The 288,358-nt window shown below is 41.9% G+C and overlaps 8 protein-coding genes and 1 long non-coding RNA gene across 19 annotated transcripts in view; 4 read left to right on the plus strand and 5 right to left on the minus strand.

The window, feature by feature from the left end:
* The window catches only part of SERPINA6 (serpin family A member 6), an 18,966-nt gene extending 15,753 nt beyond the window's left edge, over window positions 1-3,213 (plus strand). Inside the window, exons 4-5 of the mRNA XM_003902212.4 lie at window positions 1,245-1,392; window positions 2,861-3,213. Coding sequence (XP_003902261.2) covers window positions 1,245-1,392; window positions 2,861-3,046 — 334 coding nt within the window. The 3' untranslated portion in view covers window positions 3,047-3,213. The remainder of the gene's footprint in view (window positions 1-1,244; window positions 1,393-2,860) is intronic.
* Window positions 3,214-12,767: 9,554 nt separating this feature from the next.
* Window positions 12,768-25,734, plus strand: SERPINA10 (serpin family A member 10). Of its 2 annotated transcripts, none has more exons than XM_009212183.4 (5): window positions 12,768-12,905; window positions 15,450-16,214; window positions 17,663-17,774; window positions 19,825-19,975; window positions 21,824-23,675. In XM_009212183.4, the coding sequence occupies exons 2-5, from the start codon at window positions 15,500-15,502 to the stop codon at window positions 22,013-22,015; spliced, it is 1,170 nt and encodes a 389-aa protein (XP_009210447.2). In that variant the 5' UTR covers window positions 12,768-12,905; window positions 15,450-15,499; the 3' UTR covers window positions 22,016-23,675. The 2 variants fall into 2 exon arrangements, with proteins under 2 accessions (XP_009210447.2, XP_003902259.2); XM_003902210.5 differs by having other exon boundaries at window positions 12,784-12,905; window positions 17,501-17,774; window positions 21,824-25,734.
* A 564-nt stretch (window positions 25,735-26,298) lies between these two features.
* Window positions 26,299-132,779, minus strand: PPP4R4 (protein phosphatase 4 regulatory subunit 4). 5 transcript variants are annotated; one of them, XM_009212180.3, is made up of 26 exons: window positions 132,512-132,777; window positions 130,959-131,032; window positions 98,305-98,407; window positions 79,964-80,067; window positions 76,607-76,754; window positions 76,024-76,097; window positions 73,563-73,669; window positions 72,631-72,738; window positions 69,612-69,733; window positions 66,814-66,936; window positions 65,651-65,820; window positions 65,202-65,321; window positions 62,547-62,624; window positions 61,583-61,666; window positions 60,704-60,886; window positions 56,975-57,080; window positions 55,360-55,507; window positions 50,577-50,721; window positions 48,342-48,383; window positions 47,815-47,889; window positions 41,879-41,948; window positions 41,353-41,439; window positions 40,934-41,027; window positions 39,797-39,864; window positions 30,727-30,874; window positions 26,299-27,341 (listed from the first exon to the last, which is right to left on the minus strand). In XM_009212180.3, the coding sequence occupies exons 5-26, from the start codon at window positions 76,725-76,727 to the stop codon at window positions 27,317-27,319; spliced, it is 2,298 nt and encodes a 765-aa protein (XP_009210444.1). In that variant the 5' UTR covers window positions 76,728-76,754; window positions 79,964-80,067; window positions 98,305-98,407; window positions 130,959-131,032; window positions 132,512-132,777; the 3' UTR covers window positions 26,299-27,316. The 5 variants fall into 5 exon arrangements, with proteins under 5 accessions (XP_009210444.1, XP_003902258.1, XP_009210446.1 ...); XM_003902209.4 differs by lacking the exon at window positions 79,964-80,067; XM_009212182.4 differs by lacking the exons at window positions 26,299-27,341; window positions 30,727-30,874; window positions 39,797-39,864; ... (16 more) ...; window positions 73,563-73,669; window positions 76,024-76,097 and having other exon boundaries at window positions 76,649-76,754; window positions 79,964-80,056; window positions 132,512-132,779.
* A 288-nt stretch (window positions 132,780-133,067) lies between these two features.
* Window positions 133,068-171,192, plus strand: IFI27L2 (interferon alpha inducible protein 27 like 2). 3 transcript variants are annotated; one of them, XM_021941520.2, is made up of 4 exons: window positions 133,068-133,685; window positions 144,471-144,639; window positions 169,176-169,377; window positions 169,645-169,669. In XM_021941520.2, exons 1-3 carry the CDS (start codon window positions 133,604-133,606, stop codon window positions 169,372-169,374), a joined length of 450 nt encoding a protein of 149 aa, XP_021797212.1. In that variant the 5' UTR covers window positions 133,068-133,603; the 3' UTR covers window positions 169,375-169,377; window positions 169,645-169,669. The 3 variants fall into 3 exon arrangements, with proteins under 3 accessions (XP_021797212.1, XP_021797214.2, XP_021797213.2); XM_021941522.2 differs by lacking the exons at window positions 133,068-133,685; window positions 144,471-144,639 and adding exons at window positions 170,298-170,459; window positions 170,984-171,192 and having other exon boundaries at window positions 169,271-169,377; window positions 169,640-169,669; XM_021941521.2 differs by lacking the exons at window positions 133,068-133,685; window positions 144,471-144,639; window positions 169,176-169,377; window positions 169,645-169,669 and adding exons at window positions 169,689-169,939; window positions 170,298-170,459; window positions 170,984-171,192.
* Window positions 138,097-141,658, minus strand: LOC108586971. The gene is made up of 3 exons (XR_001905049.3): window positions 140,489-141,658; window positions 139,438-139,506; window positions 138,097-139,292 (listed from the first exon to the last, which is right to left on the minus strand). It is a non-coding gene; the product is annotated as an uncharacterized LOC108586971 (long non-coding RNA).
* A 10,989-nt stretch (window positions 171,193-182,181) lies between the features above and the next one.
* LOC101000155 (interferon alpha-inducible protein 27, mitochondrial) lies at window positions 182,182-189,489 on the minus strand. Of its 3 annotated transcripts, none has more exons than XM_003902207.5 (6): window positions 189,402-189,489; window positions 188,122-188,241; window positions 187,149-187,297; window positions 183,988-184,017; window positions 182,934-183,095; window positions 182,182-182,436 (listed from the first exon to the last, which is right to left on the minus strand). In XM_003902207.5, exons 3-6 carry the CDS (start codon window positions 187,237-187,239, stop codon window positions 182,351-182,353), a joined length of 369 nt encoding a protein of 122 aa, XP_003902256.1. In that variant the 5' UTR covers window positions 187,240-187,297; window positions 188,122-188,241; window positions 189,402-189,489; the 3' UTR covers window positions 182,182-182,350. The 3 variants fall into 3 exon arrangements, with proteins under 3 accessions (XP_003902256.1, XP_003902257.1, XP_017816986.1); XM_003902208.5 differs by having other exon boundaries at window positions 187,149-187,263; window positions 189,402-189,487; XM_017961497.2 differs by lacking the exons at window positions 188,122-188,241; window positions 189,402-189,489 and adding an exon at window positions 186,483-186,606 and having other exon boundaries at window positions 187,149-187,262.
* Window positions 189,490-204,491: 15,002 nt separating this feature from the next.
* Window positions 204,492-233,220, minus strand: LOC101007445. Its single transcript, XM_021940342.2, has 3 exons — window positions 232,451-233,220; window positions 205,025-205,105; window positions 204,492-204,731 (listed from the first exon to the last, which is right to left on the minus strand). Exons 1-3 carry the CDS (start codon window positions 233,218-233,220, stop codon window positions 204,590-204,592), a joined length of 993 nt encoding a protein of 330 aa, XP_021796034.2. The 3' UTR covers window positions 204,492-204,589.
* On the plus strand, window positions 232,655-262,083 carry DDX24 (DEAD-box helicase 24). Of its 2 annotated transcripts, XM_003902205.5 has the most exons (9): window positions 232,655-232,781; window positions 234,108-234,824; window positions 250,388-250,912; window positions 251,936-252,089; window positions 252,380-252,895; window positions 255,105-255,180; window positions 257,816-258,004; window positions 259,892-260,021; window positions 261,541-262,083. In XM_003902205.5, the coding sequence occupies exons 2-9, from the start codon at window positions 234,113-234,115 to the stop codon at window positions 261,807-261,809; spliced, it is 2,571 nt and encodes an 856-aa protein (XP_003902254.1). In that variant the 5' UTR covers window positions 232,655-232,781; window positions 234,108-234,112; the 3' UTR covers window positions 261,810-262,083. The 2 variants fall into 2 exon arrangements, with proteins under 2 accessions (XP_003902254.1, XP_021797208.1); XM_021941516.2 differs by lacking the exons at window positions 257,816-258,004; window positions 259,892-260,021; window positions 261,541-262,083 and adding an exon at window positions 256,054-257,624.
* A 4,391-nt stretch (window positions 262,084-266,474) lies between these two features.
* On the minus strand, window positions 266,475-286,931 carry OTUB2 (OTU deubiquitinase, ubiquitin aldehyde binding 2). The gene is made up of 6 exons (XM_003902206.4): window positions 286,725-286,931; window positions 275,435-275,530; window positions 273,832-273,950; window positions 268,946-269,030; window positions 268,201-268,395; window positions 266,475-267,267 (listed from the first exon to the last, which is right to left on the minus strand). The coding sequence occupies exons 1-6, from the start codon at window positions 286,725-286,727 to the stop codon at window positions 267,061-267,063; spliced, it is 705 nt and encodes a 234-aa protein (XP_003902255.1). The 5' UTR covers window positions 286,728-286,931; the 3' UTR covers window positions 266,475-267,060.
* Between the last annotated feature and the right edge of the window lie 1,427 nt (window positions 286,932-288,358).

A 288,358-nucleotide genomic window follows, 5' to 3' on the forward strand; every position in this document is an offset into this window, starting at 1 on the left:
TGCTCTCAGAAAGCTTTCAACAACGCAGCAGGTGGCAGGTGGCAAAACTAGTCCTGGTCTTTTCAGTTCTGTTACCTCCCAGTTGTGTGACTTTGGGGGACTTCTTCAGCCTCTCTAAGTGTTGATCTCTCAACCTGGAAATTAAAGATGTTGATTCCGACTTCATAGGTGTGTATATGTGTGTGTGCACGTGTGTGTGTGGTGTGTGTGGGTGTGTGTGTGTGAGAGAGAGCGAGAGAGAGAGAGAGAGAGAGAGAGAAAGAGGAGACAAAAAAATTAAAGAACATAGACCAGGTGTTTGAGATAAGTTGGTCTCCCTTCCTTTCTTTCTGTTAGTATTTCCACACCTAGAGAAGGTACACACCCATTCGCCTCTGATTCTTCTCCCTCGCCTTCAGAAAAGGATGACTTCCACTTCACACGGATGGTTGCCAGTCTCCAGGCCTTACCCAGGGCTGCTTTTGCTCAGTGAGGAGAGGGTCTTGTGCCTTCCCTCCCATATGCCCAGAGAGCCAGTGAGAGTTCACTGAAACCCCTCGGTTTCAGTATTTCAGACATCTGCTCTCCCTCTGGGCAGAAGGCACAAGAAGAATTTAAAAATAACACTAAGGCCTTGACATGTTAAAAAGCATAGATACCCGTGCTACCCCTAGCGTGACCCCACTTACCTTTCTAGAAACCCCACCTGCTTCATCCGGTAGAAACTGCCAGCTGAATCAGATTCTTGCAGAATCACAGAGCTTTAGCACCCACCAGCCCTGGGAGAGCCTGTGTTCAACACCTTTGTGTGTGGGTGAGGACATTAGCACAGAGAGGGGCTGGACTTGGCTAAGGCCACACAGCATTAGTGGCACAGCTGGAGCCAGGGACCACTGCTCCCAGCTGGGCACTCCCTCCAGTCCTCTGCTTCTAGCAGGGGTTCTCCTGGGACCAAAAATGCTTCTTTATGGACTATTGTCTTAAATGCTCCATGGTCTAGCTGCATCCCAGGTGGAATCAGCTCAAAGGAACTAAGAACGTGCAATTCAGAGACCCCATGGGAAAGCTGCCTGTGTCATGGAGGCAGAGACAGATCCTGCCTCCTGCTCTGTCCCTTCTACCCACAAAGAGCAAGCCAGGCTCAGGGACAGGAGCTGGAGGGAGAGCACGAGGAAATAAGAGCCTGTCCAGGAGAAGAGGTGCTGCTCTCCCCTCTGCCAGGCCCAGCCCTGGAATGTCTAACTCTGTCTGCTTACCCCGAGCAGCCAGGTGGACCTGTACATTCCGAAGGTCACCATATCTGGAGTCTATGACCTCGGAGATGTGCTGGAGGAAATGGGCATTGCAGACTTGTTCACCAACCAGGCAAATTTCTCAGGCATCACCCAGGATGCCCAACTGAAGTCATCAAAGGTAAATGTCTTGGAAGCCCACCTTTTCTTCCCCCCTCCAAAATTCACAATATAAATATAATACTAGGAAGTGGCCCTGAGTTCATTCATGAATGAGCCTCTGGGTGCCTGGCTGAGAACCCCAGGTCGAGTCCAAGCCCCTTGTCTCACCATGAGGTAAATGGAGGCTCAGCAAGAAAACGTGACATCCCCAAGATCACACAGGAAGCTATCGACACAGGAGGGCCATAGCCCAGGCACCTACCCATCCCACCAGACCCCACAGAGGGGGCACTATGAAAACCAAGTTGTCATGGCAGAACTGTGAGTTACCCCTGGCAAAAAGAAACAGGAAAAGTGGCAAATATCTAATTGGGATCACATTGTGCTTTCTGCCCAATCACATCCATTCAATTATGTAAAGGCTTCAGCTTTATGTTCTGTTATTCATGCATTCAGAAAATTTTTACTGAACACCTACTATGTGTCCCAAACTGTGTAGGCCCTGTGTGTGTCCCCATTACTCAAATGTGTGGCCCCTGACCTCAAGACACAAGGACTTTGTGGCCACCATGGTACCTGGCAGATAATATGTGCTCAGTAAAATGCATGCTGTGTGAGTGGATTGAGTCAACACAGCTGCCTCCTCAGAAGGAGGGTATTATCTCAATTTCTCAGAGGAGGAATCTCCTGCTCAGGGAGGGTATACAGCTTGCCCAAAGTCACAGAGCTAGTAAATAACAGTTTGATGTTTGATCTCAGGCCTGTTGACTCAAAACCTCATCTGCTCAAGACATACTGCAAGAGTTCCAATCCCAGCTCAGCTTCTTCCTAGGTCTGGGTGCCACTCACAGAGCCACCAGAGCCTGAGTGTGCTTGCTGGAAAGAGTCACTGGGAGTTCACCCCTTAGGGTGTTGTGAGCTTACCAATATCACCTGTTACTTAATTAGCCAGGTTATGAGCCGCCAGAGTCTTTTGATACAAGCTAGGCAGATGTTTTGCTGACTTTAGAACTCCTCCTAATTTGGATCACAACAAGGACATATCAACAGTCAAAGATTTACATTTTTAGATTCTGCTTCAGCTTTCCTAAACAGAACAGCCATAGGCACTTTCCATAACTCGAACCCTAGTATTTACCCAGCAGAGTGGAAAGGGAACAAGATCTCCCTCTGCTACCCCAGGGCAGTAAGAAGCACCCAACATGGACAGTGAAGCCCAGTTCAAGCCATGAGACCTCTGATCTCCATGTGATTGGCCCAACCTGCCCGTTTGATAGGAAGTGTAGGTGTAGCCCGGGTTCTGGAGGTGGACAGACTTGGGCTGTATCATCCTGGGGCTGCCACTTGGATAAGAATCCAGCAAGTGACCTTCTCTGAGCCTGGATTCACCTTCCTAAAACCAAGGACATGAAGGGTCCCAGCAATGAGGCAGGAAAACGAGAACACACAGCAAGTCTCACCACCCATCTTCGTTCTGTACCTAACAGGTGGTCCACAAAGCTGTGCTGCAACTCAGTGAGGAGGGTGTGGACACAGCTGGCTCCACTGGGGTCAGCCTAAACCTGACGTCCAAGCCTATCATCCTGCGTTTCAACCAGCCCTTCATCATCATGGTCTTCGACCACTTCACCTGGAGCAGCCTTTTCCTGGCCAGGGTTGTGAACCCAGCGTAAGAGACTGCTCACCCAGAGCCTCAGCACTATCTGACTTTGGGCACCAGGGACACCACGGAAATGTTTTGGAGAGTGGGAGGTTCCCCCCAATCTCCTCCAAGTTCTCCCTCCAACCAGAGTTGTGTCTACCTTTACGCATCTTGTAATAAATGTCATTGCAACTCTGATGACGAGCGTGGTTAAAGGGAAGGGCAGGGGGGTTCTGGAGGTTACCGTGATAAAGTGGTGTTTGCAAATCCCCGGGCCTGGAGTCTTCATCTGTGTGGGCTGCCATAACAAAGCACCACAGGTTTATGAACAACAGAAATGCATTTCTCATAGTTCTGGAGGCTGGAAGTCTGAGATCAGAAGCCAGCCTGGTTGGGTTTTGGGGAAGGTCGGTTCCAGGTTCAGGGGTGGCACCTTCTGGCTGTGTCCTCACAAGGCAGAAAGAGCAGAGAAAGCTCTCTGGGGCCTCTTTTATAAGGGTCCTAATCCCATTCATGAGAGTTTTACCCAGGACCTAATCACCTCCCAGAAGCTCCAACTCTAACACCATCACCTTTGGGATTTGATTCTAATGTATCAATTTGGGGAGACACAAACATTCAGGTCATAACACCTGGTACGGCCACAGGAGGAGCAACTCCTCTGGCCAACAAACCCTCCCCTCTTCCCTGATACAAGACAAACTTCAGCTGAACTAAATCTAAAGTATAAATGAGCAATGAATGATTCACAAATCAGACAGCCTCATCAGCTGTGAGACTCCAGGGCAGCCACGTGGTGGAAGAAGATTTATGGACAGAAAAAGGAAAGTGATGTACAGAAAACAGAAGTGAGGAACAGAAACAGCTGGATTGGGTATAGGTTTGTGTTTGTCTTATTTGGTTACATTTGATCAGCCAAAACTCGGTGACTGGCACAAGTGTAGGCTATGATCTGTTTATCTCTCCACTTGCTATAGTTCATGAGGTACTGAGAAACCTTTAGGCCAAATTTAAAATGTGTAAGGAGGTCACATTAGGCTAACCTTGATTTAACAGCCCTGACAAGTGCAGACGAACGTGGCATCTTTAATCTGTCACGAGTGTTAGGGGTCAGGGCAGTGCAGGAAGTTTTGTGGGAAAGAGACAGAAACCCAACCAGGTCCATGAGAGGTAAGATACTGAAAGTCTTTTAAGGTTTCTCGTCTTTAAGGTTTCCTGGAGGCTGAGGGGGGTGTTGGACATTTCTGGGCACCCACCAGAGCAGCTGACGCTGGAAGCCTGTTGTGGGTGAACAGCGGAGTCTTGCTCCAGAAAGACAGGAGGAGACTTAGCAGATGTGTGTGATATGGTCTGGCTCTGTGTCCCCACCCAAATTTCATCTCAAATTGTAATCCTCACATGTGGAGGGGGAAGCCTGTAATCCCCACGTGTCCAGGGAGGGAGGTGATTGGATCATGGGGGTGGTTTCCCCCATGCTGTTCTCATGATAGTGAGAGTTCTCATGAGATCTGATGGTTTTATAATTGTTTGACATTTCCTCCTGTACACACTCTCTCTCTCACCTGCTGCCAGTAAGACGTGTCTGCTTCTCCTTCCACCATGACTGTAAGTTTTCTGAGGCCTCGCCAGCCATTAGTCAATTAAACCTCCTTTGTTTATAAATTACTCAGTCTGAGGTAGTATCTTTACGGCAGTGTGAAAACAGAGTAACACAGAATCAGTTCCAACATTCATTGGTTTTCCTTTCTTATTGCAAAAGCAACACGCACTGAAGCAAAACCCCAGGTAGAGACTGGGGTTGGGCCATCTTATGGTAGTTGCCCTAACACTGAGCTAATATGATCCTAACCCCTACAGCACCAGGAACACTGTTTCTGTTTGGTGAGTAATTGAATTCATCTTATTCGTTTTTTTGTTTTTGTTTTTGTTTTTAGTATGCTTTTTACATCGTTCACTTTTAAACCATTTTCATTTTTAAACCAAAAGTGGCATTTCAGGCCAGGCACAGTGGCTCACACCTGTAATCCCAGCACTTTGGGAGGCTGAGGTGGGTGGATCAGTTGAGGTCAGGAGTTCGAGACCAGCCTGGCCAACATGGTGAAACCCTGTCTCTACTAAAAATGCAAAAAAATTAGCCAGGCAGGATGGCACGTGCCTGTAGCCCCAGCTACTCAGGAGGCTGAGGCATAAGAATTGCTTGAACCCAGGAGGCAGAGCTTGAAATGAGCTGAGATCATGCCACTGCACTCCAGCCTGGGTGCCAGAATGAGACTTTCCTAAAAAAAAAAAAAAAAAAAAGGTGGCATCTCAAATAAATGAGGCAAACAAATTGTGTTAAAACATTTATTTAAAATGCTTGGTTGGGGACAATCAGGTAGCCAGCTGAAAAACAGTGTAAATTAGAATCACTGTCATCCTTACACCAGGATCAATTCCTGATAGATCAAAGATTTAGACATAAATTGAAATTCTAAAATAAGAAGGATATAATGAATGTTTTAAAAATAATCTCATAATGAGAAAGACTTAATGCTATAAATCCAGAAATGACTAAAGATAGATACATTCAACTACATAAACATTTTTAAAAGTATAATCAAATTTAAAAGGCAAATGACAAAGTACCAAAAATCTTGCCATTCACATCCTTAAATAGCTAATTTCTTCTGTAAGTCATAAAATTCTGATTGACCCTAGGATAATGGTAGCTGCATGAATATTTCTTACACATCACCCCAACAAGCTATAAAATCAGCAGTAGTGCACATAAAACTACACATGACCTAAGCCTTCACCATTACATTATCACCTGAAATTGGAATCCCAGGAAGGGGACAGTTCAGGGGACAGGAAAATATTTTAAGAAATAATGGCTAAATTATTTTCTAAACATGAAGAAAACTATAAATTCACAGTTCTAAGAAATTCAACAAGCCCAAAGCAGGAGAAAGAACACCAGCCAAGGTGCTCTTCTAATCAATAATTAAAAATCAATTTTAATAATCAAATTCCTTAAAACTAAGGATAAAGAGAAAAATCTTAAAAGCAGCTAGAAAAAAAGGATATATTACATACAAGGCACAAAGATAAAAATAAGGATTGATTTCTCATCAGAAATTATGCCAGGCAGCTGAAATGATATACAAAGAAAGGCATATTACCTCTGCCATATTTGTGCTCAGCATGTGCAACCTAAAGTTGACATGATAAAATATCAGAAAATTCCAAATTGAAAGACATTCTACAAAATATCTAGCCAGTATTCTTCAAAAGGTCATAGGTCAAGAAAGACAAAACCTGAGAAGCTGTGCCAGACTCAAGGAGAATGAAGCAATGTGACAGCCCAATGCAACATGCGTTCCTGGACTGGACCCTGTACAAGAAAAAAGGATATTAGTAGGACAACTGAAAAAAGTTTGAATAATGACGATATACAGAATCACTGTAATTTCCTGGTTTTGACCATTATACTATGTGATATGGTTTGGCTCTGTGTTCCCACCCAAATCTTATCTTAAATTGCACTCCCATAATTCCCACACGTTGTGGGAGGAACCTGGTTAGAGATAATTTGAATCACGGGGGCAGTTTCCTCCATACTGTTCCGATAGTGAAAAAGTCGCATGAGAGCTGATGGATTTATCAGGGGTTTCCACTTTTGCGTCTTCCTCATTTTCTCTTGCCACCACTATGTAAGAAGTGTCTTTCACCTCCCACCATGATTCGGAGGCCTCCCCAGTCATGTGGAACTGTAAGTCCAATTAAACCACTTTTTCTTCCCAGTCTTGGGTTTGTCTTTGTCAGCAGCGTGAAAACAGACTAAAGAAGTAAATTGGTACCAGTAGAGTGGGGCATTGCTGAACAGATACCCAAAAATGTGGAAGCAACTTTGGAACTGGGTAACAGGCAAAGGTTGGAACAGTTTGGAGGGCTCAGAAGAAGACAGGAAAATGTGGGAAAGTTTGGAACTTCCTAGAGACTTGCTGAATGGCTTTGACCAAAAGCCTGAAAGCGATATGGACAATAAGGTCCAGGCTGAGGTGGTCTCAGATGGAGATGAGGAATTTGTTGGGAACTGGAGCAAAGGTGACTCTTGTTATGTTTTAGCAAAGAGATTGGTGGCACTTTTCCCCTGCCCTAGAGATTTCTGGAAATTCGAACTTGAAAGAGATGATTTAGGGTATCTGGCAGAAGAAATTTCTAAACAGCAAAGCACTCAAGATGCGACTTGGGTGCTGTTAAAGGCGTTCAGTTTTATAAGGGAAGCAGAGCATAAAAGTTTGGAAAATCTGCAGCCTGATAATGTGATAGAAAAGAAAAACCCATTTTCTGAGGAGAAATTTATGCTGGCTGCAGAAAATTGCATACGTAATGAGGAGCTGAATGTTAATCCCCAAGACAATGGGGAAAATGTCTCCAGGGCATGTCAGAAGTCTTCACAGCAGCCCCTCCCATCACAGGCCCAGAGGTCTAGGAGAAAATGGTTTCATAGGCTGGGTTCAGGGTCCCCGTACTGTGTGCAGCCTAGAGACTTGGTGCCCTGTGTTCTAGCCATTCCAGCCAGGGCTGAAAGAAACCAACGTAGAGTCAGGCCATGGCTTCAGAGGGTGCAAGCCCCAAGCCTTGGCAGCTTCCATGTGGTAGAACTTGTGCACAGAAATCAAGAATTAGGGTTTGGGAACGTCTGCCTCAATTTCAGAACATGCATGGAAACGCTTGGATGCCCAGACAGAAGTTTGCTACAGGGGAGGGATGCTCATGGAGAACCTCTGCTAGGGCAATGCAGAAGGAAAATGTGGGGTTGGAGCCCCCCAACACAGAATCTCTATGGGGGCACTGTGTAGTGGAGCTGTGAGAAGAGGGCCACTGTCCTCCAGACCGCAGAATGGGAGATCCACCAACAGCTTGCACCATTTATCTGGAGAAGTCACAGACACTCAACGCCAGCCCGTGAAAGCAGCGGGGAGGGAGGCTGTGCCCTGCAAAGCCACAGGGGCAGAGCCACCCAAGACCAAGGGAACCTATCTTTTGCATCAGTGTGACCTGGATGTGAGACCTGGAGCCAAAGGAGATCATTTTTGAGCTTTAAAATTTGACTGACCTGCTGGATTTCAGACTTGCAGGAGCCCTGTAACCACTTTGTTTAGGCCAACTTCTCCCATTTGGAACAGCTGTATTTACCCAATACCTGTACCCCCATTGTATCTAGGCAGTAACTAGCTTGCTTTTGATTTTACAGGCTCATAGGCAGAAGGGACTTGCCTTATCTCGGGTGAGACTTCGGATTGTGGACTTTTGGGTTAATGCTGAAATGAGTTAAGACTTTGGGGGACTGTTGAGAAGGCATGATTGGTTTTGAAATGTGAGGACATGAGATTTGGCAGGGCCAGAGGTGGAATGATATGGTTTGATTCTGTGTCCCCACCCAAATCTCATCTTGAATTGTACTTCCATAATTCCCATATGTTGTGGGAGGGACCCAGTGGGAGATAATTTAAATCATGGGGGTGGTTCCCCATACTGTTCTTGTGATAGTGAATAAGTCTCACAAGATATGATGCCTTTATTGGGGGTTTCTGCTTTTGCATCTTCCTCATTTTCTCTTGCCGCCACCATGTAAGCAGTGCCTTGTAAGCATGCCTCCCACCATGATTCTGAGGCCTCCCCAGTCATGTGGAGCTGTAAGTGCATTTAAACCTCTTTTTCTTCCCAGTCTCGGGTATGTCTTTATCAGTGGCATGAAAATGGACTAATACACTGTGGTTATGTACTATAGTCATATGATATGTTCATATTTGTGGAAGCTGAGTGAAGGGTAGATGGCAAAAACATGATTTTTGCAAATTTTTGTAAGTTTAAAGTTATTTCTAAATTAGAAGTTTAAAAAGAATAACTCACATAAGCCATAACACAATGGGAAGATGTCTTTAAAGTTCGAGGCAGAAGGGATGTCTGGAAATCAGCGAGAAATTTGCACCTGTGCGTGCATGTGCATGTGCGTGTGTATGTTGCAAGGACTTGGAAAGCCCTTTTTTTCCTACCTCTCTACTACTGTAGGGGAAGGCTAAACTTGACCTCTTCCCATCTTAGTTCTTTGTTGGGATGGACTCCTGTAACAAAAGACAGACAAGAGAAAAATCAGTTTATAACATGGGCCATGCACTTCACACAGGAGAAACCTGTATAAAAAGCAACTCAAAATGGTGCCTTAGAACTCCACTTATCTTTAATAAAGAGCAATAAATTAGTAGGAAAATCATGGGACGGGACAAGGGAAGTGGTTTTATGCTTCCAAGGGCAGGAAATCATGGAAGGTAAACATATGGGAGGAAACCTTGTTTGCATAGTCCTCTGATGCCATCTCTGGGTTGATAAGAGTCTAGAGTCATGTCCAGTAAAGGGGAATTTTTATCTGTCTAGGAAGAAAGGGGGGAAGATAGAGAAAACTTTTTCTCCATTTGCTGCTTAATTACCTTCAGTTCAAAAATAATTTTTATATCAGAAATGCATATTTAGGGTATATTAGTCCATTTTTACATTGCTAATAAAGACATACCCAAGACTGGGTAATTTATAAAGAAAAAGAGGTTTAATGGACTCACCATTCCACATGGTTGGAGAGGACTTAGAATCATGGCAGAAGGTGAAAGGCAGGTCTTACGGTCTTACATGGCAGCAGGCAAGAGGGAGAATGAGAGCCAAGCGAAAGGAGTTTCCCCTTATAAAACCATCAGATCTCATAAGACTTACCCACTACCACGGGAACAGTATGGGGGAATCACCTCCGTGATTCAGTGATCTCCCACTGGGTCCCTCCCACAACACGTGGCAATTATGGAAGCTACCATTCAAGATGAGATTTGGGTGGGGACACAGCCGGATCATATCAAGGGGTAACATAGACCGGTTTCCTTTCCTACCCACCTACCCAAGCACCCGCTTCATAGGATCCACACAAAGTAAACTCTTGCAGTTCTCTCGTTGTTTCCTGGAGTCTGCTTTTGGTCTCACAGGACTGCCTTAACACTTGTTTTTCAGATGTTTACCCCTGTAGGTCTCTGGACAGATTTGCCTTAGAAGCCCCTCGATGTCACCCTGAAGAGTGGCTTTCAGAAGCTGTGCCTCCTGCCCGAGGGGAGTTCCAGGAAAGGTTCTACATCACCTGTGAGTTTATCTGGGTCACCAGAGGCCTTCCCGTCAGAGCTTTCCCAATCGTTTTTGGCCAAGGAGTGTGAGAAGCTAAAGTTCATAACAACTAGAAGTCAGACAGCCTGCTTTAACTCTAACAGGAAAGGCATTCATGGTGGGGCCTGAATATCTTCCTTTGTAAAATCAAAGCCTGGAGACAGGGTTACTTACTTCTGAGGTTCAGTCTGGCTCTAAAATTATGCAACAAATGCCATTCCTGTAGCACTTCCTTCCTACCAGGTGAGGTACTAAACTCCACAAGCACCACTTCAGTTCATCCTTCCAGAAGTCCTAATGGCTCAGCCTGGGGAGCCCCATTTTATAGATTGGGAAACTGAGGCTAAGAGAGGTTAGGTAGCTTGCTCAGGGTCATGCTGCTGGTGAAAGAGCTCAGGCTACAGTTCTATGCACTGAGTTTTCTCACTTTCCCATCTAACTGGAGGGCTAAAGGTCAAAGAGTGGTTGGCTCCCTTGCTGGGAGGTGTACAGGAATAATGTCGTCGCTGAAGGAGGGGGTCTTCTGAGCCACACCCTGGGGTCCAGGGCTCACAGCCTTAGGAGCAAGATCGTCCACGCACTTCCTGGTTCCTTGGTGCTGCTGAGATATTCATAGGACAGAGTCTGAGTTCTGGCCATTTAACAGAGGAAGAAAGGCCGGTTCAGTGAGGTTAACTTACATCCCAGCAGCTAGGAATTGGGAGCGGAGGACCTCAGATTCACACCAGGGCAGGAGGCAATGGCCTGGTTGAAGTCTTCACAATTTTTCCAGTATACTCTGCTGCCTTCGTTTGTAAGGATCCATTTCTGAAACCCTGTGCCCTGGCCGGACGCAGTGGCTCATGCCTCTGTAATCCCAGCACTTTGGGAGGCAGAGGCAGGTGGATTAGAAGGTCAGGAGTTCGTGACCAGCCTGGCCAACATGGTGAAACCTCGTCTCTACTAAAAATACAAAAATTAGCTAGGCATAGTGGCGGGCACCTGTAATCCCAGTTACTCGGGAGGCTGGGGCAGGAGAATCATTTGAACCCAGGAGGCGGAGGTTACAGTGAGCCGAAATCATGCCATTGCATTCCAGACTGGGTGACAGGGCAAGACTCCATCTCAAAATAAATAAATAAATAAATAAATAAATAAATAAATAAATAAAGCCCTGTGCCCTAAGATCTGCACACTCGCTAGCTCCGCTCAGACATTTAGCAAAGCAGACACCTTCCCAAGCCTGGAGGAAGCAGCTCCTGCTTTTTGTGAATCCACAATCCCTCAGCTGCAGAGCTCGACCTGGATGGGCAGGCCAACGCTGGCTCATATGCATGGCACCTGAGTCCAGCCTGGCCCCTCTACACCCTCACTTTCACCTCTTAAAGAACTGCCTATCAACAGAGCAGGTACTGCCCAAAAGGAACACCCTGGAAACTTGTTGGGATACTACTGCTCTTCACAAACGTTTGTGGGGAGTACTACTAGCATTTAAGGATTGAGGGTGAGCAATGCCAGACATACCAGAACACGCAGGGCAGTCTCCCACGATGAAGAGGCCGCCAGGTCCCCCAGGACTCACATGTCCACCTCAAGTTCACGTGGCATTATCTGAGCCTAGAATCTCAGTCCTGGGGCTGCTTTGTTTCATATAAAAATACAATATTTATCCAAGGTTTTACTACACACTGCATTTTCTGTGAAGACAATGACCATGTAAATCAGGGAAAGATCTGTATTTTGTTTGTTTGAAACTTTACCAAGCATTATTTACCATTTTGAAAACTCTATCCCTGGTAGTAACATTGGTTGTCGTGTTGACTGGCCAGCAGTGAGCATCTTACATGCGGCCTCCTGCGGGCTCCATATTGGGTGGCTTCACTGCACCTGCCCAGGCCCTTAGACCACAGCACTGCCATATTCAGGGACACATTATTCTCTTTTATTATGCCTCCACATTATCGTTACAGCATTGTTTTTTTTAATTTTGTGGGTAGGTTATGTTAGCTATACATTTCACTTCAAGGGTAGTAGTAAGGGGCACATAACAAAATATTTATTTATATATTTTTAAAAAGAGAGTCTGCGAAGTCTGAGACATTTTCCCATAAAGGGTCTCCACCAGCCTCAACTCTGAGTACCCAAGGATTCAGTCTCAAGTACAGAAACATTGCAAAGCAGGAAATTTACCTTGAAAGGAGCTATGTACTCTAAGTAGTGATTTACCTGTCTGCTTCCCACACTGGACTGACTTGAGGGCTGAGGGAGCAGGTCCTGAACATCTCTGCTGTGCCCCCCAAACCGACATCCCCACAGTGTCCAGTACTGGGTTGGGGACTCAGGAAGCATACACGGGATCCCCCAGTGCCTTCTTTCTCGAGGTGTTCAGCACCCAGAACAGCTCAAGAGAAATCCCCAACGTGCCACCCAGAAGGAGCTGAATCTTACTGGGGCGAAGCCTTGAGTTGCAAGGCAGAAGCTCTCGCGATGGGATTTGGGTCGTATTCTGAGTTACAGGAGGAGCTGGGGAGTATGGGAAGCCTCCCACTTGGTCTTTGGTTTTCCAGAAACTCCACCATCACAAGCAGGATGTTAATCAGTAACCGTCCCACAGGGAATCATACTTTGGAATAGCAAATATTTGCTGAAGGTTCTGGGCTGCAAAGCTGAAGCTTTGGTTTCTGCTCTGAATGAAGGACATTTCCAGGACCCAAGGCCACACACTGGTAAGAGGTAGTGGGTTACAGGAGACCTTCAATGAGTCTAATCAGGGAGGGACCGGGAGAGATGGTATCATCTCTGGGTGGGCTCCAACGTGAGGGCTGCATGGCTGAGCAGTGCAAAGGCCTCAATCCTGCACTCCATGGGGACTACACATACAGACCAGGAGCTGGAGTGGGGTGAGAGGTGAATTATAGACACAAGGGGATCCTCTGCAGGAAGGAGGCCAAGGGAAAGAGGCTTGAAAGGCTCGGTATTTCACCCACCACAACTCACTGCCGGAGTAAGCGGGGCTCCCCTTCCCAGGGCTGAGGGGAGGAGGGGGTGTGTGCTCTCCCGGGGCTGAGAAGTGGCGGGTGAGCTGGTGGTTCCTTACTGCCCGGGCTCTGTCTAGGAAGGTGCGTCCTCACCATGCTGGATGGTGTCCTAGTCCAGGAGCGCCCCCTGAACTCCTGGCCTAGACTTCGAAGGGTTGGGTAGATGAGCAAAGACCTTACAAAGACCTTAGGGGATACCTGTTCAGGAGCGCCCAGGAATTACTGGGCTACCATTCTGCAGACTGTAGGACAAGCTTCAAGAACAGGAAGGTAAGACTCAGCATTTGGAAGCGGTGACATCTGGTTGGCGTGCTGGGCTAATTTCCCGACCACTGTGACAGGGAGAACTAACCTTGAATTCAGGAGTATTCTGTGTGGTCTTAATGTAGAAAGTAGCATTAAATGATGCCACATAATCGTCTTAGCTCAGGCTCCTCTAACAAAACACCACAGACTGGGTGGCTCCAACAGCCATTGATTTTTCACAGTTTTGGAGGCTGAAAGTCCAAGTCAGGGTGCCAGTGTGGCCGGATTCTGGAGGGCTGTCTTCTTGGCTTGCAGATGGCCACCCATGTCCTCCCATGGCAAGGAGGTGCAGAGGGGAAGTCTGGTCTCTCTTCTTCTTATAACAGCACTACTGCTATCACAGGAGCCTTGCCCTCATGACCTCATCCCAAACCTAATCACCTCCCAAGGGCCTCAACTCTACTGCAATCACAATGGGGGTTAGGGCTTCAACTTATGAATTCTGGGGGAACACATTCAATCCATAACAATAAAAGCATGAAACTGGGCTGCGTTTACACTGAAAGAGCTATTTCCCCAACATTTACAATAGTTGAGTGACCTATTGAACACAGTCTTGCCATTTAGAGTCAAAAAGAGTTTCCTCAACAGTGTCCTTTGGGAAACACAGTGGAAGTATTTCACTGCTTCTTTAAGGCAGAGGGGAGTGCCGTTCAGACTGCAGAGTGAGGCCCTGAATTCTGGGTTGCCATTCAGCCTAAACAAGGAGCAACATGCTGGGCCCTGGCGCTGGAGGCGGTTTTATCCCACGCATAGATAAGGACTCAGTCCCTGCATCAGGGAGAAGACGCCTGGGAGTTCCCCGCCTGTCACATTTTGCTGCAGGTGACCTTGGTCAAGAATAAGGGTCTCTGCAGATGGGAACTCTCATGAGGCCCGCAGCATCCACCCTGCGCTCACTGGGCTGGGTGGCCGACCCCATGCAGACCCTCCCAGGGCAGTGGGCCCAGAGAGAGGATGAGGGAGGGCAGGTGTCCTGGGGGTCCTGCTCAGTCAGCCTCTGGGATCAGGCCTGCAGTGTGGCTGAACACCAGAACTGAGTTGGGACACAGCCAGGTGGCCCAGCCCAGCCCCAAGCCATGTATTTGGATGGAAATCACGCAAGTGTTCGGGAGCCAGGCTCTGTGTCCAAGGATGTGGAGGGAGCCTAAAAGGCAACAGAGAAGGGGACAGCGAATGGTGAGGAAGTGTGGCTCCCACGCTGTGCAGCCGGGGGCAGTGAGAGCCGGCAGGCAGCCCAGGTGGCTGTGAGGGCTCTATGAGGCCACAGTGGAGGGAGCCCAGCAGTAGGTTGTATGAATTGCGGGGCCTCCTGCTACCTGGGAGCCGCAGCTATAGGAAGGAAGGAAGACCTCCAAGGAACTGTGTGGCAGAGGTGCAGTGCGAAGAGAATTTTGATCAAAAATCCAGGGAAGCTCCAATACTTTCCCCCTTCCTTGCCTAACAGGCATGCAGGCACTCCAATCCCCAGCCAAACAGGGCACAGGGCAAGGCTGGCCACCCATCTGGATGGGCAACCTGATGGCCGGAGGGTCAGGGCAATGAACGAAGCAGATCAGGGAAAGGTGTGTGAGGACCCCTGATTCCACCTGCTCAGACCCCCACCTTCTGTGCTGCCTCCTGCTCCCAGAGCGGGGTCTCTTGCCCTAGCCCTCAGGAAGGAGATGGGATGAATAAAAAAGGGGTCAGGACCGAGAGCTGCCTGACAGCTGGGCAGGGAATGGGAACTAGAGGAGGTTTTGCTCTGTGAAATAATGTCCCCTCATTGGGTGAGCAAATGTCACCCACACTTGCTTCAGGTCTCCCTGGGACAGGGCTAACCTACTTGAGCCACAGGAAGGAGGCAGGGTCCCTGAAGAAGCTTTTACTATCCACTAAGACACTTTAGGAGGCATTAAAACCACCTCTATCCTCTTCTCTCCACAGGAAGTCTTGCAGCTGAAGGGAGGCACTCCTTGGCCTCTGCAGCTGACCACATGAAGGTGGTGCCAAGCCTCCTGCTCTCTGTCCTCCTGGCACAGGTGTGGTTGGTACCCGGCTTGGCCCCCAGTCCTCAGTCGCCAGAGGCCCCGGCCCCTCAGAACCAGACCAGCGGGGTAGTGCAGGCTCCCAGGGAGGAAGAGGAGGATGAGGAGGCGGCCAGCGAGAAGGCCAGTGAGGAGGAGAAAGCCTGGCTGATAGCTAGTGGGCAGCAGCTTGCCAAGGAGACTTCAAACTTCGGATTCAGCCTGCTGCGAAAGATCTCCATGAGGCATGATGGCAACATGGTCTTCTCTCCATTTGGCGTGTCCTTGGCCATGGCAGGCTTGATGCTGGGGGCCACAGGGCTGACCAAAGCCCAGATCAAGACAGGGCTCCACTTGCAGGCCCTGAACACCACCAAGCCGGGGCTCCTGCCCTCCCTCTTTAAGGGACTCAGAGAGACCCTCTCCCACAACTTGGAACTGGGCCTCACACAGGGGAGTTTTGCCTTCATCCACAAGGATTTTGATGTCAAAGAGCTCTTCCTCAATTTATCCAAGAGGTATTTTGATACAGAGTGTGTGCTTATGAATTTTCACAATGCCTCACAGGCCAAAAGGCTCATGAATCATTACATTAACAAAGAGACTCGGGGGAAAATTCCCAAACTGTTTGACGAGATTTATCCTGAAACCAAATCAATTCTTGTGGATTACATCTTGTTCAAAGGTATTTTGATAATATTCTGCTCTCCCAAGGCCACAGGGTCCTACAACTGTCTCTCCCTTTCCTTCCGTTAGGCCAGCATATGGTTAACGCTAAATGATTTTCTATGAATGTGTTTTCAGGTTTCAAATACAGGTTGATACACATATTGAACAGTCACTTGAGGTCCTGCCCTGGCATCCTATGTGCTGGTAGTCCTTATAATTTTCAAAGCACTCTACACAGCTCCCCTCTGATGTGTAGAAGCACAGGGTCATTCCAAAAAGAGGGAGGTGGGGGGATTATCTGGGGGATTTAGAAGTGAATCATTGCTCCTTCATTTTTACTTTTTTGACCAGCTCTCTGCCCTTAGATTCTTATTATAGGAAATAGCGACACTCCACCTACTATAGAGTTAGAGGTTAAATGAGACAATGAATGTAAAGTGCCCAGATGGACTTGGCACATAGCAGACACTGAGTATCTATGGTTTACTTGTTCTTCCTAACTGTCAATCAGCAGGTAGAGCAGGAGTTGTTGTCTCCTTTCTAAAGATCAAAGCAGCTCAGAGAGGTTAGCCTGATCAAGGTCACACAATAAGTGGCAGAGGCAAAACCCAAACAAGAACCTCCTGACCTCCTGATCCTAGGTTCTGTCCAGCCCTGCCTCCCTAATGGGGTACTAGATATGGGCTGGATGCCACTTTCGCAGAGCTGGCACCAGACTTCCAAAGCCCCGGCAGGGGAAGCCACTTTACAACCAGCCAGGCCACACCCCCAGGGCAGACATTTGTGTGGAGAGTCATGTACCTGCCTGCTGGTGGCCTCTGCATTGTGGGGCCTTCTCTCAGAACCACATTAAACAGTGGGTAAGTGAGAAGTGTCACTCCTGCCACCTTGGACTCTGCATGTGCTTGTGCCTGGTGTGAATGAGACAAAAGTGGCAGTCAGAGGTGCCAGGCAAAGGCTTTTCTCTAAGCTGGAGCCAACTATGAGGGAAAGACTGGATTTTGTTCAGGTCCAGGACAATGAGGGAAGCCAGGGGTTGTTAGGAAACATTTCCCTGCTTTTGTGTGCGATTCCCAATAGGGCCTGCAAGTGGAGCTGTATTTTGTTAGCTGGGCTAGAGGCCGGGGAAAAGCTATTTTGGGGAAATTTATTTTGCCTGCCTGAGCTGTGGAAAAGCAAAGCCAATTAGGGAACGCCTTGGAATGAGAAGTGAGATAGAAGGTTCCCTCTTTATTATTTGAGCAAGAACAATGCTTTTCAAAGAGGGGATTTCTGCAATGAGTTCTTCTCTCACTTGTTCAGGGAAATGGCTGACCCCATTTGACCCTGTCTTCACTGAAGCCGACACTTTCCACCTAGACAAGTACAAGACCATTAAGGTGCCCATGATGTATGGTGCAGGCAAGTTTGCCTCCACCTTTGACAAGAATTTTCATTGTCATGTCCTCAAACTGCCCTACCAAGGAAATGCCACCATGCTGGTGGTCCTCATGGAGAAAATGGGTGACCACCTCACTCTTGAAGACTACCTGACCACAGACTTGGTGGAGACATGGCTCAGAAACATGAAAACCAGGTACAACTCTTGCCCACATCCTATACAAACTCTACCTTTCCATACTTGCAAACACTCAGCAGAATTTCGTTGAATGCACTGTGGTTTAATGCCCATCTCCTCCAGTGAGCTATAAGCTTCCTGAGGGCAGGGCAGCATTTGTCTTTTTTCCCACTCTATCCCCAACATACGTCACAGAGTGCCTGGCTGATTCATTCATTGAGTCCACCAATATTTCACGTTCTGCTACTGTGATAAAAGTGTGATGCCAGGAATTCATCAGCAAACAAAACAGGAAAAATTAGTCTGCCCTCATGGAGCTTACATTCTATTGAAGGAAGACAAAGAACAAATTAAAAATATGTAGTAATGCAGGGAAGGGAACAGGGAGCATCATCAGGATGCAGATGGAGGTTAAGGAAGGCCTCTCCAAGAAGGTAACAGTAAGCAAACATCTGAAGATGAAGGATAAACCATGTGGATATATTCGGGGAGAGAAATGTTATGTTACAGGCAGAATCGTACAAGTTCTGGGATGGGAGTGTACCTGGTGGGTATGAAGAAGAGCAAGGAGGCAAGTGTAGCTTCAGCAGTTGGAGATGAGGTCAGAGTGGAACCAGGGGCCCAGTCACCAGGATCCCACCTTACAGTCCCCAGAAAAGACTTGGGCTTTTCCTGGGAGAGGCAGCAAGCCACTGGATGGTTCTGAGAAGAGGAGCAACCTGATTTGACTTCTGTTTTTAAAGGATCACATAAGCTCCTGTGTTGATAAAAGATACTAGGGGGTAAGGATGGAAGCAAGGGAGACTGGTTAGAAGGTTACTAGCAATCCAGGTAGAGATGCTCCTACCTGGACTGCGGTGTTGGTAGTGGTAGTGGAAGTGATGAGAAGTTGCTGGATTCTGGATCTATCAGGAAGTGAGAGTTGGCAGGATCTGCTAACGGACTGCATGTGGGTGAGAGAGGTGTCAAAGGTGATTGCAAAGTTTTTGGCCTTAGCAACTGGAAGGACAGATTTGCCATTTACTGAAATGGGGAGGAACAGTTCTGGGGTAAGTGCAGAAGTTCAGTCTTAAACACTTAGATCAGAAATATCTATTAGACATCCAAGTTGAGATGTCAAGACGACAGGTGGATCTGGAGTCTAGGGTGAGGTCCAGGCCGGAGATATAAATTCAGTCATTAGCATAGAACTAGAATCTAGACGCATGACAGGGTTGGGGTCTGTACATAGAGAGGAGAGGAACAGAAAGCAGAGTGGGCACTCAAATGTCTGCCCAGTAAGTTAATACACCTATTGGAGTACAATGAAAATGGCTGTAATATAAATTCCATGGCTATGGCTTCTGAATCCCGTGACTCAGATTTTGGCAGAGACGAGTCCAGCTAAAGGTCTCTGGGGTTAGTTTTATCTTCATTATTCTTCTTTCATTTTTCTTCATATCTTAGCACCTAACAAAGAACCCCAAACATCATAAGCCCTCAAGAAATGTTTGCTGAATGAATAACTTTATAAATTAATCTTCAACATACGTCATGTCCTCAATTATTTTCTTTTTTTGAGCCACAGAACTCATCTTTCCAAGCAACATATTTTCAAAGGAGGACTCCAGTATACAAAATAGATGGTATCAGAGTTTCTCTGGCTAAAGATGGGGAGAGGTTTAAAGTTTTCTTTGTTCCCCTTCCCATCCATCCCCAGACTCCTTGGGTCTGCAGAATCCAGGAGCTGAAAACAGTCATCATCCAGGAGTCCGCAGGATTGCTGAAAGCAGCTGTTATCTCAGGTTGTTTTTAAAACATAGGGAAATGAACACATAAGTACTTTGCTAAAGAGAATGTGAGTCATTGGCTGAGGAATAAAACTCGTTCCCTGAAGCTGAAGTACTATTTGATAAGCTAGAAATATTTTCCCTGAAATAGGAAATTGTAAAAGAATGGCATGAACTTCATAGTCAACTGAAAGACTCATTAATGGAAACAATCTTAAAGAACAAAAATTGTGACCTTTTTGGTGTCCATAGACTATGGCTTTGTCTACATTTCACCATTATCTGTTCTCGTACCACAGAAACATGGAAGTTTTCTTTCCAAAGTTCAAGCTAGATCAGAAGTATGAGATGCATGAGCTGCTTAAGCAGATGGGAATCAGAAGAATCTTCTCACCCTGGGCTGACCTTAGTGAACTCTCAGCTACTGGAAGAAATCTCCAAGTATCCAGGGTAAGTCAGGATCTTTCATCAGAGCCCAACCTCAGCATGAAATGTCACCAAAACAAATGTTTTTACAAACCCTTTAACTTTGATAAAATACCTAAGTGTAGTGGAAAATTATATTTACATCCCAAATACTTGAAATAGCACCCAGGTTGGATGTTTTAAGAATTTCAAGCAACTTTATTAAAATATCTTTTCAACTAATTTATTTTAAGTAGACCTCTCTCCTTCTGCTTAAGTGCTCAGGGAGAAATTTGCCCCTGAAATAGAACTGGTTTACAGATACGTCATCATTTATGTTGAATACAACTTGAATAGTTCATGAAATTACACCACTTTTACAATGAAAGAAACCCCTAGACATCATCTAGCCCAACTTCTCCCTCCTTGTGGAAATCCCCTCCATAGCCCTATGAAATAGCCCTCCAACTTCTGTCTCTTCCTCTTCATGCTTCCAGTGACAGCAAACTCACCATTTCTTTGAAAAGCTGCCTAATCCACAATAGCTAAAATTGTTTATATATATGTGTGTATATATGTATATGTGTATATATACACATAGATATATACATATATACATACATACATATATATATATATAGAGAGAGAGAGAGAGACCTGTAACTTCTACCTCATACTTTTTGGTCCTAGTTCTATTTCTAAAGCTAAGAACAAATTTAGTCACCATCCACATAGAATCCCTTCAGTTACTCAGTGTTTCTCAGTGGAAAGGTTCTTGGTTTTGAGGGGAACTGCTTGTTGTTCAGAGCAGTTGTGCATGTTGCAGGGAACTGGTTAGCATTGCTGATCCATGTTCACTAATGCCAGTAGGAAACTCCAGTCATCACTATAAAAATGCTCCCACACATTTCCAAATGGCAGCTACATCTCTCTACATTCTTCCTTAGTTGTGTGGTTTGGCTAATATTTTCTCTTACAATTGCAATTTTCAATTCCAAGAGAGACTAAAAATGGCATCCACTTAAGTAGGACACAGTAGGGTAACTGGTTTTACCACCTCAAGAGAGATAAGACAATTAAATAAAACAACCCTGCAGACCAGCACCTGAAAGTGTTTCTGCTATGAACACATGAAAAACTGAAATGCACTGCTGATTTACAAAGGGTCATCATGAAATTTAAATTATAAACCATTGAATATTCTCCCTCTGTTTGCTCTGGGGAGTTAATTTTCCTCTAGGAAATTAGGGAATTTCCTGGAGTGAAAATCAGTGTATGTTTTTATTCTCTATTATAACACAGTAATTATATAGGTACATCACTCATATCACATCCTGTTTCTGTAAAAAAGGGTCTCCCAAACATAGCAAGCCGCCACAATATAGGCAGCCAGAATTCAGGAAGGCTCCAGGGACCCCTGGGCTTGGCCCAGAAAATGCCTCAGAGTAGTACCAGGTGCTGGAAAGCTGATACGGAAGACTAGCCATTCCCTGCCTCCACCTTGCCTGCCAAAAGGAAAGTCAGAGGACTCAAGGGATCCAGGCAGCTTGAAAACCTTTTAGGAGCACCAGCTCAGCTCAACAATTAGTATAAAGCACACGCTCAATAAAGATTTGATGCATGAGTGCATCCTGAGTCCACGCCTGGAATGTGTTTCACATATTCCACAATACTTCACATTGGGTTCCTGAGGTCTTCTGGTATTGTTGGAGACTCCTGTGCAGTCCCTGGTGAAACCCCAGACCACTGCTCTTAATGTAGATGGGCCTGCTCCACTAAATCCCAGTAGCATGATCCCATGGGTAGGACCACTGTGAAGAATTTCAAGGGGCTCATTTAATTCTTCCTTTGCACTGCCACACAAATGGTTATTCACACTATTTCCTTTTCCAGGTTTTACAAAGAACAGTGATTGAAGTTGATGAAAGGGGCACTGAGGCAGTGGCAGGAACCTTGTCAGAAATTATTGCTTATTCCATGCCTCCTGTCATCAAAGTGAACCGGCCATTTCATTTCATGATCTATGAAGAAACCTCTGGAATGCTTCTGTTTCTGGGAAGGGTGGTGAATCCAACTCTCCTATAATTCAGGACGTGCATAAGCACTTCGTGCTGCAGTAGATGCTGAATCTGAGGTATCAGATCCACACAGGATACCAGCAATGGGTGGCAGGGGAGAGTGTTCCTTTTGTTCTTAACTAGTTTAGGGTGTTCTCAAATATAGTAGTCCCCACTTATCTGAGGGGTATACATTCAAAGACCCCCAGTGGATGCCTGAAATGGTGGACAGTGCTGAACCTTATATATATTGTTTCCTACACATACATACCTATGATAAAGTTTAATTTATAAATTAGGCACAGTAAGAGATTAACAACAATAATAACAACATTAAGTAAAATAAGTTACTTGAATGCAGGCACTGCAATACCCTAACAGTCAAACTGACTATAGAGAAGGCTACTAAGTGACTCACAGGCGAGGAGCACAGACAGTGTGGAGACATTGGGCAAGGGGAGAATTCACATCCTGGGTGGGACAGAGCAGGACGATGCAAGATTCCATCCCACTACTCAGAATGGCATGCCACTTAAAACTTTTAGATTGTTTATTTCTGGAATTTTTCATTTAATGTTTTCAGACCATGGTTGACCACAGTTAACTGAGACTACAGAAAGCAAAACCATGGATAAGGGAGGACTACTACAAAAGCATTACATTGATTTTTTTTTTAAGATGTTTGTGTAATCCGTCTGGTATTTTAAGCCTGTTTCTAACAGCCTTAGTTATTTGGCTGAAGACTAGCTGGGTAGAATATCTTTTCTCTGTTGCTCACATATTTGGATTTTTTAAAAGTTGTAGATGAGAACACTATGTCGAGATAAAGCCTTTGGGCTTTATCTCCTTGAGTCATGTGCTTCTCTCTCTTTACTTCTCTCTGGTGCAACATAAGTGTTTTATTTTAATCTATTATGGAGTCATTTATTGCTGATGACATCAGAAGAAAAATAGCTCTAATCAGTCCTGATCACAGCATCTACTTCCATGGTGCATCAAATCGCTTGGCAGAGGCATTGGCTGAACCACAGATCATCTAGTTCAATACCTTCATTTTACAAAAGAAAGAAAGAGGGACCCAGAAACAGGTCCACATTCTTACTTTCATGGGCCCTAGGCACTTTTAACCTCGTAGACTCCTTTCCTTCATGAAGATATATATGTTTTATGGCTGCATTGGTAGAAAGATGAATATATTCGTCTTTTGAAATTGCGTATCTGGCTTCAAAGTTATTTGTCTAGCATATGGCGATAAGTAAAACACCTCCGTGGGCCCTTACAGTACTGTCGGCCTTAGGCACTGTGTCTTCTGCATCTAGTGGATAAGTCATACCTTATATACCAGTGGGAAGAAAACACTTGTCCAAGGTCTTCCAGTGTGAGAATGGCAGAGTCAGAGGCCTACCTTTCCTGAGTCTAGTCCCCAAGCCCTTTTTACTCTTCCTTCCTTCCATCTAAAACATCTGATGGGGACCAGGTAAACAGCATGAACTATAGCTACCCATGGGGGTTAAACAGAATATAAGCACAAACTTTGTCCCAGGGTGAAAAGGGAAATTGTAAATATCCCTGATCTTCCTTAGGCAGTCATTTTCTGTCACAGAAACAGAAAAGACCATATTCAGAGAATCCTGAATAGAGCTAACTTACAGTGTCAACTATGTTAATTAAATGCCTAATTGGATTTCTGTCTGTCTGCTATCTAATGTTTAAAAAAATCTAAAATTCATTTATTATTTAATATAATCCAGAGTAATGTGAATAGGTAATAATATTAATATGCAGCCTAAATACAGTCTTTTCATCATTCCAGGTTTTGGAATTCCAGGTTTTGGAATGATGAAAAGTCAGTACTTAGACTGCATATTAATAAAATAAAATTCATTCCTGTATTCAGTCCAACAGCACTAATTGACACTTATGAAGGGACAGGCAATTCTAGGCCCTGGAGGGCCAAAGACAGAGGACTAACTCTAACTGACATTCTTAAGACACCCTGTTTGTGTTCAATTAGTCAGATTTGTTTGTAGAAAAATAGTAGAGGAATAAAGTAGAATCCAGTCAAATTTCCCACTTTTAAGAGATGAAATCTGGAAAATTAAGTCTGTGAGAGCACAATACTCACTGAAATCAATATGGCCAAACCCAGTTATAAAAAGGTACATTATTATTGAAGGATTCATACAGCATGCAGATAACAAACTCCTGCCTTCTTCCCACCATATACACTGCAAAGCAACAACAGCATAATCATTGTATTTAACACACTACTCTTTAAGGTAGAAAATGGACCTATTCTGTTTTAAATATACTTTTTAATGTTCCCCCATATTTGCTTTAAGAAGTTCCTAAGACACTCAGTTTCAGATTTCCCAAGTACACAGGCATGACAGAAAAATGCAGACCAATAAAAAATGTAATTTACCTCACACAAATACACACACACACAAATTCGGGGTTTCCAACTGAGCGGGGAAAATCTTAACATTGTACAAGTCTTCACTATATGTAAGTGTTGAGTTTTTTTGTTTTGTTTTGTTTTTGAGACGGAGTCTTGCTCTGTCGCCCAGGCTGGAGTGCAATGGCACGATCTCGGCTCACTGCAACCTCTGCCTCCCAGGTTCATGCCATTCTCCTGCCTCAGCCTCCCAAGTAGCTGGGACTACAGGCGTCTACCACCACACCCGGCTAATTTTTTGTATTTTAAGTAGAGACAGGGTTTCACCATGTTAACCAGGATTGTCTTGATCTCCTGACCTTGTGGTCCACCCACTTCAGCCTCCCAAAGCTGGGATTACAGGTGTGAGACATCACACCTGGCCAAGTGTCGAGTGTTAAAAATTGTTCCTACACAGACACACTCAACCACACATTCTCACACATACATGCTGTAACAACTGAGAACAGGTTACTGACTTAATCTAATTCATTTTATCCTCATTGTAAAACTTCTACTCCAGTTGAAGAGCCTGTTTCATTTCAATTCAAAGATTTCTCATATATCCACTAATTGTATGGCAAAACTGACTCATCTCCAGACTAAGATATTCAAGCTTAGGAAGTCAAATAATAGAAATGATTTTTTTAAATGTGTATGAGGTTATAAAGAAAACTTTCATGTGCTCCTTATTTAACCTCTATAAGGTAAATCCTTTATAGACCTAGCTCCATTTCTGCAGTAACAGTGAGCTCTACAGTTAGCTGTAAGGCTAACTAGTGAAATTCTTGGACTTATTCTTAAAATGCAAGTTTTAGTAATTAACAAAATGATGATGAAGATGTCCCTTTTCCCTACAGCTACAGATGGAGGGAGATTTTTCTTTGCCATACAACTAGTTTAAAGGATTAATTTGATAAGTTGTTAAACTGAGAGTTTTCACAAAAGTATCCATCTTGTTTTTGATATAAATGGAGATACATGTAGATATTCATAACTGTCACTAATTTGCTTTTTATCCTGTTTCTACATATCTGTCCTTGGAAATATAACTTTAACAAATATTTCAAAGATTTTAGGAAATGTCATGTTCTGTTAAAAACTTCCAAAAGTAATTTTGATTAACGGTTTGATAATTTAATACCTAGGACTAAGATTGCAATTGACTGCTCTACATTCCTGAACTTTATAAGTAGTTTTTCTCTGTCAAATCAGTTTCCCTTCTCCCATTTGCATCATGGGAAAGTAAAAGCTTATAATTCTGCTAAATTTATTATAACAAATAAATTGAAATTCTCCATTTTATTAAATTAATAGAATGCTATGAATCAAAGCACCAAAAAAACTGATGCAATTTTGATGTCTCATTCTGTACCAAATTCTTCAGATCTTAATATATTCAGTTCCACATTATTGGTGCTAGTAGGAGACATGATGAAAACAGTTAAATGAAATCTATAGCGAGTGTGCTGATTACTTTAACCAGTACTGTCAAATTTCTCATACCTACTGAATTTTAACCACTGACAAAACGAGTAGTAACAATTCCATTTACCTGGTTGTCCTTTGGCAAAGGATATTACGAAGAATCACTAAAAATAGCCAAAAAAGAAGCCATATGGATGGAAAAAGGAAAACAAATGGTATGAAAAGGTCTCACACTGAGTAACTATGCTCTTATAGTTGACACTGGTATATTTCTTTTTTTCACTACCTAAAACTGAACTATCTTACTCTTTAATTATAGAATAAAAACTGCAGGAGAGTATTTAAAACTTTTTTCACAAACACAGGTATCTCATTAACCTATGTTTTATTTTGAGTAAATTCATTATTCATTATTTCACATTATAAAAAGGAACCACACACACATATGCATTCACAAATTAGATCATCTTTATCATACATCGATACATTTTAAAAAACAAATATTTTCTAATATCAATATAGTTATATGCTGATTGCATTTTGAAATAGAGAAGCTGACAATAGCTTCATACAGTATATCTCAAGAACTGACAGTTTAAAATTAAGAACTGTATATATTCCACAGGCAAATTTTGATGGAAATATTAGCATTAGTACAAATAAATGCTGTTGACATAGCTTAAGCATGATAGCTTGGAATAACAGCTGATTCAGACTAGATTCATCATTTTAAATTAAATAAGGACAAATACAATCTAAAATGTAAACAAAGTATTTATAAAATAAATTCTCTAGGAAATAAAGAAAATCATCAATCTATTATTTTTAAGGTATTTATAGCTCAAAGTTATCAGAAATCTTTGTGGAATTTTCATTGCCAAATTTAAATTTGGGAATGTCCGGGTACAACATATTGACACCACAATCCGGAGGGCTGCCAAAATCGCAGACGGCTATTTGCATCCTTTCAGTGTGACTTTTCAAGTGGGCTTGGAGAGTCATGAGAAAATGCAGTATCTTTCTTACCTTCCAAGTCCCCCTCCAAGTGATTATGAAGCTAGGACGATTTCAGCTGATGTAGACTTTCATACGATTTTTAAATGCTAAAACTTTAGAACAATTAAATAGCTGGTTTCCTGCACAAATAAATGCAGACTTGTCTCTTTTACAGCAGTGGTTAAAGCACATACCTAGAGATGTTTTTCATTACACTTCACTATAACACTGGAATTCTGTAACCACATTATTACTCAAGAAATATATATTATACCTCCTAGGGAATCTAATTTGAAATATGGAAAGTTTAACATCAGCTGTCATTATGTCTCTCTTTCCACTCATTAACAACAACAACAAAAAACCCCAAAACCTAAAAACAAAGCCCCAGCCATTGCTTTAGCTTTTGTGCACCAATCACATTATCTTCTGCTGCCTTTGTGTTGCCTCCTTCATCAAGCAGTTGATTTAAGGATTGGATTTTCTGGATTTTCTTTGGGAAGAAAGAAATGAAGGAAGAGAGGGAGGGTGGGGAAGGAGGGAATAAGAAAGGGAGAAAAAGAAAAAAATATGAAAAATGTTATTATGTGTACAAAGTAAATTAAAAATATATAGATACTCTACTTTGAATAAATCTAATACATGAGAAGTCTGATTAATGGAAAAAATGAATTACACATTAAAGATTACTTGGAATTATCTTTACTTGCCAAAAATTCTGTGTATATATAACATAGCATTCAATTTAATTCATCTTTTCCTACATTTTAAATTTTGTATAACCATAATGGAAGTGACAGAGGCATAAATATATGAACTGCCTTAAGAGACAAGATATAATACATACCTATGCTTCCTTTAAGACACTAATATTCCTAAATACCAAATGTGTCATCTCAATGACACTGAAAAGCTGAGGAATGTATTGCATAGAATTTGAGAAGCAAAAATTGAGATAATTTATACTTTCCAAAATCACCTCACAGGCTTATTTTAAATGAAAAGAACGTATTTTCATTTGGATATGGCCTGTTTTGAATAGTGGATACTATTTTACAGAAGAAAGACCAATGTGGATATCATCACCCATCCAGCCACGTGGCAGTGTGCACTCAAGAGAGATCCATATAAGTGCCACATCAGATGGAAATATAATTACAAACTTGTATATCCAGTCACAAGTTAAAAAAGCAACTGTGGATATCAACATGCCTCCTTTAGAATCAGAAAAGACTAAACCTGATATGATTTGTTATCAAAATGTTTGTTTCTAGATTCACTTTTTAATCATTTATACATATATAAATTATATAAATAACTACATACTATGTATGTTGAACAAGAAAAAATTCAGTCTATGAAAAGGAAAAGCATGCTCAACAATGAAAGAACAGATAAAGAGAGTAATCTGAAATAAAGGAGAACTGGCATAAATATACTGGGTTTCAACGGTCTTTACTGTAAAAAATGCCTATGGCATTTAGAAAAATAATAAGTGGACAAGAGAATACATTACTTTTGATGTTACTAAATATGCTCTTCAACAGAAGAATTTCAGGGCAATCTTTTCTGAGGAAGAGGGTTTAGGGTAATAAAGAGGATTTCAGGGTCGGGCGCGGTGCCTCAAGCCTATAATCCCAGCACTTTGGGAGGCCGAGACGAGCAGATCACGAGGTCAGGAAATCGAGACCATCCTGGCTAACACAGTGAAACCCTGTTTCTACTAAAAAATACAAAAAAAACTAGCCGGGCGAAGTGGCGGGCGCCTGTAGTCCCAGCTACTCGGGAGGCTGAGGCAGGAGAATGGCGTAAACCCAGGAGGCGGAGCTTGCAGTGAGCTGAGATTGCACCACTGCACTCCAGCCTGGGCGACAGAGCGAGACTCTGTCTCAAAAAAAAAAAAAATAAATAACAAGAGGATTTCAGGATGCCAGAGCTAGAAGGCACCTTAAAGAAGGAGGAACCATGAGGCGGCCCTGTCATGTGACAGATATGCACAGTGAGGGTCAGTGCACTGAGCTGAACTTTGCACAGCCACTTAGCTGCTGCTGGGAACAAGACACACAAGGCTCTCTATACACCATTACCGTGTCCTGCCTCTGTTTTCATCACTTTTTTTTTTTTTTTGAGACGGAGTTTCACTCTTGTTGCCCAGGCCGGAGTGCAGTGGCGCGATCTCAGCTCACCACAACCTCTGCCTCCTGAGTAGCTGGGATTACAGGAGCACGACACCACGCTTGGCTAATTTTTGTATTTTTTTAGTAGAGGCAGGGTTTCACCATGTTGGCCAGGCTGGTCTCAAACTCCTGACCTCAGATAATCCACCTGCCTTGGCCTCCCAAATTGTTGGGATTACAGGCATGAGCCACTGCACCTGGACCTTTCATGACTTTTAAGTGGAACTTCCATAGTATAATCATGGGAGCAATAACTGTATAGCTAAAGAGCATTCTCTGTAAATAAAAGTACACTCTGCATTGACACTAACCTGTAATATCAATGTTTTTTTCTATTACTATTATGTTTTTGTAATAGTACATTGGTTCTCTTTCCCTGAGCGCTAGTCAATAAATTTATTTCTAAACTTATTTCTAAATTTTGAATGAAGTTGGGCATACACCCAACGACCAATTAAACTTTGGAATACATATAGTTTGGATGTTTGTCCCTGCCCAAATCTCATGTTGAATTGTAATCCACAATGCTAGAGGTGGGGCCTGGTGGGAGGTATTTGGATCATGGGGGCTGATCCCTTATGGCTTTGTGTTTTCTTTGTGATAGTGAGTTCTCGCAAGATCTGATCATTTAAAAGTGTGTGGCACCTCCCCCAACCCCACTCTCTCTCTCCTGCTCCTACTTTTACCATGTGATGTGCCTGCTCCTGCTTCGCCATCTACCAGGATAATAAGCCTCCTGAAGCTTCCCCAGAAGCAGATGCCACTATGCTTCCTGTGAAGTCTGCAGAACTATGAGCCAATTAAACCTCTTTTCTTCATAAATTACCCAGCCCAGGTATTTCTTTATAGCAATGCAAAACAGCCTAAATCAGATCCTAAAAGGGACTCCAGCACAGAGTTTTTGCAAAAGAATGCATTTAAGAAACTTTATTCAAAAATGCCCATGCATTCACTAAAATATGTTTAAAAGAACATCTAAATATTGTTAAAAGTCTGTTCCAACCAGAAGGTTCAGGTGTCCTATATGAAATAGCTAACTTGTAACTACGGTTTGGGTATCCTGGCTGAATCATTTATACCTTGATATAGTCTCTTATCAAGGTGATTTTTATGGTACCCCTTTCTTAAATATTTAAGCTAAAAGAAAGACTTCAACAAATCAAACAAGATACAAATAGCACATTAAAAGGAATCATGGGGGAAAAGGAGAATGGAGGCCCTTTATAACTTCAACTTGAAGACATAAGTATAGTCTGTAAACCTCTCCAGTTTACTGAACTCACAATTCTGGGTTCCATGCTGCCACTTATTTCTTAACGTGACATCAGCTGTACCCATCTTTCTGCACACTGGGTGATTAAATACCATATCCTTAAGCTAGGTGTTTAAAGGGATGCCTTCTTACAGACAAATTCCCTAAATGTAAACATTTCATAGAAAAAAATTAGATTTCAGATATTAGTGGGAGCCATTTAAATGTTTCCTGTTGATTTCCTAAGGTTACAATGCCTTTGCCAAATGTAAGTTATTCTATATAAACTAACATAACAGAGTCACATGTGACAGTAATACCCTTTAATTTATAACATTTTCTCATTATAGACATTTTCTATTCTTTGGAAAGTACTTAAGTGGGAAGGAAAGTCTGTTGAGAAAAAGAGTAGGATAATACACTCAGTCTGACATCACTTGATTACTTACAAGGTAGCCTTCCGTGGTTGTGTATCTTTACTTCCACTGCTCTTGGGATCAACTGAGTTACCTGTCCCACGGGAAGTACTTGGTAAGGGAGTATTAGGAGAAAAGGAAGGTGGAACACTGCTGGCATTACGAGTCCGGAATGAATCATCTGAAAGTAATACATGTAAAGTCAGACATATCAAATATACTAAGAAAGAGGGTAACCAAAGAGAAGAAAAGGTTAATGATAGCTGACTTTTTCACTTTTTAAGTCAATTTTATGAGGGTAAAATTTACATACAACAAACCGCAAGAAGTTAAGGTTTTGACATATGTACACCCCCAGGAAGTCATCACCACAATCAAGATGTGAGCATGTCTATCACTATGAAACAGTCCCTCATACCCCATCACGATCCTCCTCCGCCCTCTCCAAACCACTCCTGTCAACTATAAAATAGTTTGTATTGTCTAGAATTTTATATAAATGAAAACATACAGTATATACTCTTTTCTGTCTGGCTTCTTTCATTCAGCATAATTTTGAAATTCATTCATGTTTTATGTATCAATACTTCATTCCTATTTCTGACTGGTATTGTGTGAATATGTCAAAATTTGTTTACCCATAATATCTGTTGATAGACATTTCTATTTTTTCCAGTTTTTATATATTACAAATAAAGCTGCTATGAACACTCATGTACAAGTCTGTGTGTGGACATATGTTTTAGTTTCTTCTCAGTAAATGCATAGGAGTGGAACTGCTGGGTCATATACTAAATACATATTTAACTTCACAAGAAACTGCCAAATTGATGTCCAGAATTTCTTTTCTTTCCTGACATTTCTGCCAGGAACATGAGTATTCTGGAGAGTTACTCCACCTCCTCACATACACTTGATATTGTGAGTCTTTCTAGTTTCAGACATTCTAGCAAGTGTGAAGTGGCACCTCCTTGGGTGCTTTTCTTACTGCTTTTAAATTTCCATTTCCCTAATGATTAGGATGTTAAGCATCTTTTCATGTACTTACTTGTGTATCTTTTGTGAAGTTCATGTTCAAACCTTTTTCCCATTTTAAAATTGGTTGCCTAATTTTTGTTAAGGCATCTTTGTATATTCTGGATACAAATTCTTTGGTATATATTCTATGAATATTTCCTCCATATCTATGCCTTGCTTTTTATTTTTTAATGCTCTACTTCAAAGCCCAGATGCTTTAATTTTGATTAAGTCCAGTATGTTAATATTTTTGTTTTATGGTCAAGATAAATCTTTGTGTATTCCAAAATCACAAAGACTTTCTGCTATATTTTCTTTAGAAAATATAGACGCTTTTATGTTTAGGTTTACAATACATTTTGAGTATAGTATAATTTTGTGTATGGTGATAAGACTTGAGATTCACAGGAACGGAAAGTCAGATACTGCATGTTTTCACTTATAAGTGGGAGCTAAGTAACGTGTACATGTGGTCACGGAATGTAGAATACTCGTCACTGGAGACTAGGAAGGGTGGGAGTGTCAGAAGGGGTGATGGATGAGAAATTGCTTAATGGGTAAAATGTACACTATTAGGTTACACTAAATGCCCAGACTTTACCACTATGTAATATATCCATGTATATCCATGTAATAAAACTGTACTTGTATGCCTTAAATTTATACAAATTTAACAAAGAATTAAGGTTTAGGGTTTGTTTTGGTTTTTGTTTCTTTAATATGGATATCCAATGGTTCCAGCACCACTTTTTAAGTAGACTTTATTTTTTAGAACAGTTTTAAGTTTACAGCACAGTTGAGCAGAAGGTACAGAGATCTCCCATATCTTCCCAGTCATACACAGCCTCCCAACTTCAATGTCTCCCACCAGTGGTACATTTGTTGCATTAATGAACCCACATTGACACATCATTACCACCCAAAGCCCATAGTTCACATTAGGGTTCACTCTTAATGGCATACATGCTATGAATTTGGACAATATATAAATGACATGTTTCTATCATTTTGGTATCATACAGAGTGTTTTCACTGCCCTAAAAATTATCTGTGCTCCATCTATTCAATTCTCCTTCCCCCGAACCCCTGACAACTACTTATCATTTTACTGTCTCCATAGTTTTATCTTTTCCAGAATGTCACATAGTTGGAATGCTACCTTTTCAATTTGCTTCTTTCACTTAGTAGTATGTATTAAAAGTTCCTTCATGTCTTTTCATGGCCTGATAGCTCATTTCATTTTAGCACTGCATAATATTCCACTGTCTGGATGTACCACAGTTTGTTTATTCATCTACCTACTGAAGAACAACTTGTTTGTTTCCAAATTTTGGCAATTATGAATAAAGCTGATATAAACACTCATGCTCAGATTTTTGTGTGGATGTAAGTTTTCAACTCCTGTGGATAAAAACCAAGGAGCACGACTGCTAGATCATATGGTAAGAATATGTTTGGTTTTGTAAGAAACTACCAAACTGATGTTCCATAGTGGCTCTACCATTTTGTATTGCCACCAGCAACGAATGAGAGTTCCCGTTGCTTCACATCCTCACCAGCATTTGTTGTCAGCATTTTGGATTTTGACCATTCTAATAGGTGTGTCATGGGACTTCATTGTTTTAATTTGCACAAACCTGATGACATATGATGAACACCTTTGCATATGCTTATTTTCCATTGACATATCTTCTTCAGTGAGGTATCTGTTCAAGTCTTTGCCCATTTTATAATCAGGTTGTTAGTTTTCCTACTGTCGAGTTTTACAAGTTTTTTGTATATTTTGGATAAAAGTCCTTTATCAGATTATGTGTTTTGCAAACATTTTCTCCCAGTCGGTGGCTTGCCTTCTCATTCTCTTGACAGTATTTTTCAAATAGTAGTTTTAATTTTAATGAATTTCAGCTTATTCTTTATTTCATAGATTGTGCCTTTGACATGGTATCTAAAATGTCATTACTATAAGCAAGGTCATCTAGATTTTCTCCTATGTTATCTTCTAGGAATTTTATAGTTTTGCATTTTACATTTAGAACAGCGATTCATGTTTGAATAAATTTTTGTGAAGGGTGTAAAAGATATATATATATATATATATATTTTTTTTTTTTTTTTTGCATGTGTGTGTCTTATTGTTCCAGCTGCATTTGTTTGAAAAGACTATCTTTTCTCCATTGTATTGGCCTTGTTCCTTTGTTAATGATCATGTGACTACACTTACATGGGTCTATTTCTGGGCTCCCTATTCTGTTTCTTCAATCTGTTTGACTATTCTTTTGCCAATACCACACTGTCTTGATTGCTGTAGCTTTATAGTAAGTCCTGAAGTCAGGTGGTGTCAATCTTCCAGCTTTGTTCTTCGTCATTATTATGTTGGCTATTCTGGGACTTTTCTTCTCTAGGTAAACTTTGGAATCAGTTTGTTGATATCTACCAAATAACTCGTTGGGATTTTGACTGAGACTGCATTTAGTTTATAGACCAAGTTGGGAAGAACTGACATCTTGACAATATTGAGTCTTTCTGGCAATAAACATGAGATATCTCCTTCTTTATTTAGTTCTTTGATTTCTCCTATCCGAGTTCTGTAGTTTTCCTTATATAGATCTTGTACGTATTTTGTTAGAATTATGCCTATTTCATTTTTCTGAGTGCTAACAGTAAATGGTATTTTGCTTTTAATTTTAAATTCCTACTTGTTCAGTGCTGGAATACAGGACATATTGAATTTTGCACATTAACCTTACAGAATATTAACCTTATATTCTGCATCCTTACCATAATCACTTCTTAGTTCCAGAAGTGTTTTTGTCAGTTCTTGTGTATTTTCTCATAGATGATCGTGTTATCTGTGACCAAAGACAATTTGAGTTCTTCGTTCCAAAATCAGTATATCTTTTCTTTCCTTTTCTAGAACTTCCGGTATGATGGTAAAAAGGAATGGTGACGGGAGGACATCATTGTCTTGTTCCTGATCTTGGGGGGAATGCTTCTAGTTCCTCACTACTGTGATGTTATCTGCAGGTTTTTTGTAGATTTTCCTTATCAAGTTGAGGAAGTTCTCTATTCCTAGCTTACTTACGGTTTTTATCATGAATAGGTGTTGGGTTTGGTCAAATGTCTTTTCTTCATGTATTACTATGATCACGTGATTTTTCTTCCGTGGCCTGTTAGTGTGATATATTACATTAAGTGTTCTTCAAACGGTGAATTAGTCTTCTACAACTGGTATAAATCCTACTCAGTTTTGGTGTATAATTCTTTTTATATATTGTTGGATTTGATTTGCTAATATTTTTTGACGATTTTTGCTTTTGTGGTCATGAGAGATGTTGGTATGTATTATTCTTTTCTTGGAATGACTTTGATTTTGGTAGTGGGGTAATGCTGACCTCACAGAATGAGTTAGGGTGTATTCCCATTGCTTTTATCTTGTGAAAGAGATTGTAGATAACTGGTATAATTTATTCCTTAAATATTTGATAGAATTTATCAGTGAACCCATCTGGGCTAGATGCTTTCTGTTTTGGAAGATTACTAATTACTGATTCAATTTCTTTAATAGATATAAGTCTATTCAGATTGTCTATTCTTTTTTTTTTATTATTATACTTTAAGTTCTAGGGTACATGTGCCCAACATGCAGGTTTGTTACATATGTACACATGTGCCATGTTGGTGTGCTGCACCCATTAACTCGTCATTTACATTACGTATATCTCCTAATGCTATCCCTCCCCCCTCCCCACAATAGGCCCCGATGTGTGATATTCCCCTTCCTGTGGTCTATTTCTTCTTCTGTGAGTTTTGAATCGTGTCTCTCTCTCTTTTTTTTTTTTTTTGAGATGGAGTCTTGCTCTGTCTCCCAGGCTGGAGTGCACTGGCACGATCTTGGCTCACTGCAACCTCCGCCTCCCAGGTTCAAGCAATTCTCCTGTATCAGCCTCCCAAGTAGCTGGGACTATAGGCACATGCCACCACACCCAGCTGATTTTTGTATTTTTAGTAGAGACGGGGTTTCGCCATATTGGTCAGGCTGGTCTTGAACTCCTGACTTCAGGTGATCCACCTGTCTCTGCCTCCCAAATTGATGGGATTACAGGCATGAGCCAATGTGCCTGGATGAATTGCATCTTTCAAGGAATTGGTCCATCCAGCACCATTTTAAAAAATATTATTCTATCACTATTGATTTATCTTGAAGCCTTTGTTAAAATCAACTGACTATATATGACAACATAGAACACAATGCCTCGATTACCAGAATTTTATAGTAATTGTTGAAATCAAATTTATATTTAAGTTCTCCAGCTTTTTTCTTTTTCAAAACTATTTTGGCTACATTGGGGTCCTTTTGCATTTCAATACAGATTTTTAGAATCAGCTTATAAATTTCTGCAGAAAGACTACTAGAATTTTAACTAGGATTTCACTGAATCTCTGGATCAATTCAGGAAAAAACTGACATTGGAACAATATTAAGTTTTTCAATCCATAAACATGTTATATTTCTCCATTTACTTAGGTCTTTAGCTTCTTTTAGCAGTATTTTGAAGTTTTTTATGTATCTCTAGCACATTTTGTTAAATTTGTCCCTGAGCACTGTTTTTGAAGATACTGTAAATGTTATTTTTTAAAATAAACTGTCTTTTTCAGAATAGTTTTGATTTACAGAAAAATTGACACAACAGAATAAATAATTCTCATATATCTCCTTCACCCAATTTCCTCTATTAACAGCTTACATAAGTATGCAATATTTATCATATTTAATGAACCAATGCTGATACATTATTAACTAAAAGCCATAGTAGTTGTTATTTTATCTAATAACAACTTTTTCTGTCTCAGGATCCCATCCAGGATACTATATCACATTTATTTGTTAGTTCTCTTTAGCTCTCCTTGGCTGTGACAGTTTCTCAGACTTTCCCGAACAGTTTTGAGTAGTATAACTGAAGACAGGCAGAAGTCCCCACACAATGAACAGTGGATTCGCGTTAAGTAAAAAGTATCCAACCTGGCATTCTAAGTTCTGATTCTGACCTTTCCTTACAGTTTTTGTTTGTTTGTTTTTGGGGGTTTTTTTGTTTCGGTTTTTGTTTTTTCTGAGATGGACTCTTGCTCTCTCGCCCAGGCTCGAGTGCAGTGGTGCAATCTCGGTTCTCTGCAAGCTCCGCCTCCCAGGTTCATGCCATTCTCCTGCCTCAGCCTCCTGAGTAGCTGGGACTACAGGCGTCTGCCACCACGCCCAGTTAAATTTTTTTTTTTTTTTTTTTTTTTGTATTTTTAGTAGAGACGAGGTTTCACCATGTTAGCCAGGATGATCTTGATCTCCTGACCTCATGATCTGCCCACCTTGGCCTCCCAAAGTGCTGGGATTACAGGTGTGAGCCACTGCGCCCAACCTCCTTACAGTTTCATCTAACACCACTCCATTATACCCACTCCACACTTCAGCCAAACTAGTCAGCTGTTGCTCCCTGAAAACATCAACAATCTTTTATTTATGACTGGTACTGTGAATGGAATGTTATTCTATACACATCTCTGCCTGTCAAAATCCTAGCATACCTTAAGGTTCGTCTCAAATGACATAATCATCTTGAAACCTGTTTTGAGCCCCACAAATAAGATCTCTTCTCTACGCAAATATCTGAAACATTTGTTAAAAGATGTTCTGCTTCCATTTTCTCTTTATAGATGTGTTATTATATAGTAAATTTTTTCAGTTTCTATTTTAAGTAATAAATAACAATAATAAGCACCTTTTTCTAACCAAGAACTCTAGGAGGTATTTCATTCAACCTACAGTTCTCCCTCAACTGAAAATAATATTGAGACATTAAGATAGAATATTTTTCAAATATTTTAATAAAATATTTACTCTCACAATATAGTTTAGCTGTGTCCCTACCCAAATCTCACCTTGAACTGTAATAATCCCCACATGTTGTGGGAGGGGCCCGGTGGGAGGTAACTGAATCATGGGGGTGGATTTTTCCCATGCAATTCCATGATATTGAATAAGTCTCACGAGATCCGGTGGTTTTATAAAAGGGCAGTTCCCCTATATAGACCCTGTTGCTTGCTGCCATGTAAGACACGTCTTGCTTTCCCTTTGCCTTCTGCCATGATTGTGAGGCCTCCCCAGCCATGTGGAACTGTGAGTCAATTAAATCTCTTTCCTTTATGAATTACCCAGTCTTGGGTATGTCTTTATTAACAGCATGAGAAGAGACAAACACACCTCATAAAACCCATAACTTAAGACTTTGGATGTAAGTTTTAGAATCTGTGGACCACATCTACTCTCTTGGTTCTTAAAGTCACTTAAAAACTAGCAAAGTTAAAACTAAATAAATTAATGCACTTAATTAAAACTTTTAAAAATCACTTCTGAATCAATATTCTTAATGATTTAGACAAAGAAATTTCTTGACAGAAAATGTTACAAGATCATGAATAAATATGCTCATTACAGCTAAGTGAAGAAGTACCAAGAGAACAGGTGAGATCCACGCAAGTCTGAAGAACCCCTTATGAACATCTATAATCATCTGCACCATTAGCTCAAAGTTAATTCCAACCGGTTTTGTACACTTAAGTTTTTAAAGGCACTCCATATTTTAAATAAAGTTCTTAAACTCTGAATGTTCCTTAGTGCCTCCTAAAGAATTCACAGTTTTACTGAGCTGAAAGTAATCAATGGTTTTATTATTTATAGTCCAAGATATGGGGAAAATTTTAGTTCATCAACTTTCTGTTGTTATCAAATTATTTGTGATAATCATAGTCTACCTTGCAGAACCATTCTATATACTGTACGTGAACTGCCAATGCTTTAATGCTAGAAAGATTTTCTCTTCCAGCAAATGAAAAAGTTTACAGAACAGCCAATGAGTATATACATTCCCCATAAGAATTAAAAAGAAGGCCGGGCGCAGTGGCTCATGCCTGTAATCCCAGCACTTTGGGAGGCTGAGGCGGGCAGATCACGAGGTCAGGAGATCGAGACCATCCTGGCTAACACGGTGAAACCCCATCTCTACTAAAAGTACAAAAAAAATTAGCCAGGCATGGTGGTGGGCACCTGTAGTCCCAGCTACTTGGGAGGCTGAGGCAGGACAATGGCATGAATGTGGGAGGCGGAGCTTGCAGTGAGCCGAGATCTCGCCACTGCACTCCAGTCTGGGCGACAGAGCGAGACTCTGTCTCAAAAAAATAAGAATTAAAAAGAAAAAGAAGACAGAATACTCAAAATGTAACCTAAAAAGAAAATGTAATTAAGCTGTTAAAAATTTCAGATCTTTGAGCAGATTCACTATTTACACTAAAAAAAACTACCATAGATCAGTAGTAAAATTTTCAACCAATATTTCCAAAGTATAAAGTTAAAAACACACATTTAGCCACTAGTAATTTTAACAATATAGTCTACATTATTTATAGTACAATTCTATGCTCTGTTATATAAACCAGAGGCCAGTAAATTACAGTCTGTGGGTCAAATCCTGCCCACTGCCTGTTTTTATAGATAAAGTTTTATTGGAATACAGCCACATCTATTCATTATGTACTGTCTATGGCTGCTTTTACTCAGTAACAGCAGAGTTCAATAACTGTGACAGACCAATTTAGCCAACAAAGCCTGTATGTTTACCCTCTGGCCCTTCAGGGAAATGTGCTGACCCCTGCCACAAACTTCCAAATACATCATATTGTAAACGTTTAGCTGTTCATCTAGATTTACAGTGAAGTCCTGTTGTTTCTAACTTCCTTAAAAATTACTGTGAAACCTTTTTGTCTGTGCCTCAGTAAGCCTTCCCAGTATGGTAAAACATACCCTATCACTTTTGTTCTTTTTCTATTTTAAAAGTATTAAACTGAGTCTTGAACAGTGAAGACAAAATAGTTTAGTCAAATATTTTCTCAATTGCTAGACAAAAATTTAATTTCTTAGGGATCTGATAAAGATATAAATTTAGGAAAACACTGTATCTAGTACTAAATAAATAGGTCATTTAAGGAGAATAATATTTTGTTAAATTTAGCAATTTTTTGAAGAACTTAGATTGCTACTTACCAGTTAGTGAAAGCACAGAAGTCTTTCCTAACCCTGAGACAGGTGTATATCCTGCTGTAGAACTTTTACTAGAAAACAACATGATTTAGTTTAAAATACAAAAACACGCTTCTTACAATCTCAGTCATCTAACATTCGTGCTGTTTTAATCTTCTTTTTAATGCTTTCCTCTACTTACGAAACATTTGTTGCTTTCATTTCTCATTTTTTTAATATTCATGCCTCACAACACTTACTTTGTCCATAACTTAAAAGCATGTCTTTAAACTTTTGCTTCATCAGAATTACAGTTTTTCTTTTGAGGTTCAAGCAAGGCAGCTAAGATGGGTAAAATTTTCTTGGAAATAAAACTTATCTTTAATTATAATCTCTTTTTTCTATCTTGAGATCTCTATTGGCCAAGTACTTTTGATGGATCTATTGATAATGCCCCGAAACACAGCTGAAATTCTATAAGAAGCTATCTTTAAAAGAAAAATATTTTGTCCTGAAACATGTAATTTATCTTGATAGACAAAGGAATAGTTTTAAAGATATTTGTTTCCTTAAAATTATTTTGCTTGTCAATTGACATACAGCTGTTTGTCAGCACATATAAAAAATCATGGTAATTTAATTTTTATTGATTCTCTCCTCATCTTAACTGCTTGTAATTTTGTCTCCTAGGCTAAAGGGGAAACCAGACATTCATCTATTGTCAGGATAACTCTGCTGTGATCACTTTATCATATGAACATGCCAATGGCTTCTTTATAGACAGAAACAATATTAGTAGCAAAGCAATGTCTATACACATTTAGCAAATGGAGCATACTCATACCTATTAAAAGTTAAGTGGAATATGTGACATACTACTACCTCCCTCATGAAATAATATATGGATTCTATGATATTATTAAATAGTATCATGTTAGTATTCTTCCTAGAATGCCAGAATACCTATTTTTGTGAAAACTGTTGGAGGTCTCTTATTTTTAAAAATAACAATCCCTACAGAAGAAAACTGACAAAATATTGGCCTATTAAAAAAAAAACCTCAAAATTTATTCTGATTTTTATAAAATGTGAACTCATATATATGAAGATGTGAATAAAGATAAAAATTATGTTAAAAATTGAAGAGCTGACAGATCATACCTAGCACATTTCTCTAAGTTGCCATATTTTGCATGAAAAGCTTGATTATTAAAAGACTGGCTTCGAATCAATTTGGATTTCTTGATTTCTTTACCTAGAGTAACAAGCAGAAAAAAGGAAAATGTATTCAGTTCATCCTCAGCTGCTTCAACCCCCATTTCCTCCCCAACTACCATCATTTTCAGTAAAACACAGACGGCTTTAGCCCTTTTTTTCTTTAATTTGAGCTCACTGAAGTATCTCTTACCCTTACTAGCAATTAAAAACTACCAAAACAACTAATGATAGAAGGTGAAAAGTGCTTTAGAATGAGATATATTATCCTATTGTATCTCATCTAATAGAGTGACTTTGCCAGCAATTAATTTTTATAAAAGGAAGAAAAATTATAAAAAGATATAAAAGAAGTTATTTCTTACTTGTCGATGGGGTGACAGAAGAGGGTCCAGGAACAGAAATGGGGATGTTCTTGGGCAGACTTTGCGTTGGTGTCTTAGTGTCTCTACCTAAAATAAATTCTGCTTTAAGTTCTATAATTTCCTCTAAGTCCTTATTAATCTCCATAAATATACAAGACAATTCAGACAATATGAATCACTATCCCTAGCTAAGCAGCTTTCTTTTCCAAATATTCTTATTTGGCAAGATTTACATATTTCAATCTTTGTTATTCAGTGATCAGTTTCACAATCTTACAGTTGTTATCAAACTTGAAGCTTTCCTTTTGAAGGATCTGAATGTCCACTCTGGTTCCTGCCTTTCACTTATGTATTCTGAACATCTGTACCACATTAAGCAGCCAATTTTCAAAAACGACTTTTCAAAAATGAAAAAAAGTAAAGCAATTTTCCATATCAAATAAAAAATTCAGCATGGTCTTTCAAAATACCAGGATGCAACATTAATTACGTAACTAAGTGGTGAAGACATAGAAAAATTACTTACGTTTCTTTTCAAACACTTTATCACTCATGGGCCTTCCATCATTCTGTTGCTTTTCTTTCTCTAATTGTTCCTGTTATTAAGACAGTATCTTGCATTAAAGGTACAACTGAAGTAGGTTTAGAAAATTCTTCTGAGAAATTAAGCATTAGAGATTCAAATAAAGTTCATAAAAATGCCTAAAAGAAGTAGTTTTTTCCAATGTTAGTGTCTAAAGAATTCAGGGTTCTTTCAGATTTGTGCTCTTTTCATATCTACAGAATTCGGCCCTTGGGGGTCTGTCAAGCTAAAACAATGAGTTTGATATCGTTGTAATAATGACCCTTCATTTTCTAGATGGTATTTCCTAAATCGCATTAGTAAAATATCCCTTGCTTTGGTCACTTCAATTTGAGATTGGTAAATGGCTGAATAATATCTGTCTTTAAAAAGACTGAAAGAAAAGAAAATGGTCTTGGATATTTTTAAATGCTTTGTTTAAGTATAATATACATAGAGAGGCTGGGCACCGTGGCTCAGGCCTGTAATCCCAGCACGTTGGGAGGCTGAGATGGGTGAGTTATCTGAGGTTAGGAGTTTGAGACCAGACCAGGCAACATGAAGAAATGCCATCTCTACTAAAAACACACAAAAAATTAGCCAGGCATGGTGGTGCACGCCTGTAATCCCAGCTATTCAGGAGGCTAAGGCAGGAAACCTGGGAGGTGGAGGTTGCAGTGAGCCGAGCTCATGCCACTGCACTCCAGCCTGGGTGACAGAGTGACACTCCATCTCAAAAAAAGTAACACTAAATATAAAAAAAAAAAAAAAAAAATATATATATATATATATATATGTATGTATAAAGAAAGTGCACAAATTATAGGTGTACAAATTCATAGCTCAATGAATTTTCCCAAAACAGACACACTTGTATAACCAGCTCCAATATCATGAAAAAAAACATTACCAAAACAAAGGAGGCCCTTATGCCAACAGAACAAATAGGCAAGAAAATCAACAAACACAGCAAGTTCTGAACAAACTTGGTATAACTGACATGCTAGAATACTACAGTCAACAAGTGGAGAATAAACATTCTTTTAAAATGCACATGTAAACTAAGGAAAAATATGGAGAAAATAAGATAAAGAATTTCCACATAGAAGTGGACTATATTTAAAAATCAAATGGAAATTCTGAAACAGAAATAAAGCATAAAACTGAAAAATTTCATTGGGTGGGATTAACAGAGTTATCCATTTTCTACACGTTTGCCTCTATTATCTTGATCATATTAATCACAGTTATCTTGAAGTCCTTGTCTACTAACTCCAGTATCAGGATTATCTGTGGTTCTCTTTCTATTGTCTGTTTTTGTCTTGGGCTAGGTCATTCGGTCCTAAAATTTTTTGAGAGTCTTCCCTACAGCTTCTCCCACTGGCAATCCTGAATTCTAATCTTGCTTTGAAAGACTGCTGAAATAATAAACTTTGCTTTTCAGAGGATTTCCACTTTAAGCACACAAATTATTGGCATTGAAATAGAAAATATATAAAGAAACAAATGGAAATTTTACAACTGAAAAATATAATATTGGAAATAAAAAATTCACTGGATAGGCTCAGCAGCTGAATGGAGATGACAGGGAAAGGGTTGGTAACACTGAAGTTACATCAAGAGAAATTATTCACACTGAGTAGCACAGAGTATTTTTAAAAATTGAGAAAGAACAAAGACTCGTAGGCCTATGGACAATAATAATATGTACAATTGGTAACCCAGAAATAAGAGAGAGAAAAATTAGAACAGAATATATATTTAAATAAAAAATGACCAAATCTTCCCAAATTTGGGGAATGATATACATTTACAGATTCATTAAGATGACCAAATCCAAACTGGATAAATTTCAAGTAAATAATGCCTTGACACATCAAAAGCAAGCTGCTAAAAACAAAAGATAAAAGAAAAAAAAAATTTAAGTGTCCAGAGAAAAACAATGCTTCATACAGAAGCACCAACAATTCAAATGAGAGTAGCTATTGTATCAGATGTTATGGGGGCCAGAAGACAGATAGAAACACATTATTAGAATGTAGTAAGGAAAAAACTGTCAACCCAGACTTCTATACCCGTGAAAATATCCTTCAGGAATGAAGGTAAAAATAAGACATTTTAGATAAAGAAAAAATAAGAGAAGTTGTCACCAGAAGGCCTGCACTTCAAGATTTGCTAAAGAAAATTCTTTTACCTTAAGGAAAAAAACACCAGAGGGAAATTTAGATCTTAAGCAATGAATGAAGAGCACTGGAAATGGTAAACATCTGAGTAAACCATAAAAGTTTACACTAAGAGTGTATTCTTCAAGATACATACGACAACTTAAAGCAAGATTACAACACTGGTGGGCTCTTCAATGCAGATATAATTCATATGACAACTGTAACATGAAGAATGGGTGTGGAGGGGGTAAAGAGATTTGTATTATTGTTAAGCGACATGATATAATAATAACAATATGTAGACTAAAAGGTTAGGTATGGATATTAAAATCTCTAAAGAAATAAGCCAAAAAAAAAAATTCCCAAAAAACGGAGATGTGAAGAACACAAATCACTAACACAAGAATAAAATGGTTATCCCCATAGATTAACACCATAATTAAAAGGATAATAGGAGAATATTACAAATAACTTCATGCCAACAGATTTGTCAGTTTAAATAATATGTAAACTGGGGTGGAAGGGAAGCAACTTACCAAAATTGACAACAGAAGAAAGAGAAGATCTACATTCTCTAATGTCTCTTACGGAAACAGAATCGATTATCAAAATACTTTCCAAAATGAAAACTCCAGGCTTAGATAACTTCACTAGTGAATTCTATAGAACACTCAAGGCAAAAATAAAACCAATTTATACAAAATTGGTCAGAAAACAGAGAAGGTGGGAATACTATTCATCTAGTTTTATGAGGCCAGAATAACATTAATACCAAATTTGATCCCAAAAATGACAAAAAGGGGAATTATAGGCCAATTTCACTATGAATCTATGAATACAGATGCAAAATCCCTTAACAAAAACATTAGCCAAGAATCCAGTAGAGAAAAAGGATAATAAACCATTGCCAAATAGGGTCTATCTCCAAAATACAACATTAGTTTACCATTTGAAAAATCAGGGTAGTTCAGTGTATTAGCAGAATGAAGGAGAAAAACCAAATATCATTTCTAGATATAACACGGGCGCGGTGGCTCAAGCCTGTAATCCCAGCACTTTGGGAGGCCGAGGCAGCTGGATCACGAGGTCAGGAGATCGAGACCATCCTGGCTAACATGGTGAAACCCTGTCTCTACTAAAAATACAAAAAACTAGCCGGGCGTGGTGGCGGGCGCCTGTAGTCCCGGCTACTCGGAGGCTGAGGCGGGAGAATGGCGTGAACCTGGGAGGCGGAGCTTGCAGTGAGCCGAGATCGCACCACTGCACTCCAGCCTGGGTGACAGAGTGAGACTCCGTCTCAAAAAAAAAAAAAAAAAAATGCAACAACCATTCATAAAAACTCTTAGCAAACTAGGAGTAAGAGGTAACTTCCTCAATCTGATAAAGGGAATCTACATAAAACCTATTTCTACCATCATACCTGATGATGAAAGACTGAACTGTTTCCCGCTAAGATCAGTAAAAATACAAGGATGCCTACTTCTAACACTTTAATTTTACTGGAGGTCTTGGACCTTGTGATAAGACAAAAGAAATAAACAAAAGGCATAAATATTGAATAGAAAGAAGTAACATTGCTGTATTTAAAGAAGATATGATGGCTTACATATAAAATTTTAGTTTTAGAAAATCTAAAAAACAATTTCTAGAACAAATAAACAAATTAAGTTTATAAGACACAAGGTTAATTTAAAAAAAAAAAAAAACAGTATTCTTATACTCCAGGAACAAAAACACTGGAAAGTGAAATAAAAAATGCATACTTCCATTTACAATAATGCCAAAAACATAAAATACCTAGAAATAAATTCTGGACTTCATATCAAAATGCAAAGGCCCTAGACTGGTCAAAGCAATTTTAAGAAGGAACAAAGATAGAAAACTTACCCTACCAAATTTAAAAAACACTATAAAGTTACAATGATCAAGACAGTTTGGTATTACTTAAAAGATAAACTTATAAATAAGTGGAATACAATAATAGGAAGTCAAGAAATAGACATATATGTGTACAACTAATATTTTTTAAGGACGCTAAGACAATTCCATGGGGAAAAGAAGGCGTTTCCCCATTGTTGTTATTCCAACAAATGGTGCTGGAATAAATGAATATTCCCTATGGAAAAAAAATAAACATATATAAAAATGTACTTGAAATGAATCATAAATCTAAATGTAAAACCTAAAACGAAAATTTTTAAAAGAAAATAGAGGAAAAAGTCTATGATCTTAGGATAGACAAAGGATTCCTGGAACAAAAAAGAATTGTCAAAGAAAGAATTGATAAACTGGGCTTCATCAAAATTAAATATTTCTGTTTTTCAAAAGACACCATGAATAAATGAATAGATAAGCTTCAAACTCCAAGAAAACACTCATAATATGTATATCTGTCAAAGAAATTGTATTCAGAATGGATTAAAAGCTCTCACATCTCAATAATAATAAACAACCCACTTAAAATTCTGAAAACAAACTTTATCAAATAAGAGATAAAGATGGCCAGTAAGCAAAGACAAGATGCTTGACATCTTTAGGCATCAGGAATAGAAAAAGAGATTTAAAAAAAACAACGAGATACCATTACATACCCAATAGTATGGCTGGTAACTACAGCATAGACAATGTGGATGTAAAATGGTACAACCACTTGAAAACAGGTTTGTTTTTTTTTGTTTTTTTTGAGACAGTCTTGCTCTGTCGCCAAGGCTGGAGTGCAGTGGCATGATCTCGGCTCACTGCAACCTCCGCCTCCTGGGTTCACGCCATTCTCCTGCCTCAGCCTCCCAAGTAGCTGGGACTACAGGCACCCGCCACCATGCCCAGCTAATTTTTTGTATTTTTTAGTAGAGACGGGGTTTCACCATGTTAGCCAGGATGGTCTTGATCTCCTGACCTCGTGATCCACCTGCCTTGGCCTCCCAAAGTCCTGGGATTACAGGTGTGAGCCACCACACCCAGCCTTTATTTTGTTTTTTTATTTTTTTTTATTTTTTTTAATTAAGCATGCCATACAATCCAGCCATTCTATTCCTAGGTATTTACCCAAGAGAAATGAAAATATGTCTAACCAAGGACTTTTTCACTAATGTTCAAAGCAACTATATTTGTAATATCCCCAAATTAGAAGCCAAATGTCTATAAAGAGGTGAATGGATAAGCAAATTGTGATATTCCATAATATAGACTACCATTCAGAAATAAAAAGGAATGACTTCTTGATGCATACAACAATATGGATGAATCTCAAAGTAATTATGTTGGTAGAAAGATGCAGAACCAAAAATAGTATTAATACCTAATATATTATTCCATTTATATAAATTATGGAAATGCAAGCTAATCTACATTTTCAGAAACTAGATCATTGGTTTTTGGGGACTAGAGTAGAATACATGGATTACAAAGGGGCAGAAATCTTTAAAGGGATAGAAATGTTTCATATTTTCATTGTGGTGATGGTTTCATCAATATGTCAAAACTCATTGAATAGTACACTTTAAATATGTGTAGTTGTCAGTTATACTTCAGCAAAGTAGTTTTTTTAAAAGGCTCTCAAATATAGTTTTCTTTCTAGTTCATAAAAGAACAGATTTCAAAAAACTGGGACTGTCATTTAAGAAGAAAAGAGTAATGTGAAATGGTGAGATGGAAAGAAATGATTAAGTTTAATAACAAAACACAGTTTTATTAATCAGAAAAGAGTATATGTGTGTGCATATGAAAGCAACATACCATTTCCAAAAGAAGTAGTTCTTCTCTTTCTTTCTCTTGATCCAACAAATCTTTCTCATAAAACTTTTTCTGAAACTATTTAAAGTTTAAAATGAAGTTGTGAAACATTAGTGATGAGTTTCTGCCAAGTTTAAAATATTCCTTTTAATAGAAGTGATATGGTTTGACTCTGTGTCCCCACCCAAATCTTATCTTGTAGCTCCCCTAATTCCCACATGTTGTGGCAGGGACTGGGTGGGAGATGACTGAATTATGGGGGTGCGTCTTTCCCACGCTGTTTCATGATAGTGAATGAGTCTCTCAAGATCTGACGGTATTGTAAGGGGGAGTTTCCCTCCCTCTTTGCCTGCTGCCCAGATGTGACTTGCCCCTCCTTGTTGTCTGTCATGATTGTGAGGCCTCCCCAGCCATGTGGAACTGTGAGTCCAATTAAACCTCTTTCTTTTGTAAATTGCCCAGTCTTGGGTATGTCTTTTTCAGCAGCATGAAAATGGACCAACACAATAAGGTAAAGAGAGTATACTTACAGCATCCATAGACATTTCCATTCTGTCCAACTCTAACACAGTCTATAAGGAAAGTTTTTAAAATTATTCTAAAGTAATTAAATTAAAACAACCAATCATTTCTCAGCAAGTTATTTTGCAGAGGCAGGTTCAAATAGGAGACTTCTGCACTATGGGGTAGACTAAGTCAGAAAACTAAAGTTCTGCCCAATTCTACATTGTACTTACAATCAACCTTTATACAATAATGCCAGGGTCAATTTTAACTTTTGAAAGTTTTTAACCTTAAGAAGACCAAGTCTACAGGCATACTTCAAATACCAAATGCATATAATCTAACTAACTTCTAGTAACTCCCAGTGCCAATTTTTTCTGAATTTTCAGAAACATAATGTAGCTTTTGAATTTTTAAAAAGTCTTTTAGCTATATATGAATGAAACAAGCCATCATTTGGCTGAATAATCCTTAGTTCCCTTCTGTAGAAATTTTCTATCTGCTCTAAAAATATTCTCTCAATTTACTATTTGTCTTTTGGAATACACTAGTTTGAGACAAATTATTCCAATCAAAACAATGGTCAATCTAACCCAGGGTTCTGTCTCTGATAGAGGGCAGTACTTCTAAAACTTACTCTACAAGAGTAACCCTAATGGCCAAAATAAAGTACATTTGGATATGCATATGCCCAAAACTATCCATGACAAATATAAAATTTAGTGAAAGTTTTTTTTGCTGAAATTTATGAAACATTCATAATGTATGCCACGAAATACTCTCTATTTATATAAAGTTACTTTTCATATTAAAAAACTGATAAAACTATTCAATTTTTATCCAAAAGTTTTGTGTAGTTTTCTGGGAGTTTTCCATACTAATGTCTCATTATACTACAGAATTTCCATGGGACAGACTGGCTTCATTATATGCAGCATACTGAAAATAAGAGCTGTACTCCAGAATAATCCACTGTAGACTAATAATCCATTAATTTAATTATAGCATCATTACACCTGTATAGGGTTAGCTTATATTGTCTCTTGAATTAATAAATTATTCTGGAAAAGTAATTAGCCCTCTCATGTTTATTATTTTGACAAGTTAACTCCATTGCCTAAACTTCTATACTTTAATATTAAACAGTAAGGAAGGAACTGTCTGGTAGAAACAAGTGTGTGTGTGTGTGTGTGTGTGTATGTGTGTGTGTGTGTGTGTGTGTACTTTTAGATTTAAATGCATGTCCAACTCTAGGTATTTCTGGTTATATCAGTTAATGAAAGAAGAATTCACATTTCATTAAAATTAAAACTATACTAATTAATACTAAGTCATCAAATCACTTAATTAAAAGATTCCTCATGTGACATCTGGCAATGATTTCTAGAAAAAAAGAGAAAAAAAAGTAAGAATTCTCTTTTTACTCGCCACGTATACTAATTTATTTATGACATTAATAAGGAAATTTCCCTCACTACAAATAAACGCTCAAAAACAATGTGTCCTGAAGTTTATATTCAGATTCATAAAAGTAAATAATTTCACTTGAACTTATAAAAGATTAGTTATATATTCAGCATAAACAATTTCTGAAGAATAAAAATTATTCTAAGATGTGGCTCACTAACCCAAATTTTTACTGTTTAGTTTTTCCAACATTTCCAAAGAATCCATATACTACGATCTCATGCTAAAACAAACAAAAAACTCACAGGATACAATCTTACATTATTTACAAAGATGCACTCAGAAGTAGGTAAGAGGTCTCTATTCTAGTCCTCCTGATTCTGCTACTTACTAATATGATCTCAAGTAGACACAATATTTCTAGGCACAGAACTTCTATAAAGTCAAATAGACCCCTGAATTAACTCGAAGCGCCCTTCCAGGGATAAGTTTCTATAAAATGTGACTTTCCCAATTTTACCAACAAAGTTTCACTGGATTATAATCACTTATGAAGAAAATCTGATGAATAAAACATTCATTATTAATTGAACAGTGTTTATTGAGCACCTAACATGTGTCAAACATGGGCTTATATTACTAGTAATAAAAGTTTAATGTCTAGGTGCCCTTCGAAACTTTCATATCCAGTTGTAGCACCTATCAACCAAATCATTCACTAATTCTTACAACTTTAGCAAGGATAAAAATATTTTAATATATTGCTATCCTGTCAAGCTGAAATAGTGAAGTTATGATTCTTACTACCTTAATAGAAAAAAAAAATGCAACATTCTGGCAAGAGTGATACTTACTCTTTTTACAATAGCCAGAACATCTTTATCTTTTTCTTGACACAGGAGTTTTCTCACACACATTTCTAACTGCTGAAGTAGATGCTTATCAGCAGGAATCTTCAGAGTAGATTTCACTTTGGGCAACAGGTAGCAAAGTTTCATTCTATAATAAAATAGTATTTACTCTTGAATGAATTTAATAACTAAGAATAACAGTAACATGAAACAAAGAAAAATCAAGTTTTAGATAGCCTGAGACTTCATTTATTCATGCAAGATATATTCATGGAGTGTCTATTATGTGTCAAGCATTCACCATGCTGGATGCTGAGATACAACAGTAAATAAAACCAACAAAATTCTCTGCTCTCCTGGAACTTACATTCTAGTATGGGAGCAGAGAAGAGAAAAGAAACAAGGAAAATCTGTCAGATAGTGTTAAATGCTATGGAGAAAAATAAAGCAAGGAATAAAGGCAAGGGAGTACCAGGGGTGGGGATTAATCGGTTTTAAAGCAGGTGGCCAGAGAGGGTTGTCATTGAAGGTTCCACTGAAAAGATGGTATTTAAGCAAAGACCTAAAGAAAATTAGGGAATAAGCTATGTGAATATCTGGAAAAGAGCATCACAGCAAATATGGAGAGCTTGTCTCTACTGTTGGTCCAAATGAGCAAATTGGCCACTGTGCCGAAACAGAGTGAAGGTGAGACTAGCAGGAGAGCTCAGAGTGGTAAATAAGAGGCTTTGAGAGCCACTGTAAGGAAATTGCCTTTTATTTTGAGTATGACAAGAAGCCATTGGTAGATTTTGAGCAGAGGGGTGAAATGATCTGACAATGTTTTACAAGCATCATCTGCCTATTGTGTTGAAATTAGACTGTAGCTGGTCAAAAACAGAAAAAGAGAAACAATAGGAAAAGGTCTTAAAATAATTCAGGCAAGAGATGATGGTGCATTGATCCAGAGTGGTAGCAGGAAAAGGTGGTAAGAAGCAGTTGCATTCTGAATCTCTTTTTTTTTTTTTTTTTTTTTTAGAGACGTAGTCTCACTCTGTCACCCAGGCTGGAGTGTAGTGGCGTGATCTCGGCTCACTGAAAGCTCCGGCTCCCAGGTTCACGCCATTCTCCTGCCTCAGCCTCCCGAGTAGCTGGGAATACAGGCGCCCGCCACCACGCCCAGCTAATTTCTTTTTGTATTTTTTAGTAGAGACAGGGTTTCACCGTGTTAGCCAAGATGGTCTCGATCTCCTGACTTTGTGATCCACCTGCCTTGGCCAAGGTACTGGGATTACAGGCGTGAGCCACCGTGCCTGGCCTGGATTCTGAATATCTTTTACAAGCAGCAGAATGTACTGAGGGATTGGAGGTAGAATGACAGAGAGAAGAATTTATTTAAGGTTTTGATCTAAGCAGGTGGGATGGTTATTTCCTGAGATGGAGAAGACTACAGAAGGAGCAAAAGCAGATAAGAAAGATGAAGATTGAATTCTAGACAGATTAAGTCTGAGATGTCTATCAGATATACAGTGGAAATGCTAAGTGGGCAACAGGCTCAATAAGTTGGCTATCCATCTAGCCTATCCAGAGTAGATGTCAATGCTTCAGATAAAGTGAGGAATCTTCAGCAAGTAGATGATATTTAAACCATGAAATGGGAGAGATCATCAAGGTAATATGTACAGTTAGAGAAGAAAAGGATAAAAGGACCTAGTCTAAGGTGGTCTAAGGCACTACCACAGTCTAGACTGGGTTAGAAAGGAAGAAACAAGGAGGTTGAAGAATGCCAGGAAGGTAAGAGTAAATCCCAGAACCTAAAAAAAAAAAAAAAAAAAAAAAAAAAAAAGCCTTTCCAGGAGGAGGCGTTTCAGAGGAAATACTCTGCTTTGCTAAGCTAAAAGTCTATTCTTTTTCCATGGCTGTTTTAGAGAGGGATGCTAGGTGGGTATCTATTTTATAGCTGCTATGTTCATTTATTCATCTGAATGCTCTCCAAATTATTATTTTTTATCTTTATTGCAACCCTTGAGACACCTGAATTCCATTTTTAGAGTTTCCAGAACACTTTCTCAGCTGAATCTTTACTTGAGGATTCTTCATATACAACAAAATTTGCTTTTTATTTAACCAAAAAGGGTAAAGAAGCTCCTCCTGTAGAATTTCCAGCACTATAAATAGCAACAATGGTCTCAATCTCATTCACAGTTCACCACGGATACAGCCTAACCTAGCAATGCTTTCTATAATTAAGGAATATCAACCCCCCAAAGAAATTATATCATTTCTGGCAGCTATGGAAAAGGCTTCTCTGAATACCAAGAGTCTTTTTCCAGCTTGATATTGTCTCAACTTGGTGAATTTAAATTTTAAACATTAACTTAAGGAAAAACAAAAACACTTAACAATCTATGCACACTCCATTCTTTATAACCCAAGGCATGTCTAGAAAATAGATATCCAGCAGAAGCTACCCAATCCATTGTAGTGATTCATCTCTATGAGACTCCTGGGCCCGAGATGATCTAATTCTTGAGATTAGGGACCACACCTTTCAGATAATTTATGTATATTATCTCAGTTATTTGTGCCTCAGAATACTTTATAAATTAGGTACTAAGGAAATCAGTGCACACAGAAGTTTTGTAACTTGGCTAAAGATACACATTTAATGTAGAGCTGGAATTTCAGCTCAGGCAGTGTGGCAACAGAAACTGTCCTCCTAACCAACATGATCCTACCACCCTTGCCTGTGATGGCTTTCATTCTATCTGCACATCTCTAAAGCACTGAGCAAGTGCTTTTATACCCAAAGCCAGTTAGCATACAGTGTTGTCGGATACATTTCTTGGCTGGCAGCTGGCCAGACAAGAGAGTAGGAACCAAGACACACAGTTATACAATAATCTGCTGTCCTGCAAATCTCTGAAATTAACAGAGTAATAATTAATTATTCTTCATTTGGTTTTTTGAATTGGCAGATTTCTTTCTCATAGAGTCAATGTCATGCTCTTTGTTACACTGATCAAAGTAGAGATGATGTCATTTCCTTTCAAATTATTTTTGTCAACTGCTTGATAAGTGACAATACATCACATTGAAAGTTGCTTTTATAGAATCACAATTGCAATTCACAAAATGTTCATAAAGCTGGACCCATTAGTTGTTTAGGAAAAGTTAAAATCTAAAGAATTACCAAAGGTTCCTTTTTTTTTTTTTGAGATGAAGTCTTGCTCTGTCACCTAGGCTGGAGTGCAGTGGTATGATCTCAGCTCACTGCAACCTCCACCTCCCAGGTTCATGCGATTCTCCTGCCTCAGCCTCCCAAGTAGCTGGGACTACAGGCGTGTACCACTACGCCTGGCTCATTTTTGTATTTTTAGTAGAGATGGGGTCTCACCATGTTGGCCAGGCTGGTCTCAAACTCCTGGCCTCAAGTGATCCCGTCTGCCTCGGCCTCCCAAAGTGCTAGGATTACAGGCATGAGCCACGACGCCCAGCCCAAAAGGTTCTTTTCAATTCACTTTAAAATGTCAGCAATACCCCACCTCTCATTTATAAAGCACAAGAAACATACACCAAAAATTAAAGTCAATGCAGTTGTGCTTTCTGTATTTTCTCACATTTAAAATACAAAACAAAAACTTCTAGATTTGTTCCCATTAAAAAATGCTCATAAAATTCTTAGGTTGAACTTTTCAATATCTTTTGACAATTCATCTTCATATATATCTCAACACCAAGACTATTAATCTCAGTTAGCTTATTATCTCACCAACTCTTCCTATTAAAAAGTTTTGACGTTTTACATATTGCCTAAAATTCACATCAGTTGTTTATAAAAGTGGTACATATGCATCTTTCAGATGCATAAAACTAAGTGCCCCTAATGTATGGAAATTCAGCAGGGAGTTCTAGAGTTTGTTCAGGAGAGCCTTTGGCCAACTGACTCTGATATCTCTCTTTCCTGCAGATCTGAGTTCAAGTTCAAAATAGAGACACAGGACTTAAAACACAGTAATCTAATGGCTGGGCTTAAATTTCTTTTAAACAGGAGGGTTTAAAATTATTTTCATTCCATTAACAAATGTACAAAAATAGCTCTTAAGTAATAACATGCATGTACTTTAATGTCACTGAACTACACACTTATAAATGGTTAAAATAGTAAATATTATATTATACATATTTTACCACAATAAAAAAGGAAGTGGTGTGCTCATTTGGAGAGAAAAAGGACAAAATATATTTCTTATTTTTTTCCATTTCCAGGCAAGCCATTTTCAGATCTGTTCCTTCCAACTTAACAGTTAATCAAATGAAATTAACATTTTACTGGATTTCAAAAATATAAGGCAGCTAAACATAGAAGACAAGATGAAGACTTTGAAGCAGTTCTATTTCTTTGAAAAAATGGGCCTCTAAAAACTAACAGATGCTCATCAAACAACTTTGAAGTGATAAGGCGACTGACCATCTTTTCTTTAGTTTTAATGGTAGATAAATTAATAATAGCTACTCGATCTTCTAATCATTTCAATGTGTGTATCCAAATGGCCGAAGAAGCTTACCAATCTGGCTTTGACTTACTGCTCTCAATCCAGTAAAGACAAAAGATCTGAGACAGTGTTGAAAGAGTATGCTTCCAAGTCTTACTGATACCCATCAATTATGAATACTAAGAATTTCAAAGCACATGTAAATTCTTGACTTAAGTTTTTAATTGGCTAAGGAAAAGATTTTGCATATGTTCACTATAGTAGATAAAAATAAATACAATTTCAAATATTTTCATTGATTGATAACATACCTCACGTTTGCTACTGGATCATGTGTCAGTTCAATAGCAGGTAGAAAGAAATATTTACAGAAAAATGATTTGGAAAATATCTCTATAATAAATTCACAGGTATCCAAAAATCGAAGTCTATTCCAGTAACTTTTTCCTTGGCCCAATTCTAGAAACAACAACAAAAATTATCTTGTTAATTTTTCCTACATGAAATTAATGTGACAAAGTTAGACACACAAAACACATAACAAGTTTCTTCATACCCACAATATGGCTAGCAAATACAAGAGATAAGAGGAAAAAAATCATTATTATATACCTCAGATTTGTAAATCCCCAAATTGACACCTCAAAAACCATAAAAAAGTTTTGTCAAACATTTCATTCAATTTCATAAGCATTTATTAACTATGGAATGACTGTATTTACTACTTTTTATCACCCACTATGTGCTAAGTACTCTATACATATTATCTCATTTAGCCCTGAAAAGCAGCCCAAAGAGGTGCACATACTTCTTCCTCCTAAAAAACAAGGATACTGAGATTCAGTGAGTTTAAAGTCACACAGTTGGCAGGTGCAGAGCTAGAATTCAAACACAAGTCTGTATAACTTCAAAGAGTTTTAAAACCAAATTAACTGTTTTGTTCCCTTTGTTTCCTTAAAAATGCCTAAAGTAGATATAGTCACATATAAACAGCATTACTGACAATAATTCAGGTCAATATTAAAAGGCTAATTTTCTACTTTTTACATAAATGTTCAAAAACAAAACCAAACTGAATCTTCTTTCAAAATAAAACATTCTAAACATGAGCTCCTAACACTGAATAATGAAAACCGAATTAAAATAAGATTATAAAAAGAAAGATTAAAGTATACTGAGCATACTTTTTCTTAAATGGAATTTTATAAAAGTACTCTAATTTTTTGAAAAGTAGTGATACACACTTAAACTGGTAAACCCCAATAACTAGAAAATCCCATTACCTGCCTATGCTGGATAATATAGTTTAGTAAAAACATTAAGACATTATGGGCAAAGCAAATATACAATAATCAGCAAATTCACTAAGTATATATAGGTGTGTGCAACTATTTCTAAAATCAATACTATAAACCAAATGTTTTTGCCTTGATTTTAGCTTTTACCAAATTAAAATAAATTTGCATTTGTAAACTGACTTAGTTTCTTAAGACATTATAAACCAACTAGGCTCATCAAATTTATATTCAAATATACTATCAACTCTATTCAAGGAAAAATCCCAGATTCTGTTAATTATGTGACTATTGAAATAGGACCATAAAATAAATGATTAGATTCATGGATATTCTATTTATATTTTAGTTCCAAATGCTATTTCATCAGGGCAGAAACTGAGCTTTCAATATAAGTAAACATATTTTAATTTCTAAAATGTAGACATTCACAAAAGAAAACAGAGTAATTATTACTTTCATTCCTCACAGATCTAATCTTGCCATAAGGAATTCTAAAAAATAAAAATCAACTTATAAAACCCAATAGTAACCTAATTATTCACAGCAAAATGATACATAAGTCAGATATAACTAAAGCCAACTAGTTCATTTACTTTCCTTTTTCAAAATAGTAGACAATATTACTTACGTTCAATTAATTTTTGAATGACCTCATGTCTCTGTTCTTGTTTACGATTATAACGCAGAAAAATGCATAGAGTTCGTGAGGCTGCCTTTTGGACAGGTAAGACATTCTTGAAGAAATAAGACAGACAGTTACACTAGGCTAATTCTAGTCTAGATAATTTGGGCCCACCAAATCAATTTTAAGTTATTGACTAAAATAAAGTGTTTGCTGCCTCTCAACTCATTGAATTTATATCCTTATGGAAGTATCTTCATAATTTAATGTTAATCACTCAGGCAAATCAACCAATACTTATATTACAAAGTTAATTTGGCATAGGCAAGTCCAAATCATCCAGATTTGACTCTTATTTCCTTGCCATCTCATCTTACATGACCAAATACACCCCTGCCACTTATTCTTTTAGCTGTTTTCTGGACTTTGTCATTCATTCATCTGACAAACATTTGCTACAACATGCCATGTGTTAGGTACATCACCAAAAATATGTCACTACTAAAATATACATTTAGAGATCCCGTGATCAGGTATACGCTTCAATCCTTCTGGCTTAATTCTAGCTCTTAATGATACAGATGACATTTAGAATCCAAAGAGCACCATGTCAATCATTCTTACCAGTATTTCAAGTCCCTTTGTCCTTTCAATTTCTGTCACACCACCAGGCAGAACCTTAATTCTAAATAAATATGGCCATTTACCTTTCCTGGGTTTGGGTCAAACCATACATTAGAGAAAAATCTCTCAACCAGACATATTGTGTCCAGTATAAATTCATGTTCATTATCTTGACTTACATACAAATATAATGTTGAATTACTAAAGATCCCAAATATTACAGTGGGGATCCTTGAAATTCAAATAGAATGAAACTTTACATTGCTGAGACAGTGTTGCCTGCTACCTCCTCTCATATTTTATATGAGCTATTCACATTATATCAGGTATAATTTGAGTGGGGTTTTTAATCTGTTGAATGTAAAAAGAGGGTATTTCCTATGATTTAGAAAAGAAAATTTTAAAAATATACATAAGCAGAAACATGACTGGACTTAAGGAAAATGAATTTTTGATAAATGAACTAAATAAAAGCATGTTATTCTTTTCTTTCATTTTATGCATACTGATAGAATTTCAAATACATATATAATAGTCATTAAAATATATATATTTTGTACCTCACATAAAACATATATTATAGTTTATGGTATGAGGTATTCTGCTGGGCCAGAAGTCAAAGATAAATATAATCAGGTCAAAAGCACATAAGAACCAGCTTGAAGAAGTTGTAACAATTTGTGCACAAAAAAATAATAACTGCAATAACATTATTTTATCTAAAAAGATGTTAAAAACAAAGTGCACTTGTCACCATTAAAAATAGCTACTATGCCACCTCCTAGCTCTGAAAATTGATAATTAGAGGAAAAAAATTAAGAATTCATCCTGTCTTTACATTAGTAAATGTAGCTCAAGGCAATCAAATAACCAATGTGGACAAAGGAATGCACTTCTTCACACAATGCCACCATCAAAAATGCATAAGAAATGATGGAATTTTAAAATTGTTTAGGAAGTTATAATGAAATCACCGATTCAAGTAAGGATCATCAATGGATTCTAAAACTAACAGGTAAAAAGCTGATAGGAAACTGGTATTCAGAGGGCTGAAATACCAGCTGAAGATTGTGCTGGCTATTCAAGCATAATTTTAGAATAATTTTTTTAATTCTATGAAAAATGACATTGGTAGTTTGATAGGAATGTGTTGAATCTGTAGATTGCTTTGGGCAATATGGCCATTTTAACAATATTAATTCTTCTAATCCATGAGCACAGAATGTTTTTCCATTTGTTTATGTCATCTATGATTTCTTTCAGCAGTGTTTTATAGTTCCCCTTGTAAAGATCTTTCGTCTCCGTGATTAGATGTGTTACTGGATTTTTTTTGTGGCTATTATAATTGGGATTGCATTCTTGATTTGGCTCTCAGCTTGAACGTTATTGATGTATAGAAATGCTACTGGTTTTTGTACACTGGTTTTGTAACCTGAAACTTTACTGTAGTGGTTTATCAGGTCTAGGAGCCTTCTGACAACATCCTTAGGGTTTTCTAGGTATAGTATCATATCAGCAAAGAGAGATCATTTGACTTCCTCTTTTCCTATTTGGATGCCTTTAATTTCTCTCTTTTGCCTGATTGCTCTGCCTATGACTTCCAGTACTATGTTTAATAGGAGTGGTATGAGTGGGCATCCTTGTCTTGTTCCAATTCTCAAGGGGATGGCTTCCAGCTTTTGCCCAATCAGTATGATGTTGGCGGTGGGTTTGTCATAGAGAGCTCTTATTACTTTGAGGTATGTTTCTTCAATGCTTAGTTTGTTGAGGGTTTTTAACACAGAGACACTTGACTTTATCAAAAGCCTTTTCTGAGTCTATTGAGATGATCATATAATTTTTGCTTTTAATCCTGTTTATGTGGTGAATAACATTTATTGATTTGCTTACGTTGAACTAACCTCACATTGCAGGAATGAAGCCTACTTGATTGTGGTGAATTAACTTTTTGATGTGCTACTGGATTTGGTTTGCTAGTATTCTCTTGAGGATTTTTATGTTGATGTTCATCAGGAACACTGACTTGTAGTTTTCTTTTTTTGTTGTGTCTTTGCCAGATTTTGGTATCAGGGTGATGGCGGCTTTGTAGAATGAGTTAAACAGGAACCCTTCCTCCTCAATTTTTTTGAATAGTTTCAGTAGGATTGATTCCAGCTCAGAGCAGGTTGCGAGGTATGTCTGCTGGTAGTCTGGCCATACAGTTTGTCAAGGGTGGAAGATCCCTGGGCAGGGCAGTGGTACAACTGGTATACAACCAGGTAGGCACACGCACTCCAGGATTTTCAGCCCAGCAGATGAGTGTGGGGCCCACCCAGCTTGCACTCCCCCAACTCAGCATCTGCCCCAGAGGTAGGCCTGACCAGTTGGGCTTGTCCCAAGCCTTCTGTGCCCAGATAACAGAGCCATGGAATGTTTCTATATTTCAAAAAATTGCAATAGGATGTCATATTAAATGTAAGGTGAATTATGAGTTAAATAATCCCCCTGGAAATTTCTGTGAAAAAAGTAGACAACTTTGTGGGGAGGCTTGAGTGCCACCTTGTTTTGAGGGAGGAGTCTTTTTTTTTTTCTTTTAACACTATTTATAAAGCTATCAATAGTAGGGCATCCATGTATTTGTATAAGCTTTCTCTGTTCCACTGCCACACTATAAAAGTAACCAAACTTATAGCAGGAAGCTTAAGGGGTGCCTTGGCAAAACAGCATAGCTGGGGTCAGACATTAAGGGTGTGGATGTATCAGACGTGCACATCAGAACAGAAGGTCCTTTGCAGTCAAGGTCACTGAGTCCTGTCAACCTTCCTCTTAAGAAGAACTATTTCAAGTTTGAAGTGAGTCTACCCTGTTCTTGGCAGTATATAATCAAAGGATAGGTGAAAGTGCCACCTAGTCACTCCTCTCTCCAGCTAGAGAGAAGATTCACAGAGAGAGACCTAGTGGGGAAGGAAAGGGAAACCTGAGTCCCCTCCTCTGGACCTAGGAAGCTGACATCCTCCTAGGGAGAATGGAATGAACTGAGTTTGTTCCACTATTTTGAAAATATGAAGAGTTTTGATAATTCCAGACTCAACCATGAGTTCAAAAGAATAAGATGAAAGGTACTGAGCTCACATTTGTCATCATGATTGTGAACATTCTTTGTAAGAAACGGTAATAAATCTGATCACTTGATATGACATGTGGCAGGCAGGCATATTTCTGAAGTAGCTTCTCGTGAGTTCTCCATTTTAAAGAGGCTGCAGCTCGCTGTTCAGCGGCTGTGAGTGCTGGAATCAAGTCAGGCAGAGAAGATAACTGAAAAATGAAACGCATCAAAAAACAAATCAATTATAAATAAATAAATAAATTGCAGCACTCAGTAAAATTACTCAGTTTTGTAACACATTGGGGAGGGGAATACTCCTTCTCATTTCAGAGTTTAGGAGATACCTTAGTTGTCACAAGGAGATAATTATCTGACTAAATCAAACACTTTTAAAAGAAATCATTAAGTAAAACGTATGATTCCTGTGAACCAAATTTTGAAATAAAAACTGCAACTCATTCTTCTTCCTGTCAGATTATCATAGCAACTTTTCTAACTACAGTAAAATGTATTATATATTACTGTCAGCAAGCTTTGACCTCCTAAATTCCTACCCTTTTCTTAGGTTACACAGTGGCTTAAAATTAATAATAAAGAATAAATCTCTACCCTTTTGTCCTATTTGCTATTCTTGGAATAATCATTAATGCTAATGAAAAATGAAAATATGAACATAAACTCCAAAGACAATAAACAACGATCATGGTAATTTAAAATTATTAATGTAAGAAAGATAGAGGAAATTCAAGCTGTTCATACTCTAATAGGTTTTTACTGACTACCTGCTATGTGGCATGCACTATTTTACATGCTTTTCAAACATTCTTTCATTGATGCCTCACAACACCCTGTAGAGTAGGATAATATTTACACAGCTCAGAATGTTTCTGAAAGATGAAGTTTACCTTATTTTCTTGAACACTGCTTTCTCCACCAGTAGACATAAGTTCCAAGATTTCTGGAAGATGATCTATAAGAGCATCTAGTACCTTTTAACAGAGATATTTATTACTGTTATAGTGATTACTATGGTTTTTTTCTAGATTAGTTACTCTACATGTCAATTTCTATATAGTAATAGTGGGGTTTTTTTTTTCCCCCAAACAACATTTTGGGTATTTGTATTTTCTTACTCTGCCATCTTCTTGCTGAAAAGTCTTAGAAACGTGATCAACTGCCTTGGCCAACCTTCGAAAAGAGATTAGTATACCTGCCTCTTGACATTGTTCAAATAGTCTAAATCTGAGACAGCTACTTCCACAAAACTAATATGTTCAGAAACTGCCTCCAAACTTTTGACAGGTATTTTAAATCGGATAATATTCTCAGTGATATCAAAATATTCGTGAGTTGCGCTTTGGCAAACTAACATTTAGGTGAAAGGAATATCTAAATATAGCATCAAAATAAAGTATTTCAAAGTCTTTGTAAGTACATATTAAGTGGTAAAACACTACACAAACAGTGGCAAGAGAAAAAAGTTATAAAATGTGATATATGATTACAATTGAGTAAAATAAAAACCTTTATATAGAAAAGAACATTCATATAAAAAAAGAAAAAGAAAACAAATAGTAACAGTAATTGAAATTAAAGGCATTCTTTTGTCTGTTTTTTGGCACTTCCTAAATTTTTCTTAATAAACAAATATGCATATACTAAGTTTTAAAACTGAATATATTTTAAAACCTAATTTTTTAAACTATTTTCCCAATATCCAGTTTATGATACAGTGGTACAACAATTTGAAGCTTCTGGAGCTAGTCAGCTGAAAGAGTTCACAAAATTTCAAGAAGTAGGGGAGAAAAGGCATTGGTATATTTGACCAAACATAAAAGAATTAAACATCAAAGAGTAAGAAAATATTACCTCCAGTGATTCATCTTGTAATAATGTTATTAGTTCTTTATGTATTAAATATACTCCAGAATTCAGAAGCTTAGACACCTAAAATATAGCAATAAAGTCTCTCAGATGTAAGACTACTAGACAGATACAGGTTACAACAATTTTTAAAAATACATCCTTGTTATATATTTCTTCTAAAAGCCATGTTATAATGCACATATAAAATTAGATTCTATAAAAATTAGTGGCACAAATAACCAGCTTTCTAGTCTGCCTCGTGACATGCTGGAGTGTGTGGACACACACAGGGGTGAGGAAATACAAAAGAATGGGATTTACCAGAGTCATAACTTTCACATCAACAGCAATAACAAGCCCACAGGGGCCTCTAGTTCACATTTTAAAGTCTTAGAGCAGCCAACAGGGTCTTAAAGGATATCCTGGGCATGCAAGTATTCATATGAGTTCAGAACTTCCCAGAGGGTAACTTCTACTGAAGGCCTACAGTGATACCGGGGTAGTTATAACTTCTAAGAAAGCAAACCAACTTTCCTTTTCCCCATCAAAGACTTTAATCAGCATGAGAGGAGTTGGGAGAGTCTCGAATAACACAGTTCCCCTTGTAAACAGCAGTTTTTTGTCTCCTCCAGATAAACTCGGAGCCCACAATAGTGGATTTACCAGTTTCTACTTCATCTTATTCTTTTTAAAACACACTGGGCTTGACTAAAGTTTTATTTGGGAAAAAAAAAAAAAAAAAGGTCCCTGGATAAAGAAAGTGTTTTAAAATTCTTTCCTCTAACACAGTTGTTTTTGACTTGTCGAAAATATTTCCAAAATATTATTATTATGAAAAATAAGAACAAAGAATACAGTAAAGCAATTATCAGAAGCTAGCATTAACACTGTTAGAAAAAGTTAAATCCACCAGTGGATTTTCATTACTTTAAAAAAAAAAAAAAAAAAACTTACACAAGCCCTTCATTTTATGGAGAGGCACATCATTTTTACACTACCTACATGGTATGATTGTGGTAGAATATGAAAACTAGCCACCCAGCAAATATAGATCAATGATTATCAAACTCACTTCCACCAGTGAAAGCATATTTGTATACATATGTACATTTCCATATGTTTAATTATATGGTGCTATGTTATGTCCACTATAAAACATAAATAAAATTATATATTAAAGTGATGAGAAAAAACAGAAAGTCTAAAATTGCATAAATACTGCATTCTCAGACCCCAATCTTGAACAACTGTCTCTGGAGACCACTGATCTAACAAGTACATGTGGACATGGTAACCAAGCCTAAATGACCATTTAATGCATGTTGGAGGTGAATATTCTGCTCAGCTGGTCAGTGCTCTCTGCCCTATCCCCACTCCTCCTAAAAAGCAGAGTTCTACAGGTGTGTTTTACAAAGATGATATAATTTTGCAGCACTGAAATTATTTTAACTAATTATACTTTAATTTAAAGGGAAGATATCCAGGATTTTGTATAATGCATATATATTTCATTCATACCAGAAAAAGTGTTCTTTTAAAAAAGTAAAACTATCACCCAATAGCCAAAAAAGAATCTAAGCAACATTTATAATGATGCTATGGATGGATATCCTGCACACTTGTAGAAAATCAAAGTGCCCTGACACAGGAACGCAGTGCAAGGAAGGGGGTGAAATATTCTCACTGAGAATAAGAACTTATACCACTTATCCAGAGGTTTTCTTTTTTTTTTTTTGAGACGGAGTCTCGCTGTGTCTCCCAGACTGGAGTGCAGTGGGGTGACCTCGGCTCACTGCAAGCTCCACCTCCCGGTTCACGCCATTCTCCTGTCTCAGCCTCCCGAGTAGCTGGGACTACAGGTGCCTGCCACCACGCTCAGCTAATTTTTTGTATTTTTTGTAGAGACAGGGTTTCACCGTGTTAGCCAGGATGGTCTTGATCTCCTGACCTCGTGATCCACCCACCTTGGCCTCCTAAAGTGCTGGGATTACAGGCGTGAGCCACCACGCCCGGCCTATCCAGAGGTTTTTATGCGTCAGTTTTGAGCTTGAAAGTTATAGCTTATCCATATTTATTGCAACCACGGCATACGTGCACTTCTTGCTGTCATTCAAGAAACATGCCCCAAATTTCAACTTCAAGGGTTCAAAAGTTAAATTCATGATAAAAGTTTCAACTTACTTTTGCTCGTACTTTATAGAGAGTCATAATAGCAGAATCTAAAAGCCATGCTCATGAAACACCATCCATTTGTAGTAAAAATAATTAATGAGTTTCAATTTTCTATTGGTTCTCAAGCGCTTAAGTTTAGGTGCAAAGTTAACTGTAAATATTATAAAGCATATAAAAACTGATTTTACCTTAAAATCTGCATCACCCATATCTACCACAATGTCTGGTTTAAAGTAAACACTTGGTATAGATATGCTGAATGAATGGGTTAATAAAAGAATTCACAAATATCATGTATTTATGGAAATGGATTCTGTAAACATACTAAAAAAGAAGAAAATTATGGAAGTTTTTAAACAAGATTTAAGACTAGAACATGAAAGAGATATCCAGTCTATATCTTATAATCTACAAGCACAAAATCATCTACTATACATAGGTAGAATTAACAACAAATGTAAAGTGATACTAAGTCTTCAGACTTACTTCATAAAAGCAAATAGCAATAGTGTATCTGACTGGTACTTCAGGGTCATGGCAAAGGCAGAAGAATGTAGAATAGAGTTCCATGTGGAAGTTTTTAGGATCAACAAAAACAATCATGGCCTGGTGGAGGTGGAAGGGAGATGAGTGGGAAGGAAAGAAAAACATGCATCAATACCTAATATTATAATCGTCTCACTTAAATTGAAATCATGTTCTCTGAATTGTAATTTAATTAGAAATCATATTTGGAAGATCCAAATATGTGTATATCAGTCTGATTTATACACAGATATATAAATTTCTCAAATATTTACTCTGTATGTACTATGCACGCTAGACATAATGCTAAGCAGTAAGTGTCAAAAATGGCAATATTTTGAATGCCATCTATGCACCTATTTTAAAGTTATAATAAAAATCCTCAGTAAATATAAATACATATTTATTACCGGAAAGTTATAAGCACAGTTCTTCCGTACTGAAATATATTTCTTCTCCTGCTCTAAGATTTGGGGTGGAATCTGGTTTTCATTGTGTCCATTTTCTTGTTGCAAACCCAATGTACAAAGTTTCTTATAAAATTCCAAAAATCTCAAGTGCTGATCTGGAGTGAAAATTCCTAAAACAAATATAAAAACCTATGCTCAACATTTCAATCGAAAATAAAATTTAAAAAGGGAAAATCAAAGTACAAGAAAAATATAATTGAAGCCAAATACTTAAATAAATGGTTGCAGATAGTTTACAAATAAAAGGAACATGAAAAGAGTAACTGTTAAGAATCTAACAGATCACATTATTTTACCTCATGTTAATTCCAGTAATATTTTAATTTCAAAAGTATAACTTACATAATGCAGGAACTATGCCTGCATTAATTGCTGCAGCATGTATCATATTGTAGGCCACTAAAATGTCGCTAATAATAACATTGTGGCTATTTGTACATCTGCTATTTTCTTATAGTAAATGTTCTAAAATTGCTGGCAGAAAAGACACATGCATGTGTGTATGTGTCTCTGCAGGGAAGGAGCTTAAAAACGGAATCTGAAAGACAGCAAAGTAAATTCAAAACATTTTTAATCAATGGAATGGTTCCACATTCATCAAGTATCTCGAGGAGCTAGAAACTCATAATATATTGTTATGAGTTCATTATTAAACAGTCAATCTCACACTGATATAGTAAGCTAAGAACTATGTGTTCAAAATGCCAAGAGTTATGGTATTATTATTCCACATCCCAAGCTGAACTTCTCTAATGATATAATAAATTATTCAATAAACGGTTAATAAGTGTATACTTACTACATACAAATAGTAAATAAGCCTGAGCTTCTATTATTACATACCAAATAATACATAAGTATAAAATATTCAGAGATTTAAAGAGCTATGTTTACTTTATTCTGTCATTGTTCTTTCAAACAGGTTCTACTGGTGAAAAAGTCATTCCTAAATGTGCTCTAAATGATGTTATCAAAATTCTAAGATCTCATAAGATTTTTATATACTTGAGAGCTAGGCTTTACAATTAACTGAAGAGCCAAAGTTTAATGACTAAGGTAGAAAAAAAGGGAAAACAGTCTCAAATTCTTAGGATATATCATACCATATAGTCCATGACATAGTTTTCCTAAATGGAAAGATAAAGAAATAAGAATTGATTCATCTGCTTTGAAAGATTTTTCACAAAATGATTTCACTAAGGGAAGTATAGTTTGACTTCTGTCATCTGGAAAACAAAACAAAATAATACATACTTTAAATTCAGTCATCCATACTGCACATGTGGAAACTAATACACACAAATTCCAGAAAGAAAAATTACTACATTAGCCTCATAGGTAATAGAAAATACCTGAAAGCAATGATGATGGAGGTGGGTGGTGAAAAAGGGCTAAGAAGAGGGTTGAAATGATCAAAAACTTTAATGTCAGGTTAAGGGGTTTGGACTTCAGATTGCAGGCCATTGGGAACAGAATATAAAGAGTGACTATGAATTAAAAAGCTAAGATGATTGAGGATTTGAGTCTGAATAACTAAAAGAATTCTAATACCATTAACATAAATAAATAGTAAGCAAAGGAAACTTTTCTTATTCTCTTTTACACACATCTCATACCATGCTGCAGCTTAAGCCCATTTTACCATTTCATTTTTTACTAAAATTATATTAGCTTATAATATGTTCTATGTATTGAATTTCATCACTTTTACTTCTTAGATGGCTCTTCTTTAAAATATTAATCGATTCTTTGAGTACATCTGCTTAGGTCACAAGTATCTGACATAGTGGGGATATTTAACTCTCAATTCTAAATGCTCTCCAAATTTCTCACAGTTTTCTTAAATTTCAGAAATGAATCACTTCTTTATTATCTGGAAATGTTAAGTAAAATGCTGTAACAGGCTTATGAGTATTATTATTACTATTATCATTACATTTCGGCGTTATATCTACTATTTTTGTTAAATGACATTCATTCAACACACTGTGTTTCTTACAGAACAAGCCTTGTAACTAAGTAGAAATAGAAATATGAATAATAAATAGTCTCTTATTTTGAGAAATGCAAACCAGCAAAAAAGCCAAACACAAACAATGTAAGACAATGTGATCACTGCCTTAACAGCTGGTATAAGGCAGGGATCTATAAACTTTTTTGTAAATATTCTAGGCTTTGCAGGCTGTATCCCAACTACTCGGCTCTGTTCTTGTATCACAAAAACAGCCACAGACAATACGTGAACAAATAAGTGTGGCTCTGTTCCAATAAACTTCATTCACAAAAATAGGGGGTGGGCCAGATTTGGTCTAAGGGCTATAGTTTGCCAACGCCTGGTGCCAGGGATTTAGAAAGATATCAGGGAGGAAACTGTATTTAAACTGGGAACTAAAGAAGCAGAAGGAGTTGGCTAGGAGAAAAATAGAGGGAAGGAACAATAGAGAAAGAAAAAGTATGAGAAAAGACTAGAGGTGTGAAAGAAGGTATGCTAAGCAAGTGGGACTGGAGCATCAGACACAAGAGGAGTGGGAAAGAATGGTAGGAAATAAAGCCACAAACACAGTTAGACCCAGCTCTGTGATAAATGGGTGTGGGCAGTAAAAGGGAAAAGATCAAAGATGATGGCAAGGTTCTAGTTTGGAGCCTGGGGATGCCCCATTATTAGAGGAAAAAAGATTTATTCATTCACTTATCATGTATTGAGGTTTTATTCCTCTGGTTTGTCATATTGTCTAAATAACTGTTCTGGAAAATCCAAACACAATTATTGTCCATATTGCAATAATCTTTAAGAGGCTTCCTGGAGTTCAGATAAAATGTTGGTAATCCAACTAAATGTAATACTATAATTACACAATTGAATTCTGTACTTAAGTACTTGACATTTACCCCTCCAAATTTCACTTTATCAAAATAGTTAATGTTTACTGATAACTAATGTCCAGCATTAGTCAAGAGTCTAGTCATACATTCAGTAGAGCAGTTAACTGTCTCTGACATGATTTACATAACACTAAGGAATATCTCTTTACCCTCTCCCACTCAAATATCCCATCCCAAATTTCTCCCCCAATGGCCATGAGATTTCTAGCATTAAAATATTACTAAAGAGAGGAAACTCATGTAGACAATGTCTCAGGATCTGCCTTAATGTCAATTAGGTGAAAAAGTTAAAGTCAAATTCTTAGCCCTATATACACACAAGTCAGTTAAGTTTTGATGGGAGAAAAGAGAGATGGAATATGTAGCAGCAACACTGTATGCCATGTGGTATTGGTTTTAATATGGTTTGTTCCCATCAAAATGCCTGTCAAGGCTTGGCCCCAGTGCAGCAATAGTGGATGGTGAAATCTTTAAGAGGTGGGGTCGCATGGGTCCACCCACTGGCTCCACTCTCATGGGTTGACTGGTGAAGTTCCTGTGGTATTAAGTGAGGTCTCCTTCACAAGGGACTGGGTTAGCTCTTGTGGGACTGGGTTAGTTCTCTGGAGAGCAGGTTGTTATAAAGTCAGTTTCTTTTGTTCCCTCTCCCTTTTGCAGGTCTGCTTCCCCTTCCACTCCTCTGCCACATTATGAGGCAGCATGAGGCTCTCATCAGAAACAGGTCAGATGGGACTGCCTAACTGGAACTTCCCAGCCTCTAGAAATATGAGCCAAAATAAATTCCTTCATAAATTACCTGGTCTCAGGTATTCTGTTATAGCAACACAAAATGGACTACGACACCATGAGGTAAAAGTGAAAGCCAAGAAGACACCAAAACAGAATGAATCATAAAAAGAGGGAGAGGAAGGGAGGCTTAACATAAGAAATTCTAAATCTACTTTTATTCCTGATTAGTGACATAAAACATATAGAAAAACACTATTTTCAGAAGCAAAGATGTATCCACATGATTTACCTGTATCAAATATGTCAAGCAGATTAACCAAAGTTTCAAAAGCTGCAAGTCGTACACTGCTGCCTTCATCCCTAGAAAGTTCTATTAATTCAGGGAGCACCACGCTTTTTGTAAGTTCTGTCCTGCACAGTAAGCAATAGAAGAAAACAAATCAAATCAATAAATGTGTAGCAAGAACTTACTAAAAACCAGTGACTGGGCTAGTTGCTGCAGAAAATATGAAAAATCATAAAGATACTGTTTCTGCTCTCCAGAAGCTTTCAGTCTTATGGGGAAAGGATATCATACATATAAGAAACATTAATAGTAATTTCATAATGATTTAAATCAATCCCACTTCCCCCAGCATAATATTGTTACCTACAGAAATCTTAATAACTAAGAGTTTATATTAAACTTTATAAATTATAATATAGTTTTCCATTTTAAGCAACTTCAGCAAATATCTGGACTAATTAGAAAAACTTATCAGTAGTAACTGCAGAAACCTAAATAATGTATTTTTATCTAGATTTCACGGTATAAATTATTTTTCCATTCACCTCATACATGACATTATGGTAACTAATTTCTATATAGAAGATGATATATTACTCTAGGTGTCCTATCTAGAAGAATGAAATATAATATAAATGCTTTTAGGGAGTATATAATATTTATAAGACAGTCACAAATAGTTCTTATTCAACACTTTGTGTCTGCTTATTCCTCATGATAAGGTGTCATTGTAATGACAAACACTTTGATAAAGGAGAGGTTTATTATGTGGGTAGCTTTCTTGGGTACAAGATGGAAAATGGCATCAATTATAATTGAAGTAAGATGTTGATAGAGTCCAAGAAAGTTATTAAGAGCTGTAGAAAACTTTTAAAAATTCAGGGCAAATTTCAACGACTCTAAGACAATGCTGTCAAGTAGAACTTTCTCCAATGACGGAAATGTTTATCATTTGTGTTCTTCAATAGGGTAGCCACATGTGGCTACTGAGCATTTTTTAAAATAAGTTCATTATGAATGAGGAACTAAAGCTTTAATTTTCTTTAATTTTCCTTATTTTAAACTAAAATTGCCACATGTGACCAGGGGCTACCATATTAGACAGCATAGCACAAAGACAAGGACTTGAGCAATTGAAGTGCCAAAAAAAAAAAAAAAAGTTTCCAAGAGATTGATCTCGGTCATACAGATACAGATATTAACATTACCAGTAGTTCACAAACATTAGGCAAATACAGGATGTAGACAGAGGAGGTAAAAGAGTAAAATGTGACAGAACATATCCAAAAGTCATAAAAATTTATTTCATATAAATTTTGCTCAGAATATATTTGTATACCTACTGAAATCCTTGAATTTATTAACAATGGAAGAAAATAGTTTAAGAAAAATAATTTCATCTCTATAGTAAAAGTTATTTTCATTCAATCTTTAAACAGAGTTTTTTTAAAAAACGTTAGAGTGATGCAAATTCAACTTAATTATTTCTGGGCATTAAAAATGAAAATAATCATAACAAATAACTCTTTCATTAATTGTGTTAAACTTCCAACACAACACTTAAATATTATTTAGTAAGAGTGGACACAGGACAGAGTACACTACCATACCCTGTGTGACATTCTACTATACCCTGTGTGACATTCAAAAGCCTTTTCAGAACCTTAAATATTGGCCCAGATATTTTAAAAAATTAACAAAGGGGCCGGGCGCGGTGGCTCAAGCCTGTAATCCCAGCACTTTGGGAGGCCGAGACGGGCGGATCACGAGGTCAGGAGATCGAGATCATCCTGGCAAACACATTGAAACCCCGTCTCTACTAAAAAAAATACAAAAAAACTAGCCGGGCGAGGTGGCGGGCGCCTGTAGTCCCAGCTGCTTGGGAGGCTGAGGCAGGAGAATGGCGTAAACCCGGGAGGCGGAACTTGCAGTGAGCTGAGATCCAGCCACAGCACTCCAGCCTGGGCGACAGAGCGAGACTCCGTCTCAACAAAAATAAATAAATAAATAAAAATAAATAAATAAATAAATAAATAATTAACAAAGGTACAAATGACCACAATCTGATTGCCCTAGCTTGTGAAACAAAGAACCAGATGAAATCAGAGCAACTTCTGCTAAAAATGAGAGGTTCCAATGATTTTTGCACCAATTTTGAATCTTGTTTTTAAAAGAAAAGCTTTCCCAAGACGGTTTTGAGGGAAGACTCCCTTTAATATCATACTTCTAAGACTGAAATGATATCAGTTCTTATGGTTGAGGAGACTGGCTGCTATGTCCCTCCTGGAGCTTCAGGCACCCATAAAACAAGGAGAGTAACAAAGCAAATATTGGAAGCCTGAAGTTGCACAGAAGTTATAGAAAGTCTTCCATTAGAGTGTAGTCAGTCCTCAACATCTGCAGGTTCTGCATCTGTGAATTTAACCAACCATGAATAGAAAACATTAATAAAAAAAATTTCTTCTTTACTGAACATGTACAGACTTTTTTCTTGTCATTATTTTCTGAACAATACAGCATAACTATTTACATAGCATTTATATTATATTAGGTATTATTAGCATCTAGAGATTATTTTAAACATGTGGAAGGATATAAACAAGCCGTATGGAAATACTACACTCTTTTATATCAGAGACTTGAGCATCCTCAGGTTTTGGTATCCAAAAGAGGTCCTGGAACCAAGTCCCCAAGGACATGGAGGGACAACTGCAATCCCACCTGAAATGACCCAATAATATAGTCAAAGAATAGCCAGTCAAACATATTCCAAGTATGGTTTATATTGGGATATCTTTCATTTCCTGAATCTAGGTGTCTGGAATAATAACTAAGCAACTAAGAAGAAAAAAAGAAATTAACATTAATCAAATACCTACCACCATGCTAAGCACATTCCTCTTTAACTCTTTTAATCCAGACATAGAGGAGGTACTTGTTATGATCATTTTTAAAGATCAAATATAGCCTTTCGATGGCATGCTTTCATGGAAATGGCATAAGGAATTCAAAGTATACCTACCCAATGCCCTGAGCTATATTTTCTAATTGCCGACACATACAAGATCGAACTTCATATTCTACATCCTGACAGAGTGATTTTACCAGAGGAAGTATTTCTCGCTTAATGCTGAAGTCGGGGAGAAAAGAAACATGCAAATGAATGAGTGTTTCAGAATAATATTCCCAAACAATTATCAATAAAATCTTAACTCACCTTAATAATAACAAATGTACTTTAATAGAAAAAATAATACTTTACAATGTATTTTACATATGTTATTAAATTTAGATGTTATTAGCTACTTATTAAATTTGGATGTTATTAGCTACTTGTAAATTATGTATACCACAGTCTTTTAAAAATAATGGTTAATTTTGGATTGGCAGTTGAAATGTCTATAGCTAGGATAAAAGGCTGTAGCAGTGGAATATCTGAGTCTAGCAACCATCAACCAAAATATTCCTCAGCTTTACTTTTGTATCACAGTTACACAACATTCCATTCTTTTCATCTGGTATTTAATAAGTAGGCAAGAAGTAGCACATGAATTATACACATGCTCCATAAAACTTCAAAGTAAGTTAGATTATTCAAAATAACAAATTCACAACAACAGTGTATAAAAGCAGAAATTCTATCTTGATGCTGTTTGCCCATTTTGAAAGTCAATAAGGTAATGCCATTTTATCCTCAAAACTACATTTGGTATGAGATAGGGAAGATTAAGATAGGAAGTAGGAAAATAGTTTAGCTTATCAATTCTGAAAGGTTATGAGATTGAAAAGAAAGGCATCTGAATAAGTAAATTCTGTCATGAGAATTCTATAAAGTTAAAATAGTTAACTAAATTTGTATGCAGTATGAAATAATACAAATATATTGTTATACAGTCATTATACATTTTAAATCAATGTAATAAAGTAGACCAAAAATTACACACAAATACTCACGTGTGGGCATCAAATTTGTTGGTCAATTTTCCTAAAATTTTACAACTAACTAAACGAGACTGGACTGTTTGGGAAAGTTGTGCCTTGGAAACAAGTGGATTCAAAATCTAAAGAGAAAATTCAGAGAAAAAAATTCACAAAATTTTATACATTCATGCCACTCATGTCAGCTATTTCCTTCAGAGTATTTTAATGTTCTAAATATTTTTAAAGAATCTGAATTACAGTTTGAGGTTCATGACTCAATAACTTGGATTATTTTGTCTTCTGAGTTATTAAGGTAAAGATAATTACAAATTATGCAATTAAAACAATTAGAAAAAAAACCGAAGTAAAGTTAACGGTGATTTTACAATGCTCTGTATGCACAGATAAAAGCAGAATTTTGAAATATATATTTTAAAAAGAAAAAAGCAAATTAATGACTAAATACCTTGAAATGTATTTTTATTTCATATAGATTAATTTTTATATTTATCCTAATGGGATGAAAAACATTATAGCTTCAAATAAATCCTATTAAATAATTATGTCATTTGAATACAATAAGCCAAGTCTGATATTGCATTATGTATATATTGGGCACTCAAATACTACAACAGCCTGACAGACTATAAAAAACTATGAAGATCAGACCCTGATTCCAGTCCCAGTTCTTTAGTTTGTCCAAATACTCTCGCTATTTCTCAATTTTTTTTTTTTTTTCTTTTTGAGACGGAGTCTCACTCCGTCGCCCAGGCTGGAGTGCAGTGGCCCGATCTGGGATCACTGCAAGCTCCGCCTCCCGGGTTCCATGCCATTCTCCTCCCTCAGCCTCCCGAGTAGCTGAGGCTACAGGTGCCTGCCACCACACCCAGCTTATTTTATTTTATTTTTTTTAATTTTTACTAGAGACGGGGTTTCACCGTGTTAGCCAGGATGGTCTCGATCTCCTGACCTTGTGATCCACCCGACTCGGCGTCCCACAGTGCTGGGATTACAGGCGTGAGCCACCGTGCCCGGCCATAACTCGCTATTTCTAATCTCCAGTTTCTCATCTATTTAAAATGGAAATTAGAATATGTCCCACTAAGATCTCTTTAATTTCTAAAATTCTATGACTCTTATAGTCAACTGGCTTGTTTCCTCTCAAAGTAGCTGGAATTACTGAATATGCATTGATAATTTAGAAGTGAAAAGTTTAGAATTACATATCTAAAATCTTTGAAACCACATGTTAAATAATATGGTATTCTAGAGTAAAAATTGCATTATACAGCATATGGCTTTTCAAAAAATATAAAAATCACATGTCTACATTACGTTCAACATTTAAATATGCATAATCATCTAGATGTTTGGCATCAGATAGTATGCAAACATCCTTATAACTAGAAAATCTTCCCATTTTCAAGCCAATATTTAAGCATTGTGATAGGACCATAAACTATGAAGACAAAGAAAGGACAAAGATACTTAATGAAGTCAGTAGAGGACATTTCATTGGCTGATGACTCTTTTTTTCAATCATGACATATTTGGAAAGAAATATATATAGAAATAATGTTCAAAGAATACAAAATCTTTTCATTAGTGGATACATTTCCTTTCCATTTTCTTCTTCTTCTCTCATTGTAATTTATTTAAAACCTTTAGGGAAGAGTATGCTGTTCAATGTTGAAAATTAATAGGCAAACAACATGTTGGGAATAATACTTGTAAGTATAACAAAGAATTGGCAACCATAATAGGTAAATAGCACATATAAATAGTGATTAAAGGATAGGATCAAACAATTGCAAAGGAATACAGAGAAACTGATATAAATATGAGAAAATATTCAACAGCACAATAATTTTAAAATTCCAATTAAAATGTAATTCCATTTTTAGCCCATTAAATAGAAACACTATTGCTGATAAAAGTCCAGGAAAAGAGCATCTTCACATATTGTTAGTAGAAAGTTTAAGAATATTAATGCCCTCTGATCCATTAATTTCTTTTTGAAAGCTACAATTAAATAAATTATCTGAAAAACAGGAAGAGCTCTACAGAAATGTTCATTAATGTCCTATTCAATAGTAAAATATAAGCCTGAAAACAGGCTTAAATGTTTAACAAGTAAAATATTCTGCAGCTACTACCAAATGAGTTTAAAATAATATAGGAAAGTAAGGCTAAATGAAAAACAACCATATATAAATTCAGTATGATCACTGATATGGCAAGCAGCAACCATATATACGAAAAAAATTTGAAAGGAAATACATCAGGACCTTAAAAGTGGACAAGTACAGAACTACAAATTCTTTTTTCTTCCTTCTATATTTTATATTTCTCAAATTTTCTACAATGTGCACGTGTTACATTCAAAATGAAAAACAACTTTCTTTTTTAAAAACCATTTTTGACAATAAACCTTTAAAAAAAAAAAAACCTTAGAGTCACTTACTCATTAGTATTTATCCCATGAAAGTATTACCTCATGCCGTAGGGTTTCTTTTGGCAATACTTCTATAACAGACAGAAGAGTTTCCAGCCATGCATTGCTGACACCTGGTTGACACAGATAAAACGTACTAAATTAAAAGTCTCACTTCAAATTCAGTTTCAACTCATCCATTAATAGTTACAATAGCACTTAATGATAAAATGGAAATAATTATTTTCATTACTATTCTAAAAAGTTTCTCTATTATTTTGTCTCAGTCAACATCTAGAAAATTTTTATATTTTTAAAAAAATAGTATTGGTAAGATATCTTTAAAGCAAGGTTTGCTGTTTTATTGTACAAACTATAAACATGACTGCTAGAAAAGGAAAAAAACTAAGAAGAAAGTATAAATCATAAGATGAATTAATGGGTCTTCAGTTTCCAAGGATATTAAATTTTGTGGGTTTTATAAGAAGACAGCCATAACTATTTTAAGTCATTTCACTGCTCAACTCCTAGGCAGCATGGCCTTACTCAGTTATCCTCATCAGGCTAACAGTATTTATATAATATCATGGTCATATACAAAAAACAATAAACAAGTCTATAATTAAGCATGCCAGCCCCTGACCTGTGTCCCTGTGCTCCAGATGCAGGAGAATGACTTGGAGGAATGAGTGGGTATATGAATGAATTGACACTGATTCGTCCTGCAGAATGGTCAGAAATGACACCGCAGCCGTTAACTGCATTTCCACTCCTGCAACATGTAGGGCTTCCTGTATAATCAGAAACAGTTTTCTATTTACATAGATGAGAGATCACAAATTGTAATTTTTAAAAATCCAAGGTTATAGAAACTAAATAGTCATATTCCACAAAATTAGATATAGACCTTTAAGGATATGTACTTATTACTTTATTGAAGAGAACTATATTAATCTGCTCCTGATCATTTAACTTATTAGACTACACAAAATTTAAGTGTCTTAGGATTTTATAAGATAAAGTAACTTTCTATCACTTTATTGAATAAAAAATATAAACAGTACATAAACCTTTAAGCAACAGAGTAGAAACTTTTGATAGATTTTAATTTCTGTTTTCCTGTTTGGATTGTGACAGTTTGTCATCCTGCCTAGAACAATGTCAAAGCTCAGACAATCACATGTGTTTCCATTATTTGTATTTGTGTTTCAAAAAATAAACATCATACATTCTACTATTAAAAATACACTTGAGTATGCAAATATATTTCGCCTTTAAACAACTGAAGAGAACATAAATTATCATGAAGTAAACTGTTTTCAAAAGAAATTTTCTTAAGAATATGCTTTAAAAATTAATTATATTCATAGCCATCTCCATTTACCATTTAAAGAATTTTAAAATGTATATCCAAAATTAAAACCTACATTATAGTATGTTTTCAACACACCAAAAGGTCAAAAAAACTATCTTTCTACATAAGCCTCAAAGATATTACCTATACCTCTCTATGAGAGAGAGAGAGCGTGTGTGTGTGTGTGTGTGTGTGTGTAATGTAAAGGCAACTAGAAGTATTACTTGTTTAATCAATTATGGCAATAATGAAAATTTCACTTTTATGCCTATTTTATAATATAATAAAGTCAGTAGAACCTGGAACTTAGTCATAAAACAAAGTTTCATATCAGTGATCTTAGGAATATTAATCCTTCTGCATTATTTCCTAATCGATAAAATGTGAATCACAGCAACATATTCATGGAGATTTAAATCATTTAAATAGAACTTTTATGATTTATCAACTTGTGCAAAATGAACATTTAAATAATTACCATTTTATATCCACTGTCTTCTGTCTACATTACCCTTGGATATCTAGTTGGAATCTCATTTGCTCACACCTTTACTGATCTCTCCCTAAAACCTGCTCCTCCTGTAATCTTCCTCATCCTGATAAATAGTAAATGACATCTCTGCCCTTCCAGCTGCTCAGCCCAAAAACTACAGGGTCATCCTTAACTCCTCTCAATCCCTCACTCCCCACAGTCAAAAGGCCAACAAATCCTGAAGGGTCTACCTTCAAAACAGATCCAGAATCTGAACACTAGTCACCTCTCCTGTTGCCACCCTAGTCCAAGTCACCATCTTCTCCAGCCTCAATTACTCAAAAAACCTTTAATCAGTCCCTGATTCCATCACTGTCCCTCTATTATCCATTCTCTACACTGTAGCCTAAGGAATTATTTTAAGAAATCAGTCAAATAATGTCACTTTTCTGCTCAAAACTCTCCAATGGGCTTCCATCTCACTCAAAGGAAAGGTCAAAGTCCTTTTAACAACTTACAGTATGTGTTCTCAGTTCCCCTTTTCCTGGATTTCCATATAGCTGGCTCCCCTACTTCTTTCAAGCCTCTACTCAAATACCACCTTTTCAATGAGGCCTTCCCTGATGACCCTACTTCGAGTTGAGTTCATCTCCTTACCCCAGCTCTCACTACCCGCCTTTACCAGTTTATTCATTACTATCATCCAATATACAACATGTTTATTTGTTTATGGCCTATCTTTCACAACTGGACCACAAGCTTCATGTATCCCCATCTCCTAGCACACAGCAGGCATTCAGTAAGCAGCTGCTGGGTGACTAAATATCTCTTACCCTCTCACCTACTCTTTCTGCTCTTGATGCTCTCTCCCTACACACACATTTTGCACATCTTCTAAAAAGTGGCTTCAAGAGATTTTGAGGTGAGTCCTAAAGATTAGGAACTGGCAGAATTAGACAGAAGGCAAAGCAAAAATGGATCACATAGAAATGTATTCTCAATCCTCTTTCTATCATGTCCACACTGCTGTCTTCCACCCTAACATCTCCATAACCATGATTTGGACCTATATATCCAGTCTTCTTGATTTAGCACAGTGGGACACTGCCAGTCATCACAATAGGAGATAACACAGGGATATCTACAGCAGAAGAAACAAAATAGTAAAGCACTTTGATAAAGGCCAGCGAGCTAATAACTGGCAACTCTAACAAACAATTGTCTACCAGATGCCAAAAACACTCCTAAGCACTGAATTCTTACTCACGGACTCTGCACTTCCATTCATCATTTATTAAGGCATGACTTAAAACAATGCTAAGCCTTCATGTCATGGTGTGGAAGATCTGGCAGTGGCATTTCCTGTGGCAAATATCTATGTGCTATGGTTAATTGCCAGAAAACCTACCACATATTAGAGTGGCTGTTTTTGTTTTATTCTAAACTTTTGTATCACACACAAAAACATTATTTTACATGTTTTTTCAACCAAAAGCCAATTACATATCATAAGAGTTCTTGGCTGAGAGAAAGAGGGTAAGAATGTTAGAGTATAAAGCAGAAGCAGCAATTGGTCTCTGAAATCAATCCTCCCATACCCCTTTGTTTTAGTGTTCCCAAAAGAAACATTTGTTCCACACTAACAATTTTGGGTTTGGAAAACACTTTTAAAAGATTTGATGTGGCCAGTATACATCACTTACAGGTTTCAGAAGGCACAGCTTTTATTTAGAAACAGAAAGGACTTTGCAAAGAAATATTAAAATCAATTGTGAGGGCCACAGTGTACATTCCAGTTCACATGAGTCTGTTAAATTCCAAGAGATGCAATTCTGCCCCCTCTTAAAGTCATTAAAGTCCTGGGTTTTGTACGTATGCAAACTTTATACAAAAGAAGAACATGAGAAGCTCTCCAACTTCATATCTTCTTACTGTATTACTTAGTCTTGACTCCCGCAGCAACATTTGCCCCAACTATTTTGCATTTAATTTTCGAAAAATCCTCAAGTCTTATCAGGATTTGGGTTTTTCTCTTGTTGTGCTGACTTCAACATCTGGGACTGTCCACTGTTAAGAAACCAGCACAGACTAAGAGATTTCATCACTGCTAAAAATCAACTGATTTTCTAAACATATTTTTCTGAAACATAATACAATAAGAGTTCAATACTTACCAGTAAGTGTTCTCCTCCACAGAGTCACACCCTCTGGACAAACATACGTGAGATCCATACTCTCTGGATAAATAAGTGTGCATCCTCATGGACCTTGGAAGACACTGAAAAGTAAATTCCTCTATTGCTTAAGTGCATGCCTTAATGCCAGTTACCATTCCTCTTACATTACTATAGTACGGCTGGCATCCCAACTTGAATTCCTCAAAAATGAAATGAGACATTAAGAGTTAATGGTACGCCGGGCGCGGTGGCTCAAGCCTGTAATCCCAGCACTTTGGGAGGCCAAGACGGGCGGATCACGAGGTCAGGAGATCGAGACCATCCTGGCTGACACGGTGAAACCCCGTCTCTACTAAAAAATACAAAAACTTAGCCGGGCGAGGTGGCGGGCGCCTGTAGTCCCAGCTACTCGGGAGGCTGAAGCAGGAGAATGGTATAAACCCAGGAGGTGGAGCTTGCAGTGAGCTGAGATCCAGCCACTGCACTCCAGCCTGGGCGACAGAGCGAGACTCCGTCTCAAAAAAAAAAAAAAAAAAAAGAGTTAATGGTACATTTCCAAGTTTTAAAAACTGTACCCATTCAAGGAAGGAAAGTGTAGTAAACATGTCTGTGTTTAAATTCGCTCTTTAGTTAGCATGAGTGGTGCAAGAAAGCATTTTGTAAAACAACATAATACATTCCTTGCAGGGAGGGAAATAGCTCTGTCTCCAACAAGCCCGTATTATATCCATCAGGAAGATATTTCTCCTTACAATACACAACATAGAAAAGCATTAAATAAATCATTGGCTTACTCCAAAAGAGCAAGTATTTAAGTTTCACAGATTCTGAACAGAATCTTACTGAATAAAACTGAAAAATATATTTATCATGAATAGTGCTAGTAAAAAGTAAAGGAACTCTAAAATTACACAATATCTGTGTATTTTTAGAGATAGTATTGATTATTTTGAAATTGAATAATAGGGACTTCTATATTAAAATACTGAATATCTGGGACATATAAAATATCTGGGGTATTAAAGATTATAAATGTGGGAGCTTTTAGTAATTAACATAATAGTGTAACAGCCCTCTTCATTATAAAATCATATTTATAAAAGACTTTCAAATAGGTTAAATATGAATAATTGAAATATGCCAGGTTCTAAGATACCTTTAATGATTATACCTCATTATTTTCCCTATCCCTGATTGCCACATTCCACCACTAAAATAAAGGGTGTAAAGGACTAGATGAGATCACTGAAAATCAAAATCTGAGAGGGAAAATGAAGTGAAGACAATAAACAGAAATAACAAAGGGAGATATGTTTTACCATTCCTAAGTTTGTATTTCAGTGACTAGCAAGGTTCATGAGGAGGTACACATAAAAATATCCTTAAGAACTCTTTCCATAAAGGAAATACCAATAGTAAGTATCATGTAACTATTGTAAATATACAATAAAATATGCTGCCATGCAAAATCATAAGAACACCAAAACAAACAAATCAATTTAAAGACCACGGTTTTGCAACTGAGCCTTCTGGCTGCAGTACTCTGCTAAGTCATTTTTAAACGTAATAAATTAGAATCACAGGAATTTCATAATTTAGGCTTAAAATATGTAAATAACCTGCAATTCAAAACTTTGCAAAGAAAGGATGTGCTTTTCAAAGAAATATCTTTTTAATGGATGTTACAGCTATAAAGAACCATTCCTTCCAAATGATTCACTGTAGTAATATTTAATTAATTCAATATTTTTTCCAAAAATTATACACAGTTCTCTTAGAAAAAAAGCAGCCATGGAAAGTCTAGCAAATATCTATAAGCAAGAGGAAATAGGACTTTTTTCCCCCCAAGTCAGTCATAATACTTTCACCTTCTATCCTAATCTCTCTCAAAAGTAGCCCAAAGAAAATCTAATTCTGAAGATAATATCATTTTAATTTCATTCAAGTCCCAGCATCATACTATGTATTCTGGGAAATAGGAAAGAAGCCAAAGATAAGGATCTCTTCATTTGAGTGATTCCTGTTGACTATATACGCTCACTCAAATGCTCAGTTATGTTCAAGGCACTGTGCTGCTAGGTGCTAGAGACCTAGAGACGCAGCAATGGGCAGGACTAACAATGTACAGACACTTAACTGCACTAGCAGTAGAGTCTTACTTAACCTGATTTCAGGTACTAGATGATTTGAAGCTGGGCTGTCCTCCCCTGCAAAGGACAGTCTATTCAGGATTGCCCTTATTCCTACTGCAGAGGGGCTTACCAGGGACTTTGCAAGGCTGTCAGAGAAGTCACTTAGGCTCTCAGTCCCTCAAGACCCTCTTCTAGAATCAGCAAATACCCCCAGGCCCAAAGCAGGCCCCAAATTACATGTTCACTTTTCTGGATATTTGTTGTCTCTTAGATCTTGGAAGGGTAATATTTTACTACCTTGTTACTTTCAATAGGCTTGTATGCAGATGATTTTTATGTTTTGTTCAGCTTTAAAAATTATCCTTGCCAAGAGAGTTGATTAGAGTTACCTAGTCTGCCTTTATTGAAAGAGGAAGTTCCCTTTCCCTTTCCTGTTATTATTCCTTCTTGATTTAATCTTAAAATGAGATTAACCCCAACATTTCTATTTATATACCTGCATAGGTTCTCTGAGCACACATACCCCTCTACCATACCCTGTCACCATCTCCACATCCACATAGATCAACTGATTGTTTTCTAACGATACATTAGAAGTAATCAGGAACTTAAAATTAAATATTTTACCAAAACCCTTGTGATATATGTCCTCAATTTATACTTCTAGTTCTTAAGCTTCCTTATTTTCTTGGTGTAAAATTATGTTTCCAATAGCAGTTCTCCACTTTTGGTCTTCATTTTCTCTGTAGACAATCTCTTCCACACAAATGACTTTAAATGTAATCTGTACAAATTTTACTTTTTTATTGGCAGACCTGTTCAGAGTATCAGATCTGTATATACAACTCTCTGCAATCTCTACTTCGGATGTCTCAAAGGTGTCTCAAAGGCAACAAGTTCAAAATTGAGCTCATGGTATTTCCTTGGACACCTGGGCCTCCTCCAGTCTCTTGTCCTAATGTGGGCTTTCTCTAGTCTCCTATCTTAGTGTGTGCCACTGTTACCCACCTGGTTTACAAACCAAGATTTCAGGAGTTATCCTTGATACTATTGGTTTTTTATTGCTCACATAGTCCTGGTTTTGTTATTTATTTCTTTAATCCGTCCACCTCTCCAACCAGACTACTTCCACCCTAATCCAAGCTATTTTGAAGGTTTGCTCAGGTAAGGGTAACAGATTCCAAGTGATCCTCACCCACTACATCCCTTCCATTCCATCCTACATCACTCTTTTCTGATTCATTTTTGACTTTACAGTCAGCATGAGATTTCAAAGCATTTAAAACCGTAATTTGAATATTCCCTTACATAATGCACCTAAGGATCTGCATAATTTGGGCTTTTTCACTGTCTCAGCAACTCCTCTTGCTTTATGCTCTAGGCACACTGATTTTCTCTCAGTTCTTTGAATCTGCATTCAATCTGCATGCTTCTCTTTCCTTCTCAATGCTGGGAATGTCTGCTTTCCTATCTGCCCTTATCTTGCCCTTCGTCTAATTATTTCTCTTCATACATGTCAACTGTCACTTCTCAGCAAAGCCTTCTCTAACACCCCAGAGGAGATTACCTGTTATTAGGTGCTCTTAGAGCATCTTGTACTTCTCGCTGTTAGCTGTTATTACAATTTTAGGTACAGAATTAACAGTGTAGTTAGAATGTAAGCTCCACCATCCTGCTACTGCTACTATAAACATAATGTCACACCAACAATTTGAAGCCCAGCTTCAAATCATCCAGTACCTGAAATCAGGTTAAGTAAGACTCTACTGCTAGTGCAGTTAGGTGTCTGCCAGAAGAAAACATATTCCTTTCATGAGAAAGATATCATCCTAGGCCTCAAACTATTTCTACAAAAGGTTTGTCAAATACAAGACCAAGCACATAATCAATAATTTCAACACACAGGAGGAGATAATATAATAAGCAGAAAAAATACAAAATATACACATACCAAAAGGAGCTCCAGGTACTGGTGCTATATGATACATACATGGTTCAAGAGGATAAAAGATACAATTGAGAATTTCAACAGAGAATTCTCTAAGATATAAAAAACATGGCAGATTTTAAAGAGCTAAGTGGAAATTCTAGACTAGACAAATACAATAATCAAAATAAAAATCAGGTTAGATACAGATGAATTAGTGAGACAGAAGGTGTATTCGAATAAAACATCGATGAATCACAAACAAAAAAGGATGGAAATGAAAAAAAGAAGATAAAGGACATGGAAATACTATAAAAATATCTAATATATATGAAATTGGAGTCTTAGAAGGAGGAGAGAGAGAAGATTAGGCAGAGGCACATGTAAAAAGATATCTGAGAATTTTCCAAAATTGGCCAAAGAAAATAAGCCACAGAGTCAAGAAGCCATAAATATGCTTCCATATTTCTAGAAATCTACAGATACACAGTGTAAAATCCTATGCTAATAAAAACATCTATTTAAAATGCATGTGGAAGACATTTTCAAACAGACAAAAACAAAGATAATTTGTTACCAGCAGACTTGTACTGAATACTAAAAGGTGTTCTTCAGGCAGAAAAAAAAAAGAAGATTCCAAATGGAAATACTATAGGTAATAAAAAAATGATAGATATGTGGGTAAATCTAAATAGATATTGGTTAGATAAAACAACAATATCTAGGAGACCTGACATAGATAAATAAAATAGCTAGCAACAATAACATATAAGTCAGAAGAGGATTAAATAGAGAACTGTAAGGTTCTTCTTGTATTATTATCGGGAAGACAGTAAAAACACCAGTGAAATTTGACTTTGATAATATGTCCTTTTTGTAATGTCTAAGGTCACTAACACAAGAAAAGTAAGAGTCTGTAACTTCCAAGCTAACAGAAGAGGGGGAAAGTGGAATAATAAAACTACTTAATCAATTCAAATAAAATAAATAAGAGAAATAGAAACATAGAGCGGTTGGCAAAACAAAAAAGCAAATTATAAGATGACCTAAGCAATTACATTAAATGTAAATGGGAAAATATTCTAATTAAAATACAGTGTGAGATTGGATTAAAAAATAAAATCCAATCATGTTGTTTACAAAATAAAATCTAAAACATCAGGAGGAGCCACAGAGTGGAAGAAGAAATTTCAACACATAACCAGAATATGTACAGAGCATTATATCACTGAATGGTTATACCACAATTGACTTACCCATCAACGGTTGACTGATACTTGGGTTGTTTCCAGTTTTAGCTATAGCAAGCAAAGCTGCAATGAACATCCATGTATAAGACTTTATATGAAAAGATGCTTCATTTTCTCTGAATCCTTAGGAGTTAAATAGCTGAGTAATATAGTAGATGTATGTTTAAATTTTTGAGAACCTGTTTTCTAAAGTTGTTGTGCCATTTTACATTCCCACCAACAGTGTAAGGGAGTTTGAGTTGCTCCACAATCTTCCACAATACTTTGTATGGTCAATTGTTGTTTTTGGGTTTTTTTTGTTATTGTTAGTACAGATATTTTAACAAGTGTGTTGGAGACTTACTTGCATTTTCCTAATGACTAATGATGTTGAACATCTTTTCTTATGTTTACTGGCCATCTGCAAATGTTCTTTGGTGAAGCATCTTAAAAATTTTTCCATATTTCTAAAAATTGGGTTGTTTTATTATCGTGTTTTGAGAAGTTCTTTATGTATGCCGAACACATGTCCTTTGTCATCTATGTGATTTATAAATACTTTCTCCCATTCTGACTTTTCATTCACTTAATAGTGTCTTCTGAAGAACAGATCTAATTTATCAAATTTTTCTTCTAAGGATCATGCTTCTAGAGTCATATGTAAGAAACTTTTACCTAACCCAAGGTCACAAAGATTTTCTCTTATTGTTTCCTCTAGAAGTTTTAATAATTTCAGTCTTTAACATTTAGGTCTATGATCTATTTTATCTTTTGCATATGGAGCAAGGCATGGATTTATTTTTCAAACTGTTTTAGCATCATTTTTTGAAAAGCCTATCCTCTCTATAATGAATTGCCTTTGCCCCTGTGTCAAAAACAAACTGACAATTTGTGAGGTAGGTGTGAGATTTTTTAAACTTTCTCTATGTCTCATTGATTACTTTATCTGTCTTTACACCAATCATACAGTATTAATTGCTGTGGCTATATATTATGTATTGAAATCAGGTAATATAAGTCCTCCAATTTTGTTCCTATTTTTCAAAGTTGTTTTGGCTATTCTAGGTCCTTTACAGTCTCATATTAATCTTAGAATTAGTCTGTCATGCCGGGCGCGGTGGCTCACGCCTGTAATCCCAGCACTTTGGGAGGCCGAGGCGGGCGGATCACAAGGTCAGGAGATCGAGACCACAGTGAAACCCCGTCTCTACTAAAAATACAAAAAATTAGCCGGGCGCGGTGGTGGGCGCCTGTAGTCCCAGCTACTCAGGAGGCTGAGGCAGGAGAATGGCGTGAACCCGGGAGGCGGAGCTTGCAGTGAGCCGAGATCGCGCCACTGCACTCCAGCCTGGGCGACAGCGCGAGACTCCGTCTCAAAAAAAAAAAAAAAAAGAATTAGTCTGTCATTTCCTACAAAAATCTAACCTACTTGAATTTTGATTATTTTGCATTAAACATATGCATTGATCTGGGGCAAACTGACATCTTAACAATATTGAGTCTTCTGATCCATGAATATGATCTACATTTCAGTTCACTTAGTTCTCTCATTATTTCCTCTCAGAAATGTTCTATAGTTTTCAGTTTATAGATCTTATGTAACATTTACCAGATTTCTCTCTAAGTACTACATATTTTAATGCTATTTTGATAGTTTAAGAGAAACTTCAATTTCCAATTGTTGGTTGCTGGTTTGTAGAAATGCAATTGATTTTTGTACATTGATATTGTATCCCACAACCTTTCTATACTCGCTTGGAAGTTCCAGTATTTTTCTTTTGTAGGTTCCTACGTATGATAACGTTATCTGAGAAAAAAAAGACAGCTTTACTTATTTCTCTGCAATGTGAATGTTTTATCTTTTTGTTGCCTTACTCTACTGGCTAGAATGTCCAGTATACTGTTACACAAAAGTGGTAAGAGCAGACACATTTGGCCTTTTCCTGATCTTAGGAAAAAGTCTTTCACCTTTAAGTGAAACTGTAGGTTTCTCACAGACGAAGCTCCCATCTATTCCTAGTTTACTGAGTTGTGGGGTTATTTATTTGTTTATTTATTTATGAGATGGCGTCTCGCTCTGTCACCCAGGCTGGAATGCAGTAGCACAATCTCGGCTCACTGCAACCTCCACCTCCCGGGTTCAAGCCATTCTCCTGCCTCAGCTTCCCAAGTAGCTGGGATTACAGATGCCCACCACCATACCCAGCTAATTTCTCTATTTTTAGTAGAGACAGGGTTTCACCATGTTGGCCAGGCTGGTCTCGACTCCTGACCTCATGATCTACCTGCCTCGGCCTCCCAAAGTGCTGGGATTACAAGCAAGAGCCACCACAACAGGCCTAATTTTAAGACACAGTCTCACTGTCTTGCCTAGACTAGACTCAAACTGCTGGGCTCAAGAGATCCTCCTGCCTCAGCCTCCTAATAACTGGGATTACAGGTGTGCATCATCACACCAGGCTAAGATTTTTTTTTCCAGAAATAGTTGTTGGATTTTGTCATATACTTTTTCTAAATCTACTGAGATTAGATGGTGGTGTTCCTTTTTTAGTTTTCTGATAAGATGATTTATACTGATTAGTTTTTAAATTTTGAAACAATCTTGAATTCCTGAGATAAACTCTGACTAGTCATAATGTATTATCATCCTTTTGATATATTGTTGGATTTGATTTCTCATTTTTTGGGTGTTTGCATCTACGCTCATGAGTATATATACATCAGGGTAATGTTTGGCCTGAAAGTTTATCAGAAAGTTCTTACCTCCTCCTTTATTTTCTGAATGAATTTGTGTAGAATTGTTATTTCTTTTACATTTACCCTAATTTTTACCATTTCCAGTGCTCTTCATTTATTCATGTAAATCAATTTCCATCTGGTATCACATTACTCTCACCTAAAGAATTTCCTTTACAACCGAGTGCGGTAGCTCACACCTGTAATCCCAGCACTTTTGGGGGTGGATCATCTGAGATCAGGAGTTCAAGACCAGCCTAGACAACATGGTGAAACTCTGTTGCTACTTGAAATATAAAAATTAGCTGGGCATGGCAGCAGGTGCCTGCACCTGTTCCCAGCTACTTGGGAAGCTGACGCAGGAGAACTGCTTGAACCCGGAAGGCAGAGGTTACAGTGAGCCAAGATCATGCCATTGCACTCTAGCCTGGGCAGCAAGAGTAAAACTCCATCTTTAAAAAAAAAAAAAAAAATTTCCTTTACCATTTCTTGCGGTATAGATTTGATATAATTAATTCTTTCAATTTCTGTTTATCTAAAAAAGCCAATTTATCTTCGTCCTGGAAAGATATTTTAACTGGGTATATATTCCAGTTGACTTTTTAATTTTTGCTTTTCACTTTCAGTACTTTTAATATGATATTCTTTTGTCCTCTAGACGACATAGTTTCTGATCAGAAGTCTGTTCAATGGTCACCTTTGTCTCTGGCTACTTCCAAGATTATCCCTTTTTTATTTTCAGCAGTTTATGATGTGTCTAGGGGAGAGGGTGTGTGTGTGTGTGCGCGCGCGTGTGCTCCCATGCATTTATTCTGCTTGGAGTCCTCTGGTCTTCTTAGATCTATGCTTTGTCCTGGCTAGTATTTCTTTAAATAATTCTTCCTTCTCGTTTCTCTTTTCTCATTCTGAGATGCCAATCGCACATATATTATATCTTTTTATGCTGTCTCAAAGCCATTGGATGTTCTCTTCTAATTTTTCACTCTTTTCTATCTCTATGTTTCAGTTTGGATAATTTCTATTTTCTATCTCTATGTTTCAGTTTGGATAATTTCTATTTTCAAGTTCATGGATTCTTTCACCAGACATGTTCAAACTGCTGATAAGTCCATTGAAGAAATGCTTCATCTTAGATATCATTTTTATTTCTAGCATTTTCTTCTTTTTCTTTTTTCTTTTTTTTTTTTTTTTTTGAGACAGAGTTTCGCTCTTGTTGCCTAGGCTAGACTGCAATGGCGCGATCTCTACTCACTGCAACCTCCGCCTCCCGGGTTCAAGTGATTCTCCTGCCTCAGCCTCCTGAGTAGCTGGGATTACAGGGATGCACCACCACGCCCGGCTAATTTTGTATTTTCAGTAGAGACAGGGTTTCTCCATGTTGGTCAGGCTGGTCTCGAACTCCTGACCTCAGGTGATCCGCCTGCCTCGGTCTCCCAAAGTCCTGGGATTACAGGCATGAGCTACCACACCTGCCTATTTCTAGCATTTTCATTTGATTATTTTATAGATCCTCTCTCTGTTGAAATGCCCTATACATCCAGGCATGTTGTTTTTTCAGTGGATATTTTACCATATAAATCACAGTTACTTTAAATTCCCTAATATTTCCAATATCTGGGCCTTCTCTGACACTAGACCTGTTGTTGTTTTATGTTTTGGTAAGTTTCCTTATTTTGTGTGCCCAGAAATTTTTGATTTTGAAATGTTGAATGCTGGATATTCAGTGACAATAGAGGTAATAGTATTTATGCTCAGAAATGAACATTCCTCCTCTGCTAAGCTGTTAAGTACAGGGGGTTGAATAGTAAGTCTAGTTAGCAATGGGGCTGCGTTTGAGGATTTTTGTTGCTATGGCAATCACAGCACCACAGGTTTCAAACCTCCAATAGTGGGCCACTATTACCTTTTGTTTAACGTGCAGCCTCAGATGCCAAAGGGTTTTCCTCAGTGTTCCTGCTCTACCCTCAGTTTTCAGCAGGGAGTCTCTCTCCACACTCTTGTCCCTTCTCTAGTAGGACAACTGTTGCTTGTTACTACACACTAGGTTAATGGTGGATGTAGAGGATTCTCAGATATCTTGGTCCAGCCTCATCTTGGGCAGGGTCTTTGAGCCTGGGCCTCAGGAATGTAACTTTTTCAGTGTTCCTGTCCTATAACTTTGTATCTTGGGGTGTGGGAGGGGAACCTTTGCCAGGGTCAAGTTTCTTGCCCTATCCCCACTGGTAGCAGACCTCTGCTTTTTATCAGTGCAGGGTCCTAGGTCTAACATCTCCTGCCTTCCACACCCAGCCCCTAGTGTCAAAAGGCTTATGCTCCCACCTTTCTCCCAGAAGTAAGTGATCTTTGCATGGTTCTGGACGAGTGAGGGTTTTCTACCTCCCTTCCAGAGGCAAGTGGGTTTTGCTCCTATCACACCCACCGAAGCAATGGCACTTCACCTGGGCTGTAGAAGCAGGAAAGTTCACTGCTTCTCCCTCCGCAGCTTAGACTTTTGCTTCATAAAGGAGAAGGTTTTCAGAAAATGGGCAGAGTTGGCTCCTGTCCCTCAGCAGCAGCTCATCAGTACCACACCTTTATCATCAAGAGAGATGCTCTCCAATCTCCTGCCTTGTCCCCCAGTCTATCTCACAGAGCAAACAGTGGAGACGTATGGAAAAGAGCTTGCAAATGGATGCAAAGCTCCTCTGTGTCTAACCTACAAGTTATCCTAAACACATAAACTGTGCTAGCCCACAGCCACCCTTTAAAAATTTGTTAAGATCTTAGCTGATACTGCTAACTACTTTATGTGGTGGGCACCTCTTCCTCCTATGCTCTACCAAGTCAGTGTTCCTCCGTCCCATCTATCCTCAGAGGGGTCTTGTGAATTCAGCTCACTTGGCTGCCTTGTGACCAGCTCTGATGTACTCAAGAAGTTATGACTGTGTGGATTTTGGGGATAACCTACTGTTATTAGAATGAAAGTGATGTTCTCTTGCAGCTTTCTATATCCTAAATGGAAGTGAAACGGAATGCTTTGTTTTTGAGCCCTAGTATCATTCCTTACTCCCTTACAAGCTTACACATTTAAAATAATTTCAGAAATTTCTGTTCGTTTTTATTGCAGATAGGGTAAAAATAACAAATGACTGAATGACTAAGAAGCATATGTGAAAACACTGGTGTCCACTAAGAATTTACTGAAAGGCATTATTTTTAGGTCTATAAGGAATACCAGTTAATATAACTCTATATACACAGAAAAACTATATACTCAGTAAACGTTTCATAGAACTTTAATTATCATTGTGAAGTAATCAGTAATGTCAATCTATTTTGTCCTTAAATACACATAGATATATATGTAAAAAGAAAAAGCATAAAATACATTATTCTCAAAATGCATAGCATTAAGTGTACTTTTATTTTTTAAGCTGTAAACCACAGAACAGTTTGTATCAATCTGTTCATCTCTAATTCCTTTCATTAATACTTTTTTCTGAGTGAAATAGAAAAATAAGTTATATAATTTTATGCTTCCTAAACCACAAGACCTCTTAATTCTGACCCTGATGATTACCTTCTGTCAACCTTACATTACAGGAATTATTTCACTTTCTTACTTACATTCCTTCCTATCAGTGTCCCCAAATGTTTAGCCTGTCTACAGAATATATATTGTGGGACTTTTATGACCTGTAAGGGTCTGGAACATCATGATCTGCTCATTATACTTATCTCAGAACACATCATCTTCAGTGAGGAAGACAGATGCCTGTTTTCTTAGCTGCAAACCAAATAAGAAAGCAGTCTGGATCATTTGTTTATGCTCTTTAATTCCTTTAGTCAAGACTATTTCTTTTCCTTGGTGAACTGTAAGAATAAATTATATACTTTCATGCTTCCTAGAAATCTCCCAACTAACTATTCACAAACACTGAATTTTTTAAGCCAAGATTTTCCCAACTGTAAAATGAGTATAAATACATCACATAGAGTTGTTAGGAAGATTTTTTTAAGGATATATCTAAAGCATTAAGCACAGCACCTGGCCCACAGTAAGTGTTCCACCCATTATTACAGCTTGAGTATCCCTTATCCCAAATGCTTGTAACCTGAAGTGTTTCAGATTTTGAATGTTTTGGGATTTTGGAATATTTGCATATTCATAATGAAATATCTTGGGGATAGGACCCAAGTCTAAATATGAAATTCATTTGTTTCATATACATCTTATACACATAGGCTGAATGTAATTTTATACAACATTTTAAATAATTTCATGCATGAAACTAAGTTTTGACTGCATTTTGACTTTAACTACACTTCATCACATGAGGTCAGATGGGGAGTTTTCTACTTGTAGCATCATGTTTATGCTCAAAAAGCTTCAAATTTTGGAGCATTTTGATTTTGGATTTGGAGAACAGGAATGCTCAATCTGGGTTGTTTGTCCACTTAACTATGCTACTTGAAATAGGACTTTTAAAAAAGTAAAGCTTCCTATTTACAAATTTACTTACAAAGTAAATGCTTTCTGTAAAAATTCTACAAGATGTTTAAAAAACTACCCATATACAGGAGATATAAAATTATATAATAAATAATCAAATTAGGAAAAATTTATTATTTTTTTCTATTATTTTTGTTTGTTTGTTTGTTTTTTTGTTTTTGTTTGTTTGTTTGTCAGAGGCAAGGTCTTGCTATGTTGCCCTGGCTGGAGTGCAGTCAGTAACTATTCACTGCAGCCTCAAACTCCTGGGTCCCAGCCTCCTGAGTAGCTGAGAGACTAGGGGCATGCACCGAAATAAAAGGAAATCACACTTCACATTGATTATGTCCCTTTTATCCTTTATTATATATTTCCCAAATCCTCTTAAAACCCCCAAAAAGTCTCTCTAGGAACATAAATCAGCGTTATATACCATTCTACAGGTATGTGTCAAATTTCCAAACAAATTCTCTTCCTACTTCTTATCCAAAAATGCCACCAGTGGATCAGGCCAATGTTCCCTTAGTCTTTCAGGTAGAAACTTATATTGTCTCTAAATGTTAAGTTCAATGAACACTCATTTACAAAATTTTTTTGAATGCCTATTATTTGCCAGACACTATTCTAAGTTCTCGGGGTACAGTGAGAAACTAGACTGATACATATTCTGCTCTTATGGAAGAAAGGGAAAAGACTGGCAGATGATGAGGTCACAAAGGTAGATGGGGGTGATTTAAGGACATAGTAGGGAGTTGTATTTTATTTGAAATAAGAAGTTACTTTTATTAGTTTCCTGTGGCTGCTGTAACAAATTACCACAAACTGAGTAGCTTAAAACAACAGCTATTTCTTCTCTCACAGGTCTGGAGGCCAGAATTTCAAAATCAGTATCACCTGGTCAAAATCAAAGTGTTGGCAAGGCCACACTCCACCTAGAGGCTCTGGGGTAGAATCTACTTTTTTCCTCTTTCAGCTTTTGGTAGTTGCTATCATTCCTTGGCTTGTGGCCACATCACTCCAATCTCTACCTCCATCTTCACATTGCATTCTTCTACATGTATGTGTCAACTCTCCTCTGCCTTCTTATAAGGATACATGTGATGACATTTAGACCACCACCCCAATAATCCAGGATAATCTCCCAATCTCAAGATCCTTAACTATATGTGAAAAGACCCTTTTTCCAAATAAGGTAACATTTACAATTTCTAGGGATTAGGGCCCAATATCTTTTGGGAAGGGGCATGATTCTGCCTACCACACCACTTAAGTAATTTTCATGCAAGAGGGAGACAAGATATGACTGATGCTTTTTAAAAGATCTCTCTGGTTGAGTTTCCTCTAGGAGGCAAAATGGAAGCAACAGAGGCAAAATGGAAGCAACAAATTCAGTGAGGAGGCCGCTGTAGTACAGATAGGAGATGACTAAGGCTTGAGACATTAAATTATACATTTTATATCTGTTACAGTTATGATCAGCTAATGAGTAGTAAAGACTGAGGACTCAGACTTCCTGTTTAAACCTAATTATACCACTTGCAAGCTTTGTGACTTTGAGCAAGTTACTTAACTAAGTTGTTTCTTCCACTGTCAAGTGATCATTATAGAACTGCTATGAGTATTCAGATTAAAATATGTAGAATATCTGACAGAATACAGTGCCTGACATGTAGTAAGACCTCAATAAATATTTGCTACATTATTTTTATCTGTACCTGGCATTGCTTAACTTCTATTACATAATTTTATGACACATATTATGGTTGCCAAAATGTAAGTGTAAAAACAACTAAATAAATTTAATAACTCAATAAGTAGAGAGTGTTTTTTGCATTGGATTGTAATGGAATCACCTTTGTTATGTGGTGTAATTATATCACTATTATTCTGAATTTTATAAAAGACCATGGTATAATATTTTGGATATTTATCTTGCCAATCAAATTCTTTCACTTCTAGATAACAAGAAGTTCAAATCAAATATTGAGGTCTAACAAACATCTAAGATTTCAATTTAATATACTGTGGAAAAAGAATTAAAACTTAATAAAACCACACAAAAACAATTCTTTAACAGATACCCTAGGATTAAATCATGTAACGTGAATATATGGTAATAACTATATTTTAAAATGTCTCCACATTTAGAAAATTTAAATTGGAGGTCAAACATTTACTTTCTAAATTCCTAGCTAAATTCGATCTTGAGATGAGTGGCCTAACTGCACTACCATTCATTGCCCACTTTGCACACAATTTAGAAAATAAACTGGGGAAATACTATGGATTGGCTTAATTCTATTTTTCTTACTTTCTATTTTTCTTCTTTTGTTAGTTATTCTAGACATCAACCTCAATCTGATGGATTGGCTCAATTGTAACACCAACTCTGTTTCTGACATTTTATTTTTAAACATTAAATTCCTTTATCTCTAAAACAGTGAAAATAGCAACCTTTTTTAAAATCACTTTTCAGTTAATCCATTATCATAAGAACAAAATGCAAATGCAATAAAACAAAAATATCACTGATGAAAGTTTATAATACATAAGGCCAGCAAAATCTCCATTACTTTATCTGATGTTCTTAAAAGTAAAGACAAGGTAAAAGTGAACTCTAAAAGCTGCACACACTACTGTTATAAATGTGGTAAACATCTTGGTATTAATTAACTTAATGCATAAAATATTTATTGTTCATTTCTTTAAATTATCTAAAAGTAAATTATTCATAAAAGACTAGTATTATCAAGTACACAAATTATTTTCCTTATGAATTCAACAATCAACTATAACTGAAAACCAGCAGAACCACATGCATGGTCAAGCCAGAAATCTGGAAGTCATCTCTCACTTCACAAACCCAATCCATTATAAAGTTCTGGTCATTCCACCTTAACCCATGTTATCTCAGATATGTCCACTGCTCTCTACTGTCTTAATTAGTTGTCCTTATACTAGCTATGAGGCCCAGTACTGAAGCTTCCTAACTATCCTACTGCAATCTATTCTCCATACAATAACCAAAATGATCACTGTGAAATAGAAACACAATTAAGTCACTGCCTGCTTTAAAGCCTTCAAGGACTTTTCACTGTCCTAAGAATGAAAACCAACACTTGAATGCTCCGTCATCAACCATTTCTCTAACCTCTTCTCAATCACACCCCACCCCATTCACTGGGTCCAAAACACACCTGTCTCTACCTCAGTCCCAACCAGCTCTTTCACCTTAGGGCTATTTACTGCTCTCTCTACCTGAACTACTTGATCCTGACTCTCAAATGGCGCTTCTTTCCATCCCTTCAGTTTTCTGCCCCTCAAAAAGGCATCCCTTGCCATCCCAATGCACAGCAGGTGCCCTCGTTACTTTATTACTTTATCTCATCAACTTGTGTTCTGTACACTCAGACTGCTTATCACAAATGACCATTATACCTTTCTTGGGTGGGGAGGGATTTGCTTGTCTAATGTCTGTTTCTCCATCTAGACTGTAGCCTCCTTGAGGGCAAGTTCCCTATCTTTTGTTCACTTCTGTTTTCCCAGTGCTTAGAACAGTGCCTGCCTTATAAAAGGACTCAGTAAATATTTATGAATGAATGACAATGCCATTATTACTAAATGCTCAAGATCACTTTTTTTTTTTAAATTGAGAAATCATGGCCAAGCAAAGGTAAACAAAGCAGTTACCCAATAGTTTGTCAGCGTTTCATCACTGGAAAGTAAACACTCACAGAAGTGAGGTGGAATTGACAGAGGTGCTAACCAGGAGTACCAATAAGTCACAACAAAATCTGAATACAATGAATTTAAAATAATATGCACAGAAACACAGATTTTATCATTTGAAATGGGGGTGATCAAATGTTTGGCTGTCTACATTATATATTAAACTATCAATAAAAGTCATTATTATTGGAGTTACCCCCATAAAGCCCTTCTCATTTGCCTTATTCTTCAGCATTTTTACATCAAGTCAGAAGCACACAATACTCTACTATACTTGTTCTCTCATTGTTTCCCATGGTCACTAGACCTTCCTAATATACAATCTAATCTGGACTCTTCTACCTTTTTGGTATCTCTTTTAAACGGAGTACAGGGCAAGACGATGGTCCTAAATAAATGGTTGCATGTTGATTAGTAAAATAAATGAGTGAAATCATTCAGTTATAAATAAAAGTTTCCTTAGTACATATTCATTAGTATATACTACCTTTGTATTCATTTATTAGTTAATATACTCTGTATTATGGATTAATTTCCATTACTTTTAAAGCTTATTAAAACTATATCTTCTATAACTCAGGCATACCTTATAGTTTCAGAAGATACATTTGATTCTTTGTATAAATATGCTATACATATGAGTGTACTATATTATTTATACACCCCCATGAAATTAAGGTTTTGGGGGAGCTGTTACTTAATTTCCTTTATTGTGAACTCAACAAAAGGATTTTTGCAAAGTAATTTAGAGATGTCTAAAGTTCACTGCTCTCTTTCATCTTTTATTCTTGCATCGTGAAACTTTGGACATCTAATATGCTCTCTGTGGACCAGATTTCACCTGCTCAACGCAGAGTGTGCAGCATGCAATATTCTTAGCTATAAATCTAATTTGCTTACTTACATTAACTCTGTAGCCAAGAGGACCTAAATACCTGTTCCTTTCTGCTATTGTTTAACTGGCACTTCCAGGTGTCCTGCTGACAAGTGTAGGTCAGTTAGTATCACAGAAATTCAATGTAAAAATAAACCTGGTCTGTGTGGACCTAATTCCTTTGAAATTATGGTATGATTCTGGGAAAAACAGATATGAAAAAGCTTGATTTATTTTTGAATCACATGCAATGCCAAAATAAATATCATCTTAATTCACCATTGTAATCGGTCAAAACGTTCATAGTGCCTGCATAGGTGGGCATCTCATGAAAATAACATGGTATGTCCCTGATCTAAATCACAGTAACTAGAACCATAATACACATGCCTAAAAATAAAACTCAAAGACTCAATAATAACTTCAGTATTTTAAACACATAAATTAAAAATTATGAGAAGAGCTATATCCAAATAAAAAAAAAGCAAAATCTACCAACCTCTATTAGCAAACATAATCCTCAGTAGTATGTAACCTCACTGACCCCATTAGTAGGCAAATTCTTGGAGGACACATACATTGGTGTCTGTTTTGTTCATTCGAGTTCTTATAAAGAAAAGCACTTTGCATATAAGTACAAATAATTAGTAAATATTTAATAGTTGAAATTATTTAATTTTATATTAATAATCAATAAATATTAAATAGAAGAAAGAATGTAATAGTAGATCAAACATTTTTGTTCATAGCAGAAAAACTAATTCTGAAGAAATTTATGAAGCAATAAATTACATACACATCTAAAATTGTGATGGCTATAATTCACTTTATCTGATGATTCTTCGGAGATCATCATAGGGTCAATTATTAGGAGTATCAGCTCAATTACATTATCAATGTTATACGAATACTATTAATATAGATTTAAGCCAACAGAATATTAAATGCTTTTTTTAAGAATAATTAGGAGGTGCTTTTGAGCTACTAAAAACTACCTTTAGTAAAATGTCTCTACTGAGAAAATGACTAAAGAAATTTTACAACTTATGATCTGAATTTCTCCATTTCCATCAGCTAATTTCCCTAAATATTTTCATTATAATTCAAAATGTATATAATAACACTTCCTCCACTCAAGGTGCAAAAGATCAGCCATCAAAGCTCCAAAATCCTCTTTCAACAATGACAACATGCTACTGGGAAAAATGGGAAACTCCAATCTTATTTCATACCAACTTACTCTGACTTTTGGCAACACTCTCCGAAGCGTCTCAGTGGGATTCTGTCGCATCAAAAACGGGAGATTTGCAATCACACTTGTTCCTTGGACATCCTGACCAGCACTTACAAAGAAAACACAAATTTAAAATGTATAATTATAAGCTGAATTCCTCTGCATAGTTATAAAAAGTATGGACTAATTGGAAAAATGACTGCTTTGAATGATAAGCACTCAGACTTCTAAGTTTTAAGCCAGAAATACATCATTTAGATATAAAACTAAAACCAAAACTGAAATTTCATTAAGCAAATCTTATCACAAACACATGAAGATATTAATTATGCCTGTGCTGAAACAAGATTATCTTATTGTTTTAATATGTCTTAAGCCTAAAAGTTTTGAGACTATTACTAAATATGTATTTTTTAAATTCTACCTCATTTTTTCCTGTGACCTGTCAGTTTGCCATACTTTATAAAAATGTATAAATGGTAACATTTTATTATGGTAAACATTAATAATCATAACAACAGGGAAAGCAATAAAATCAACTACAGCAAAATCATACAACTTTCTCTTGGTACAGTGAAATCACTTGTAAAACTAGATTTGACTCCATGCCAGAAACTTCTTAAAGATACACTCAATACTCTTAAAGATCAGCAGGGTGTATTTACATAATTCCTTTTTAAATTGACATTCATTAAGGAGTTATCAAAATAATCTCAGCAATACTCTAGTGGCCTAAATACCTTGAAAAAAATGTTCAGATTCTTCCAAAAAAATCATTTCCACAAACAGCAAAAAAACTGTTTTCAAATACAACCAAAGTGGCCTAAGTTCTGAAAATACTTGAAATATCCATATATATATGTGGATGGATAGATACATATCAAAAAGATGCCAATAAACATGGCATCACCTCAGAGGGAAATCCCACCTATTCTTAACTGACACCAATTTAAATATTGATTGCTGATTCCATAATATTTACTTATTGATTAGAATTATTTTACTTATCTCTTCAAATGGATTTGTAGTTATATGTACAAAAGACTTTAATACATTTTACATAGTTTTTTTAAGTAATATATTTTTGCTTCAGAGTAAGTTCTATTAAAAAGAAACATATTCTAATTCTAAATGAAGCTGTCCTGCCATGAAGAAAGGCTTTTTCTGTGGCAATATGGTAAGCTATGAAATACAGGACATCGTAATCATTCCACTGTTCTCATCACCCTCTAGGAGAATCCCTTACTAGACAAAATTCAGAAGGAATAGTGAAGGGTGTGAAATAGAGAATCCACGCCAAATGGAGAGAGAGTCAAAAAAAGAGAAATTAAGGTTGCACAGAAAAACACTACTAGTAGTGAACTGAATGGTGGCCCCCTAAAAGGTATGTCTACATCTTAATCCTAGAACCTGTGATTATTGTCTTTATTTTTAAAGGGCTCTTGAGATAAAGAGATTATCCTGGGTTATCCAAACTAGCTAGGCCCTAAATCCAATAGCAAGTGTCCTTAAAAGAGAAACTCACAGAATAAAACATAACAGATGGCCGTTTGACCACAGATGCAGAAATTTGAGCAATACAGCCACAAGTCAGGGAATGGTGACAACCACCAAAAGCTGGAATAGGCAATAATGGATTCTCCTCTAGATCCCTGCTGACATCTTGACTTCAGACTTCTGTTCTCTAGAACTGTGACAGAATAAAATTCTATTATTTTTAAGCTACCTGGTTTGTGATAACTTGTTACAACAACCAGAGGAAATAAATATACTACACTACTAAAGAACTGAAAGAGAATAATCTGAAAGAAAAAGAAAATGACAATGCCTGGCCCAGGGTAGAGGTTCAATAAATATCTCTTGAAAGCATGAATGAATAGATGGCTAACTAGATGAACAGATGTCAGGAATATTAAATATTGAATGTTCCATGAATTTTATTCACTAATTTGCAATTAAGGTAAAAAAGGGTATAATCTCTAATACCTCACAGAGGTGAAAACAAAACTTTTCATAGGAAGGCAAGAAAAAGAAAACAGAAGCAAAAAAAGAACAAATAAAAAATAAAATGATACACTTTAGCCTTAAAATATCAACAATTACATTAAATATAAGTGGTCTAAAAATATCAGTTTAAGACAAGAATTGGCAGAGTGGCTTTTAAAAATGATTCGACTATATACTATCTACAAGAAACTCACTTCAAAAAAACAGTATCAGTGGTTGAAAACAGTATCAGTGGTTGAAAATAAAGAATGGAAAATAATATATCATAGAAATGTGAATCAAAAGAAAGCAGGAGTGGCTATATGAATATCAAGTAAAGTAAATCTCAAAGCAGAGAAAATCACCAGAGACAGACAGGGACACTATAAAATGATAAAAGAGATGAATCCACCAAGAAATAGCAATCCTAAATGTGTATACAACAAACTGAGTTGCAAAATATGTGATGCAAAAACTGATAAGACTGAAAAGAAAAAGAGACAAACACACAGGTGCAGCTGGAGATTTCAGAACCCATCTCTCAAAAACTGACAGAACTACACAGAGAATCAGCAAAGATATAGAAGAACTCAAGAATACCATCAACCAAGATTTAGTAGACATTTATGGAACACTCTATCCAACAATAGCAGAATACACATTCCATTCAAGTGCCCAAAGAACATATATCAAGATGGACCATAAAACAAACTTCAACAAATTTTTGAAAATTTAAATAATACAGAATTTTCTCTAACCACAATGGAATCAAACTAGAAGTTGGTAAAAGAAAAGTAACAGAAAAATCTCCCAACTCTTGGAAACTAAACAAACTTCTATATATTCCCATGAATCAAAGAGAAAGGTCTCACGGGAAATCAAAAAATACACTGAACTGAATGAAAATAAAAAATTAACATTTGTGAGATACAGCTAACATATTCAAAGAGGGAAATGTAACCATCAGAAAAAAACAGAACATCTCATATCAATAATCTAACTTTCCACTTCAAGAACCTAGAACAAAATAATCACAATACACAAGCAGAAGAAACAAAGAGATAAAATCAATAATAAAAACAGAAAAAATAAAGAAAAAGAAGGAAACAAAGACCTAGTTGTTTTAAAGATCAATAAAAATCAACCTCAGCAAGAATGACAAAAGAACAAGAGAAGACAAAAATTACCAACATCAGAATTGAAACAGTAGGTATCTTACAGACTGCAGAAATCAAAAGGACAATAAATGAATGCTGTGAATACTTCTATACATATAAATTTGAAAACTTAGACAAAATGGACCAATTTGTTGAAAAACATAAATAGTAACAACTTATCCAATATGAAAGAGATAATCTGAATGTTCCTACAACTATTAGGGAAATTGAATTAATATTTTCAAAGTCCTAAAAAAATGTCCAAGCCCAGATGGTTTCAGTGGAGAATACTACCAAACATTTAATGAAAAATTAACACTATTCTACACAATCTCTTCCAGAAAAGAGAAGAGGAGGTGGCACTTCCTAAATCACTTCATAAAGAAAAACTACAAAGCAGTATACCTCATAAATACAGATGCAAAAATATTTAATAAAATTTTAGCAAGAATTATATACCATGATCAAATGAAGTTTATTGCAGGGATGCAAGGCTGGTTCAATATTAAAAATCAATATACTCCATCATATTAACAGGCTAAAGAAGAAAAATATCACATGATCGTATCAATTCAGAAAAAACATTTGACAAAAGTCAACACATGAACACTGAAATTACAAATTCAATATAATTTATAATCACTCCAAAAAACTAACAAAATACGTACAGAAGTTGTAGGTTGAAAATACACAATGCTGAAAGAAATCAAAGGATATCTAAGCAATTAGAGAGGCACACACTGGGAAATTCAGCATGGTAAATATGGCGATTCTCCCCAAAGTGGTATACAGCTTTAACACAATTCCTATCGAAATACAAACAAGATTTTGGGAGACACAGATTATATTTTTTCTAAATTTATATGAAAAACCAAAGGAATAAGCATAGCTGAAACAACTTTGAAAAAGAAGAACGAAGTAGGAGGAACTGTGTCCACCCACTGTTAAGACTTATTATAGTAAGCCATAGTAACCAAGACTACACAGTATTGGTGGAGGGAGAGAGACATAGATCAACAGAACTGAAGGCAGAACCCAGAAACAGACCCCACACATATGCCCAACTGATTTTTGGCAACAGTGCAAAGACAATCCAGTAGACGAAAGATAGCCTTTTCATCAAATGGCACTGAAGCAACTAGATATCCACAGGTGTTTAAAATTAAAAAAAAAAAAAAAAAAACTGACACAACCTATGCCTCACACTAACTCAAAATGAATCACAGACTTACACCTAAACCATAAAACTAATCACTTCTCAGCCTTTTCACTAAGATCAAGTGTGAAACGTATAACAATAGAGCTGCCAGGAAAAACACGGGCAAATAGCTTCTAGATCTAGGGCTAGACAAAGAATTCTTAAACTTGGCAGTAAAAGCATGATCCACAAGAAAGGGAAGTTAGACTTCATCAAAATTTAAAACTTTTGTATTGTGAAAGACCCTGTAAAAGGATGAAAAGACAAGCCACAGACTGGAAGAAAATATTTGCAAATGAATGTTTGAAAAAGGACTAGTGTTGAGACCACATAAAGAACTCTCAAAACTCAATAGTAATAAAATATACAATCCAATTCAAAAATGGGTAAAAGACATGAGGGAACATTTTACTGAGGATGATATACAGATTGCAAATAAGCCCACTAAAAGATGCTTAATTCATTAACCATCAGGCAAACACAAAGTAAAAGGACAATGAACTATCACTACACATTTATCAGAATGGCTAAAATTTTAAAAACACCACCAAAAGCAAAAAAACTGGATGATTCATTGCTGCTAGGAATGTAAGCCGGTATAGCCACTCTGGAAAACAGTTTGGAAGTTTCTTAAAATACTAAGTGTGTAACACCATACAAGACAGCAATTGTACTCTGGGGAATTTATCCCAAAGAAATAAAAATTTCTGTTCACATAAAAACTTGTGGATGAATGTTTATAACACCTTTATTTGAACAACAAAAACAACAAAAAAGATATGAAAACAATGATATGTCCTTCAGTGAAGAAATGGATAAACGAACTGTAGTACACCTACACCATACTGTGGAATATACTCAGCAATAACAAGGAAAAAAAAACTATTGATATGTGTAACCACCTGGAAGAATCTCCAGAAATTAAGCTAAGTGAAAAAAAAATTCAATCCCAAAAGGTTACATACTGTATGATTCCACTTATACAGCATTCTTGAAATGACGAAGTTATACAAATAGAGAACAGATTAGCGAATTCCAGGGGCTAAGGAGGGATACAGGAGCAGGAGGGAAATAGGTGTGACCACACAAGTGTAATATGAGAGATCCATTGATGATGGAAATCTTATGCATCCTGATTTTATCAATGTCAACATCCTGGTTGTAATACTGTACTATAGTTTTTCAAGATGTTATTATAGGGGGAAACTGGGTAAAGAGAACATGGATATTTCTGTATTATTTCTTACAACTGTATGTGAATCTAAAGTTTTCTCAAAATATAAAGGTGTTTTTTGTTTTGTTTTGTTTTTTGAGACAGAGTCTGGCTCTGTCATCAGGCTGGAGTGTAGTGGCGCGATCTTGGCTTACTGCAACCCCCGACTCCCTGGTTTAAGCTATTCTCCTACCTCAGCCTCCCGAGTAGCTGGGATTACAGGCACGCACCACCACGCCTGGCTAATTTTTGTATTTTTTTTTTTTTTTTTTTTTTAGTAGAGATGGGGTTTCATCATGCTGGCCAGGATGGTCTCGATCTCTTGACCTCATGATCCACCCGCCTCGGCCTCCCAAAGCGCTGGGATTACAGGCATGAGCCACCACGCCTGGCCGAAAAGGTTAATTTTTGAAAGCAGTCAACGTAACAGAATTTTCAAAAAGCACCTGAAATCTGAGAAATACAGTATCTACTCATGATTTAAAACTATCAGCAAACTACAAATAGAAGGGAACTTCTTCAACCAGATAAAGAATACCTATGACAAACTTAGAGCCAGCATCATACTTAATGGTGAAAGAATGAATGCTTTCCCCCAAGTCAGGAACAAGGCAGGGATGTTGACCATTACCACTTCCTTATTTTAATCCATAAACACAATATTTATCTTTGTTTATTTAGATCTTTGAATAGTTTATTCAGTTTTATGTAATTTTTAACATACAGATCTTACACACATTTTCTTAGATTCGTATCTAAGCACTTTTTTATTTCTATAGGTTTTGGGGGAACATGTGGTGTTTGGTTACAAAAGTAAGTTCTTCAGTGGTGATTTCTGAGATTTTGGCGCACCCATCACCCAGCAGTGTACACTGTACCCAGTTTGTAGTCTTTTACTCCTCACACCCCTCCCACCCTTTCCCCAGAGTCCCCAAAGTCCACTGTATCATTCTTATGCCTTTGCATCCTCACAGCTTAGCTCCCACTTATAAGTGAGAACATATGATGTTTGGTTTTCCATTCCTCAGTTACTTCACTTAGAATAATAGTCTCCAGCTCCATCAAGGTTGCTGCAAATGCCAATATTTTGCTACTTTTTATGGTGAGTGAGATACACACACACACACACACACACACACACATACACATAAAAAATACACACACACACACACCACATTTTCTTTACTCATTGACTGATGGGCATTTGGGCTGGTTCCATATTTTAGCAACTGCAAATTGTGCCGCTACAAACATCCATGTGCAAGCATCTTTTTCATATAATGACTTCTTTTTCCTCTGGGTAGATACCTAGTAGGTACAGAATCACAGAATGAATAAGAATTCACCAACCAGCTGCTGTCTTCAAGAGAATCACCTAACACATAAGGACTCACATAACCTTAAGGTAAAGGGGTAGAAAAAGATATTCCAAATGGTCACCAAAAGTGAGCAGGAGTAGCTATTCTTACATCAGAAAAAAAACAAACAAACTTTAAAGCAACAGCAGCTTAAAAAGACAAAGAGGGACATTATATAATTATAAAAGGACTTGTGCAACAGGAAAATATCACAATCCTGAATATACATACACCTAACACTGGAGCTCCAAAATTTATAAAACAATTACTGCTAGACCTAAGACAGCAACACAATAATAGTGGGGGACTTCAATACTCCACTGACAGCACTAGAAAGGTCATCAAGAACAGAAAGTCAACACGGAAACAATGGACTTAAACTACACCCTAGAACAAATGAACTTAACAGATATCTACAGAACATTCTAACCAACAACTGAAGAATACACATTCTATTCATCAGCACAAGCAACATTCTCCAAGAAAGACCATATGATAGGCCACAAAACAAGTCTCAATAAATTTAAGAAAATCAAAATTATATCAAGTACTCTCTCAGACCACAGTGGAATAAAATTGGAAATCAACTCCAAAAGGAACACTGAAAACCATGCAAATACATGGAAAGTTAATAATCTGTTCCTGAATGATCGTTGAATCAACAATGAAATCAAGATGGAAATTTAAAAATTATTTCAACTGAATAATAGTGACAAAACTTATCAAAACCACTGGGTAGAGCAAAAGTGGTGCTAACAGAAAAGTTCATAGCATTAAATGTCTACATCAAAAAGTCTGAAAGAGCACAAATAGACAAGCTAAGGTCACACCTCAAGGAACTAGAGAAACAACAAACCAAACCCAAACCCAGCAGAAGAAAAGAAGTAACAAAGATCAGAACAAGACTAAATGAAATGGAAACAAAAAAATACAAGAGATAAATGAAATAAAAAGCTGGTTCTTTGAAAAGATAAACAAAACTGATAGACCACTAGTGAGATTAACCAAGAAGAGAGAAGATGCAAATAAACTCAATTAGAAATGAAATGGGAGACATCATAACCAATACCACAGAAATACAAAAGATCATTCAAGGCTACTACGAACACCTTTATGCACACAAACTAGAAAACCTAGAGGAGATGGATACATTCCTGGAAGTATACAACCCTCCTAGATTAAACCAGGAAAAAACAGAAACTCTGAACAGACCAAGAACAAGCAGCAAGATTGAAATTGTAATTTAAAAACTGCCAACAAAGAGAAATCCAGGACCAGACAGATTCACAGCAGAATTCTATCAGACATTCAAAGAATTGATACCAATTCTATTGAAACTAGACCATTATCACCATCCAACACTCTGTTGGAGCTCTGAACCAGTGCAATAAGGCAAGAAAAAGAAACACAGGACTTACAGATTAGAAAGGAAGACATTTAATTGTTTTTACTCACAAACAACATAGTTGTCTATGGTGAAAATCCCAAATAATCTACAAAATGGCTAGTAGAATAAGTGAGTCTAGCGGTATGCAGAATACAAGGTCAATATATAAAAGTATCTCTACTTTTATATATTATATTTTCCATACAATGTAAAAGATATAAATTATAATTTAAAAGGTAATCTAATTTACATTAGCATAACAATATTGATATGGGAAGGGGTGCAGGGAAGTGCTGGCAAGGGATGGGCGCGTTCCCTGTCTAGAGTACCACCCCCGGGCCTGTGCCCGCAGACCTAGGTGAGGACAGGAGCTCCTGCCTTCACGTCCAAATGCTGCCATTTCCCAAGACCACCCTGGCCCACCACACCCCCAACCTGTGCCTATAAAAGCCCCAAGACCCTAGCAGGCAGAGACGCAAGTGGCTGGATGTGGAGAGGAACACACCAGTGGAGGAACACCCAAGTGGCTGGACGTTGAGAGGCCGTCAAGAGGAACGCATCTGCATAAGAGCACGCCAACAGGCCCCGCAGGTCGGCAAGCCATGAACCGGCGGCATGAGGCAGTTTGGCTGGGGCCGTCAGAGGAGCGCCCGGGCTGCTAAGCAGCCCGACTCCAGGGGAAAATCACCTTTCTACTCCTTCGCTCTTCTGGCTCCCCCATCTGCTGAGGGCTACTTCCACTCAATACAACCTTGCGCTCATTCTCCAAGTCCACGTGTGATCCGATTCTTCCAGTATACCAAGGCAAGAAACCCTGAGATACAGAAAGCCCTCTGTCCTTGCGATAAGGCAAGGGTCTAATTGAGCTGACTAACACAAGCCGCCTACGACTGCAAAACTAAAAGAGCACCCTGTAACACATGCCTATTGGGGCTTCGGGAGCTCTAAACATTCACCTCCAGATACTGCCATGGGGTCAGAGTCCCACAACCTGCCCCTGGGCATGCTCCCCCTAGAGGTTTGAGCAGTGGGGCACCAAAAAAGCAAGCCACTCCCCTACTGCACGCCCTGCGAGGGGGGCTGAGGAACTTTTCCTGTTTCAATATGAAATATAATTGGAACACTTGACAAAAGATGTTCAAGACGTGTAGATCAAAAATTACAGAACATGCTGAGAGAAATAAAGAAGAGAGAAATATATTCAAGGATCAAATACTCAATATTGTTAAGACGTAAATCTCACAAATTGAAGACAGATTCAATATGATCCCCTTCTAAATCCTAGTAGGCTTTCTGCAGAAATGAACAAGCTTATTCTAAAATCTGCATGGAAATGCAAAGGATATAGAATAGCTAAAACAAATCTGACAAAAACAAAGTTGTAGGGCTAGTACTAGCAGGTTAGACTTTAAAACCTATCATAGAGCTATAATAGACAAGATAGTGCAATATTGGCATATAATCAATGGAAAAGAACAGAAAGTCCAGAAATAGACCCAAACATAAATGCGCAATTGACTTTTTAAAAAGGTGAAACGACAAATCAATGAGGAGATGATAATCTTTTCGACAAGTTGTGGCAGAACAATTAAATAGCCATATACAAACACAATGAGTCTCTCCTCATCCTGAAACAATAAACAGAAGTTAACTCAAACTGAATCACAGGCCTGACTATAAGAGCCAATAATGTAAAACTTCTAGAAGAAAACAGCAGAAAATCTTAGTGGCCTTGGGTTTGACAAGATTTCTTGAAGAGAACACAAAAGGTAAAGTATAAAAAATTTAAAACTCAACCAAATAAACTTCATCACAATTACAAATGTTTGTTTTTCAAAGGCACTGTTACAAAAATGAAAATGTAAGCCATAGACTGGCATAAAATATCTGCGAAACAAATATTTAGCAAATGACTTGTATCTAGAATATATAGAGAATTCTTAACTACAAGAGTAAGAACATCCAATAAAAAGCGGACAAAAGATTTGAACACCTCACCAAAGAAAATATAAAAATGGCAAATAAATACATCTTAAAATGCTCAACAAAATTTTAATCATTAGGTAAAATTACGTTACAACCACAATGAGATATCACTACACATTCACTGATATAAAATTATAAGGACTGAACATGCCAAATGTGGGCAAGGATGAGGAGTAATGGCACTTTCACATACTACTGATGGAATATAAATATAATACAATCATTTTGGAAAAGTTTGACAATTTCTTTAAAGGTTACACATACACCTACCAAACAACCCAGACATTCCATATTTAGACATTTATCCAAGGGAAATAAAAGCATATGTTCACATAAACACTTTAATGTAAATATTTATAACAGCTTTGTTTGTAATAGATAAAAACAATTCAGATGTTCACTAACAAGTGGATAATCAAATTATGATATATCCATACAGTGATATATCCATATAGCAATAAAAAGAAATGAAGAAAATCATGGATAAACTTCAAAACAATTACACTGAATGAAAGAAGCCATACAAAAAAAATTAATACTACTGTATGTTTTCACTTATAGAAAATCACAGAAAATACAAACTGAACTATAGTGGCAGAAAGCAGCTTTTGCCTGGGAATAAAGAAAGGAGAATGAAAGCTGGATTATGAAGGGGCATGGGGAAATTTTTGGAGGTGGATATGTTTATTATCTTGATCACGGCGAGGGTTTCATGGGAATATACATATGTGAAAAGTCATCAAATTTCCAATTTTAAATATATGTAGTTTACTATACATCAATACTTCAATAAACTAGTGCAAAATAAAGTATATAAATACAAAAAAAAAGATGAAATCACCCCTATAAAGACGGCAACAGTGAACACATTGTTTTTTTAAATTTCCTGAATCCCTCATAAAAAACAGAGCATAAAAAACTAGGACAAAAATAATAAAATTAAACAAAATAAATAAAATAAACCATGCATGACATCTACACCATAACTACATGATAAGATTTCCCACACAAACCAAAAATGCATGTCATGTGCGAACAGCAGCTAAAACCATAAATGGTTTTGTATCCTCCAACAGCTGATGAATTCAGCAAGTCCATAGTAACATCTGAGAGGGCCAAGCAGTCTTATCCCCATGAACTTTCAAAACTTCTAGAACAAAGACCCAAGTTGAAGAAAAATTCTGGGAAACAGAACCCAAATTGAGCAGCAGAGGAACAACAGAAAAGGTCTACGTAACAGTACAGGAGAGAAACAGAATCGAGAAACCTCAGAAAGTAAGGTATCCTAATTCGAACACTATACAAAACAACAAAAAAGGGAGCTCTAGAGTCCTGATATTAGAAAAGCTATCCTGAACCACACCTCTCAAGGTTTATGAAAACTAATTTCACATAAAAATGAAAAATAAGGATCATTAAATTACACGAATAGTTATTTTTTAAAGAGAGAATAAGGAGCAGACTAATATTCCTAAAGACAATGGAAGACATACTCAAACAGGTAACTACAACCTACTATTTCTCCACAAGCAAAGAAATTTTTAATGTATAAGATATGAAAAAACACATGAATCGTAATTATGAAAACTCAGAAATGAAGTGATAGAACTCAGGAAAGAATTAGAAGAAAATATTTCAAAAAAGACTAAACTAGAAAGAAGAAAAAGATGAATAAACACAATAATACTTCAAGAGAAATAAAAGGTGAAAAGAAGAAAAATTTTTAAATAAAAAAGATTTGAAGCCAGGCGCAGTGGCTCATGCCTGTAATCCCAGCAGTTTGGGAGGCCAACGCAGGCAGATCACCTGAGGTCAGGAGTTCAAGACCAGCCTGCCCAACATGGTAAAACCCTGTCTCTACTAAAAATACAAAAACTAGCTGGGTGTGGTGGTGGACACCTGTAATCCCAGCGATGTGGGAGGCTGAGGCGGGGAATCACTTGAACCCAGGAGGCAGAGGTTGCAGTGAGCCAAGATCGTGCCACTGCACTCCAGCCTAGACAACAGAATGAAACTCTGTCTCCAAAAAAAAAAAAAAAAAAACTTTGAAACAAAGTAATATAAGCTTATAAGCTTGAGAGAAAGTAATATATGTAATATATAAGGTAGACAAAGAAGATCTAACAACTTTTAATAGGAGTTCCTGAAGAAGAAAACCAAAACCAAAGCAAGGGAAGGAATTTTTTTAAGTCAAAATTTTTTTTAAAAAGCCCTTTCCTGTAATTAAAAACAAAAAAAAGATTCAAAAGCACGTACCGCAAACCTGAGAAAGTCAATCCAATATAACCAATACTGAGATTTACTGTTGAATCTTAAAGAAAAATCCTTTGGGCATCCAAGCAAAATAAGCAAGTTACTTAGGAACAAAAAGAAAAGCAAATTATCATTAGACTTTCACAGCAATAAGATACAAGGAAAGCAAATAATACTAGTCTATAGGGTGATATTGCTCACTATAAGCAGGACGTGAAAAAATATAAAAAGTAATATAAATTTTGTAAAATTATAAAAAATTATAATCACCATAATCTTTAATTTCTATAATTAATTTATATCTAGCCGTTTTCCTACCCAGGGAGAAAAACTGATATATTATGGGTAGTACATTGGCTATTACGAGTTTGAAGAAAAAGAAACTAGACTAGCTAGTGGTTCTCAACCAGGAGTGATCTCCTCCTTCCCTGCCCCTCCACTCGTGGTCTAGGGACATTTTTTTAATCATCACTTAGGAAATGTTACTGTAATCTAGTAGGTAGAAGCCGGAGTGCCACTAAACATCCTACAATGCACAAGACAGCTGCCTACAACAAAGAATGTCAATATCTCAACAAAATATGTCTAAGAAATTCTGGTTTAGACAAAGCAAATATTAGTTGAGTCACATGAAACCACCAACATTAACTACTGGCCATAGTTCAACATATATGTTGAGCTTAGCAGAAATATATTAAGTCAGTGACATCAAGAAAATGTATACAGGTTGGCAACTACAACATGCTACAGCAGTGGCTCTCAAACTTCAGCATGTGTCGGAATCACCTCGTACAGGGCTTGTTAAACCTGGGTCCCACCACCAGAGATTCTGGTTCAGTTGGTCTTGTTTAGGCCTGGGAACTTGACTTCTAACAAGTTCCCAGGTGATATACTGGGGATCACACATTGAGAGTCACCATGGTAGAAGAACAGTCAAAAACAAAAAGAGGAAAAGAAGACTGCAGAATCTTAACATTTTTTAGATGTGAGTGAAATGAGCCAAGTGCACAGCAGCAGTTTGCCCAAATGAAGCGGAAGGTCCATCTGACAGTAGACTGCATACGTTCACAACTTCTGTTAGTCCTGGCCACAGGGCTCTTCGTAATGACTTTAAAAGTAATACGGCAAAAAAATAGCAGAGATGGAATAACATGTAAGTCTACTTAAATGTACATTAGAGAAAAGCATAAGGAGTTTGTGAAAAAGCGTATCAGACAAAAGGGTCATTGAGTAGAGGCTTGCATTAAAATGGGAGTTCTTAACTTGCATGCCTGGGAATTTCTTGGGGCTGTGAACATGTTGCTTTGTTCTGCTGACTTTAGTCATAATCATTATAAGTAAACCAAGTATTCCCCGGTGCGGGGTACTGCACCTGTAGTCCCAGTTAGTCAAGCGACTAAGAGAGGAGGATCACTCCAGCCCAGGCCCAGGCATTCAAGTCCAGCCTGGGCAGCACAGCCAGACTCTATCTCTTAAGAAAAAAAAAAAAAAAACAAGTATGTGTGGATCTATGCTACCATCACTGACTAGAAGAAACCCAAAAATAAAATTGGCATAGAGGATTCCACTTTATTGCTACTTTATATCACACATGTAATTTTTAAATATTTGATCAACATTATTCTTTTTGTTTCAAAGTAAGCTTCCCAGCTTCCCAGACTTTAAAATCTACAACTTTCTATTGAAAAGCCCGGCACAGGAAACAATCATCATGGTTACAACTTGAGCTGCTCCTTTTTGGCCCAATTGTGCTATTCTTTGGGACATGCTCCTTTTCTAGGATACTTACTCAGAAACAAAATGAACACAAGCCCACTCAACAAACCATTCCTCTAAAACTAAAAAGAATTGGGTTAATCATCTCATCTGTACACTAGTGGCTAAAAAGGAAAGCCGAAAAAAACAAGACTAGTTAAATAAATGAATTTAGGACACCTATCTTTTAAACTCTAAATTAATGTTTCTAATTATTTTATCCCTACTGGGAGATGCACCTATTTTAAAGAGCCATTTATAGTAATATCTTACGCCAATAAAAAACAAGTCAATCCACTGAAGTATTCTTTGCTACAATAAAAGTTATATAGTCTTTCTTGTTGTCCCAGCTTCTGCCACTGTCATGGTAAACTTCATCATTCAGGTGAGTGACCAATAGCTGGTTTCTGCTTTCCTGTAATCCAAGGATGTTTTACCCAAATGTGACATTCCCCAATGCCTAGCAAAGCAGCACGCAGTAAGGGCTTCATAAATATTTGTTAAAATGAATTCATCTCCACTTCATATTAGCAACCCACAACTTTTGTCAAAGGCTGGATCTTATTATCTGGAAATGCTCCATCTCTAGAATCTCAAACTGTGATCTCACTTATTGGCCATTAACTCTTATTTTTCTACTTTTCTATTGCTAAGCCTATGTTTTGCCCTCATCACATTTCTAACCTATTAACCTTCTTATTCTCCAGTACCTAATATTCTTCCTAGTTTCATTTTTTTCCTTGCCAGCCTAAATCTCCCTAGCATTGCAATTAGATTCTCACCAATAACCTTACTTTAATAACTTCCTTCTAATCTCAACAAAATAAAAATAGTATCTAATATACTATAAGCCAGGCATTGTGCTAATAAATAAGCACCTTATTTGCATTCATCTTATTTAATTCTCATACTAATTTTACAAGGTAGGTAGATCCTATTATTATCCCATGTTGTAGATGAGGAAATTAGAGTTTAGAAAAATTAAGGTACTTGCCAAAAGTTATGCAGCCTGTACTACTCCAAAACTCATACCAACCACTATGCTACACTGACTCCTGTCCAAACTGTGCATCCAGATAATACCAAACACATCTATCAGCTTTTCCTATCCCACTCCTGCTCCTAAGCTATGCAGCACTGCTAGAGAAAACTGTGTAACTATGCTGCTTAATGCTTTTTAAAAACATATGGTTAAAAAAAAAAAAAAACTTGTCTTCAATGATCAATGATGCTAGACAAAAACACAAAATGACAACCAATTTGTTGCAATCAAGAAAAGAAACAGAAATTTAGTTTATGATATTGCCTAAAGCATTTTCAGAAACATCTTTGATCTCTGAAAATGAGGCTACCTGTGCTAGTTTATGAAAGCCTTGCCCTTCTCCACAAAGAATAAGCCACATGTTAGAATAAATCCAGGTACTAACAATATTATCTTCCTCTATTCTTGTACCTTGCTCCTACCTCTAAGAACTTAAAATCTAATAAGGAAGACAGATTCACACACTAAAAATTTTGACTACATAGCACAAAGTCCTCTTTTCCTAGCCTGGACACCCTCATAATTTGTTTAGTCCTAAACCACTTGGACAAGAGAGAGGAGATGAGCAGATGCTATCCAAAAATGATGACGTGAAATAATCAGTCAGTACTATATCTGAGAACTCCAGCTTTGCTACTGTTCAACTATGTGTAGGATATCAAATGTTTGTAGTTACAGAGAGCCAGTTATCCTACTCCTAGCAGCTCTCACTTAAAATCCAAAGTATAACTCATAAGCTGCTGATACTGTGCTTGAATTTATAACAATAAAGCAGATGCCATAAAGGCCGTGCTTTGAGTTCACAATAAAAACTAAACTTTACATAGCTGATAGTTAATTATTTCCTTACTCAAATTAAATTATTAAAGTTTGTTTTAATGAATAGAACAAAATAAATTAAATGATTACCTTAGAGAATTAACCTTCCAAGAAAGACAAAACCTTCTTTGAAGGCAAAGATGACTGATAGAGAGACTCAAAAAAAACTAAGCAGAAGACACTGAATACCAATCCCTAACATCAGTAATTTTTCAAATATAGAATATTTCCATATGTTAGTCCTGTAAAATGAAATTCCTAATAATGTTTAATCTTTAAAACATTGCCTTAAAAGGTTTATGTAGAAAACCATTCAAACCTGATTATAGTCTTCATGCTTAAGACCATACAGAAACAAATAATATTTTTTAGTAGGACCAAAGAAAGAGTAAAAGAAAAATTAACATTTAAGGGCCTACTATGTGCTGTACAAGGCACTTTATATACATAATCACATTAATCGTCACAATATATGAGCAGTATATTTCTATCCTTACTGATGCTCAGAAAAAAAAAAAAAATGGGATTCACCCAAAGTCATGTGACTAGTAAAGATTAGAGCCAGTATTCCAACCTATTTCTCAGTCCATAACCTACAGCCATCATACCACCTCAGATCATAGTCCCATCATAAGAACTCGCTTAAATGCCAGCCTAAAAGGATTTCTAAGTTGATAATTTTGTGAGAGTTATGTTCATGATTTATTTAATAATATTTATGTTACCAATAAATTATTTTACTAATAATGTCCACTATGTATTTTTTACTATCATTGCCATGTCAAAACAATATACACAAGTTTCATGTTCCTTGCGAAGAGATAAACTCCTCTTTGGATTAAACCTTTATCACCAATGATATAGAGAATATTGCCTTTTGAGTGGCTCTTCGACAACTTATACAGCAAGACAGGAGGAATAAGTTCCGCTGTTCTGTACCACTGTAGGGTGAATATGATTAACAACTTAGTGTGTATTTTCAAAAAGCTAGAAGAGATAATTTTGAATGTTTACAACACAAAAGAATGATAAATGTTCAAGGTGATGAATGCTAACTACTCTGATTTGATCATTACACACTGCATACATGTATTAAATATGCTCTGCATCCCATAAATATATACAATTATTACATGTCAACTAAAAATAAAAGAGAAAGGCCCAAAATTTGCCTGAAAAACACAAATGAGCTTATTTTCCCCTCCCTCTTTATACCAACAAGGGTACAAACAGCCCTCTGATTCCTAAGGATGCAGTTCAGAATTATTTCAACGTTTCTTTTCTCCTCACACCCCACAGCACATTTCACAACAGTGTAATAAGATGTGTATGACTCCCAATTGTTCTGGATTGAAAAGAACTTACTAAGGTGCAAGTACGCCTGTGGCATTAATAAATTGTCGGTTTTTTGTATTGTTTATCTTGGATTTTTTCCATATTATAGTGCAATATAAACAACATTATATTTGATATTAACTTTTATATGTTTTACTGTATGATATATAGAAGAATAATTGCTGTTAAATTTTAGTTTCAGTTCTATATATTAATACACATGCACACAAACGTGTGTATATGTGGGGTCACAATTTAAAATGTATTCCTTACATGATAAGGTCATAGTAAAAAAAAAAAAAAAAAAAAAGTTGGAAATCGCAGCTCTACAGTATTTTGCATAGAGTAAAAGGGAATATTACCAAAGTCTGTCCTAAATATATGAGCTATAGCAGGAATATTGAAAGGTATGAAAAACGTTAGTTCAGGAATAACTATATAAACTTGGAAGAGTTCTGGGAACATTGTAAGCTCCCTCCTGTTAACTTTTTTAACCAGGCTTTCTATTTCCTCATTAACAAATAGCAGTAAAAATTCCTTTAAAATACTTTTATTTTTATTTTTATTTTTTGAGACAGAGTCTCCCTGCATCGCCCAGGCTTAAGTGCAATGGCGCAATCTTGGCTCACTGCAACCTCTGCCTCCCGGGTTCAAGCAATTCTCCTGCCTCAGCCTCCTAAGTAGCTGGGGCTACAGGCACACGCCAACCCACCTGGCTAATTTTTTAGTAAAGACAGGGTTTCACCATATTGGCCAGGCTGGTCTCGAATTCCTGACCCCAATGATCCGCCCACCTGAGCCTCCCAGAGTGCTGGGATTACAGGCGTGAGCCACCATGCCCAGCCTAAAATACTTTTTAAAAATATATAGATATGTTAGGACATAGCAGGGGAAAAGGGCTAGCTAAGATAACATACTGCCAACCCAGCCAGTAAGACAAACTCAGAATAGTAACCAACAGCTATTAAAAATAAACAAACAAACAAACAAACAAACAAACCAGGTGTGGTGGCACGTTCCTGTAATCCCAGCTACTAGAGAGGCTAAGGCAGGAGGATTGCTTGAGGTCAGGAGTTTAAGACCAGCCTGTGCAATATAGTAAGACCCTATCTCAAAAAAAAAAAAAAAAAAGATAAAAGCAGGCCAAGTCCCTGGCACCTACAGGAAGAAGGGGTGACAAATAAGTATTGAAGGAGAAGAGACCCAATTACCTAACCTAAACAGCTGAAGTGACATGTTCAATCATTCAGGAACTGCTGGGTGCCGGGCACTGGTTCTGGATTCTCCAACACAATCTAATAACGCTTTATGCCTAGCACAGAATGTGTCAGACAACGAAGACTGTCAAGAGTACTGACAGAAAAAGAAAGAGTATAAAATTACTCCCAGGTTTCCCTCCAGTATGATACCGGAAGATGGTCAGGCTTCAATAACAAGAGGAGGCATATTTAGGTAAGAAGTGATGAATGCAGTTTCAAGCACATTGAGTTTGAAAAGCCAGCAAGACATTCTGGTGGAGACACCCTGGTGGAGGTGCCCAGTAAACAGAAATGATCCAAAATTGAGAAGGAAAGGCCAAGGCTACAGTCACACATTTGGAAATCATGCCATGGAAATGATGACTGAAATCCAGAATGAATAATATGACCCAGAAAGAGAGTCCCAAATAATACACAGTGGCTCCCGTCTGTTCATTTGACTGATTATCACTGTAAGTGGGGCACTGAATCAGAAGAAATGTAATACAAACACATCAATTATAATATTTAAAAACTCATCAGTCAATCCAAAATCAATCTGTAAAAGCTACGTGAAATAATTATTTCTTTTATCTAATAATAAAGACAGGATAAGATAGAATAAAATGAAATGTTCAAACTAAAAGGGGGTCTTGGAAATATAACACATCTCCTTCACATTGTGACAAGGAAGAAACCAACATCTACAGAGATTGTGGAACTTAGGTCAACCAGCTAGTTACTATCAGGGCCAAAATGTCATCTCCACAAAGCAAGAGCTGATTTTTAAAAACTATTGATCCTATAATCTCTCTCATGGGTTCCTAAATAACTATTCATTTAAATAAATTTTACATATGTATATTTTCTTCTCTAAGAGAAAAAAACAAAGTCAATTTTCTCCCTGATTTCTCTTATGGTAACTGTTTTAGATATTCTTATCATTCAACAATATACAAATTATCAGTCCTCTAGTTATTCTAAAATAATTTTTTTCAGTTTTATTGAGGCATAACTGACAAAAATGCTGCATATTTAAGATATACGATGTGATGCGATTTTTTAACCCTTTTTAATTGTAAATTGAGAAAAAATAATCTATGTATTCACAGGCTACAAAGTGATTATGATATCTCACCATACGTATACATTATAAAATGATTACTACAGTAAAGCCAATCAACATGTCCATCACCTCACATAATGACTTTTTGTGATGAGAATACTTAAGATCTACTCTCTTAGCAAATTTCAACTACACAATTGTCTAAGGAAATACAATTATTAATTACAACAAATGTAATTCAACAGCAAATAATTTAGGTACTCTATCACGATACAAATGTTTCTCTATATGTGTGTGTGTGTATACACACATATATATATTTTAGGCAAGATATATATATCCCTGTCAAGATTTCAATATGTTGTCCAAAGACTAGGTCTACATGCTATTTATGTAGTAATAATGAAGAAACTAAGCAGTGTAACAGAATAATAGGCATTTTGATTGTAGGGTCATCTTCATAAAATACAATCAAAATAAGATATTATAAGAAAACTGATGATTAATCCTCTTATTAACATAGATGACAAAATCCTCCACAAAATATTAGCAAAGAGTCCAGAAACATATAAAAAGACTAATTACATAATGAACAAGTAGGATTTATTCCAAGAATGAGAGGTTGGTTCATCATTCAAAAAGTAATCAATGTACTTCACTGTATTAAAAGACAAAATAAGAAAAGCCATATACCATATCAATAGATACAGAAAAAAACATTCTACAAGATTCAATACCCATTCATGGTAAAACTTAGCAAATTAGGAATACAGGAAACTTAACCTAATGGTTATCTATTTAAAAAGTACAACCACATTATACTTAATGGTAAGAGACAGAATGCTTTCTCCCTAAGATGACGAAAGGCTGGAAGTCATCTCTTGCCACTCCCACAGTGGAAAAACCTGCCAGGTATTTCCTTAAGTGAATGGCCTAAATTAACATAACTGAGGATAAATCCATGGTGACAGCATGAATCCCCTGATATGACGAGATAAGAAAAGCACTGTGGTACTCTTCCTAAAAGCACATAACCCCAATCTAATTATGAGAAATAACATCACACAAATCCAATTTGAGGGAGAGTCTATGAAATACCTGACCAGCACTCTTTAAAACTATCAAGATCATGAAAAATAAGAAAAAGTTAAGAAAGTGTCACAGCCAAGAGAAGACTAAGGAGGCATAAATACAATGCGGTTTCCTGGAGTTGATCGTGAAACAGAAAAAAAAAACAAAAGTGAAAAAACTAGTGAAATCCAAATAAAGTCTGAGGTTTAGTTTAGAGTGATGTATCAATGTTAATTTCTGAATGTTTGAAAGATGTACCATGATTATGTATTAATAAATGTTAGCATTAGGGGACACTGGTGGAAGGTATATAGGAACTTTCTAAACTAACTGCAATGTTTGTGAAAATTTAAAATTATTCTGAAATATAAAAAATTAATTAAAAGGACAGAAAAAGATATACTTTTTAAACACTAACCAAAAGAAGGTTGGAATGAACATGTGAATATTAGATAAAGTAGATTACAAAACAACGTATATTCTCTTTTTTTTTCTTTTTCTTTTTTTTCCGAGACAGAGTCTTGCTCTGTCGCCCAGGCTGGAGTGCAGTGGCGCAATCTCGGCTCACTGCAACCTCGGCCTCCCGGGCTCACGCCATTCTCCTGCCTCAACCTCCCGAGTAGCTGCGACTACAGGCGTCCGCCATCACGCCCAGCTAGGTTTTTTTTTTGTATTTTTAGTAGAGATGGGGTTTCACCGTGTTAGCCAAGATGGTCTCGATCTCCTGACCTCATGATCCGCTGGCCTCGGCCTCCCAAAGTGCTGGGATTACAGGCGTGAGCCACTGCGCCTGGCCAATTTTTGTATTTTTAGTAGAGACAGGGTTTCACCATTTTGGCCAGGCTGGTCTCAAACTCTTGCCTTGTAATCCACCCGCCTCGGCCTCCCAAAGTGCTGGGATTACAGGTGTGAGCCACTGTGCCCAGCCTAACAAAGTATATTTCAAAGAATAAACATTACTTAATGATAAAGGGGTCAATTCAAGAAAACATAATAATCCTAATTTTATGTGCATTTCACCACAGTTTCAAAATACATAAACTACTAGTAAAAAATTACATATTTGAAAGGAGGAATAGACAAACCTGAAATTACAGTTGGAGACTTCAATACTCTCTCTCCATAATCAATAGAACAAATTATAAACACAATGAAATACTACTACACACCACTAGAATGACTTAAAATTAAAAAGACTGATCATATCAAGTGTTATCAAGTATAAGGAGCAACTCCAACGCTCATACTGCTGGTGGAAATATAAAATGGTACCATCACCTTAAAAACAATTTAGCAGTTTCTTAAAGGTATAAACATACATTTACTATATGGTCCTACAATTCGATGTTTACCAGAGAGGAAGGAAAGCACATGTCTACATGAAGATTTATAAATGAATGTGTATAGTCACTAAGTTTGTAAAAGCCCCAAACTGAAAATTACCCAAATGTCCATCAACTGATGAATGGATAAACAAGATGTGTTATACCCATTAAATGGAATCACTATCAATAATAAAAAGCAGTAAACTAACAATATAAGCAACATCAAGGATGAACTACAAAATAATTAGATTGAAAGAAGCCAGGCAAAAGAGTAGACTATATGATCCATTTCTATAAAATTCTAGAAATTGGAAACTAATTTATAGTAATGGAAAGCAGATCAGTGGTTGCCTGGAATGGAAGGGGCTCACGGGAGGGAGAGAGAGATAATCTAAGGACACAAGTAGCTTTTGGGAGTGATGGATATGTTCAGTATCTGAATTGTGTATACATATGTCAAAGTTCGTTAAATTATACAGTTTAAATATGTGTGATTTATTGGATGTGAATTATACCTCAAAAAGCTTCAAAAAATGAAAAAATATATAGTCAGCATATAACCCAACAAACATTCTTAGGCATTTATCCAAGAGATATAAAAAAACTATGTCTAGATTCCACAACAGGCAAAATTATTCCACAGTGACAAAAGCAGATTAATGGTTGCTTAGGGTTAGGGTGTGGAGTTAACTGCAAAGACATACCAGTAGCTTTTGTGGGGGTGATGAAAATGTTTTATATTTTGTGCTAGTTATACAGGTGTACCCATTTGTCAAAACTCATCAAACTATAAACTTAGTTTATTTAAATTATACTTCAATAAAGGTATTTTCCAAAAATGGAGGTGGGGGAATTTGGTGCCCCATCTAGAAAACTAATCTAGAGAGGAAACTTCGTAACACAAGAAGTTTCTAAATGGTATGTTTCCTGTATATCCAAAGTAAATATGTTCCCAATCCCAAACAGATGATTTAAAAGGGCAGCAACAACTATCTTTTACTGAACAGTACTCTGTACCAAGCATTGTGCCCTATACATACATTTCCTCTAATCTTCTCAACAATCCTGCAATGAAGGTATTATTATTCTCATTTTATTTTTTGTTTGTTTGTTTTGAGATAGGGTCTCACATTGTTGCCCAGGCTGGAGGTCAGTGGCACACTCGTGGCTTACTGCAGCCTCAAACTCCTGAGTGCAAAAAAAAAAAAAAAAACAGGAACAAGCCACCATTCCTGGATACTTTTTAAAATTTTTTTGTAGAGACAAGGTCTCGCTATATTGCCCAGGCTAGTCTCGAATTCCTGGGTTCAATGGATCCTCCTGCCTTGACCTCTCAAATTGCTGGGATTACAGGTGTGAGAGCCACTGTGCCCAGCCTATTTATTCCCATTTTAGATTAGGAGACTTGGGCTCACAGAAGATAAGCAACTTACCCAAGGTCTCTCAGTAAGTAAATGAGCAAGCCTCAGCCTCCAAGAATAAATCTGGGTCTGCCTTAAACTATTTCCAATATAACATACTGACTCCCAGTACCTGTTAATTGATACCTCTATTCTACTGAAATTTAAGAAAAACACATTTGCTTCCTTAAACTATCTCCTTGAATACAAGTATCTGCCAGTATAATGACCTTCATTCCCCAGGAGATGCCTAGCACATAAGTACTCAGATATGTTTTAACCTAAATTCATAAGATTTGCTGTAAAGCAACTATTAGTTGCATTACAAATCTTTTCCATTATTAACATCTCTGATTGGAGGGAAAATTACATTCTAAGGGTATAATCGATTTTGCAATTATTACTAACATGATTACATATACCAGTATTATACTAGTATCATCTAAGGATAAGCCAAAAGTGGCTTTTGGCTTATGAAGAACTAAGCCTAAACACTTTCTCTATGCTTTCCACATTTGATAGCCAACACAGTCAATGAAAGACACTGTAATACCCAAAAAATCAAACTGAAAGATGTACAGATTTAAAAGATCATTGGACCTTATTCAATGCTTTAATTCCCTTCATGTAATCTTAATTTTAAGAAGGAAGACAGGCCTGGTGACTCATACCCATAATCCCAGCAACCTGGGGACTGAGGTAGGTGAATCACTTGAGGCCAGGAGTTCGAGACAAGACTGGGCAATACAGCAAGAACCCCATCTCTACAAAAAAAATTTAATTAGCTACGCATGGTGGCTAATGGCTGTAGCCTCAGCTACTCAGGAGGCTGAGGCAGGAGGAACACTTGAGCCCAGAAGTTCAAGGTTATTGTGAGCTATGATTGTACCACTGCACTCCAGCCTGGGTGACACAGCAAGACCCTGTCTCAAAAAAAAAGAAAGCTATGAATTTTACCACTTGGTATGGTGAACCCTTTAATTCTTACTGTCAATACTAAGAAACTACTGCACAATTCAACATTACAAGACTGGGAACCAAGCAATACAACTCCCACTTTTTACTGGGAACTAATTAGTTATAATTTATGATAGAACTCAACTTTCCTGTGTCCCTGTGTCTCACTTAGCTACTTCCCAAGAGGAAGCATTGGGATGAGTTAATTGCTCATGAAAATAAACACATACACATGCGTGCATATACATTTACAATATACATATGTTATAATATGATTACATTGTAGTTACATAACTTAACACATTCTTTATTCAAATATATATACTCATTTATTTTATATTGCTTTATATATTATCTTATATTTATTTTATAGATTAATTTTTACATATTTTATTATTCTATATTATGAAATTATTTTATATTACAGAATTTATAGGCATTTTTAAATAAAACACTATGCTTACAAGATGAAAACTTTGCTCAATTCTCTCACATCACATTATGTTGTTACGCTTTCAGAGGTCTTTTCAATGACATTATATGGGTCACTTTTACATTGATGAAAATATTTCACTTTTTATTTTTAAGCTTTTCCTACAGATCCCATGAGAGCATTCTGCTTTCTACAGATGTCACAGAGAAACCTTTCTGAATCTTCGGTAAGTAGGAAAAAAGACACAGATGCCTCCCATGGTTGTTCTCATAACAAAAGAAAAGGAAACAGAGATGGGAAACAATCTCCAAACCCTTTATATTCAGAGACCTAGTACTTTTCCAAAACAGGGAATTCAAGGTTTGCCAAAGACTTCAGTAATTTGACCTTAGCAATAATGGAAGGTATACAGCTGGAATCCATTATATACTGCTCTTAATATATTAAACAGTGATCCCTCTGTCCTAAAAAATACAAATGAAGTTGCCTGCAATTTCCATGTAGAAAGGCAAGTCATTTGTACATCATCTTCACAGAAGATGACAACGTGGGCAATTGTTTTTTAATGAGGACCTCTTAGAATCATTAAAAGCACAGGGACTGAGAATAGCACTCCCAGGAACAGGGAGACTCCAATATCCACTTTGTTTCTCTTTTTCTAAGAAAAACTAATCACACAACATGCCTCATCCCCTAAGAGACAATCCAATAACTGAGAGTCTTCTAACCAACAGTCTAGCCAAGTAAAACCTTATAGAACTCCCCTTCTTATAGGGAAAGAAAAAAAGTTAGATGGTGTAAGTCATGCACAGAGAAACGAAACATCTAAAGGCTATTAACTAGGAAGCTCATTATTGATATGCTAGAAATTATGTACTAAGAAGTTTGTCACTTTTGTTTCCTAAAAAAAAATATAGGCTGGGACCACTCAAACACTGCTGGCAGAAGTACAAACTAGTCAAAGCACACTGGAAAACTGTTTAGCAATATCTTTTAAGCCGGACATAGGCATATGCTATGACCAACAATTCTACTTCTATAATGATACCTAAAAGAAATGCACACATGTATTCACCAGGAGACTTGTACATGAATGATTATAACAGCATCATTCATAAAAGCCCCAAACTGAAAACTAAGCCAAATGTCCATCAGAAGTGGAATGAATAAATTGTGATATATTCACATAATGGAATAGTATACAGCAATGAGAATGAACAATCTGTTGCTCCATGCAACAATATGGATAATCTCTTTTTTAAAATGTTGAGCAAAAGAAGCTATACACAAAAAGTACATAGAGTGCTTCCTACTATAGAAAGTTCAAAATCAAGTAAATCAATGTATAGTGTTAGAAGTCAGGAGAGTAGCTACCCTTTGCAGGAAGTACGGGGCACTGGGACAGGAATACAAAGGAAGCTACTAAGCTAACACGATAATGTTCTATGCTTTAATCTGGATACTGGGTACATGGGTGTGTTCATTTGTGAAAAATCAACAAGCTGTGTTACGATTTGTGCACATTTCTGCATATATTCAAAGTTCACATTAAAAAATAAAATATAAGCTTATAAAAGTACTTCTTTAACTGATATTCCAAATTCATTACTTTTTTTAATGTATAAAGGCAAACGAAGAACAAACCAGACCATGGGAATGAATTCAACAGAGAGACAGGAGAGGAATATCAAGAATGAAGCAAGATCATCACAGAGCACACTTGGAAAGGAGATGGTATGTATCTCTCTCAAACAAAGGTGTTTGAGATGTGAAAAGATGTTAAAAGACCTGATTAAGCAATACTCTCTCTACTGCCTTGCAACTGCAAGCTGAAAGCTCATCGCTAATAGACTACTTTCTGGAAAGCCCACAGAATTCCACTCTCACTAGTTGAGTTGTAATTAAGAGTCAGCTAAGTATGTTCCCAAACTAGTTTATCTCAAATTTCACTTGCTGTTGCAATTACATAATTACATAATTTAATTAAATATTACCTAAATATATGAATACATATACTTGTTTCTATAAAAATAAAGTTAAAAGTTTTAGAAAAACTAAATTCAATAAACATAAGTTGTCAAAGAAAATCGCTATTAAAGTATCGAAGAACAAAACACAAGTCGAAAATCATAAAAACCTAGAACCATGCTTTCAGACTGCTTCATAAGCAAATTTAAATTCTTGTTCACCTATAAAGAAAACTGAACTTGATATTGTAAATGCATTATGGGGTGATTTATGAAAGAAGGAGAATTTCAAACTTTAATCAGCAGACCCATACTCAAAGAAAAGACCATGACTCTACATCAAAAGATTGGCAAATGAAAATATATTTATAGTTTACATTAGAATGTACTGTTGAAAATATGTATCATTTATGATTTTATGATTCTAGCCAATTGTTTGTATTAACAACCAACTATCTATCTTAATTGTGAAGAATGCAAAAGTCCTCTCCTGTATATCACTAGAGAACACTGAGCAAGCAATACTGGTCACTCAAGACCACCTATATACACATACACACATGCACGCACAAATGCAAACGTGATCTCTCTCTCTCCCGCCCTCTCTCTCTCACACACACACACACACACACCATGCCTCACTAAAACAATACTGAAAGGCAGCAAGCATCAAAAACAGAAATCAAGACAATAATGAAAGTAAATGTGGGACACAGGTCTTAAAAATGAGGGCATTCAAAGGAGTTTTCCACACAACTTTCCACTGTGGGATAGCAAATAAGATAGGTATTTTAAAAGATAAAATAACTAAAAGCTAGGTGGATAGCAAAGCTTTAAACACTAGAATTCTTCCTCACTGTCTCATTGCTACCCTATCCTAGTCTTGAACCCAGGAAGTACGCCAGAGTTCTCACATGGTACAACACTTGTTTATTTCCACTGATTTGACTGCAGAAATCTCACTCCTTCATATCACTAGGGGGAGCACTTACTCTTTAAAAAATAATAAGAGAAAGTTTAAAAAAAAAAGTTCCAATTACAGATGCACTTTATGATGGGGGCAGTGGCTGTGGAGGTGGTATGTGCCTTCTGTAGTCCCAGGTATTCGGAAAGCTGAGGTGGGAGGATCATTTTAGCCCAGGAGTTAGAGCACTATGACTGTGCCTGTGAATAGCCACTGCACTCCAGCCTGGGAAACAGAGTGAGACCCTGTCTTTAAAAAAGAAAAAAGGAAAAAAAAAAGCAAAGCTCTTTATCTGACTGTCCCGGGAAAGCAAAGTGCAAAATGATTTAAAACTCACAGCACAAAGTGAAAATAGTTTTAAAGTCACAAATGACTTTAAAAGTAAGCAACATAAAAGCTAGGCTCAGTACATTAACCAATCAACATATTTAATGCATAACAGCAAATATTACTTAGGGTCATTTGTTAAGAAAATATAAATCAACAGGCTGACCTTACTATTACTCAGTTAGAAATGCTTAATTATGATTTGTGAAGATTCTAATTTCTGATAAATACTATTAGCAAATGAAGTTAATGGATATCTATCACAAACTTCAGTTGGTATACTTTGTTTATTAAATTATTAGAGGGCAAAATTAATACCATTATCCTCTTTTAAAGTTTTAAATGTAACTTGAGCACCTAAGTAGCAAGGAAGTAGGGAAAGGGAAAAGGAGACAGAAGGGAATTAACAGTAATGGGATGCCTATCATGTGCCAGGTGCTTCAACCACACTGGGAAAAGGGAATTATTATTTCCGCCTTACAAATGAAAAGCAGGCCTCGAAAACCATAACTAACTTGACCTCTGTCACATAGATAACAAGTTATAGAAGAAGATATGACCCATAATACCTAAAATTAAAAATATCAGAAGTTGCTTAATTCATCTTGCAGTATGGTCATCTTAAATACTCTTTATTCCATTAAGAGGTATGTATTTGTATCACAGCAAAGAACAAGAAAGAACAACAAGAAAGCTTGCCCTTGTCCTCTAAAAGCTTGTCCTCCAGGACCTTACAATCTACTGAAGAAAACATGTACACACAGTTAAGGAATATAAATCAATGATTAATGGCCAATTGAAGAAAGCGCCACTAAGTGATAAGGGAGATCAAAGAAGCCTGGGATCCATGTGGTTTAAGCAGTTAGGGAAGACTTTATGAAACATGTAAGATTATAGCTGGATCCTAGAGATGCTATATGTTGGACAGGGATATACTGAAAGAGTACTCCAGGATGAGCATAAGCAAAAGTTAAGGATAAACACAATGAAACTGAGTAACAATGAAAAGGCCAGCATGACTGAATCAAAAAGTGAAGAATTAAGTGGAAACAACTCAATATCCATCAACTGATGAATGGCTAAACAAAAGTGCTATATCCATACAGTAGAATACTACACTGCAACAAAAAGAAATAAACTACTAATGCCTGCTATAACATGTGTGAACCTTGAAAACATTATGCTAAGTGAAAGAAGTCAGTCACAAAAGGCCACATACTGTATGATCCCATGTTTAGGAATGTCCAGAATAGGCAAATCCATATATACAGGAAGCAGAATGGTTCCCAAAGGCTGAGAGGGTTGGTATTGAGGGGTAACTGCTAATAGTACAAAGTTTCTTTTGCGGGTGACAAAAATGTTCTACAATTGATTGCGGTGATGGTTGCACAATTCTGTGAATATACTAAAACCTGCTTAACTATTCAGTTTAAATGAGTGAACTACAGGGACTATGAATTATATCTCAATAAAGCCATTTTTAAAAGTGGGGGACTGGTGGGACATCACATTGCACAGCTAAGATAGAGTCACCTATGGAGTATTCTGAATGCCAGGCTTCAGGGTCTACACTTCATCTGGTAGGCAGTCAGAAATATACAAGTAAAGATTTACCTAATGAAAGCACAGTATACATACTTAGGATTCTTCCATAACAAAATCATTCACATGTTTTAAATACATTCCAAAAATATATGCAAAATCACAAAGAAGAGAAAGAACAGGAAAAAGATATGATATGATCTTGACTAAGACACAAGCTGGGACTATTAGGAAAGTTGTTTTGCTTCAGTGCTAAATGCCACAGATGGGTATAGCAGCATCATATGTGTGCAAAACCACAAATTCATCTGTGTCAAATCTTTGAAGACTATAATATTCTAAACTTAATTGTGAAAATGTCATTAATAAATGACTTGCCATATTTCAGGGTAAGATAATGAACAGTATAATTTGTTTTTCATTGATGATAGTACTCTATATTATATATAATGCTTTTTTCAGATAATGGATTCAATCTAAGTGCTACCAGAAACTCCACTAATATAAAGCATTGCTTACTGATGCTTACATATCTGACTTTGAATTCTAATTTAACATAATACTCCAAAATAGTTTTAATATACAAAATAAAAGAACTAAAGAAACAAACCTGACACATAAAAGCCAAGAGAAAAAATATGTTACATATTATACATTTATATAATATTCAATGCAGAGGAAAAGGTAAAGTGCTCAAAAATAAACCTGAAAATCACTGACAGAGGGAAAAAAGGACTCAGCAAAGTACAAATGAAAAAAAGGAATAAATTACATTTACAATAGCAGGTTCAATACATGAGAGAAGATGAGAAGGCCTAAACCGAGGCAAAGTTCGGAACATCTCTATGAAACAATCCTGTCTCCTCCCCTGAATCCCAGGGAAGAAAGACCCTTTCAGGCATTCTTGGCATCATCCCTCCCAAAGCTGGACTAAGGTGAAATCCCACATTCCCCCAGGAGGTGGTAAGATGTTAAGGATACAAAAGAAGAACTCAGCTGGAGAACCCATACACAACCAAACCAGTGTTCCCCTTCTGAGTCACCTTGCAAACCTCCTTCAAGGTAGGTGAGCCACAAGAAACTAAAGGAGATATTGAATCTCTTTTAAAATTCTCTTGTCTAAGAATAAGAGGGGCCATCTGTCTCTATAAGGGCTTTGTAAATTCCAGAACTGAGTGAAACTTATGTTGAGTCTGAGAAATAAAGACAACTCAGACAACCTGGTTTGCTAACAAACAATAAAAGCAAAATAGAAAACAAATAAGCTTTCCTTAAAAAAAAGGCTTATCACTGATATCTAGAATACGGTGTCTTCTATCACAAGTAAATAGAGCAAGACTCTCCATTTCCTAATTCTAAGCCAGTGTTTGTACTAAAGAAAATTCAGTAGGAATAAACAGGAGGTTATTTCAAATCATTAACTGTTGTAGATTTAAACACATTTATCCACACTTTCATCAATTTTCTACCTACTTTGAGTAAAAGAACTGTGGGAATAGGCAAATGTTGACAACTATTGTTCACCATAATAAATGTGTTAATTATTAAGGAATAAAGTATTCCAAATACAACACAATAAAATATGAAAATCGGTTAAAAGTTGCATTATTCTCTAAGTAAACACCCAAAACACACACCGTTGAATTCATATATAAACAGAAGTTTTCTCTGAAGTAAATAGGTAGAAATGATGAGAGCATGTACCATAGCTATCACAAAGAGGGGGAAAATAACATCAACATTAAGTCTAAGATGCAGTTACATTTCTAAATGATACAATTATCAGAGGGAATGGTCTACATGGTAAATATGCTGATATTCTGACTAAAGTTACAACAGAAACTCATGATGCCACTTTTAGTAGGCTAAAAAAAGTAATTAAGAAAATTGAAGACCTGAAGAGGGAGTTTTTGTTTGTTTGTTTGTTTGTTTTTACAGGATCATTCAATGAATAACATGGGACTGGAAACAAGATCTGTAAACAAGAAAGGAGAACAAGAAACTTGCCAGTACCTGGAACTGGCACTGAGCTAAGGAAACAAGGATGACAAATATCCTAGGAGGTAAATTACATCAGTTTTCAAAATCTGATTCTGGAAAATAAGAGTGACTAATTTGCCAAAAAGGAAAAATATGTTGTGTAAGCTAATGAAAAATTTTAAATATACACAAAATGCTGTAGGAAATTTGTTTCTAAAGGATTTTAATCAATTAATTAAAACATCATTAATGGTCACTGTACTAGTTTTTAAGATGCTCAATCTACAAGACAATGTTTTAAATAGTTCAGAAAAATCTTGTAAATATTCGCAGTAACCATTTGCCTTAAGCAATTCTGTAGAGCCTGTGAAATGGTTTGAAATTTAAACGACAGTAGGCTCAACTAAGTTTCCAAAACCCCTCAGACAAAATCATAAAGCTTGCATAGCAAAAGTACTACAAACAGGACATCCTGAACAGCAAAATGAACTACCATATTTGTGGATTTTTTTCCATATAGTAGATCCCATATAATGTGCCTACTCTACAATGAACTTAAAACTAATCCTTGTATACTCAAGTCTCATCTAAACTTACTGAATCTTAAGTGAGAAAAACCAATGCCAGAAAAGAAAAAAAGGATGAGGTTCAACTCAAACCATCTGCTCTTCCTCCTCCAAGCAACATTCTATAAATTAGGTGTTTTATTTAAATTCTCAAATTCATAAGTCCACAGCCAAATCTAATGTATAATATAGTTAAGTACTATGCACACAAAAGTACTCTGTTCAAGTGGCTAAGTAAATCTGAACATAACGGGAACATACATTTTAGAAAGCATTCATCTCTGCTGCCACAGGGGGAAAAAAAAGAGCAATTTCACAGAAAGACTAGGAAATACCTGAGCAGATAAACAGCCCTTTCAATATCACTGAGGTCTTCATCGACTGTCAATCTTTCTATTTCTTCTGGTGTCTGTCAAGGGTACAATACACATTTATGCACCACAAACATTGGGTCAGTCTTGCCTCCCAACCTCCCAGTGACCCTCTATGAGGATAAACGAATGAAAAAGTTTCACAATTAAGCATTAACAATGAAAACTAATCAAGGAGCTGAGGATACCAGGCGACATCAATCACGGAGGTCTCTAATTGGGTGGTCGAATTTGGGGAGGGGACTGTTTTTTTTCTGTTTTTATCCTTCTAGCTTCTGGATTGCAGCTTGAAAATCGCATCGTGGCTTCAGAACCTTGGCTGAAATCCATTTCATACGCATGTTATAAAACGAATAAATACACACACTTTTATCTCTAATACCTCACGGCTATTTCTCCAGCATTTTCCACCCCAAGAAATGCTAAAAGGGGGATGGATGAACACTGCAGCCGAGCAGGCATGAAAAGGACAAGATCTGGAGTGGGGGAGGGAAGGAAATCAACTCTGGGGCTGGAAGAAACCAGAGATTTGAGATATTGCGGCAGGTGGGAGTGAGAGGAGCTAAAGCAGCTAATTAAGCGATGGCCAGGGGAAAGGGGTCCTGTCCGTAAACTAGGTTTGCTGGCGCTAAAGGTTGGAGCCTCTGGGAGGAAGATGACTCTGCGGGGTGGGAGAGCCGGTGGGGGTGGGGGGAGCAAGCTGAAGGTTGACTCCCTCAAGGGACTGGGGAGCAGGGTCCCAGCTACAGTCCTGGAGGGGTTGGGAGGAAAGGATGCGCGGTGACTCAGGAGGGCGGCAAAGGGTCGCGAGGGCTTGTAGACGGGGACCAGGACCACACTGAGAAAGGGTGCTGGCTGGGAAGCGAGAGGAGGCCGGGCTGCCTCGAGGGCAGAGGGACTCGAGCTTGATCTGACTTGGTGGGCTGGGGGTGAGCGGACGGGACCTGGGTGGTGTCTCGGGGAGAGGTGGGGGGAGGAGTCGGGAATGTGTGGACCGAGGGGTGGGCCTGGGGCCAGAACCCGGGCGGCGTCAGCGGACCAGAGGTTGGGGAGCCCAGGAGAGGACCGGGGAGAGGTGGGCTGCGGCCTCGAGGGGCAGCTCCCGCGGGGTGGGGCGGGGGGCGGAAGGAAGGGGGTCCGCGACTGAGGACGCTGGGGCTGCCCCGAGGGCTGGGGCTCGGCCGTTCCTGGGGGTGGGCCGGGGGGATTCGGACGCCTCAGAAGGGGCAAGGGCCGCGGGGCTGGCGCCGGGTCGGGGCTGGGGCAGGGACCCGTCCCTTGGGGATGGGGGTCCAGACTAGAGAGGACTGGGTCCGCGCTGAGGAAGGGTCCGGGAGGAGCTGGCTTAGGGCGGCACGGCAACAGGGGCTGGAGGAGGACGGAGGGGCCGGTCCGACTGAGAGGGTCCCGGCGGCCCGAAGGAGGGGAGGGTGGTGGGGTGGGGCGGAGATCAGCGCGGGGCCGCGCGGGGCAGGCGGCCGGACGCCCTGAGGGCAGCTCCTCTCCCCTGGGCGCACCTTGAGGCTCCGGCGGACCGGCCTCTCGATGATGGTGAGCTCCTGCAGGTCCTCCATGTAGCCGAACAGGCTGTTCTGACTGAAATCCATCGCGGCGGCGGACGGCGGCGGATGCATGGACCGCCAGGCACCCTCGCCGCCCGGGCCGGAGCGGCCCCGGGATGCCGGACGCGCTCAGCCCCGCGGCCGCCCACCAGCAGGACTTTCTCCCGCTCTTGGCCGCCGGAGCCGAGCGTGAGGCTGGCGGGCGGCGGGAGCAAGAGCACGGCCCGGCGAGGGGGCGGGGCGAGGCGCGCGGGCGGGCTGTGGGGGCGGGGCCAGGGGCGGTGGCCCGCCACCTTGCCCACCTCGGCCCCGCCCCCTCCCGGGTGCCGCGCGCACGAGGCCGGACGCAACTGCCGCGCAACGACGCGGCGGCCCCGCCACCCCTCTGCGCCCGCTCCTCGCCGTCCTCCTAAACCCCCGTCCGCCCCCAACCAAGGGCGCCCCACCCCACGGCGCCTGCGCAGAGCCTTTTGCCTCCCGCAGCCGGCTGAGGCGGGCTGGGGGCGGGGGCTGGGGGCGGGGAGGCTGAGCCAATGAGAGCGGAAGCAGAGGAGAGTGAGCTGGCTGGGCTGCGGCTGCACCTGCTGACTTAACTGTCCGGTTATTCCCAGCACCGCCCACCCCAGCTGGCGGGTCGCGAACCCAGAGACCCCCCTAACACAACTCCAGCCTTAAGGGGAGCGCTGAGTGCCCAAAATAAGCAGTTAGAACGCGGGGTGCCGGGCTGACGGGGGAGGGGGCTGTGGGAATACAGCCCTGGAGGGGCTGGCTTTTGGGCAAGGGCAGCATTCGGAAAAGGCCTCCCGGAGAAGAGTCACTTAAACTGAATCTTAGCTTTCCCAAAAGAAATAATAAAAGCAAGCCCGTCTGGGGTTGAAGCCTGGGTGTGTTTGGTTGTGTTTGAGAAGTGCCGTCAAAGTAGAGCTCGGGGCTCGGGCACCGAGGGCTTGGCGAGGTGGGTGGAGGGAAGAGGACCTAGGTCGTTGGTGAAGAGAAGCCCTGCTCTGGACAGTCACGCTGAGTCCCTTGCACTTGGTTCTGTTAAGAATGGGACGAGATGGAAGCGGGATTGGGGAGGTTTTTTTGGACCTTGGGGACAAGTTATGTTCGTACTCCAGCTCGTCAGTCAGTAAGGCCCTTTTCTTTTTCGTTTTTATTTTCCACTTGTTCCTTCTCCACACCCATTCTTCTACCCGCCATATACACCCTCTCCTCTACTAAGGTATGTCCCAGTTCATGCACCTTATACAGCCTCAAAAGATACATGGTTTGTGTCTGTTTTTAACATAACTTGAACGGCATTGTGATAAGAACTCATTCTGTTCCTTGTTTTTCTCTCAGTGTCTTAGAGATCTATCCATGTGACACTATGCAACCAGAGTTCATTAATTATGACTAATAATAGTATTTGATTTGTGTGTCTATCATATTCTACTTATCAATTCCTCAAATAACGGACAATTAGGTCGCCAGCAGGTCCTTGCTACCACAGACTATGCTGGAATGGGTGTTAGACGTGTCCCTTACAGAACATAAGAAATCGAGTCCCTGGGTCATGAAGTCCACAGTATTTGGTTTCACTCTGTCATGTTGCCCTCCAGATGGCTTTGCCATTCACACCCACCAATGGCACATGAAGGTAGGAAGGTACCCGTTTCCCATTTTATATGGTAACATTTGGTATTATCTGATGTCCTAATTTCTGTCAATCTGAAATCAGTAAAGTAGTATCACATTGTAATTTCGATTTGTATTTCTTTGATTGGTGGTGTTAACCATTTTTCCATATACTTAAGAACCATCGAGATTGTTTTCCTTCTGTGAATTATCTATTTACATCCTTTACCTATTTTCTGCTGGATTTTATTATTTTTTCTGAATGAATTTTAGCAGTTGAGTTTCTTATATGTTCTAAATATTAATTTTTTGTCAGTTTTAGAAAAACATTGCAAATATTTCTCTCAATCTTTCATGCATCCTGTTTGCTTGGTCTTTGCTATGGTACGATGAAGGAGAAATCCTTAATTTTCATTTAGCCTAATGCATCAAATTTTAGCCTTGTGGAGTGTGGTTTTGGGGTCTTGTTTAAGAATCTTTTCCCACCTATTAGTTGCAAAATATTCTCCTACATTTTCCCCTATTTGGCTTCATACTTTTACCTGTCACAGGTCTTAATCCATCTGATGTTCACCTTGCATACAGTGTGAGCAGGAATACAGTATAATTATTAACTCTATTTAGTGAACCAGTTTTCCCAGCAGCAACCACCAAACAATCCATCTTTCCCCCTCCGATGCATGATGGCATCTGTATCATATGCCAAGCCCTAGAGACACACACGTCTGTCTCTGAGTTCTTGTTGCTATTCTATTGATCTAGATCTGTTCCTGTGCTAGTGCTGTGCTGATTTTATTGCTATGGCTTAATTATACATCCTAAGATCTAGTAGAGTGAATTTCCCACTCTTGGCTCTTTTGTTTTTCAATTTTGCCTTTGAAGTTCAAAGCAAAATGGTCAGTAATGATGCCCACAGCTAAAATTCAGGTTTTCTAATCCCTACTTTACTAAGGAGAAGTGAAGGGAAGTAGAAGAGGACAGAAACATGATGGGATGAGGATGGAGAAGAGGCAAACACATGAGGAGGTGGTTTTCCTAAGCAAATATCTTACAGCCTCCCCTTTCTGTCAATTTCTGAAATTCTGTGCCTTTTGATTTGTAAATGATACAAAATATTACCTGTCAACTTTACCCTATTCCAGCTAAGAAGTATTATCTCACATTTGGGTTTTGTAAAAGTATCATCTAAAACTGGAGGACGTTCTAATGAACAGTTGATTGAATATACAGATATAGCTTTAATGTTGGTCGTTCCAGGGCAGGAGGTTGATGAAGGGAAAATGTTCAATTTGATGACTGGAATCTGTAACTGCTCTAATTACCACTCTGTGATGGAAGTAGCCTGCCCAGCCTGGCTGCCAGGAAACCTGAGTCCCAGTCCTGGCTCTGCCAGTGACATGTGGCAGAATGACTCTTGGATCTCTGTTTTCCTTATCTGAACTGCTTTCATGCATGTTGTCTCAACGTGCCCTCAAAGCATCCCCGTGGAATGCAGAAAAGCTGCATCACTATTCTAATTTTACAAATAATGAAATTGAGGCTCAGAGAATTTATGTGACTTAGTCATGAACACACAGCTAAGGGAAACTAGATTTATCCACTTTGTTTATTCATTTAAAAATAGCATGGTAGGCCGGGCGCAGTGTCTCACGCCTGTAATCTCAGCACTTTAGAAGGCTGAGGCAAGTGAATTGCTTGAGCTCAGAGTTCGAGAACAGCCTGAGCAATATGGTGAAACCCTGTCTCTACAAAAAATACAAAAATTAGCTGGGCGTGGTAGCACACACCTGTAGTCACAGCTAGGGAGGCTGAGGTGGGAGGATCTCTTGAGCCCAGGGGCTCAAGACCAGCCCTGGCAACATAGCATCTCTACAAAAAATAACAAAATTAGCTAGGTATGGTGGTGCACACCTGTAGTCACAGCTACTTGGGAGGCTAAGGCAGGAGGATCACTGGAGCCCAGGAGGTCAAGATTGCATCACTACACTCCTGCCTGAGTGACAAAATGAGACTCAAAAAATAAAATTAAAAAAAATAGCATGGTGCTAACTAAGCACATGGACTTTGAAGCTCAGGTACTTGGGATTGAGTCAAACTCTGCTGCTTCCTATCTTCAGCAAAGTATTTAACCTCTCTGTTTCTCACTTTAAATATCTTTAAGCTAGGAATAATAGTAGCACTTAGTACAAAGTGTGGTGAAAATTAAATGAGATAATATGCATACAATGCTTAGAAACATTCTCGGCACAAGTGTTTGTTGTTACTATTATTATTGTCACCAGACCAGTGTCCCTCTGAACCCAGGTTCAGAACTGAGTCAAGAAGTTGTGCTGAATCAATTGATTATAATGGGAGGCAAAATAATGTTTCCCCAAAGATGTCCACATCCTAATTCCCTGAACATATGGGCATGTTACCTTACGTGGCCTAAAGGATTTTGATGCAACTAATTTAAGGATATTGAAGTAGGGAGATTATCCTGGTTTACCTCCGTGGGCTCAATGTAATCACAAGGGACCTTCTACGTGAAAAAGGGAAGCAGAAGTTCAGTGTCAGAGTGATGCCATGCAAGGATGCAACCAGCCACGTTTTTTTGTTTTTTGTTTTTTGTTTTTTTGGGGGAGATAGAATCTCACTCCACCCTTGACCTTCCAGGTTCAAGTGATCCTCCTGCCTCAGCCTCCTGAGTAACTAGGACTACAGCTGTGTGCCCGCTAATTTTTTTTTTTTTTTTTTTTTTTTGCTGTTGTTCTTGGAATAAGATCTCACCATGTTGCCCAGGCTGGTCTGGAACTCCTGGACTCAGGGACAACCTCGGCCTCCCAAAGTGCTGGGGTATAGGCATGAGCCACCACGCCTGACTGAGTGCTGGCTTTCAATATGAAATGGGGCCATAAGCCAGCACCCTGTAGAACTTGGAAACAAACAAACAAAAAAACTTGAAAATTCTCCCCTAGGAATGCAGCTCTGCTGGCATCTTGATTTTAGCCCAGTGAAAACTATTTCAGACTTCTAGCTTCCATAACTGTAAGATAATAAATTTATGTTGTTTTAAGCTGCTAGGTTGGTGGTAATTAGTTATAGCAGCCATAGGAAACTAATACAATGATATCATATGCAAAAAAAAATTTTAGGTGAATAAAAAGCTGAAATATGAAAGGCAAATCTTTCAAACTTTTGGAAGAAAATATAGGAGAATCATTTTATGACATCTGAATAGGGAAAATTTTCTTAAAACAAAAGCATAAGCCATAAAATAAAAGATTGATAAATCTAACTACTTTAACTCTGGCCTGGGTGACAGAGTCAGACCCTATCTCGAAAAAAGAAAAAAATCTAACTACTTTAAGAACTTGTATTTATCAAAAAATACCACAAAGACCATGACAAGACAAACTGTAAACTGGGAAAACATATTTACAACCAATTAATCATAGAAGAATTACTGTCCAGATTCAAGAACTTCAAAAAAATCAGAAGACAACTAAATAGAAAAATGGGCAAAATATATAAACAGGCAATCATTTTACAGAAGAAGAATCACCAATATGAAAAGGAGCTCAATCTCAATAATCCTTAATTAAGAATAATTAACATAACCTTAATAATAATTAAGCTCAACCCTCTCCAATAGAAGTGAAAAGGCAAATTTATAGACCCATCAAACAGGCAAAATTTTAAACATCTGATCACATCAAATGTTTTGCAAATGTCAATAGGCAGACTTACATACTGCTTGTGGAAGTGTAAACTGGTGCAACCACTTTGGAAAATAATTTGGCATTAACTTGTAAAACACTAGAGAAACTCTTGCACATTTGCACAAAGAGCTATGCACAAGAAGTTTCATAGCAGTACATATTGCAATAGCAAAGGCCTGGAAACAACTCAAACATTTATGGACATTTAAATACTTAAACTAATTGCATTTTACTCAATCAATGGAAAACTCTCAGTGAAAATATACCACAACTACATAATTCGGTGAAAACAAATCTCAGAGACATGTTGAACAACAAATGCAAATTGCCAAAGTTTATCTACATGTGACACCATTTACACAATATTCTGAAACAATAATATATAATATCTATATGTGATTAAAATGACCAAAAAAAGAAGAAGAATGGTAAACACAAAATGTAACCTATTGTTTAGCTCTAGGACTAAGACATGCTCAGGGAGGGACACACAGAGGGCAGAGGTAATGTGTTATCTTTTTGAATTGGTGATACATGAGTTTTTTTTTATTGTTATGCTTAAAATATCCATATGTATTACAATGATTTTTTACACAGGAAATATTTTATAATTTTTTAGATCAGGACAATTAAATGTTTTCCAGTTATAGTTTAGCCACTTCATTTATCCATTCATTCATTCATTCAAAAATATTTCAAGGATTATTGCTATATTATAGGCTTTGTTCTAGGTGTAGGCCTTACTATCAGGTAGCGTACATCCTAGTGAGAACAACGAAAATCAATCTAATCCAATAAGCATACAATTAAATATATCATTACAAACTATGATAATTGCTATGGAAAAAATACAGGTAGTTAGACTGATGGAGGAGCATCACCCCACCTACTTTTGCTTAAGTGAGAAAGAAACCTTCTTTGTGTTAAGCCACTGAGAGGTCATGCTTTCTGTTTCTGCAGCATTGGCTATATATCCTGACTAATAGAGATCGCAGGCCACAGAGTGACAACAGGGACCAGGTGGGAAATGATCATAGCTTGGACTAGAGTTATTACTATAGAGGTAGAGAGTTGTGAACAGATTCAAGAGAAGTTTTACAGGTAACTGGGATGATTAGATGGGGGTGGTGGGGGCAGCATGTGGAGGTCAGGGAGGCAGAGGCAGTAAAGATGACTTCCTAGTTTTTGGCTTGTGGAGCTGGACAGATGGAAATATCAGCCACCCAGTGCTCATTCTGTGCTTTCATTAATGTCTGAGTAGATGGCATTTGCTGACAACTGCCCCAGAGCTCCACGTGGATGTCACAAAGTCTGCCTTCCAAGTCAGCAGCTGTTCTCTGCAATTCTCTTCAGCTTGGATCATAAGTGAACTAGACCAGACTCCTAGTGGGTCATACTCGTTGGAGTCTACCCAGCACCTGATACAATGGTTAGCACATAGTAAGGGCCCTGTTAATGTTTATTGAGAAAGTGAGAAGAGAAAGAGGGAGGAGGCAGGGAGCAATAAACTGGAATATTAGGAGGCTATCTACCACCCTGGTCCGAGCCACCATTATTTCTCACCTGGATCAAGGGTGCCTCTGCTTTTGCCTTTCCTCTTCTAAAGTTGTCCCCAACATAGCCAACATGAACCTATTAACACAAAAGTCAGACCTAGTCACCATGAGCTTGAAACCAGGGTTACTTAACCTTGACACCACAGACACTGTGGGCCCGCTAATTGCTGGGGAGGGGAGGAAAATGCTGTCCTGTGCATTGAAAGATATCCTCTACCCACTTAGTGTCATACTGCTCCTCCACCCTCTTTCCCACCACTGTGATGATGAAAAATGTTTCTACAGATTGCCAAATGTCCCCTGGAGACAAAATTCCTCCTTCCTACCCCAAACCCTGCAATTCTCTCCATCTCATGTGGAGAGTGTCCTTCCACATGCCCTCACCCTCTGATCTCATGTCCTCCCATTTCTCCCTCACCCATTCTGCTTCCTTCATGCACACTGGCTGCCTTGCTATTCTTCCGACACTTAAGGTATGATCCAGATCAGAGCCATTGAGCCTGCTAGTCCCTCTGCCTGGAATGCTTTTCCCTTGGATTTTCAAATAACTCATTCCATCACCCGCTTTAGGGTTTTACTCAAATGTCATCTTCTCGATGAGGCCAACTTGGGATGTCTTTCAAGAAGTTAAAATCCCGGTGTATTAGTTTGCTAGGGCTGCCATAACAAAATACCACTTACTAGGTGGCTTAAACAACAGAAATGTATTTTCTCACAGTTCTGAGAGCTGGAAGTCCCAGACGAAGGCATCTGCAGGATGGCTCGCCTCCTGTGGCTGCCTTCCTGCCAGGGCCTCACATGGCCTTTTCTCTGGGTGTAGACCTCCCTGGTTTTGTGTCCAAATTTCTTATGAAGGCACAGTCCTAATCGACTAGGGCCCATTTTAACTTAATTACCTCTTTAAAGGCTCTATCTCCAAATATAGTCACAATCTGGGGTACTAAGGGTTAGAGCCTCAACACATGAATTTTGAGAGGGACACAATTCAGCCCATGACACCCACCATCGCCACCACCAGCAATGATCACTCTACCATTCTGAATATTTTACTTACTCACCTTGTCTATGGTCTTTTTCTCCTCCAATAGAATGCTGTGTTCCATAAAGGCAGGGATTTTTTGTCCATTTTATTCACCACTGCATTGCCAGTGCCTAGAATCACGCCTGGCACATAACGGATGCTTGTTAACTATTTGTTACAGTAATGAATAGACATAGCTCCTCCACTTAACTTCTCTGAGACTCAGCTCCCTCTGTCAAATAAGGGAATTAGGCTAGATAAGACAGAGCAAGAATTATGTTTTATTTAAATCTGACTGCCAACGTAGCTGGGTTACCTAGAAAACAGTCTGCGGTGAAGCTTAGGTGTTAATGCTTTCTGGCGCTGGGGGAGGCAGGGGGAGAGTGGGGGTACAATCCCAGGGCAGCTGGAGTGAGGGAGAGTGCAGCGAGATGGGGCAGGAAGGGAAGCAAATACAGGGCACTGTGCTGCCCACCAGGCCTCAGTTTACCAATAGGCACTGCCAGATGCCTGGCCACACAGGACATCTCGAGGCAGGCCTGGGAAATGCTCATGAGAAGGAGGCCTGTCAGGCTTCCTGCCACCTCCCGTTGGTCAGAGTTGGCTTCTCAGCGATTAACTCCCTTGCACTGGAATTGTCTCACCTGGCTCAGCAGGCTCTGGGGCTCAACCCCTCAGGAGGAGGGCTGCCTCCAGCCAGGAAGTAGATGGAGGAGCCTGAAGGGGTCAGCCTCAGGCTGCAGGGACCTGAGGAAGGAGGGTCACGAAGACAGCGGCCCTGATCCCTGTAGTCTGGGCAAATGACTCTGAGCCTAGGAGACAGGGGAAACCCAGGGACTCTGAGATGCCCAGGATGTGTCCAAGACAGGTGAGATGCGGGAAAGGAGTCAGTGAGGGCAACAGCAGAGGCATCTGGAACAGAGGCCATGATAAAGCCGGTCAGAAGCACAGGGGGGCTCCAGCAGTTGAGGAGGGAGCTCAGGTGAGCACAGTAGAGCGGGCCGGCACTTGGGTAGGCAGCCTGGACCCAAGGAGCTGGCTTTGTTTGTTTGACGTCCTGACAGAGGGTCCATGTCCCCGGCAGCCTGGTCTCATGAAACTGCTCTAGCAGGGACCTTGAAGAGGGAGCCCAGCTTCATTTCCTGCCGAGTGGGACTCCAGGTGTCTGCAGCCAGGGAAGAGGCTCTGATCTCGCCCGGCAGCCGGAGCTGCTTCATTAGCAACAGGCTGTGGCCGCCCAGCTTCCCCGACTTCCACCCCCCACCCCTCCCCGCCCGGCTAGCCTCCCCATCAGCCGCCTCAGCCGCTCATGTGCTCCTCACTTTGCAAACTTCCTAAACTCGGCCGCCCCCTCAGCTGTCTCTGGAGGGGGAGAGGGCGTTCGCTGCCACCACTCCCCTTCTCCGGGAAGGGGTGTTGTATTCTCCTGTGTGGGCTGTGTGTGTTGGGCTGCGCCTCGACTCGAGGGCAGATTCCTCCCTCCAGAGGTGATGATACGCGCCGAGAGCAGATTGCACATTTGTCTCCTGGGAGGCAGTGGGCGAGGGAAGCAGAATGCGCTGTGTGAGCGTGGGGAGGGGGTGCCTGTAGAACCGTGAGGGGGTGATGGGCTCGGAGCGCAGGGAGTGTGTATGACTGTCGCTGCTGGCTGCCTGCAGAGGCAGCGGGAGACTGATTATAGGGCTGGGTCCCGTGGCCCTGGATGTGGGTGCGAGAAGCTGCATTTGCACTTGCCTGTCAAGGTGGGGGTGATGGTTGCCCTGGTGACTAGGCTGGGAAGTGGGTTGGTCTTGCCGGCAAATGCTGAAAGGAAAATATGACAAGCACCTTTTAGGGATTTTCTCTTTTCTTTTTCTTGATTGGAGCACCAGTTCGATAGAGCCCTGGGATCATAAATGAAGGACAACTTTCAGTGGTTGGACCCACCATATCCTGTTCTGGTTCCCTGAGAAAACCCCACAGCACCTGCTCGGAGCCCACTGAGCTGGCATAGAAGGCCTGGATCCTAATCCTAACTGGTTCGCCCTGGAACCTGGGACAAGTGGCTCCCGCCCTCTAGTCCTCACTTGGACCAGGAACCCTCCAGGACCTCTTTGTGTTCTGATTCCTGGACCTCACCCCCAGACATTGTGATTAGTAGGTCCACAGCTGGGCTTAAGAATCTGCATTTTAGCCATTCCACCCGCTGCACCTCCTACATACACTGGACCTGCGTTTCAGAGCCACTGTAATCTGCCATTAAAAGTTCTGGCTTTGGGATCTGACAGGACAATCTATCTGTAGCCCATCTAGGCCTCAGTTTCCTCATCTGTATAGTGGAGGAAAAAGGACGCCCAACCATGCAGTTACTGTGAGGATCAGATGAGATAAGGCCACAAGCATAGCACAAGGTCTGGCACCTTGGGGCAGGGGAGTCCAGTAAATGTCAGGCTTTCAGCTTATTATTCTATCTGAACCTGTAGTGTCTCTACTACCCTCTCCCCTTCCCAGTAGCCCCTCGCTAGGCACATCCCACATCCAGGAAAATGGTTTCTGCAGTAAGCGAGAATCAGTCAGGTTAGAACTTAGGCAGAGGAGGAGGAGGCAGTGCTCACAGCTGGGGCACTCATACCGGAGTTCCAGCTCCATTTAATCTGTTGCCATGACAATCACAGCTTCACCAACCTCTGTAGGGTAAAATGACTTCCTTCAACATCCAAATGCTCTGGATGTCTGTGGTCATTTTACCAAAGGCACTAGGAGATGGCAGGGATACACACCTCTCTCATCCCGACCCTATCATCATTTCAGTTCTCATCTCGGGATATACTGAGGGCTTCTGGACAACAAGGACTTGGCTGAATTTTGCTTCAAAGCCCCAGCACCTAACACAGTGCCTGGCATACAGTAGGCAGATGACAAATGCTGGTTGAATGAATAAATGCAGTGCAAATCTGCTTTTCTTAATCAACAATGCACTTCATTTAGTAGAGGGATGAAATAGAATTAGGACTCCAGGCATCTGTTACTTGATTTCTTCCCCACTTACCTTTTTTGAGAGAACTGCATTTCAGCCCCTGTAAATGGCATTCAGTCCCCTTGGCATTAGTACTAGATCCCCCTAGGAAAGCCCAGGGCACGCAGATACAGCCCACCAGACCCTCAAACTTTTGAAGTACTGTTTCCTCAGCATATTTGTTCGTACAAGCTCTTCTGAACCTTACTGGTTATTGATATATCAAATTTCGTATGCAACAAGAATCAATATTCCCCTTGCAGGGCCCTGCTTCCTCTGAACATGAATTCTTCATGTCTCATCACTTCCCATCTCCTTCTCTCCAGCAAAAAATGGAATTGATGAAACTCAAATCTACTCAGAATTGCAGCTGATTAACCAATCTCATATAAGAAAAGAAGATTAGGCCAGGCTCGATGGCTCACACCTGTTATCCCAGCACTTTAGGAGGCTGAGGCAGGCGGATCACTTGAAGTCAGGAGTTCGAGACCACCCTGCCCAACATAGTGAAGCCCTGTCTCTACTAAGAATACAAAAATTAGCCGGATGTGGTGGTGTGCACCTGTAATCACAGCTACTGGGGAGGCTGAGGCACTAGAATCACTTGAACCCAAGAGGTGGAGGTTGCAGCCAGCCGAGATCATGCCACTGCTCTCCAGCCTGAGCAACAGAGTGAAACTATGTCTCAAAAAAAAAAAAAAAAAAAAAAAAGATAAAAGATTAAAACTCTTGACTCAGGAGCTTTTTTGAACAAAATTATCTGAGGGATTAATATATCTGTGTTGTCTACAATTAGTAGCTTGAGCTTTGGTTAATGAGGCCTGTGATTAAGAAGTAACATTTGTTTATTCATTAACCAAGTATTTATTGAGTACTTCCTATGGCCAGGCAGGGCCAGCTGCATAGGTAAATGACCTGGGCAGTTGTACCGGGTCCAGAGCTCAGAGGGGCCCTGAACTTGGTTTCCTGTTGTGGCCATCTTGAAATTCTCAACAATTTTATCTTTGAACTTGTGTTTTGCAAGTAAAGCCCTATGGGACGCTGAAGCATGTCTGTGAGCTGAGGAGGGAAGTAGAAGGCGTGTCCACCTTTCCTCGCTGCCAGTTACACAGAGTGTTCACCATCCTCCGTGAACGTGGATTTCTGGGGACCCACAGGCATGGGAGTTCAGAGAAGCTCAAAGTGAGTCCAAGGTAAGTGTGTTCTGGCCAGAGCCCGAAATTTCTATTCAAACTGGGAGACTTGCTTCAAACACAGAAAGAAGGCAATGGTATTCTAACCCACACCATGGCAAGATGCCCCATCACATCCTTCCTTACTGGTGCTGCTTCCCTGCATTGGCCAACCACACCCACTAAAGATGATGCTTAGAAGGAAAGGGGACAGAAGGGTCCCAGAGCTTGTATTCCTTTCAGTCCTCCCTACTCCCCTCAAGAGGAAGGCAAAGAGTGCTGATGAAATGTGCACATATCAAGAAGTGAAAGGAAAACAGATTCGCTTGTTTTTGGCAGCATTTCAAACAGTGTCCTGGTAAGAATAAAATGCATAGGCACATGCAAACTACAAAATTCTGTGGTTGCATAAACAAGTTTAATGCACTCATGTTTACATTTAAAAATGGCATTGTATAACATAAAGACGAATGCTGAAATTCATGTTAATAAGTTTTTAATTTTTCTTTACTTACAACATTAAATAATATATAAAATATACAAGATAAACTGAGAGAGAAAGACACCAGGGAAGATAGGAAAATGCTTTCTATTTTAGTTTCTCTAATGATATATATATATACACACACACACATATTTTTGCTTTTTGAGCAAGGAACCTCACATTTTTATCTTGCACTGGGCCCCACAAATTATGTAGCCAACCCTGGGGTCGCAAGTTGGAAACACATGCTTATCTCCAAAAAGCTAATTTCTTCTTTCTTTCATTATTCTGAAAAATGTTTCAATCCTCACAGAGCAAGCAAATAAACAGTTTTAAAGGAAATGAAAAGGAGTAAATAACTGACTTTCATAGAGTTGATGAGGATCAAATGAGTTAGTACAAGTCAAATGTTGAGGACAGCATTTGCAGCATAGAAAGTGTTATCCTAAGGATGTCTTGGTCCATCTGTGTTGCTATAAAGGAATACCTGAGGCTGGGTGATTTATAAAGGAAAGAGGTCTATTTGGCTCACAGTTCTGAAGGCTGTACAAGAAGCATGGCACGTGCATCTGCTTTTGGTGAGGGCCTCAGGCTGTTCCCACTCATGGCAGAAGGAAAAAGGGAGCCCATGTGTGCAGAGATCACATGAGAGGAAGCAAGAGAGAGAGGAAAGATGCCAGGCTCTTTTGAACGACCAGCTTTGACAGGAACTAATACAGTAATAACTCGTTACCACATGCATGGCACCAAGTCGTTTGTGAGTGACCTACCCCCTGATCAAATACCTCCCATTAGGCCCCACCTCCAACATTGTGGATCAAATTTCAATATGAGTTTTGGAGGAGACAAACAGCCAAACTATAGCAAAGGGTTTGCTAATATTATTGTTCATTCCAAGGAAGAGAAAACTTCCCTCATCCATTGGTTTCTGAGGATGGGGTTCTCGGTTTCTTAGGCCAGTACAATATTTTGTTTTGTTTTGGAATTTGAATTTCAAAACTATGAAGGGGAACAGCGCTGCCCAGTTGCCTCCAGCCTTACTACTCCTGGTTGGGGTATAACCTGGCCATGCCACCCACTTGTTTATTGCAGCTTCATTCATCAGTTTCTTCAACAAGCAGAGTGGAAGGCTGTTTTTAGTTCCTGTCCTGCATGCTCTGCTCTGTTGCATAAAGGAAATGACCCCTTTATTCAACCCCAATGCAAACCCTGTTTCGATCTAGCAAAAATATTTCTAAAGCTTTGTTCTACTCACTTAGCACCATGCTTGGAACTAAGAGAGAACAAAAGGCATCTAAATGAGGTACAGCCCTTGCCTAGATGAGCTTATGATGTAAGACAAGAAACAACATGCACAAACTGTTAAGTATAGCTGCATATAATGCAAATATATGTGGCTTAAAACCAAAACTGATTGTAGTTACTCAGAAATTACTTCTAAGGGTCAGGGCAGGAGTGGGAGGGGAGGAGAAATTGTGTGATATAACTTAAATCCATGGATAAATTAAATCTTAATACCCATTAACTCCTTTCCCTTATAAAAGATAGGAAGGGCAGGGAATCGCACCTAAGGTAACTGTTTGCTGTTCAAGGAGGTTGCATGAATGAATCTTTGGCCATGAAGATATTCCCTGAGTCGTCAGGAGGCAGAGAAAAAAGTCTTTCCCTGTGAGGGAAAGAAGATGCCCAAAACACAAGGAAGGCGTCAGAGTGGAAAGAATTAAGGATGGTGGCTGGGTGCAGTGGCTCACATCTATAATCCCAGCACTTTAGAAGGCCGAGGCAGGCAGATCACTTGAAGTCAAGAGTTCGAGACCAGCCTGGCCAACATGGTGAACCCTACTTCTACTAAAAATACAAAAAATAATCCCATTGAAAAGTGGGCTAAGAACATGAATAGACAATTCCCAAAAGAAGATTTACAAATGGCCAAGAAACATATTTTAAAAAGCTCAACATCACTAATGATCAGGGAAATGCAAATCAAAACCAAAATGTGATATCACCTTGCTCCTGCAAGAATGGCCATAATCACAAAATCAAAAAACAGTAGATGTTGGCATGGACGCGATGAGCAGGGAACACTTCTACACTGCTGGTGAGAATGTAAACTAGTACAGCCACTATGGAAAACAGTGTGGAGATTCCTTAAAGAACTAAAAGTAGAACTACCATTTGATCCAGCAATCCCAGAGGAAAAGAAATCACTATATGAAAAAGATACTTGCACATGCATGTGTGTAGCAGCAATTGCAAAATCGTGGAACCAACCCAATGCCCATCAATTGATGAGTGGATAAAGAAACTGTAGTATATATATACAATGGAATACTACTCAGCCATAAAAAGGAATGAATTAATGGCATTCGCAGCAACCTGGATGAAATTGGAGACTGTTATTCTAAGTGAAGTGACTCAGGAATGGAAAACCAAGCATCATATGTTCTCACTGATATGTGGGAGCTAAGCTAGGAGTACGCAAAGGCATAAGAATGGTACAATGGACTTTGGAAACTTGGGAGGAGGAGTGTGAGGGGTGCAAGGGATAAAAGATTACAAAAAAGGTTCAGTGTGTACTGCTCAGGTGATAGGTGCACCAAAATCTCACATCACTAAAGAACTTATGTAACCAAACACCACCTGTACCCCCATAACCTATGGGGAAACATTTTAAAAAATGAAAAATATTTATAGATGTCAAAAATGTAAATAAAAATAAATTAGCCAGGCATAGTGATGCACACCTGCAGTCCTAGCTATTCAGGAAGCTGGAGAATCTCTTAAACCCAAGAGGCAGAGTTTGCAGTGAGCCGAGACTGTGCCATGGCACTCCAGCCTGGGTGACAGAGCAAGACTCTGTTTTTTAAAAAAAAAAAAAGAGATAGACTTAAGGATGGTGATGTCTAATATTCAATATGAAGTTATTTGCATTGCTGAGTGGTAAAGGCCCCTCTTTTGCCAGTAAATCTTCAAGACAATTGGCCCTAGAGACAAAGACACTGTGTCCCATGAGTGGGGCTTCTTCATTGTGAAGAATCACTTTCTCATTTTTACTTCTCCCAGAGTGTCTGGCACTTGGCAAGAAATTGATGACTATTTATTATAAGAGAGATTTTTTAAAAGGAGAAATATTTAATGAATAGACGATTAGAAAGTGAATGATGGTTGACTACCACAAATTTCTCTAACCTCACATCTGGGTACAACTGGAAAGACAGGATGCACACAAGGAGGGCGCTGCCCCAGGATGTGGCTTGGAGCAAGAGGTGGCGCAGGGCTTCTGTTCCTTTATATTTGGAGGCCAGCTTATAAATAGATGCCGTGGCCCCAGAAACTCAAAATGCCTCAGAAGTCAGCCTATGTCAGAACGGCTCACCTTCAGGATGAAACTGAGTGAGCCAATGTACAAATGCTTCTACACAATTTCTCAGCAGGACTATGCAGAGATCGTTAAAGCCATGCCCTGGGATAGTGTTTGTCTTGGCAAACAGAGCTATCGGCAGTCCGCTGCCACCTGTTTCACCACAATACCCGCTGATGCTCCTTCCTGACTCACACTGGCTCAGTTTCATAAGAGGGGGCAGCTCTGTTTCTCTCCCTGTGTCACCACAATAATTATTGAGAACAATAATTTGAACAATGAGAACTTATAATTCTCTAGTAACATGCAAAAGTAGTGTCATTTACAGAAAAAAAAAATCTGAATATTGGGTAACAGAAACCACATGTTCTGCTTCAGTTTTCATGGCAAGTTTAAACCTTGGTGTGAATGGCATTAGAGCCATTCATTCATACATTCATTCATTAATTCAGCACATACTAATAAGGCACCAGTGACCCAGCAGGCAGAGTGCACAGCGGAGACTAGTCTAGCTTTATTCCCTCCTACATCTTGATCCGGAGAGAAAGTCTGCCAGAACAGTGACCATCTGACGCTGAAGTTTGGGAGAGTGATAACATACATCACAGACACCCAAGAACACCCTTGCTACCATCTTTTAGGAGTCACACTCTGATGGTTTAAGTCTCAAACCAGAAACCTCCTACAAATACCATAGACATGACAGAGTGGGTGGATTTCAGGCTTAATCCTAGTCCTGCCCCTCACTAGCTGTGTGACCTTGGACGTGTTCTTCTCCTCTCTGAGCCTCTACCGCAGGAGATAAAATGGAAATAGAGCATGTTCACTAAGATCACTGAAGCAACAGAAAATAGGAGGGATTGATGAATTTAGAAACTAAGACAGATCTTAAGAATAGCTATTCTATGCTACTCCAGGAAAATTGTTCTAACTAACTCAAAGAATATATTAATGGCAAGTATAAGCAGATAATATTAGTTCCTCTTAAAATTAGCTCTAGAACCATGAAACAGTTTCAGGAATACTACAGCCTTTCAAAGTCTTTGTTAGATAACTACATTGCAATAGACCCTGGAGAACTCAATGCATGCACAAAATGTCCATCCACATTCAACAGTAACTGCAGCTCTTTATAACACATGAACCTGGACACAAACAAGACCTACTTAACACAGTTTCCAGTTTGTTGCTAAGTAACCACTACTGCCTGGTATGAGTGTGTGAGCGCTCTGTTTCTTGTGTCAACTCATTATGCCAACATAATAGGGTGAACTTAACATGGAGAATGGAATGTGAGATTTCATTTTTCATCACCTATACAGTTAGTCTATTATTGTTCAGTCATCTAAAGAGTGTTTTCTAGAACAAGGTGAAAGAACAGAGAGGGCAAAGAAGAACTGAGAGCATATAGGAGGGAGGAGGTAAATATGATTCTTCATGTGGCAATACACAGAGGTCCACCAATGACCACACTTAAACCAGGTGGCAGTCTATCATCTTTGTCTTTTTCCTTGTCAAATACTGTGTTGTCACCTGGTCGAGTATGAGCCACTAAGACTTGGTGCCATAATATACATTGACCAGTAGAGTGAGGGGCAATATTTACACAGTGACTGTCACAGTCATCCTAAGCCACTCCCCACTCCCAGCCCAAGGAGCACCAAGGCCATTGGGATTATGGTGGCATTCTCCTCCCTGCGGAGTGAGAAGGTAAGAGGTGATTGGCATTTCCTCCTAGTAGCTCTGACCCACTGTCCAGCTGGTCCAGACAGCTGGGCATCCATGCACCTGTTGCTGGCTGTAGTTTCCCAGAGTCCTGCAACTACCCTGGAGTCCAGAAACACTCTAGGTGGCTTCTTTCTGAGCTGCTGAAGAATGTTTTGTGAATCACTTTCTCTTAGGAAAGCAAATGGTCACAATGAGATACCATCTCACACCAGTTAGAATGGCGATCATTAAAAAGTCAGGAAACAAATGCTGGAGAGGATGTGGAGAAATAGGAATGCTTTTACACTGTTGGTGGGAGTATAAATTAGTTCAACCATTATGGAAGACAGTGTGGCGATTCCCCAAGGATCTAGAACTAGAAATACCATTTGACCCAGCAATCCCATTACTGGACATATACCCAAAGGATTATAAATCATTCTACTATAAAGACATATGCACGCATATGTTTACTGCAGCACTGTTCACCATAGCAAAGACTTGGAACCAACCCAAATGCCCATCAATGATAGACTGGCTAAAGAAAATGTGGCACATATACACCATGGAATACTATGCAGCCATAAAAAGGAAAAGTTCATGTCCTTTGCAGGCACGTGGATGAAGCTGGAAACCATCATTCTCAGCAAAGTAATACAGGAACAGGAAACCAAACACCACATGTTCTCACTCATAAGTTGGAGTTGAACAATGAGAACACATGGACACAGGGAGGGGAACATCACACACTGGAGCCTGTTGGGGGGTGAGGGGCTAAGGGAGGGATAGCATTAGGAGAAATACCCAATGTAGGTGACAGGTTGATGGGTACAACAAACCACCATGGCACATGTATACCTATGTAACAAACCTGCACGTTCTGCACACGTATCCCAGAACTTAAAGTATAATTAAAAAAAAAAAAAAAAAAAAAAAAACCATCAGATCTCATGAGAACTCACTTGCTATCATGAGAACAGCATGGAGGAAACCACCCCCATGATCCAATCACCTCCCACCAGGTCCCTCCGTCAACACTTGGGGATTGTGGGATTACAACTCAAGATGAGATTTGGATGGAGACAGCCAAACCATATCACCCATCTTTCTGCACACGGTCTGTTCCAGTCTTCTACACTTTTCTGTGTTTTATGTCTCCTTTTTAAATGTGGAGGGGAATATAGTATAATAGAAAGCTCACTGCCTTTGGAATTGAGTCCCAGCTTTGCCAACTATTAGCTGTGTGACCTTGGACAAGTTACTTAATCTCTCTGGGCCTCAGTTTCCTCATCTGTAAAAAAGAAATAATGCCTACCTTGCAAAATTACGATGATTACTAGAGGTAATGGGCATAAATGCAGTGGCACGCAGGGAGCCACCCTTGGTGCTAATGAGCAATAAGTCCTCTTCTGCTGGCCTGGCCTTCTCTAAGGTCATAATTACAGACAGCCGGCTGGCTGCAGCAGTTGCAGAATGGCACTGACTTCCTTCTTACCCCAATCCTGTCTGAACATGCAAACCCCTCCTACCTACTTTGCACAGTTGCTCCATTCTAGCACACGCAAAATGCTACCTACTCGCCATTGTTGGTTCATGAGATGAATGGTCACTTTAATCCAGGGATATTGTTTGCTGGGCCTTTCAAGTAAGTGTTTCCTCTTCAAGCCACTTCCTCCATGGGGCCCAGTTCAAAACCACCTCCCCTCGGGAAGCCGTTCCTCATCTTTTCAATCAGAAGTTCTCTGGGCCAGGCATGGCGCATTGCCCCTGTGATGTCAGCACCTGGGGAGTCCGAGGCAGGAGGATCACTTGAGCCCAGGAGTTCAAGACCAGCCTGGGCAACATAGTGAGACCCTGTCTTTAAAAACAAAAAAATAGAAAAGATTAGCCAGGCATGGTGGTATGCACTTGTAGTCCCAGCAACTCAGGAGACTGAGGTGAGAGGATCACTTGAGCCCAGGAGCTTGAGGCTGTAGTGAGCTGTGATTGCACTACTGGACTTTAGCCTGGATGACAGTGAGACCCTAGCTCATAAAAAAAGGTTCCCTGGAATGCTTCCGAATCCACCTCACTCTATGTGTCCTTTGCCTGTGGCCCTGAGAGAATTAGTTGAGTTATCCTATGAAAAGGCCTTAGAATAATTCCTGGCACAGAGCCAGCCCTGTGGACATGTTGGCCATTATTATCCTCTATCCTTGTCCTCCCTTGCCCACTGTGTTGGATGCCACCACAGGTCCCTCCCACTTCACTCTGTGCCATCTCTGTCCACAGGGGTTGACCTCCAGGAACTGCATCAGGAGGCCCCCTGGCCTCTAACTTCCTATCGGCTTCAGCTAAGGAGGAAGGAGGGACACTGAGAGCGGATGGATAGGAGGAGGGAGGAGCATGTTGTCAGTGTACTGTGTTTTTCCAGTGCCTTCTCTGTGGGCTGCTGAGGGCCTGAAGCTCCCTCCTCACAGCTCTCTCCCTCTCCAAATCCTGATGTGACCAGCTCCACCCCCTTCCTCCCCCAGGCTCCCTGATGTTGCCAGCCCCAAAGTATTCACTGCCTTTGTGGTTCCCCCACACCTGTCCTCGCCTGTGTAAATGTTCCCTTCATTAAATTCTCCTGAAATGTCCCAGATTGACTCTGCCATCTGTTTCTTGCCAAGACCCTAATTGAGACACCTACTTTCTAAATATTAAACCTAACCATGTTTCGGGCTTTTTTTTGTCAAATGTCATAGGTTGTTCAGGTTCCTTGAGGCTCCTCTGGATGTATTTTTAACAAGACTATTTTAAATATACATATATATATACACACACACACACACACACACACACACTTTTTTTTTTTTTTTTTTTTTTTTTTTTGAGACAGAGCCTTGCTCTGTCACCCAGGCTGGAGTGCAGTGGTGCAGTCTTGGCTCACTGGCTTGCTGCAACCTTCGCCTCCTGGGTTCAAGTGAGTCTCCTGCCTCAGCCTTCTGAGTAGCTGGGATTATAGGTGCCTGCCACCATGCCCAACTAATTTTTGTATTTTTGGTAGAGTCGGGGTTTCACCATGTTGGTCAGGCTGGTCTCAAACTCCTGACCTCGTGATCTGCCCACCTCAGCCTCCCAAAGTGCTGGGATTACAGGCATGAGCCACCGTGCCTGGCCATAAATATGTATTTTTAAGATTATTATTAAGTGTGAATTTTCCCAAGATTTGGAGTGTTCTTCAAGAGTGAGAAATTAGCCTTATTGCCATGCAGTGCCCTAAAACCCTGGGCCCTGGATGAGAGGTAGCTGGTAAGATGCTGTGGAGGCCATACTATGAAGGCAAGAGCCTTCACAGAAGAAGCATATGCCCCTGTGGCTGAGCCTTCAGGGAGGGGCACCTTCTGTCCCTCCTCAGAGCCACAGTGCTCCTCAGAGAATGAAGGATCCGCCCTTGTTAGTGGCACTGAGCAACAGAGTGCATGGGACCAGTTGGTCTCCATGTTGTTCTGGACAGAGTGGGGTGTGTTGGAGAAAGTCCTATGATGACTGACAGCCAGTCCCAAACCTTGACAATGGCAGCTCCAAGCCATACCTAACTTGATTTTAAAAATAAATGCGACATTTCTTTAACTTCATTGTTGCAGTGTAGACTGATAATTGTTGCCCCTTCCTATTCTAAGGAGGAGGCTAGAGACAGACAATGGCTGTCCAGAATAAAGACCCAATTTCCCAGCATCCTTTGCAGTTTGATGGGAGCAGAATTTCCAGGGCCTACCCTCTTCTTCCTGTCCCCACTGGAATGCAGGCATAAGTGCAGAGCCAACTCAAACCTGCAGGTGGAGGCAATACACTGGGGGTAGAAGGTATATGTGCCCCCAAAATGGCACAGAGAAGGGCCAAGTAAGAATAAACTACTGCGTTTTTTAAGCTACTGTTATTTAGGGTCCCCTGAGAGAGATAGCTATGAGGCAAATATTACATGTGAAAAATATGAAGTATTTTTATATATGTAGAAAGTCACAAAAAAACCCAGAAAACCAACCAACTTTCCCCAAACTAATAAATAAGTTTTACAAGGTCATAGCATGCAAGGTCAATACATAAAAATCCATTGTATTTCTATACACTATCAATATACAGATGGAAACAAAAATTTAAAATAATACTATTCACAATAGCTTCAAAAACTGAAATACTTAGGTATAAATCTAAAGAAAAAAAAAAGTAACAGATCTCTAAGCTGAAAACCACAAAATGATGATTAAAGAAATCAAAGATTTAAGGAAATACAGGGACCACCATTTTCATAGATTAGAAGACTCAACACAGTAAAGACTCCAATTTTCTCTAAATTAATCCATAGATTTAATATAGTACCAAAGTCCTAGCAGGATTCTTTTTGAGATATAGACAAACTATTTATAAAGTGTGTATGGAAGAGCAAAGGCATGAGAAGAGCTAATAACATTTTGAAAAAGAACTAAAGTTGTAGGAACCACACAGGGTAATTTTACAACTTACTGTAAAGCTATAGTAATGAAGTCAGTATGGGATCAGCAAAGGGATAGACACACAGATCTATGGAAAAGAATGCAGATACAGAAATAGACCCACACAGATAAGGCTTATTTGTTTTTTACAAAGTTGCAAAAGCAATTAAATGGAAAAAACATAGTCTTTACACCCAGTTGTGTACATGCAGCAGATCCTCAAATAACGTTGTTTCCTTTAACATTGCTTTGTTATAACACTGATAGAAAAAAAATGGACTTCCAGCTGGGGCCACCGTAGAGTTTGCACATTCTCCTCATGTCTGCTTGGGTTTTCTCCAGGTACTCATTTCCTCCCACATCCCAAAGATGTGCACATTAGGTGAATTGGTGTGTCTATATTGTCCCCATGCCGATGTGTGTGTGTGTGTGTGTGTGTGTGTCTGTGTGTGAGTGCGCCCCACGACAGAATGGCATCCTGTCCAAGGTGGGTCCCTGCTTAGCACCCTGAGCGGCTGGGATAGGCTCCAGCCAACCACCACCCTGCATTAAAATAATTCTGCTTATTTTTATTAATCGTTCTTAAAGGTACACGTAACTCACACTTACTTCCATGTTTAATGTTAGAAGTGTTTTGGTCTTTATTTAGAAGCTTGATGTTTTGATGATGAGATGTATGCCATAGGAATTTAATTCTTCTTCATATCAATTAGCTTATGGTAAAATTGGTATCACTATACGCTGTTTTGCTATTTCACTTAAAGCCGCAGTTTCCAAGAACCTATCAACACTATTGAGGACTTACTATACAATCGAACATTCATAGGCAGAAAAGGGAACCTAAACCTCATTCCTTACACAAAACACAAAGTCTATCTAAATTTATCTTGTACAATTACATAACAGTTAGAAGAAAAGGCCAGAGAACATCTACATGACCTTGAATTTAGCAATAAGTTCTCAGACATGGCACCAAAAGCACTATCCATAAAATTAAAACTTGATAAATTGGATTTTATCAAAATTAAGAACTTTTGCTCATGAAAGACACTGTTAAGAGAAGGTTAAGGACCAGGCACAGTGGCTCACATCCGTAATCCCACCACTTTGGGAGACCTAGGCAAAAGGAAAGCTCGAGGCCAGGAGTTTGAGACCAACCTGGGCAACATAGTCAGACCCTGTCTCTACAAATAAAAAATAATAAAAATCATCCAGGTATGTTGGTGCGTACCTGTAGTCCCAACTTCTTGGGAGACTGAAGCAGGAGGATTCCTTGAGCCCAGGAGCTTCAGGCTGCAGTGAGTTATTATCATGCCACTGCAGCCTGAGCGAGGATGTTGGGCCAGCTTTAGACTGGGAAGAAATATCTGAAATATTTGAAATATATGCATCTGGCCAGGCGCAGTGGCTCACGCCTGTAACCCCAGCACTTTGGGAGGCCAAGGAGGGTGGATCACCTGAGGTCAGGTGTTCGAGACCAGCCTGGCCAACATGGTAAAACCCCGTCTCTACTAAAAATACAAAAATTAGCTGGGTGTGATGGTGCATGCCTATAGTCGCAGCTACTCAGGAGGCTGAGCCAGGAGAATTGCTTCAACTCGGGAGGCAGAGGTTGCAGTGAGCCAAGATCACATCATTGCACTCCAGCCTGGGCAACAGAGGGAGAATCCATCTAAAAAAAAAAAAAAAAAGAAAGAAAGAAAAGAAAATCATGCATCTGACAAAAGATTTATATTTGAAAAGTTCAACAATAAGAAAATGAATATTCCAATTTATAGATAGCCAATGCCTGGCATAGGACCTGACTTGTGGAGAGAGGCATCAAATCAGTTTTGTCGACAGAGAAAATGAGAACCCAGGGAGAGAATGACCTGTGAACGTAGCTCATCCTCCTCATTTGATTGACAAGCATTTATTGAGAGGTGGAGACAAATAGTGCAAGGCAGATTGACATGCAGATTGCAATGCTCTTTCCTTGGGTCAAATCGAATAGTGGCCCAAGAAAAGAGCCCTGCACAGGGTGACAACCTGTAGGAACGTGTCTTTTCTGATGTCTTTCCATGTGCACCCCTTGAATGAGCCTTTCTCTCCAAGACTCTCCAGTGTGCTGCCCTCCTGCCATCTGTTTCAAATCCAGAGCCCCTCTGCCCTGCTTAAGAAAAATCAGTCAAGAGCTGGTCCAGGAGAAGGCTCAGAGCTGAAGCCAGGTGATGAACTTGAGACTACAGTTCAGAAGCCCATACCCTGGCCCCGACACTGCCCATAATAAATACGTGGCCTCAGTCAGATATCCCCGTCTATGGGCCTCTGCTTCCCTAGTTGTCAGCAAAGGAGAGGGATATTCAGACTCTCAGCTGCACCCTTCCACCCTGGACATTCTCAGATTCACCAGAGCGAACACTGTCGCTCATTAACTGGACCCCATTTCATTCTTCTTTTCGTACCCAAGACCTCAACCCCCGAGCATGTTAGTCCTTTGTCAAATGCCAGCAAGCTTAAACACAGATGAAAGCACGTGTTCTTACTGACTGGAAACCTAGAGGTTAAACGCTTGGCCTCAATGTCCCTGCTATCTTGAATTCTCCGGGTGCCCTTGGCACAGCCCACAGTTCACCGACAAGTTCATCATCATCTCCAACTTTGTAGACCTTCTGGCAGATTGCAGCAGCCTCTATTATTTCAATGTATAATTTACATGGCCCATTTTCACTGCCAAGGACAGCCCACAAAGCACACTTGATCCTGCACAAGAAAACAGCGAGCTTTGCCCTCTGGGATGTGTGTGCTTCCCACCTACGGACACACGCAACTTTTCCAAAGTCTTTTGCTTTACTGGGGCACCTCATTAGGGCAGGAACAATGGGACCTCAGAATAATAGGACAGTCACCACAATTTCAAGGCTGCTCTCAGAGGCAGGTATGTGGGTGACATTCAACACATATGGTGGTTTCCAGCCACCGGAAGGCCATGCTGGCAGGCTGGAGGCCCTTTGCATCTTTACGGGAGAGCAGCATGACGCCCCAGGCAAGAGGTTCCTTATCTGAAGCGGGGGCTCCATTTCCCTGATGCTGCCTGCTACCCAGGGAAACGCACATATGTCACAGCAACTTTCTGGACTTCAGTCTCCTCTCCCCTCCACCCAGGGCATTAGCTCCTGCCCTGACAGCCTTGCTAGATTACGGCAAAGACCAAGACAAATAAAAAATATATGAGGGTTTTTTTGGTTTTTGTATTTGGAAAACGCTCTGCACTTGCTATGTAAAGTTTGGCCCATGGACCAGCAGTCAGCATCACTTGAGAGCTTGCCGGCAATGCAGAATCTCAGGCCCCACCCCAGACCTACTAGATCCGAATCTGCATTTTAACAAGACCCCACGTGATTTGCATGAGAAGTACTGCAATACGCTAACAGAAATGTGGTATGGGGGAAGAATGTGTTGTCTGGATCCTGGAGCTCTGAGTTCAAATTCAGCTCAGCCACAAAGTCCTTCCTGGCCTTGGGAGGTGGCCAGGGCCTCCGTTCCCTCAGTAGTAGAAGTGTCACTCTGCTGTGGTAGGAGAATGTGGGATGGAGAAGAGAAGGGGCAGAGGGCAACGGGCTGAGCGGCAGGGAGCCCCTTCCCAGTGGCGTGAAGGGAATGGGTCAGATAGGACAATGGAGAAGATCAGGGAGCGATCAGCACCTCCCCCTGCCCGCCCTGCTCACCCCCACCCCAACCCTTCCTCACTCACCAAAGCTTGGCATGGACCCTCAAGTCAGCTGTGGGCCAAAGGCAGCTGAGAAGCGGACAGTCCTGCTTGGCAGATATCCAAAGTGGCACCAGGAGGCCTGGAGGGTCTTCAGCCTGCCCCAGGCTGCAGAGTATCCGCTGTAGACCCAGCACTGAGATCAGTAGGTGGATTGGGGAAGCCTGGAGTAGCTCCATCCTCCAGGTTGCAAAGGGAGCAGCTGAGGGGATCCTGTAGACTGTCTCGGAGGCATCGTCTGCACATTTAACCAGTGGTATTCTCATTACGCTGGCTTTTCTATTAAGCAAGCTTCTTGATATAACTCAAAGGTGAGGGCACTTGACCTGTGTTTCAGAATTTCCCTGCAATGCTGGGAAATGGACTGCATCGCACTTGACAAGACTCCATTCAAGTAATTACCCAGAGAGAGATATGGTAATTGCAAGGAGGTAAGTGCTCCATTTTGTGGGCTTAAAAATGCCAACTTTATGGGGCTGTGGTGAGCATTAAATGTGATATCGTGTGGCCCGCTCTTAGCACAGGTTTGCAATTAGCCTTTTCCCCACAGTCTTGCAGATGAATCGAAAGCTCTGCTCTGGCCCAGAAGCCCCTTCCTTGGCCTCCACCAGCAGCTGAACTCTAATGGCTCTGCTAATCGATGTTTCAAGTCCACAGTGATGGAGCCGTGAGCCCTGATCCTAAAACCTGGACTCAGGGCTGGGGGTGTGCTTTTCAGAAAAATCTCTTCTATTGTTTTCAAGAAACACAAGCAACTTGGCCCTATGTGCTCTCTTAGCTGAACCCAATCCCTTGAGGAAATCAAGTTAAAGTAGTCCCTTCTGATGGTAGTTTTAAATGCTCCCATGTGTGCATTCAAAACCTAGAGAATAGGCTGGGCGCAGTGGCTCACGCCTGTAATCCCAGCACTTTGGGAGGCTGAGGCGGGCAGATCATGAGGTCAGGAGATCGAGACCAGCCTGGCCAACATAGTGAAACCCCGTCTCTACTAAAAAAAAAAAAAAATACAAAAATTAGCTGGGCGTGGTGACGCATGCCTGTAATCCCGGCTACTTGGGAGGCTGAGGCAGGAGAATTGCTTGAACACGGGAGGCAGAAGTTGCAGTGAGCCGAGATCGCACCACTGCACTCCAGCCCAGGTGACAGTGTGAGACTCCGAAAAAACAACAACAACAACAAAAAATAACTACAGAATATACAAATCAACATGTGAAATAAACTGCAGGAGGACTTACTGAGTGAAGACTGAGAGGAGGATCCCCCCAAAAATATATCCCTTGGGAAAGAGTCCCTTCCTACTTGCGCACTTACAAAGTATTTCGTTCTCTGGGGTGGCCTCTCACGTTTTTGGTAACAGAGGACTGTGAGACTCCCTCAATCCGTGCTGGTTTCAGATGCACGTTGGGGTCACCTGGCAGAACTGGTAGGAGGGAGTTTCATCGTTATTCCTGGGAGTATAGCCTCAGTGTGCAAGGGCTGGACAGCAGGGAACAAGACTTGACGACTTTTAAAGCATCAAGATGAGGGCTTACGCAGCGAGATCATAAACACTTGAACAGGAGCTATCCTAATGTTGCATAAATAAGGCCTTGGGGCTTGGGATTAATTTTCCAGCGACAGCATCTTTTATAGATTCCAAAAGTGGAAAAATGAAAATGGGGCATCATGGAATATTCTGGATCACCTTCTACCCAGCATCTACGCTATTTCACACAATTCTCATGGAAAAGCTCCTGGCGCAGTCTTCAGTAACTCAGGTTTGGGTTTCAACAGTGATTGATGTGTAGAAAATGTAAATAAGTATTTGCATTTTGAACAAATGAATGAACTTCATTTTGATGCAGGCTCTATGAACCCCACTGTGGGGCCCTGAGATGACATCCCACAGACCATTGGGTGCTCTACCTTACTGTCAGGGATGGCAGGGAACAGACCAAGGGAAACAGTGCAAAGGAGAGGAACGTGGGTCATTTAGGGGGACACAGGCCTGGCACCTGTGGCCATCAAAATGAAAGATTGATGCTGGGTTGGGACGACAGCCCTTCTTTCCAAGGACTGGAGCCCAGTTCTGGCGGCCTGAGGGCTGGACCTCTCCGAGGCTGGGTTAGCCATGGTGCCGTTGTTGTGGTGGATGTTGATGTTGTCTTAATGTAAGACTGTCCAGAGACTTCTCTTTAAAACCAGAAGATCTGTGCCTATGGGACCCCCATCCCACAGCACCTCAAATCCCTCCCTTCCTTTACGCAGGACAGGAAGTTGTGTAACTCCCGGGTTGCCTGAGACCTCCTTAGTCTCTGCTGCTTTGTCGTGGCATTTGGACTGTAGCTTTTCTTACAATAAAATACTATTAATACTCATGTCCGTATCAAAAGTGAGACAATGAAATGGGAAAGAGGATTTATACTGTGAACTTGAGGAAAGGTCCTGGTTGTTTAATACACAGACACTGGGGCAGGTTCCTGAGCTGTATTTTGCTACCTGGATGTGAGCCCCAGGCCTCAGCCCACTGCAGGCCTCCCCTCCCTCATTGGTTCCAACATTCACTGTCCTTCTTCCTCCACTTCACTCCACAGTCTTCACAGCACCTAACATGGTATGTGCTTAACTGTTTGTTTAAGGTTCATCTCCCTTCCATGAGAGCAAAGATTTCATTTTTCTCACTGTTCTTTCCCTGGGTTCTTTAGCAGCATAGCATGTAGAAAATGTGAATAAATAGTTGGTGGGTGAATAAATGAAGGAGTGAATGAATGAGTAGCATTAGAAGCAGCCACCAAAAATGGATTCCTTAAGACTCTGGGTAACTTCAGGTATAATGAGGCATAAGGAGCATCTCAGGACCCAAAAGTTGGAGGCAGCCAGACCTCAGGAGGGTCTAGAAATGAGAACACAGAAAGGATTCTCTCTGTCTCTCACTCTGGCTTCTTCCTGGAAACGCGGTCCATTTCTCTTTCTCAGCAGATCAGCTTGTTTTCTTACTCAGCCCACGTGGAGGACAGAAGATGGCTGCCCCATGATTACTCTGTTCTTTCTTATAAATCCAGCTATCCAGTTAGTGCCTCGATATCTCCGTCTCTTTCCAAATGTGCCTATCATCTTTGGTCCTATCCATGTGGCCAGGAAAGTGAGGTCGTGTTCACGAACGTGGTTTCCAAGGAGCCCGCCAGGCAAGAGCTGGAGAGACATCTAAACGCACTGCAAAATCTCTTCCAATGGGACATTTCCCGGTAGAAACGTTTGCTCCAAGATAGGGAGCTGCCCTTTCAGCCCTTTCGGTCTGAGGTTCAGGACAAGCCTGCTCCAGTCCTGAAAACAAAGCTCCATTCCAGCCAACCCAGGCGCTGTGGGCCCATTAGCCAGCCCACTAGCAACTGAGCTTGCAGTTTGAGATATTGCCACGAGAGGGCACTCCAAAAGCAAGAAGCGCATTCTCTCAAGGTCCAGTCCTCAGAATGCAACTCAACTGCAGTGGGCCCAGCTAGGTTGGCTGCAGGAAGTCTGCAAGGCTGGCAGAGACAGAGAGAACAGGGACCCACGATCCCAGAACTCTTGGCCTGCTGCCCAGGCCTTGCCATATCTCATGAAGAATGGCACATCCCAGACAAACCCAGTTTCTGTATTTTAAGCTGGAAAGTTGGCTCAGAACCCCAGTGGAATTTTCAGAGGGATATAGGGAGACTTGACTAGAGGCCAGCCTAAGGACTACATTAAATGCAGTCAAAATGGGGAGAAACTCGAAAAGCTCTGTACCGTAAACATGAATAGGGTTAGTGTTAGGAAACCAGGGGCTTTGATTTTTTTAACTTTGCATATTGATGTTTTCTAAATAGTCTAATGAACATGTATTGTGTGTATAATTCCCTTGCTAATGTACCTTTTTGGTTATTTTCAGTTAAGGGCTTTTATGAACAAAGCTGCTTTGAACATTGTGTACAAGTCTTTGTGTGGACATGTTTTCATTGCTCTTGTGTAAATGCCAAGCAGGGGAATTAATGGATAGGAATATCTTTAACTTTGTAAGAACAGCCAACCGTTTTCCAAAGTGGTAGTACCATTTTAAACTCCCAACAGGAATATGTGATTTTCTCCAAGTCCTTGCCAACACTTGGTGCAGTGAGCCTTTTAAATTTTAGCCATTCTAGAGGGTGTGAAGTGGTGCTCCATGGTGGCTTCATTTTACATTTCCCAAATGACGAAAGACGTTGAGTCTTTTTTGTGTGCTTAATGTCTACTCATATATTTTGCTTTGTGAAGCATTTGTTCAAACCTTTTGCCCGTTGTTAAATTGGGTCAGTTTGTCTTTTTCATATTGTGCTATAGGTGTTCTTTATAAATCCTTTATCAAATATATGCATGGTATGAAGTAAAGGTGGAGGTTCATTGTTTTCCATTTGGATTATATAATTTCCTGTGTGTACTATAACAAATTACCATAAACTTGGTAGTTTAAAACAACAGAAATCTATTATCTCACAGTTCCAGAGACCAGAAGTCTGAAATCAGTATCACTGGACCACATTTAAGGTGTCGGCAGGATTTGTGCTGTCTCTGGAGCTCTAGAGAAGAATCTGTTTCCTGCCTCTTCTAGCATCTGGTGGCTGCCAGCAATCCCTGGCTTATGGCTGCATCACTACAATCTCAGCCCACGTGGTCACATCATCTTCTTCTTCTTCATGTGTCAAATATTCCTCTGCTTCTTTCTTATAATGATACTTGTGATTGAATTTAGGTTCCATACAGATTATCCAGGATATCTCACAGTCTCAAGATCCTTAACTTAATAACATCTGCAAAGACTCTTTTGCATAAAAGGTAATAATATGGTTTGGCTGTGTCCCCACCCAAATCTCATCTTGAATAGTAGCTCCCATGACCCCCACACGTCACGGGAGGCACCCAGCACGAGGTAATTGAATCATGGGGGGGGTGTTTTCCCATGCTATTCTCATGACAGTGAGTAAGTTTCATGAGATCTGATAGTTTTATAAAGAGCAGTTCCCCTGCACATGCTCTCTTGACTGCTGCCATGTAAGACATGCTTTTGCTCCCTCCTTCACCTTCTGCCATGACTGTGAGGCCTCCCCAGCCATATGGAACTATGAGTCTATTAAACTTCTTTTTCTTTATAAATTACCCAGTCTCAGGTATGACTTTATTTGCACGATAAGAACAGACTAATACAAGTAACATTCACAGGTTCCAGGGATTAGGACCTGATATCTTTGGGCTAATTATTTAGCCTGCCACATGGATCTTCAGTAATTCCAGGATCAACTGAAACAATTACCATCCCTACTGAATTACCTTAGTACTTTTGTTGAAACTCAGTTGACCATATATGTTTGGGTTTACTTATGGGATTTCTATTCTGTCCCACCTATCTCTCTGCCTATCCTCACACCAACATCACACTGTCTTTATTATGTAGCTTTATACGGTCTTAAAATTAAGTACTTACTCCAGTGTTAATCTTCCAACTTTATCTTTTCATTTAAAAAAAAAAAAAAACAGAAAAAACTATATTCTATGTCCTTTGCATTTCCATACGTATTTTAGAAACATCATGTCAATTTCACACAAAAAATTAAATTAAAGCCTGCTGGAATTTCTATTGGGATTGCTTTGACTCTATAGACCAGTTTGTGATGTATTAACAACTTAATACATCTTAAAATTCAGTCTCCCAACCCATGAATGTAATTTATCTTTTTGGGGGGGATCCACTTGAATTTCTCTCAGCAATATTTTGTAGTTTCTATCTCTATGTCCTGCATGTGTTTTCATAATTTATTCCTAAATATTTCAGTTTGGATGCTATTGTGTCACGTGAAAACAGTTGGATGCTATTGATGTTTCATTTGAACTTGTGTGGCTGATATTTATAAATGCAATTGATATTTGCAATGTTGTTAAATTCACTTAGGTCTAGCAGTTGTTTGTAGATTCCTTAGTACTTTCTACATAAACAACAATGTTGTACATGAATAAAGAAAGTTTTACATCTTTCTGCTTCCAATCTAAGTTAGAATGCATTCAATACAGCAGCACTAAGCATGATATTTGTTGTTTTTTTTTAATAGAAAACTTTAGAAGGTTGAAGAAGTTCCCTTTATTCCTAAATTGCTCAGAATTTTTAATCAAAGCATGTATTGACGTGCACATACAATATTTTTTCCTTATTCTGTACATGTGGTAAATTAATTGATTTTTAAATGTTGAACTCACCTTATATTAACTTCATGAGGTCATGACGTAAGTCTCTTTTATATATTTGTAGATTTGATTTGCTAGTATTTTGTTCAGGATATTTGCATGTGTGTTTGCAAGGGATATTTTTCTGTAGTTCTTTTTTAATGCCTTTGTCAGGCTTTGGTATCAAGGTGACACTGATATATTTTGAATATCAATTATTTGTCAGTTATGTGTATGGTAAGTATTTTCTCCCACTATGTGGCATGACTTTTTATTCTTGTCATCGTGCCTTTTGTTGAGCAGAGATTCTTAATTTTATTGTGCTCAGATAAATAATAACGTTTTCCTTTAGGTTTAAGTGCTTTATTTGTGTTTGCTTGAGGCTTACAGTCTTTATTTGCATATTCCAGGAAGTCAGGAGAGGTCCAGTTGGCTTAGGGTGTGTTAGAAGGCAGCTAGTGTCCGGGCGCAGTGGCTCACGCCTGTAATCCCAACATTTTGGGAAGCCGAAGCGGGCCGATCACTTGAGGTTAGGAGTTTGAGACCAGCCTGGCCAACATGGTAAAACCTCGTCTCTAGTAAATATATAAAAATTAGCTGAGCATGGTGGTGCACACCTATAATCCCAGCTACTTGGGAAGCTGAGGCAGGGAATCACTTGAAGCCGGGAGGCAGAGGTTGCAGTGAGCCAAGATACTGCCACTGCACGCCATTCTGGACAACAGAGTGAGACTCTGTCTCAAAAAAAAAAAAAAGGCAGCTGGTACACACTCGAATTTTGGGTTATCCTTGAAAGCAGCTTTTATAAACACTAAAGGTTATTTGGGTTTTTAGATTAATATTCAATTTACTGAAATAAACTAAAAATCTAGTAATCCTTAAGTTCTTAGCTTTAATTAAAATCCTAATATTCTATTTGTAAATCTAAGGGGACTTTTACAATTTGGTTGACCAAATTCTCTGAAATATTTTAGGTTACGTGTATATTAACATAATCTAGTTTCCTTTTGTGTGTGCATGGGTATGTGGGTGTGTGTGTGTGTACAAATACAGGAACATTGTCAATTTTCTTTTTAAACACTGCATATGTCTCTAACAAGCAAAGACTTCCCATGAACACAGATGAATTTTACAAATTTAATAAAATAGACATATAATTTTGAGTGTTGTTTTCTTAAACAATATTTGTTAACAAAATTGTTTTTAAAGTAGAATACCTTTCAACTTTACAATCATAAGATTAAGTCTCTTATGGAAGCACATCATTAAAATTGGAATTATAAGTAATCTGCCCCATATGCCAAGTTCTTATGCACACGTTAAATACTCAATATGCACAAATTAGTCCTGAAATACTCAATATGCACAAATTAGTCCTAAAACTAATGCCAAAAATGTCAATGCCATTGGTTTTGTTTATTTTGTTCTATTTTCTCTATAAGTAATTATAAACACTTGCACGTTTTTAACTAAGGCAGTAGTTTTTAGCAGGCAGTAGCTTTTAACTATTAATACTAAGGCAGTAGGTTAAGGCAGTAGTTTTTACAGGATGGTACTGCCCCCTAGGGGGCATTTTGGAAATCTGATGGTGCGCTTTTATTTGTCAGCAATTGGCAAGGGGATGCTTGTATTTAGCTCTTCGGTGGGGACAGGGGCCTGACAACTGAAATAGATAAGACAATCCTGCACAGCTGAAAGTTACCCTGCATAAATTTCAAAGATCTCATCATACAAGCAAAAAGCTCATAATTATTTAGGCCTAGAACTTAACCATGTTTTATGTGTTTTGGGCATAGTTTTAATATAGATTGAATTTTTAGGAATTTTGTTATCTTGTAAATCAGGGAGAAATCGTACTTCGATTTGTTCTGAATTTTACCAAGAGTTATTCACCATTTCAGAAAATCATGTCACCGGTAGCAATGTACTGCAGCCTGTATTTGCAGCTCCCTCATTCATAGTGATTAAATGTAGATATATGTATATAAATATATAGATACGTCTCTTAGATCCTTGTTTTGAAACATCAAATATAAGAAAATAGGCATTGGCTGGGTGCAGTGGCTCATGCCTGTAATCCCAGCACTTTGGGAGGCTGAGGCGGGCGGATGATGAGGTCAGGAGTTTGAAACCAGCCTGGCCAACATGATGAAACTCTGTCTCTACTAAAAATACAAAATGGTGACGTGCTCCTGTAATCCTAGCTACTTGGGAGGCTGAGGCAGGAGAATTGCTTGAATCTAGGAGGCGGAGGTTACAGTGAGCTGAGATCCCGCCACTGCACTCCAGCCTGGGCGACAGAGCAAGACTCCATCTCAAGAAAAAAAAAAAAATTAAGAATTTACCATTGAATATTGTATCATCTTAAATCCCAACTTATATGGGTGCAAACAACTCATTCTTTCATTATACCTTTTGGTGTAATAGTGCTTGAGCATGTACATATTGAAATATACACTATTTTATTACAAATAATTTTCTTTTATTTCTCTTTTTTTGGGCAATACCTTGTGTGTAACTATAATAGAGGATGTTATCTATGAATTTCATTTCAGGATAGTAGAGAGCATTACAAAGTATTTTTTAATCTTCATAAAAAATGCGTAGCCCTGGATTAACAATTCTGATACTGCTGTGCACAGTCAGATTTTAAATCAGATAATAAATTTATAAGATTGAAACAGTGAGATATTGTTGCCAGAAGAGATAGCTTTTTGGAACAGAACAGAAAATATCCAAATAGATATACTGGTATATATACCAGCTAATGAGTTTTGAATATAAAGATGAAATATCAAATTGAAGATGAAATTTAAGATGATTTAATAATGGTAGTGGAACAACTGGCTAAGACATATATGGATACATAAAACACTATATGTACCAATCTAAATTCCAGATGGATTAAAGTAAATCTTAAATAGCAAACCCCAGAAGAATCTAAAGAAAATACAAGTGACAGTGTATTGAATAGCTAGTAGAAATGGCCTTTTCTTTTTTTTTTTTTTTTTTTTGAGACGGAGTCTGGCTCTGTCACCCATTCTGGAGTGCAGTGGCGCGATCTCGGCTCACTGCAAGCTCCGCCTCCCGGGTTCACGCCATTCTCCTGCCTCAGCCTCCCGAGTAGCTGGGACTACAGGCACCCGCCACCGCGCCCGGCAAATATTTTGTATTTTGTAGTAGAGACGGGGTTTCACCGTGTTAGCCAGGATGGTCTCGATCTCCTGACCTCGTGATCCACCCGCCTCGGCCTCCCAAAGTGCTGGGATTACAGGCGTGAGCCACTGCGCCCGGCAGAAATGGCCTTTTCTAAAGACAAAAATAATAAAGTAAAATATTGGTAAGTTTGCATAAATATTAAACACTTTTCTGTTTTAAAAAAACACCAAAAAGGCAGAAATGAAGCATAAATAAAAATTTGCAACATCTATGAGAATGGATGAAGATAATTAATATATCATTAATTCCTATATATCAGTAAGGAAAAAAATACTTCAGTAGAACAAGGATCCAAGAATATGACAAGATAACTCACAAAATAAGGAGTACATGAAGGTAATAAACTTAAAAATAGTTTAGTCTCACTAGTGGTGAAGAGCAATGTATACTAAAATAAGTCACCTATTAAATCAACAAAGGGTTTTTTTGTTATTGTTTCTTAACGACAAAGCTAGTTGTCAGTGAGGAGGAGAAAAAAAATAGATCCTCCCACATACTTCTGGGAAAATGTAAACTGATGACAACATTTTTGAATGCCAACATTACAACGTAGGTATCAGGTGCAATAAAAAATGCATAGTTTCTGGCCCAGCAGTTCCACCTCCAGGAATATACAGAAAATACTTGTGCCCCTTAATGTTAGCGCTTCATGCTAAAATAACTTATCAGAGCGAAAATTAGACTTTAAACCCTTAAAAGGGTGGGGGAGGGGGCCGATACGTTGAACCCACGGGGATGGAATATTTAATGACCATTAAATATCATATTGAAGTTCTGGAAAAGGCAAATGGGCGGGGATGGTTGCCAGGAGCAGGGCGGGGGTGACTCCGAAAGCGCATGAGAGAATTTAATGGAGGAGGGGGCGGGGCATGTAAAAAAAAAGGTCTGAATCAGAGCTGTCAAAGTCGCCCAGACTCATGGAAGTGTACACTAAAAGGGTGAATTTTACTTTGTGTAAATTACATACACCTTAATAAAGTTGACTTTTTAAAAATCTTGTTGAAGAATATTAAACAGCCTGGGGAAATCTAAATGGTTGATTAACTGAAGTGAGTAATTTGCAAGGCAGAGTGTGATGGGAACTTGGCCGGTGGTGGAGGGGGTGTTTACACATTCAGCGGAGACATAGGCTGGAAGGAAAACTGCCAGAATGTATTTATATTAGTGTCTCTCTGGAAGTTAAACATCGTTTATTAAATTAAATTAAACATCGTTTTTCTCCGTGCATTTTGTTTGTTATTGTTGTGTTGCTTTTGGTTTTGGTTTTGGCTTTTGCAGCTAACAGCTCTTCTGTTATTGGCGGAGTTGGAGTGGGGGCCGGTGCTACAGCAATTGGGAAGCATGGCTCACTTGCTATGGCTTCCAGGTTGTTTCCAGCTCTTTTCTCTTCGGTAGATCCGTCGTCCAGCCGGGGCAGGCGAGCCGGGAGTCCGGACTGCGCCCGGGCGAGCGGGGTGTGGCAGCGGGGCGGAGTCTGCGTCTCTCTGGGGCTGCCAGAGTGGGCGTGTCCCTATTGGGTGGAGGCGGAAGTAACACACCAACAACGCTGTCATTTCCTGGGCCGAGTTGTGACCTGGAGACGGCCTCAGCATGATGAGTGAGTCTTGCTTCCCCAGGGGGCGGGCAGGGTGGGCTTGGGGCAGGCCTCCCCTTCCCCAGCCCAGGAAGGGACATTGAATAGCTTCCTTCCCTGACTTCATCAACCAGCTGACCTACTGACTCCCTCTCCCTCCCTTCCTCCCTCCCCCTCCTTTTCTACCTCCTTTCCCTCCCCCTCCCTTTGTGCCTCTCTCTCTCCCCTTTCTCCCCTTTACCCTCTCCCTCTGCCTTCCCCTCTTCCCCTGGTTCTCTTTCTCTAGAACAGGCAGCTGCTGCTGCAGTGGGAGGAGGTAAGTTGCCCAGCTCTCCTGTCTCTAGGCCCTCACCTAGCCTGGTCCTGGGGGTGCTGGGAGACCACAGAGATGAGGCGCAGAGCTGGCTCTCCCCACTCACCCTCCACTTCCGAAGCTGCCTGAGTTGCCTGAGTGAGCCATAGGGGCCGGGAGCAGCATCAAAATACTCCAGGGAAAAGCTTACTCCCATTCCAGCCCCAGCTTGTCCTCTAGTCCTTATGTGGAATAAGCATAGGAGGAAGATTTCATTTGAAAGAGGGTTTGCAGGTAAACTCCACATGGCTTATTTCACATTTATGCGTGGACACACACACACACACACACACACACACACACACACACACGCACGCACACAAACTTGAGACCCAATAAAGGGTATTGACTTCTCCAGCATCACACAGCAAGTTAGAGACAAACCAGGGCTATGCCTGGTCCTTCTATGACATCTTTGCCTCACCTGGCTCCACACTCCACCTTTTCTTCACCACGAGCCCCCTAAGCTGCCATGTCTCTATTGCTCAAGCTGACAGTCGTTCGAAACTGTCAAGGAATTCCTAAGCAGGGGGGGCGGGGAGGGTCCCTTCTCCTGAGCCCACCCCTGCACTCAGCTTCTCTCTCCCCACAGCCCTGGCAGTGGGGGCTGTGCCCGTGGTGCTCAGTGCCATGGGCTTCACTGGGGCAGGCATCGCCGCATCCTCCATAGCAGCCAAGATGATGTCCGCAGCAGCCATCGCCAACGGCGGTGGGGTTTCTGCGGGGAGCCTGGTGGCTATTCTGCAGTCTGTGGGTAAGTGTCCTGATCAGGACCCCCAGAGCTGGGAGAAGATCCAGCCCTGAGGCTGAGCCCGAGGGAGGCCCTCTCCTTGCCCTGCAGTTCCATGACCCTCAGCTTCCTGGGTCTTCAGTCTCTCCCTCACTGTCCCTTCTTCTGGCTCCTTCTGAGTGAGGTTTGGGGTGGGAGTGGATAGGGTGATGGGGTGCTGGATAGGGAGAAGAGGAAAGGAACCCAGGCCAAGAGCCATGCCTGGGCTCTGACACCTGGGTGACCTGGGCAAGGTCCCCTGCCCTCTCTGGGCCTCAGTGGCCTCCCGTGTAAAGTAAGGGGCGCTGTATCTCTTAGGGTCTGTCTGTGAATGACTCTCCCTCTATCTCTCAGTTTCTGTGAATTCACCCCTGAGCTGTCTTTTAGCTGCGTCTAGCAGCTTCTACCCAAAGCAGATCCCTGGGATTTTTAGGACCTGGAGGAGGGATCTAGGTGGGATTTCTGGGCCATTGCCAGACCCCTGTGCTCATTCTCTGTCTCCTCCACAGGGGCAGCTGGACTCTCCACATCATCCAACATCCTCCTGGCCTCTGTTGGGTCAGTGTTGGGGGCCTACTTGGGGAAGTCACCTTCTTCTCTCCCAGCTGAACCCGAGGCTGAAGGAAATGAGGCAACAGAAAATGTACCCCAAGGTGAACCTCCAAAACCTCCACTCAAGTCAGAGAAACATGAGGAATAAAGGTCACATGCAGATGCATCTCCCTGTCTTTGTTTCTTGCAGCTCTGGTTGGAGTTCTGAGCTAGAGGTTTCCAGTTCTCCTCCTCTCCCAGCCTACCTTGTCATGGAGGGGCAGAGGGAGGTGGTTGGCCATGCAGAGAATTGGCTTTGGTTGGTCTCAGCCTTACAGGGATGGGCTGTATGACCCAGGGCCATTCATGGGCCTTTTCTGGGCCTCAGTTTCCCCCTTATTCAATGGTGGCATTGTCACAGGCTCCTGTTGGGAGGCAGGGGTGAGGGGTAGCCAGGGCACTTCAGGAACCGCTGACGGTAGAGCCCTCTGCTCCTCTTCATTAATGGCACTAGATACCCAGAATGAGCAAGAACACCATCCTTCCCTTGCTTAACCTCACAGTCTTGTCAGAAGGCTGATAAGCCAGCCAGCAGGCAAAGACACTGTGTCAAGTGTTACACTGGGGCTCTGGGCACTTTGAGAGGAGAAGGCTGAGTCAGGTTTGGTCACCAAACTGTGTCTGGAAGATTGAAGGAGAGGCTGAGTTCATGCATGAAGACCTGGAACTCTGACCACACCCTCACTGTGTTAGTCTATTTTGGGTAGCAATAAGGGAATACCTGAAGCTGGGTCATTTATGAAGAAAAGAGGTCTATTGGGGCCACAGTTCTGCAGACTGTACAAGAAGCATAGTGCCAGCATTTACTGCTGGTGAGGGCCTCAGGAAGCTTACAGTTGCAGAAGGGGAAGGAGGAGCAGGTATGTCACGTGGCAAGAGAGGGAGCAAGAGAGATGCCAGGCTCTTTTAAGTAGCCAGCTGTCTTGTGAACGAATAGAGTGAAAACACTCGTTACTGTGGGGAGGGCACTGAGTCATTCATGAGGGATCCACCCCCGTGACCGAAACACCTGCCACTAGGCCCCACTTCCAACACTGGGGAATCACATTTTAACATGAGATTGGGAGGGTACAAACATCCAAACTCTATCAGTCCCTAAAGACTCCAGTCTTTGTTCATGTGATGGATGCCACAGTGGATGGGAGGGGTCCACACAGATCCCCAGGAGACTATGATGTCAGGAGAAACTGGGCACTTACCCAAACAAAAGTGACACAGAGCGTTATGTTCAGTGCAGTGATGGACCCCAGCCAGGAGCAGGGAGCACAGAGGAGGCAGGGATCTGTTCTCATACCTGGGGAGGCTTCCTGGAAGAGGAGGCAAAAGGCTTGGGCCTTGAAAGGCGAATGGAAGTCTGACAGAGGAGGAGGGAGGCAAAGGGAAAGGTGTCCCAGGAGGAAGTAAGTCCCAGCTGCTCAGTGAGAGAACTGGAGAGGGATATGTAATTGGGGGTGTCCATGGCAGCGTGGGTGGAAGGCAATACCTCTGAGAAGCCAGCGAGAGGAGGGGACCTTTAGGTAGCCCTGGAGAGCCTCAGGGGCAGTAGGGAACTCCCAAGCATGGAGGTTTCACAAAGAGGCAGTTCTGGTCTGGATGACGCGCAGCTGTCCTTCTGCCCCCATACATTTTCTATGCTGAGGCACATGCGTGTCTGCTGCTCCTGAAACTCCCCTGTATTTTGTGGGACAGAGACCTAGGCTCTGAGCCCCCCAGAGGACAAAGGCAGCCCAGGCCCCACAAGGGGAGCATCCTGGTCCCCATCTTCCTCCCAAAGACTGCCTGCACAGCTGAACCCAGCAAAGAGAGGCCAAGTGTCCAGGCACAAAAGCTGGGGCCTTTTCCCCAAGGGCTCAGGTATGAAGGGGTGACTGAGAAGGCTGCCTCTCCTCCCCTCCAAGGGATCAGCATCCACTACCCAGAGAACAGAGCAGAAGGGGCATCTGTCTGCTTCTGTCTCGTCTGGAGGTCTCAGCATCTTGCTCCTTCCTGCCATTTTCCTGGCCCCTCAGAAGCTGTCACTGCTGAGGGCTCCTGCCCATGACCCATGAGACAGCTCCAGCCTCCCCCTCTGGAGACCCAGATATGGCAGGGACGGAACTGTTTCCCTTCATTCTCCTAACCTTTGGCTCCCACTACCATTAGGCCAGGCTATGTGATGAATGTCATCAGGTGAGAATAACAGAGGCCCTCCTTAGATGGGATGGTCAAAGAAGGCCTCTCTGAAACAGAGACGCCTTGCATAAGACCTTAAGGACAAGAGAGAATTTCTTAGCTTCAGCCTTTGGAAAACTGAAAAATAATAAATAATTTAAAAATAAAATAAAACAATTTTTTTTAAAACAAAGAGAAATAACATCGGATGGGAGATGACTACATTTATAAGTAAGTTAGACTTTTTTGGATTCCCTTGTTCCCCAAGGAGGAAGTTCGTGGTTATTCGCAGCTCCTACCCTGGTGACAGGCATTCTTGGGTGTCCCCTGATGCTCCATTCACTGTCAGGGCGAAGTCTCACTTCCTGCCAGAGAAGCCTCATTCTCTGGAGGTGTTTTAAAGAATGAGGTATAAGTAGAAATACAAGTTCTAAAATTTCTGCCCACACTCTAACAGATGGTCTTAAGGCAGCCTTCTGGGTGCACACAAGGCATCTTATAGACCACGTGGCAACCTATCAAGAAGGAAGAGCTGGCCAGGTACAGTGACTCATACCTGAAATCCCAGAACTTTGGGAGGCCAAGGAGGGCGGATCACTTAAGTCCAGGAGTTCCAGCCTGGGCAACATGGCAAAATTCCGTCGATACAAAATATACAGAACTTAGCCAGGTGTATTGGCACATGCCTGGATCCCAACTACTTAGGAGGCTTAGATGGGAGGATCTCTTGAGCCAGGGAGGTGGAGGTTGCCATGAGTCAAGATTGCGCCACTGCACTCCAGCTTGGGCAACAGAGCAAGACCCTTTCTCAAAAAAAAAAAAAAAAAAAAAAAAAAGGCCAGTCTACAAAATCATTACTTTCCTTGAACCCCTAGGACAGCTGAGGTTGCAGGGCACCAAATGGCCTGAACTCTCAGGACAGTAAGGTGCTTCCAAGGAGAGACAGGACTCTGGATCACTGAGCCCCCTGGGGTCCACTGTGCAAGCGAGTAAGGAATCAGCTAAAAGTCTTAAGTGATTGCTAAAGGCCAACTAAGACTCAAGTGAGTGCATAGAACCTTCGGAAGCCGCAGACACAGCATGGGTCCCACCAACCTGCAGACCCTTTTCCCCGTGGGCTGGGTCCCTGCAGGGTCCTGGAGAAAACTTCCCTGGGAGGGGTAAGACTGGAGGAAGGGAGCAGGAAAGGCATCAAATACCCCCACCTTCCTTCTCTTCTAGAGGAAGGGCACAAAAACCTTAAGCCGTGGGGGAAAGACAGCCAACCCTGTAGCTTCCAAGGCTCATGCAAAGGCAATTGCAGAAGGAGAAGAAATAGTAAAACCCTCCGCCCTTGGGGAAGAGCAAGAAACCATCCTGAGCCCAGACCTGGAGACCTGCTACCCTTAGGAGAGGGGCAGGGATCTTGAGAAAATGCCACCCCTAAGCCCCAAATACACAGGGCCTGCCTAGACTGAGGCTGGCTGAGGAACATAGAGAATCCCACTTCTCCCATCCAACCAGGCCAGCAAGTAACAAGCAAACAGATGTCTACCACTGGGGATGGGGCAGAGACCATATCCAAGGCTCAGGCACAATGCAGAAGCTTAAAGACACTGAGCAAACTCCTCTGCAAGCCAACCTCCACCCAAAGCACGGGATAACATTGATCTGAAGCCAATGGTACGCTCATAGCAACCACAGTGTCTTAGTCTGTTCGTGCCGCTGTAACAGAAAACCACAGACTGGTTAATTTATAACTAATAGAAATGTATTGGCTCACAGTTCTGGAAGCTGGGGTGTCCAATATCAAGTTACCAGTATGTTTGAGAGCCTTCTTGCTGCATCATCACATGATGGAAAGTGGGAAGATGAGAAAGAGAGGGCCAAACTCACCCTTTTATAATGGCATTAATCTCACCCATGCGGGTGGAGCCCTTGTGGCTTACCTCTTGAAGGTCCTCTTTCTTGATATTGTTACAATGGCAATTACATTTCAGCATGAGTTGGAACAAACATTCAAACCATAGCATAGGGCAACTACAAAACCCAAGTCCAGCTGGACTCCTGCTTGGTTTGACTCAACCCCCAGGGAAAGGCCTACCCAGAAAAAAGACATACACATTTCCCAGCATGAATAGCATTTGTCCTGTCTGTACTGTTGCCCCTACCCGCTGTACTCTCTCTCCCAGTCCCTGCCTACTGCTCCCTACATCCAGCACCTTTGACCCTCCCTCCCAGGGTCGCACCCATGAGGATCACAAGACAGGCTGAAAGTGTCCTTGCGTTGATCCAGAATAGACCTCAGCCAATGATGGATGGGAGTCAGGGGATTAACACCCTACAGGTGGGACAACTCTTGCCAGTTCCACTTTGTCTCCAGTGGTCCCCAGCAGGACTGAGCCTCCGTGGCCCACATTGCAAAGTCACTCATTAATTGACATTTTCCGGACTGCCTTCCCTTCCATTGCTCACCTCCCCATTCCTCTGTTGGTGTTTCCTGGGATCATCTCCCAAATAAGCCACTTGCACTCAAATCCTTGTGTATTAGTCTGTTCTCACGCTGCTAATAAAGACATACCCAAGACTGAGTAATTTATAAAGAAAAAGGGGCTTAATGGATGCACAGTTGCACATGACTGGGGAGGCCTCACAATCATGGCGGAAGGCTAAGGAGGAGCAAAGGCACATCTTACATGGCAGCAGGCACGAGAGCATGTGCAGGGGAACTGCCTTTTATAAAACCATCTGATCTAGTGAGACTTATTCACTATCATGAGAACAGCACAGCACAGCCCCTGTGATTCAGTTACCTCCCACTGGGTCCCTCCTACAACACATGGGGATTATGGGAGCTACAATTCAAGATGAGATTTGGGTGAGGACACAGCCAAAACATAACATCTCGTCTTGGGGTCTCAGCCTAAGGCTGCTTCCCACTCTCTTCTCTGTCCCCACTCAGGAGCCCTAAGATAGCCTGAGCCTAAGATAGCCACAGCACTCTATCATGTTGCTCTTGAAATCTGGCTGTGTTCAGGTCTTATCCATCTCCTTCCCTTGGGATAAAGCTCAGACAGGTGGCTTCACCATCTCTGTGCAATGATCCACCTGCTCAGCACCCCAGGTAGCCCCTGACCTGTCAGAATCTTAGAAGAGGATACAGGTCAGCTTTGGGGCTGGTCCCCAGCTGGGCTACCCTGGGCAGTGCCATGTGCCAAGGCATGGGGCAGTGGGGTAAATCACTCAAACCAGTGATTGATCCCTAGGTCTTTGCAATTTGTCAAGGGAAATCTTGGCTCAATTCTCAGTTATCTTTTCCACTAGTAAATCCCTGTTACCAAAGACACTCAAAAGAGTTTGGCTGAGGCTGGTCCCAAAATGGTTAAAATTATTGAACTACTCTGCCCCTACTCCCACCCCAGACCTCTTCATCAATCTGAAATTGTTTGAGTCATTGTAAAAGTAAATTTACCTCCCTGAGTGCAGGCTGGTTGCTCAAGGAGGCAGCTGGAGAGAGCTAGTGGGCAGGCAACCAGATTCAGACTGCAGATCTACTGGAAATAACCTGCAAAGTTTACCATTTTCAGCCATGGAAAGATGCCCATCTTTAATAGCAGCAGGAGTTGGGTACTCTGGATCAACTTCTTACAAGTTCTTCTAACAACGTCTATAAAATAAGACCACGAGCATCACCCTTCTTGGAATGGCGTGAGGATTTTATGTAATGAGACCTGGGCAGTGACTTGACCACAGTGTGTGTATATAGGTGTTATTTGTTTTGATCTTCTTGTTGATCTTCTCGTTTCAGCACTTTTAGGACTGCCCTGTGGCTATTTAGGGTGTCCCACAGGTGACCCAGAGGTGGTATGGGGACTCAGGAGAACAGAGGGCAGAGTGGCAGGACATAGAAGCTCTTTTCCTCCCTTCCCCAGTCCAGGTGCTTTGGAAGTCACAGCACTCCAGTCATCTCCCACTTGGGCTCATTGCAGTCCTCGCAGCTCATAACTCCTTTCTGTGCCCACTGTTTTCCACAAACTCAGAGCAGCCACTCCAGTCCCCCTTGGGTCTCTTGAGTCTCCTGGTGGGTGGGGAAGCCAGTGTTGAAGGTTCACAGCTGTCAGAGGGTGAGTGCTCCTAGATGGGCTGCAGCTGGGGGTGATAGGAGGGAGAGGATCAGAGACATGAGGGGCTCACACCTGCTTCCCCATCATATCTGAGCCTTTGTAGATATCCAATGGCAGGCTTGGCCACAGGGGCTGTTCTCATCAACCCGGGGACTGTACTGTGATCTGACCCAGGCTTTCAATGGCCAGCTTCTTCCCAGAGTGTCAGAACATGAGCATTTCTTTTCCTGGGCTGGTAAAATGCCTGGAAAGAATCTCCCCCTAAACCCCCACACACATTTTTTGCATTTTTTCCCTCCCTTTCATTTGGCCTCTCATTCTCTCACTCTCTCCGGAGAGTGGCTATAAACTCTAGCCCTGTGCTGACGGGGCTCTAGAAATTTGGTCTTGGATGTTTACAATGTAAAAGCACAGGAAACTTCTTTATTCTTTATCCTGGAGGACAGCCTAAGGCCTAAATGTCCAACCCATGACCAGGCAGTCTCATCACAGGAAACTTGTTTATACTGGCACATGCTCTTGTGGCTCTTTCTGACTTGTGTCCAGTTTATTTCTACCAAGATAGTCACACTCTAGGAGAGGAGTCAGGTTTATGTGTATTGGTCAGATAAGACTCAGAGGAGACAACTCAACAAAATACATGACATAACAGAAACAATGTGTTGCTTACAGGTCCCAGAGAGAAGAGGGCAGTGTGCCACCCAGGGCCAATGGGAACAGGGCACCCTCCAGGACACATGTGCTCAAACAGCAAGTGAGAGCAAGAGAGAGGGGGTGAGGGACATGTGGGCTTTAATGAGGGTCCAGGGCATTACCCAAGCAGGTTTCCCTTGGGGGTTCTAATTGGTGGGTTTAGAGCACGTGGGCATGACTTCTGTGGAGTCACACTGTGACTGAGAGGTAAGTCAAGTACGTTGTATCTAGGTGTCCCACAAGGAGGTGGTCACCAAAAGGCAGTTTAGAAGGCAGATATAAGTATCGACCATCTTGAGAGACTGGAAGACAGCAAAGAATTGGAAACTGTGTCGAGGGTGACCAAACCCTACTTCTGGTATGAGAAAGTCCAAGTTAGATTCAGAATGGAGGCCAAGGCAACATAAAAGTGTAAGAATTCACTGCACTGCCATCCTGAATGTCATAGCCTGCCTGCTAGTGTTCTAGGTGTCCACTGATAAAGAAGATTGAGAGACTTAACACTTAGTACGGAAACTTTCATTTTTAGTATGAAGCTCCTGCTCTTAGTCATGTTGGTGCCCCCTAGTCCAGAGACTCAGCCTCTCCAGGGATAACTCTCCAGTGATCTATTGGAGGGGGACTCATGGGGTTTTCCTGCTTCTTAAGCAGACTTTCAGCCAGCCCTCCTGCTGTCCGTCTACCTTCATGCCCACCTCCAAAGCCCATGCTGCTCCAGTGGCTGAGCCTTCAGGGTCCTGCAGGGCAAAGCTGACTCTTTCTGCTCTCTCTACTGACAACTTAATATCCAGCTTTCCTGGGGCTGCTAGGTGGAACCACTTGTCCATGTCATTTCTGGCTGTGGGCCTTTATGGGGGTCCAGGGCATTACCCAAGCAGGTTTCCCTTGGGGGGGGCTCAGGTTCTCATTGGTGGGTTTAGAGAAAGAAGGAGTGACTTCTGTGGAGTCATCTCCTTTTTTCTTCTCTTTGTCCTTATGGGCTTATGCTTTTCTTTAATCCTTAACTGTTATTTTAGTGGTGTTTTGAGATGGAACAGAGATGGAAGCAACTCTCTTTATTGGGTTAATTCTTCTATTGCTTGCAATCAAAAGATTTCCTACTGTGTTCAATAGAAAGTACATTCATTTGCAGTAAGAGACCGTCTTGGCTTACACAAGAGAAGTTTCTTTCTCTTTCATCTAGAAGTATCAGCCAGGGTGGTGGCTCTGCTCTGGGAGACCCAGGCTCCTGCAGTCTTGTTGCTCTGCCTTCTGTAAGGTGTTGTTCTCAACTATAGGTGTAAGATGCTCACTCTCCTGCCTGCAGCAGAGCCCATGGGAAAGGACAAAGGGGCAAAGGTGGGCCCATCTAATCCCTTTAACTGCATACCCAGATGAGTGCATCTAACTGCAAGAGAGTTTGGGAATGCAGTTCTTCCCTGGGGATTGTGCACCTAGCTAAAGCCAGGGCTCTCTTCCTATCATCTAGAAGGAAAGAGCAGGCATTGGGTGACTACTGGCAGCCTCTGCCTCTCTGGTGAAGACACCAGTCTCAACAGGAACCTATTCTAGATCCCTGCGATGAGAATTCTCTGCATCCCTGTTCAGCCTGCTGAGCCACTGTGTGCCACAGCACAGTTAGCTGTGGATGTGCCTGACTTCCCTAACACTGCAGGCCTGAGGACAGGCAGATTCTTCTGGAATCCCATAGGAGTAGAACCTGGTGTCCCAGGGGCCATCTGGGGCCAGGAGTGTCAGGAATCCTGGAGCTGCCAGAGTCAGTTCAGCCAGCTCCTGACTGAACAAGCCTCAGCCCAGTGAAGGGAGACAGGGTATTCAGGCTGTATCCATTTTCTACTACTGTGTAACAAATTACCACAAACTTAGTTGACTTTAAATGACACCCATTACTATCTTATAGTTCTGGAGGTCAGAAGTTCTGAGTTCTCTGCTTATGGCCCCACAAGGCAGAAATGAAAGGTTTCAACCAGCCTGGGCTCTCATCTGGAGGCTCTAGTAAGAACTGGCTTCCAAGCTCCTTCAGATTATCCACAGAATTCAGTTATTTGCCATTGTAGGACTAGGGTCCTCATTTTCTTGCAGGCTGGCAGCTGGAGACAGCTTTTAGCACTTCATAGCCACCTGCATTCCCTGGCTCATGGCATCCCTATCCACAAAGCCAGGAACAGATATCAAATCCCCTGCATGCTTCACATCTCTAACTTCCTTTACTGCTGTGAGCAGAGCAAACTCTCTGCTTTCAAAGGGTTCATGTGATTGGATCAGAGTCACCTGTATAATTTCTTTTCTTTCTTTCTTTTTTTTTTTTTTAAGACAGGGTTGCACTCTGTTTCCCAGGCTGGAGTGCAGTGGCGCAATCATGGCTCACTGCAGCCTCAACCTCCTGGGCTCAAGTGATCCTCCCATGTCTGCCTCCTGAGTAGTTGGGACAACAGGTATGCACCGCCATGCCTGGCTAAATTTTTGTGTTTGTTTGTAGAGATGGAGTTTCATAATGTTGCCCAGGCTGGTCTCAAACTCCTGGGTTCAAGGAATCCCTCTGGTCTCCCAAAGTGCTGAGATTGCAGGCATGAGCCACCTTGCCTGGCCAATAATATCCTTTTTGCCATTAACGTAACAAAATCACAGGAGTGATAGCTCAACATGCTCAGAAGCTCCACCAACACCCAGAGAGGAGGGGATGATACCAGGGAGGTTATTGGGCACCATTCTCAGAATTCTGCCTGCTACAAAGGTCGAAGCTGAGAGTTTAGAGATAAAGAACCAGGTGAGAGCCACAGAACCAAGGTGGGGGTGAGGGACTCGCTGCCAGAATGGAAACAGATCCTCTGGGAACCGGGAGGCCTCATCTTCATGAGGGGGATGAGGGAGGAGGTCAGGACCCACACCTAGAATAATGGGTGCTCCAGGGTGACTGCCTTGCAGGACTGTTTACTAGGCTTCAGCTGGGTGCAGGCTCATCCATCCTCCCAGACCCAGGTCAGACCCAAGTGCTTTCCTTTCGAAAGGGCTTGGATTTCTAGTTAACGCAGGGGGTTTTACCTTTCATTCCAATGAGGGTCTTCCGCTGTCCTAATGAATGCCCTGACATTGAGGGTATTATTTGGGGAATGTGTACCTTTTGTGGGGAGAAGTTTCACAGCTTCTTTCAGATTACCCAAGGCATCAAAGAAAGGGGAAGGAATCACATATTGAAAGAATACCCTGAGAAGCTTCATTTCTATGGCTGGGTACAAACCATGCTTCACTGACCCAATTAAGAGACGTGGATGAGTTGTTCAAGTTTTTGAAATGTCTGTAGACTAGACTCACAGTTTTGCTTCTCTTTGATTCTCTGCTTTCAAAGGGTTCATGTAATTGGATCAGAGCCACCCAGATAATTTCCTTTTTTCTTTCTTTTTTTTTTTTTTTTAACTTTTTGAGACAGGGACTCACTCTGTTTGCAGTGATCACAGACACTGTAGCCAAACACAAACCTGAGCCACACATACTGAGCCACACACAAAGGCTGGCTGGGATCTTGAAGGTCATTTAGTTCAACTCCTCATTTAGAGAGGGACAAACAGGTTCAGAGAGAAGGTCACCTGCCCAGGGTTATACGGAGTCGTAGCAGGGGAGGGGACAGCTTGTCTTCAAATTTAGATTCATTTCGGTTCATCACATCCCAAGATTTTGTGATGACAGCGTGGGGAAAGAGAATTGAGCCTAACGTGACCCCTCCCCAGGGCGGAGTGTGCAGGATTGTAGCGTCCCCGGTCACTGCCGTGTTGAAAACCCTTTAGTGCCTCTCCGAAGTCCTCAGGATAAAAAATCCACACTCCCCTTCCTCAACATGCCTCTGGCCCTCAGAGCCATGGGCTGGCCTCTGGCATAGCACTTATCAGAGGTTAGTGCCCATGGCCATCTGTCTGTGGGTCCATCCCTTCAGCAGACGTGAGTGTCGCTGGCTGTGGGGATTGAGGGGACCGAGGGGACCGAGCTGTGTCCCCTCTGTTCCCTGGGGCCCAGCCCAGTGCCTGGACCACAGCATGTGCTCATAGAGGGTGTGGAAAGAAGAAGCAAAACAACATAGGAACGCATTTCCTGATACTCCTGAGCCTAGCATGCCCCCTCCCCACCCCAGGTATGCTGGGCCTGCCCCACAGCCAGCGAGAAAAAAAGGTTCTGGGAAGGGTTGCAACAATTCATCTTTATTTCTTATTTTCCTCTGGGCGTGCGGAATCTGGTATATTTCACCCCAGGTATATTTGGGATAGTTGGCTCTTCGCTGGGTCAGGATGGCTGGGTGCCTTCTCCCCCTGGCACGGTTCTCTTCTCTGCAGGGCGAGGGGCAGGGAGCTAGTAGAACCTCGCAATGCCAGCCGCAATGGCAGACCCAATGGAGCCCAGGATGAATCTGGTCAACCCGGAGAGTCCAGTTGCTCCTGGGAAGAAACAGAGGGTGAACAGTGTGGGACATGCCTGTCCGGGAAGCTCTGTGGGCAGGACTGTGGGGTCAGACACTCCACTGACCCTCAGAAGGGGCTGAGGCTTCGAGACCCCACCCAGTTCCCCTCTCTGTTTCCCAGTACCCTCGGGGTCTTTGTTTGGGGAGAGGCTGCTGCAGGCATGAACTCCCATGGTAAACTCCAGAGCTGGAAGCAGCCTCACTCTTCAGTGAAGGAGGCTGTACCCCAGAGGGGAGGAGATGCCCCAGGTAACCCAGCAAATCTGCTTCAGGCTGAGTCTTCCTGGGCCCACTGTTCCTGGCTTGGGCTCCTTCCCTCCCTCCTCCATCTCCCTCAGAGAAATTCTGAGAGAATGTATAGAGAGAGACAGAGAAACAGAAATTGAGGCCCATAGGACTGAGATTGGGACTGGGTCCTTGGAGGCTCCTGCCCTCCTCATCGCCCTCCCCAGCCAGCCCTGCCAGGATACTTACCCAGTGACTGCAGAGTAGCCACAAGGCTGCCCGGGGCAACTCCACCCCCATTGGCAATGGCTGCTGCGGACATCATCTTGGCTGCTATGGAGGACGAGGTGATTCCCGTCGCAGTGAAGCCCATGACACCGAGCACCATGGGCACAGCCTCCACGGCCACAACTGCAGGGAAGAGGAGCTGGGTCAGTGCGTGGGCTCAGAAGGGACCCCCCAGATACACTGAGTCAGGCTTGGGGACCTCAGGGAATCTGGAGAGAGAGGTGAACTCTGAGCTTGGGAGAGACTATGGGCACGGCCAATAGGCACAAATCAAGGGGAGCACAGCCAGGCGGGGAAAGTAGAGGGAAAAGCTAGTAGGGCCACTGGGCATAGGGCTCTGGGCCAAGCTCTGCTAGGCAGCAGGACCTTCCTTGGGAAAGCCACTTGTCTTCGGGGCCTCAGTGTCTGCCCTGGCCAAATGCTGGACCAGGGGAGTGCTTTCCAAGTTTCTTATCTTTGCTGGGGAGCAAATCTCATTAGGGGAGCAGATCTTGCCCAGGAGCTTATGTAAGAGGCACATTCACAGTGGCTCAAAGAGACAGCTCTAGGGCTCCGTGGTGTTGCCACAGAGCACATCGGAAGCAACTAAACCAAGGGGAGCCCCTGGCATCTCTTTCACGTCTACGGTGTTCAATTTCTATTGTTTCACCCTATGCAATCCTGACCATAACCCTGAAAGGGCATTGCTAGCCCTTTCTCTGGAGAGGAAACAGGGGCTCAGAGGAGTTCAAAGACATGCTCAGGGTCACACAGAATGTTCTGCAAAGGGGAAATGGCCTCTGGCCGGCTGCTGCCACACCCTGCCCACACACGCTCCAGCTCCCAGTCTCCAAGTCCCTGCTTCCAGCTTCCAGTGCCGTACTTCTAGCTCCTTGTTTCATACTTAGCCCCTCATCCCACCTCCTCCCCTGACCACCCACGTGAGGGAAACCTTGGCATGGACAAGGCCAGCTGCTCCCCAGGTCCACCTCCCTAGGAGCAGGTGGTTACTTGAGCCCCTTCCCCATAGACTCACCTCCTCCAATCACGACTGTAGCAATCCTCGCTGGAAACCAAAAGAACATTCTGTGAGTAGATCCACACTGGCTTCCCCTCCACTTTCTGAGCTAATTGCCCATCCAGCGGGAGGGGCTGCCCCAGGTTGGGAGCCACAGGAAGGGATGACCCCAGTCTACCACTCTTTGTTTCATTTTGGGAAGTGGAATTTCTGGAGGAGGGTGAGGATCACTGGGGGGTTTGACCCCAGCGCTTGTCCTGAATGAATTTACGTGGCCCTGACCAAGTTGGTTGGTTGGTTGATTGGGGGAAATCAGACGTTTTCTTTTCTGCCTCCCAAGCCAGGTTTAGTTCAAATGAAAAGCAGAACAAAAATGAACAAAATCTTATAGATATCGCTAGGAAGGCATGCTACTGTGATGTCAGCTCCCAGTAAATACAGGATACTTGGCAATGAAATCTAGGGCTTGGTGGTTTGACCGGGGCAGGGAGAAGTGAACAGGATGGATGTCATGCTCTCTGAGCAGGGCTGTTAGCTCATTTGAAGCAGGGTCAGTGTTTATTAGTGAGGGATACCATGACTTTCTCCTATAGTCCAGAAAAAGCTCTTCAGATAGTAGTAAGTCCTCATGGTAGAGAAAGATGAGCTTCATTTTGCACTGTGTGCCTGAGTCATGGCAAGCACTGTAGAATGCTTGAATGCCACGTGAGAGCAATGCTTGAATGGAATGAATTGAAAGCTTCTGACTCTTCAAGGTCCATGCCATTGCTCCCTCCTCCAGGAAGCCTTCCCAGATTCTTCCAGGCAGAACTCATCCTTGCTCCTTCATGACTGGAGCCACTCACAGCACTGGGTATACATGGTTTGCTCTCCCACACGGTGAGCCCTTGGGGAGCGGGCAGAGGTTCTCTTCCCCAGCAGCCAGAGGGGCCAGAACTGCAATTTGGGACCAGGAGTTCTAAAGATAGGCAGATGTGCAGGAGTGAGTTCAGCGAGCTCCCAGGGAGAGGCCTTAGAGTGATGGTGGAGGAAGTAAAGAGACACCCCTGAGTGACCAGAAAGGCCACCTGGAGGGGTTATGAGCCCAGGGACTCAGGAATGGATAACCTGGTTAGAAGGTTCAGTTTTATTGGCAGGCAGGAGAGGTGATGTCAAGATGGCTGGACCCTGACACACAAAAGCCCTCAGGAACTGGCTGCTCTGCTCTGTGTAGGGGGGCCTGCCTGTTAGGCTCAGCTGATGGGCATTCATAGGGCAGAGTAGCCTAGCCATTATTTTGCGCCATTCAGAACCTGCCCTACCCTGAGACCTCCCTCCAATTTCTATTCTCCCACTTCTATTAATATTCCTTCCTTCCTTCCTTCCTTCCTTCCTTCCTTCCTTCCTTCCTTCCTTCCTTCCTTCCTTCCTTCCTTCCTTTCTTTCTTCCTTTCTTTCTTTCTTTCTTTCTTTCTTTCTTTCTTTTTTTGAGACAGAGTCTTGCTCCGTCACCCAGCCTGGAGTGCAGTGGCACAATCTCCGCTCACTGCAACCTCTGCCTCCTGGATTCAAGCAATTCTCCTGCCTCAGCCTCCTAAGTAGCTGGGATTACAGGCATGCACCTCCATGCCTGGCTAATATTTGTATTTTTGGTAGAGATGGAGTTTCACCATGTTGGCCAGGCTGGTCTCAAACTCCTGACCTCGAGTGATCTGCCCTCCTTGGCCTCCCAAAGTGCTGGGATTACAGGTGTAAGCCACTGTGCCTGGCCTATTAATACTTCTTATCATTGTTCATTGTTCTGCCTTCTGTTCCAAGCTTGGAAGCAGCACCCCCACACCCTTCTGTGCTGCCCAGAGCACTTGGACAATAGTAAATTGTCCCAGTTGGTAAATAAGGGACAATATTATCTTCTTATCTTCCTCTGGGGTTGTTGCGAGAATTAAACAAATTGACAAACCTCAAGTGCTAGGGTAAGTGACTAGAACATAAAAGCGCTCGCTCAAGTTGAGCTGTTATTATTTTAATTTTATGAATTGCTTGATCTTAAACTGAGAAGTCATCGGCATTTCTGACAAACAGAAAGGACTGCTGGGTGTGGCCCAGGCCCTCACTTGCTCATCACACTTCTCTGTACTGAGTTGGGAGCCCAAAGAGTGGTGTGTGTTGCTGAGGGCCAGTTACCTCCAAGTTGCAAAACAGGGTGCCAGTGAGGGACCCCAGCATGAAGGAGCTAACCTCCAGTGCTCCCAGCAATCGTCTGAGGATAGAGATGTTGGGGCTCAGGGCAGCTGAGGATGACAGGGTCGGCAGAGGGTGAGTGCAGGCTCAAATAGAGGTTAGAGGTTGGGGCAGGGGTCAGAAGTCAGGGTAGGAGTCAGGGGCCCTGTGCCCCCGTTCAAGCCTATGCCATTTGTGCTGGCGGAGTTGGGGGAACCCCTGGATGTCCACCCAGGGAGACAGAAAGGTAAAGGGCAGTGGATACACGCAGAGGAGCACTTGTCAGCAGGTAGAGGCCAGGATTAGATGCTCACCAAATGATACTGATGGATCTCAAGATTATGGTTCTCAGTGTGGAAAAAAGCAATAGAATGGGATCTACAGCACACCATCCTGCATGTCAGTTAAAACGCATGCAAACAAAACGCAATTCCCGTTCTGCAAAAATACATGTGAAAATTAGAAAGGTTGACTTTGAGGGAGGGGAATTGAGGGTGAGAAGGAAGAAGAATGAGAATAAATAAGACTAGAAAGAGATCTCCCAGAAACCAGTGAAAAAAGTGAGCTAAAGAATCTTGTTAAAATCGATACTCTGGATGTGAGATCCCGCAGGACACAGGGGCCCTGCTGACAAGGTAAACTAAAGGAGATGAATTCTGACGGTAAATCTGGGGGAAGGGAGAGCTGAAGAGAGTGGGACTCAGTGGTAGACAGACCCTTTCCAGCTAGGCAGGAGGCCCAGGCCCAGAGGGGAGAGGACCTGGGGGACACCCAGGGCTGGGCACCCGGCCAGAGTCTGCCTGCCCCGGGCCCCCTCCCAGACTGAAAGTCACGGTGGACACCTGCTGTGAGAGGACAGGGCAGGGCAGCAAGGCTGTGGGTGTCCCCCCATTTTCTCTCCCACAGGTCCCTGGACAAGACCCCTGCCCTCCCCAGCTGCCTCCTCGCCCCCAGCACCAGCCCCTCCCAGGAACACTCACCCAGGGGCAAGACTACGACACAGCCAGAGGCCACCCTGGCCACTTTGGCCACACCGGTCACTGCTGATGAGGTGAAAGCGGAGGCCACCATGGCTGCTCGGGTTAATTCCGTGGCCTAGAGAGTAAGAGATCCTTAACTTCAGCCAGACCTGCCGAAGGGATGGAGCTCTGAGGACGGGATGGGCACAACCTGGCTTGCCTCCCACTGTCCTGAAAAATGTGAGGAGCTCCAGGGGGCTGGGGAGGCTGCTCTGAGCTTGTGGGGTAGCAGGCCTGGAAAGGATCCTGGGGTGAGGGAGGGAGGCATGTTGAGGAGTTGGGGCTAACAAAGGACCTGTGTTAGATCAGGGCCCTGAGGAACTTTATTTCCCCAGGGGGGCTGCTTTCTTTCTTCTGAAAGTCCCAGCACCAACGTCTTAGACACTTCTGGGACTCCCGTATCTCTCCATGGAGCAATTGAAAAGGCACCAAAATTAGGAAATCAGAACCAACCGCATTTTTAAGGCATATATGGCAGGCGAGGTGCCTGCTCTTATGTAATCTGCTCACTAATGTGAAAAAGATGGGACCCTCCCCCTCCGCATGTTACAGATGAGGGAACGTGATCTGGCTCAGTGATTTGCTCCAGGTCAGAGGCTTCCCATAGGGAAGCAACACCCCAGCCAGGCATGGACTTGCAATGGCTCCGCCTTGGTTCCTCCTAACACTTATCTCTCCCCGCTGCCCACTTTACCCCAAGCCGCCCTCAAGGCCTGAGGAAAACCTGGGCAAGGACAAAGCTAATTGTCCTTAAATTCCAGAGTCCAGGGACAGATGGGGCTCAGGTCCCTTCCCTCCCAAGGCTCCCTGATGAGAACAAAAAGACAGGGCAGAGAGTGGATGCTCAAGGCCTCCCCTCTGCTCCCTGAGCCCACAGCCCACCCAAGTTCGGGGCCACGGGAAGGGTAGCTCCTGCCCGCGCTCCCAGTCTTACCCAGAGAAGGAGAGTTCCTGAGAATGTGAAGCTGACCTCACCGTCTTAAGCTCGGATGTGTTCCCAAAGGGTCTGATCTCAGGCCTTTTAAGCAGCTCCACCCCGACTGAAGCACATTCCCTTGACACAGGCAACAAATGAGATAGGTTTCATTTTCCAGGAAACCGAAACTGCAGACATCTTTCTCCCCTCACGGCCAGTCAAGAGGAAACTTCAGTTATTTAGAGAAATAGGATTTGCCCATGGCATCAGTCATTGTCAGTTAGTATAAAATGCTTTGTCATTTCATTCAAGATGGGAGTGTGCCCTACGCATAATGAAGTCATGAGAAGTAAAATCAAAGTTCTATAATAAAATGATACTATTACTTTCTAATGAAGAAGGTGATTTTCAGAATAATTTAGTCCTTGTGATAGGCAGATGTTCTGTTTTTCAAAAAAGGCTCGACTGAAGGCCCACTGTGCTGGATACTGACTAGGCACTGGGATAGGACTGTAAACAAAACAGACCAAAATATCCATCCTCACAGAGTTTACCAGCAATGGGGGCAAAGTGAACATGATAAATAACTACATGTATAGAATGTTATTTGATGAAGCACTAAAGCAAAAGGAGGTGACGCAGTGAGCCCAGCAGAATTATGGGGGGCAGTCATTCCAGATGGAGGCCACGACAGTGGCAGAGCCCGTGTGGCAGGAGCAGCAAGGGGGCCAGTGTGGCCTCAGCAGGTGGGCCAGGGAGAGAGGCCCTGTGAGGCCGCAAAGGCACTGCAAGGACTTGATCTTGTGTCCTGAAGCCATTGCAGGGGATTATCGTCTATACCTTTTGGAGGATGGGGGATGAAGCTGAGAAATGACACGGTCAGGCTCACTCTGCGGCTGCTCTGAGAACAGGCGGAAGAGAAAGCACCAGGTGCTGAAATGTACATTTAAATCTTCCACACGAGTACTGTGCAGGTTGTAAGATTCAAAATGGAGTCACTTGGGTCAAACCTCGGCAGACAGAGCCAGCAAGGCCATAAGGGAGGGCTGTCACACAAGATGAGGCTCTCCCATTTGCCTGCTAATAGGAACTATCACGAGAAATGTTTCCAAACTGCAGCTTATTACATGGGCCACACAAGGACAGCCTGAAGCACAAGGAGAGCGAGCCAGTTATGCAAAAACACTTGCCTGGCACAGCGTCTCACACACCCAATCCAAAACTGCAGAAACCTGACCATTACTCCAAGATTCCCAGTCCTACCTAACAACTACTGACACTTGCCAGTCAGAACTCACCAGGACTTGTAAGATGCTGCCAGCACCAATAAACTTACTCTCTTTCTTCCTTCCTTCCTTCCTTTCTTCCTTTCTTTCTTTTCTTTCTTTCTTTCTTTCTCTTTCTTTCTTTCTTTCTTTCTTTCTTTCTTTCTTTCTTTTTCTTTTTGTTTGTTTCTTTCTTTCTTTCTTTTTCTTTCTTTTCTTTCTTTCTTTTTCCTTTTCTTTCTTTCTTTCTTTCTTTTTCCTTTTCTTTCTTTCTCTCTTTCTCTCTTTCTTTCTTTTCTTTTCTTTTCTTTTTTTTGATGGGAGTTTTGCTCTTGTTGCCCAGGTTGGAGTGCAGTGGTGCAATCTCGGCTCACTGCAACCTCCACCTCCCGGGTTCAAGTGATTCTCCTGCCTCAGCCTCCCAAGTAGCTGGGATTAAAGGCACCTGCCACCATGCCCGTCTGATTTTTTGTATTTTTAGTAGAGACGGGGTTTCACCACGTTGGCCAGGTTGATCTCAAACTCCTGACATCAGGTGATCCTCCTGCCTCTGCCTCCCAAAGTGCTGGGATTACAGGCATATGCTTTTGGACGTGGGATCACGGCTATTAAACTTCCTTTCAAAACAACTTGCATAACTTTTATAAAACAAATTGTATTGAACTGTCTTTCAAAACAACTTGCATAACAGCCTCTTTCTCTAAAAATTCCCTAATTTTTTCCTTTGTTTTCCAAAACAAAAAGGCCACCCTGGTCCATATTTATGTTGTGGGGTTGCAATCCTACTTCTTGTGTATTATTCCCAAGTAAAACTATTTTACTTAAAGATTTGTCTCTCTCTCTCTCTCTTTTTATGTTGACACAAATGTGACATCAACAGGTTGCTTCAACTAGTTTAAGCCACACTGATGGTGATCTATACTCCTATTCAGGGGTCCAGCAGGTGTCCACTCTGGTGTTCTCTGTGGGAAGGGCCCCCCGGGAGGCTGTATATTCAGAAATCTACAGGCCCCTGTGCAGCTACTACATCAGTACCAGAGACTTTGCAAATTAGCATAATGAATGTATGTTTGTGATGTCATCAGGCTCCATGTCCTAACCAAAGGCTAGGTGGGGGTCACCCTAATGCTGAGGCTCAAATCACTTCTGGATGGAACAATCCACGGCCAGCATAGGGACACAGTTTTCGTCCAGCAGTTCTACACAATTTCAATAGTAAATTCAACTTCTTTCTTCAAAAGGCATCTATGACCATCTCCTCTCCACTCACCCTCAAATGGTGGTTTCTTATGTCATCAAGAAGTCTTCTCAACATCAAATCCACCAACCCCCAGCATCTATATCCATATCTACATCCATATACTCTGCCTTCTCTCCGTTTCTGTGGATGAACTATCCCAGTTCCTAAAGATTGTATCCCCTCTTGCCTACTCAAAGACTTAATCTTGCAACTATCCTCTCCCTCTCCCAAATTCCCAAGAATATAGACCTGGGCTTGGCTGTGTTCTTAGAGGAGCTGACTCCAGATGCTTTAAGCAGCTTCACCCCAACAGAAGCACAAGCCTAAGCGATGCAGGCAGCAAATGAGAAAGGATTTGTTTTCCCAGGAAACCTTAACTGCAGACATTTTTCTCCTTTCTTTTCCAGTAAAGAAGAAAATCTAATTATTATAGAGCTCAATTTCCAATCACTTTCTTGACCCTAAGATCTCACCATTTTTCTGCTGCCATTATGGCAAATTGTTGAGAGAGACATTTACACTGGCTGTTTTTCAGCTCACAGACACTCTTAAAGAGATGCCCTGTATGGAATATAAAGTGTTTTCAGGCATCCAAAAAAGTATAGATGATAATATAATCCTTATGCGCCCACCACTCAGCTCAAGAACTCAAACATTACAGAAACAATGAAAACAACCTGCGAATCCCTTCCTAGTCTCCTTTCTCTGCCTCCCTCTCCAGAACTGACAGCTGGCTCTTCTCATGCATGTCTTTATACTTTTACCACATGTGAATGTCAAATGCAGAACTTCCTTGGCAGTTGTTGGATGCTTGAGGGTATTTCAGGCCAGGGTCAAAGACAGGAAGCAGTAATGAAATAGGGCCAGGAGCGTCCAGTCCCTAACCTTTCCTGGGAGGATGTGCTAAGAACTGTAAAAGCAGCTCTAAAAGAAGTAGAGGAATTAGGGAGTAGAGATTGCAGAGAAAGGAAAAGAGAGAGAGAGAATGAGGGAGAATCTGTGGACTGTGCCTTTCCCTGAGCCCCATGATGAGAGGAGGGGAGGGCTCTGCCCACCCAGAGCTAAATGGTACCTATGTGGAAAGCATGACTTCAATCCCTTGGAATTTTTTTCTTTTTCTTTTTCTTTTTTCTTTTTTTCTTTCTTTCCTTTTTCTTTTCTTTTTTTCTTTCTTTTTTTTTTTTTTTTGTTTTTGAGATGGAGCCTCCCTCTGTCACCAAGGCTGGAGTACAGTGGCACGGTCTCAGCTCACTGCAACCTCTGCCTCCCAGGTTCCAGTGATTCTCCTGCCTCAGCCTCCTGAGTAACCGGGATTACAGGCACCTGCCACCACACTTGGCTGATTTTTTCTGCATTTTTAGTAGAGACAGGGTTTCACCATGTTGGCCAGGCTGGTCTCCAACACCTGAGCTCAAGTGATCTGCCCACCTCGGCCTCCCAAAGTGCTGGGATTACAGGTAGGAGCCACTGTGCCTGGCCTTGAATCCCTTGGAATTTGAGGGCAACAAGCACAGTTGTCTGAGTTGAGTCTATACAGTCTAAGGGCAGAAGGCTGTGGTTAGAAGGCTGCCCTGGGCAGGAGGGCAGGAAGCCTACTCTGGGGGTAAGCTGCCCCTTTAGAGTCTGGCACTGTGTTTTCCCTGAGCCAGACGTGGCACCAACCCAATGCAGCTGAGAAGGATGTGGCCATGATCACCACCCAGAGGGTCGAGAGGAGCCGAGAGTGGTGGACTGTTTGAAAGCTGCAGCCCAGTACAGGATTGGAGCTGTCCAGCCAGATGTGGCAAACCCTTGTCAAGGATGCTGCAATGAGGGTCCCTGCTGATGGAAGAACTGACAGAGAGAATTAGCAGTGGGAATCTTCCCCACCAGCGGGCATCAGAGACAGAGCACAGCAGTGTCCCTGTGAGTGTGTTCTTGTACCCAACAAGCCCTGTGCTGAGGGCTTCGCCTGTGTTAAGTACTTGAATCCTCACAACAACCCCATGAAGAGGTACCGCCATCCCCATTTCACAGATGAGCTCATGAGTCATGAGGAGGGTCCTTCATCAGTTCCCCACGGGGCCTTCCCACATCCATTGCCTTTTTCTGCTGGGTGCTCCACACTGAGGCAGGTACCCTATTGGCTAAGCTTGGCTGAGTCCTGCCAAGATAACTAAAGCCCGTTACCTTTCCAAGGCCTTCATGCAACCCTCAGCAATGCAGGCTTCCTCTCCCTGCCAAGCACAGATAGTTCCAGCCTGTGTTCATCTGCAAATGGGTGGCCCTAGCCAGTCTCTGACTGGTGAGTGGCAGATGCAGGACTAACTATCTCACACACACCCTACCCCCTGGGGCTCCAAGAGAGGAACCAAGAAAAGCCAAAGCACCTTCAAGCCCTGTGGGGAAAACTCCATGACAACAGGGGCTCTGTAGTATTAACAATGCATTACAGCACTTAGAGCATACAAGGGCGCTCAACAAATATTTGAATGAATTCCTCTTAAAGCACTTTTTCCAATGAATCCTAAGCTCTCCCTCATACAGGCTACATGTGAGTGATAAGAGCTGACAGTCACAGATTTGTTATGCTTTCTTAAAATAAATCCCCAAGAGGCATGTCCAGCAGCTCTCTTTGAAACTGGGGATCCTTATTTTCCAATGTTCTCAGCTTTGAGGTTTATGTTGAAATTCCTCAGAGGAAGAGTACAAGATAGCTGAATAGGAACAGCTCCAGTCTACAGCTCCCAGCGAGATCGACACAGAAGACGGGTGATTTCTACATTTCCAACTGCGGTACCTGGTTCATCTCATTGGGACTGGTTGGACAGTGAGTGCAGCCCACAGAGGGCGAGCCGAAGTAGGGTGGGGCATCGCCTCACCCAGGAAGCACAAGGGGTTGGGAGATTTCCCTTTCTTAGCCAAATGAAGCCGTGAGTGATTGTACCTGGAGGAATGGTACACTCTTGCCCAAATACTGCACTTTTCCCATGGTCTTTGCCACCAGCAGACCAGGAGATTCCCTCCTATGCCTGGTTCGGCAGGTCCCAAACCCACAGAAAGCAGCAGTCTGAGATCAACCTAGGACGCTGAAGCCTGGTGGGGGAGGGGCGTCCACCATTGCTGAGGCTTGAGTAGGCGGTTCTATGCTCACAGTGTAACCAAAGCAGCAGGGAAGCCCGAACTGGGTGGAGCCCACTACAGCTCAGCAAGGCCTACTGCCTCTCGAGATTCCACCTCTGGGGGCAGGGCATAGCTAAACGAAAGGCAGAGACAGCTTCTCCAGACTTAAATGTCCCTGCCCGACAGCTCTGAAGAGAGCAGTGGTTCTCTCAGCACAGTGTTTGAGCTCCAATAATGGACAGACTGCCTCCTCAAGTGTAGCCTGGCTGTAACACATGTAGCCTGACTGGGAGACACCTCCCAGTAGGGGCCAACAGACACCTCATACAGGCAGGTGTCCCTCTGGGACAAAGCTTCCTGAGGAAGGATCAGGCAGCAATATTTGCTGTTCTGCAGCCTCTGCTGGTGATACCCAGGCAAACAGGGTCTGGAGTGGACCTCCAGCAAACTCCAACAGACCTGCAGCTGAGAAGCCTGTCTGTTAGAAGGAAAACTAACAAACAGAAAGGAATAGCATCAACATCAACAAAAAGGACATCCACACCAAAACCCCATCCGTAGGTCACCAATATCAAAGACCAAAGGTAGATAAAACCACAAAGATGCGGAGAAACCAGAACAGAAAGTCTGAAAATTCCAAAAACCAGAACACCTCTTCTCCTCCAAAGGAACACAATTCCTCCCCAGCAAGGGAACAAAACTGGATGGAGAATGAGTTTGACAAGTTGGCAGAAATAGGCTTCAAAGGGCAGTAATAACAAACTTCTCTGAGCTAAAGGAACATGTTCTAACCCATTGCAAGGAAGCTAAAAACCTTGAAAAAAGGTTAGAAGAATGGCTAACTAGAATAATCAGTGTAGAGAAGAGGTTAAATGACCTAATGGAGCTGAAAAACCACAGTATGAGAACTTCATGAAGCATACACAAGCTTCAATAGCCAATTCGATCAAGTAGAAGACAGGATATCAGTGATTGAAGATAAAATTAATGAAATAAAGTGAGAAGACAAGATTAGAGAAAAAGGAGTGAAAAGAAACAAACAAAGGCTCCAAGAAATACAGGACTATGTGAAAAGACCAAATCTACGCTGGATTGGTGTACCTGAAAGTGATGGGGAGAATGGAAGCAAGTTAGAAAACATTCTTCAGGATATTAACCAGGAGAACTTCCCCAACCTGGCAAGGCAGGCCAACATTCAAATTCAGGAAATACAGATAACACCACAAATATACTCTCCTTGAGAATAGAAACCGTAAGACACATAATTGTCAGATTCACCAAGGTTGAAATAAAGGAAAAAATGTGAAGGGCAGTCAGAGAGAAAGGTTGGGTTAACCACAAAGGGAAGTCCGTAAGACTAACAGTGGATCTCTCAACAGAAACTCTGCAAGCCAGAAGAGAGTGGGGGCCAATATTCAACATTCTAAAAGAAAAGAATTTTCAACCCAGAATTTCATATCTAGCCAAACTAAGCTTCATAAGTGAAGGAGAAATAAAATCTTTTACAGCCAAGCAAATGCTGAGAGATTTTGTCACCACCAGGCCTGCCTCACAAGAGCTCCTGAAGGAAGCACTAAACATGGAAAGGAACAACCAGTACCAGCCATTGCAAAAACATGCCAAACTGTAAAGACCATTGATGCTATGAAGAAACTGTATCAATTAACAGGCAAAATAACCAGCTAGCATCATAATGACAGGATCAAATTTACACGTAACAATATTAACCTTAAATTTAAATGGGCTAAATACCCCCAGTTAAAAGAAACAGACTGGCAAATTGGATAAAGAGTCAAGACCCATCAGTGTGCTGTATTCAGGAGACCCATCTCATGTGCAAAGACACACATAGACTCAAAATAAAGGGATGGAGGAAGATCTACCAAACAAATGGAAACCAAAAAAAAAAAAAAGCAGGGGTTGCAATCCTAGACTCTGATAAAACAGACTTTAAACCGACAAAGATCAAAAGAGACAAAGAAGGCCATTACATAATGGTAAAAGGATCAGTTCAACAAGAAGAGCTAACTATCCTAAATATATATGTACCCAATACAGAAGCACCCAGATTCATAAAGCAAGTTCTTAGAGACCTACAAAGAGACTTAGACGCCCACACGATAATAATAGGAGACTTTAACACCCCACTGTCAATACTAGACAGATCAACGAGACAGAAAATTCACAAGGATATCCAGGGCTTGAACTCGGCTCTGCACCAAGTGGACCTAATAGACATGTACAGAACTCTCCATCCCAAATCAACATAATATACATTCTTCTCAGAACCACATCACACTTATTCTAACACTGACCACATAATTGGAAGTAAAACACTCTTCAGTAAATGTAAAAGAACAGAAATCACAACAAACTGTCTCTCAGACCACAGTGCAATCAAATTAGAACTCAGGATTAAGAAACTCATTCAAAAATCACACAACTACATGGAAACTAAACAATCTGCTCCTGAATGACTACTGGGTAAATAATCAAATGAAGGCAGAAAAAAAGATGTTCTTTGAAATCAGTGAGAACAAAGACACAACGTACCAGAATCTCTGGGACACATTTAAAGCAAGGTGTAGAGGGAAATTTACAGCATGAAATGCCCACAAAAGAAAGCAGGAAAGATCTAAAATAGACACCCTAACATCACAATTAAAAGAACTAGAGAAGCAAATTCAAAAGCTAGCAGAAGACAAGAAATAACTAAGATCAGAGCAGTACTGAAGGAAATAGGGATACAAAAAAAAAAAAAATCTTCAAAAAATCATTGAATCCAGGAGCAGGTTTTTTTGAAAAGATCAACAAAATTGACAGACAGCTAGCAAAACTAATAAAGAAGAAAACAGAGAAAAATCAAATAGACACAATAAAAAATGATAAAGGGGATATCTCCACTGATCCCACAGAAACACAAACTACCATCAGAGAATACTATAAACACCTCTACACAAATAAACTAGAAAATCTAAAAGAAATGGATAAATTTCTGGACACATATACCCTCCCAAGACTAAACCAGGAAGAAGCTGAATCTCTGAATAGACCAATAACAAGTTCTGAAATTGAGGCAGTAATAAATAGACTACCAACCAAAAAAGTCCAGGACCAAACAGATTCACAGTTGAATTCTACTGGAGGTACAAAGAGGAGCAGGTACCATTGCTTCTGAAACTATTCCAATCAACAGAAAAAGAGGGACTCCTCCCTAACTCATTTTATGAGGCCAGCATCATCCTGATAACAAAGCCTGGAAGAAACACAACAAAAAAAGAGAATTTTAGGCCAATATTTCTGATGAACATCGATGCGAAAATCCTCAATAAAATACTGGCAAACCGAATCCAGCAGCACATCAAAAAGCTTATCCACCATGATCAAGTCAGCTTCATCCCTAGGATGCAAGGCTGGTTCAACATATGCAAATCAATAAATGTAATCCATCACATAAACAGAACCAATGACAAAAACCACATGATTATCTCAACAGATGCACAAAAGGCCTTAGACAAAATTCAACAGTCTTTCATGCTAAAAACTCTCAATAAACTAGGTATTGATGGAACATATCTCAAAATACTAAGGGACAGCTATTTATGACAAACCCACAGTCAATATCATACTGAATGGGCAAAAACTAGAAGCATTCCCTTTGAAAACTGGCATAAGACAAGGATGCCCTCTCTTACCACTCCTATTCAACATAGTATTGGAAGTTCTGGCCAAGGCACTCAGGCAAGAGAAAGAAATAAATGGTATTCAATTAGGAAAAGAGGAAGTCAAATTGTCTCTGTTTGCAGATGACATGATTGTATATTTACAAACCCCATCATCTCAGCCCAAAATCTCCTTCAGCAAAGTCTCAGGATACAAAAATCAATGTGTAAAAATCACAAGCATTCCTGTACAAGAACAGACAAACAGAGAACCAAATCATGAGCGAACTCCCATTCACAATTACTACAAAGAGAATAAAATACTTAGGAATCCAACTTACAAGGGATGTGAAGGATCTTTTCAAGGAGAACTACAAACCACTGCTCAATGAAATAAAAGAGGACACAAAGAAATGGAAGAACATTTCGTGCTCATGGATAGGAAGAATCAATATCATGAAAATGGCCATCCTGCTCAAGGTAATTTATAGATTCAATGCCATCCCCATCAAGCTACCAATGACTTTCTTCACAGAATTGGAAAAAAACTACTTTAAAGTTCATATGGAACCAAAAAAGAGCCCGCATTGCCATGAAAATCCTAAGCAAAAAGAAAAGCTGGAGGCATCACGCTACCTGACTTCAACTATACTACAAGGATAAGTAACCAAAACAGCATGGTACTGGTACCAAAACAGATATATAGACCAATGGAACAGAACAGAGGCCTCAGAAATAACACCACACATACTACAATCATCTGATCTTTGACAAACCTGACAAAAACAAGCAATGGGGAAAGGATTCCCTATTTAATAAATGGTGCTGGGAAAACTGGATCCCTTCCTTACACCTTATGCAAAAATTAACTTAAGATGAATTAAAGACTTAAATGTAAGACCTAAAACCATAAAAACCCTAGAAGAAATCCTAGGCAATACCATTCAGGACATAGGCATGGGCAAAGACTTCATGACTAAAACACCAAAAGCAATGGCCACAAAAGCCAAAATAGACAAATCGGATCTAATGAAACTAAAGGGCCTCTGCACAGCAAAAGAAACTATCATCAGAGTGAACAGGGCAACCTACAGAATGGGAGAAAATTTTTGCAATCTATCCATCTGACAAAGGGCTAATATCCAGAATCTACAAAGAGTTTAAACCAATTTATAAGAAAAAAACCAATAACCCCATCAAAAAGTGGGCAAAGGATATGAACAGACACCTCTCAGAAGAAGACATTTATGCAGCCAACGGACATATGAAAAAACATTCATCATCACTAGCCATCAGAGAAATGCAAATCAAAACCACAATGAGATACCATCTCACGCCAGTTAGAATGGCAATCATTAAAAAGTCAGGAAGCAATAGATGCTGGAGAGGATGTGCAGAAATAGGAACGCTTTTACACTGTTGGTGGGAGTGTAAATTAGTTCAACCATTGTGGAAGACAATGTGGTGATTCCTCAAGGATCTAGAACTAGAAATACCATTTGACCCAGCAATCCCATTACTGGGTATATACCCAAAGGATTATAAAATCATGTTACTATAAAGACACGTGCACACGTATGTTTATTGTGGCACTATTCACAATAGCAAAGACTTGGAACCAACCAAAGTGCCCATCAATGATAGACTGGATAAAGAAAATGTGGCTCATATATACCATGGAATACTATGCAGCCATAAAAAAGGATGAGTTCACGTCCTTTGCAGGGACATGGATGAAGCTGAAAACCATCATTCTCAGCAAAATATCACAAGTACAGAAAATCAGAAAATCAAACACCGCATGTTCTCACTCATTATTCAAGTGGGAATTGAATAATTAGAACACACGGACACAGGGAGGGGAACATCACACACTGGGCCTGTTGCGGGGAGGGGGCTGAGTGAGGGAGAGCATTAGGAGAAATACCTAATGTAAATGACGAGTTGATGGGTGCAGCAAACCTGCATGTTGTACACATGTACCCTAGAACTTAAAAGTATAATAATAAGAAGAAAAGTAATTTCTCCAAAGTAGGAAATGTTCCTTTAGCAACCAGCTACACAAGTACCATTAAAAGGGAAAAGACAAAATAAAATGTGGTGGATCATTATCATAGAATACTAAGCAGCAATTAAAAATAATTTAAAAAGACTTATAAAATATAAAAAAGCCAACATCAGAACAGTATGTGTTAGGTTAAACAAAATCGTAGCAATAAAAATGCATATAACAGAACTACATAAAAATATTTTCTGTGGAGATACCTATGTATCTCTTTTATCAACTATCCACAGAAATAACTTTAAAAGGGCATGGAGAACTAATTGCCTAAATGTGAGCCATAAAACTATGAAACTCCTAGAAGAAAACATAGGGGAAATTATTCATGACATTGGACTTGGCAATGAAGAGTGAATATTCGGAGTATACAAAAAAATGCTACAACTCAACAACAAAAAATCGCATAACCCAATTTTAAAATGAGCAAAAGCGGGAGTGGTGGCTCACGCCTGTAATCTCACCACTTTGGGAAGCTGAGGCAGGCGGATCACCTGAGGTCAGGAATTCAAGACCAGCCTGACCAACATGGTGAAACTCTGTCTCTACTAAAACTACAAAAAATTAGCAAGGCGTGGTGGTGTGTGCCTGTAATCCCAGCTACTTGGGAGGCTGAAGCAGGAGAATCGCTTGAAGCTGGGAGGCAGCGGTTGAAGTGAACTGAGATTGCGCCATTGCATTCAGCCTGGGCAAGAAGAGTGAAACTCCATCTGAAATAATAACAATAATAAGTCATATATCAATAAAACGGGCAAAACATTTACATGGGCATTTCTCCAAAGATGATCTGTGCTATAGTTTAAATATTTGCCCCCTCCAAATCTCATGTTAAAATGTAACCTCCAGTGTTTGAGATGAGGCCTAGTCGTGGGTGTTAGGGTCATGGGGGTGCTTGGCGCTGTCCTCGCAGTAATGAGTTAGCTCTCACTCTATTAGTTACTGCAAGATCTGACTGCAGAAGAGACCCTGGCACCTCCTGCCTTCCTCTTGCTCTCGCGCCGTGTGATGTCAGCTCCCCTTGCCTTCCACTGTGAGTACAAGTTTCTTGAGGCCACTCCAGAAGCCGAACAGATATCAGTGCCATGCTCCCTGCAGAACCATGAGCCAAATACACCTCTTTTCTTTATAAGCACTCAGTCTCCAGTCTCAGGTATGCCTTTACAGCAGTGCAAAATGAACTAATATGATATACAAATGTCCAAAAAGTACATGAAAAGTTAAGATCACTAATCATTAAGTAAATGCAGATCAAAGCCACAATGAGATACCACCTCACCACCATTAGGATGGCTGCTATCAAAAAAACAGAAAATAAAAAGTGTTGGCCCTTATATAACTGGAACCGTTGTACATTGTTGGTGGGATTGTAAGATGGAGTAGTTGCTATGGAAAACAGTATGGAAGTTCCTTTAAAAATTAAGAGAACTACTATATGGTCCAGGAACCCCACCTCTGGGTATATATCCCAAAGAATTGAAAGCAGGGTGCTATGGTCTGAATGCTATGTCCCCGCCAAATTTGTTAAAATCATAACCCCAAAGGTGATGGTACTGGGAGATGAAACTTTTGGGAGGTGACTAAATCAGGAGAGCAGAGCCCTAATGAATGGGATTCATGCCTTTATAAAAGAGGCCCCCAGAGAGCTGCCTTAGCCCACTACCATGATAAGGACACAGAGAAAGCACCATTTACAAACCAGGAAAGCACCATTTACAAACCAGGAAAGGGACCTGACCAGACACCAAGGGGGCTGACGCCTCTTAATCTTGGACTTCCCGGCTTCTAGAACTGTGGGAAATAAATTTCTGTTTTATAAGCTACCTAGTCTATGGTATTTTGTCACAGCAGTGCAAACGGCCTAAGACACTGCATCTTAAAGAGATATTTGCATACCCACATACATAGCGGCACTATGCACAAAAGCCAAGAGGTGGAAGCAGCCCAAGTGTCCACTGATGGGTGAATGGATCAACAAAATGTGATCGATGCATCCAATGGAATGTCGTTCAGCCTTAAAGAGGAAGGAGATTCTGTCACATGCTGCATCATGGATGAGAACATTATACGAAGTGAAATAAGCCAGTCACAAAAAGACAAATACTATATAGTTTTGGCCAGGCATGGTGGCTTGCACCTGTAATCCCAGCACTTTGGGAGCCCAAGGTGGGTGGATCAGCTGAGCCCAGGAATTTGAGATCAGTTTGGGCAACATGGAGGAAAAAAAGCCATCTCTACACACACATACACACACACGACAAATACTATATAATTCCGCCAATAAGTGGTACCTAGAGTAGTCAAATTCACAAAGACAGAAAGTAGAATGGTGGTTACCAGGGGCAGGGGGAGGGGTAGAGCGGAGCTGTTTAATGGGAACAGAGTTTCAGTTTTGCAAGATGAAAAAATTCTGGAGATGTTTCACAGCAACGTGAATATATACCTAACATTGCTGAACTGTACTTAAAAAAATGGTCAAGATGGTAAATTTTATGAATTTTTATCACAGTATAAAAGGGGGGTCCCTGGAAAGGAACGTAAGAAATTGCAGCAGTGCTTTACTTCTGAGAGTGGGAGTAGGGGCTGTAACGAGGGGCAAGGATGCTTATCAGAGCCAAGGGGGCTTTAGCCTCACCTATAGGAATTCAGATTTTTAAGAGTCGAAGCTACTTCAAGATCTCTTAAGTAATTAAAATGTAATAAAATGTTGGTTTTCATTAGAAAATAATATAATCCCATATTGTAAAGTTAAAAATAAAAAGACAGTAACCTACTGTCCACTTGCCTTCGGGTCCGGTGTGCTCTTCCTTAATGGCTGGAGTGGTGAGGATAACAAGACAGAGAAAGAAGCAGTGAACCTGGTGGGAGCCCGCTTTGGTTTCCCCCAAGGATCCTTGAGGCGCTGTCTTCCCTGAGAACAACGCCCACGCTGTCTGTACAGGACACTGTGTGTGGGCACTCAGTGTCTCTTACCCCCCTCTCTTCTTTGAAACAGAAACCTCCTCTTGCAGGTATAGGAGCCCCTGCCCTGACCTATGAGTGTATCAGAGGCATCGGCTCTCCTTGCACTTTCTAAAGGTGAGCCAAGGTGGACTTAAACCAGTCATCACACCCCACCCATCCTTTGGGCCTAACTAAAGGGTTTTAGGAATGAGTAAATGACTCCATTTAAGATTGCAGCATGAACATTTACTAGAGGTATTTGGGAAAGATGTTTCTTTGCTTTTCAGGAGGAAGTACATGAAAACATGTTCTTTCTGGGAGACATGAATAAAGAAGGTAGCTTCCAGAACTTGCTAACAGCTGTCTTGTAACCACAAGAGCTGGCAGCCACAGGATGAACCCGATGCCTCAGAAACGAAGAATAGAAAAGACAGGTCTTTGGCATCCGTGTTGCTGAATCAAACCCTGCCTGAAGCATACTTTACCTTTGGACCTTTCCATTTCTTAAAGCAATGAAGTCCCTTGAACTCTGAGCAAGTTGCGATCAAGTTTCTGGTACTTACAACTCCATAAGCCTTAGGTCAAACAGCCCTTACTCCAGGAAGTCTTCCCAGGTTGCTACAATTAGAATCAATCACTTCCTTCTCTGTCCTACAGGCCATATAGCCTGATCCTCTTCAGTGATGATACACATTGTCTTATGTTGTCAGTCACCTATAGCTGGATAAAAAGTGACCACACAATTTAGTGGCTTAAAAAAGCTATGTAGCTCCTGATTCTGTGGATCAGCAATCTAGGCAGGTGGTTCTTCTGGTCTCGGCTGGGGCCCTCACCCATCTGCAGTCAGCTGCAGGTCGGTTTTGCAGAACTTGGTTGGGCGTGCTGCCATGTCGGGGGTCTTGTCTGGAATGAATGAACTTTGTGTGCTTGCCCAGCCTGGCTTGTTCTCATGGCAGTGATGGGGTCCAGGAGGTACAGCAGAAGGCTGCAAGGTTTCTTAGGGACTAGGTTCAAGATTAGCACGCCATCACTTCCACTGTGTTCTATCCGCCAGGCCAGAGCAACTCCCCAGGCCAGAAGAGATTCAAAGGGAGGGGAAAGAAATCCCTACCTCTTGATGGGAGGAGCTGTACAGCCATGCTGAAAGGGCAGAGAATGTGGTCATTTCTGTAATTTACCCCAAGTCCCTTAACATCACCGGTTAAGGGCTGGCTTCCCCAGCATTGTGCACCCTGGGCAGAGGTGGACCTCTGTGATCCTCTGTAGCCAGGGCGATCACGTGGGATGGAGCCTTGAGGCCCGTTGGGAGCTGTGGGAGTCAGCTCAGCCAGCATCCCAGGGAGAGTCCTGTGGGAATGCAGCTGTAAAGGAAAAGTAAGTGTGAAGGTCAAATAGCCCAGAGTGGGACTGACGTTGAGGTCAGAGGCCGAGTCTAAACAGGCCTTCCAGAAGTCAAGTGTGGTTTACTTATCCTCACGGCCAGGTAGGTGCCGGATGGCAGATGCCAGGTCAGTGTGCATAGGACAGCTGGCACCTGATCTGGGGCCAGGCACATAGTAGGTCTCTGGAAATGGATGTTCTGCATTGGCCTGCTTCTCAGGAGCCCCAGCCCGTTGTCCATCCTCACGGGCTCTGCTCAGTCCACCTGGGGACTGAGGAGCTTGGGCTGTGTGCTGAGAGGGACAGAGCTCCCTGGAGGAATGAAACTTCTCTACCTGTGTGGAGAAGGCTCACAGGCCAGGCAAATGCAGCGTTGCTGAACTTCTAAAGTAATCATACAGCCACACCCTGAGTCCTAGGTGGGAAAGGGAGGGATCAGTCATGCGTGAGGACAAAGGGCTTCGTAATTGAGGGTCAATGGCTCAAGCAATGACCCAAGAGCCACATCATCCTATGATGCTGACTCTGCCTGACTCTTCCATCTGAAGAGCAGCGAACTGAGGCTCAAAGGGCAGACATGACCTGCTCAGGACCACAGAATGAGTGGAAAGCCTGGGGCCAGACCTGGCTCTGGTCACAGACATCCCATGCTCCTTCATCCTGAGTCCCTCCCTGTTCAGCACTCCTGCAGCAGAGATGTACCCTATCCTGACCACAAGAACAGAGAACTGACACTAGGAGAAGATCACCAGCATCTTTATTTTTCATGCTTCCTTGAAGAATTTTGGGAGTAGGGGACTTGTCCTTTGGAAGACTGTCATCCAGAGGCCCAGGAGAGTCATCTCCACCAAGAGAGCCACCTCCCTGCCTCAGTGCGGTGTTCAGCTGGGGGAGTGGAAGGGGTGAACCCAGCCAGGCCCCAAGAGCTGTCCCAGCAGAGCCCAGGATGACTTTGGATGTCACGGAGAGTCCAGCTGCCTCTGTGGGAGAAGAGAGGGTGAGCACAGGGCACAGGGAGGGGTAGCAGCTCCTAACAGGGGTTGGAGGCCAGAGACCCTGGGTCCCTCCGGAGGTCTGAGGCCCAGGCAGCCCAACCCTGTTCTCTGCCTCTACTTCCTAAAACCCTAGGATTTCTGCTTTGGGAGGGGCTGCTGCAGGCCAGTGGCCGGAGAGGAGGCAATAACGCTGGTGGGGAATCCCAGTAACAGGGTAGACCCTCTGAGAAATGGCAGGCTCCTTATCTTCCAAAGGCCCAGAGAGGGGAGGGACATGCCTGGGTTTTGTAGGGTTCACCAGGAACACAGATCTCTGAGGCTGCACCCCTGGTCCCACCTCCAACCAGAAGATCACAGACCTGCAGAGAGAGAAGAGGCCTCCCTGGGGTTCAGCCTCAGGGCTGGATCATCTCCTGGCTCTGGTCATCCTGTCCAGAACACTCACCCACTGACTGCAGAGTAGCCACCAGACTGCCCGCGGCAACTCCGCCCCCGTTGGCAATGGCCGCTGTAGATGTCATCTTGGCTGCTATGGAGGACACGGCGATTCCTACTGAGGTGAAGCCCACGGCACCGAGCTCCACGGGCACAGTCCCCACAGCCACAGCTGCGGGAAGTGGAAATTTGGGGTTGGCCCCATGAGACAGAGTCCCCCAGACCTCCCTGACATCTTCCTGTGGCGACGATGAGGAGGAGGGGTCTGCTGTGCTCTCTGGAAAGACTCAGAGCAGGTATGGGATCCCAAAACAAGGGCAGTCAACGTGGAAAGCGGCCAGTGGACCGGCTCCCAGGAGAACCTGAATCCCAGGCTTGTTTATGCCTGTTTCACAGACACCATCGAGGGCTCACTGGCCCTCCCTGCGCCTCTGTTCCCCTAATGTAAAATAAATCCATTGAAGCAAACAGCAGTCTTCACACTTTCCCTTTTGGCAAGGAAAATATAATCTCTCCAAGCACAGGGTTGACAGAAGACAATATCAGAGCTGCTCTTCCAGAGAGGTGAGGGGATGGAGGCCCTGAGGGCCCTGCAGCAGCGTGCGGGGGTCCTCTAGGGCTCCCCAAAATCTCCACAGCAGTGCCATCTGCAATCATAGCCACATTTGTTTTCTGTACTGTCTACTAAGGTAGCCATGTTTAGCACTTGAAATGTGGTGCAGGTGACAGAGAAACATTATGATTTTCTTTAGTTTTGGCCATTGCATTGGAGGACATTGCTTTATAGCAGCTCAAAAGCTTCTGACTCCGTGGATGGGCTACCAGCATTTGTCAAATAATTTTGAGGAATGAGACAGAGCTCAGCTGACATACTCTCTTCAAAAGTCCCCAAGGATACCATGGGCCCCGCTTTAGAGGGGGAGGAATCCCAGGCTCTGACTGCTCAAATGACTCATCTGGGGTTGCATGGTTTGTACTTGGTGGAAGCTGAGAGTAGCTCACCTCAGAAGGACCAGCAGCCCCCAGAATTATGTGCAATATCCACCTGAGCCCCATCCACTCTCCTTTCCCATGGTTGGCCCCTTCGCCTCAGTGAGTCTCCACTCAGATTCTTGGACTTCCACCTGTTGGTTGAGTTTTGACTTTATTCAGGATCTGGTTTGGACAAGGCTGCATTAATAAAGGACTCTGCATCCCTCCTGGGACTATAAAAACATTAAAAATAGAATTATCATATAATCCTATAAACTCACTTTTGGGTAAATACCCTAAGTATTGAAAGCATAGTCTTTTTTTTTTTTTTTTTTTTTTTTGAGATAGAGTCTCGGTCTGTCGCCCAGGCTGGAGTACAGTGGTGCGATCTCTGCTCACTGCAACCTCTGCCTCCCCAGGTTCAAGCGATTCTCCTGCCTCAGCCTCCTGAGTAGCTGGGATTACAGACATGTGTGACCATGCCCGGCTAATTTTTGTGTTTTTAGTAGAGATGGGGTTTCACCATGTTGGTCAAGCTGGTCTTAAACCCCTGACCTCATGATCCACCCACCTTGGCCTCCTAAAGTACTGGGATTACAGGTGTGAGCCACCATGCCCGGCTGAAAGCATAGTCTTGAAGAGATATTTATACATCCTTGTTCGTAGCAGCATTATTCACAATAGCTAAGAGATGGAAGCAACCCAAGCATCAGGAATATAAAACACTGAATGGAGACGTATCTATTGGCTGCTGTGGTACAGGGAAAAATCATGGTGTTGACCTACCCATCTGCTTAAAACCCCTCAACAGCCTTGTATGGCCCACAGGATAAGCAAGTCCTCCATGAACTGGCTTCTGCCTCTCCCTAAACTTATTGCTGCCAATATCCAGCTATGCTTCTCTCCTGGGGGACAAATAGAAGTCATTCCCTGCTCTTTTAGGCCTCTTATCCTTTGCATGCCAGATCCAGGAAAATTTTCAGGACCTCACCAGCTGATATATTCTCCAGGAAGACTTCCCTGATCACACATTCCCAGTCTCGCTTGACCAACTACACCCCCACCTATACTCTCAAATGTGAGTCCACTATATTCCTTCTGCCACAGAAGTTCCCACAATGCAATGTGGTTCTCTTTCTCCTCTGCTGGATTCAGAGCTCTCTAAAGTCAAGGACTGCTATGGTTTGGATGCTTGTCCCCTCCAAATCTCATGTTGAAATGTGATCTTCAATGGTGGTGGTGGAGCCTGGTGGGAAGTGCTTGGGTCATGGGGGAAAATCCCTCATTGTGGCTTGGTGCCCTTCCCATGGTAATGAATGAATTATCACTCTGTGTGTTCATGCAAGAGCTGGTTGTTTAAAGGAGGCTGGCACTTCCTCCTCTCACTCCTGCTCCCTCTCTTGCCATATGACACACTTGCTCCCCCTTCAATTTCTGCCATGAATAAAAGCTTCCTGAGGCCTCACCAGAAGCTGAGCAGATGTTGGTGCAATGCTTGTAAAACCTACAGAATCATGCCCAATAAACCTCTTTTCTTTATAAATTACCCAGCTTCAGGTATTCCTTTACAGAAATGTAAAACTGACTAACATGAGTCAGGAGTCATTCATTGGTGCCTCCCTTAATGCTAGGCCCAAACCGGAGATCAAGTAGACACTGAGTATTTCACAAAAAGATGTATGGATAAAGAGTATGCCTAAGGCTCAGAATGGTGGCTGGCACCTGTAATCCCAGTTACTTGGGAGGTTAAGACAAGACGATCACTTGAGGCCAGGAGTTCCAGACCAGCCTGGGCAACAGAGCAAGACCCTCATCTCTAAAAAAGTCTCTAAAAATCAGCCAAGTGCTGTCACGTATACCTGCAGTCCCAGCTACTTGTGAGGCTGAAATTGGAGTATTGCTTGAGCCTAGGAATCTAGGCTGCAGTGAGCTATGATCATGACACTGCACTCCAACCTGGGCAACAGAGTGAGATCCTGTCTCTAAATTTTTTTTAAGTGTGCCTTTGTGCATCAAAGGACACAATCAACAGAGTGAAAAGGCAACCTGCAAAATGGGAGAAAATATCTATAAATCATATATCTGATAAGAAGTCAATATCCAGAACTACAACTCAACAACAACAAAAAAACTCAATTAAAAATGGGCAAAAAAACTCAAATAGATATTTCTCAAAGAAGATATACAAACAGCCAACAAGCATATGAAAAGATGGTTAACATTATTCATCATTAGAGAAATGAAAATCAAAATCAACTTACATACATTAGGATGGCTACAACCAAAAAATCTGAAAGCAACACGTGTTGGGAAGGATGTGGAGAAATTGTAACCCTTGTGCACTGTTGGTGGAAATGTAAAATGGTACGGCTGCTATGAAAAACAATATGACAGTTTGTCAAAAAATTAAAAATAGAATTCTATAATCCCATACACCCACTTTTGGATAAATGCCCTAAGTAATGGAAAGCATAGCCTTGAAGAGATATTTATACACCCATGTTCTTAGCAGCATTATTCACAATAGCTAAGAGATGGAAGCAACTCAAGCATCCATCAATAGACAAATGAATAAACAAAATATAATATATACAATTATTCAGCCTTCACAAGAAAGGAAATTCTGACACATTCTATAGCAAGGATTCACCTGGAAGACATTCTGCTAAGTGAAATACGTTTGTCACAAAAAGACAAATGCTGTATGATCCCAATGATATGAGGTACCTGCAACAGATATATCCATGGAGACAGAAAGTAGAATGGTGGTTGCCAGGGGCTGGGGAGAGCATGGAATGGGAAGTTGTTGTTTAAGGGGTACAGAGTTTCAATTTTACAAGATTAAGAGTTCTGGAAATGGATGGCAGTAATGGTTGCACAATGTATATGTACATAATTCTACTGAATTGCATCATTAAAAATTATCAAGATGGTAAATTTTGTGTGTATTTTATCCAAATTAAAAACAACAAAAAAGGATTGTCTCTGCTGTCCTGCCCCAGCTGGCCCCGCTGTAGAGGTGGGAAGGCCCAGCAAGGGTGTGTTGGGGAGAAGGACATTATTGACTGGGCCCTGGGACAGCAAGGGAGGAGCACCCAGAGAAATGAAACTTAACTCAGGCTGTGAGAGCTCTGGGGCCAACAGGCAGGGCACAGGCAGTGGACTTTGGAAATAGGCAGGCCTGAGCCTGTACCTGCTGGATCCAGGAGCCTGAGCCAGGAGACCTCTGTGAAGAGCAGGAGGCCAGCATGAACCTGTGCCACCCAGTCAGTTATAACCTAGCGCTGGGGACCCCTGAGAGTGACCTAATCCTATTGCTGCATTTTGAAACAAACCAACTGAGGCCCAGATACCAGAAGTGCAGTCCCTTATCTCCTATCATACACTGTGCCCCTTTTCTGACAATGTGGGTACAGTACAGACTCCATCAGGGACATGTGCCTTCATACTGACAATTTAGAAGGTTGAGCCAAGCGGTGTGGTGGGGGTGGGATGAAGCTGGTGGACTGAGATTCCTACAGGCGGGCATCTGTGGCAACTCCTTCCCCATTTCCTATGACTCTAGCTGACATCTCATTGCAGCAACACTGACTCAAAAATTCAGGCAGCCCCTTGTCATCCTGAAGGGATCAGCTCTCAAGTTTCCCCCTTTAGGGAGAAAAAAGCTCCCCATGTCCCATGATCCTCTACATGCTTAATCCTGCCACCCACATCCATCAGCAAAGAGTGCAAGGCAAATTAACCCAAAGACAATAGCAGTTAATACCTCATAGTGCCAAATCCATTTTTAACCAAGAGAGACTTTACTGAGAGGGATCTCTGACTCCCTCAATCTTAGGAAGGATTCTAACCTTCCTAAATTGGGCCTCAAACCCAAGTTTGGTCAAGCATCCTTGCCTTTTATTAAGAGGGGTCTTCAACCCTCTCTGTCTTAGGAGCGACTCTAACTCCCCTAAGTTGGGCTTCTAACGCAATCTCATCCTTTACCCAGGTAAAATGTACCCCACCACTAACCCAAAGTCAGCCAATTGGTATTGCAGTCTATTTCCTTTGGGTCAGGGGTCTCCTCAATATCGTCCTTTCGTGGTTCACCAGGAGTATATTACTGGAAAGGGGTCCCAATCAGACTCCAAGAAAGGGTGCTTAGACCTCGCACGAGGAAGACTTCAAGCCAAATCCGGAATGAAGTGAGAGCAAAGCAGCAGCTTGGGCTTAGCTTGAGCTCAGAGGCCTAACATTAACTCCTGGTGGGAGGTCCCTGAAACAAACAAACAGAAAAACTGGATGAGGTTTCCCTCTCATTTTGTTTTATGTCCTTGGGAGCTCAACCTTGTAATCACGTGGCAGTACTTTCTCTTAGTTTCTGCCACCGAGGGGACAGGACCCAGAAGCCCATAATCCAATTAAGAAACTGGCAATAAAAAATCTTACAACTACTGGATCTTCTTCTGTCTGTCTCTGTATTTATATGTGTTGCATGTGTAATGTTTATATGAAAAAGCTCTGATTAATTGACTTAAATAAAATATGTTGTCAGAAAAGTAAAAATGTAAGGCCTCTTAGTTCACGTGACTTAAGTAATCTTTGGGAAATAAAGATAGTTTTAAAGATTATTGGTAAAATAAGAATGCCTACAAAATAGACATTTGGTCTAAATTAGGCAAGTCAGATATTAGGTTTGCTAAACACTTTAAGGTCATAAACTGCTTCTTTGATTTTTGAAAAATTTTCACTTACCTACTTTGGAGCCTTTGATTCTAGGTAAGGCCTTGGGACATTTGGTGGAGTTAGCCATGTCCCCTAGCTATGCTGAAGTCAGACCCTATATGCACTTCTGTCTAGTGTCCTAGGCTCCATACCTAGTACATAATTAAAACTGCTTACTGTTAGAAGTAAAGCTCGGGGTCACAAAGAAAACAAGCATTTCAACAAAAGATTTCTCAGCAAAGCAAAGTTACTTTTGCAGAAGGGGTGCTGCTCGCAGGTCTGGTAGCCATGAGAGCACATGGAACAAAGGAGGGAAGGGGGTTTTTATTCCTAACGCAGCTTGGCCCTGCTACTGTGTCCTGCCTCCACTGGCTGGAGAGTTGGACCACACGATCTAAGCTGAACCTGACTGGCTAGCCTGAAAGGTGCAGGAATGTAGTTACACTGGCAGGAAGGGCAGTTTCAGTGGGAAGAGCCATTGCAATGGGAGGGGTAATTTACAGAGTGGGTATCAGATGTGGGCTCTGTAGATAAGGACTGGTGGGAAAGTTGTTTACCGGAACCAAGACAGGGAGGCACGAAGGATAAGGAAGTTAGTCTGGCCTTGGAGGTAGGGAACAAAGAACAAGGATGCTGAACAAGCCAAACCTTTGAAGAGGAACTTTTTTGTATCTGACCCTTACTTACCAGGTTTTTCGCCAAAAATTAAAAAGTTCCTAAGAGTTAACAGTATAACATGTACTTGAGACTACTGGAAAAACAGTTTTACATGCAAGGTATGTAAGGAAAGTAAAATGTGTTTTTGATAAAAGGTTATAAGAAGGCATGGGAATGTGGATTTTTTTTTTTTTTTTGCCTAAATTAAAGAATTAAAGCATTGTTTTAAGTTGTATAGGAAAAAGCTGAAAGTTTGAGCAAATTGTGAAAGGTTTGTGGAAGATTAATCTTGTAAAAAATATTCTGTGTGAACATATTGGCTAAAGTGAATGGGGTATCATTTTAGTCCATTCTCATGCTGCTGATAAAGACATACCCAAGACTGGGTAATTTATAAAGAAAAAGAGGGCCGGATGTGGTGGCTCACGCCTGTAATCCCCGCACTTTGGGAGGCCGAGGCGGGAGGATCATAAGGTCAAGAGATCAAGACCATCCTGGCCAACATGGTGAAACCCCATCTCTACTAAAAACACAAAAGTTAGCTGGGTATGGTGGTGTGTGCCTGTAGTACCAGCTACTTGGGAGGCTGGGGCAGGAGAACTGTTTGAATCCAGGAGGCGGAGGTTGCAGTGAGCCAAGACTGCACCACTGCACTCCAGCCTGGCGATAGAGCAAGGCTCCATTTCAAAAAAAAAAAAAAAAGAGGTTTAATGGACTCAGAGTTCCATGCGACTGGGGAGGTCTCACAATCATGGTGGAAGGCAAAAGGTACATCTTACATGGTGGCAGGCAAAGAGCAAATGAAAAGTCAAGTGGAAAGGGAAACCCCTCATGAAACCATCAGATCTTGTGGGACTTACTCACTACCACGAGAACAGTATGGGGGAAATCACTCCCATGATTCAATGATCTCCCACTGGGTCCTTCCCACAACACATGGGAATTATGGGAGCTACAATTCAAGATGAGATTTGGGTGGGGACACAGCTAAACCATATCAGGTATTCTTCAGTTTTTCTGTAAATTGAAGATTGGAATAAAAGCACAACAAGGTTTTTCTTAGAGCACTGATCTTCTCTTTAACAAAAATTTGTAAAGGGTTATAAAAGGTTTATGAGAATCTTGCCTTATAGTCAAACTGATTGATTGGTCTATAAGGTTTTTTTTGTTTGTTTTTGTTTTGTTTTGTTTGAGATGGAGTCTCGCTCTGTCACCCAGGCTGGAGTGCAGTGGTGCAATCTCGGCTCACCGTAACCTCTGCCTCCTGGGTTCAAGCAATTCTCCTGCACAGCCCCCTGAGTAGCTGGGATTATAAGCGTGCGCCACTGCCCCTGGCTAATTTTTGTATTTTTAGTAGAGATGGGGTTTCACCATGTTGATCAGGCTGGTCTTGAACTCCTGACCTCGTGATCCGCCTGCCTCGGCCTCCCAAAGTGCTGGGATTACAGATGTGAGCCACGATGCCCAGCAGGTTTTAATAAGAATTGAGTTTGACATCAATAGTACACTAATGCAAAGGGTGAAATCTGGCTTTCTCTCTTAAACAAGATTTTCTTTTTCTTTTTTCTTTTCTTTTTTTTTTTTTTTTGAGACACAGTCTCACTGTGTCACCCAGGCTGGAGTGCAGTGGTGCATTCTCGGCTCACTGCAACCTCTGCTGCCTGGGTTCCAGTGATTCTCCTGCCTCGGCCTCCTGAGTAGCTGGGATTACAGGCGCTCGCCACCACGCCTGGCTAATTTTTTTGTATTTTTAGGAGAGACGGGGTTTCACTATGTTGGTCAGGCTGGTCTCGAACTTCTGACCTGAGATGATCTACCTGCCTCAGCCTCCCAAAGTGCTGGGATTACATGTGTGAGCCACCACACCCAGCTGATTTTCATGTTATATTAAAAAAAAAAAAATTTTTGTCTGCCTTTTGAATAAACTGTAGACAAAAGAAGTGAAAGGAAAGAGACAGATTGTCTGGAAAGCTAAATCTTCCCTCTATTAATGAGTAAAGGTTTTGTCTTTTAAAAAATTTTGAGTTATTGTTTTGGCTAATGACTTATGGTGACCTGGGATTTGATTTTATAATATCAAATGGTTTAAACCTTTGATATTTTACAAAATTTCCAAAATCAAATTATAAATTATGTCTTCTTCTGACCTCCTAATTAATCTTTTAGATATTAGGTCTCCTGAAGTCCAAAAATGACTTATTTGGCTTATTTGGTATAAAAATCACATAGGAAGCATGGTTAAATATGAAATGGTTGAGTGGCTTTCCTTGGGCTATATTGGTATAACTAAGTTATTGGTATATGTTCTAAAATTATGGGAAACTCCTATAATCATGATATGACTTAGTATATGCTATTAATAGTTATAATTGTTATGCAAAATTGTTGTATGCCATAGAAGTAACTGCAATTCCTAGCCAATTGTGGCTATAATAGCGGCTGTCCTAAAACTTTTTGTCATCCACAGGCAATGGTTATCTTGTTTTGATCCTCTTTAAAAGGTGACCCTTAATCAGCTATAGGACTTTGACAGATGCTCCTGAATGCAGGTTTCTGATAACTTTGGACACTGTGACATTAGAATAGAGAAAATCTTTCAGGACTCTCCTAGAGAGCTGAAATGTTCATGAGCATCAAAGAGAGCAGGAATTAATTGCATGAACTAAACTAATAGAAGTCTGAACCAATCTTTTAGACTTTTTGCTGTTCTTTTACAGAGCCAAAAAAAAACCTTTTATTTTGAGCTATTTACAACTTTTGATAATTGAGTAAAGTATACCCCTGTGAACAAAATTTGGAGTATATTTGCTTCTCTCTACCTGATTTCTCCAGAATTTGAAAACTGCATATTCTTAATTTATGGCAATACAGTTATCTGCATAAGTACAATAATAATCCATTTTATTTTGCAACGGGACACAATTGGAGACACTGGTTATTTTACCAAGGCTTTGACTGTAATGAGATGCTTTCCTTTAAGGAATCAAACTTGACTTATAGAGACAACAAAAGCCCCTTGGGAAAACTAGCCTCATACCTTGCCTACACAGTCACTGTACAGGGTTCCTCACCAAAGAATGTCACTTTCTGACAGGCCCAAGAGCCCCAGGTTATCTTGAAACCTCTTAAGGAGAGGAATTTACCCAAACTCACAGGTATCTGCTACCAACCCATGGCTGGCCTCAGCTTTAAAAATGTCTTATCTGAGATTCTTTTTATGGAACCAAGTTCCACCAAAGCCAGTTTAGAAAGCCTATGTGAAAAATAATCATTCTTGCTGCACTTTATGCAAATAATCAGGCTAGGTATAATAAACTAAATCTGTTGTAATTATGATTTGTTTTAGATTAAAATGAGGACTGCAGACAGAAAAATTACGTTTCAAAACCGATGGTACACCTGTTATTAAATTCTAGTCTCATCAGTTGTTTTTGAGTTTTTCCTGCAATTTAGACTGACCCTGCTTATTCCTGTGAACCAATCAGTGATCTGTGGCTTCAGCTCAGAAGAAACAAGAGGGATGGGTAATGTAAAAATCTGGATCAATATTCTAATTCTGGGCACATATTGGAATTGGCTAGAGACTCCCATATCAGCTTGGTTCCAACAATTGCCCAGTTCCTGGAAAGCCTTCTTAATTAGTTTACTTAGGATAATTTTGCTTATTTTACTTTACTGTTGTGGAATATGTTGCTGTTGTACTCTTTGTATAGAAATGTAGCATGAGCTTACTCAATGTTTTCTTAAATTGAACACTTACTAATCTTCCAAATATCACCTTTTGTCAGAACTCAAGAGTTATGAACGGTCCTTGCCATACTGACACTTTCTGACTGAGCTGCACTGTACTCTGAATACAAGAGATCCTAATAGTTAGGCAGGAATATCATCACCCCTATTCAGTCTGAAGAAGTTGCAGAAGATGGATCTACATACTTCTACAACCCTTAGGATTAAGGGTTCCTTTGTAAAAAGGAGGGGCGTAATATGTCAGAAGCATTTGAACCAGAGTGACTCCATCTTGAATAAGAGCTGGGTAAAATAAGTCTCAGACCTACTAGGCTGCATTCCCAGGAGGTTATGCATTCTTAGTCATAGGATGAGCTAGGAGATAGGCACAAGATACAGTTCACAAAGACCTTGCTGATAAAATACTATGCAGTAAAGAAGAGAGCCCAAACCCACAAAAACCAAGATGTTGATGAGAGTGACCTCTGGTCGTCCTCATTGCTCATTATATACTAATTATAATGTATTAGCATGCTAAAAGACACTCCCAGCAGCACCATGACCATTTATAAATGCCATGGCAACATCAGGAAGTTACCCTATATGGTCTGAAAGGGGGAGGAACTCTCAGTTCCAGGAACTGCCCACCCCTTTCCTCGAAAACTCATGAATAATCCACCACTTGTTTAGCATGTAATCAAGAAATAACTATAAGTATTATCATTCAAGAAGCTCAAGCTGCTACGGAATAGACGTTCTTTTATTCCCTTACTTTGTTAATAAACTTGCTCTTGCTTTATGGATTCACCTCAAATTCTTTCTTGAGTGATATCCAAGAACCTTCTCTTGGGATATGGATCGGGACCTCTATCCCTTAACAGCTGCAGTGAGCCATGACCCAACCACTGCACTCCAGCCTAGCCAACAGAGGAAAACCCTGTCTCTAAAAATAAAAATAACAAAATCACCAAAACAAACAAACAAACACCATGAACAAAGTCCCTCTCGGTTAAAAATGGATTTATCATGAAGTTTAAGAGACAAGTGACCTATTGAAGGGAAAACAAACCAAACAAAATAATACCTTTGCACGATTAGTATCCCCAACTCAAAGAGTTTTTCTTATGAATCAATTTTGAAAAGCAACTGCCTTTAACAAGGAGCTCCAAATACTAGAAGAGACAGCTCCCCAAGACTGAATTACACATGACTGATAGACACTTAAAAAGATGGTCAATCTTACTAATAGAAAAAGAATTATTTAAAGGAGGTGACATTTTGTATGTGTGTCACATGCATCTGTTAGTCAGAGTTCAGCTGCAGATAACAGAAGTCACTCTGGCCAACTTAAGCAGAGTGGGTTTTGACACAGGGAATTAGGTGACTATAAGATCGTTCCAGGATTAGAGGAGGAGGGTCTAGGCTGATGTTCCAGGAATGGCCCCACCCTAGAAGTGGGCCACCAAGAATGCTTCAGCCAGTGCCATGATCATGAATCTGGGATATCGAGAAGCCACTGCCACACCCGTTGGCTCTGGGGCATCTATGCCAGTAAAATGATATCTCACCTTCTGCACCTCACATAGTAAGGTAAGAAATGGATCCTGGGACTCTACTTCTGCTACTGCAGAAAACCAAGTCCCTACTACAATGCTTGGCAGTAGAAGCAGAAGCACAGCCCCTGTGTCCCTTCCACCTTCACATCCTTGCACAGGGGAGTCGGCTTGGCACAATTCAGGTCATTTGCAGAACTGGTGTATGGGGAAGCCAGGGGAGTAGAGTCATCAGCTTTCTATCCTTGAGGGTTCACAGCAGAGCATGAAACAGAGCTGAGTGACTGCATCCTTATGATCTGCCTCAGGAAGCAAATAGCTGGAACACACGGTGTTTGCATGAGGCAAGGAATAGTGATCCTCATTCACTGCTTGGTATGGCGTGTTCTAACCCATACTTTCTGGTCAGCAATTTGACAGCATGTAGTGAAAGCTTATTTGGTTTAGAAATTTTACTTCTTGGAATTCCTCACAAGAAAAGAATCAGAGATGTGCACAAATAGCTGCACATGAATGATGATCACAGTGTTTTTGATGACAGCTATAAAAGCAGTCAGAGTCAAAATGGAGTTGCTTGTATTTTAAAAAAACGACACCCAAACTCCGACAAATAGAGCTAGGGAAATCCATGAAGAGAGGGTTTTCACGCTTTTGTATGCCTCAGGACAAAACTATCATCTGCAAAAATTGCAATCTTGCACAAAGGCCATCACAACCTTACACAAAAAATACTTCAGTGAGCACACCTGCCCAGAAACTACCTGCCCAACCTCAGACTGTTGTCACCCTTGCTATTAATTCTTATAGCCAAACATGTTATTATTATTATTTGTATAAGTAAGTTCTTCTAAGAGTAAATGATTCAGGCTGTTGTCTTTTAATAGCTTTCCAATCTGGCTTCAAAACAATTACATAACTGTCTTCATTTTTCCTTTAAAAACCTTTGTCTTCCTTTACATCCTTGAATATGTACATAGTTTACTATGGCATGAATTTTCCCACTGCAGTGCTGTATTCTCAAATAAATGTCAGGGCTTTTCTCTGTTATTTAGGTTGACACAGCAAAAGTGTGAAGTAACAAAAATTGAATAAATAAAATTTTATACCCCGATGTAAATAATTTTATGTAGCCACTGATGATAGAAGCAGAAATGGGTTTACCTCGAAGCAAAAGAAGCCTGAGTTCAGGGACCCTCGCTTACACTGGCTCCTTCCAAGACCCTAAGAGCAGCTCTAGCCATTGGTCACATTTTTGTTGTTATTATTATTATTACTTGCAAAAGTAAGCTCTTCTAAGAGTAATTGATTAGGGCTGTTGTCTTGTAATTGCTTTCCAATCTGGCTTCCCTCTGCCATACTTCCCCTGGTTTGGGGTGACATTGTAGTGTTACTGGTATTTTCTATTATAACTCTCTTTTTTTCAGCTGTCTGCTTGACCAATTATGTACATTTCAGGTCCCTAAATAGCCTGGATCCGTCCCTGGTTACAGATTTATATTTTTTGGCAATGGGGAATGGTTCATTAGGTATTGTTGAGTGAAAGAGGCAACTTACAAAACAGTGGTAAAGGAAGACCTCATTATATTAGGCCATTCTTGTATTGCTATAAAGAAATATCTGAGACTGGGTAATTTATTTAAAGAAGAGGTTTAATTGGCTCACAGTTCTGCAGGCTTTATAAGAAGCATGGTGCTGGCATCCGCTCAGCTTCTAGGTAGGCCTCAGGAAGCTTACAATCATGGCAGAAGGTGGAAGGCGGGCAGGCACATGAGATGGTGAAAGCAAGAGTCAGAGAGAGTTGGGGGGAGGCGCCACACACTTTTAAACCACCAGATCTCACATGAACTCAGAGTGAGAGCTCATTATCACGAAGGGGATGGCCCAAGCCATTCATGAGCTATCTGCCCCCATGATCCAAACACCTCCCACCAGGCCCCAACTCCAGCATTGGGGATTACAATTCAACTATGAGATTTGGGTGGGGAAAAATATCCAAACTATATCACCCATGTAGAATGCTTATACATATGTATGTTTCTTGGTGCTAGATGAATTACAATGCCTCAGGCATAAGTCACTTTTACAATAAATGAAAATACCAAAATGGTTCCCATTTAAGAAATAGTTGCCAATTAATTTTTAAATTAAAATATAATCGTGTTCTGGGTAGGGATAAAAACTAACTGGAAATGGGGATGAATGAATTTTCTGGGGTGATGGAAATGTTCTTTATCTTGTTTTGTGCATTACTTACATGATAAAATAGAAATATTAAAGTTCACTGAACTGAAAAGCTGCACTCTGCATTTTATTGTACATTAATTATACCTCCCTACAATATATATAATTAAAATAATCACATTAAAATTGAAATATTGAAAAGAAAAAATTACACTCAATTCTATCACCTTAAAACAACTACTTAACACTGTGGGACATTTTGCTGAAATGTGTTTTCCCCCAACTTGTCACCTTTTCATATTTATACTATATGAAAGGTATGTGTATGCTTAGAAGGAAATGTGTGATGACAAAACGAATTGCTAAGGTCAATTGAGCTCACCATGCGCCAGGTACTGCAGCGAGAACTTTACATGCATTTATGTTTGATCTTCTCAACAATGTTAATCTCATTTTACAGATGAGGAAACAGATGCAGGAAGAGTAAGTAATATGCCAGAGTCACACAGCTGTTTACAGAGCTCAGACCTGACTCCAGGCAATCTGCTTCCCCCACCCTTCTAGATGCCCTACCTAGCTAGAGGAGCCATTTTCTTGCTGGGGAATTTTATGAGCTCAACCATTCCAATTTTATGAGTCACACAGCTCACGTTTACAGAGCTCAGACCTGACTCCAGGCAATCTGCTTCCCCCATCCTTCTAGATGCCCTACCTAGCTAGATGAGCCATTTTCTTGCTGGGGAATTTTATGAGCTCAACTGTTCCAACATCTCCATAGGCATTCTTGGTTCCCCTCAGCCCACATCTACCCTTCAGTCTTTTTGGAAAGGCGATCAACACATTCATAAGTACTCCCACTCCAGCCACTGGCAATGGAGGCTTCTGTATGGGTCCCTTGGAAACTGGGACTCATTACGGGGTTTCTTTTTTTCTTTTTTTTTGAGACGGAGTCTCACTCTGTCGCCCAGGCTGGAGTGCAGTGGCCGGATCTCAGCTCACTGCAAGCTCCGCCTCCCGGGTTTACGCCATTCTCCTGCCTCAGCCTCCCAAGTAGCTGGGACTACAGGCGCCCGTCACCTCGCCCGGCTAGTTTTTTGTATTTTTTAGTAGAGACGGGGTTTCACCGTGTTAGCCAGGATGGTCTTGATTTCCTGACCTGGTGATCCGCCTGTCTCGGCCTCCCAAAGTGCTGGGATGGGAGACCTTACAGGGTTTCTTGATCTTGATTACTTTTTTTTTTTTCCCCCCACACAGGGTCTTGCTTTGTCACCCAGGCTGAGTATAGTGGCATTGAAACAGGAATTAAAAGAAATTAAAAACTGTATAAGCAAAAACTCAGTTGTATGTAAGAAAACCCAATTCCTCCTGAGGAAGAGAAAGGGCTGGAGTCTTTCAAAATTAACTGCCTGTTTTTCTTTCTGAGGCTAGTGAACCTTATCTCTCCTTTTCCCAAGAATTGTGAAGACTCTGTTTCTCTAGCTGTGCAGCTGCAAGGTCACTAAACAGATAATCTCTAGTCATAAAACATGTTGTTCCTTGAAAAGTAAGAAATAATGTAATGCATGTCTCAATTGAATAACTGTCTTTGTTTCTTGCTTCCATAATATGCTTCCCCTGAACAGATCTCCCCCTACCCCACAAAATGCTTAAAAGTTAGCTTAACTCTTTGTTCGGGGCTCAGTCCTTTGGATGTTAATCTGTTTGGGTCAGTGCACCTAAATAATTAAATAACTCCTCAACCCCTTGGTCTCTCTGATTCCTTAATTATCCCACAGCCCGTATGGGGATTGGAGTTGGCAGATTTACTGTCTCCTTTGCCTGCGGGACTAGGGCCCCGGGGCTGGGGGAGACCCGGCATCCAAGGTGTGCCGCGGGGGAGCTTCACCTGGATGGAGACTGGCTCTCCCCGTGTCCTGGTGCCCTGCCCGGCAGTGCAACGGAACCAGAGGTGGGGCTGCAGGATGATACCAGCACTTCAGGGACCACGGTAAGGAGAAAAGGCCCGAGGCGGGAAAGCCATCTCATAGGGGACCAGGGACCAACCACTAATCCAACCCAGAGTGGCTGGGGGTGGCAGGAGTGGCCTGCCAATTTTTATGAACCTCGTGTCCCCCTAACAAGTGAAAGTGGTTCACTGGTGGTAAAAATGGGCCGATCGAGTGGCAAGTGCAGCAACGAAGAGCTTGCTGGCAGCGTGGCAAGAGTGGCTTGTCACCCCAACTGGGAGTGGTGTATGTGTGTGAATGTGGACCTACCCAGGACACAAGAGAGCCTCGTTTCATCTGATGAGGAGTCCTGGAGTAGGAGTGGTATGTGTCTGCGTGTGAACATGGGAGCCTAAGTAGGCTCACCTGGGATGCAAGAGAGGCTCATTTCATCTGATGAGGAGTCCTGGGGCAGGGGAGGTGTGTGAAAGAGATAGTCTCGGGAGAGGCCAATGAAGGGAATGATGTAGGGAGGCACAGATCCCTTAGTGTGGGCTGTGTGCTCCCAGGCGAATGTGGGGGAAATCAGACCTAGGACATTGTGTACAGCTGATAGGACCAGCTCCACGACCGCAGCAGGCTGTGAGAGGGGAAGGCACGTTCCTAGCTGAGCAGTGTCGGAAACTCCCATAATAGGACCCGGTCTGGTGGACCTGAGATTGAAAGTGAGACTGAAAGTATGTCGCAAGGGAGGAAATGGGAGGAAAAGCGTCAAAACCAGAAACTCCCATAATAGGACCCGGTCTGGTGGACCTGAGATTGAAAGTGAGACTGAAAGTATGTCGCAAGGGAGGAAATGGGAGGAAAAGCATCAAAACCAACTCCTTTGAAGTGCATGATAAAATTTTGTAAAAAGGATTTAGAGGTGATTATGGGATGAAGCTATGGAGGGATAATGGGCAGCTATGGAGACAAAAGAAAAGTCTCAGGAAAGAGAAAACTGGTTTTGCAAGAACCACAGAAGGGAACAGAGATCCCTCCTCACTACATTCCAATCTACCCCCCTTTACCAAGGCTAACTGCCCCTAAGGAGTTAAGTTCAAAGAGATACAGGCTCCTAGACTCACCCGAGAAGGAGAAATCAGAGCTCCGGGAAGTTAAACTGAAAGGCTGGAAAAGTCAGGCAGGCCGTCTCAGGTCAAGCCATGCCCAAGTTATGCTTATGCCTCGTAAGAGGATAAGAGCACCCCCATTAGGACCCAGATGATGCAGTCCAGCTTCAGCACCTACAAAAGTGCTGAGAAGCACTTCTACAAAGGCTAAAGGATGGTAAAAGAAAAAGGCAACCAATATAAAAAAATCTCAGAGGTGCTCCAGGGTGCAGAAAAAAGCACCAATGAATTTTAAGAAAGACTTTGTGAGGCATTTTGGTTGTACACTCCATTTAACCCTAAGGCTGCTGAAAATCAGTGCATGGTGGATACAGCATTTCTAAGACAGGCCCAAGGAGATATCAGGCATCAACTGCAGAAGTCAGAAGTTCCGTAGGCATGAATGCTACTCAGCTTATTAAAGTGGCTACCAAGGTGTACATTAACTGAGACCAGGAGGTGTAGGGTCCAGCCCCACAGGGTTGGTGGGTTTTCTCCCTGGGTGCAGAGATGAAAGATTATAGGAATAAAGACACAAGACAAAGAGATAAAAGAAAAGACAGCTGGGCCCGGGGGACCACTACCACCAAGACACGGAGACCGGTAGTGGCCCCGAATGCCAGGCTGCACTGATATTTATTGGATACAAGGAAAAGTTGCAGGGTAAGGAGTATGAGTTATTTCCAGTGATTGACAAGGTCACATGAGTCACGTATCCACTGGACAGGGGGCCCTTCCCTGTTTGGCAGCTGAGACGGAGAGACAGAGAGAGAGAGAGAGAGGACACGGCCTACACCATTATTTCTGCATATCAGAGACTTTTAGTACTTTCACTAATTTGCTACTGTTACCTAAAAGGCAGAGCCAGGTGTACAGGATGGAACATGAAGACAGACTAGGAGCGTGACCACTGAAGCACAGCATCACAGGGAGACGGTTAGGCCTCTGGACAACTGTGCGCGGGCCTGACTGATGTCAGGCCCTCCACAGGAGGTGGAGTAGAGTCTTCTCTGAACTCCTCCGGGGAAAGGGAGACTCCCTTTCCCGGTCTGCTAAGTAGCGGGTGTTTTTCCTTGACACTGACGCTACCGCTAGACCAAGGTCAGCTTGGCAACCAGCATCTTCCCAGACACTGGCGTTACCGCTAGACCAAGGAGCCCTCTGGTGGCCCTGCCCAGGCATAACAGAAGGCTCGCACTCCAGTCTTCTGATCACTTCTCACTGTGTCCCCTCAGCTCCTATCTCTGTATGGCCTGGTTTTCCCTAGGTTATAATTGTAGAGCAAGGATTATTATAATATTGGAATAAAGAGTAATTGCTACAAACTAATGATTAATGATATTCATATATAATCATATCTATGATCTATACCTAGTATAACTATTCTTATTTTATATATTTTATTATACTGGAACAGCTCATGCCCTCGATCTCTTGCCTCGGCACCTGGGTGGCTTGCCGCCCACAAGGAGGCAAAGAAGAAAGTAGATCGGAGGCTTAAGAAAGGACAATTTGGCATATATAGAAACTCATGCTGCACTTCTTGTCCCCCAATAACACATCTCCTGGATTTGCAAAAAGGTCTCTTTTCTTTGGTCCCTGTAGCCCACACAGTTCTTTGTGTGTGTGTGTGGTGGGGGGCACTAACTGGGTGAGTTACCACAGAGAAATTTACTAGCAGCAGCCCTTATAGGAAGAGAAGCTGGCTTTGCAAGGGGGCATGGATGCAGGCGTGAACACAGTCGTGGAAAAGGCTAGTCTGGACAGGAGTTTGAAAGCTGGCTGAGGCTAGAGAGAGACTAATGTGCACAGTGCAAAAGGAAAGGACACTAGAAGGATGACACAAGAATAAGGAGAATGGTCAATGGTTTAACAACCGAGTGCAGCGTTCAGTTGCTAGTTGTGGTGCTTCAAAGGCAGACCCTGATCTGAGCGGCTTACCGGGGCGCGAGAATTTGGAGAACTGAGACAGACAGGGATCCATCCTTTTAGGCCCTGGGGAGCCTATAGTCTTTATGGAAGTAGGGGGCCGATTAATGGATTTTTTGGTCGATACTGGTGCTGATTTCTCTGTGGTAACTCACCCAATTAGCCCCCCCACCCGCCCCCCCACACACAAAGAACTGTGCTACTATCATATGGGCTACAGGGGCCAAAGAAAAGAGACCTTTTTGCAAATCCAGGAGATACGTTATTGGGGGACAAGAAGTGCAGCATGAGTTTCTACATATGCCAAATTGTCCAGTGCCTTTGTTAGGGAGAGACTTACTCCAGAAACTGCACAAATTTCCTTTACACCTAAAGGGAATATGACACTGTAGTTTGGAAGGTCTAAGGCAATGGTATTGACTCAGCCTCAAGAACTGAGGAACGGCAGCTCTATGAACTGTGTACCAGGAGGCTGCCAGAGCCGGACCTACACAATATGTGGAGAATGCTTTTCAAGGTACCAGGTGTATGGGCTGAGGACAACCCTCCTGGACTTGCTGCAAACAGACCCCTGGTGCTAGTAGAGCTTAACCCTCATGCTGCCCCAGTACAAGTCCATCAATACCCCCCTACCCGGAGACGCAATTGATGGCATAGCAAAACATTTAAATCGACTCTATGAACATAGGATTATAGTGAAATGCAAGTCCTCCTGGAATACTCCCCTGCTGCCTGTGTGCAAGCCAAATGGTGAATACAGGCCAGCGCAGGCTTGGAAGTGCACGCAAGGAGGCTGCATGTGCACTGCCCACCCCAGTTACAAGGCAGCACGTCAGGGAATTTCTAAGTGCAGCGGGATTCAGCCGAATCTGGATTCTACCAAATCTGGATTCCAAATTTCTTCCTTATAGCAAGGCCCTTATCTGAGGCTCCCAAAGGAAAAGAAAGAGAGCCCCTCCTATGGGAAAAGGAACAGGAAAAGGCCTTCAAAGATATAAAGGAAGCCCTCATCCAAGTCCCGGTGCTAGGGTTGCCAGATGTAAAAAGCCCTTCTTTTTGTATGTGGATAAATGAAAGGGAATGGCAGTCAGAGTCTTAACTCAGTTGTTGGGCTCTTAGTATCGGCCGGTAGCACACTTATCCAAAAGACTGGACTTGGTGGCCTTAGGTTGGCCCCACTGCCTCAGGGCGTTGGCAGCTACTGCAATCCTTATAGAAGGTGCCAACAAGCTAGCCCTAGGTCAGAAGTTAATAGTTTGGGTGCCACATGCTGTAGTCACCTTAATGGAGCAAAGAGGACATCGACCACTGTCCAACTCTAGAATGCTAAAGTATCAAGGGCTTCTGTGTGAAAATCCCCAGATAACACTGGAGACTGTAAATAACTTGGACTCAACTACCCTGCTGCCTGTGGAGGAACCCGATTGGAAGGACGGTAGGTTGCCTCACTGCTGACAGCACCTTCCCCCTTGTTGCATAAATACGGTGGACGAAGTGTTCTCGAGCCGGGAAGATCTGAGAGACAACCCCTTGGAGAGCCCATATGTTGAATACTGATGGTAGCAGTTTCACAACAGATGGGGTGTGATATGCAGGGTATGCAGTAGTGACCCAACACTCGATAGTCGAGGCTCAAGCCTTACCTTCTGGGACTTCCGCTCAAAAGGCTGAATTAATAGCATTAACCAGAGCACTGTTACTGGCCAAGAGGAAGAAAGTAAACATATATACTGATTCAAGATATGCTTTTGCAACCCTGCACACCCTTGGGGCAATATACAAAGAGAGAGGACTTTTCACTACTAAAGGAAAAAAAAAAAGAGAGAGGAAATTTTGCAATTATTAGAAGCCACATGGGCTCCAGAGAAGGTGGCTGTCATCCATTGCAAAGGACACCAAATCGGGAAAAGTTATGAGGCACAGAGCAACAAAAAGGCAGACCGAGAGGCTTGGCAGGCAGTAATGTGCAAGGCTTTACCTGAAGAAAGAACTCTAGCAATGCCTCTCCTTATAGAGCCTCCTTTCTCAGAGGTACCCAATTACTCTTCAAGTGAAAAAGCTTGGTTTGGTCAGGAAACAGAAAAATATACTAAAGACGGATGGTGGGTGTTCTCTGACGGGAGGCTAGCTGTCCCAGAAACCATAGCCCCAAGGTTTGTGAAGCAGATCCATCGAGGAACACACATTGGGAGGACGGCCCTAGAAACTTTGATAGGTTGGCATTTCTATGTGCCATGGCTCTCGGCCATCACCTGTGCTGTTCGTGAACAATGTCTATCCTGTGCCTGGAATAATCCAAGGACCTACTTGACCCCCAGGAATACCAGAAGTGGGAGCTGCGCCTTGTGAGAACCTGCTTGTAGACTTCACTGAGTTGCCTCGAGCCGGAGGTTACCGGTATATGCTAGTGTTTGTTTGTGCCTACTCGGGGTGGGTTGAGACCTTCTCCACCAGAACTGAAAAGGCACGAGAGGTGACAAAGGTGCTACTAAAAGATACCATACCAAGATTTGGGGCATTTGTGGCAGAAGTTGTACAACTGCTGACTCAACTTTTAAAGATCAAATGGAAACTGCACACAGCCTACAGACCACAGAGTTCAGGGAAGGTGGAACGGAGGAACTGGACACTCGAACAGCTACTAAAAAATTGTGTCAAGAAACTTATCAAAGGTGGGATCAGGTCTTGCCCATGGTCCTCCTCTGAATCAGGTGCACTTCCACCAAACAAACTGGGTATTCGCCCTGTGAGATTTCATTCGATCGGCCACCTTTCCCCATCATAAGACAGATTAAAGGTAATCTCTGTAAACTAGAGGAGCTAACTTTAAGAAGGCAAATGCAGATTTTAAGTATGGCTATGTAAAAATGCATGGCTAGGTATAGAAAAATGCCTATAAGTCTAATAGACCCAGCACACCCTTTCAAACCTAAGGATTTTGTTTAAGCTAAAAAATGGAATCCAACCACTCTAGGACCCACATACGATAGGCCTCATATTGTAATCACGTCTACTTCCACTGCTGTTAAAAGTTGCAGGTGTCACACCTTAGATTCACCATAGCCGGCTGAAACCAGTGGCAGCAGTGATTCCCGACGATACCCAGTGGATTAACCAACAAGACCCACATCACTCCATCTGAATAGTCCTACGGCGAAACGCAACTACCGGTAAGAAGGACAACTGCCCTGCTCTGACCACACCGGAGGCTGGTCAGTCTACGCATGGCTGAAGCTTGAGGATCCTGCAAGCTCTGCTCTAGTCACATCCTGGAAGCTGACTAGTCAACGCACAGCCGAAGCTAAGAGGACCATCTCTGGATAAGTAAATGTGAATACAATTTATAAGCCTAGTTATAATTCTGTCAATACTGATTGTTCTGTTATGTTGTCATTGCAAATGCTGCAAATGTCTATGCCCAGAGGGAGGTTTGCACGCCCATGTGTAGTATAAGCATGTTTCTACTACATACACTGATGCTGTTACCATTTCTGCCTATGCTACAAAGTGAGAATTCTTTAAAAGATGTCCACACTGTGTACATACTACCTGGGTAAGAAATACCGTAGTCAAAACTCTACTGTACCGTACTTACTATAAATGTACAGGAACCAAGTTAAAAACCTACACATACAACCAGACACAGTCTGCAATAGTTTAATACAAGACAGGTTTAGCAGGGGCAGCCCTAAACATCAGTATGGAGAACCACAAATCGGATGCCCAGACTGTAACATTCAGTGGTCAACACTAACACAGCTCCAATATTTATATTCAGGAAGGACTGCTCTGCAAAGTAGTATGTCAACCAAACCAAACTGTAAGACAAGAACATGCAATCCTTTAAATTTTACTATCTTAAAGCCAGAGCTACCTTTTTGGTATACAGGACAGACATCACTACTACGAGTTGATAGACAAGGAGCAGGCCTTGGAGTTCCACTACTAATTGTCAAAAAGACTAGAAGGAATCAAATGTGTCCAACCCCGCAATTCCGAGTCCATAAGTCATTCTACAAGCATTTTGATCAGTCAGCGCCTGAGCTTTCCCATCAACCAAAAACTTATTTGCTCAACTAGCTGAAAACCTAGCTGGCAGCTTAGAAATTTCCTCAAGCTATGTATGTGGAAGAACTAATATAGGGGACCAGTGACCATGGGAGGCTAAGAAATTAATCCCACAAGATAACTTCACTTCGCCTAACCCTGCCAGTAAACCAACAGCCTTAGCCAGTGTTTGGTTGTTAAAAATCTCCATAATTGGAAAATACTGTATTGCGCGTTGGGGAAAGGCTTTCACAGAGGCAGCAGGACAAACAACCTGCCTAGGGCAACAGTATTATGATGAGACTAAAACAAAACTCTATGGAGAAACACCCAGAAGACTCCTACTTAGCAGATCCAAACCCTTTCTCTCGATTCTCTACTCTAAGCCACTCTTGGTATCAGCTAGAGGCTCCAAATGCTTGGAAAACGCCCTCTGGCCTATACTGAATCTGTGGAGCATGGGCACATCGGCAACTGCCGGCTAAATGGACAAGGGCATGTGTGTTAGAAACAATCAAGCCATCCCTCTTTTGAATTCCTCTGAAGCAAGGGGAACTCTTAGGATATCCAGTTTATAAAAAAAAAATAAAAGAAGCATAATCACAGCTAGAATGCGCAAGTTGGCCCATGTTCCAGTTCAGACTTGGGCCGGATGGTCTCTGGATTCCTTGTTTAGAAGATGGTTCCCAACCTTTGGAGGATTCAAAACCCTCATTGGTAGGTTTATTTTTGACATCTGCCTCAGCCTTCCTTGCTTTTTACCCCCGTTTATTAGGAGTATTCACTTAACTATAGATGCAGTAGTAACGCGGCACACTACCACAAATTTCATGGCATTAACCAAATATTAGCCGCTACCAGGAGAAGCAGCAGCTCAGCTCCATGAAGAGGTGGCAAATAGTAGTGCTTTCTATTAACACCTTTGTTATAAAAAACACCAAAGGGGGGAAATGGAACAGGAATTAGAAGAAATTAAAAACTGTGTAAGCAAAAACTCAGTTGTATGTAAGAAAACCCAATTCCCCTTGAGGAAGACAAAGGGCTGGAGTCCTTTAAAATTAACTGCCTGTTTTTCTTTCTGAGGCTAGTGAGTCTTCTCTCTCCCTTTCCCAGGCGTTGTGAAGACTCTGTTTCTCTAGCTGTGTAGCTGCAAGGTCACTAAACAGATAATCTCAAGTCGCAAAACATGTTGTTCTTTGAGAAGTAAAAAATAATGTAATGCAGGTCGCAACTGAATAGCTTTGTTTCTCGCTTCTGTAATATGCTTTCACCTGCACAAATCTCCGAGCCCGGCCCCACGAAAGGTTGCTTGACCCTTTGTTCAGGGCTCAGTCCTTTGGATGTTAATCTGACTGGGTTAGTGCACCTAAATAATTAATTCCTCCTCAACCCCTCGGTCTCTCTGATTCCTTAATTATCCCACAGCAGCATGAACATGGCTCACTGTAGCCTCGACCTCCTGGGGTCAAGCAATCCTCCTACTTCAGCTCCCTAAGTAGCTGGGACTAAGGGTGTATGCCACCAAGCCCAGTTAATTTTTGTATTTTTTGTAGAGACGGGGTTTCACCATGTCACCTCGGCAGATCTTGAACTCCTGAGCTCAAGCGATCCACCCACCTGGGCCTCCCAAAGTGCTGGAATTACAGGTGTGAGCCACCGCACCCCGTTAACGTTATGGAGCTCTGAGTCAGGTCTGAGCCCTGTAACATTAGCTATATGACTCTGGCAAATTAATCATCCTGCGTCTGTTTTCTCATCTGTAAAAGAAGAATAACATTAAAATAGTTTATTTTAACTATATTTTAAAATTAGAATATTGAGAAGAAGAAAAAAAATACATATATTCCTACTACTATAAAGGAACCTTTGCCATCATTTTGCTCTTGGTTGGCATCTCCCCTCCCCCATTTTTAAAAATGAAAATTGACTCTATTTCTTTCCTTCTTTCTTTTTCTTTTTTTAAAGATGATGTCTTGCTATGTTGCCCATGCTGGACTCATACTCCAGAGCCCAAGCGATCCTCCCTCTTCAGCCTCCTAGATAGCTGGGGCTATAGGGATGTGCCGCCATACCTGGCTTAAACCAATTTCTTTTTTAATTCATAATTTTAAATCAAAACAATTTACTCAACTCTTCATTTTGAAAAGTTTTAAACCTCAAAAAAGCTGAAAGAATAGTACAATGAACACTCATGTACCCTTACTCTAGCACCAAGAATTCACCAATTATTAACATTTTGACTGTGCCCCTCTGCCATAATATACCTTTCTTTTTTTCTGAAATCAGCTGATTGATTAGGGTGGTGGTTGCTGAAAGGGGAGGTGCTGTGGCAATTTCTTAAAATAACATAACAATGAAGTCTGCTGAATGGATTGATGCTTCCTTTCATGAAAGATTTCTCAGCAGCATGTGATGCTGTTTGATAGCATTTTATCCACAGTAGAATGTACCAAATTGTAGTCAATCTCTCAAACTCTGCCACTGCTTTATCAACTAAGTTTATGAAATAGTGTAAATCCTTCATTGTCATTTCAACAGTGTTCCCAACACCTTCACCAGGAATAGATTTTCTATCTCAAGAAACCACTTTCTTTGGTCATACATTAGAAGGAACTGCTCATCATTCAAGTTTCTCATGAGATTGCCACAATTCAGTCATATCTTCAGGCTCCGCTTGTAATTTTAGTTTTCTTGCTATTTCCAACCACATCTGCAGTTACCTCCTTCACTGAAGTCTTGAACCTCTCAAAGTCATCAATGAGAACTGGAATCAACTTCTTCCAAACTCCTGTTAATTTTGATATTTTGACCTCTTCCCATGAATCACAAATGTTCTTAATGATATCTAGAATAGTTAATCCTTTCCAGAAGGTTTTCAATTTACTTTGCCCAGATCCATCAGAGGAATAACTATCTATGGCAGCCATAGCCTTACAAAATGTATCTTAAATAATAAAACTTGAAAGGCAAAATTACTTCTTGATCCATGGGCTGAAGAATGGATCTTGGTTCGCAGACATGAAAACAACATTCATCTCCATATACATCTCAATTAGAGCTCTTAGGTGACTAGGCACATTTTCAATGAGCAATAATACTTTGAGAGAAATCTTTTTTCTGAGCAGTAGTCCTCAACAGTAGGCTTAAAATATTCAGTAAACCATGCTATGAACAAATGTGCTGTCATCCAGGCTTTGTTGTTGCACTTACAGAGCACAGGCAGATTATACTTAGTGTAATTCTTAAAAGACCTAGGATTTTTAGAATGGTAAACACGCACTGGCTTCAATTTAAAGTGACTAGCTGCATTAGCCTCTAACAAAAGAGTGAGCTTGGCCTTTGAAGCTAGACATTGACCTCTCTAGCTATGAAAGTCCTTGATGGCATCTTCTTCCAATAGAAGGCTGTTCTGTCTACACTGAATACCTGTTGTTCAGTGGCCACCTTCATCAGTGATCTTACCTAGATCTTGGGGATAACTTGCTGCAGCTTCTCCATCAGCACTTGCTGCCTCATCTTACACTTTTACGTTTCTGGAGACAGCGTCTTTCCTTAAACCTCATGAAATAATCTCTTCTAGCTTCAAACTTCTATAGCTTCCTCACCTCTCTCAGGCACCACGGAACAGAAGAGAATCAGGGCCTTGCTTTGGATTCGGTTTTGGTTTTAGGGGATGTTGTAGCCGGTTTTATTTTCTATCCAAACTACTAAAATTTTCTCCAAATCGGCAATAAACAGTTTCACTTTCTTACCATTCATGTGTTCGTTAGCGTAAAATGTTGAATTTCCTTCAGTAACTTTCCTTTGCATTCACAAACTGGCTACCTTTTTTGGTGCAAACTTTCAGCCTGGCTTTCAGCCTATCTTGCCTTTTGACATGCCTTCCTCACTAAGCTTAACCATTTCTAGCTTTTGAGTTAAAGTGAGAGATGTGCGACTCTTTCTTTCACTTGAACAGTTAGAGGCCCATTGTAGGGTTATTAATTGACCTAATTTCAATACTGTTGTGTCTCAGGGAATAAAGTCCCAAGGAAAGGGAGAGAGAAGGGAGAATGGCCTGTCAGTGGATTAGTCTGAACACACACAACATTTATCAATTAAGTTTGTCGTCTTATATGGGCACGGTTCATGGCGGCCCCAAACAATTACAATACAAGGAACACTCATCACAGGTCACCTTTGTAGCAGAGTACATCTCCCTATGATGGACGCGTACGTCCTCTTACTTTCGGGAACGCCCCACTCCGTCTACGAAGTAGCCGCACTTTCACCACTTTACTTAATAAACTTGCTTTTGCTTTGCTATGCGGACTCTCCCTGAATTCTTTCTTGCGCAAGATCCAAGAACCCTCTGTTGGGGTCTGGATCGGGACCCCTTTCTGGTAACAAAACTACACCAAAAATAAAAGAAATCTTACGTTACTGTGCGGGAGCTGACAAACTCTCTAGTCGGAGAGAGCACACAGAACTTCACCTTCTGTGGCCTTTCCCTAAGCGGGGAGGAGCAAAGCTGGAAGAGGAGGGGCCAGCGCCCCAAGCCAGCTCTCCCATCAGCACAGCTTTGGTCCGCGAGGCAGCCAATCAGGTAGCTGAGTTTGCCACAGGGGCGGGACTTCCTCCGCAGGGCGCACGAGTACGTGTGTGGCGGTCCCGCCCCGGAACTGCGGTTGCTTCTGCAGCTGAGGCACAGCGGCGGTTTCTGAGGCTCCTGACCGGCGACCAACAGAGCTGCGGTGGCGTCTCCAGACGGTGAGTACCAGAACGAGCGGAGCTGGAGCCGACTCTGGAGAGGGGCTGAGGCCAGGAACCCGGGTTCCTGTCGCGGGTCTCTCTGCGCCGGTGGGTTCCCGGGTCCAGAGAGGGCGGCCGCCGGCCCAAGCCGTCCAACGGAGCTGCGCGCCATGGTCCCCGCGCCTTGGGCTCCTTGTCTGGGCATCAGGGCCTGACGGCCTCGGCTTCTCGGTTTCGTGCGCGCGTTCGTGCCTGAGACAAAGCGAGAGCGCCGCGCGAGACCGGCGTCACGAGGAAACAGAGGCCTTTCTACTCTGCCTGACGGTCCCCGTGTCCTCGCCCGGTTCGCGTGGCACCCCCCGCCCTCTCCTCGTTGAACCCCGCGTGTTTTTTTTGCCGTGGCGCAGCGGGTCCGGCGGGCACCGTGTGCGAACGTGCTCTCCTCGCCGGGCGCCATGCTCAGCGGTTTTTGACGTGCGTCACTTTTTCGTGGTGGCGTATAACGATTCTGTGGGACAAATGTCCTTCTTATTCCCATTGTGCAGACGGGGAAATAGAGACTCAGAGATGGATACGTCCACCGCAGAGCCACAGCTGACGAGTGGTGGATCCGGATTTGAACCAAGATTTACCTTGGTCTTTTTCACGGAACCTGTTGTCTTCCTTGGGCTTTCTGAAAAGGGAAAACCTGGATCGAGTTCCACCCAAACGAGTTGGGCCTAAATGGCCATTAAGCCACTTAAAATATGATGAAAAAGCTGGATGGGTTTTAAGACGCTTGGCAAAGGAAGGGATGGTGGAGCAGGCATTTGCTCTCTCAGGCAAGGCTTGAGAAGGAAGCAAGCGCAATACGCTTTTAATAAAGCTCACCCCTCCTGCCCCCACAAGAAAAACCCCTCAGATTCTTACTCTGCCTTCAGAATGGCTTATGTGTGGCAGGCTTCATCCTTCGTGCTTTACATAATTTCCTTTATTTACACAAAATATACAACTTAGATATTGTTAGGTACTCTCCTCCCTTTTTATAGATGAGAGCACTGAAGTTCAGAGAGGAGTGGGTGGCACTATCCAAGGTCACACACGCAGTAAGTGTTGAATTTGGAATTCAAACCAGGTCTAGCTCATACGTCTTTGTTCCATCACATGTGTACCCTGTGTTTCGGGCAAAGCTGTCTGTTGTGTGGTATTTCCTTCTTTGTTCTTCTCTAGGTGGGAGCAACTGTGTGATAGCCGTCTTTGTATCCTCAGTTCTTTGTAGGGCCTAGTTGCTTAGAAAATATTTGTTGCATCAGAACCCTCTGCTTCTCAGACACCAACCTAATAGAACATGTATCTCCTTTTCAGCAACCATGAAGTTGAAGGACACAAAATCAAGGCCAAAGGCATCAAACTATGGCAAATTTCAGACAAAGGGAATCAAAGTTGTGGGAAAATGGAAGGAAGTGAAGATTGACCCAAATATGTTTGCAGATGGACAGATGGATGATTTGGTATGCTTTGAGGAATTGACAGATTACCAGTTGGTCTCTCCTGCCAAGAATCCCTCCAGTCTCTTCTCAAAGGAGGCACCCAAGAGAAAGGCACAAGCTGTTTCAGAAGAAGAGGAGGAGGGAGAGTCTAGCTCACCAAAGAAAAAGATCAAGTTGAAGAAAAGTAAAAATGTAGCAACTGAAGGAACTACTACCCAGAAAGAGGTTGAAGTCAAAGATTCTGAGCTGGAGGCCCAGGGAGATGGCATGGTTTGTGATGATCCGGAGGCTGGAGAGAAGACATCGGAAAACCTGGTCCAAACTGCTCCAAAAAAGAAGAAAAATAAAGGGAAAAAAGGTTTGGAGCCTTCTCAGAGCACTGCTGTTAAGGTGCCCAAAAAAGTGAAGACATGGATTCCTGAAGTTCATGATCAGAAGGCAGATGTGTCAGCTTGGAAGGACCTGTTTGTTCCCAGGCCGGTTCTCCGAGCACTCAGCTTTCTAGGCTTCTCTGCACCCACACCGATCCAAGCCCTGACCTTGGCACCTGCCATCCGTGACAGACTGGACATCCTTGGGGCTGCTGAGACAGGTAAGGGCAACTCCGGCCAAGGCAGGATTGCTTCTGGTTTGAGCCCATAGCTACTAATAAGCCAGATAATTGGGAGAGAGAAGAATGTTGAGAACATAACCACAAAAGCAACGCTGAATAAAGTTGTTTAGAAGTCAGCCCCCTCTGGTTTGAAATACGCTCTTCCTGAATGATACCCTAGCCATCACTTTTATCTCTCTCAGCTCTATAGACCCCATTATCAACCAAATGGAGATAACAGTTTCTACCTCTTGCATTGCTGTGAGGGTTAAATGCTACAGTAAGCTAAAGCTTACACTGTACATTGGAAGTGGTCTGCAAATGGTAGTTTCTCCTGTTCTTGAGCCTTTTCTGAATGACTCATGGGGTAAGGTAAGGCTAAGATCAGCCCTCTGGAGAGGTAGATCTACATGAGTATAAGGAAGAACTGTCTAATTCTCAGGAGTTGTGCAAAGGTGAAAAGGGTTGCTGCTTTGGGAGTTCATGAATTTCTTGTCATTGGAAGGATTTGAGCGTGGTGGATAGTCATTGGGTGGATTTTATAAACAGATTCAGCTATGACGTGACTGTTAGGACTAGGCTGTGTGAGGTTCCTGCAAGACTTTTGGAAGCAACGACAGGTTGGCTTTGCTGGATAACTAGACTACTGACTTGGGGGAGGAACTAGTACTGCCTGGAACTATTGGTCTGTTTAGACCAGCAGTGTCCGTTAGAAATACATATAGTCATCTCTTGATATCCATGGAGGATTGGTTCCAGGACCTCCCTTGGATACCAAAATCCAGGGATGCTCAAGTCTGATATAAAGTGGTGTAGTGCTTGCATATAAGCTATGCACATCCTCCTGTATATTTTAAATCATCTCTAAATTACTTACAATACCTCATATAATGTAGGTCTTATGTAAATTGTTACACCGTATTGTTTAGGGAGTAATGACAAGAAAAGTCTGTACGATGTTTAGTACAGATACAGTTTTTTTTTTTTTTTACCCCCTGAATATTGTCGATCCCCAAGATGCGGAACCCACGGTTACAGAACGGTGATTGTATAATGTAAAACACATGTGTAATTGAAAATTTAGTAGAAGCCACATTTTTTAAAAGTTAAAAAAACTAGTGAGATATTTTACATTTTCTTACTAAATTTTTAAGTAATAAATTACTTAAATTTTTAAACAATTTTAAAATTTTAATTAATTTTTAGTAATAAATTACTAAACTTGCAGCACATGTCAGGTTAGAGTAACTACATTTTAAGTGTTCAATAGACACGTTGTGCTTTGGGTTTCTGAAACAGTGGTCGGGAAACTCTTGATGAGGTTCTGTGACAGTCATATAGGTGGAAGAGTGAGGAACCCACAGGAAAGGGGAATGGAGATTATAACTTAGAACATTTACTGAGCATTTAAGATGTGTCATGCACTGTGTTAAGTGCTTTATGTTGATGAGGTCGGTTGTCACAACCACCCTGAGGTAAGTACCATTATTCCCATGTTACAGATGAGAAAACTCAACCTCACAGAGCATAGACAGCTTCCCTAAAATTACACGACTGAAATGGTAGTGTCTGGATTCCAGGCTAGTTCTGTGTGTTGTTAAGCATTCTGCTACACTGCTTTGATATGTGCAGCAGAGTCCTGGAAATAAGTCCCTGGAAGGCAGAAACAAGGTTTATGTGAGCCATTGTGGCCAGAGATTGACATTTGGATTTATACCACAGTTCCTGTCAGGTTGTGAATCTACAAGTCCAGAATTCAAAACGACTTGGATAAGTCATCCATTTGGGGCTGTGAACAGACCATTGCCCATGCAATAACGAATAGAACCTTAAACAATGTGGGGATTAGGGGCACCGGTCCCCCATGCAGTCAAAAATCCATGTATAATTTTGAACTCCCCCCAAACTTAAAATAGCCTATTTTTGGCTGGATGCCTTACAGATAACATAAGCAGTCTATTAGCATATATTTTGTATTATATACTTTATTTTTACAGTAACATAAACTAGAGAAAAACTGTTACTAAAATCGTAAGGAACAGAAAATGTATTTGCTATTCATTAAATGGAAGTGGATCATCATAAATGTGTTCATCTTCATCTTTACTGTGAGTAGGCCGAGTAGAAAGAGGAGGGGTTGGTCTTGCTGTCTCAGGGGTGGCTGAGGTGGAAGAAATTATGTGATATAAGTGGACCCCCACATTCAAATTTGTGTTCAAGGGTCAACTGTATATCCATTACCCCCAAAAAGATGCCCTGGTTTTTTTTTGTAATCCCTCCCTCCCTCAGTTCTTGTTCCTCCTCAGGCAACCACTGATAGGCTTTCTTAGGCGTTCTGTCACTATAAATTAATTTGCATTTTTTTCTTTCTCACACACACACATACACACACACACTCTCTCTCTCTCTCACTCTCTCTCTCTCTCTCTCTCTCTCTCTCTCTCTCTCTCTCACTCTTCTCTCTCCCTCCCCCTTTTTTTTTTTGGAGACGGAGTCTCACTCTGTCACCCAGGCTGGAGTACAGTGGTGCAATCTCGGCTCAGTGCAACCTTCGCCTCCCGAGTAGCTGTGCCTGCCACCATGCCCGGCTAATTTTTTTTCATAGTTTTTGTAGAGATGAGGTTTCACCATGTTGGCCAGGCTGGTGGTGAACTCCTGACCTTGTGATCCGCCCACCTCAGCCTCCTAAAGTGCTGAGATTACAGGTGTGAGCCGCCACGCCCGGCCCTATACTCGGTCTTTAATTTTATTTTAGACTTTTAAAATTTTAGTATTATTTCCTTGTCATTTGAATTTGCATTTCCCTAGTGACTAGCAATGTTGAGCATTTTAACATATGCTTATTTGTCTATTCAATTATTTTACCCATTTTAAAATTGGGATGTTCTGTTGTAGAGTTTTGGGGTTCATTATGTATTCTAGATACATGTCCTTTATCAAATGTGAGATTTGCAAATTTTTCTCCCAGTTTGTGGCTCACCTTTTCATTCTCTTAACAGTGTTTTTCAAAGAGCAGAAGGTTTTATTTTTATGAAATCCAAATTAGCCTTGTCTTTTATTAATTTATGCTTTTGGTGCCTTTGGTATTTTATCTAAGAATCCTTTGCCTAACTCAGGATCACAAAGATTTCTCCTGTGTTTTGTTCTAGAAGTGTTAATAGACTTAGGTTTTATGTTTTGGTCTCCAATCCTTATTGAGTTAACTTTTATTTAGAGTGAGAAGTATGGATCAAAGTTTGTGGGTTTTTCTGCATATGGCTGTCTAATTATTCCAGCACCATTAGTTGAAAAACTATTCTTTCTCCACTGAGTTGACTTTGCGTCTTTGTTGAAAGTCTGTGACCATATAGGTGTGGGTCTTCCTCTGGAGTCTTTGTTTTCCGTTGATCTGCTTGTCTAGTCTTTATGTCAGTTTCTTACTCTCTTGGTTATACTAGCTTTATAATAAGTCTTAAAGGTAGTATAAGTCCTCTGTTTTTTTTAAAAGTTATTTTGACTCTTGTAGGCATTTGCCTTCCCATATGGGTTTTAGAATCCGTTTAATCAATTTCTACAAAAAAAGGAAGCTGATATTTGGATTGGGATTCTGTTGATTACAGAGCAAATTGAGGATAGATAACATCTTAACAATATTGAATTTTCCAGTCTATGAATATGGTATCTCTCCATTTCTTTCTCAGCAATGTTTTATAATTTTCAGTATATAGATTTTTCACATCTTATGTTAGATTTATCCTTAAGCATTTTGTATTTTTGATTCTATTGTAAATGGTAATTTAAAATTTTTTATTTCCAATTGTTTGTTGCTAATAAGTAGAAATATGATGGATTTTTGTATATTGATCTTGTGTCCTGCAACTTAGTACCACCAAGTAGTTTTCTGAGGATTCCACAGTATTTTCTGCAAAGATGATCATTATCCTGTCTTGGATGCCTTTTATTTTTCTTGTGGTATTGCAGTGGCTAACACCTTTAGCAGAATTTTGAATTGTAGTGGTAAAGTGGGCATTATTGCTTTGTTTTTGATCTTTTGGGGAAAACATTTAGTCTTTCACCATTAAGTCTGATCTTAGCTGTAGCTTTTTGTAGATGGTTTTTATCACGTTGAGGAAGGTCTCTTTGATTTCTCATTTGCTGAAAGGTTTTATCAGGGATGGATGTTGGATATTTTTCAAATGGTTTTTTACTGCATGTATTGAAATACGTGGTTTTTCATTTTTAGTCTGTCAGTATGATGAATGACATTTTCAAATACAAAATTAGACTGACATTCCTGGGATAAACTGAACTTGGTCACAATATACCAATGTATTTATATATTGTTGGATTTGATTTGCTAAAATTTTGTTGAGAATTTTTGAATTTAGGTTCATGGGATATTTGTAGTTTTCTTGTAATGTTTTTGGTGTTGGAATCAGTAATATAGCTTCAGAATGATTTCTGAAGTATTCTGTTCAGTTTTCTGAAATAATTTGTATAGGATTGACATTTTATCCCCAACTTAAATGTTTGGTAGAATTCATCTGGGCCAGCACTTGTCTTTGTAGGAAGATTTTTGACTACAAATTTACTTTGTTTAATAGATTAGAGACATTTGTGTTAGTTATTTTTTTTTCTTTTTCTTTTCTTTTTTTTTTGAGATGGAGTCTTGCTCTGTTGCCCAGGCTGGAGTGCAGTAGCGCGATCATGGCTCACTGCAGGCTCTGCCTCCCGATTTCACGCCGTTCTCTTGCCCCAGCCTCCCAAGTAGCTGGGACTACAGGCGCCCGCCACCATGCCTAGCTGATTTTTTGTATTTTTAGTAGAGACGGAGTGTCACTGTGTTAGCCAGGATGGTCTGGATTACCTGACCTCGTGATCCGCCTGCCTCGGCCTCCCAAAGTGCTGGGATTACAGGTATGAGCCACTACGCCTGGCCTCTTATTTTTTTATTGAGTGACAATTTTCTACTTGCAGTTCTACTAGTTTTTGCTTCATATATTCTGACGATCAGTTTATGTGAATAAATGTTTTATGGATTAAAAGATTAGATTGTTGTTATATCCTCTAAATGAATTGGCTTCTTATCATTATGAAATGGCCCTCTTTCTCTTCGGTAATATTTTTTGTTCTAAAATGTACTTTGATATTGATGCAGCCAGTCCAGCTTTATTGATTAATGTTAGCATGGTGTGTGTTTTTCCATAGTATTACTTTCCCTTATTTATATCTTTATATTTAATGTGAATTTCTTATAGGCAGCATATAAATGCGTCTTGCTGTTTAATCAGACAGTTTCTGTCTTTCAGTTGAATTATTGAAGCCAGGCATGGTCGCTCACATCTGTAATACCAGCATCTTGGGAGGCCAAGGCAGATGGATCACTTGAGGCCAGGAGTTCGAGACCAGCCTGGCCAACATGGCGAAACTGTCTCTACTTAAAATACAAAAAAAATAGCCGGGCGTGGTGACACGTGCCTGTAGTCCCAGATACTTGGGGGGCTGAGCCACAAGAATTGCTTGAACCCAGGGAGTAGAGGTTGCAGCGAACCGAGATCGTGCCATTGTACTCCATCCTTGGTGACAGGATCTCAAAAAAAAAAAATTATCAAGTTATTGAAATTATTTATGTTTAATGATTATTTGTAATGGCTGGGTTTACGTATTTATTTTTTGACTGATAGCATACCTGATTTATTTTTTTCACATTTCTGTTTTTTAAAATTTTCCTTTTCTGTGTTTAGATGTTTATTTTTAAAATTTATTTTTCCATAAGTTATTGGGGTACAGGTGGTATTTGGTTACATGAGCAAGTTTTTTTGTTTGTTTTTTTTTTGAGACGGAGTCTTGCTCTGTCACCCTGGCTGGAGTGCAACAGTGCGATCTCGGATCACTGCAACCTCCATCTTCCGGGATCAAGCTGTCTTCCTTCCTCAGTCTCCCAAGTAGCTGAACTATAGGCATGTGCCACCATGCCAGGCTAATTTTTGTATTTTTAGTAGAGACAGGGTTTCACCATGTTGGCCAGGCTGGTCTTGAACTCCTGAACTCAAGTGATCTGCCTGCCTCGGCCTCCCAAAGTGTTAGGATTACAGACATGAGCCACTGTGCCAGTTTAGTGGTGATTTGTGAGATTTTGGTGCACTTACCACCCGAGCAATATACACTGCACCGTATTTGTAGTCTTTCATCCCTCGCCCCCCTTTCATTCTTCCCTCCAAGTACCTGGAGTCTGTTGTATCATTCTTATGCTTTTGTGTCCTCATAACTTAGTCCCGCATATCAGTGATAACTAGGATGTTTGGTTTTTCCATTCCTGAGTTACCTCGCTTAGAATAATAGTCTCCAATCTCATCCGGGTCACTGCAAATGCTGTTAATCCATTCCTTTTTATGGCTGTGTAGTATTCCGTCCTAAATATACCACAGTTTCTTTATCTACTCGTTGATTGATGGGCATTTGGGTTGGTTCCACGATTTTGCAATTGTGAATTGTGCTGTTATAAACATGTGTGCAAGTATCTTTTTCGTATAATGACTCCTTTTCCTCTGGGTAGATACCCAGTAGTGGGATTGCTGGATCAAATGGTAGCTCTCCTTTTAATTCTTTAAGGAATCTCCACACTGTTTTCCATAGTGGCTATACTAGTTTACTTTCCCACCAGGACGTAAAAGTGTTCCTTGTTCACCACATCCATGCCAACATCTGTTTTTTTGTTTTTGTTTTTGTTTTTGAGTCAGAGTTTCACTCTTGTTGCCCAGGCTGGAGTGCAGTGATGCAATCTCGGCTCACTGCAACCTCTGCCTCCTGGGTTCAAGCAGTTCTTCTGCCTCAGCCTCCCGAGTAGCTGAGATTACAGGCGTGCGCCACCATGCCCGGCTAATTTTGTATTTTTAGTGGAGACGTGGTTTCTCCATGTTGGTCAGGCTGGTCTCAAACTCCTGACCTCATGTTACCTGCCCGTCTCAGCCTCCCAAAGTGCTGGGATTACAGGCATGAGCCACTGTGCCCGGCATTCATTCATTCATTCAAGTCAAAGCCTCACTCTGTTGCCCAGGCTGGAGTGCAATGGCACGATCTTGGCTCACTGCCACCTCCACCTCCCGGGTTCAAGCGATTCCCCCGCTTCAGCCTCCTTAGTAGCTGGGATTACAGGTGCCTGTCACCATGCCCGACTAATTTTTGTATTTTTAGTAGAGATGGGGTTTCATTTGTTGGCCAGGCTGGTCTCGAACTCCTGACCTCAGGTGATCTGCCCACCTCAACCTCCCGAAGTGCTGGGATTACAGGCGTGAGCCACCGTGCCTGGCTGGCAACATCTACTGTTTTTTGATTTTTTGATTATGGCCATTCTTGCAAGAGTAAGGTGGTATCGCATTGTGGTTTTGCTTTGCATTTCCCTGATCATTAGTGATGTTGAGCATTTTTTCATGTGTTTGCTGGCCATTTGTGTATCTTCTTTTGAGAATTGTCTTATTTATGTCCTTAGCCCACTTTTTGATGGGATTGTTTTTTTCTTACTGATTTGTTTGAGTTTGCTGTAGATTCTGGATATTAGTCCTTTGTCAGATGTATAGATTGTGAAGATTTTCTTGCACTCTGTGGGTTGTCTGTTTAGTTTGCTGACTGTTCCTTTTGCTGTACAAAAGCTCTTTAGTTTAATTAGGTCCCAGATATTTATATTTGTTTTTATTGCATTTGCATTTGGGTTCTTGGTCAGGAAATCCTTGCCTAAGCCAATGTCCAGAAGGGGTTGTCCAGTGTTATTTTCTGGAATTTATATAGTTTCAGGTCTTAGGTTTAAGTCCTTAATCCATCTTGAGTGGATTTTTGTATAACGTGAGAGATGAGGATCCAGTTTCATTCTCCTATAGGTGGCTAACTAGTTATCCCAGCACCATTTGTTGAAAAGGGTATCTTTTCCCCACTTTATGTTTTTGTTTGCTTTGTCGAAGATCAGTTGGCTGTAAGTATTTGGGTTTATTTTTGGGTTCTCTATTCTGTTTTATTGGTCTTTGTGCCTATTTTTATACCAGTATCACTCTGTTTTGGTGACTATGGCCTTATAGTATAGTTTGAAATCAGGTAGTGTGATGCTTCCAGATTTGTTCTTTTTGCTTAGTCTTGTTTTGGCTATGCAAGCTCTTTTTTAGTTCCGTATGAATTTTAGAATTGTTTTTTCTAATTCTGTGAAGAATGATGGTGGTATTTTGAAGGTATTGCATTGAATTTGTAGATTGCTTTTGGCAATAGAGTCATTTTCACAATATTGATGTTACCCATCCATGAGCATGGGATGTGTTTCCATTCATTTCTGTCATCTGTGATTTCCTTCAACAGTGTTTTGTAGTTTTCCTTGTGGAGATCTTTTGATTCCTTTGTTACATTCCTAAGCATTTGGGGTTTTTTTTTGGCAACTATTTTAAAAGGGATCGAGTTCTTGATTTGATTCTCCACTTGGTTGCTGTTGATGTATAGAAAAGCTACTGATTTGTGTACATTAATCTTGTATCGGAAACTTTGCTGAATTATGAGTTCTGGGAGCTTTCTGGAGGAGTCCTTAGGATTTTCAAGGTAAACGATCATATCGTCAGCAAACAGTGCCAGTTTGACTTCCTCTTTACTGATTTGGATGCCCTTTATTTTTTTCTCTTGTCTGATTGCTCTGGCTAGGACTTCTAGGACAGTGTTGAAGAGGAGTGATGGGAGTGGGCATCCTTGTCTTGTTCCAGTTCTCAGAGGGAATGCTTTCAACTTTTTCCCGTTCAGTATTATGTTGGCTGTGGGTTTGTCGTAGAAGGCTTTTATTACATTAAGGTGTGTCCCTTGTATGCAGATTTTGCTGAGAGTTTTAATTGTAAAGGGATGCTGGATTTTGTCTGATGCTTTTTCTGCATCCATTGGGATCATGTGATTTTGGTTTTTAACTCTGCTTACATGGTATAACACATTTATTGACTTGCATATGTTAAACCATCCCCGCATCCCTGGCATGAAACCCACTTGATCATGGTGGATTAACTTTTTGATATGTTGTTGAATTTGGTTAGTTAGTATTTTGTTAAGGATTTTAGGATCTATGTTCATCAGGGATATCGGTCTGTAGTTTTCTTTTTTGGTTGTGTCCTTTCCTGGTTTTGGTATTAGGGTGATGCTGGCTTCATAGAATGAATTAGGGAGGGTTCCTTCTTTCTCTATCTTGTAGAATAGTGTCAAAAGGATTGGGAACAGTTCTTCTTTGAATGTCTGGTAGAATTCTACTGCAAAACCTTCTGGTGCTGGACTTGTTTTTGTTGGTAGTTTTTAAATTACCATTTCAGTCTTGCTGGTTGTTATTGGTCTGTTCAGGGTATCTGATTCTTCCTGACTTAAGCTAGGAGGGTTGTTTTTTTTCCAGGAATTTATCCATCTCTTCTAGGTTTTCTAGTTTATCTATGTGAAGGTGTTCATAGTAGCCTCGAATGATCTTTTGTAATTTCAGTAGTGTCAGTTGTAATAGCTCCTGTTTCGTTTTTTAGTGAGGTTATTTTGATTTTCTCTCTTCTTTCTTAGTTAATCTTGCTAATGGTCTATCAATTTTATTTATCTTTTCAAAGAACCAACTTTTTGTTTCATTTATCTTTTGTTTGTTTGTTTGTTTCAATTTCATTTAGTTCTGCTCTGATCTTGGTTATTTCCTTTCTTCTATTGGGTTTGGGTTTGGTTTGTTCTTGTTTCTCTAGCTCCTTGAAGTGTGACCTTAGATTGCCTGTTTGTGCTCTTTCAGACTTACTGATGTAGCCATTTAGGGCTATGAACTTTCCTCTTAGTGTCACCTTTGCTGTATCCTAGAGGTTTTGATATGTTGTGTCGTTATTGTCATTCAGTTTGAAGAATTTTTAAATTTCCATCTTGATTTCGTTTTTGACCCAATGCTCATTCAGGAGCAGGTTATTTAATTTTCATGTATTTGCATGGTTTTGAAGGTTCCTTTTAGAGTTGATTTCCAGTTTTATTCCACTGTGGTCTGAGAGAGTGCTTGATGTCATTTCACTTTTCTTAAATTTATTGAGGCTCGTTTTATGGCCTGTCATATGGTCTGTCTTGGAGAAAATTCCATGCACTGTTGAATAGAAGTGTATTCTGCGGTTGTTGGATGAAATGTTCTGTATATATCTGTTAAGTCCATTTGTTCCAAGGTGTAGTTTAAATCCATTGTTTCTTTGTTGACTTTCTGTCTTGATGACCTGTCTAGTGCTGTCAGTGGAGTATTGAAGTCCACCACTATTATTGTGTTGCTGTCTGTCTCATTTCTTGGGTTTGTTAGTAATTGTTTTGTAAATTTGTGAGCTCCAGTGTTAGGTGCATATATGTTTAGGATTGTGATATTTTCCTGTTGGACAAGGCCTTTTGCCATTATATAATGTCCCTCTTTGTCTGTTTTAAGCACTGTTGCTTTACAGTTTGTTTTGTCTAATATAAGAATAGCTACCTCTGCTTGCTTTTGGTGTCCATTTGCATGAAATGCCTTTTTCCACCCTTTTACTTTAAGTTTTATGTGAGTCCTTATGTGTTAGATGAGTCTCCTGAAGGCAGCAGATAGTTGGTTGATGAGTTCTTATCCATTCTGCAGTTCTTTATCTTTTAAGTGGAGCATATAGGCCATTTCCATTCAGTGTTAGTATTGAAATGTGAGGTACCCTTGCGTTCATCATGCTCTTTGTTGCCTGTGTACTTTAGTTTTGTTTTTTCTTTTTACTTTTTAACTTGTATTTCTGCGTCCTGTGTGATTTTTACTTTATACTTTAAAGAGGTTGTTCTGATTTGATATATTTCCAGGGTTTGTTTCAAGATTTAGAGCTCCTTTTAGCAGTTCTTATTATAGTGGTGGCTTGGTAAATGGCAAATTCTCTCAGCATTTGTTTATCTGAAAGTGGTTGTTTATTTTGTGTATCTTTCCTTCATATATGATGCTTAGTTTTGCTGGATACAAAATTCTTGGTTGAAGATTGTTTTGTTTGAGGAGGTTGAAGATAGGGCCCCAGTCCCTTCTAGCTTGTAGGGTTTCTCCTGAGATGTCTGCTGTTAATCAAATAGGTTTTCCTTTATAGGTTATCTGGTGCTTCTGTGTCACAGCTCGTAAAATTCTTTCCTTCATCTTAACTTTGTATAACCTGATGACAATGTGCCTAGGCGAAGATCTTTTTGCAGTGAATTTCCCAGGTGTTCTTTGTGCTTCTTTTATTTGGATATCTAGGTCTCTAGCAAGGCTGGAGAAGTTTTCCTCAATTATTCTCCCAAATATGTTTTCCAAGCTTTTGGCATTCTCTTCTTCCTCAGGTATACCAATTATTCTTAGGTTTGGTCATTTAACATAATCCCAGACTTCTTAGAGCCTTTGTTCATTTTTTCTTATTCTTTTTTCTTTGTCTTTCTTGGATTGGGTTAATTTGAAGACCTTGTCTTTGAGCTCTGAATTTCTTCTACTTGTTCAGTTCTATTGCTGAGACTTTCCACAGCATTTCGCATTTCTAAAAGTATGTCCAGAATTTCCTTTTTATTGTTCTGCCTTTATGTATTTCCTCGAATATTTCTCCCTCCACTTCTTGTATCATTTTTTGGATTTCCTTGCATTGAGGCTTTACCTTTCTCTGGTCCCTCCCTGATTAGCTTAATAACTAACATCCTGAATTCTTTTTCAGGTAAGTCAGGGATTTCTTCTTGGTTTGGATCCATTGCTGGTGAACTAGTGTGATTTTTTTTTTTGGTGGGGGGTGGTGTTGAAGAGCCCCGTTTTGTCATATTACCAGGGTTGGTTTTCTGGTTCCTTCTCATTTGGTAGGCTCTTTCAGAGGGAAGGTCTAGGGCTGAAGGCTGTTATTCAGGTTCTTTTGTCCCATGGGGTGTTCCCTTGATGTAGTACTCTCCCCCTTTTCCTATGGATGTGGCTTCCTGTGAGCCAAACTGCAGTGATTGTTGTCTGTCTTCTGGGTCAAGCCACCCAGCAAGCCTACCCGGCTCTGGGCTAGTACTGGGGGTTGTCTGCACAGAGTCCTGTGATGTTAACCGGCTATGGGGATCTCAGCCATGGATACCAGCGCTTGCTCCAGTGGAGATGGCAGAGGATGCATTGTACTCTGTGAGGGTCCTTAGCTTTGGTAGTTTAATGCTCTATTTTTATGTTGGTTGGCCTCCTGCCAGGAGGTGGCACTTTCCAGAAAGCATCAGCTATAGTGTGGAGAGGGACCAGCGGTGGGTGGGGCCCTAGAACTCCCAAGATTATATGCCCTTTGTCTTCCGCCACCAAGGTGGATAGGGAAGGACCGTCAGGTGGGGGCAGGTCTACGCCTGCTCAGACTTTCCTTGGGTGGGTCTTGCTGTGGCTGTTTTGGGGATGGGGGTAAGATTCCCAGGTCACTGGAGTTGTGTACCTAGGAGGATTATGGCTACCTCTGGTGAGTCATGCAGGTTGTCAGGGAAATGGGGGAAAGCCGGCAGTCACAGGCCTCACCCAGCTCCCAGCTCCCTCACAAACTGAAGGGCAGGTCTCACTCCCACCATATCTTCCCCAACAGCCCCTGTCTGTTTCCAGGGGGAGGGCTTGAAAACTTGCCCAAGGCTATCCACTTTCCAGCTGTGAAAGAAAAGGGCTTTAGTTCTTCCCCTGCCTGTGAAGTCTGGATTCCTGCCCTCCCCCCAAGTTCTGGCCAGGAGGCTTCTGGTCCTCTTCAGATTGTTACATCAAATTGTTACAGAGTTTGGCTACAGAATGCCTTCTTTCTGTGGAGTTTTACCCCCTGCTCCTCTGGCCACCCGCTAAATGGATCCCTGTGGTGCCAGGCAGGAATGGGCTGCTTGGGGACCCAGCGAGCTCCCAGGGCCTTTCTGCTGCTTCCTCTACCCCTGTATTTCGCTCAGCTCTCTAACTTGACTCAGGTTCAGGTAAAGTCAGAAACTTCTCCCGCAAACGGACCTTCAGCTTCTCCAGTGGGGATGTGCGTTTGGGAGAGGAGGGTCTCCCTCCTCTCCGCATTTGGGGCACTCACAGTATTTGGGGGTCTCCTGGGTCCTGCAGGAGCAGTCCACTTCCTTCAGAGGGTCTGTGGGTCTTCTTGGGATTACTGGTTTGTTCTTGCAGTCAATCTGGAGCTAAAAGTCACAGTGCAAGCCTCCGCTTACTGCTCTTTCAGGAGCTGCAATCTAGTCCTGCCTCCTGGGAGCCACATCAATGGTTGGGTTTAAATCTGTTACTTTTCTATTAGTCCCAGCTCTTCTTCGTTTCCTTCTTTGGCACTGAATTGTGTGTGTGTGTATGTGTGTGTGAATTCTGTTCAATTCAGGCACTATCTACCTAGAGTTAGTGTCATTCCTTACAGGTTAAGGGCTCAGCTCACAAGGTTGCCCCCATTAATGATGCTCATCACAAATACTGGTACTTCTGATCAGCTTGGCTACAAATTGGGTATTCCCACAACACCTTCCTCAGGTTCAGCACTTTGCTATGCCTGACAGAACTCAGGGAAACACTTTACTTGCATTTAACAATTTATTATAAAAGATGTAACTGAGAAACAGCCAGATGGATGAGATGACTAGGGAAGGGTATGGGGCGGGGTTGGAAGTCAGGAGAGATAGGGCATGGAGTTTCCATCGTCCCTGGGGGGACCACCCAGGAATCTCTCCGAACTCCATTGTTTAGAGATTTTGTGGAGTTTCCATTGCATAGGCATGATTGATAATTGATTAAATCATTGGTTGTTAGTGACTGAGCTCAGTCTCCAGTCCCTTCTTCCCTCCCTGAAGGTTATTGGGGAGAGGCAGCTGAAAGTCTCACAAGGTTTTATATCAGCAACTGAGGACTAAGACCAAATATTTCAACAAAAGATGCTCCTATCACTCAGAAAGTTACAAGGCTCTTAGAAGCACTGTGTCAAGAACTAGGGACAGAGACTATTATATATATATATATGTATATGCATAGATACCATTTTATCTTTTTTGTTGTCTTATTAGCTATAATTCTTATGTCTTTTTAGTGATTGTTTTGGGGTTCATAGTATATATCTTTAATTTTATTATAGTTTACCTTCAAGTAATTTACTACTTCACGTACAACATAAGAATCTTACAAGAATATATTTGTTTCTCTCCTCCTTTGTGGTTTTTGTTGTATACTTCGTATGTTTTAGAGATTCCAGAATACATTTTTATTATCTTTGCTTTAAACAATTGTTTTTAAAGATGTTTAAATAAGAAAAATAAGGGGTTTTGGGTTTTTGTTTGTTTTTAGAGACAGTGTCTCCCTCTGTCACCCATGCTAGAGTGCAGTGGCATGATCATGGCTCACTGCAGCCTCAACCTCCCGTGCTCAAACAATCCTCCTGCCTCAGTCTCCCAAGTTATGAAGACTACAGGAGTGTGCCACCATGTCTGGCAATTTTTTTTAAAGATAGGAGTCTTACTATGTTGCCCAGGCTGGTCTTGATCCTCCCACCTAGACCTTCCAAAGTGTTGGGATTACAGGCATGAGCCACCATGCCTGGCCATAAAAAGTTTTTAAATATTTACCTACGTAGTTACTGTTTCGGTTGCTCATTATTTCTTTGGGTACATCCAGATTTTCATTTTATATTATCTTTACAATTTCATGAAAGACTAATATTTCTGATCGCTCACATTTGCTGCTGGTGAATTATTTCAGGTTTTATATGCCTAAAGTCTTTATTTCACATTTTGTTTTGAGAGAGAATTTTGCTGGGTGTAGAGTTACAGATTGTCAGGGTTTTTTTTTTTTTTTTTTTTTTTTTGTCTTTAGGCATTCAAATAAAAAATATTGCTACACTGTCTTCTGGCTTTTAGTTGTTTCTGATAAAAAGTCTGCTGTTCTTCTTATCGAGAGTTTTATGTGTTTTTGCTCTCTTTTTTCCTTATAGTATCTTATTTTTGTGTGTGTGGTAATTTTTTACTGAGAGCTGCTTGTTTCCTTTGCAAATTGTGAAAATTTTTGGAGATCTATAATAATGGTTTCTCCCTTGAGAAAGCATTTATTGGCTTCTGCCTAGGGCATTATCACTTTGGAACTTCTTTAAATTCTCAGCCTGAGATGTTTTGTTTTAACCACCCAGATGATTTGGACTCTGTGTACATTCAAAGACCAGTTTGAAAATGTTCAGACATAGACAAAAGTTTTATATTTACGTTTTCTGAAAACTTGAGAAAATTTTCTTTTACTCCCTCCTTTCTCACCAAAGAAAAGTCTTGGGAAAGTGTTGTGTAGATTACTGCTTCCCACTCCTCACAAAAACAACACATACACCCAAAACTTGCCCTTTATCTCTTTATTTTTTCATTTCTTGGACATTTGTAATTCATTACTGGTGACCTAAGACCTCAGTGCTAGCCTGCCATACTTTTTTTCCTCAGTTTCTAATTTACTTGTGCCTTCTGGTTCCATCTGGGGAAATCTGTGTAGAGTGGAGGAGCTTTGGGTCAGTCAGGGTGGCACTTGGCTACCTTATTCTGTGCAAAAGAATGAATTCCAGACTAAAGTATGTTCATCTGTTGATTCACACTGTTTTTATTTTGTTTTGTTTTTTACTTTTAAGGAAGTGGGAAAACTCTTGCCTTTGCCATCCCAGTGATTCATGCAGTATTGCAGTGGCAGAAGAGGAATGCTGCCCCTCCTCCAAGTAACACTGACGCATCACCTAGAGAGACCAGAACTGAGGCCGGAGCTGAGACTGGATCACCAGGCAAGGCTGAAGCTGAGTCTGGAGCATTGCCTGATGATACTATAATTGAGAGTGAAGCACTGCCCAGTGATACTGCAGCCGAGGCCAGAGCCAAGACTGGAGGCACTGGCTCAGACCAGGCATTGCTCTTTGGTGACGATGATGCTGGTGAAGGGCCTTCTTCCCTGATCAGGGAGAAGCCTGTTCCCAAACAGAATGAGAATGAGGAGGAAAATCTTGATAAAGAGCAGACTGGAAATCTAAAACAAGAGTTGGATGACAAAAGCGCCACCTGTAAGGCATATCCAAAGCGTCCTCTGCTTGGACTGGTTCTGACTCCCACTCGAGAGCTGGCTGTCCAGGTCAAACAGCACATTGATGCTGTGGCCAGGTTTACAGGTGAGGTTTAGTTCCATTTAATAAATCCTTTCTAGGCAAATCCCAAATGCTCATTGGTAAAGATGAATGAGCTGTGGCTCCTGCCCTCTAGGGTAAGCCATTCTCATCTGTGAGCCAGACAATTAAGCCCTAGAGAAAATTGATTGAGTGACATTTTTTCAGTTCCCTCAAGGGTAATACATAGTTGGTGCCATTGTAGATGCATAGGAAATTTATTGGATACAGTAGATGCTCAGGGCAGGGATTAGCAAACTGTCTGGTTTTGTAAATAAAGTTTTACTGGAATACACCCACACCCATTTGGTTTTATATTGTCTGTGGTTAGTTTTGTACTACAAAGGGGAAGTTGAATAGAGTTAATAGTTGTGACAGAGACCATCTGGCCTATGAGGCCAGTAATGTTTACTAGTAACCCTTTCAGAAAAAGTTGGCTGATCCCTGCTATAAGCAAGTTAGGATTTAATTCTCTCAGGGAATTCACTCTGGGAAGGTCTTCACTCTGGGAATTTTAATTTTATAATAGAAGCAGTTAATTACCAAATTGTTACTATTGCTAAGCCCTTTACCTGTATGATACTATGAGAACTTCTCCATCAGAGAAGAAGACAACAGGGCATTAGAGGACCTTTCAGAATAATTATAATTGAGGGAAATAGGAGAGGTATAGCACAGCTGCAGCTCATATTCCCCCCAGCATTATGGTGCACCAGTGCTCAGTTTTCCCAGAGCTTTGGAGGTAAGCATACCTAGGTTCAAATTCATCCTCTTTGGTGTGGTTGGAGGGGAGGGAGCAGAAAAGAAATGAGGTTGAAGAAGTAGGGCCCAGATCACAGAAGACAGAAGACTTGGTAAGCCCTGTAGGAGTGGCACCAACAGTCTGGCCAGGCCTGCTCTTTTAGCAATGCTCTAGAGCATTACACTGTGCTGATGACTGTCTCTGGTAATCTGGGGTGCCTGTGTCAGCCATGTGAGAAAATGATCACCCAGACTGAATGAGTGTCCCTTATGTTTTCTGTCCCATAGGAATTAAAACTGCTATTTTGGTTGGTGGAATGTCCACGCAGAAACAGCAGAGGATGCTGAGCCGTCGTCCTGAGATTGTGGTTGCCACTCCAGGCCGGCTGTGGGAATTAATTAAAGAAAAGCATTATCATTTGAGGAACCTTCGGCAGCTCAGGTAATAGATGGTACTTCTCTTTTCCCCCTCACTGCCTTTTCTGAAATGAGCTTCAGGTGACGTGGTGTGGGCAATGCCTTCTTCCCATTGCAGAATGCCATGGTGTGGTATCATCCAGACCCTGGCCTTTAGAAAGCCAAGAGTGCATGAGGGAGAGTAGTTGAGGCCCCGATGTGGTGGTGGTAGTGTGGTGTGTGTGTGTGTGTGTGTAGGATGAGAGTAGGGTGTGCTGTAGATGATTCCTCTTAACCTGCTACTGACTGATGATATGGGTCTCTCTGGATCTGCAGGTGCCTGGTGGTGGATGAGGCTGACCGGATGGTTGAGAAAGGTCATTTTGCTGAGCTCTCACAGTTGCTAGAGATGCTCAATGACTCCCAATACAACCCAAAGAGACAAACGCTTGTTTTTTCTGCCACGCTCACCCTGGTGCATCAGGCTCCTGCTCGAATCCTTCATAAGAAGCACACCAAGAAAATGGACAAGACAGCCAAACTTGACCTTCTTATGCAGAAAATTGGCATGAGGGGCAAGCCCAAGGTCATTGACCTCACAAGGAATGAGGCCACGGTGGAGACGCTAACAGAGACCAAGATCCATTGTGAGACTGATGAGAAAGACTTCTACTTGTACTACTTCCTGATGCAGTATCCAGGCCGCAGCTTAGTGTTTGCCAACAGCATCTCCTGCATCAAACGCCTCTCTGGGCTCCTCAAAGTCCTTGATATCATGCCCTTGACCCTACATGCCTGTATGCACCAGAAGCAGAGGCTCAGAAACCTGGAGCAGTTTGCCCGTCTGGAAGAGTAAGTTAGGACTGTCCCCAGAGGCTTAACCTCTAGTTAGTTACTGGGGTAAAAGGGGTCAGGATGGTGGGGAAATGGTAGAAAAGCCACCTTCTGTCATAGGGGCCTTATCTCAGTAGTAGGTAGCCTTTTTTTTTTTTTGCACAGCATTTGGCAAGGTTACTCTTTTAGTGGATTTTGTTGCTGTTAAATGCCATACAGAAGCTTCAATACTAATGAATATGGGTGACAATACATAATATTGAATATATAGACAATAGATTAGGTCCTATGCTGGCACTTCAGATTCAGAATCACATTCAGTTACTCTCCTAACATCCTTAAGAGGAAGCAGAATAGATTCATGGTTAAGAGCACAGATCCTGGAACCAGAATGCCTGAAATCAAATCCTAGCTGTGTCACTCCTTAGGTGGTCAAGTTATTTAACTTCTCTGTAATTTAATTTTCTCATTTTGGGGATAATAATAGAACCCATTATAGGGTTGTTATGAGGATTAAGTGATTATAAATTCATGCATGTAAAGTATTTAGAACAGTCTCTAGCATATAGTATATGTATATTGCTAAATGTTAGCTTTAATAATTTCTTCTTCTATTACTACTTATTACCATTATCACTATTCTCATTTATAGATGAAGAAATGAGGTCTAGAAAAGCCGATCAGTCTGCCCAAGGTTTCTCTGCCTGGAAGTGGTAGAACTAGGCCTCAGACAAGCCTGTTGGACCTCAGAGCCCATGCTGTGTCTTATTCCTGATGTCTTTGTCCATCTGCCTTTGGACCAGGCTGATGCTCAGGGAATGGGGTCCAGATTGTCAAGATGAGGGCCTGGGAAGTTGAGGCAGACTATAAAGTGTCCTTTGCTAGTGTTTTGTCAGGTCACAGGGTAGTTAGTTTTTAGAACAAGTGTTTGATTTACTTGTTTTAAAAAATTGGTAAGTAGTATCAGTGGTTTACTGAGATTAGCTTAGAACAAGGCTTGGCAAACTATAGCCCTCATGCCAAATCTTCTTCCTTGCTGCCTTTTTTTTTTCCTTTTTGAGATGGGGTCTTGCTGTGTTGCCCAGGTTAGACTTGAACTCACGGGCTCAAACAATCCCACCTTAGCATCCTAAGTAGCTAGGACTACCAATGCATGCCATCACACCTGGCTGCCGCCTGTTTTTTTAGTAGATGTTTTACTGGAACACAGCAAGACGCATTTATGTATTGTCAGTATCTGCTTTTGCGACAGAGTTGAATAGTTGCCATGGAGACTGTGTTGTTCACAAAGCTGGAAATGCTCTCTGGCTCTTTACAGAAAAAGTGTGCTGATCTTGACCCAGAGCAGTAGTTTAATGTTTTACAAACTAGGATTTGCATTGCGTTTCCCGGCCTCAGCTCAGAAATGCAGGGAGTGAGGATCCTGAAGGGCCAGAATCTTATGTTTTGAAGCACCTCAAGTACTTTTGACTTTCCATGAACCACACATTGAGAAACATCATCCAACACATTTATCAAGTGATTACAATGAACCAGAGGTTGTTTCTATGTGGTGGTTATACAGCAGTGAGTAATGCAAAGTCCTTGCTCTCATGGAGCTTACATTCTAGTAGAGGGAGATAATAAATTGCAAAGTAAGTCCACAGTGTACCAAGTGATCCTAAGAAGTAAGTCGAGCAAGGGTTGGAGAAAAGGGATTGGGTATGTGTGGTCAGGGAGGCTTCTCTGATGAAGTGAAAATTGAGCAGAGAGCTGAAGAAAGTAATAAAGTGAGTCATATGGATATTTGAGGTAAGACCCTTTAAGGCCTAAGGAGTAGCAAGTGCAAAGGCTTGGAGGTGAGAGCATGCTTGGTTTGTTTGGGGAAGAACAAGGAAGTCTGTGCCACTGGGAGGAGAGGGTGATAGGATAGGAGGTCACTGACCCAGAATATGTATGGCCTCATTTAACTCACTGGAGGGAGTTTTTTTTATCATTGCAGAGTATGGCATGTTAGTTGGGGTCAGTGAGTCCCAAATTTGGATCCAGACTCCACAACTGAATAGCCATGTACATACCTTGGGAAGTTAATCTCTCGGAGCCTCAGTTTTTTTGCAAAAGGGTATAGAAGTGATATCTTACAGAGTATTGGTAAGGACTGTAATGTTTAGGATGCTCAGCAGTTGGTAAGAATTTGATTAAAGATAGCTGTTAGTTATTATTAATAAGCTTTCTCTCTCTACCCCAGCTGTGTTCTCTTGGCAACAGATGTGGCAGCTCGGGGTCTGGATATTCCTAAAGTCCAGCATGTCATCCATTACCAGGTAGGGGCATCTGAAAATGTATATGCATCTGCCTGCATTGAATCGGGAAATTTTAAGGCAAAGGTTGGGGGAGGGAGGAGGAATTGTTGGTTCTAAGGCTCTTGCATCAGAGAATACCACTGGCATCGAGTGCCCACTACTCCCATTTTTGGAACACTGCTGAGATTTGGTTTCCAGAGAACCTTGCTTTGTCTGATGTCAAGCAACCCTTCTCTCCAAGCTACTTGATATTGTCAGGTTAGAGTCTTAGTTTTTTCTGTGAAATGGGCATAAGTTAAGCTTGTAATTGGTTACCCTGATGTAGAGAAGTATGAATAGAAGAGTGTGGTAGTTTAGATCTGAGCTCAAATCCCAGCTGTGTAACCTTGAACAAGTCATGTAATCTCTCTGTATCTCAGTTTTCTCATGTGTTAAATGGCAGTGAGTACCTGCTTCTTAGGGTTCTTATTGAGGTAAAATAAGTTACTAAGTATAAATAGCTTAAGAAGCCACCTGGCACATTGTAAGCACTTACTCATGTTAACTGCCATTGATAGGAGCAGTAATATTAGTTTGTGCATCTAGTGAATATCAGCATAAAGCTGTGGTTAGGAGTATGGGCACCGGAACCAGCCTGCCAGGCTTTGAATCCCCAGTCTGCTGCTTCATAGTTGGTTAGCGTTAGGCAAGTTATTTAGTACCTCTGGTTTCAGTGTCATCGTTTGTAAACTGGAAGTAACAATGCTAGCTATCCCATAGGGTTATCCTGAGAATTAAATTGAGCTGATGCTCATGAAGCTGGTAGCACAGTGTAAGTACTCAATAAATGGTAGCTGTTATGGCATTATTATTTTTTCTCTTTAATTCCTCTTTGTGCTTTTAAAAATCTTTTAGGCTGCTGTTTCAGTGAAACAACAAACTCAAAGTGCTTTTTCCCATTCTCTCACTTCACAACAACAATCAACACAGAAGACTTCTGTAACCAAACGTGTGGGCATTTTTCACCACATATCAAGCAGCAGCCTCCAGCTGGGTGTCCTCTTATTTAGTTTCATTTTCTGATGCTGTCTTCCTGGAGATGGCCTCTGATCCCACAAGATGTCCCTCCTCCCCGTGACCAGTCTATAAGTCGGGGCCTCTGGAACTTCTGACCAACCAGCTTCAAGTTGGGGTTCCCTTGACCCCCCTCTCCCCCCTCTTTGGGTTCAATTAATTTGCTACAGCAGCTCTCAGAACTAAAACACATTACCAGTTTATTATAGAGGATATTAGAAAGAATATAGATGGGGAGATGTATAGGCTGAGGTATAGGGGAAGGAGCATGGAGTTGCCATGCCCCTCCTGGGTACACCACCCTCCAGGAATGTCCACATATTCAGCTTATTCAAAAGTTCTCCAAACTCTGTCCTTTTGGGATATTTATGGAGACTTCATTGGGTAAGATGATTAATTAAACCATTGGCCTTTGGGTAGTAGCACTGAAAGTCCCAACCTTCTAATCCCGCCTTGGCCTTTCTGGTGACCAGCCCCCATCCTGAAACTACCTAGGGGGCTATCAGCCATCAGTCAATAGTTTGTCATTAGCTTACAAAAAGACATTACTTTTGAGATTCCTTTGCCAGGAAACAGGATGAAGAGCAAAAACATATTTCACTGTATCACAGGTGCTAATTTTGGTTTAGCAAATCTCTATAGTCTTCCCTTTTTTGGGGAAGGAGTTGGGTCAACCTTTGTGGAGTCAAGATGAATCAAATACAGTCCCAGCCCCTAAGAAGTATTGGATCCAGCAGAGGAGGTGAGATGACCACAGCCATAATTTAAGGCAGAAGGTATTAGAAAATTACCAAATACAATGGAAGAGAGGTAACTTCTAGTTTGGGAGGTTGGAAAGTACTTTTTAAAAGATGCCTGGCATTTAAGGGTGGAGAGGATTTGGACATGTAGAGGCATTAAAGGAAGGAGCAAAGAAATGGGCAGTGTTCAGGGGCACTTGACTCAGAGTGAAAAGAGGGGATGTGTTGGGAAAGGAATAGTTGCTGAGGCTGGAGGGGTAAGTTGGAGGCAAGTCATTAAAGGCCCTGAGTGTCAGGTTGAAGAGTTGGGCCTTTATCCTATAAGTAAAGAATGGCAAATCTCATTTCTAGAGCTCTTATGAACAGTTCATAGTGGCTGCTTAAAGTACTATATTGAAAAGGATACCTAGTTGTTATCTGGGCCCAGTGGAGAAGACTGTTGTGCTTGATTAATGGTGTGTGCCGGGGCTCAGTGGGTGTGTCAGCAACCATGCCACATTATCTATGGATAATATATATATAGGAGTAGAGACCATGTAACCCAGGGATTAACATGGTTTGTGGAGCTGGGCTGCTTAAATCCTGGATAAGAAGTGACTGCTGTGGTCTGGCTACATGGTCTTGAGGACCTGAACTAGGTTGAGGGGCATGGGAGGGGAGAGCCTACACAGTGAATGGGCTAAACCTGGGAACATTTTGAATGTGGGACTAAGAGAGGAGGGCTAGATTGCTCTACAATGCTGCAGAAGTTTCTACCTGCCTGGCTGGGAGGTAGGAGGGTCCGGTTTGGAGATGTGGCCCTGAGGAGAGGACCAGTGTTTGGCAGTGGCCATGTATTGATCTCCCAGTTCTTCCTGTGGCAGGTCCCACGTACCTCGGAGATTTATGTCCACCGAAGTGGTCGAACTGCTCGAGCTGCCAATGAAGGTCTCAGCCTGATGCTCATTGGGCCTGAGGATGTGATCAACTTTAAGAAGATTTACAAAACCCTCAAGAAAGATGAGGACATCCCGCTATTCCCTGTGCAGACAAAATACATGGACGTGGTCAAGGTAGAAAGCAAAGTTAAAACTCCAGTGTTAATGAAGAGATTGGGCTGCTCCCTTGCAGAGCACCTTGCTGTGGGACTCTGGCAGCAAAACCCTTGAAAACTAAGGAATGGTTCTGCCAACAGCTGAACAAGGAGACTTGTAGAAAGGATTGAGAGCAACATACCTGGGAAAAGAGAGAAAAGGGGAGTGACTGAAGGTGTGAGGCATTTTCTGCCTGAACCATTTCTTCCTTGTCTGGCCCTGAAGTCCCCCCTGCTCACCAGACAGTGCAGTGGTCATGGCTGCCTGGATATCCTGTCAGAGGGTTGTAGACAGTGTGGTTAGCATTTCTTGCTGAGGCAGATGCTACAGGTTTGGCACATCCCTGGAGCAGGTGCCAGTAAAGTCTGTCTTTTGGGTTTTAACTCAGCAAGTATTCCCCAAGTAGGTGCTGCTTACCGTGGGACACTGTATTAGTGACCAAAGTGGGGTGAGTTCTCCTTCCCAGAGGTTTGCCAGCTGTGAATAAAGTTCAGGTACAATGGAGCAGTGTGGAATTACTGGGCATATGGTTACATTGGGAGGAGAAGAGTTTCTGTCCCAGCTTCCTGCTGGCAAAGATGTGGAAGGGTACAGAGGAGGTGGAATTCCAGGAATTGAGGGAGCAAAAGCATGGCACAGTTCAAGGAATGTTGGCTTCTCTGGCTCAAAAGGAATATTAGCTATTTGGGGAAATAGGCTGGAGATAAGGCTGGAAAAGTGGAAATCAGAGAGAATTCCCATTAGTAAGGAGGAATAGGAGCCACCCAGGCTTCCTGTGATTCCTTTGATCACATCACAAGATCCTTCTCATTTTGCCTCTGCAGTGCAGCCCCAAAACCCCCTAGAGGGAGAGTTGAAATGTTTTATCTTAGCTCAGCTGTGGAAGCGAGCTGTGGCATCTGTGTAAAGAGTCCACTTGGGTTACCTATAGGTTGGCAGTCGAACCAGTAAGGGTTTTCAAAGGATGTGGCTGTTGAGGTTGATTGTTGGAAAAGCTATCGGTTGTGTTTAGATGTGTACACACAGATGGGTAATGGTTGCCCACTGGGTTTTTATCAGGAAACAAAACAAATGCGTTTCAATAGGAACTGAACTGCATCTCACCACTGATCTCAAGAGCTTTTTATTTATTTATGTGTTTGTTTATTTATTATTATTATTATTATTATTATTTGAGACAGCGCTTCACTCATGTTGCCCAGGCTGGAGTGCAATGGCACAATCTCGGCTCACCACAACCTTCGCCTCCCAAGTTCAAGCGATTCTCCTGCCTCAGCCTCCCGAGTAGCTGGGATTACAGGCATGTGCCACCATGCCAAGCTAATTTTGTATTTTTTTGTATTTTTAGTAGAGATGGGGTTTCTCCATGTTGGTCAGGCTGGTCTCAAACTCCTGACCTCAGGTGATCTGCCCGCCTTGGCCTCCCAAAGTGCTGGGATTACAGGTGTGAGCCACCGTGCCTGGCTCAAGAGCTTTTTAAAAACACTTACTTGCTGGGCATGGGGGCTCACGCCTGTAATCCCAGCACTTTGGGAGGCTGAGGTGGAAAGATCACTTGAGCCCAGGAGTTCAAGACCAGCCTAGACAACACAGTGAGACCCTGTCTTTACAAAAAATAAAAATTAAAAAATTAAAAGAAAATAGCTAGGCATGGTGGTGCCTCCCAGCTGCTTGGGAGGCTGAGGTGGGAGATCGCTTGATCCAAGGAGGTTGAGGCTGCAGTGAGCCATGATCGTGCCACTGCTCTCCAGCCTGGGCAGCAGAGTGATACCTGCCCTAAACACACAAACACAACTCAAGTGAGACTTTGCTTCCCAGAGGCCTGAACTCTGTTTCAGGTGAATATTTTCTGTTACTTCCCCCCAGGAGCGAATCCGTTTAGCTCGACAGATTGAGAAATCTGAGTATCGGAACTTCCAGGCTTGCCTGCACAACTCTTGGATTGAGCAGGCAGCAGCTGCCCTGGAGATTGAGCTGGAAGAAGACATGTATAAGGGTAAGCCCTTGGGCGGGATGGGAATTAGGGAAGTTGAAATCTCTCTTTAACTTTTGCCTTGTTGGAACCATCTCTACTACTGTGGATCTTGTCAGAATCAGCAAGACGTCCTTCCCCCTCTTTGCTAACAGGCCCTAGTCCCAGATGAGCCTACTGGCCTCTGTCAGTCTTTGTTTCCTCTGTCTCTGTCTTGTGCCCTTAGCTGCCTCCTCTTACATGGACAGGCAGTGAAGTACAGTGAGGAAGGGAGCAGGCTCTCTGGCCAGGCTGCCTGTGTTAGAATGCCAGCTCATTGCCTTAACTATGTTACTGAGTCAAGTTATTTAACCTCTGTTGTGTCTCAGCTTTCTCCGCCATAAAATGGAAGTAGTCAACTACCTACTTCATGGGATTGTTGTGAAGACTGATTGAGTTAAAAATGTTAAGTGCTTGTGGTATTGCCTGGCAAATAGAAAGTATTACATTTTAAGTTACTTGTCATTATGGTTCCTACTACACCTGCCTTCCAGGCTGACAAAGCACTTCCATGCCATTATCTCATTTGATCTTCTTCACTCTCATGACATGAACACAGCAGGAATTACTCTCCTTTTACATATGGGAACTAGATACTCACAGCAGAGGCACTTTTTGCAGGGCAGCAGCTCTGTCACAAGGCATTTCCTGAGCTGCTACTCTGTATGTGACCAGAGGCTGAGGCTTCAGGGATGAGTCTGCTCGGTCCCTGCTCGAGAAAGCTCCTGAGTCTTAAGAAGTGGTAGAACCAAATCTAGAACTCCATGCTCCTTCCACACCACCAGGGATACGGCTCAGCAGAGATGTTGACACCTCGGTGCCCAAGTCAGCAAATTCAGAGACAGACTAACTGCTGTCTGCTCAGCATGGAAGCCAGGAGCCAAACCAGTGGGCTTGATGACAGTGAGCTGGTCCTCCTGGTGGCTCAGGGTTGGGACTTGGGCCCGGCTTCCCTTCCTAAAGACAAGCTGAGGTGAAACCCTTTGGCTCTTCCAGCCTCTCCATGTGCAGTCACAGCACTGGTGGCAAGGCACAGGACAGCTGGGCTACAAGGAAGCATTCAGTGTCTCCTTGGCGTGGGGCAGTGGGTGATTGTAGTTGTGAAGTCACCAAACCCTAGGTGGGCAGTAAGTGGGTGGGTCATAGGAAGAAAAGTGATCTTCAGTCAGGAGACTTGGGTTCTGGGCTCTGTCTGATGGCTGGCTCTGTGATGTGAGCCAGGTGACTTCTCTAAGCCTGAATTGCCTCATCTATAAACATAATTCCAGCCTTGGAGGATTTTTATGAAGTAAAAGGACAGAGCGGTCCTGCGTATCCCCCGCAAATGGTTAGATGTTATCCATTTACAGCCCCTGCCAAGCCACCACTGGCTTCTTCAGAGAACTTTTGAACCCTGCCTCCCTAAAGTAGTTCTAAAACATTTTTCATTGTGTTATCCATCAAGGGAAACAAAATATTTCTACAAACCATAGTAAATAGGATCTTTTTTGTATTGTGTTTCAAGGAGGAAAAGCTGACCAGCAAGAAGAGCGTCGAAGACAAAAGCAGATGAAGGTTCTGAAGAAGGAGCTGCGCCACCTGCTCTCCCAGCCGCTGTTTACGGAGAGCCAGAAAACCAAGTATCCCACTCAGTCTGGCAAGCCGCCCCTGCTTGTGTCTGCCCCAAGTAAGAGCGAGTCTGCTTTAAGCTGTCTCTCCAAGCAGCAGAAGAAGATAAAGAAGCCAAAGGAGCCGCAGCCGGAACAGCCACAGCCAAGTACAAGTGCAAATTAACTGCCCTGGTCAAGTGTGTTAGTGACTGCACATTGCTCTCTGTTCTCTGGCTATTTGCAAAACCTCTCCCACCCTTGTGTTTCACTCCACCATCAACCCCAGGTAAAAATGTCTCCCTCTCTTCTACTCACACCCATAGCGGGAGAGACCTCATGCAGATTTGCATTGTTTTGGAGTAAGAATTCTATGCAGCAGCTTAATTTTTCTGTATTGCAGTGTTTATAGGCTTCTTGTGTGTTCAACTTGATTTCATAAATTAAAAACAATGGTCGGAGCCATTGTGTCATCCTGAATTTTTTTTTTTTTTTTTTTTTTTTTAGCTAGAAGATGGTTGGGGGTGTGGTGTCGTTTGTTTCATTATTAATTTGATGATTCTCCTGGGCCAGCACAGTGCTAAGCCCTTGAAAAGACAGGAATAGTGTCAGGCCTCTGGCTGCAGGCCAAGATCGGGCAGTGTGGATGGAGCAAGAGGCTAGAATGTTCAAGAGGCACATGTTCCTGCTTTACCCAGAGCAGCACCCTAATAGCTCCTTAGTTCTCTCCCACACTCTTGGCTATTGTCTGAGCCACTGTGGGAGGTGGGCAGGGATGAGGTTGCTGTCTTCAGGCTTCCCTCACATCACAGAGTCAACAGTAACAGTCACAGGTCTGACGTGTGAAGCCCTCAGGATCTAGCCCCAGCCTTGTCTCCACTCCCCTCCTCTGTGACAGAGCAGGCTCCTGCCCACAGTTCCATGCACCCCTTCTCTTGTCCTGAGCCTTTGTGCAGAATAGGCTTTTCCATCGGTCTGGATTGCCTTTTGGTCTTCTCCATCCCAGAGCACTGCTATGGATCCTCTAGTCCTGAGCCTCTAAGTGGGGGCAGTGCTTCTCCTGGGGCTCCCTTAGTATCCCATGCTTACCCTCTTCATAGCACTTGCCATGCTGTGTTCCCTTAGCTGAGCTCCTTGGGAGAAGAGGAACTCAAGGCTTGGTCAGCCTGGTATAAATGTGTGCCCAGAGAACTAGGGACTTCCTGGTGCTGCCCCAGCTTTGTCTGCATCAGTGTAGGTGAGTATCCACAACTCCCACAACCATGGGAGAAGCACAGATTTCTGCATAACTGTCTGGCTTCCAAACAAGTATTTATCGGGGCACAATACAATACAGCTGTTTAGTTCAAGGGGTGCTACGGAATTGAAGAGGATACACAAATGGACCAAGATACCCCAAGATCTAAGTAGCTCGCCTCTCTCGCCTCATGGTTGGCACTTTTATCTAATTAGCATTTAGTCTTGAAGGTCCTGAGAAATAATTTTTTTTTTTGGAGACAGGGTCTTGCTCTGTTGCCCAGGTTGGAGTGCAGTGGCACAGTCACAGCTCACTGCAACCTCACACTCCTGGGCCCAGGCAATCCTCCTGCCTCAGCCTCCCAAGTAGCTGGGACTACAGGCACACACCACCATACCTGGCTGATTTTTTTTTTTTTTTTTTTTTTTTGTAGTGGTGGGGTCTCACTATGTTGCTTAGGCTGGTCTCAAAACTCCTGCCCTCAACTGATCCTCCTGCCTCAGCATCCCAAAGTGCTGGGATTACAGGTGTGAGCTACTGTGCCCATCTATAAGTCTTAATAGTGTTTTTTGTACTTGAGCATATAGACACCCAGTGATTGAGACTTGCCCAGCGCCACACAGCAGCCAAGTGGCAGAGGTGGGATTAGTATCTTCCTTCTGGGCCCAGGACAAGTTCAGAAAACTACTTCAGTCTCAGAAGTGTTGCCAAGGAGTGACCTCCCATCCCCCAGTGTCACCAGTGACCTGGATAGGAGGGGAAAGTGCCCCTGTCTGTGAGGTCAGCTCCTGACTGACAGCTATCAGAGAATGACAGGGAGATTCCCTTTTCCAAATGATGCAGTGGAGGTCAGTGGGGTTAGGAAGCAGGCTCAATATCCCCCAATAGTACCTGAGCCGTGGGAGTGAAGCCACTTGTCACAAGCCAAACATAGATCCCCTGATGACTGTCGGTGTCCTGCCCTAGCCTTCTAACAGCAAATTCTTTTCCTTTTTTCGGTGGAGGAGCTAATAAGTAGACAGGCTTTATAAGACAGGAGCAGCCTTCCAAGTAGTGCTACTCTCGCCTGGTAAGGTGAAGTCAATGGGCAGAGCTTCCTGAGTGTCCTGGATCTGCCATTAAACAAGGAATATCCCTCTCCAGCTAATCTACTCAACACATAAGCACCACGGAAAAGCAGAGTTCTTGGCTGCATGCCAGGAACCCAGTATTAAGCCAGGACAAAAGTAGTTATGGAAACCATTTTAATGCTAGGAGAATGTTTTTACTTACTGCCCAGGGAAGCTGTAGGGCTTGGCCAACATCCCGCAGGGCCTGGGGCCCCTGAAAGTCACTCACTGAGTCACAGCCCCCTCCCCACTCCCATGTCTGCTCAGGGTGGCAATGCGTTTGGCTTCTAGACTCTGTCTAATGGTTCCCCTGACACTCCTGCTTGGGAAGCCACAGAGTCACTGCCAAGGTGACATGCTTCCCCATCTGCAGTGCCCTGTGCTTCCTGTCGGGAAGGACAGGTTGGGGAACATCCCTTTGTAGAGCCCATACGATGAGTGTCAGGTATAATAGCTGTTTTCACACAAGGAATCTCATTCCATTTTAGCCAATAATCCAGTGATACATAGGTATTGTCGCCATTTCACAAACTTTGGAATTGGGGTTCAGGGAGGTGAAGTTACTTGGCCAAGATCATTCAGCTAGTAAGTGGCAATGCTGAGGGTTGAACCCTGGCATTCTGGCTCCAGAGATCTCATTTGTGCGTAAAATAGAAACCCAGTCAAAAGCAGGGACTGTGCTCTTTCTGTTGCTAATTGTTCCCATTGATTTATAAAGTTTCCTTTGGAGAGAAAGTATCATAATAAACGTGCAGTTGTAAAAACAAGCTCTCAAAACAACTCTCCTTCCAGCTTTTGGTCTGGAGAGAGATGGCTCTGTGGGGTGAGGGTAGAGAATTATCCAGGAAGTGTGACTGGCTGCTGTGGACAAGCAAGGTAACATCGACAGATGACTAGATTTTAATAAGCTGCCAAAGCCTGCCACACCTTTTCATCCACTGTGTTTTCCCTTTGAGACAGAGATCTGAGAGGGAATGTGGGGGGAACAAGGGCAATGTTACGGATTTGGCTGATGGTTTTTTGCAAAAAGGGGAAAAGCAGAGGGTAAGACCATGAAAGTAACTTGGCCTGCCTCTGCCAGAGCTTGAGTGTCCTGATTCTGAAGTGATAGAATAGATTCTTTCCTGGGAAGAGGGCCCCTGTGAGTTTCTGGGGGGCTCTGTGACCTGGAAGCACAGCACAGGCAAGTCTCCCAGAGGGAATTTCTCCAGCCAGTCTGCCAAACAGCTCTGCTTCTGAGGTTACCACACAAGCCACAGATACAGAGACATAGCAGCCAGTGAGGCTTCTGCTGTGCTTGAGAGCCTAGCTGGAAGGCCCAGAGCCCACCTGACAGCCCCTCAGAACAGCCAAGGTGTCATCCAGGCCATGTGTGTGTCCGTTCACACCTTTCAGTTGGGAAACAGGGATCCTCTGGAGACTTGTCCGGCAAAGATGATGCTATTTACAAATCATGTCATGTGTTCCCCCCACGCTTCCAGTGTACTTCTCATAGACCATGGTGGGGTACTGAACAAATTCAGAGGTGATGGTCAAATTTACATTCCTGTGAAAAAGTGACATACTGACTTAGCCAGAGCCTTTGGATCCAAACTCCAACTGAGGGCAGCATGGAAACCAGGGGCCCTGCTTGGAACGAAAATCCCCTGACATCTAAGAGTGCTATTGGCTTTTCACGAAGGCAGAAGAGTGACACAAATCGGACATTTGTGTCAAGAGGACTCTGAGGAGTCTGCTACCCAGTCCTTGTGTAGTCAGGTTGTCAGCAGACTCACGCAGCAGCACCAATAGATTCCAATAAATCCCTGCAGAATGAAACCTGTGAGAAGGTGGCCTTCAATTAAGGAAGGACCCCAAAGGGCAATTCCACACCCTGCATTTTCCATTTCCTCCTACAGAGAAAGAGAGGTTGCTAGCAGCACCTCCGCCCAGCCAGGGTGTGGGGCCCCACTGGTGCCGTCGCGCCGGCCAGCCCACGGATGGAATCTTGAAGGTCCTGAGGCAGCAAGGTGAGGGGCTTATTTAAGGAGCATAGCCAGGTGGCCGAATGAGGACACTGCTGGCCAGAATTCCCAGGCAATTTCCACAGTGGAAATCTCCCCACTGCCAACTTACATGGCTTGTCTGTTCTTTCCCACCTACCCTCTGACCAGTCCATAGAGCAGAAGCGGGAAAGGGAGAAAGCAGCCAGGGGCAGCTTGCAAAGCATCTGCTCTGCTCAGCTGGGTCCACGGCTGTGCGTGCCGACACCTCTCTCCATGAAGTACCCAGACTCCACTTCTAGGATTTGCTGGGGATGATGGGACAGCTGCAGCTTCCTGGTCCCAGACAGAAATACACAGATTCTGCCCCAGACCCTAGTCTTGTAAGCCTCTGTCCAGGTGGGGCTGACAGCAGAACCCTGAAAGGCTCGTCCACCAAAAATCAGGCAGTTCTGGCCCTGAGAGAGGTAGAGGGGCCCCAACAATTTAAGCTCCTGCTAAAGGCTAAAGGCCCTTTTCTGGACTTTGGCAAAAAAAGAAAGTCTTTTTTTTCTCATTAAGTTAGGGGTAGGAAAATACATCCATCATGAATGTTTGAAACCACACCGCAGCCCTCACATTCAAATTGACCTCAACAGGCCATCTGCCAGAGCCCAGTCCAACAAATGACTGGACTGGACTCTGTAGGCCTGGTAAGTCACTTGCATTAAGACAGCTAACCTTGAGCTTTTCCTCCCCCGCAGAGAGGCACTGCCCCTGGTAAAGAGAAACCAGAGGCCCCATTTTTCTACGATGCAATGTCAACATAGGCAGGACCCTCCTCCAGTTGAAGAAACAATTCCAGAGAAGGCAGGTAACCCACCCAGGCCTCACAGGGAACTGTCAGGGGCCCAGTTAGAAAGCATTTGATCCTCCATTAAAATAAATACTAAAAATACCACCAAGTTACCACAGTCCATAATGGGTAGGCCTCGTTCCAGGGGCTTTGCCCAAAAGGCTGCACATTTTCTTGCTACAGTCTAAATTGCTTAAAAAATTGAAGAGCCGGAATGTTCCATTCAGAATGCAGTCCCATTAGGTGACAGGTTCCACTGCATGGCCTAAAATTAATCAATGTTTATCGGCTGCATAAAGGATGTTGTAGTGGGATGTTTTATAGAGCAGGTAAACGGAAGGGGTGGCGGCCTCAGGGAACACGTGGTGGTTCAGGGCGGTATCCATCTCGTCCACGTACTCCACCTGCAGGGCGATGCTCAGGGCCTGGGACAATGCCGTGATCTGGATGTGGTCACACTCCGTGGCCATGGGCTCCACTTCCTGCAGGGAGCCAAAATGAAAAGAAACCAGCTTAGGAGGGAGGCCTGGCAGAGGATAAGTGAGTTCAACTCTGGCTCTCAGGGTCATGGTCACAGCCTCTGTGCTGGGACATCATCTTCACAACTTCCCATGAGTTGGGTATGGACATTCTCATGTCACACAGGAAACAGCCTCACTGAGAGGCAGCACAGCTGGAAATCGCTACAATGGCAAGAATCGAACCTGGATCTTTTCCATTCTAGACCTTGTTGTTATACCTGAGAGCAGGCTACTACTTTAGACGGATCTGGAAAGGGGGCAGAAATTTTTCAGGTTGGGCATCAAAGAATCTTAGAGATAAAAGGCACCCTGACATCCAGGGGTGCCTTTCAAGCTTAAGTGTTTGCAGAGGCCAGGCTGGTGAGTGAGGGTACCAGTCCAGATGCTGCAGAGACGATGGAAGAGGCAGAGGCGGTGGCAAGCAGGCGTGTGTCCCACATCGAGAGGGCAGCTGCTGCTTAGTGCCTGCTGATACTGTCCTGCACGAGCAAGGGCCTGGGGGCTGGATCTTCTGATTTTCCAACAGAAATCCAAATATTCCTATGAAAAGTGCCTAATTTTCAAATATTGGCAATTCTTTCGGGTAAATACCACGCATCATAAACACGTAAAGCAAATGTAACTCTTGGACTGTGACTCTGCGGTTTTGTAAACAGGCCAGTCCAAATCCCTTATTTTTCAGATGGGAAATCTCCAGGGAGGGAAGTGCCTTGCTTCAGGCCACACAGCTCAGGCAGCTCAGGTGAGACCTGTCTGCAGCTTGCTGACCTAGCTCTGTTTGAATTGCAAGGGCAGTCGTGACACCCAAGTCCCGTGGCTAGAGATGGGTGCTGAAGTCTGGGAGAGGGCCACAGGAGCAGAACCCGGGGCTGGGGCTGAGACCCCAACACCTACATGAGTGCAGAAGTCTTTGATGTCCATCTCCTCATCAATGAAGTGCCGGAAGAAGTCTGCTCGGTTTCTGATGAAGGCCGATGTGAGCAGGCGCAGGAACTGCACGATGTGGTCTGAGGCACTCTGGTCGTTGAACACCTTCAGCAGGCTGGACACTGAGCCGTCTTTCTCTACCAGTTCCACCACACTGTAAAACTGCGCCGCCCGGCCCTCAGCTAGGGAGGCCAAGCAAGCCCCAGCCCTCCCTCTGCATTCTCCCTCCGCTCCCTCCCTTTGCGTGAAGCCCTCACGTGCATTTTCATTTGTAGATTCTCAGGTTGAAGTAGAAAATCAGTCTGAGATTCTGCCTAAGCTAAGTAACCCAGGGTTAGCAAGACTTTGTAGTTTGTACACTAGGCCAGAGGCACGTCTAGGGAGCGGCAGTTGGGTCTTCCTGCCATGACTACCTGGGTTTGCATTCTCACATGCACACTCAGAGTGGCAAGCATCAGAGTCCTCGATCCCGCCCCTTCACTAATTGGATAGGGAGGCACAAGGTGGAGATGGAATAGGGTGGAGGACGTGCCTCCTCCCAAAGGGAGGGCAGGGCCCTGGGCTCCCTGTGCCCACACACCCCCACAAGCAGGAAGCAACCCTCTGTCCTTCCCCAGCCCGGAGAAGCAGAGCTGTGGGCTGTGCGGGGCTCCAACCAGTGCCCGCTCCTGTCTGCTCTGCCAGTGTGGAAGGAGGGACTAGGTGAACTCACAGCATTGAAGAAGTTTCTGAACTTGTGCTCCTCAAAGCCAGCAGCCAGAAGGTCATTTGGGGTCTGCAGTACGCGTTCTTTGAACCTACAGGGGGGTAGACTGAGTGTTTACAGGGAAACACAGCGAGTGTGCTGTGATTGTCAACTGTGCATCCCCCTCTCAACCCACTGCGCCCACCAACCTCATCTCTAGTCCCCGGGCCCTGGTGACTGAGCTGCATTGTGTGTGTGTGCCTGGTGAAAAGACGATATGACAAGGACGTGTGTGATTTTGCATCTTTTCCAACTCCCTACTCAGTGACCTCATGAAGGCAGCTTGACTCAATCATGGTAATATTGAATACTGACACCACAGCAATCGACTGACAACACACACCAGGCCTCCCGCACGCCCAAAGCCGGCTGTTAAGCATCTGCCAGCACCAAGTCACCCTTGGGGACATGCTCCACAGGCCCTTGCTCTGTGCATGCTGGGTTGTTCCTCTCTGCACCCACTGCAGGCCCCCTCATGGCACAGCCCCTTTCTGGGACCTGTCCTGGTACCCTCAGGGAGCATGGCAAGAAACCCAAGCCTGGGCCTGGGCCTGGCCCTGGCTCCAGGACACTCCAAGTTTAGTGGCAGCAATGAGGTATGGAGGAAGGGCTGCCTCCCACAAGGACCAGGTGAGCGGCCCTGGGTGACTAGCTGGCAGGCGCAGAACACTAAGGCCACACCTAATTCTCCAGCCCCTTACTTTCCCTAGGAACAGAGACGAGGCTCTCACAGGACCCAGGAGGCAGCAGGTTTCACAAGGGAATACAGAGGCCTGGGCCACCTCAGAAGTTGCTGCGCTCCGGAAAAGCCTAGTGCCTTGTAGGAGGACAGGGGGCGGCGAGGAGGGAGAAGGTGGTGGGTGTGGACGGGAAGCCAGTCTCCTAACTCAGAAGTAGGAGTGTTTGCCTAGACGCCGCTTGCCCCTGGCTGGTCCTGGCATATCTAAGAGTCCTGCCTGGGCCAGGACTAGATTGTCCTGATTGCGGAGTGAGGTGCCTGGATGGGAGGGATGGATCCTGTGCTGACTTCTAGCCGCAGTCCCCTCCAGCCCTGTCAAGTCTCCCTGTGGCTTTTGGCCATAGGCTCCCCTGTGGCACAAGTGTGGATGGTGATGACGCCTTGACTGCAGGGGTGCTGAGGGCGAACGGAGGGCTGCCCGGGAGGATGAGGCCTCCACTGCGGTGGTACCTGCTACCTAGGTTTCCCCTCCGGGCCAGGGCAAGGATCTGATGGTCAGTGCTGACTAATGCCTCTCGCTCAGGAGCCACCCTCATCAGCACCCCCGTTCTGTCTTCAGCTGTGGCCTAGGTGGCCCATGGCCAGAGTACTAGGAGCAGCTCCAGGAAGCAGCTGCAGTCCTCCAGGGCCGCTCCAAGGGCCTGCACCCTCTTCGGGCCACTCTGTCCCTGCATGGCCATGAAGTGCACTGCTCTGCTCCCAGCTCTCCTGCCCCTACTCCCACCCCCAAACCTCTGCCTCATTCCACATTCATTCCTTGCCAATGACTTGTGGGCCCCTCTGTGCCAGGCACTGGGGACATGGAGATAAGCAGCACGCCGTCGCAGGCCCTGTTAGAAGGGGGCAAGCCCCCAGGCCAGGACATGCACCCCCGAGAGGCAAGCCAGGGATGTGGGGAGGGATGGCACTGGGGCTCGGCAGGGGGGCAAGTTCAGACAGCTGGGGCTGCACACAAGCCTGTGTGGGACCTCTGGCAAGTCATTTGACCTCTATGAGGCTCTGTTTGCTCATCTGTAAGATGGGGTAGTAACAGTGGCTGCCCTCGAAGGAAGCGCGTGTTCTCCAAGCCTCCGGCACACGGAAGTACTTTGCATACTTCTAGAGCAAGTATGCAAGATCCAGGGCTGGAACAAGCATACTGCTGCAACATGCTTGCTCCAGCCCTGCAGCAGCACTGAGCAGAGAACAAGTGTCTGCCTGGGTGGCTCTGGGCTCACTGCACACAGGGAGACAGCAGGTTGTGGAGGATGCATGACGCAGACAATCAGAGCTAGCACAGAACACCCCAGTCAGTGTTCCAAGTACTCACGAGCCAATCACTTAATGTCCATGACAGGGCTATGGTCACTGTTCAGCTGGGGAAAGGAGCTACAGAGGAGTGAGTGAAGCAACCTGCCTGGGGCCCGAAGAACCCACAGCCAGGTCAGGGGCAGGGCTACCTAGGCCAAGACAGCGTCAGGCGGCATGTCATGCCTGCAAGCTCTGGTATGTGTGGGATAAATGGGTCCTTGTGCCTAGACCTCAGGGTGGGCAGGCAATGGGGTAGGAGGCGCAGGGGCCTGGTGTGGAGGGCCTTGGTGTCAGGGGTTTCCACTGCTCCTAGAGGTCAGGAGCATATTTCAAGCCTGTGAGTGACATGGTCTCGGTTTTTGTGTAAGATGCAGGCTGAGGAGGGAGGACCGCCTGAGCCCAAGAGTTCGAGGCCAGCCTAGGCAACATAGCAAGACCCATCTCTTAAGAAAAAATAAAGAGAGAAAGAAAATGTTTTAAAAAAGAAAGAGAAAATGCTGGTGGTCTCATGCAGCCTTGTGGTTTGACTTACCACCTGTGTGCCCCGGCTTGCCTGCTGAATACCAGCCTCATACCTCCAGTGCCCACCAGACACCCCCACTCTATGACTCTTGGACATTTCAGACAGCATCGCAAAACACAGCTCCTGATCTTCCTCAGCCCTCTCTCGCAGCAAACGGCTTCTCCATCCTGCTAACTCTCAGGTCAAATATCTGGGAACCATCCTTGACTCTGCCATGTCCAACATGTGAGTCAGGCACGAATCCTGTCTTTGCCACCTCCACAGGTGTCTAGACCTGCCCACTTCTTGCCATGCCCACTGCATCCACCTGCTCACGCCACGGCCATCTCCTCTCTGGATCTCTCGCCAACCACATCTCCCTGGCCGTGTCTCCGCCCCCATCTGTCCTGTACACAGCAGCCAGCAGGGCAGGTCCCCGTGCTGCACAATCCTTCGGTGGCTCCCGCGTCCTTCAGGCTGAACGCCAAGGTCCTTAGAAAGGCCTGAGGTGCTATGTGCCCTGCCGCCCTTACCTCTCCAACCCTACTAGAAACAGACAACGCCAGACCTTGCACTCCTCGGCCTCCTTCCTGCTTGATTTTTCCCACAATACTTATCACCATCTGACACCTCAAACATGATACTCATGTACTGTCCATCTTCTCCCATTAGGACGCAAGCCCCACAAGGCAGGGATCTTTGTCTCTCTTGTTCACTGCAGTATCCCCACAGCCTAGAGCAGGGTCTGAGCATGGCACCCGTGGAGACAGGACAGAGGAAAGGTGAACAGAGCACGTGGGCTGGTGCAGAGAGAGATGCAGGCATTGGGCTTGACCAGCATCACCCACTGAGTCCTCACAGTAGCATCCTGAAGTGTGTTATAATGTCCACCTTCCACAGGCATGAAAACTGAGGACCAGAGAGGTCAGGTCACTTGCCCAAGGTGGCACAGCAAGTAAGCAAGAGAGTGAGGTCTGACCTCAGAGCCCAGGGCTGCTGCGTGGCACAACTCCAGGGCACATGGGTCATAGGGAAATGACGTTGGGGTCATAATCCCTGCACTGTGCTGCGCTGGTTCCCACAGGGCTCTGAGAAAGTTGGGGAGGGGAATGGCTTGAGATAGCTGACTCTTCATCATAAGGGGCTCTGCCAGTCTGTCACTGGGGAAACAATCTGAACGGTTCAGCCAAGGAATAGATGACTCAACTTCTACCCTCTTTGAGATCATCTATATTTTGAACAGGCGATGATGGCCTTAACCTAGTAGTTCTCAACCAGATAGGGTCAACTTTTTTTCCGCCGAAAGGAGATTCTTGGCAGTGTCTGGAGGCAGTTTTGATTGTCATGACTTGGGGAAGGGGTTACTACTAGTATCTCATGGGTGGGGGCCAGGGATGCTGCTAATAAGCCTACAATAGGACAGTCCCCACCATGAGCATGATCTAGCCCACAACATCAGTCATGCCGCTGGTGAGAAACCTGCCTTAGCCAAAGAAGTGCTCTGTGACCCACTGCCCCCCGTACTGTTTCCAGAGGGCATTTGGGTGCGGGTCTCAGATGAGGAGGGCCCATGGCCCTCACCAAAGCCTCTAAGGGCTCTGAGACCCCCAAAGGTTAAGAGCCAGGTGGGTCTCTTAGCTCCTTGCTCCTCAAAGCATGGTCTGAGGCCCAGCGGCATCAGCATCTCCTGGGAGGCAGTGACGAAAGCAGTCCCGGCTCTGCCCTGCTCCCCCTGAACAGGAATTTGCATCCTAGCCAGGTCTCAGGGGTTTGTTTGTCTTTGCTTTTTGTATCTTGCTATGGACTAGAGAATCAGGGGCCTTGTACAAATGTTCAGGTATGAGAAACCCTGAACTAGCCGAGATGATAGGGGCAGCTCTGGACACAGACCTTCTCCAGCATGACCTCAGGGCCAGGCCCAGACAGCTGAATGCCTGGGTCACACACACTCCAAACCAAGGTCAACAGGAATTATGCCGAACACCGGGGCAAAGCTTCTTTTTGTTTGTGTTTTCTTTTTTCAGATTGCGTCACGAAGCACCTGCTCCACGCGACTTACCTGGGCTGACCCAGGCCTGTGGTGGAAGCAGAGGCTGGAAAGCATCTGGGAGGCCACAGATTCCATCCTCCACCCCTTGGCTGCCTCCAACTCCACCACAGCAGACAGCTGGGCTCCCCCAACATCAAACGCCTCTGCCAGGCAGCCCTTCAGCTCACTCTCTGGGTTAACCAGCCCGAGTGTAACAAAAACCTCCGAGAGACTTGGGGCTGACCTAGCACAGAGAACATAGCCTTGAGAGCCCAAGGGGCCCCGGCACTCACTTGAAGATCTCCCTGCTCTTCCCCAGCAAGGACTCCAGGTAGGAATAGCCCAAGGCCCTGTAGAAGCAGTTCCCATCCCCTTTGGTCTTGCGGATGGCGGTGAACCTTTTGCTGAGTTCCTGAAGGGGACAGAAAGAAATGTGGGCATTTGCACCAATAACAGCTCTGTGTGGTTTAGGTGCTGGGACTAGCCAGGTGCCCCCCATCTCTCCCAGGAAACACCTGCTCCCTCCCTTCAGGCTGCTATCCCCTCAGCCTCCCACCCTCGTACATCCCCCTGATATAAAAATACACTGCATTGTCCTGTGTGTCCGTCCCTGCCCCCCGGCAGCCTACAGTCCGGGAGGGAAGATGGATAGTTAGACAGTGGCACTGTGAGGACAGAAGGAGTGCACGGCTGGGTGCCACAGGGCAGTGGCATTGCACTGGCTTTTGGAAGTTGGGGAAGCCTTCCTGGGGGAGCAGCACAGAGAATCGGGAGCCGGCAGAAGTAGGGGTTGGGGGGTTGCATGTGTGAGCAGGGGAGGGAGGGGTAGGCTCCAGCTCCACTCCTAGCAATAAGTAGGTGTCCCTCTGAACTGGCCTGGAATCCCCTTTCCTGCCTCATGGGACTATAAGCAGCATTTTGACAGCAGAGGATGGTTTTCAAGGGGTCTGGGAGTTTGTGTTCCCCCCATAGCCATGAGAAGGCTCAGAGCTGACTTGGGCCCACCTGAGGCCAGCTGGCAGTGGGGAGACAGGGACTCTCTGGAGCCGCTGGCTCTTCTCCCAGGAGGGCTTCGGGGGACACGAAAGTCAGCGGGCTGCAGAGCCCAGCGCCTGTCCTGGAAGTGCCCCTGCAGCGGCGTTCTGATCACATGATGCCCACACCACTACCCCTGGCTGCTGATGGACATCTGACCCAAGCTGGACCCATCAGAGTCTCTGAGGATAAGTAACGGGGTCCAGCAACGGTGCTGCGTGTCTGAGAGGAACTCAAAGGGAAGGGCCTGTGGGGCCAGTGCCAGAGCAAGCCTGTCCTGCAGCGAGAGGAAGTCCTGCAGAGTACAGAGAGCAGCCGGGGCCTGCTGCCAGAGGGACAGAGTGGGTACCCAGCTCCTCCGGCCACCCACGGGTGACCGCTCTGTAAGCGATCCCTGCAGCCTTCCCACAAATCCCTTTAGCCTCACTGGAGTACACTTTCCCTCCAAGAGGTCTCCCGGCACAGCAGTTATGAATGTGGCTTGAGACTCGGCTGCCTGGATTTAAATCCCAGCTTGGCCACTCATGAGCTAAATGGCCACAATTTAATTTCTGTGCCTCAGTTTCCTCAGCTGTAAAATGGGCGTAATAAAAGTACTTACCTCACAGAGTTGTAGTGAAGTCTCAGTGAGTAAATAAAACATTAGGATAGTGCTAAACTTTTAAACAAAAAATCCTTTTTTTTTTTGGAATGAAAGGATGTATTGCTAAGGCAAATGTCCAACATCGAAATATCCTAGGAATCCTTTCATTTGCCCAGGAACCTGGCCCAAACTATTGGCCTTCAAAGAGGCATCACCTTTACACTCCCAACTCCAGCCTGTTTATTTTAGGATGCTTTTCTCCCTGCCCTCTGCCTCACCTCGATTTTCCTCCGGTAAATCCTGTTTTCAGGATGGTCCCGAAGAATGGATAGAATGTCACATTTTTCTGATATTAGGTTGAAAGATGTTTCACTCTGGAAGATAGGGAAGGAAGAAATGCTGTGACAATTTCAAAAGCAACGGATGGGACTCCGCGAGCTGGTGGCCTCTGAACTGCCAATTACAGACAACAATGAATGGGACCTTCCTACCTTCTCATGCTGGGAGTATGTTACCAACATCCTAGACGCCTGTTGGGATAGCCACATTTCTAGGACAGGGATCGTCAGAGTCAGGGCCATCGTGAAGAGATAGCCCTGGTTATAAGGAAACTCATCTTGTTATTGAAGCCTGATTCATTTCACAGAATGTGTACCTCGAACCTAATGAGCCTTCATGCTTGAGGATAAGGCCCTTTGTCTCCTTCCGTCCCTCCTCTCTCATTCATGCATTCATTCATTCATTCTTTGATTCATCCAACAATTCCTGAACATCCACATGCCCAGCACTGTGTCACATGCTGGAAATACAGAAGGAGGAACGTCTAGCACTCCCCCACCCACAAGGCTCACAGTCTACAGAGAAAAACAATCAAGATAGGGGGTGATAAGGTCACCAGAAGAGGCCGCACTGTGTGGCACTGGTACACGGAGATGCCAGGGAAGGTGTCAAGAGATTGAGCTCAGGGAGCACAGGGCGGGAGGGCATCTTCATGCACCACCTAGCGGAGAAAGTTTATACTACAACCCAGCTCTAGGTCTAGGTCAATTCCAACTCAGAAAGACAAGCCTCCTACAGGCAGGGTCTCTCCAGGCCTGCGAAGAAATTGGCGGGCCGGGAGGAGGCAACTGCAAAAGGAAGCTTCGGGGTGAAGGAAACTGCAGGAGACACCTCGTTCTAGCAGCCAGCTCCCCGTGGGCCTGGTCTCCGCCTTGTGCTATCTTGTCAGCAGGGCTCAAACAAGCGAGAGCTGCATCTCTAGCCTCCAACCCACCCAAAGCCGCTTTGATTGCAGCATGAACATACTGTGAGAGAAATGGTGTTAAAGCCACTTACAGTTTATAGCTTAAAACAAGTGAGGCTGGCTGCTGCACACAACCAGAGGAGACCATTTTTATGCAATAGAGTACTGTGGATGGTCACTGTTAATTGGGATTTTTGTAAATAGAAATCTAGTTTTCCATCCATTTATCACCATCATTGTTGACATGCAGTTGTAACTGGCCTTTTTCATGTCACATCGGCCACAGTGGCCTTCCCTGGTAGCCTGTCAGCCTCATCGCTGACTAGATAATGATCTCAACCCAATACCATCCTGCTCAGAGAGGAGCCCTCTGATGCTACAAACCCCTTTCTTCACCTGAAGAAATATATCTGGATTTTGGATGATTAGCTTTTTCCAAAGCTCAGCACACAAAGCAGAAAGCTGGACCATGAGATTAGATAATGAGGCCTCAATGACTTTTGTTGCTCCTGCCTCCACATGGGACAGACTGCAAACTTCCATCTGGCCCTGACCCTGCATCCAGTATCAGGTCAGGGGCGAAGCTGGGACTGGGCAGGGGTGTCTTTAGGGGGCCTGGATGACAGCTTGTCATACTGTCGGCCATCTTCCATTCACCAAGGGCCTGGCACAGAGCAGGGGGTGAGATATTTTTCAAACAAATGAATAAAAGCTACCTCCTCCATGAAGCCTCCCTGATCTCCTCACCTCATCTGAGTCGGTCCTGGGCTCTCCCTTGAACTTACACTTTATTCCGTTTCTCCCTTTCTGGTGGCACCAAACATGATCTTCCCCAAACATGGGATTCAGGGCAACTTCCCAGAAGAAAGCTTAAAAATAGAGGATGAATCCATTGTCCTAAAGAACTGGATGGGCCGGGCGCGGTGGCTCACGCCTGTAATCCCAGCACTTTGGGAGGCCGAGGTGGGTGGGTCACGAGATCAGGAGTTCAAGACCAGCCTGGCTAAGATGGCGAAACCTCGTGTCTACTAAAAATACAAAAAAAAAAATTAGCCGAGCATGGTGGCACGTGCCTGTAATCCCAGCTATTCAGGAGGCTGAGGTAGAGAATTTCTGAAACCTGGGAGGCAGAGGTTGCACTGAGGCAAGATCGCACCACTGCACTCCGGGGCAACAGAACAAGACTCTGTCTTAAAAAAAAAAAAAAAAAGAACTGGATGAAGAATGCTTCCAAAAGTGGAAACAGGGCATGCAAACACTTGGGGGGTTGGAAGAAGGGATTCTGGATTTTGCTTCTAGAAGCTTCCATGCTGTACCCACCCTTCTTTGCTAAATTAATCCAGCCCCAGACGCCTTCCTTCCTTCTGCCCTGACATCATAGTGCGGGCTGGCAAAGCAACAGGAAAACCATCAGGAGGAATCAGGTAACACTTGGGGGCAGGTGCCGAGGGCTTCTGTCTCATCAGCCGTGACCCATTTCCTCCCCACTAATGGAATCCCACAACACAATAAAAAATGACTGGGTAAGTCACAACAATCCTACCTCTTTCCCATTTTCCTAGCCTCCCTTGCAGCTATGGGCAGTCAGGTAGCTGGGGTTGGCCAGCTGGACCCATGAAAAGTCTGCTGGGGACGCTTTTGGTTTTGGATAAAAGGAACAGAGATGGGAGTGTTTTACTTCTTCCCGCCGTTAGTGCAGGTGCAATGTCTACAGCAGCCACCCTGCGAGTGTGAGGCTGAAAGTCAACACATGGAAGATGATCTGGCGATCTGCTACCCTAGGCCCAAGAGGTATGAGGTGATAACAGGTGCCATTATTATGCACATACTATGTGCTAGGCTCGGGGAGAGAGGCTGACATGTCCCCATTATCTCACTGAATCCTCACAACTACCTCCTGAGATGGGTATTATGCCCATTCTACTGACAAGGTCAGGTGCCCTGTGCTAAGAAGCAATTTTAGGCAGATCTATCTGACTCTGAAGCCCATGGAAATTCTACCATGCCAAACTGCTAGGTAGGCAGAACGCAGAGGTCTTGAGCAAGGCTGCTAAACACAAAGGGACATTCCACGCCGGGCAGCCCAGGGCCTTCTTATCAACAGGCCAGGTCCCGACCTCCTGCCCCTGAGGCCTCCCCCAGGAAAGTTCTCCATCCAGCTTCTGATCCTGGGGGCTCAGTGTCCACAACAGCGTTTTCAAGCTCAAGAGATGCTCATCACAGGTGAAACAGGACACGATTTACAGGCAATATCCAAACACGGCAGTAAAATACATCCGTGATAAATGGAAGGAAAGTGATTTGCCTTTCCACTTCCTTCAAGCCTTCTAATCGCGTCAAGGAGAAAGACAGCCTCTAGCATACCTTGAACTCCTTTCTATTTTGCTAGTCTCTCTTCTCCAGATTGGGCAGGCCTCTGACTCAGAGTTTTAAATCATTCCATTTTCATTTGTGTTTTTTCCTTTAACTTAAACCAAGCCAGATTTATTGACTTCAAAGGCAAATGTATAAAAAGTTAACATGTTTTGGTTTATTCTAAATCATGAAAGATTGACATTACTAGCATAATAACAATTGCTAGTTGTACAATTAATTTGGCACTCATACTGCATGCTAATACAGCAAATATTCATAGGATTCTGTACATTTCAGAATGAAAGCTGTCTTTCTCTGCTGCCTTGCATGGATGGTAGGAGGACAAACAGGTAATACTGAAAAGCAAGCGCACCTGCTCTGCACTCATGCACCCTCTGACTTCATTCCAAAGTCTCATTATTTATCTAACAATTTGTTTATACTATATAAAAGTCTTGTTGTTTTTATAGACAGCTGACTTAAAATGGTGGCTTGGGTCTTTTTAAATCATAGATCAAACAGTAGAACAACTATATTTAATACTGCTGGTGTGTGGACTGCCCAAAACCAAAACCAAAATGGCGGAAGGAGGACACAAAATCTGCTACATTTCCTCTGCAGTGTCTGAGAAGGTAATCAACGGAGGAGTGGAATGGATTTAAGGAATTAATCTTCAACATGCAGAGATAAGTACTTCAATGCAGAAAACTGCCATCAACAGTTAAAATGAGGGGGCCTGGCGCGGTGGCTCACGCCTGTAATCCCAGCACTTTGGGAGGCCAAGGCAGACAGGTCACAAGGTCAGGAGATCGAGACCATCCTGGCTAACACGATGAAACCCCATCTCTACTAAAAATACAAAAAATTAGCCGGGCGTGGTGGCGGGCGCCTGTAGTCCCAGCTACTTGGGAGGCTGAGGCAGGAGAATGGCGTGAACCCAGAAGGTGGAGCTTGCAGTGAGCCGAGATCATGCCACTGCACTCCAGGCTGGGCGACAGAGCGATACTCCATTTCAAAAAACAAACAAACAAACAAACAAAGCCAGTTAAAATGAGGAATATTTAAAGGTGGATTAGGAACGAGGGTGGCACCTATGCCAGGAAAGTCAAGTTAGGTTTCCACTTGCTCTATTAACATAAACTTTGCATTTTTGACAAATCTACTTAAGCTCTTTAAAATAGCCAAGTTAAGGGAAAATATTACATAGGGCCGGGTGCGGTGGCTCACGTCTGTAATCCCAGCACTTTGGGAGGTCGGGGCAGGCAGATCACAAGGTCAGGAGTTCAAGATCATCCTGGCCAAAATGGCGAAACCCCGTTTCTACTCAAAATTCAAAAATGAGCCAGGCATGGTGGTGGGCACCTGTAGTCCCAGCTACTTGGGAGGCTGAGGTAGGAAAATCACTTGAACCCAGACAGCAGAGGTTGCAGTGAACCGTGACCACCGGACCACTGCACTCCAGCCTGGGCGACAGACTTCATCTCAGAAAAAAAAAAAAAAAAGAAAAGAAAAGAAAAGAAAATACTACATAGCGATTCAGAGCCCTCTCAGCTCCTAAGAGCTGAGCTCACCATACCCTCAGGACATGCTGTGGAAACCAGCCTCAGGAAGGTATTTTTTCAGGTTTTGGTCCCCTTCATCCCTGATCCCTATTTCCATTCCTCCATCCCCCCATGCCTCTATAGGTAGTTTCTATGGCATGTCTTTCTAGATATATTTGTTTTTTATTATGATTATGGTAAAACATACATAGCCTAAACTTTATTATTTTTATCCATTTTTAAGTACACAGTTCACTGGCATTAAGTACATTCACACAAGAGTGCAACCATCGCCACCATCCATCCCCAGAACTTTTAATCTTCCCAAACTGAAACTCCCCTACCCATTTTTTTCTTCCACGTACTTATGATGAATCTCTACTCATTAAACACTAACTCCCCATCCCCTTGCCCCCAGTCTCTGGCGACCACCTTTCTACTCTTCTGTCTCTAATGAATTTGACTATCTAGGTACCTTGTATAAATGAAATGCATCTGCCTTTTAAAAAATACAGACTTGTAAGTATGTGTGCCTTTTAAGTTTGCATAATATTAGTCTATAGATATTCTGGAGATTTTTTTCCCTTTACTCCACACTATTTAAGAGCTACCCCTGCTTACAAATGTCTCACGGGTGGGCTACCTCCATCTGCAGGTGCAGGTGATGGAACCTTGGGCTAGCTCCAGGGCCCCAGGGGTCCCAGATGTGCTTATTAGGGGACCTAGGGACAAGTGGATTCTCACTTTGGCCCTTTGAGTCCCCACCTGGCACCTCCAGAATGATCCAACTCCGCCCAAGTTGGTCCCCTGCCACTCCCCACTGGCAGGGCCCTGGCCACACCCCTGACAAGACCAGAGACTCAAGCTCCTGGGAGAACCCCAGGCACACCCTCGATTTACTAGCCCATAAATCAGGCATGAGGCTTGACCTGGCTGGCTCTCATTTGTAATTGCTTTTTAAACCATGGCGGAAAATTTCCAGGATGTTATGGAGAAAGGACAGGCCACATCTTGACAATGTCCTGTCAGACCTAATTAGGCCACCTAAAAGGACTTTAGCCCTTTAATTGCTGGTTTGCGAGTAGATGCTAATTAATTAAGTCAGATAGCACTGCAGCTTGGAAACAGATTTAGCAGCTTGCGTTGAGGAATATATTTCAAAGCGAGAAAAGGATGTTCTTTAATCACTGCTTTTCCCCAGTAACCCTGGGAACTAGCAGAAAGCGCTAGGACGTGGGCTTGGTGTTCAGACTGGCTTTGAGTCTTTGGTGGGAGACGGTATTACATCTGTCTGCTGGTCCTTCCTCCTACATCCCTGGAACACCGGCTGAGATGAAAGAGCCAGGGTATAAACTCCCACCATGATGCCGGAGAGCTTGCCCTTGATACCCCATCCCTAATCCATGGACCAAGCCCTACCTCCAAATTTAGGGAAAGTACAAGTCCCCACTTTCCTCTGGTTTTCCCTCCCAAGCCTCTGTATATACCTGAAACCTGCCCACATAACCCAAGGACTCCTCAAGCAGCCCGCAGCCATGGGCCCAGCACTGTGGACTGCTCCAGGGGCTGGAGGAAATGTCCCTTCAGATGTGTACTCAGGGGTATGATATATGACATATGTATGCATGCAGTGCTCAACGTTGTTGTTTTTTTGGTTTTGAGATGGGATCTCACTGTGTTGCCCAGGCTGGTCTCAAACTCCTGGGCTCAAGCAATCCTCCCACCTTGGCCTCCCAAAATGCTGGGATTACAGGCATGAGCGCCTGGCCTCAGAGGTTTTGTATTGATGAGGTGAGCGATGACAAATGTTTGGAAGCCATGGATTTAGGGGCAGCCAAGTGCTCTGAGTTTCCCGTGGCTGCTGTAACAAATGAGCACAAATGTAGTGTCTCAAAACAACACAAATTTATGATCTGACAGTGCTGGAGGTCACAAATCCGAAAGGAGTGTTGCTGGCCTAAAGCAAGATAGCGACAGAGCTGCGTTCCTTCTATGGGCTCTAGGGGAGAATCTGTTTTCTTCTTCAGTTTCTAGAGGCTCCCAGGTTTCCTGGCTTACGCACCCGCCCCCCTCCCCCCACATTACTCTGCCTTGCTCTCATAAGGACCCTTGTGATTACGTCATTGTGCCTACCTGGATAACTCAGGATCCTTAATGCAATCCCATCTGCCAAGCCCCTCTCGCCACGGTAACATAGTCACAGGTTGTGGGGATTAGGACGTGGACATCATTGGGGCCATTGCTCAGGCTTCTACATGTCCCTTGTCTGCTGCTCCACTAAGAAAAGTGACAAGACCCTGCAATGAGGCTTCACCCCCTGGGTCAGTTCTTGGTTGGCTTTGCAGAGACCCTGACCTGGGCCCTGGCCTTCCCTCTTAGAATATGCCTGAACTCATACAGCATCCTCCCAACAGACCCTCACATCTTCCTCTCTGGTCCTGACCTCTTCCTAGAGCTCTGACTCCACAGCCACTCGCCACTCAGAAGTCTGAGAACATTACTGAATTAGCATGTCCCTGACTGCTCTCCTGCCCACCTCGCCCCCCACCCCCCACAGGCTTCTCCAGCTCCCCAGAATGCCCCTCCATCCAGGCAGAGCTCACGCTGAGACCCAGAGGTGCTTCTGAGACCCAGAGGTGCTTCTCCACTCCTCTCTCCTCGACCTCCCCATTGATCCAAGCTGCCATCATCTCCCCCCAGGGAGGCTGCACCAACATCTGCCCAAGGACCTCCTGGCTTCCACTCCTGCCCCCATCCCAGCCCATTCTTCACAAGCAGCCGATACAAGCTGCTTAGCCAGCAAGGGCATGCCCTTCCTCCACGCCCTCCAATGGACCCGCTCACTTAGGCCAAGACTCAATCTTCTGACAACGACCTCCCAGATCTGACCCCATGTGGCCCTCTCTGTGTTTCTTCACAAGACACACTCATTCTTACCTCAGGGCCTTTGCGCGGCTGCTCCTTCGACCTGGATTCTTCCTCTGCCTTTCCCAAGATGCAGGTGGAGTCACCTCCTCAGAAAGGCCTTCCCTTGCCCCTCCCCATCCCTCTCACCTTTATTTCTTCAGGGCATGATCTAATAGGCTCGCCTGTTTACCCGCGTGCTGCATGGCTCCCTCCACTGCAATGCCAATTCCATGAGCACAGGGACTTTGTCTGCCTGTCAATGCTGGATTCTCAGTGCCTGGCACACAGCCATGTTCCAGAAATGTATACTGAGTGTTATGGGTTGAACTGCGTCCCCCCACCAAAATTCATATGTTGAATTCCTAATCCTTGGTACCTTAGAATGGGATCTTATTTGGAAATAGGGTCATTGCAGATGTAATTAGCTGAGATGAGGTCATGCTGGAGTAGGGTGGGCCTCTAATCCAATATGACTGGTATCCTTATAAAAAGAGGAAATTAGGACACAGACCCGCATACAGGAAGCACACCACATGAAGATCAGAGTTCTGCAACCACAAGCCAAGGAGCTACCAGAAGCTTGGAGGGAGGCCTGGAACAGAACCGTCCCTAGCGCCTTCAGAGGGAGCATGGCCCTGCTGATACCTTGATCTTCAGCTTCCAGCCTCCAGCACTGTAAGAATCCATTTCTGTTGCTCTACACCACAGTTTGTGGTACTTTGTAATGGCAGCCCGGGAAGCTCACACACTGCATGAATGAATAGACAGATGCATGCACGGGACTAGCCAGGCTCTGACTCCAGCCTGGCTACCTCCAACCCTGTGTCCACTTCATTGTCAGAGAGATCGTCCAAGTCAACCATCTCTCACTTGTCAAAAATATATTATGGTTTCCCCCTTATTGGTGGAATAAAACCCAAACCCCATAGCACAAGTGAGGCCCTGCACAGAACATCCTGATCCCACCGAATTTTCCAGACTCAATTTCCCTGCCTCCCTCAATCTCCTTGCATCTTCAGCGGCTGTTTACCTTTCCCCATTCTTGACCATGCTTCAAAGCCTGATAGCCCACTTTCCCCCTGCACCCACCAGAAGGAATGTACCCTTCCCAAATCCTTCTTGAACACTCATATACATCCTTCAACTCAGCTCAAAAGACCTCCCCCAGCTCAAAAGACCTCCTCTGCAGAACCTTCCAACACCCCCACTCCCTCAGAGCATATTGACCTCTCACTGTGCTCCCAAAGTCCTTAGGCCTCTTAGGCCATGACCTGTAGCTCAGACACTGCTTGTGTCCAACTGTCTTGGCCAGCAGGCAGTGAGGTCCTAGAGCGGGCGGGCACCTTGTCTTTCTCATTAGTGTCACAGTGCCCAGCACAGGCCTGACAAAGGCGCCCACTGGGGACCTGTTTGACAAATAACAGAACAAAGCACAATAGGCCCCTGTGGTTTTCCTGCTTATGTCTGATTCATTCATTCGCCAAACATGAAATGCACCTTGAGTGCATGAGACTCCTCGCTATTTGCAGTCCCTGCCAGAGGCCTGGTCCTTGTCTCACCCCTACCTTCCCAAGGGGCTTTGTGTCTTCCACGGGGGGCCCTTCTTCAAGCTTAGCCCAGTGATGTAGAAACAGGAAAGCAAAGAAGATGCTGTATTTTCCAAGGATATTCCTTCTGTCACACACACACACCACCATCCACACAATGCAGGTTCAACATAAAAACCCACCATGCAGTATAGGGCCCAGTACGGTCCCCACATGCAGTAGGTGCTCAATAAATGCCACGTGAAGGGAAGGGAACAGACAGACCCTGCACTGCCTCCACCCCTGTGATTCCCAGACAGACATCCTATTTTAGTGGGTTAATCACTTCATCCATTGCCAAGGCACTCAAGCCCCCGGTGAGGTGTGAGGGCTTTGGACCCCACCTGCCCTCTAACTTCCAGTCTCCTGAGTTAGGGCACATAGGGGGCAGAGTGAGCGGCCTCACTGCATGGCACAAAGAGCGGCTACCGCCTCTGCTGTGCTCTCAGCTGCCGAGTGGTGGCCAGAGGGCATGCCAGCCTCCAGCTCCCGGGTGGCTAAGCCCATCATTACCCCAGCTCCATCCCTCCCTGGTGGGTGATGCAGAAACACCTGGGCTGCCTTTCAGGAGCAGCTCAACCAGGTAAACCCTTGGGCACCAAGTGGAAGCAGGAAGCTGGTGCTTCCAGATGCCCCAGAGGCCCCCAGCTACGCCCCAAGCTGGCTTGGCAAGGACAGTCCCAGCTCGAGTGCCCTGGCTGCCTATGCCACACCCAGATCATGCCAGGCCATGACCAGGCTTTGACCCATGCCCCAGCCTGGCAGCATCCTGCTGCGGTGACCCATTTTCCTGCCCAGTCATAGAAGAGAGGAGGCTAAGCTTGAAGAACCAGGCATCTGTGCACACCCATTTCCAGGACTCTGTTGTCACAGGAAAAGCTCCAGCTAATCATCTCACATGGTTCTCACAGCAGACCATTACACAGATGTGCAAAACGGTGCTGAGGGGGAGAGTGGACCAACCAAAGCCTCTTTGCTTTCCAGGAGGTAGAAGTGAGACTTGAACCTGGGGCTGTGTGGCCCCGACTCAAGCCACTCAGCCCTCACTCCACAGGCTCCCCCCTGCTCAGGGTTGAAGGGTCTTAGGCAGCCATCCCACCCAGTCCCCTGAAGGATGCCTGACCCCATGGCAACCTGGAAGGTGAGCTGATGTAACACAAAGAGTACTGAACTGAGAGTCCAGAGGCCTGGATTCAAGTCCCAGGACCACCACTATCAGTACCAGCCCTTCCCTGTCTGACCTCAGTTTCCCCACCTGCCCAAGCCCAGGGTTAGCCTGGCTCAAAGGGTCTCTGGGCCCCGTTCTGTGCAGACAGGACTCTCCATCAGGGATTCCTGAGTATTTTCTTTTCCCCGACCCCTAACTCATGTGCCTCACAACTTGAGGCAACCTCTCCACGTGGGTCTCGACTCCAAAAATGGAGAAGGACTAGTCGCCCGCAGGGACAGACGATCTGGTCCCCTGTGCAACTCCTAGATCCCCTCCTGGGGTTGGGGCAGGGGCCAGGAGTGGGTTGGTCTTTGACAGCTGAGCCCTCGGGTGGGAGGGGCCGTGGACTGCTGACTGGGGGGCTACTTAACAAAGAGGAGGCGACCCATAGCGCTGCAGCCTCCCTGTCCCTGCTTCCGTCGAGGGCGCCCACCCAGCGCCGTCGAGGCGGCGCCCAGGGCCAACTGGGGCGGACACGCTGGGGGCGGGGACTCGGGGCCGAGCTGGACCTCCTCAGCTGCACGTCCACGGGGGACAGCGGGGCGCGACCTGGCCCCCAGTATCCGTCCGGACTCCGTATTTCAGGGGTTCGGAACGCGGCGGGGGTGGTCTGGGGGCTGAGCCTCGCGTCCGACCCCCGTACCGCGGGTGCACCCGCTCCGACAGCGACCCCGCCCACCGCGCCCCCTGCCCGCTCCCCGTTCGCGATCCCCCACGATCACTGACCATAGTGACCGGAGCCGCCAGGCCAGGTCCCGCCCCAGCGAGGAGCGATCCGGTGCGGGAGTGCCGCGGGAGGCGCGGGCGGGCTCCGCCGCTGGTTCGGTGGCGGGGACCTCGAGGGCGTGGGGGCGGCGGAGAATACACCCGACCGCTCCGCAAACCAAAGGTTAGACCTCCACTGTGTCCCAGGAAGACACACGCCCCGCAATTGACGTCTCAGGCGGGCAATCAGGAGGCGGGATGCAGGACGTCATAGAAAGTGGGTGGGACTTCACGCGCCTTCAGCCTATGCTTTAGGGGCTATTTGACAGGATACCTCCCCCTTTTAAAGACACAGAAAGCTTTTAACTAGCAGAGGAGTTAGCTCAACCCAGAAAGACAGGTCCTCTTTTGCAAAGGCTGAAGGGCTTTTGCGCAAACCTAAACTTGGAGTCTTCTGAAGGATTAGCTGGCCCTCATTAATTCATAAACAAGGTCACATAAGTATAGTTTGCACAAGATCAGAGGATAGGCGCTTAGGGAACACGTGTCCAATAACATTAAGTATGGCTTCTACATAATATTTTACCCTCTTCTAACTCATGAATCAGTAGGTTGCCACGCACCCAGTTAATGTTTGTTGAATGAATGAATGTCCAGGATCGTTGACTCTGTGGCTCTGGAATTGTAGGGATACCGGTGAACCATGTCTAGATGACTCATCTTGCCTACAAGCTCATTATTAATGGACATCAAAATAGGAATATTTATCATTCAAAGATTCATTCACCAGCCCTTGAGTCCTGGAGGAGCTGCTTTGGGTGTGGTAGGGAGAGTTTGTAGGGGAGGGGGGCTCAGTGCATTGCATGCATCCACTTCACAATATTAATATTTCCAGGAGCGTGTATTGAGCAATTCCCCTTCCTGCTGCTGCCCCGCCCCTCCCCCCCGCCACAACTCTTACTCTGTAAGTCCCAGGCACACGAGGCTAGGCTCTGGGCATACAGACATCTGAGTCTTCCAAGCATGTATCATGTCCTGGGTGGGGAGTGTGGGGTCAATGGAGGCTCAAGGAGCAGTAACAATAGCATCTAACTTTTTACAGTTATTTATACAGTTATGCAGAACACCTACTATGTATCAGGTGCTATCCTGAACCCTCCACATATACAGAAGTATCTTGCTTAATTTCCTCACAACTGGTTTATGGGGGTAGGTCCTGTTATTATTATCCCTATTTCACAGATGAGGAAACATTACAGAGAGTTTAAGTTCCTTGCCTAAGTCACATAGCACTCAAGTGGGATTCAGTCCCAGGCAGTGTGACTCCAGAGCTGGTTTCCCATTCACTCTGCACGTGACTACAGGGGCTGTGTTACCTACCCCCACCCCTGACCCCCGTTTGTTTTCAGGGGGTTTCTCCTCTTTGTTTTTTACAGCCAAGAAAGCCAGAGAGGTGACAGGAGCAGCCCAGTGCTGCTGACCTAAGAAGTGGCCTGGCTGGGCTGGATCCCCGGACTTCTGACTCCCCAGCCAGTGCTCATTCCAAGGCATGTTAGCTTCCCTCTGCGGAGGAATGACTGAGCCAGGTTCCATGGTATCTGGGTGAGGGACATGGGTGAAGAGTCTCCTCAGCCAAGGTTTTGATGAGCCCTCAA

Source organism: Papio anubis, chromosome 7 (assembly GCF_008728515.1).
Source record: "Papio anubis isolate 15944 chromosome 7, Panubis1.0, whole genome shotgun sequence".
In the NCBI taxonomy this organism is placed as follows: Eukaryota; Metazoa; Chordata; class Mammalia; order Primates; family Cercopithecidae; genus Papio; species Papio anubis.

Excerpts from the sequence above, each read along its gene's own strand:
- SERPINA10 (XM_003902210.5), top strand. The coding sequence starts at position 15,500 with ATGAAGGTGGTGCCAAGCCTCCTGCTCTCTGTCCTCCTGGCACAGGTG. Across the intron at positions 16,215-17,500 it reads GGATTACATCTTGTTCAAAG|GGAAATGGCTGACCCCATTT; the intron begins GTATTTTGATAA and ends TCACTTGTTCAG. Across the intron at positions 17,775-19,824 it reads CTCAGAAACATGAAAACCAG|AAACATGGAAGTTTTCTTTC; the intron begins GTACAACTCTTG and ends CTCGTACCACAG.
- LOC101007445 (XM_021940342.2), bottom strand. The coding sequence starts at position 233,220 with ATGGCGCCCGGCGAGGAGAGCACGTTCGCACACGGTGCCCGCCGGACC. Across the intron at positions 205,106-232,450 it reads GTCAGCTCCCGCACAGTAAC|GTCTGTGATCTTCTGGTTGG; the intron begins GTAAGATTTCTT and ends CTCTCTCTGCAG. Across the intron at positions 204,732-205,024 it reads GTGAACCCTACAAAACCCAG|AGGCAGCTGGACTCTCCGTG; the intron begins GCATGTCCCTCC and ends CTTCTCCCACAG.
- PPP4R4 (XM_003902209.4), bottom strand. The coding sequence starts at position 132,628 with ATGCATCCGCCGCCGTCCGCCGCCGCGATGGATTTCAGTCAGAACAGC. Across the intron at positions 76,098-76,606 it reads TCTGGAGCACAGGGACACAG|GTGTCAGCAATGCATGGCTG; the intron begins GTCAGGGGCTGG and ends TGTGTCAACCAG. Across the intron at positions 48,384-50,576 it reads TTCTGGCTATTGTAAAAAGA|ACTGTGTTAGAGTTGGACAG; the intron begins GTAAGTATCACT and ends CTTTCCTTATAG.
- LOC101000155 (XM_003902207.5), bottom strand. The coding sequence starts at position 187,239 with ATGGTGGCCTCCGCTTTCACCTCATCAGCAGTGACCGGTGTGGCCAAA. Across the intron at positions 184,018-187,148 it reads TGTCGTAGTCTTGCCCCTGG|CGAGGATTGCTACAGTCGTG; the intron begins GTGAGTGTTCCT and ends TTTGGTTTCCAG. Across the intron at positions 182,437-182,933 it reads GGCTACTCTGCAGTCACTGG|GAGCAACTGGACTCTCCGGG; the intron begins GTAAGTATCCTG and ends GTTTCTTCCCAG.
- DDX24 (XM_003902205.5), top strand. The coding sequence starts at position 234,113 with ATGAAGTTGAAGGACACAAAATCAAGGCCAAAGGCATCAAACTATGGC. Across the intron at positions 234,825-250,387 it reads CCTTGGGGCTGCTGAGACAG|GAAGTGGGAAAACTCTTGCC; the intron begins GTAAGGGCAACT and ends TTTACTTTTAAG. Across the intron at positions 258,005-259,891 it reads AATACATGGACGTGGTCAAG|GAGCGAATCCGTTTAGCTCG; the intron begins GTAGAAAGCAAA and ends ACTTCCCCCCAG.
- OTUB2 (XM_003902206.4), bottom strand. Across the intron at positions 273,951-275,434 it reads TTTACCGGAGGAAAATCGAG|GAACTCAGCAAAAGGTTCAC; the intron begins GTGAGGCAGAGG and ends TGTCCCCTTCAG. Across the intron at positions 268,396-268,945 it reads TCAGAAACTTCTTCAATGCT|TTTTACAGTGTGGTGGAACT; the intron begins GTGAGTTCACCT and ends CGGGCGGCGCAG.
- IFI27L2 (XM_021941520.2), top strand. The coding sequence starts at position 133,604 with ATGGGACGAGATGGAAGCGGGATTGGGGAGGTTTTTTTGGACCTTGGG. Across the intron at positions 133,686-144,470 it reads GTACTCCAGCTCGTCAGTCA|TAAAGCCCTATGGGACGCTG; the intron begins GTAAGGCCCTTT and ends GTGTTTTGCAAG. Across the intron at positions 144,640-169,175 it reads AAGCTCAAAGTGAGTCCAAG|ATCCGTCGTCCAGCCGGGGC; the intron begins GTAAGTGTGTTC and ends TCTCTTCGGTAG.